Below are 280,768 nucleotides of genomic sequence, written 5' to 3'. Positions count from 1 at the left end.
CATATGTGAAACTACCAGGGACATTTTCTTCTTCATATATTTATTAACTGTCCAGCTATGACACTCGTCTCTGAGGGAAGGTGGTGGGATATCTGTCTTTAATTTTGCCGTGAGTTAAAAAGACTTTTTTTTTTTTTTACTTTCTATATTTTAGAATTTGAATAGCGGGAATTCTTCCCTATAGGAGTTTCCTTAGGTTTCTTCTCGTGTCGGCATACATGGATTTAGAGGGTTGAATCTTGTGCCTTGGTGAGAATGTTGCGCCATTTGGAGTACATGGCACTTTGTCCATCTTTTCGGACAGCCATTATTACTTCTTAAGTTTGTAAGTACCCACTCTGCACATTTCCTGTTAGAAGTTCCTGGGCATTTACTTTGTCTATTCCAAGATACTTCAAAGCATTTCAGAAGCTCGTATGAAGTATTTTTGTAATTATTTCTGGGATCTTTTAGAACTGCCTCTCGGTCAGCTCTGCAGACTCCCAGCTCCTTTGAACTACAAGGAGCATGGGATGGGGAGGGAGGCCGGGGAGCTGTGCCCCACTCTTCTGGCCACACCATGCTGTAGCTGTTGGTATCTGAGAAGATACACTGGGGACTTCAGCCTAGTTCCCTTCTTGTTGGTGTGTGTCTTGTCTTCAGTACAAGTGTGTCCAGAACTGTCCGGGAAGTGTGACTTATTATCATTTACTTTAAATGTCCTCCACTGGGGCAGTGAGGGCCAAGTCAAATCACAGCACTCTTGCTCCCCCTGCACAAACAGGGTCATAGATGTTCCAAAGAAGAGCTCTCCCTCTGGCTGACATAGTGCACTTGAAATGTATTCCTGTGGTCCTTTCTGCCACTTAGACTCACCAGCTTATGATGAAGCAAGAGCGGGTCTTAATTTTATTATTTTTTAACCTCTACCCTTTCCTGGCACTTTCTATATCTAGAGTTTCCAAAGTAGAGCCAGGTTGATTTTGCGTTTCCTTTGAAATCTAACCTGATAGCAGTGTTAGCCAGAGCCCGATTTGCTATTTAGACATTTCTAGTAGAATGACAAGTACTTAACCCATGTTTGGTGTTTTAAAGTGAAACAAAATCAGACCAGTGTGACTTGATTTAGAGGACCAAAGAAATTGTTAGATATGCCTTCATCTTTTTTGGGGTGGACATTTGTACTCCTTCTGAACGACCAGGTTGGGTCATTCTCTAGAATGACAAATGCCTGGCTGCGTTCTCATCAGTGTGTGTGTGTGTAGGGTTGTCTATCTCAGTCTGGTCTGTAACACTTCAAAGCTACCCTTTCACATCCACGAGGACGCTGAGCCCATCTGGGGAGTTTTTAAGAATTTGATGTATTTAAATATACTGTTTAATTACACTGTTTGGATTCCCTGTATGTGTCTGTGTGTTATTGAAGTTGGTTTTATTTAAATGATTAAAGTATTTTAATTTTGACTTTGTGGATGTTTCTTTTCTTAATCACAGTGCATCATATCGATTTGTTTGATTACTTTGGTTCTGTATCCATCACAAAAGGCTTTGCTCATCCAGTAAAGAGTACGGATCTCAATGATAATTCGAGGTAGCCCGGAGGCTTCGGTTGCTGTGAGAGGAGTGCTACAAGTGTAACAAGCCTCTTGTTTGTTCTGGGAGGTCTCAGGGTAGCTGCAGCCTCCTAGGGCAGACAGTGCCTTTGCACAGATGCTGATGGGAAAGGAAATGGCTAGGGGCAGGAAACAGAAAGAGTTTGCTCTCCTCTTTAGGAGGGTTCACCCTGGGAAAAACCGGAAGTGGGTTTTGCTGCCTTTTCCTGCTCTGTGCCAGATTCCCTGTGCCCTCTTGCATGCAGCTTTCTGCGTTGCTCTTCCTTGGACGGTGGCTCCAGCCCTCACCGGTTGCCTGTATGTCTAGGTGCCAGGCACTGCAGTGATTCACCGCTCCTTACAATATTGGATCTTGCCATTCTGAGGAATGCTCACCGGCATAACTCCCGAACCACAGTTCTAGAAGTCAAAACAGAACTGCTAGCTCAGCCCAACATGTTGGTACTGAGATTTTTCTCTGAAAAACACACAAGTCCTTTGTCACCCAAGGCTGAAAGAAGGCTTTCCAGAGGTGGCATTCACCTTTAACCCCTGAACTCTGGAGGTAGAGGCAGGTGGATCTGTGAGTCTGAGGCCATCCAGGGCTTCACAGGGAGACCCTGGATCAAAACCAAAACAATGACAAAACCAAAGTAAGGTTTTTTACTAACATGACAGTTACTCGTCTCTCACAGAAGAGGAAGACTTTTGAGAGGAGTTCAAGGGGCAGTAATTCCCATCTACCCTACCCCCACTTTACCCAAAGCCATAATGGCTTATTTTTTTAATTGTTGTGCAAAATAAAGCAGCCACAGAGAGACTAGCATGTAGACCTCACACACCTCCCTGACATCTTATGCATAGCTTACACCTCCCCTTCTTGACTGTTGTAAATCAATTCTTAGGTATTATTTTTCCCCTCCTCCTTTGCCTCCTCCCTCCTCCTCCTTTCGTCTTTCTTCTCTGGTTCTGTCTTTTTTTGAAGCAAGCTTAAGTTTTAAGACATCCACCGCAGGGTTTCTTTAGCTTCCGTTCAGGATTGTCTGGCTGCCAAGGTTTTGGTAAAGGTGGAAATAATGAATCCTATACGTAGGCCTTCTTCTGGGGCCTATTCCTGGGGATTCCAAGAATTGGCTTGGGTAGTAGGAGTGTTTGGATTTCCCCATCACATTGTGATCCCCTGAACAAGAAAATTGGGCTTTGGCCTGGGTAAGTGGGAGGGTAGTGACATTTCAGGTCTTAGGCCTCTGTCTCTCCCCTCCCCCTCCCTGCAGGACTGTGGAATGAACCCAGGGCCCTTATACTTGAGGGGATCACTCTAGCACTGATCTTCACCCCCAGCCTTGTACAGTCTCTTCTCATAGTATAGTGACTTCCTTGCAAGTCCTGGCAGGATGACCTCTGACCTGTTGACTGTGGTGGTCTGCCTGCCTCCTCCTTTCTACAACCACTGCTTTCTGTGAGTAGCACGTGTACAACTCTGACCTGAGAAATCCTTTAGTTTCCGGGACAGACTGTGCCTGGGTATGGTCAAGATTTTCAGGATTGTTGATCTTTTTTTCCTGACTTTGGGAGGCAGGATTCTTCTCCCCCTTGCTGGATCTCCACCCTTGAAAATATTCTCACCAGGTAGACAAGTAGGACATGTTTCTGATTTGTCTTTTTGCGAGGTTTTCTACTACATCTCCATGTGGTAATGCTAGTTTTTATAGCATGTTCTGTCTTGGCTATAATTTCCATATATATATATATATTTCAGACACAGAAGAAGAGGGCATCAGATCCCATTACAGATGGTTGTGAGCCACCATGTGGTTGCTGGGATTTGAACTCAGGACCTCTGGAAGAGCAGTCAGCGCTCTTAACCACTGAGCCCTCTCTCTAGCCCTATACATTTCTTTATGGATCCACCCCCCACTGTCTTGAAGGGCTCTTTACTTGTAGGATGGAGGGGCACTGAGTAGCGTAGAGAAAAGCTGAGGCTGGGAGCTTTTATGGGTAAAGTGCTTACTGTATATAGGTGCAAGGGACTCAAGTTCAAGTCCCGCTACTCACATGCAGGAAAGCACACTCCCGTGACCCCAGTGCTGGAAGCCACTCCTCCTCCTCAGAGCTTGCTGCTTAGCCAGAACTGCTGAACCCCAGGTTCTGGAAGAAAACCTGTCTCAAAAGTCTAGAAGTGTGGTTGACGAAAATGCCTGTCATTGGCCTCTGACCTTTGCACACAAACAAGCTTGTAGAACCCATGTGTTTGTACACACATACATACATGTGCACACACACACACACACACACACACACACAGAGAGAGAGAGAGAGAGAGAGAGAGAGAGAGAGAGAGAGAGAGAGAGAGAATAGTAGAAAATAGTTGGTTAAAGGAGAATGAGTAGTCAAGGTGCCAGGAGACTAGTGTGGACTTTGAAATGTATTTGATACAGGAACCTGGAAGCCAGCATGGGCTTTGATATGTAATCACAGATAGTCATATATCCCTTCTGCTAGAGGTAAGAGAAATGACTCCTTTGGTGGACGGGAACCAGCCCCACAAGTCCCTGAAGGATGCTGGCTTTTATCTAACCCACCAGAAATCCTTATATAGTCCAGGTCGAGCTCATGTCTAGCTGTATGAACTGCTGGTAAGACCCAATGGTAGGTAATGTCAGTGACAGCAGGGACAGAGGCACAGTTTCATGCTGTGACTCATGGCAAGCATTGACTGGGCATCCACTGACAAGACTGCCTTGCCTGTGGGTCAGCAAAGGGCACGGAGATGAACCAGTCCAGAGACGGTTTCGGGAAACAGTCTGCTTTCTTGCTTATACAGTGGAAGCCTATGGACTGATGGCTTAGCACATCACCTTGGATTCGATAGTGAGCTCTCAGTACCAGGGAAGGGTCTCCGTGAGGAAGAAGCATATAAAGGAGCTACCTGACTCCTCATACTAACGGAATTCAGTGTTCGGACCTCTGGGACTACTCGGGAGCACGAAGTGTCACGCGTCTGATTCAGCCGCACAGTGTGCCAAGTAGGCTGGCCGCCTGATTACACCTGCGTTTTGCCTACAAGTTGAGGAATTCCTTCAATCTTGTAGGGGCCTCAACTCAGGTAGAACAGGATCCTTGCCTTTGCTGAGGGAAAGAATTTTGGGATGAAGTATTAGGAAGTAGAACTGGAGTTATTAATATTAAAAGAAGTTTTTGATGTGGGTTTTAAGAATAAGGGTTACTAGAAAGGCTCTCAGGAAGAAAGCCAGAGACATGTGAGAGAATGGGTCTTCTCAGAGAAGCATCAGCCGCACGCACCTATTTGGGTGGCTCTCAAGTTACACCTCAAAGGGTTGCTGAGAAAGTCCCATCCCCACCCCTTGTAGAGAAATGAAATCAGAGTATGTCTCTATGGAGGTGCCTCGGATGGGGTTAATACAGCGTTCAGATGAGGTAAAAGCCCGAGAGGCCAGGATTGCCTAAGGCATTTAGGGTATGTCCTTTCACCTTAAAACAGTTTCAGGTGAGATTTTACTAAAAGACAAAGGCTTTCTGGCAGGAAAGTAGAAGGGCGTAAGCAAATGCTGTTTTTGTGCTACAATTCTTGGTTCTCAGCAGGCAATAGGCTTCCCCTGGGCTCCTGGGTGAGGGCCTCCTTCCCTTCCTCTGTCCTCCATTTCCTGTGTCTGTAGGTCCTGCCTCAGATGACACTGGCAATGTCAAGCTTTATGTTAAGGTGCTGGAACACAGACCATCAGCTCCGTTTCCAGAGTGTATTGCTCCTGCTAGGGAAGGGACAGGTGCGTCACCTCTCTACTTACCCAATACTCAGAAGGATTGTTCTCAGAGAAAATCAAATTACGGAAGCTGCCAAAGGCAATTGTGTGCGGCTTTTCATTTGAACAAAAGTGCTGTACGTTTTAGAAACATTGCTTGAGGGGTTGAGGCAATCTGTGTGTGCTTCACGTTTTAATGCCGGGGATCCAAACTGGTTCCTTGCATAGACTGCATACACACATGCTATACACACTAAGCACATGCTATACACACTAAGCTCATGCTAAGCTCTTGCTAAGCACATGCTACCAATGATATTCCCAATTCATTAGCCCTCCCTCCCTTCCTCCCTCCTTTCTCCCCTCCTTCTTTCCTGTCTTTCTCTTCTTTTCTTTAGGCAAGGTTTTCTGTAGCTCAGGTTGGCCTCAGACTTACTATGTAACTGAGGATGGACCTTAAACTTCTGATCCTTCCTGAGCGCTGGAGTTTGTAGTGTGTTCTGCCTCCCTGTGGGGAAGTATTCTGGTCCTATATTTAGCTTAGAACGAATCATCCCCCAGTTAACCTGGTGGAATTAATTAGCAGAACGCATTGAAGATACACTTTAATTTTAGCCATGTAGCCACAGACATTCTTATAAAAATTATAGATGGAGTATGAACAAAGATCAGAGCCTAAAAGTGTCTTTGTACATACATGTATGTATGTATGTTGCATGTCCATGTGAGTAAAAACATAGGTACTTTGTTCCAACTCTGTGTGTGTGTGTGTGTGTGTGTGTGTGTGATCCTGTAAATGTAGTCACTTATTGTGGCATTTAAAAATTCTTGTTTATAAGTCAGTTCTAATCCCAAGGTGTGAGCAATGATCCCACGGGGGTTGGGTTGATTTTTAGGGTCCTTCTAGCAAGAAGCAGGTTAGTTCCTGATCCACTGTCACCTTATCTCGCTTTGGCTCATGCTGAACAAGTCCTGAGTTGGGCAGGGGCTTGGCTCGTTCTCACTGTGAGTCCCTCAAAGCATTCACCATTTTGTGTATGGTCACATGTGGACTGGAGAGCCTCCTTGTTTTCCTTCTTGCTTTTCTGTCACTCTCAGAGACCGGAGCAGAGAAGGCTGGGGAGCATCTGGACAAGGTGTTCTCCAAACGGTAAGAGGTTGTGGCTGCTCCTCTTTAGAGAGACATCCGGGCTGTGTAATTTGCACTGTAGATACATAATTGCCTCGAATTTGTAGTACGATATAAAAGTTATTGCTGGAGATTTAGAAGTTCTCACAGTTCTGCCACACAGAGTTCCCTCATGAAAGCTTTCAAATGCACAGAGAAGAACGAAAAGAGAAGAGAGAGTTCTCTGGGGCTTCACGTGTACTTGTCGGGAGAAACACATGCATAGCTACCATGTGAACACCAGTAGCTGAGTTAACCAAACACAGATACAATTGATCTTGGGGAGGAAGACTGGTGTGAAGTCCACTGTCGACTGTCACAACAGCATTTGGATAACATCCAGACCGATCAGCCCAGAAAAGCAACTAGAGGATGATTTTTGGTTAAAGTAACTGTTATATAGGGAGCTGAAAGTCTCCTTGGTACTTATCTTTTTCAGAGAGGAGGTAGAGCCATGTGAGATAAAGGACCCCTTCAGGTAGACACTTTTTTTCTTTTTTATCTGTCACAATTCGATGATCAAAAGGTAGGTGGCTATAATCCTAGCACTCAGGAGGCCAGAAGATTGCTGTGAGTTGAGGCTGACTGGTACCACATAGTCTGAGAATAGCCTGGGGCTTCATTATGAGTTTGAGGCCAACTTAGGAGACATAGTGAACTCTACCTCAAAAACAAAACACAAGGCTGGAGAGATGTTTCAGCAGTCAAGAATACAGACTGCCATTCCAGAGAAATTTCAAATGGCTCTAAATCACCTGTAACTCCAGCTCCGGGACACCCAGTGCACTTGTCTGCTCTCCAAGGGCACTGGCGTTCATGTGCCGCCCCCACATCTACCATTGATTAAACAACACCAACAACACACCTCAGTTTTATTTGCTCTGTTGAAGTGAAAATGTTACTGGCCTAAATTTTGGCATCTTTATTTCTCTGTAACTCACAGTCTTTGAGAGCTCTAGATCAGAAACCATCGGGCAGGAGAAAGGGCTCAGCAGCTAAGAGCACTGACTGCTCTTCCAGAGGTCCTGAGTTCAAATCCCAGCAACCACATGGTGGCTCACAACCATCTGTAATGAGATCTGATGCCCTCTTCTGGTGTGTCTGAAGACAGCGACAGCGTACTTATATATTAAAAAACAAATAAATCTTTAAAAACCATCACCTTGGGGCTGGGGATTTAGCTCAGTGGTAGAGCGCTTGCCTAGGAAGCGCAAGGCCCTGGGTTCGGTCCCCAGCTCCGAAAAAAAGAACCAAAAAAAAAAAAAAAAAAAACCATCACCTTTTTTTTTTCTGGAAAGTTGCTGGTAGTAAATATTCTTGACTCGTGTTTTCTGCCTACTCTGTCATCACAGTGTGAAATTCACCACAGAAAATGTCTTAGTCAGTGTTCTCTTGCTGTGAAGAGACACCACAACTGAGGCAACTCTTTTAAGAGAAAGCGTTTGACTGGGGCTGGCTTACAGCTTCAGGGTTTCGTCAGTTATCATCATGGCAGGGAGCATGGCATCCTGTAGGCAGGCACTGGAGCAGTAGCTGTGATCACTACACCCTGAGCCACAGGCAGAAAGAGAGACTGGGGCTGGCATGAGCGTCTGAAACCTCAAAGCCCAACAAGGCCACGCCTCCTACTCCTTGAAATCCTTTCACAGTTCCACTCCCTGGTGACTAAACATTTAAACATGAGCCTATGGGGGCCATTCTTATTCAAACCAACACAAAAAAAAAAATCTACAAACGAATCAGTGTCTTTGTGTCTTGATGTAATTTTGTGTATGATCACTGACATTCGAATTTCATATAATTATTTCTAAATTTACTCTGTGTGTGTGTGTGTGTGTGTGTGTGTGTCTTTGTATACCATCTATTTGCAAATGTGCCAGAGAGCGTAGATTCCATAGAGCTGGAGTTACCGGTGGTTGTGAGGCCCCTGCCATGGGTGCTGGGAACTGAATTCACATTCTATGGAAGAGCAGCAAGTAATCTTAACCACTAAGCCATCTCTCCAGACCCTTGTATAGTTTTTGTGTGCCATGAGATATTGCTCTTTTCAATTATTAAAAAATGTAAAAAGCATTAACAGATGGAGGATTGGACATTGGCAGACCCGAGTTCTGGGTCCAACCCATTTGTGTGGTTCCTTCACATGCATAGCAAAGAGCTGTAGCCATCTGGGCTGCTAGGGGAGCTGCTGTGGAACTGGCAAGCATCATTTCTTCCAGCAGTCACAGCTATGGGGATTGTCTTAGAGGGCTTCGAGGCCCCCTTTTGGACACTATAGAACTAATCTTGCTTCTCTTTTCTCTCTAACTTGTCCTCAATTTTGTGTGTGTGTGTGTGTGTGTGTGTGTGTGTGTGTGTGTGTGTGTGTGTGTGTGTACAGATGTATGTACCTGTGTGCTCATATGCAGGCCAGAAGGTGATGTTGGGTGTCTTCCTCTCTTCCTCTCAACCTTATTTTTTGAGAAAGGATCTCTCACTGAGCCTTAAACTCACTGATTCATCTCTACTGACTGACCAGTGAGTGCTAGGATATACCTGTCTGTCTCCAGCACTGGGGTGGGACCAGCTTTTCATGGGCACCAGGGATCTGAACTCACATCCTGATGCTTGCACAGCAAACGTGTTCTACACTGAGCCATCTCCCTAGTCCCTCTAATGTATTTCTAACTGTCTAAGTTTGGAGACATCCCTGCAAATGAAGCCACAGTTTAGTGAGTACTTAATTCCGTTCACATAGGGAAAGATACAGTCTGCCTTAGTTTGCTTCTCTGTGACTGTCATAAAGACTGTGGACAAAAACAACTTGTGGAAGAAAAGGTTTATTTATTTATTTATTTTTTATCACAGTTCATTACTGAGGGAAGTCAGGGCAGAAGCTAAAGGCAGGAACCCGGAGGCAGGAACTAAAGCAGAGATCATAAATGAATACTGCTTACTGGCTTGCTCTCCATGGCTGGCTTTTCTATATCATCCAGGACCATCTGCCCACAGGTGACACTGTCCATAATGGGCTGGGTCCTCCCACATTGATCGTCGGGGAAAATACCCCACAGTGACATCCATATTTGATGGAAGCAATTACTCAATTGAGATTACCTTCTTCCCAGGTAGGCCAGGTTTGTGTCAAGTGGACAAGACTAATCATCACACGGTTGAAGGTTACACAGGTGGTATCGTGCGCTTTCTGGTGCAAGAGGTTGGATTGGGCACCTTGGTCCCAGAAACTTCTGATGGTATGGACTTAGAAAAGGCTTCTTGAGTGCCAGCCCCCTTTCCATTCACAGGTGGAAAGACCAGGTAAATACCGGGAGTGAGGTCCCACCTACCCAGAGAAGTAACACCGCAGTCTCCTTCCCGTCCCACTGCACTTTTCTGCAATGACTCTGTGCTTTCTCGCTTAAGCTTAGCTGTGCTGTATGTAGGCACACAAAGGCGAGGAGGACAGTCCAGTCTTTAGACTCAGGCTGGGTGTGAGCAATGGAGACTCATGTTTGGGACCCATTAGATAAAGAGCTTCCCTGTATGTGGGTCCCACAGTGGAGGTGGGGTACTAGAGACAGAGGGTTGGAGAGATTCTCCAAGGGCCAGATCCCAGAAGACCTCAAAGGCCCTTCAGGAGAACAGATCCAGAACCAGTGTAGAGCTGGGAAAGGCTAGTAGGAGGTGTGCAAGCTGGGAGATTTGGGCTGTTCTGGGAGTCGGAGGATGGACATCTCAGGGGCATTAACTCAGGGCATAAAGCTTGGCAGTGTGCCTGGGGCTGAGAAGAGGAGACAGCACAGCAGAGAGGTTTGAAAGGTAGAGTTAATGAATGTGTTCACCCCCTGGTGAGGGCTCATCATGCTTGGGGAGGTTGGGTACCTGGGGATTATGGAAGCACTAACCACAAAGAGAGAGGCAGTAGCAGAAGTGGGCGGAGTAGCCCCTGTTCTCAGTGTTGAAACCAAATACTGAACAAGAAGCAACTGAAGAGGGGCTGGGGATTTAGCTCAGTGGTAGAGCGCTTACCTAGGAAGCGCAAGGCCCTGGGTTCGGTCCCCAGCTCCGAAAAAAAGAACAAAAAAAAAAAAAAAAAAAAAAAAGAAGCAACTGAAGAGAGAAGAGGCTTAGCCTAGCCCACTGAGCCTGGAAGGCTCATGAGGACCTGTGGTGGCAAAAGCGTGAAGTAATTTGCTTGTATCTCAGCATATTGCAACTTGGAGGGCTCAGGCTGGAGTCTGAACAAGCTATAGCCACTCGCTCTACGATACCCATTTCTTCTAGCCAGGCTTCACTCCCTTGGTAGTAACTGGAGCATGAGGGTGGGGTTCCTCAGCTCATCATGTCTTGGAGAAACAGGAAGTAGAACCGGGATAGGAGGGGAGTCTGGGCTATAAACCTCAAGGCCCACCTACTCCAGAAAGTTCTTCAACTTTCCCAAACAGTACCTATAGTGGAGGACCAAGTATTCAAAGGAACGAAACTGTCAGGGGCATTCCATATTCAAACTATTACAGTGGATGTCAAGGAGATGTTGGACAAGTTGGACAAGGGTGCACAGTAGGCCATCAGCTTCAAACCTGCTCCTGGGGCTTCTGTGGGACACAGAAGAAAGAGGGCTGGGCTAGGTGCAGACCGTGATGGTTTGTATATGCACAGCCCAGGGAGTGGCACTACTAGAAGGTGTGGCCCTGTTGGAGTAGGTGTGTCACTGTGGGTGTGGGCTCTTAGACCCTTCTCCTACCTCCCTGAAAGCCAGTCTTCTCCTAGCAGCCTTCAGATGAAGATGTAGAACTCTCAGCTCCTCCTGCACCATGCCTGCCTAAATGCTGCCATGCTCCTGCCTTGATGATAATGGACAGAACCTCTGAACCTGTAAGCTGTCCTTATAAGAGTTGCCTTGGTCATGGTGTCTGTTCACAGCAGTAAGACACTAAGACACAGACCAACTCAAGATGTGTCCAGAGCTGAAGTCAGCCAGGAGAGGATGAAGAGCAACGAAATGGAGAAAGGATATTGTCCCAAAGATCATACTCAATCAGGGCTCAGGAGACAGAGGCAGATGGACTTGTCCAAAATCACAGTGGGCTCCCAGGGGGAAGAGGATGTGAGAGACTCAGGGGCAAGTGTGTGTACCTGTGTATCTATGAAGATGTTTATTTTAAAATGTATAATATTAAGGACTTGAAATAACAAAATCAGGCAGCACTGGAAATCTCATGGCATGGCGTACACTGTAACTCTATCAAACTGTCAAAATGTTTAAAAAAAAGTAAATGAAAACCATTCAGAAATACTCAGAAAGAAAGTACTTACTGAATTGTTACTTCTGTCAGACTCTACATTGGTTGGCAAAATACCCAAGTAAGAGAAAATATTACTTTAATGTTCATTTATAACTAATTAAGTTAAGTTTTCTTATTTGCTGTCTTTCTTTCCTCAAAATCTGTGCAATAATCTTGAATCACGGTGTTAACTTTCTGTTTCTTCGAGAACATCAATTGAGAAAACTCCACTTAAAGGAGGAGAGATTTTACTTTGTCTTGCTATTTTAGTTCCTGGCTCCATTGTTTTGGGCCTGAGACAAGGCAGGGCTGGCGGTTTTGGTGATGTGTGGCAGCAGGAGGCTGCTAGTCCAGGGCATCCAGCAGGAAAGCAGGTAGGAGGAAGGGAGAGAGGTAGAAGGGAAGCAGAGAGAAGAGAGATGGGCTGGGAGAAGGTTGGGTTAGGACTTGAGAGCATGGCTCCGTGGACCTGCTCCCTCTAAGTAGACCCCACCTCTGTGTTTGCATCATCTCTGAACCTATCAGTGGATCCATCCATGAAGAGATCACAGCACTCAGGATCCGTAACTCCCAATGCCCCATCTCTAAACTGTATCAGGAGCCAATTTTTAGCATGTGAACCTGCAGTGAGCAAATCCATCTGACCAGGTAAGAGGCCAGAAGTGAGCCGATTGGATTTGTAAGGTGGAAATGATTAGCCAGTTAGTCAGAGCTATTCAATGTTTTCAAGACACTGAACCATCTTTATATCCCCAGGATAAACATCACCCAGTTGAACAGGTTTACAGTTGAGTGAAAAAAAAATATCAGAAAGGAACCAGAAAACCTAAGAGTGCCTGCCATCGAGGCTTTTGTGTCTATATTCTTCAGGGATACAGATCTGTAGTTTTCTATCTTGAGGAATTTTTGTCTGGCCCTGACATCAGAACAGTACTGACCTCTTAAGTCTTCATTTCTCTTGAAATTTTTGGAAGAATGCTCCACAGATTGGCATTGACTTTGTGCAACTTTATTAGTGAGCTTTTCTTGAGATCTTGATCAATGATTTAGTCTTTATACCGAACCATCGTGAATGGTATACACTTTCCTGCTTTCTCATGCTTCAGGCATAGTGTGTCTCCGGGAATGGATTTATTCATTTCTGCTGGGTTATCCAGCTTGTTGGTGTATAATTAATTGATCACCATAGTTCTGTATGATCTTTTAAAAACTTCTGTGACACCAGCTATATATTATTTCCATTCATTTCTAACTTTGAGTATTTTTCTTTTACTTACTTAGTCTAGGTAATAATTTTCAATGTATTCATCTTTTCAGAATTTTAACAGTTTATTACATCATTTATTTGTTTATTTGTTTATTTTATGCAAGTATACGGTGACTGTCTTCAGACACACCAGAAGAGGGCATCAGATCCCATCACAGATGGTTGTGAGCCACCATGTGGTTGCTGGGATTTGAACTCAGAACCTCTGGAAGAGCAGTCAGTGCTCTTAACCGCTGAGCCATCTCTCCAGCCCTACATCATTTTTAAAACTGTCTTTCTCTTCCCTGTTTCATTTATTCCTTCTCTGATCTTTATTTCATTCTTTCTGCTAACTTCGGGCTTAGTTTGTGTAGCATGTCATACAGGTGAGGCACGTACAGGATAGAATGAGGCCTGTCATTGGACAAGAAGGAAGGATGGACGGGAGAAAAGTTTGAGGGAAGAGGAGGAGACTGGCAGAGTAGCTGTGGAGAGAACATGGAGGCTGATGTTGAGATTCCACTCTGTGTATTTACAGGTTGTTATGAATGTCCTTAAGGGATGGATGTGTACAGGGCGTTGTATGTGTAGGTGGGCAATTATATCTTATCAATTGGGTCAGAGGTTATTGTGTTGTGTGTTCTTTCTTGTGGACAATTGGGTTGGGAGAGTGTGTGGCAGAGACACTGGGCCGACGCGGAGTTGGGATGTGCGCTTCTGGTAAGATATCTAGCAGGTATCTTGGGGCACTGCAGTGCCGGATCTAGTGTGGGATTAAAATACTCCATCATTTGTATAATTTTACAACAACACCATAGTTAGGTTTCTGGTGCTGTGATAAAACACCATAACCAAAGGCAACTTGGAGAGGAAAGGCTTATTTCGTCTTTTACTTCCGGGTTATCTGTCACTGAGGGAAGTCCGGGGAGGGCTTCAAGCAGGGCGGCCATGAAGGAATGTAACTTACCGGCTTACTCTTCATGGCTTGCTCAGCCGGTTTTCTCATAGAACCCAGGACCACCTTCACAGGGGTGGCATGGCTCACAGTGAGCCTGGCCCTCCCACATCGATCAGCTAAGAAAACGCACCACAGGCTTTCCCATTGGCCAATACGGGAGGGGCGTTTTCTCAATTGACGTTTCCTCTTCCTAGATGTCTCTAGACTGCGTCCAGTTGATGTGAAACTAGCCAGCACGGCTCTTTGTTTTTAATTCCTTGAGACATAAAGCTAATTGTTTATTTTATATTTCTTCTTAAAAGTTATTACATTTATTTATTATGTGCATGTAGGGGTATGTGGGCGCATTTGTGGCATGTGCGTGGAGGTCAGAGGATGATTTCTGAACACAGTTGTCTCCCTTCTGCTACATGGGTCCTCACAGCATCAGGCTTCTTCGTGGCAATTGTCTTGAACATAGACATTTTTCTGACCACATCTTTCTTCTCTTTTATGCAGGTACTTACTGTGGTAAACTTCTGCTTCACCACTGCCTTTGCTACATTTATGTGCCCTGGAATCTAAAGTGAGCTTCTTGCGGACGGTTTATAATTGAAGCTTGTTTCCATTCATTCAGCTATAACATGGCTTTTTGTGGTAGAGTTTAATCCATTTACCTTGAAGGTAATTATTGATGAGGAAGGATTTGCTATTTCTATTTTGTTAACTGTCTCGTATTTGTCTGATGACCCTTTTGTCTGGCCTCTCCCTTTGGGTGTTTTGTATTCTGCAGGCATTAACATTGATAAGCCTTGTGTTTAATTTTACGTGTCAATTTCAGCGGGTCTTAGGATGCGCACGATAAACTTTGTTTTGGGGTGTGTTGATGAGGATATTTGAGTTGGTGGACTTAATAAGTATTTTCTTCCTCACTGTGCTTGGGCATCATTCAATCCATTGAGAGTCAGGATATAACAAAAGGAGGAAGAAGCGGGAATTAGTGAACCTCCTTTGCCTGAGCTAGGATGTACCACTCCATATCAACTCTGGCTCTCAAGTTTTCACAGTAAGTTATATCACTGTGTGTTTGACGCGTGTACAGAGCAGGTAATAAACCTTCTCATCCTCCATAATTACACATCCCACTCCAACTTCTCTGTTATGATTTAAATTAGAAATGTCTGCCACTGACTAATCTTCTGAGTTCTTAGTCACCTGCCTGTGGTGATGGTTTAAAGGCTGTGGAGTGGGACCTTTGGAATGGGGCTTGGCTGGTTAATGAGGTTACTAGGAGTGGTAATGGTGCACATGTGATGATTATCTTCATTGTTGATTTGACAAAATTAAGCATTTCCACGGAAACGTACCTCTGAAAGTTTCTATGACAGTATTTCTAGAAAGGTTTAGTTGGACAGAGAAGTCTCATCCTGGGTGTGGATGTGGGCAGCAGCATCCCAAAGGCCGGGGTCTCGACAGAATAAAAACGGGGACGTTGAGCCAAGCACCAGAATTCATCTCTTTTGCTTCCCAACTGTGAATGCCGTGTGACTATCACCCCCACACTCCTGCTGCCATGCTGTCCCTGCCATGAGGAACTGTGTTCCCTCTTAACTGTGAGCCAAGATAAGTCTTTCTTCCCTTAAGTTGCTTCTTGGCAGGCATTTAAACAGAACACTGAAGTGGAAATTTCTGGTTTCTTTAACAACTCAGTTGTGTCACTTGATGTTTTTCTGGAAGCTGTCTTGTGAGAGGACATGTGATGTTTTGCTGAAAACAGACACTTGAGAAGGATGCGTGATGTTTAGAAAGAATATAAATGGAACCCCATTGTACTGGCTGGTTTTGTGTGTCAACTTGACACAAGCTGGAGTTATCACAGAGAAAGGAGCCTCAGTTGAGGAAACGCATCCATAAGATCCAGCTGTAGGGCATTTTCTCAACTAGTGATTTAGAGGGAAGGGCCCAGCCCATTGTGGGTGGCACCATCCCTGGGCTGGTAATCCTGGTTTCTATAAGAGAGCAAGCTGAGGAAGCCGGGGGAAGCAAGCCAGTAAGGAACATCCCTCCATGGCCTCTGCACCAGTTTCTGCTTCCTGACCTGCTTGAGTTCCAGTCCTGACTTCCTTTGGAGATGAACAGCAATGTGGAGGTGTAAGCTGAATAAACCCTTTCCTCCCCAACTTGCTTCTTGGTCATGATGTTTTGTGCAGAAATAGAAACACCGACTAAGACGCCCACAAACACTGAGAGGACGCTCTTTCATTGCTCCTCTACAAAACGCTTTGCTGGCCTTTGTTAGTCTTCACATCGTAGAGAGAAATGCACCAAAGAACTTCTCATGGTATTCCGGCTGACTCTGGCCACTCCCAATGACTTGTACGGATTTGGTGGAGCCTTGCTGTTTCTGCTGAATCATGTGACACCTACTAATTCATGTTTGTCGTTTGCTACTGAACTGGACTGCTGGTATCCTAACAACAAAGAGTGGAATCGCCCTAAGGAACTACTTCTGAACACGTCCACAACACCCTTTTGCTATTAACCTTCTTCTTCCCCCCTACTTCCGGTAGGTGGGTAAGAAGGGAGGTTGAAGCATTTAAGAACACTAAATAAAATTGGTTTGGATAAAAATCCAAGCCTACAAACTAGAACAGAAAATTCGTACCAGGAGTTGTTCGTCGCTACTGTAAACTAAGCACATGGCTCTTAGGTCTTCAGAACTAGTTTGTGGAAAGAAAGTCTAAGAATTTGGAACTTCAGGCTAGAAAAGTCTTACCACACTGAAGCAGAGATTAACAGCTATCACCACAGGGGTTTGGAAGGCCAGAGGCTGAGAGATATGTGGAGAGTAGAGGCCCAACTCATGAGATTATGGAGGGGAACAAGAATTCTATCAGGAACTGGGCTGGAGGCCATTTGTGCTACATTCTGGCTAAGGGTCTGGCTGCACTCTGCCAGCATTCTAAGAACCCGAGTGAGACTGAATTCAAAAGTAATGGATTAGTATATTTGGCAGAGGGAATTTCATGGCAGGAGAACATTCAAGCTGTGTCCCGATCCCTGTTCAATGCTGTTATCCAGGCCCACAGTGAGAGACAGCAACAAGTGGAGCTGAAAGACGAGGAAAATGTGCCGCTTGGCAGGGAGAGGATGGAGTTTCAAGTTGCAAACTCAACTGAAATTGTTAGAGGGATTTGCCCCATTAAAAGGAAACCTAGAGCTTTGAGAAAAACACCCCAGAGGCAAAACCCTACCCATTCCCACCTACAACTTGTAAACATGAAAATGTATTTGAAAGGAGAGAACCTGAACTGAGAATGTAGCTGAAAATTGTCCCCTGCTTAAAAGCAACTGCGTTGACACTCAGAGGCCACTTGCACCTTGGTCCAAGGATGCCAGGTTGCATTTTTTGAGCTGGCAACAGAACTGGGTGGCATCGTCCACATGGTCCTGGTTTTGAAAGCATGAAAGTTACACAACTGAGGTCATGGGGTCTCATGCCATGGTTCTCAAGAGCCAGTGAGAACAGGCGATGTGTGGCACGGTGGACTCTCTGGTGGTGGTAGCCATAGTATGAAGCTGTGAAGGTGAAGCCTAAGGTTCAGTGGAAACCCCAGGACCATGGGATGCCCACGGAGAAACGTCGCAGGCACAGGGTGAAGCCAGCCCAAGTTTCAGGCAGGAGAGATGGGTGCTTATGGTTGCCTAAGCTGTTGAAGTCAAGGCCAAAGCTCCAGACACTGGATATGGAGTGGCAGAATTTAGTGTTTTTCCTAATGGATTTTTATACCTCCATTTCTCCATTTTGGAGTGAAAATGTTTATTCTGTGCTATTACATATAGGCATTATGTAATTTACCTTTGTTCTTATTTTTTAAGATTAAAAAACAGATATAGGTATTGTGTCTGAATGTATGTCTGCATACCACATACCTGGAGTGCTCATGGAGACCAGAAGAGATTGTCAGGTCCCCTGGAACTGAAATTATAGGTGGTGATGAGCTGCTATGTGGATGCTGGGAATGGAACCCAGGTCCTTTGGAGGAGCAGCCAGTGCTCTTAACTGCCAAGTCATAGTTTGCATTTTTGAGCTGGCAACAGAATGCCATAATTTATTTATTTATTTATTTTTGATTTTTTTTATTAGATATATTTCTTTACTTAAATTTCAAACGTTCCCCTTCCTGGTTTCCTGTCCATAAGCCCCCATACGCTCACCTCCCAATTTATTTGTTTATTATTTATTTATTTATTTACTTATTTATTTATTTTTTAAGATTTATTTATTTAAGATTTATTTATTTATTATGTACAGTGTTCTGCCCGAATATATGCCTGAACGCCAGAAGAGGACGCCAAGGTCCCATTACAGATGGTTGGGAGCCACCATGTGGTTGCTGGGAATTGAACTCAGGACCTCTGGAAGAGCAGTCAGTGCTCTTTTTTTTTTTTTTTTTTTTTTTTGGTTCTTTTTTTCGGAGCTGGGGACCGAACCCAGGGCCTTGCGCTTCCTAGGTAAGCGCTCTACCACTGAGCTAAATCCCCAGCCCCGCAGTCAGTGCTCTTAACCACTGAGCCATCTCTCCAGCTCCCGATTTATTTTTTTAAAATTGTTCACACTTAATATACTTCGTTAAGCCTCAAGAGACCTAGGACTTTTGGATAGTGTTGGGCTGTTAAAGATGACAAGGACTTTTACAGATGGGCTAAATGGATTTTGCATTATGAGATGTAAATGAGACTTTAAGGACCAGGAGTGGGATGGAATGTTAGGATTTCAAGTGATGTGTTGGGTAGAGTTGTGATGGTTACTCCTCATGATCAGCGAGCGTGAAGGGATTTACGTTGCCAAAGAAGCAGACCTTCGTGTCTATGGAGGTTCTTTCCAGAAAGGTTTAATATGGCAGAGAAGTCCCAGCTTGAATGTGGGCAGCACCATCCTATAGGCTGTGTCCCAGACTAACTAAGAAGCAGAAAATGAGTGGAGCACCAGCATCCATTGCTCCCTGTTTTCTGACTGTGGGTATTTGTCTGAGTTAGGGTTTTACTGCTGTGAACAGGCACCATGACCAACGCAACTCTTATAAGGACAACATTTAATGAGAAAATCAACTAGTGATATATCTATGGTTTGTCTCTCTAGAGAACTTAAAAAAAAAAGCTTCAATTCTGTTCTCTTTGTATAACCTCTACAAGCATTTTCTTGATAGGCACATAAAATGTAACAGTATGCTATCAGCTGGTGACAATGTAGCTACAACCACCTGCAAAGTGATATATTTTATTGACTTAGCAATTTACATCAATTCATACTACGCACCTTTTAACATACTTTGGATATAACTATTTTCATATTTTAGTGTTTATTGTACACAAACAGTAATGTTCCTTACTCCCATTACTGTGACACCATATTTTGTACATGTCTAGATGTTTTTCTATAATAATGGATTTAGTACTTTCCCATGCAAACGTGTTACTACCTTTCATTTCAACTTGAACAACTCCTTTTAGACTCTAGACTAGAAGGCTAGTCCGGTTGATGAAGCCCTTTAGTTTTGTTTATCTAGGAAACTCGTGTGTGTGTGTGTGTGTGTGTGTGTGTGTGTGTGTGTGTGTGTTTGTGTGTGTGTGTGTTTGTGTGTGTGTGTGATATGTATGTGTTCCCGTGGGTCTATGCACATGTACATATTGTAATGTGTACATATGGAGGTCATAGGTAGTGATCATGTATTTTCCTTGATTTTTTTATTTTTTGAGACAAGGTTTCTCACTGAATGTAGAATATCCAGCTTGGCTGGGCTCACTGGCCAGTGAGCTTGTAGGAACCACTTGTCTCCCCACTGCTGGGGTTAGAGGTGGGTACCATTGTGTCCTTCTTTTACATGGGTGTTGGGAATCTGAACTCTGGTCCTCATGTTGGCATGGCAAGCACTTAACCCACTGAGTCAACTCCCAGCTCCCGCTTATTTTTCAAGGATATTTTTGCTGAGCATAGCATTCTTATGTTGACAGAGGCTTTGTTTGTATGTTTGTTTGTTTGTTTGTTTGTTTGTTTTTTGGTCTGGTGTTTCACAGACACGTCATGAGAAGGAAAGTACCTTGGGAGAAACCTTAGATCATGAGACAAATCTGAACAAGGCGAGATTAAAGTTAAACCAAGTACTGTTTATGGCCACCAAGGGATGAAACTGGTGAACAGTACAGGAAATTAGAACAATTTAACACACTCTCAAACAGCTGGAGGAACTAAGGGGGACAAGGCATTTGTAGTTTCTTCCTTTCAAAATTCTGTCTTTGACAGTTTGATTACAACGTATTTTCACAAAGCAAAGTAGATTTCTTAGTATTCATTTATTTGGGGATCCTAATGTCTTCTTAGATATGGACATTTCCTTCTCTAAGGTGTCGGGAGTTTTCTAAGAGTAAACTTTCAGAACATTTCCTCTTAATATTGTTTTTATAACGTGTCCATCGGTCGATATACTAGGATCTCCTAAGATGCTCCCTCGACTCTTTCTCCCTGTTCTCCTGACTCAAACATTCTTAGATGTATGTTTGCATTTGTAAGTTCTTGTTCTTGATCTTCTTTTCCTCTTCCTCCTCCTCCTCCTCCTCCTCCCCCCTCCTCCTCCTCTTCCTCCTCCTCCTCCTCCCCCTCCTCCTCCTCTTCCTCTTCTTCTTCTTCTTCTTCTTCTTCTTCTTCTTCTTCTTCTTCTTCTTCTTCTTCTTCTTCTTCTTCTTCTTCTTCTTCTTCCTCCTCCTCTTCCTCATCTTCCTCCTCCTCTTCCTCCTCCTCCTGCTTGATCTGATCTGTTGAACCTCCTTAGTGAAAAATCTCAATTCAAATATTATATCTTGCTTCAGTTCCATTTTTAAGTTTGATATCTGTGGTGGTTTGAATATGATTGGTAAGTGGCACTATTTGGAGGTGTGGCCTTGTTGGAAGAAGTGTGTCACTGTGTAGGTAGGCTTTGAGGTTCTATGTTCAAGCTCTGTCAAGTAGAGAGAGTCTCCTTCTGGTTGCCTTCAGATCCAGATGTAGAACTCTCAGCTTCTTCTAGAGCACCATGTTTGCCTGGATGCTACCATGCTTCTTACCATGATGATACTGGGCTAAACCTCTGAGCCTGTAAGCCAGCCCCAATTAAATGTTATCTTTTATAAAAGTTGCCTTGGCCGTGGTGTCTCTTCACAGCAATGAAAGCCTATCTTTTGATATTATCTGTTTCTTTGTTGAAGTTTTCCCTTTTTGCTGTGTGTGATGGTGTATGCCTTTAATCTCAGCACTCAGGAGGCAGAGGTAGGCGGATGCCTGTGAATTTGAGGCTAGTCTAGTCTCAGTTCCAGGGCAGCCAGGGCTAGATAGAGACCTTGTTTTAAAAAACAAGACGGGGTTGGGAATTTAGCTCAGTGGTAGAGCGCTTGCCTAGCAAGCGCAAGGTCCTGGTCCTCAGCTCCGATAAAAAGAAAAAAAAAGAAAAAACAAGACAACAACAACAAAAAATAACCAACCCACCCACCAACCAACCAACCAACCAACCAACCAACCAAAACAACAAAGAGGAGAGAGAGTATATGCTGCTCATTCCTTAGAGGAAGCAAGCACCTCTCCCAGCTTCCACTGTGCATTGAAAATAACATGGCCAGACTGTCTGCCGTACATCAGCCTGACCAGAGACTCTAACGTCCTCTGCAACTCCTTCCCCTCCTACAGCAGAGCAGGCAGCTATGGCTTTGTCTGTTTGCTGTGCGAGTGAGCTTGGGAGAGCAGGCTACTCTAGCCACAGGCCAAACCACCATTTCTGCTTTCTCCACGTGGCTAGGGTATACCAGGCCTCCCAGAGTTCACCATGGGCAAGACAGATGCCTGGGCAAATGGAGGCATTGGTTTCATGGTTTGAATATTTTCCTTCTCAGGGAGAAGCTGATAACCGGGATATTTTATTTTTATTTTTTCATTTTATTTTGTCCACTCTGGACTGAGCATGGAGAAAAAAAATCCTAGCATCTTTCAATCCAAACTGCTGTCTTTCTTTTCCCCTAGGCTCTAAATCGTTGAGTCTTAATTGCTTTAAACTTATCAGAACTGAAGCTTGGTGAGGCAGAAGCTAGACCTCTGGTCTCCTCAGAAAAACAGGAGCTCTAGACAGACAAAGAGGCAGACTGTTTTCTTGTTCTTGGAGACGTGGGGAGGTAGGGAACCTTCTTAATGGTATGGCTCTGTGCCAGGGGCAGAGCATCTCCGCACCAGCTTCAGGGAATCTGATTTTGTACTCACCTGGGGTTCAGCACCATCTCAATTAGCTTCCGGATTCTTCGCTAAGGACGTTTATCTGGGGTCTGCTGCTGAACTGGTGTGTCTGAGAGGTAAAAAGAAGACCATGGCTTCTTATTCTGCTATCCTGCAGTTCTCACTCTGGCTTAAATGTGTCTAGGTCAATGATATGCATCCTATCCCATAAATCTTAAAAAAAATAAAAAAGGAAGCCTTTGCCTTTCACTTACAGCATGCCTCCATTGGCCTCGAACATTCTGTATAATCCAAGCTCCCTTTCTCTGGGACCCTCCATTCTCTGTGAGTTTCTCTGTTATGTCCTGTAATTTGTGACTCTTCAGAAAAGAAAAAGAATATTTCTTCTTAGGCTGGGGAATTAGACAGGCTGCCAGGGGACACCCTATGATGATGGCATTCTGCCACATCTTCAGAAGAGGAGTGGAGGGTGACAACCAAGGGTAACCATGAGAGGATGCTGGTGAAGCATCTTTGAAGGACTATATCAACCTGAGAGCAAGATTCAGAGGAAAGATTCAGAGAGAGCAAGAGTCTAATGCAAGCATCCTCTTCATGCGTTGGGTTACTCAGTAAATAACAATTTGCCCAGAGGTTCATTCACCTGCCCCTTGAGAAATGGGTTGCACCTCTGTCAACCCTCCTAGCCTTTTCTGTCAGCTTTAGTGCCGATGCCCGCATGGAAGCTCTGTCCTCCTCTGTGCAAGCATGTGTCTTATTGGGTTCTAGGCTCAGCCCTTTTCTTGAGTTGTTTCAGCACTAGGAAGGGCCATCCTCACACCTTGTTTTTCCTTCTTGGTCAAGCAGGATTTAGTGGCCACAGAGAGCGAACATCTAGGATGTGGCATATAGTTATCAAAGTGGGTCCTGCCCTAGACAGAGGGGCCTCTGGAAAACATGTCATCCATAAAGGGAACCCGTGCCTAACCACTGTTGTTCTGTCTATACATTTTTTGAGGACATGGATGAAGTTAGAATCATTTGGCCCATTTAAAAAAGAAGCCCTTGTTTGTGTGAAAGGTTAGGCTGTGTCTATTTTCCTATGGTATATGCATTAGTTACTTTCTGTTGTAATAAAGCACCACTACCAACACAACTTATAAAAGAACGTGTTTATTTAGGCTTCCAGTTACAGAGGGTTAGAGTCCATGATAGTGAGCAAAGGCACTGTGGTAGAAACAGCTGAGAGTTCACATCTCAAACTACAAGTAGGAGGCAGAGAGCACACTGGGAATGGTGAGACCCTTGAAACTTCAAGGCCTGTCCCCAGGGACCCACCTGCTCCAACAAGTCCACACCTTTTAATCCTTCCTAAAGAGTTTCACCAACAAGGGGCCAAGTATTAAACATATAATCTTATGGGGTCAATCTCCATGCAAGACACCATAGTACATAAGTGTTCAAGTAAAACTATAATGCCAAGGCCAACAAAGTACAACCACAAATTCTGTAGATTAATGAGCAAAGCACCTTTATCTAGTTCTGTCATCAAGGATTAAAATGTTCTACCCTCGCACAGAGCCTCCATATCTCATCAAGGCTAATTGTTAAATTAATCAGCATTGTGACTGAGCTGTTTCCCAGTTCTTCTAGGGCAAAGCACACACACAGATCACAAGTTACTGGTGATTCAGCAGCTCCTGTCCTTTCTCAGCCACGGATTATCAGGCAAGAAACACTGAGCTCACTTTGTTAAGGAGTGGCTGTCGTAGAGGTGGTGGTGATCATAACCAGATGGCAGGCCTTCTACGTCACACATGGGTGAAGAGGCCAAGGTGAAGCCCATGTATGTGCTACCCTCAGGGCGTATAGCAGTGCATCCCGGGGGAACATTCACTCTCTCATTTATTTAGCAAATATCTAAGGAACAGGGCTTAGGCGCCAGACCTGCTCTGCGACACTGGGGATATAGCAGAGAAGAAATCAAACTCCCTACTTTCGTGCTGTAGTTGGAGAAGAGATAATATGAACCAAGAGACAAGGCTGGTAGTAGTGAGAACCGGGAAGGATGAGGTAGGGGGAATGATGGGGAGATTTGCTATTTACTTACGTTGTCCAGGAAGCTATTTCTAACTTTATGGAGACTGACCATCAAGGAGATAACAAGAACCGAGAGGGTACATACACGAAAGCTTCCAAGAGAATAGTGAGTGTCTAGGATGTGAGGCTGGAGGGTGTTGGGTGGATGACAACAGCCAAGAGGAGGTATCATGTTTGGGGTGTAGGAAAGATGAATCTCTGCAGGTGGGATGGGGTTCCCAGGGGCCTTGTGGCCATTTAACATGGGAATTTCCACTCAGCAGGATGGGAGGCAGTAAATAACTCTGAGTGGAGAATCTGGACCAAGTGGGTTCAATGGGGACACCTCTGAACTCTGGTCTCCTCAGTGGAAAATTAGAGTCATGGTAATGCCAACGTTCTGTGGATGCCTGGGAGACAGCAGAAATAGTTTACCTAAAGCCTCTACACAATGTTTACCAAGGGCTTAAAATGTTACTGTTGCTGCTCTTCAGGCTAATTCACCTTTGTTATTGTTGCCATTGCCTTTGTTGTTTGGCCTCACCAAGCTTTGAGCTTTCAGGCAGAGCCCAGAGAGCTAGAAGATGATTGTGACAAGGTCTGAGAGGTGAGAGAAGTGTCCCTTAATGAAAGGTGGCAACAACCCAGCAAGCAGGAGGGGAGGGGGTGGGGCATGCTCCTAGACACCTGGAAAATTGTGTCTGCCTCAGCGGTATCAGCCGGGTGGATCAGAGCTCATCTCTCTTCTTCCGCAGAGCTGGGTACAGTGGCCTGGCTCACCCAGTGACTCATCTAATAGCCCTGCAAGTTTGCCCAGCTTGCAGCCTCACAAATTACATTTGCGGCCTCCTTATCAGGCAAGCTCGGAAATTAAACCTAAACGGCTACGGTGTTGCTAAGTAATACGGCAGCGTACACAGACACCCGAGGCTGAGACCATCACAGTCCCATTAAAGCATCATTTCCCACTGTGGCTAATACGGTTCGAAATCTTCTAAGGAAACCTGCTGTTCTTTTTTAAGGTCAGGAAATGGGATAATTTGGTTATAAGCAAGAGACGGAGTTTTTTTTTTCCCTAGATGTGTGTGTGTGTGCAAGTGCACGTGTGTGGGTTTGTATGTGGCACGTATCCAACAGCTCCGTCTTCAAGGTCAATAAAAATGGAAGGAGATCAGAGACACTTGCCATCCCTATCCTGGGTTCTGGCCTGGGAGGTCCAGTGTCCAGTCTACCTCTGGGTCCCTCACCTAGCACCCTAGAGGTGTTTACTGACTGTCTGCTGTCTCTTCTAAGCCTGAGATTCTTCTGAAGAAAATTCAAAGCTGGGAAGGGAGACCATTTTAGGTACTTTCTCTCTCCCTCAGGGGCCCCAGACACTTGAACTGATGAGCTGGGGTTGAGGGTGGCTTTCTTTCCCTACTTCTTCCTAGTCAGGCCCTCTGGTAGCCATTTAGGCTTGACACCTTATGGGCCCAGAACCTAGGGGTACAGCTCCAAAAAGTGGGACAGTAGCTGACTAGCCGCTGCACCCATGAAGGCTGGGGTTTAGAGTGTGTGTTATTCTCCCAGGATGGCTCCTCTGTGACCCCTGAAGTTACACTTCACAGGTAGCCAGGGGCTCAGACATTTGGAGTCCATGGGTCTTTCTAGCTCAATTCTCTGGGTTCCAGGGAGTGGGGTAGCCCGGAAAGTAAAATCCAGCCTCCTTAAATTTTATTGTGTGTGTATTGTGAGTGTATTTATGAGTGCATGTGATGGTTGTGTGTGTGTGTGTGTGTGTGTGTGTGTGTAGGTGAGAGGTCCAGGTCAAGTGTCTTCTTCCTTTATACTTTGTACTTTCCTTTTTGAGATAGGCTCTCTCCCTGAAGCTGGAGCCAGCTTGTCTGGCCAGCGAGCCCTAGGGATCCTCCTGGCTCTGCCTCTCTAGTACCAGGGAGAGACACAGACACACTCCACTGCCAGCGGCCTTTTCTGTGAGGGCTGGGGATCTGGTTCTGGGTCTGTGTGCTTCTGAGTCAAGTACTTTCCCTGGCTGAGCCATCTCCTCAGCCTTTATTTTGCTTTTTGAGAGAATTTCATGTAGCCGAGGCTGGCCTGCAGTTCTGGGTAGCCAAGGATAACCTTGTGTTAGGATTATGGGTACAAACCACCAATATGTTTTATTCATATTGAACCTAGGGCTTGAATACCAGCAAGGATTTCACCAACCACACTAAATCTGTCTTTAATCACATCTTGTCTAGAATACTGAGGACTATTTTCAAGTATTTTCAAGACTCACTCAGGCAGGTTGAATGCCATGCTGTGGGCCATATAGGGACATGCCATGTGTGTGTGTGTGTGTGTGTGTGTGTGTGTGTGTGTGGTGTATGTTTATATATGTATATGTATATATATGTGTGTGTGTGGTGTGTATGTTTATATAGTTGTATATATGTGTGTGTGTGTGTGTGTGTGCACGCACACACACACATACATACATGGGTGTATTTTGTATATATTTGTATATACAAATACAGTGGGTGTATTTTGTCCTGCCCAGACCAGGTCATATCTGAGCTCCATCAGCTGGTAGCTCTTAATACTCTGGCCCAAAACTCCTAATTTTTACTATACAGAAAGTGGAAGAGAATTTTAGAGTTGTCTGTAACACTTGTGTGAAGAGAGACGTAGCAGTACCCAGAGAGCACAAGGCCTCTTGGAGGCAGGCTGTTTCCAAATCAAGCCTTCTCTTGGCAAAGGCAAGCTGTGTAATTTGCACATCTAATGCAGGCCTGGGCTCACCTCCTTTGGGAATATTGTGCCCTGCTGGAACTGATGGGACACAGGCTGGCCACTGTCCTGAGGGATTCCCTCTTTTCCTGAGGTCTGATATCACATGCAGAGTAACACACCCGACGAGACAAGACCAGCAGAGGTCAGATTTCAGTGTCTTTTGTCTTAACAATGCATTCTCTTTAGATTCTGACAGTCTTTAAGTCATCAATGTATTTTGCAAATCTTGGCTGGCTGTGAACTATGATTTGGCTACCACTTGGGTTTTTAGTGGCCCCTTAGTCAGGCTGTTTCCGACTAGAGTCTTCAGGGAAGAGTTGCAGGATCCCACTTGTGTCCAGTACTCTTACCACGCAAGGAATTTTGTCCATGTTAAAAACATCACTTGGGGCTGGAGAGATGGCTCAGTGGTTAAGAGCGCCCGACCGCTCTTCCAGAGGTCATGAGTTCAATTCCCAGCAACCACATGGTGGCTCACAACCATCTGTAAAGAGATCTGATGCCCTCTTCTGGTGTATCTGAAGACAGCTACAGTGTACTTATATATAATAAATAAATAAATCTTTAAAAAAAAAGGGGGGGGGGCTGGAGAGATGGCTCAGCGGTTAAGAGCACCCGACTGCTCTTCCAGAGGTCATGAGTTCAATTCCCAGCAACCACATGGTGGCTCACAACCATCTGTAAAGAGATCTGATGCCCTCTTCTGGTGTATCTGAAGACAGCTACAGTGTACTTATATATAATAAATAAATAAATCTTGAAAAAACATCACTCATTTTCTTTCTCTGGGCTGCCATCACTTGCTTGGTTGAATATGTCCCTTCCTCGGATTGATGTTACTGTTCATGGTCTCACTGTTGAAAAGACTTTCAAAGGGTGAGTCAGCCTCACCCCCAATGACTCAAAATCTGGGTGTCTTGCTATGCACTTAGATCTTCAGGCCTCTGCGCTTGCCCGATTCTAAGATGGTCAGTTCTAGCTTCATTGTCTTGGTTGCTGGGAACAGTCATGTGCTGCTCTTCCAAGGGCGAGGGATAACATGGCTACACTGGCCGGGTCTCCTGGAAGGTAAAGTTCCTGACACTATGATTGTTTGAGGGCCACAGAAGGCACAGCTCCCAGGTTAGAGCAGTAATATGTTGTAGCCATGGGACAGTCCATCCAATTCAGACTTGTTTTCCTCTCTGCAACTTGAGTACTAGATATGTCTAAAACTCCCATCCGCCTTCATTTTCCATAAAACAAAGACCAGTGAGAGACATGGGTAGGCAGGTTTAACTGGGAAGGGCAGTAGATAATAAGGGTGTAAAATTCTGATCAGAAATTATTGCACGTTCAAGGTGGGAAGGGTTGAAAGTAAAGACTCCACATATAAAATAAAAAAATAAAATAAAATAAAAATAAAGGTGGATGAGGTGGCACACACATGTAGTGTCAACAGGTAGGAGGCAAAAGCAGGAAGATCAGGAGTTCAAAGTCAGTCTTAGCTACATAGTCAGTTTGAGGCCTAGACACATGAGACCCTGTCAGTCACACATACATAGACACAGACAGACAGACAGACAGACAGACAGACAGACAGACAGACACACATACACAGGCAGATATACACACATGTCACACAGATGAATGTCCAGATACACAGAGCAGACACACAGACATGCACACACATAGACACATAGACAGACATAGATACATAGACAGACATAGACAGAGACACACATACAGACACAACGAACAGGCACACACAGACAGACAGACACATACCATGTACAGACACATACACACAACAGACACATACATAAATACCACATATAGGCACATATACATACGCCAGATACAGAGTCAGATACACATAGACACACATATACCAGTTAGACACACACACACACACACACACACACACACACACACACAGCAGACACATACCTATAGACACCTATACATACACCAGATACACAGACATAGACAAACAGACACACATAGACACACACACATACCACATACAAACACACTCTCACACACACCATATACAGACACACACCCATACATGTATACACACATGCATGCATATATATATTTGTCAGTGCGAACGGTGAGATGGGCATTTCATTGTTAATATCCTGGATTATGTGAGGCTGATCATCCTCCTTGTGGGGAATTGGCTGGCAGGGCTATTTCGAGCTCCCTGGTTTCCAGACGGTGGAGCTTAAATGCTGTTAGTTAGCACTTACAAAGATGAAATTGGGGTGGGCTGCCAGGCAGCAGAGGGCTGTTTACTACTGGGTTTCAGAGCCTAAGACTCATCTTCCTAAGTGTCTGTTTTCAATCATGCATGAGTGGGGCTTGTAGTCGGAGGCTGTCTTGCTGGGCCAGGCCTGTAGCTGGCAGGAAAAGCAGGATTCAACAGGCTTGGTGGTTGGGCTGCCGTCATGGGCTTGGCCAGCTCAGGGGTGGATTTTCTGTACCTCTAGCCTTTGCTTCTCTCTCCCCATCACATACACAGACAAACAGATGGCCACAGCTCCCACTGGGTTTTAGTGGGGCTGCTCTCTTCGGTGATGCTGCTTAGGTCTGAGGTTGGGGGACAATTGACTTAGTAAACACTACTCCGTGACTATTGTTTCTCAGGCGTGGAGACCCTGTAGAGGATAGGGGAGAGGGCAGAACAGGGGAGCCCGATTTTGATGTGAGCATCGTGGGCTAGAATGTGCTCTGGATTAGACATGCAGATACTCGCCGTTTCGGGAGAGGCAGCCATCGGTGCTGGGCTTTGAGGGCAAGTGGGTGATCTGTGCTTCTTCGATGACGTGTGGGGCAGTGCACCCTGCCACCAGACAGAAAGCCTGGTAGAGTCGAGCAGGTTCAGGAAACCCAACAAGTCTCATAACTGAGAATGGCGTTTAAATCTACTCCTGACCAGGTTCCTGTCCTGGAGCATGTGACCACGGCACCCCATTGACAGGACTGTGACAATCATTTACGAAGGGACAACACCTGACACCTTCTACATGCAGATGAGGCATCCTTAACAACTCACACCAAGCCAATAGAGAACATCTTCCTCTAGATCCCAACCGCCCTCAAATGTTTATGAGGCCCTGTCTGCAAGGAATGAAGTACACACATTCGTTTAACTCTCCAGGGAAGAGTTCTTTCCTTGCTGGACCTCAACCTTGACCAACCAGTCAGGTGTGGGAGCCTGAAAGCCACCACTTTCTGCTTAGTGGTCTTGGCCTTGGCCGAGCTGCCCGATGTGTCTTGCCACCTGCCACTGACTCAGGACCTCAAGGGGCCGGTCCAGAGCCCTGCAGATTCCCGCTGACATCACTGTCTGCACTTAGACCCGGAAACGATGCATATGAAAGTGTCATTAGTGTCGTTTGTTCAGTTGAAAGACCTGGGACTGACCTGGTTACAGGTATGCTTAGCTGGTGTGGTGGTTTGAGTATGCTTGGCCCAGGGAGTGGCACTATTAGGAGGCGTGACCTTGTTGTAATAGGTGTGGCCTTGTTGGAGGAAGTGAGTCGCTGTGGGGGGGGGGTGGACTTTGAGACCCTCCTCTAGCTGCCTGTGAGCCAGTCTTCTGCCTGCCTTTGAAACAGGGTACAGAAGTCTCAGTTCCTCCTGCTCCCACCATGCCTGCCTGGATGCTGCCGTGCTCCCACCGGGATGATAATGGATTAAACCTCTGAACCTGTAAAGCCAGCCCCAATTAAGTGTTGTCCTTTATAAGAGTTGCCTTGGTCATAGTATCTGTTCACAGAAGCAAAACCCTACCTACCTAAGACAAGAGAGGGGAGAGAGAGGGTGGCCCACGAAGCTGGCTGTGGAAGGGTTTGGAGGAATTTGGTTGGATTTACGGTGTGCTGACACATTATTAATTACATTCAAGTGGCTGGTGTGCTTTTCATAGTGCTCTTTCCTAAGCCGGTTTATTTTCATAAGGTATTTTCCCACAGGTTTGTTGAACTTAAGTTTCTCAGGATTGGAACAACCGCTCAGCATCGTGGGAAAGTGTATTTCATCAGAGGTATGTGGAGACAGTGAAGCAGCGCAGGCTGGAGTGGGAAGGTTCTGGAGCTGGGTGTGGAACCCTAGTCCCGGTGGGGGCACTGTGGGGCCATAGATGGTCTGGCTGTGGCCGAGAGAGGGTCTCGGACCTTGGTAGGCACCTTCGTAGGACTGATCTACCAGCCCACCTCAGTGCTATCAAGGCTTCATTTTCCGTTCCAGGAGCTGTGTGTAAAGCTGTTGTCTTCACGACGTGGGCTGTGGCGGGTCCTCTGAGCTCTACAGACCGTATGGATAATAACACCATCCTTATCAAGAACGGTGTGAAGATTCATTGCTCCATTAATAAAGCACACTCAATGCACATTAGTCATTACGGAGACAGTGATGCTGACAGCGCTCATGAATTTCAGAGTTCCTAGACAGAGGGGGCCTCAGTGGTTAGTTTCCCTGTTGACCGGTGTGCCTGTACCTCTCTTGCCCGCCTTGCCAGAAATCCGCTATGAGCGTAAGGGAAGATGGCATTACTGTACCCAGAAGATCCTTTGGAAAGATAATGCAGCCTGTGGCTTTATGAAATAGGCCGGGTGGGAAAGTGGACCTGGAGAATTCCTCAAACCTCCCTCTCTCAACCAACTGCCTCTCCTGTGGGACTCCAGGAGTGGAAAGGCCCAGCATGGATTTCTACTTCCGTGCTGCTGCCCCAAAGCTGTGTGGCCGGGGACAGTTCCTTAACCTCTCTGGGCCTCAGCTTCCTTAAGTAAGTGGGATAAAACCAAATAGAGTGGCAACGGTATCTGTGATTCATTTAGCAAGAGCAATAATAGCTGGGTGATGGTGGCACATACCCATTGTTCCAGCACTCAGAAGGCAGAGGCAGGAGGATAGCCTGGAGTTCCAGGATAGCCTGGGCTACGGAGAGAATCCCTGTCTCCAAAAACAAACAAACAAACAAACAACCCCCCCAAAACCAAAAACCAAACCAAACAAAAACCAAACAAGCAAAAGAGAACGATCAATAAAAGCCCACCGCTGTATTTTTTTTTATAAGTGCTCTTATTGCTAGAACCCCCTTTACAATCTACAACACATGGGGGTTGAGCGGTGATCTCTGTCAAAAGACAACACTCCCAGAAATCCCGCACCCTGGTTACACTCTGACTTTGGTGGTTTTCCCCTCTGGGCTCAGCAAGAAAGACAGACGTTTCATCCACCGTCTGTCCCTTGATGTGTGTCTACAGTCGGAGGAGTGGGTACTGACTGCTTTGCACAGTCAAAACTTCGGAAGCCTTTTCAAGTATCCTGACGGGAGCCTTCCTTGCTGCTGGCTTGTCCCCTCTCCCTAGCCGTTCGTTCTCAGTTTCTCTCGAATGTATTCCTGTTTGTCATGGCCTCAGCTGCCTTCAGTGGCTTCTCCCCTCCTGTGTCCTTCCGCTTCGGCCTTACGCCCCTTGCAGATTAACTGTTCTTGCCTACCTAGTTCCTGAATTCTTGTCCCCATTGCTGTGGCATCCAGACGTCCCTTGAGGAGAGGGTGATTCAGGAATGCACCCAGCTACCTAATCAGAGAGCTGGGCAGAGTGGCTGGGGCAGAGCAGTTATTTCTCTCACCGGACAGAAAGCCTGAAGGTGGGCGCCTGCTCCCCTGGACCCCGAGTCTCCTGCCCCCTGCTCACGGTTCCAAGCAGCGCGAGTGGAAGAAGGGAGCACAACTCACATTTGTCCTTTTCCTTTTTCCTTTTCTTTCTGATACAGGAAACCCAAGTCCCCCCACCCCCACCCCCCTAGGACTTCCCAGCACTTCCTAGTCATTTCCAGTCATGCCCATAACCACCACACACCTCGTCAGCCTAATCCACATTCCCTTACTCTCCAAATCGGAGACAGAAGAGGGGAAAGCGATGCCTGACTTCGCTAACCCCATGGCCTGCAGGGCTTAGCTGTGCGGTACTGACAACCCCCTGCGCTGCCCCCACCCCCACCCTCGCTCAACTCCACGGGGAGCTGCGCAGTTCGTGCTGTGTTGGGTCAGCCTGGCTCCAGGGATTGGTCCAGGGAAGGGCTCCCAGGCAAAGCATAAAAACAGGAGATGGCGAGATAAGTTCAGACCCTAGGCAAGGCGGGTCAGAGAGAGGAGCCTTTCCTCTGGCCTTGAACATTGCCTCAGCCAGAGCTGCTGGGGGCGTCAAGCGTCCCTAGAAAAAGCTGTTCTGTTCCCTCTGCCTGACTACCCCTGTTAAGACTAGTTTTTCTCCTTTGTCCCCCAGCCCTGCCAATTTGTTAAAATATAGTTGGTGTAAATCTCACATATTTAAGATACCTAGTTGGGGAATTTTAATTTACGTAAAGACTGTGGAACTATTAAGTCTGAGATAGGGAACACAACCTTCACCCCAAACAATTCTTCTTTCTTTTCCTCCAATTCCCGAACTAATCTAGCTTACTGTCACCGATTGAGTACACACGTTCTGAAATCACGTGGGAATGGAGTCGCAGGCTGCGTTGTTTTTTTGCCCAACGTCTCTTGCTTCCGTCAACCATTCCAAGATTCACCTGCGCTCTTTTGTGAATCTGTAGCTTGCTCTCTTTCTACCTCTGAGTAAGTATTCCACTGAGCGGGCACTGCTTGCCAGTTTGATCGTGGATTTACCTGGCTGATGCTTTCATTCTGTTTGGGGGGTTATAAAAGAAGCCGTTATGATATGGACACATTTTCCTATGAATGTGAGCGTTCATTTCTCCCGGACAACGGAGTCACCTGGGAACGGGGTGCAGGTGTTGAGGCATGTGTGTACTTAAGGGTTTTAGAGAACGCCAATGGTTATTAATGTACAAATACCACTTTTCATCCCCACCAGTTCCAGTTCCATAGCCTCCCTGGCCTTTTCTGTTCTTCTCCGAGTATTAAAATCAGTGCATTTCAGCTTAAACGTTCTTCTTTTCTTTTTGATGCAGGATCTCATGCAGCTCAGGCTGGCCCTGGGCTTATGATTATTGCTGAGGGTGACCTTGAAGTCTTTTGTTTTTAAAAATTGAAAATAAAACTTTATACAATATATTCTTTTTTCTTTTTGGTTCTTTTTTTCGGAGCTGGGGACCGAACCCAGGGCCTTGCGCTTCCTAGGGAAACGCTCTACCACTGAGCTAAATCCCCAACCCCTCTTTTTTTAACCAAATAAAATATAATGAGGTAAAAACAAAACCCATTGCATTGAAGTTGGATAAGGCAGACCAGCAGAAGGAAAACAGCCCCAAGAGGAGGCACGAGAATCAGAGACCTACTTGTTCACATGTTTAGGAATCCCATTAAAAAAAAGCAAAAACCAAAAAAAAAAACAAAAAACAAAAAAAAAAACCAACAAAAAAAAAAAACCCAAAAAACCAAAAAACCAAGGCAAAACCAGCCAAACAACAATGAACCAAGCCGAGAGCTATAATGCACGTGCAGAGGACCTGGTGTAGGCCCCGTGCTGGCAGCTTCTGCCTCTATAAACTCACAGGAGATTCTCTCAGTTGATTTAGGGGCCCTTGTTCTCCTCATGTTCTCCCTTGCCTCTGGCTTCTACACTACTTATGCCTCCTTTCCCCTGGGGTTCCCTGACCTCTGAAGGGAGCGATTTGATGGCAACGCCTCCATTAGAACTGTGCATTCTGAGGTCTCTCGCTCTTCGCGTAATGTCTGGCTGTGGGGCTCTGTATGTGTTTCCGTCTGCTGTAGGGGGAAGCCTCTCTGAGGGTGGCTGGATAGGAGCCATTTTGGTTTTTGTTGTTGTTTGGAGACAGGGTTTCTCTGTGTAGCCCTGGCTGTCCTGGAACTCACTCCGTAGAGCAGGTTGGCCTCGAACTCAGAGATCTGCCTGCCTCTGCCTCCCGAGTGCTGGAATTAAAGGTGTGCGACACCATGCCAGGCTATAACTTTATTTTTTTAAAGACCAGTTGTATTTGGTTTTACCTGAGGTGTCTGGGCTGCTTAGTCTCAGGTGTTGGTCACCCAAGCATTGTCAAATATGGGTTCCATCTTGTGGGGTGAGCCTTAAGCAAAATCTTGGCTAGTCAGTCCCACAAGCTCTGGGCCGCCATTGCCCTAGCAAATTTTGCAGGCAGGACAGATTGTAGATCAAAGGCCTTGGGTGTTATGGCTGGTTTAGTGTCTACATTTCTCTTTTGGTAGCCTACGGAGTGTCTTCCTGTACTAAAGACAGTGGGACCTGCGGATGAAGGTTCTGTGTAGGCATCAGCTCGACCTCTCCATGTCCAGTGAGATGTCTGGGTCTTCAGCAACGCAGAGCCTTGCTTCCCATTCATGGAGAGCAACATATTGTCTTGGCAACAGCCTGGGTGGTTTGAAGATCTCCAGGGAACTCCTATGTCCAATAACTTAGTTGGTTATAACCCAGTCCCAGTACTGGAAGCTTTGTTTGGTCACAGGGGACGGCCAGTTGGGACTTCATCTCCTTCATTGTTTGGAGATTTTGTTAGGATTACTTTCACATGTTTCAAGAAGTCTTGTTTGTATGAGGTTTTCATACCACCCCTCAATTCTGCCTCTCCCTTCCAATCCCCTCCTTCCATTGCTTCTCCTCTCCTCTTCACCTGGTCCCTCCCACCCACCTCACCCCTGCTGTGCCCAATCCACACATAAAATCTATTCTATTCCCCCTCCCAGGGAGATTCATGTGTCCCTCGCCTTTTCCTCTATACCCAACCTCTTGGGGTCTACAGATTCATATAATATATTCTAATCATGGTTCCCCTCCTTAATCTCTTCCCAGGTCCTCCTCACTCTCCACCCATCCAACTCCATACCTTCTCTCCTCTCTCTCTATGTAGAAAAAAAAAGGCAAATAAAAACATAATGATGGGGGTTGGGGATTTAGCTCAGTGGTAGAGCGCTTACCTAGGAAGCACAAGGCCCTGGGTTCGGTCCCCAGCTCCAAAAAAAAGAACCAAAAAAAAAAAAACAAAAAAAAACAAAAAAAAAAAACATAATGATGATGGTGATGATGATGATGGTGGTGGTGGTGGTGATGGTGATAATGGTGGTGATGATGGTGGTGGTGATGGTGATGGTGATGATGATAATGGTGGTGATGATGATGATGATGATGGTGATGATGATAATGGTGGTGATGATGATGGTGATGGTGATGGTGGTGGTGATGGTGATGGTGATGATGACGATGAACAAAGAAGCAGCACCAGAAACATATACACATCAAATAATGGAGAGGCAACACAACGAAGCATCTCTTGCCACCTTCGCTGTCAGGAATGGCTCACATCTAGTTGAGTCGTTGGCCAAAGAGGCCCCATGGAAACCCCCAAACAGTTCAGGCTGTTGCCAAGGCTACTGGTTTCTCCCCACAAACAGATGGCAAGGCCCTATTGCTGAAGACAACACCTACTTAACTCACTGAACATGGAGAAGTGGAGCCTTCACTTGAACTGACTCATGGTCATGGTACTGGAAGGTACTACGCTCGATACCAAGGAACAAGGTAACCATCAACCCAATTACGAACTCCCCAGTCTTCAACAGTAACCTGCCTGAATGATACATTTGTGTGAGAACATTGTGGGAGTAACCGAACGACCACGATATGATTAGAATTAAGTCCCACTCCGTGAGATAGAACTCATGCCTGACACTACTTTGGTGGCCAAGAACCGGAACGACAAGGACCAAGAAGAAAGCTAAACCCAACTGTTCTGTTAAGGGAACACAGCACTAAAATGACTCCTAATGGTAGTCTGCTATTTCCACAGACCTCTGTCTCGGTTATCATTGAAGGAACTTCCTCCTGCAGTGGACGGGACAGCTGAACAATGTACAGAGAGGACTTTGGGACATTCAGTCCTAAATGGGGACGCCTTCATCAAACCCCTCCCCTCAGGGCTCAGGGAGCTACGTGGGAGAAGAAAGACTGTTAGAGTCAGAGTGGATAGAACACGCTAAGAGAACAGTGTCTTCCAGACCACGAACTCCTGGCCTTCTGGCTCCTGGGATTACAGGAATACACGCCACACTCAGCTTCAAGAAAAGTGTGTGTGTGTGTGTGTGTGTGTGTGTGTGTGTGTGTGTGTGCGTGCGCGCGCATGCGTGCGCATACGTATGTGAACACGTGTGCACCTGGCACTGCACACCTGAAACTGCAGCACTGCGGAGGCTGAGGCAGGAGGATTACTAATTTCAGACCAGCCTGAGCTACACAGTGAGATCCAATCTTGAGAAAACCAGACATGAAAACCAAATAAATAAATAAAAAGCCAGAAACAACTTTAAAATGTAAACATGGTAATTCACAGCCTACCCCAGCAGACAAATGAGATAAGAGGGAACATACTTTGCTTTGAAGGGTTGGGAGTTTTGTGGGCCACGAAGCTCTGGTCGCTTTGGTCAGACAAAGGACCGGGAACAAAGGTGAAACCAGGCCAGAGATGACAGCTCTCCACTGAGGTCCTGTTAGACCAGGCTAGTTTTAGTACTAGGGATGTTTATGAGTTCCCAAAGCTCTGTAGCAACCACAATATCTTCCAGACGTTTAGGGAAGCCTCCGCCCAAACCATCCTAACTGGAGGGGTGCAGCAGCCCCAGGTGTGTGGGGGAGTCCTTGCTGGATGGAATACATTCTTTAGGAAATGAATACCACCCTTCCTTCACCGTGGCCCGCCTGTCAAACTTATTCAATCTTAGAGACAAATATCAGAAATTGCCTGACTCCAGATACCAGGGACAAAGGACTAAATTGGGAACACGATGTGAAGAAAAAGAGAAAGATTTTAATAAAGATTGAACTGGCCAAGCCTGCCACTCTTTTTATTATGATCCCAACAGTGATGTAGGGCAAGAATGAACAGACTCCTCTGATGGAAATCACATTTATGACACTGCCCAGCCCAGCCAGACCTCAGCACTGACACGGACAGAGATTGCTTCCCTGGAGGCTGCTCCAGGGGAACTTGTTGTCCCAGTGTCTGTTGTGTCCACCCAGGATCCTGCAGCTGAACTTCAGAGCTTGATAGGAGCTCTGGGCTCTTCTTGGATCCTCATTCTGCCTCACCTGGAAAGGCCCTTGAGTTAAGCTTCTCTGCAGGCGTCTCTCTCTCTCTCTCTCTCTCTCTCTCTCTCTCTCTCTCTCTCTCTCTCTCTCCTCCTTCTTCTTCTTCCTCTTCTTCTTCTTCTTCTTCTCCTCCTCCTCCTCCTCCTCTTCCTCCTCTTCCTCCTCCTCCTCCTCCTCCTCTTCCTCCTCCTCCTCCTCCTCCTCCTCCTCCTCCTTCTTCTGCTCCTCTTTATTTCAAAACCTCGTAGGCCTGTACGACAGTCAACAGAATTGTGTGGTGGACCTCTGTGTGCTGTCCAGCTCTAATAGTTTAAGATACAGATAGACTCTTTTCATCTCTACTGCCTCTCAGGTCTTCGTCAGGGTTTCTATTGCTAGGATGAAACCATGACCAAAAAGCAAGTTGGGAAGGAAAGGGTTTATTTAGCTTTCACTTCCACATCACTGTTCATTATTGAAGAAAGTCAAGACAGGAACTCAAGCAGGGCAGGAACCTGGAGACAGGAGCTGATGCAGAGGCCATGGAGGGATGTTGCTTATTGGCTTGCTCCCCGTGACTTGCTCACCCTGCTTTCTTATAGGACCCAGGACCACCAGCTCAGGGATGGCACCACCTACAATGGGCTGGACCCTCCCACATCAACTACTAATTAAGAAAATGCCCTGTAGGCTTGTGTACAGCGCAGTCTCATGAAGACATTTTCTTAACCGGGGTTCCTCCCTCTCAGGTGATTCTAGGTTTGTGTTGAGGTGATATGAGACTATCTAGAGCAGCTCACACTGCGTCTGTAGTATTTTGAGCTGAATCTCAAATATATGATTGCTCCATTCCCAGACATGTTGGTAGGGACAACTGAGACCTAAGTGGGTTGTGTTGTTCGTTTGCTTTTGCAGCATTGGAGGTTGAAACCCCTGCTTCGGCCTCCCAAGTGCTGGGATTACAGGTGTAGACGACCACATTCCCAGTCATTTCCTTTTAAGTTGATTGTCTCAGGCCTCTTGTAGTTTCCACGGCAGTGTTATAAAAATAAGGACACTTGCCCCATGGAGCTCTCGAAGGTCTTTACCTGAATTAAGGCCAAGGGATGTCACACCCACCAGTGGGCTAGACGCACAGTGGGCACGTGAGCACTGACCACCAGCTTTCCTGCCTCCCTGAGCTCACGGACACATGTGTAAGGCTCTACCCTGACTCCAGGATCCCAATTTCCCAGCTCCAGATGCTGACTGGGAGTTAGCTAGGGTACTCTGACACCCAGAATTCAAGGCTGCTGGGGGATGAGACACATGGGCTCTGTTGGCTACTCGTTCCACATTCTGTGAAGGCCCCAAGGCTGCCTCCTGTCTTCCGTGGGGAGTAAAGTCCCAGTCATGAGTTCAAGGGCTTGGCAAGGCTATGAGTCAAGATGTCCTTGGTTTCAGAGTCAGGAGGTTCCAGGTTTCATTCTTTGTCCTGGGGAGGGTTAATTGGTACAATGATGAAAGGGAAGTTTAATAACATCAGGGAAAATCACAAACCATAAATGCTTTAGCTCGCCAGCTGTACCACGTGGAAGGTGGCGGGACAGGAAGACTCACTCAGTGCCGTGTCTGTGATGGCAGACATCCCACAACATCAGTAGTGGACACAGCTCACATGGTTAGTCTGTGCAGGGGATGCTCTGAAAGAACGAGGCAGTTGCGGCCACTCGTGGCTGCAGACTGACCTTCCATGATGTAAATGAGTAGAGAAGAGAGGTTGTCAACAGTGTGTGGTATCTACCCTTCAGGTTTAAAAAAAAAAAAAAAGTAAAACCAAACTGCTGTATGCATAAAATATGTATAGAAATTTTGACAAAAAATTAACACCGGGTCGCCGCTGAGGTGACCAGGGTGCAGGGGCAGCGAGGGTGGGAAGACGTGCTTGCAGTATACATAGACTGTTGGAAAATTTGAATGTGTGACATATGTATGGATTTCAAAAAAATCCAAGGCCATCACCCACATTTATAAATGGTGTGATGGGAATCATGCCATCTCTGAGCTGCAGCTGTAAAATCAAGAAAGACGGAAGTCAATGCAAGGAGGAGAACAGGGATCAGGGAGTGACTGGTGCAGGTTGTGGACATGGTAAGGGATCTGGTGAGTGGGTATCCAGGACGGTTCAGTGCTCTTATTTAAGTTATTATTGGGATACCAGGACAGGAGTGCGAACCAAACAGCGCCGTGGTCTGAGAGACTGTGATGTCTCAAAGGCAAGGACATCTTTCTCATTTTGGTTTCCTGAGCAGCAAGTGGAACGGAGCCCAACAACGTTAGTCAGCTTCTAGCAGAGCCCTTTGCAGCCCCCTCTTGGAGGAACTGGGGAGGGGCCAGGCCAAACTGTCCACCAGGCACTGGGTGCATGGCTTCCCTTCTTTTTGGAACTTCTTACAGTGTCCAACTGGGACATTTGCCACTAAATATTTTGCTTAATTGGTCCCTACTAGGTCTGGAGGTCCTTATCGTCAAAAGAAGAAATGCAGAACTGAAGGGCTGGGCGGTGGCTCAGTGACAGAGAGCTTGCTCAGCAAGAGGAGGCTTGGAGGTCCTTCCTCAGTCCTGTCGGGGTGAGAGTGGGAGCTGCTATAAGCAAAACTAGTACAGCAGCCGTGGGCATTGATGGGGAGTAGGCCTGTGTGGCCACCAGGGCGAGGGCTGTATCATCTTTCCTTTAGCAGGTAAATGCTAGCACATGACATGCGTGCATGAGTGTGTGTATGTGGTCATGTGTGTGTGGTCATGTATGTGTATGTTTGTGTGTGTGTGTGTGTGTGTGTGTAGTCATGTGTGTGTGGTCATATATATGTATGTTTGTGTGTGTGTGTGTAGTCATGTGTATGTGTATGTGGTTGTGTATGTGTATGTTGTGTGTGTGTATGTGTGTGTAGTCATGTGTGTGTGGTCGTATATGTTTGTGTGTGGTCATGTGTATGTGTGTGTTGTTATGTATGTATGGTCATGTGTGTGTATGTATGTGTGTGTGTGGTCATATGTATGTGTGTGTATATATATATATATGTATGTGTATGGTATGGTCATGTGTGTGTGTGTGTGTGGTCATATGTATCTGTGTATATATATGTGTGTGTGTATGGTATGGTCATGTGTGTGTGTGTGTGGTCATATGTATCTGTGTATATATATGTGTGTGTGTGTATGGTATGGTCATGTGTGTGTGTGTGTGTGTGTGTGTGGTTGTATGTGTGTGTTTATTGTTGTTGTTGTTGTTGATTATTACACTTGTATCTGTGCAAGCTTGTGCAGAAGCCTGGGCTGTGAGGTGAAGTCAGTTTGCCCGTTCCTGACAGTGAAGCGTGATTTTCAGGAACACATCAGGCCGCCCAGCTTTCTCTGTCCTGGTGGTCAGGCTGAAGAAGCCCAGCCTTACATCTGCAGAATGCCTTACCCCTCATCTCCCCATCTCACTCTGGACTGATATCGCAGCTCATCCTGCTTCTCCCTCTCCTAGCCTACCTTCCTGCTGCTGTTGAAGTACTTCTCCATGGCAGGAGAAGGAAGGACTCCCTGGCACAATCCAGGCTTACCCGTCTCAAACGCTCTCTGTAGGATCATGTCCCAGCCCTCCCGCCATTCATAGCCTGACACAGGGTGGTGGTGGGGGCTACAGAACTTTCCTCTCAGCCACTCCAATGCGACACTATCAAGGGAGTTATCTCATCGCTTCTGGGTTTCAGATCCAGCCTACAAGCAGGAAGCACAACAGCCTTGAATTCTGAGAAAAGACTCGGTCTGTCTACAGGACGCCTGGCCTTCGTGAGTGCTTCGGAGACGGGCAGGGTGCTGGAAAGGTCCCGGGTTGTGTCTTCTGCCACCCGCTATCGATGTGTGACTGATACAAGTCACTCGCATTCAGAAATACATCCAGTACCTTGCCGTTCTAGGCACTCAGCATACCCGAGCTCAGAACACCCACCCCGTTGTGCTCTTGCCTCACATATGAAGACACGAGAAAGGCGGAGCTATCCATTTAAAGATACGCAGCAGCAGGCAGCGGAGCTGGCACCTGAACAAGGGAATTGGACACAAGGGACTCAAAGCCACGTCCTGCAGACGCACAGCTCTTCTCTGAGGTATACAGCGAGGAGAAGTCCTCATTATACTGGAGGAAGCAGCCAGATTCCAGCACAGACAGAAAATCCGTCTGGTTTTCAGGGTTTATCTGACTGAAGTGGCCAAGGCAGGCCCAGGATTAATGTTCAACAGAAATGTGGAAAGCAAACCACTTTGATAGTGTCTGTGAGTCAGGGTGGAGTTGGGTCACATCTAGGCAGGGTGGAGTCTCTCCTGCCGAGAAGCTAAGGCCAAATGCATTATCTCCTTCCTCCTCAGTGCTAGTGAGTCACAGGGGCAGGATGGGAGAAGCTCAGCCTACCTGGGCTGAAGCAGGAGGGGCTTGTGTGTGTGTGTGTGTGTGTGTGTGTGTGTGTGTGTGTTGTGATGTGTGTATATTTGAGGTGGTTATTGTATATTGTATGAGTCTATGGAATGAGGGTATAATATTGTGTATATGTTGGTGTAGTGGGATATGGTGTGATATGTGGGGTGTGTGTGTGTGTGTGTGTGTGTGTGTGTGTGGTAATATGTTGTATATATGTGGTATAGTGGTATGTGGTGTGATACTGTATGTGCTGTGGTGTGGTATGTATAGTGTAGTAGGAGTATGTGTGTGTGTGTATGTGCGTGCACACGCATGTGCGCGTGTGGGGCGTGGTGTCTCTGCTGAGGCGGTGTCACTCCCCACAGCTGGTGGGAGCTGGGAGAGGCAGTAGTCAGCATTCTGCACTCTCTGCTGTCTCTTTCACTGTAGCTGTGCGGGCAGTCCTCAAAGGCTCAGGTTGGCTGGCTTCCTGCAGGCTCTGCAGTGAACCAGCCTTTGAACAGAAGACTTGAGTCGGAGCAGCTCAAAGGGCCCTGAAGGCAGAAGTAGCTTCTCGGTGCACACCTGCAGGCAGTGCGTGACCCTGGGCTGTGTCTGAGCAGAGTGAGCTACAGGTTGTGGGCTAGCTGGAGAGGTGCCGTGAAGGGAATCGATCGATGCCCAGGGACTGGTGGGCTCTTACAGAGGCGAGGGTGAGTGTGAACAGGGACCTGACTCTGAGACCCTGGCGATAGGACAGCATGGCACAGATGAGTCAGGTTCTTACCTCATCCAATGTCACAGCACACTCCTCCAGACCCGAGGACCTTCAGAGACACAGCAGACCAGCTTATCTAATAGGACAATGTCCACTACAGTAGGACTGGGCCTCAGCCAGACAAGGACCCTGGGCCTTCAAACCCTTTGAACCATTCATGTGTTCTCTGCTGAGAGGAAGGTATCATGCTGTCCCAAAACTCAAAGTCCCTCTCTGGGCAAAGCAGGGCTGTACTTCCCACGCCCCTCAGTGCTCGTTATGTCCTCACGATGTTTGGTGGTTGAAGTGTGAGCAGAAATGCACCTCATTTTCATGAAAAAAAAAAAAAGCCTTCTCTCCCCACCTGCTACACAAATGACAATGGTCTCATTGATGACAGCCATGACCGATTGGGTCCCAGCTGCCATGTCAAGTACTCGCTGCCCAAGGAGAGAGACAAACCTTTGTGCTTTTAAGGCACTGATTGATGCTTTAGGAGTGTCTGCTGATGACAGGAACCTAATTTAAATCAGATGCGTGGAAGGAACCAGGCTAGGGAATTCCAGTCAATGCATCAGCCAAGTACCTTGTGCTGGGCATTGCAGGAGACAAATTCACCAAGCTAATTAAAATTATGGACTTTATAAAACAGAGTCCTTGGGCTGGAGAGATGGCTCAGAGGTTAAGAGCACTGGCTGCTCTTCCAGACATCCTGAGTTCAAATCCCAGCAACCACATGGTGGCTCATAACCATCTGTAATGAAATCTGGTGCCTTCTTCGGGTGAGTAGGCATTTATTCAGACAGAAAACTATACATAAGTAAATCAATGTTTTTAAAAGAAAGAGAGAAGGGGTTGGGGATTTAGCTCAGTGGTAGAGTGCTTGCCTAGCAAGCACAAGGTCCTGGGTTCGGTCCCCAGCTCCGAAAAAAAAGAAAAAAAGAAAAAAAAAAAAGAAAGAGAGAAACTAACCAACCAACCAACTAACCAACCAACTAACTAACCAACTAACCAACCAATTAACCAACCAACCAACTAACTAACCAGCCAACCAACCAACTAACCAACCAACCAACCAACCAACCAACCAACCAACCAACCAACCAACCAAGTCCTTGTGGTGGGTACTGTAAGCTCCATTGCAAGTCAGCAGAAAGATAAACTTGAGGAGTGGCCATGCTTAAAGTCCAGTTTATTCTGCTTGGCCCAGGGGATGCTGTCTTGGAGTAGTGTGAGGCACAAACTTGCTCTTTTTTTTTTTTGGTTCTTTTTTTTCGGAGCTGGGGACCGAACCCAGGGCCTTGCGCTTCCTAGGCAAGCGCTCTACCACTGAGCTAAATCCCCAACCCCCTACAAACTTGCTCTTTATTCTCAAACAAAACCGTAGGTGGTTCCTCTGCTCCTGCGTCTATCGAGGCTGCAGAGACACATTTCGCAGACCACTTCAGTAGAGAGAAGTCTCTTCCGCTGAAGCAGCAATTCGCAACCTTTCTTTAACACAGCTCCTCATGTTGTGGTGATTTCCCCCTCCACCCCCCACAAAATCATTTCATTGCTACTTCATAACTGTAATTTTGCTGCTGTTAGGAACCACAGCATACACATCTGATACACGGGATGTGATATACAGGCTGAGAACCACTGCTCTAAAGGGTGCCTGGTTCTCACTCTCGCTGCTTATTAGAGTTGCCTGGAAGCCCAACCCCTATGTTCCAGAACAATTAAGCCAGAATCCTTGGGGACAGAGCCTGAGTATCAGCGAGGGTCACATTTGAACGAATCAGCTAAGTGGAACCCACAGCTAGGTGGCTTCCCTCCATCACCTTGGGCTGTGTTTGACCAAATGTCCCCGAGGTAGGCACCTTGCAGAGTTTCTGGTGTCTCAGGCTGCAATGGCAGTTGGAGAGGCTTCGGGAGGAGGGGAGGCTGGGAGATTCATCACAGTGTCTCTGTAACCAGTGTTCTATGACACTCCTGGGGCCTCAGACGACCAGCCATAGTCTCTTCCTGCAGAACTTGGGACAGACACACCCGGATCTGAGCTCTGAGGCATCTAGGATTTTTAATAAGTTGCTTAGTGGCTGTTAGGGTTGTTACAAAGTCAGCCAATGGCCACCTATCGTTCTCTTGGGTTATTCGTGCTTTTCTAGTTCCTTGGAATTGAGCGATAGAGTACTCATTTGAAATCTGCTATCTCTGGTGTAGGCATCGTTGTTAAAAGCTCCCTTCTTTTTTGTATTATAATTAAGAAAACAGCATATAATATCATTATGGTATTGGACACATACCATAATGATATCTTTGAACGAAGCGTGCTCTTGCGGCTCTCCCTCCCAATTCCGCCACACTCCATGCTCTACTGGTCTCCTCCTTGAGCACACCCCCCCACTCTTTTCCTCTTTGTGCCTCACGTGTCCCGAACTCCCTCTTCAGCTAATATCACCACGTATGATATAGCCTACAGAGTGTTCCGCATTCCATCGAGAAGACTATGTGTTCTGTAGATTTGGACGGAGCCGTCTGTAGAAGTCTTGAGCGGTCCATTTGGTCTAGGATACGGTGCAAGTTTGCTATTCCTTCTCTGTCTGTGTGGCGCGGACAATGCTAACGTGTGATGTCAGGTCCCTGGATATCACTTATTCCTTCTTTTGGGTGCGTTAGCTTTCCTTATGCATGCAGGTCTAAAATGTAGGCACACATACATTTATAGTGGTATTTCCTCCCGCTAAATCAACTCACTTATTGTTCATTACTGGCCGTCCTTGCATCTTCTTACGCTTTCGACTTAATGTCTGATTTGTCTGATACAACGAGCTACTTCCGCCATTTTCAGATTCCATTTGCACGGACTGCCTCTTCTCCTTGAACATCCTCCAGGGCAACGTGTGCCATCCCTAGAGGTGAAGTGAGTTTCTCACAGGCAGCATGTGTCTCATTCAATATTCTTCTTCTTCTTTTTCTTTTTTTTAATTATTTTTATTGAGGGGCCTGTGTCAGCGTGCGGGCTGTGTATGAGTGTTCAGTACGTGCAGAGAAGAGGGTGCCTGATCCCCCAGAGCTCTGGAATGTGGGTATGAGTGTGTGTGTGTGTGGGTGCAGATGTCTACAGAGGCCAGAGACGTTGGATCCCTTAGAGTTGGAAGTAGCTGTGAGCCCCCGATAGAAGCGTTGGAAACTGGAAACTGAGCTTGAATCTGAATCATCTCTATTCCTCCCCGGACATGTTTGTTTGTTTATTAAATTTTTTTGAGGCATCCATATTTAGACCAGGCTGCCTTTGAGCTCATCTCTGCGTCCCGAGTCCCCGGATTAAAGGTTCCTCTCTGGGCGACTGGAATGTTTGCTGGTGTCAGATTTTCTCTGCACAACGAAGGGCTCCGTTTCCTCCAGATTTCAGCTCTGGACTTGTCCGTGGCTTTGCTTTCCAGGAATTTTTAAGGCAGGATGCTTATCTTTCTTCAGAGCCTGTGGTCACTTCTGCCATTTGATTTCCAGATGGGACCTTAAGTATGGGTCTGTCACGAGTCTCTGGTGTGGTCCGCACGTTGCCAGCACTTCACTAGAAGAGGACCGAGTTTGTTACAAATCCACACTTGGTGTTTTTCAATGACTGCCTAAGAAGGGTCTGAGTGGGTCTGGATGGCACAGTTTGGGCCTGTAGTCAGAGGCTATGGAATTCTGCCTCGCTTTTGCGCTCCTGACGGAGACTATGCACATGGTAGTGTTGTACACTGGGTTCCAGGGCAGAGGCCTACACTTTCTTTTCTGTTGTACCTGTGCTAACACTGAGGAGCAGTGATGGAGACAGACCCGGGACTACCTGGTTAACAACACAGATTTGGTCAGATCTTGGCTCTGCTTTTCATGTGCAAGGCCTGGATTTTTCTCTTCTCTCCTTCCCGGGTGGGAGGAGTCTCCAGGACTTTGAGGAGGAATAATTAGGGCACCTCTCTCCTTCCTGCCTCTTCAGTGTGTCCTTCGTTTTTACGCTAAATCCAGATTTGGAACCCTTTCGTCTGATTTCCTTCGCTCCTCTGAGAGAGCTTGTGCCGGAATACATGTTCTGGTATTTCCGTGAGCCATCGACAACTGGAGACTGTTACCGAGTCACCAGCCCTTAACTGTGGTGCCTGCTCTTAGCATTTGGGTGTCACTCTTTTCCAGGGGACAAGGAATGGAAGCTTCTGTCTGTGGTGAATGAGGAGGCTTTTCCAGGGACCCCAGAGACCAGAGCTCTGTCTCTGGTCTCACCTGAACTGTAAGGCTCACTGCATCATGTCCTGGGGCAGCTGGGCCCCATTTTCTTTACCCTCTGACAGACCGCTTCCTAGGCTCATAGAGTTCAAGCTGAGGTTGAAGGCGCCTGGGGAGTGGAGGTTTTCCGAGCAACTCAGGTTTTGTCCTGTGGTGAAGTGTAGCCACCTCACTGTGACTCTGAACTTCCCCTGTGAGTCCGAGAGAACCTTGGTGCTGATGTCCTCTGGTTGGCATCCCCACCTTGGAATGTCACATGTCTAGGGGAGACGTCAAAGCCCAGATCTAGAGCTGGTTGACCATGGACACCTTAGAGGCAGACCTGGACAGATTGGACTGAACTGTAGGTGAATGAGCGCTCGGATTCTGGACCTAACAGAACTATCCAGGCTTGTTAGGGGCTGGCATCATCCCAGCCTCAGAGAACAGGGGTGAGAGAAGGCTGTTGGCTCTCTGCTCTTCAGGCAGATTGGCTTGATGCATTGAGTGATGAACAGAGGGGGTCTATCTGTAATACGTGTCATTATTCTCTCATCTACACGTGTAGATGCTTCATCTTGTGAGTCAAGGACTCCCAGGTCAGTGTTAGAAGCTTGGGAGGTCCAGGGAAGGGATGTTAATTCCTGTGTACTGCTTACATTTACCTGTGGATGTTTGCTTGAAGTCCCACCAAGTCTGGTGAGAGGCCAAGTATCAATTTTGTTTTGGCTTAACAAACCAAACACCAAAAAAATTAAATAAAAGTGCAATACAATATTTAAAGAACGTGCTCCCCGAGTCAAATATAAACAGAAAACAGTGTCTTTTTATGGATAAAGTTCAAGTTTTATAAAGTTTCCAAAAATGCTTCCTGGCTGTTTTTTAAAGTTGAAGTAGGAGCCACTTAAGAGCTTAAAATATTCCACAGTTGAAGACATAGAGGAGTCAGTGTCTGTGGACAGAAGCCATTTGGGCGAGGCTGGCCCAAGAGAAGGACTGGCCAGGCTGGAGCCTGGAGGACACACGCTGCCCAATCACTTGTTCCAGTAGAGCTTTCAGCCACAGTGATGTCATGCCTGTCTCCCAGTTTTCTTAGTCTATATTTCCTGCTTCACAGACACACAGGCGCGTGCGCGAGTACACACACACACACACACACACTCTCTCTCTCTCAATTCACAAAGGCCGGAAGCCAAGGATGAGAATGTGGAGGGTGGCTTAGGAACACTGCTCTAATAACAGACTGTTTCCAAAGACTTCTGTTTAAGGTGTGGTATGCCCATACACCTACTTCTGTTCCCACCTGTGGCCCATACGCCCACTTCCTGTTCCCACCTGTGGCCCACACACCTACCTCCTATTCCCACCTATTGCCCATACACCTACTTCCTGTTCCCACCTGTGGCCCATACACCCACTTCCTGTTCCCACCTGTGGCCCACACACCCACCTCCTATTCCCACCTATTGCTCATATACCCACTTCCTGTTCCCACCTGTGGCCCATACACCCACTTCCTGTTCCCACCTGTGGCCCATACACCCACTTCCTGTTCCCATCCGCTTTGTTTGCAGCTTTGAGACATGACTAATAGTCCAACTGGTCATCATTCTTGGGTCAATTTCTAGGTATTTCTGGGCCCTAAGAGTGACTTCTGTTCTGGGGGTGTCGTTAGCCTGGCTTAGTGGCATATTGGCACCAGAACCCTACCACCTATCTCCTCCTGCTGGTTGTCCTCAGAGCCTAGCAAAGCAGAACACAGTAGCTTTACAGGAATTGGCTAGATTAATTTTGCCTGCTTGATTTCATAAAATGTGGCGGGGAACCAGTGTAAGTTTAATTTTTATTGTACCTGACAAGAGTTGGATTCTGTTAAATCGGAAAAGCCAACCAGTAACCACAAGCGGAGTTCGAAGAATGGATTAGGGGGTTCCAGAGCTACTGCTCAGGGCTGAGAGGCTAAAACCGGCAAGGAAGGGGTGGGCTTGTGTCAAGATACGTATGCAGAAATAATAGAGCAGAGATGCTTGCACATGTCTGTTGTCTTGTCTTAGTTTCCCTTCCCATTGCTGTGATAAAAATGCTCCAATAAGGTAACTTAAGGGAGAAAGGGCTTATCGGCTTATCTCAATTTACGGTTTGAAGATTGCAGTCCGTCATAATGGGAGAGTTAGAGAGGCAGCGGCTCCAAGCAGCTGAACACAATCAGAACAGAGTAAAGGATACATGTGTGTTGCTGCTCAGCTCCTCTATCTACTTCTATTGTCTAAGATCCCGGCTAAGGGATGGTTCCGCCCACAGTGGGCAAACCCAATGCGGTAGAGGGAACCTCTCACAGCCGTGCGCAGAGGCGGCCACCAGGTAATTCAGGATTCTGTCTGTCAACAGTAGCAGTGACATCTGTGAAATACTCCCTGCAGGTCTGTAGTGGGAGGCAAATTGTCTGTGGGAAACAATGTTCTTCCATGGGCGATAGACATGGTGATTGACCAACGGGATGAGCCAGGAGGCTTTCCTAGGGTGTGGATGTCCCCCAGTATTGTTCAATGGCTATGAGTTGATAACTTGCCTGGGGCCTTTTAGATTCTTAAATCTACCTGTGGCCCCTTCTATGTCATTATAATATAAACGTGGCAGTTAGCTTTTTTGACTTCTCTGTATATAATAGGCATAGCTGGTCCGGAATCACTATGTAGACCAGGTTGACCTTGAAGTCCAGAGATCCATCTGCCTCTGTCTCCAGAGTACTGGGATTAAAGGTGTGTTCCATCATTCTTAGCAGTTGTTTTTAAGTGTGTGTGTGTGTGTGTGTGTGTGTGTGTGTCTCGCTCTGTAGACCAGGCTGGCTTCAAAATTAGATATCCGCCTGCCTCTGCCTCCCAAGTGCTAGGATTAAAGGCATGCACCATCAATGCCTGGCCTAATTCCTTTTTCAATACGTGGAATTACATCTCTTTGGTGCAGGGGCTGTGGGATGCCCTGGGAGCTTTCCACTATGTAGTCCTTTCTCCAGGACTGAACATTCCCTTACAGAGCCAGAGGGCACTTGCTTCACCGCCAGGGCCAGTGACCACAGCTTCATTCCAGGCACAGTGCTACCCACGCACTCCCCTGTTCCCTCCTCTTTAATCTTGCATTTCTTCTCATTCTGTACACTTTAAAAGCAAGGTCCAATATTCTCTTGTGTGTCTGTCTGATTGCTCATTTGGGTTATAAAGATTTATCTTTACAAGGAATTTTGTTTTGTATCTTAGGGTATGAGGCATTTTTGTATGTTTTCAAGCACCAATTAGTTTTTTTTTTTTTTAATGTGTCTTAAACTGCTGAGCCTGAAGAAAAGGGGGTGACTGTGTGGTCATTTGTAGTGGTTTGAATGAAAATGGTCCCATAGACTCATAGGGAGTGGCATTACCAGAGGTGTGGCCCTGTTGTGGAGGAAGTGGGTTTTGAGGTCTCAGATGCTTAAGCCAGGTCCAATCTCTCTCTTCCTACCGCCTGTGGAACCGGATGAGAATCTACCTCTCCAGCACCTTGTGTGCTGCCACGTTGCCTGCCTCGATGATAGTGGACTAAACCTCTGAACCCACGAGCCAGCCCCAATTAAATGTTTTCCTGTGTAAGAGTTGCCGTGTTTGTGGTATCTCTTCAGAGCAACAGAACACCAAGATTTCATCGGTCTTAGACCACCTCTGGGGTTGCAAGGTTACAGGTGGGAATAGCCTCTGTCTCATGTTTTGTTTTCTTCTCTTTGGCTTGGCGGTCCAAAGACATAAAGGTCGAGTCATCGTAGGCCAAAACAAAAAAACACAAACACAAGGCCTAGAGAGGTTAAGAGCCTTGCCTTCATCACACGGCTGGAGGACGCTGAAGCCGGACCTCCATCTAAAGTCTGCCCCTGTAGTCGTACTCTTAAGTCACACAGTACTGAGAGCTTAGCATAAATTATGTCATCGTACTGGAGTCACAGGGGTTAGGATGGGGTCCAAACCATGTGAAGGTGAAGTTCCAAGACTCCAAGGCGGCTGTTTCGTTAAGCTATGGTAAAAGTGCAAGATGTGTCAGAGGCAGCCATGTGTGGGAGAAAGCTTTGGACCACAGAGTAGTTCGAGTTTACCTTGGACAGAGCATTCATTGGATTTCCCCAGCACTGATCAAACCACGTTCATCGTGCTAATGGGGGGCATCACGTGGTGTGGTTATCCGAGCAAAGTTAACCAATGTGTTTACGTTGGTTCTCCATTGAGGGCTGATTTCTAAGACTTGAGTCTTTTTTTTTTTTAAATAATCATGTTTACAAAAAAGAAGAGAGTAAAAAGACACACGCATACACGCCAGTGTTACAAAACCTTGTATTAATCATTTCCCTTCACTCTCAATATAACCATATGAAATATAGCCATGATTCTTAATTCTGTGGGAGGAAATGAGTAATAAATACACTGTAGCAAGTTTAGACCACGAGGGCGTTGTCACTGGTAACAACATTTGAAAACTGTACACTTGCGAAGAACAGCATGTTCAAACATTAGTGTGTCTGCATCAGTAGAGCTTTTACATGTAACAAACATGCTCTTTCCATGTATGACAAATTTAAAAAATATGCATTGCTTGGCAACATGAACTAGGCAAAAATATTTCTTTGTTCACTGACTTTATACAGGGAAACAGGACAAAAGTCATGCATGTACAATACAGATGCCTGCACAGGGCATGCAACAAAAGGACGCCTTTTGAAAGTCCGCTTGCGTTAGGCATAAATATGTGAGGGTTATATATTAATAAGGGAGGAAGTCTTCTGTTCGCCATGACTAACATTCCTGCTTTCTTCTTGCTCCTCCCAGAGGGATACACATTCACCTTTAAGTCAAGATAAAGGAATTTAAAAAAAAAGTCACTTTGCAAACATCTCTGATGAGTTGCAAAAAAAAAAAAAGAAAAAGCAAACAGAAAAACAAAGCCGGGCTGGGGATTTAGCTCAGTGGTAGAGCGCTTACCTAGGAAGCACAAGGCCCTGGGTTCGGTCCCCAGCTCCGAAAAAAAGAACCAAAAAAAAAAAAAAAAAAAAAAAAAACAAAGCCAATATTAGCATCAAGGCTCTGTGTACAACTTCTACAGGTTCTGTTTACCATAGGCACACCTGAGCACCCTGGGCAGGGTGGTTTAGCCCCCACTCTGGGCTAAAGAGGAAGGTCACCGGACAGAATCCACTTTCCTCCCCTCCTTAGCTCAGCCCTCATCCCAGGTCCGGGGTGCACAGATCTACAAACCTTGCACCAGCATTCGCTAGCTACAAGAGGCACAGAAGAACGCAAGGCCCAGAGAAGACTCCCACTCTGTAAAAGGCAGGCAGCGACACCTCAAAAGAAACTCTGGTTTTTCCCTCAGCGTCGCCTCAGAAGAATGGGAGGTTGGGGCCCAGCTGTAGCTCCCATCCGTCCTGGGTACCAGAAAGAGACCTTCAGCTCAACCTGGGCTGAGAGCTTGGTGCACACAGCAGCCCTTGGCAGGCAGGACTCGCCAGCAGCTACTTGGCTTGCTGGGTTTGTGTATAAAAAGGTGAAACTCAAAAGCACGTGGGGAGGGGGTGGGGTGGGGGACACACACAACAAACCGTCAGCAGCATCGTTTGTGTCGTGTACGGTTTGTGTCTCTTCCTACTGTTTTCTGGTTAAGAAAACACTATGAACAGAAAAGCACCAATAAAACATCACCCATGATAGTGTAGACCGGCACTGTGCCTCAGACAGTGCAGACATGCTGCTTAAATCAGAGCGGTGGGGGCGGGGGCGGGGTGGTTGACGGTTAAATAAAAAAAAAAAAAAAAGGCACTGCAGCTCATTCCTGTGTCTGACCTCACAGCCTCAGGCATGCAACTGTTTGACTCTGTTTATAAATAAAATTTCTCCGCCTTAGGATTTTTTTTTTAATTGAGCTGTATACCTGCAGTCAACACAGGATTCAAATCAAGGTGGGGGGGGGGGGAGAGGCTCTTAAAAAAAATCATCAGAACACAACCTTAAAAAAACAAAAAAACAAAACACTAACATAGCAAACCAAAACTAAGTAGATAAAAATCTATACCGTCAATGAAAAATAAGCTTTTCTTTTTTTTCCCTTTTTTTTTTTAAAAAAAGAATTATGTTGTTACTAATAACAGACTTTATCATGGTTACCAGCCATAGCGCGTTAATAAGTAACATATCCAAAATAATATCTCTAATAATCAGATAACCATTGCTTCTATACTCCATGAGGGAATAAATAGAAATTCAGATTTGCAAATATACTCTATGGTCTTCTTCCTCTTAAAAGACGCGTGCTCCTGTGATTGTGTTTCTGAACAGCCCACGTCCTTACGGGTACGTGCGCTGCGTGTAGCAGACTCGAACACCTTCTCCTTCCTACAGGACGTGGAGTCCTGAGGCTCTTCTCCGTGAACCTTCCCAGCGTCCTCCAAACACTTCCTCAGACCCTCTCGGCCTTACCTTTGGCCTTCGGCATCCTAACCTATTCTGCCTTACATGCTCCATCCCAGGTCCTTCCCCAACACTGCTTGTTTGGAAAAGAGACATGAGGGATGAATGTTAATGGCACTTGGTTAAAAAAAAAATTCTCTCTCTCTCTCTATATATATATATATATACACATATAAAAGCTAAACATGCTACCTCTTTCTGCACGTGAATTTGCATCTTCAAGACCTGGTCACCCACGGAGCATCCTGAACCTTTTTTTTTTTTTTTTTTTTTTTTTTTTTGGTTCTTTTTTTTCGGAGCTGGGGACCGAACCCAGGGCCTTGCGCTTCCTAGGTACATCCTGAACCTTTTGTTTCTGTGTTGTGAAGTTCTACACCAGACAGCGTATCTAAGTCCTCTGTGTTCACTAAAAGCGCTATCTTCTTAAGGTGCCCTCGGCCCTGCCCTAAATCTCTGTCAGGGCATCCATGGCTGGGCTAGGTTGTACGTTTGTAATCGTGACAGGCAACGTTGTGTGGATTTTTTTATTAAGGCCTTTAGAGTCTGTGTGCACTTCATTAACTTGAAAAAAAAAAAAAAAAACCAGAGGTAAAGTCATTTGCATGGTCTGGTTTTAAACTTCACTTTTCTTCTTCTTTTTTTTTTAAAAGAGGAATCAGTCTCACACATAAACAGGCCTTATGTTATGCCCCAGATCATGCCTCTGGCTGCTCGCTCATACCGTCACATTTATGCGACCGATTCCCCAGTGCAGCACACAATTTCCTTTTGATTCCCTCTAACATCCTCCGATGCATTAAATTCTGAGCTATTCTTTGCTGCCCTTAAGAGACAGACCTATGACAGCACGGTGTCACAGTAAATTTCCGGCTGTGTGATGTGCGTGTGTTTTCTCTTTCCTGTGCGTGGCTGGATAAGCCATCCCGCCACACAGAGAATCTCTGACTCACAGGCCTGGGGAGAGCCACCACTTCTCTTGTAAGTGTGACCTTTCCTGCTTCTGCTTTCATCTGCCTGCCCCCTCGATGGAGCTGGACCATGAGGACTTAATGCCTCTCTGCATGTTCTCTGTGACACTATTTGCTGGGCCATTCTTCTTCAGCAGAGAGAAAGAGTGAGAAGAGATACAGCTCCCGGGTCTAGGTTCCTGCAAAGTCTTCGTCACAAATGTTCTAGTGCCGGGCTTCGTGCAAAAGAAAACCATCTACCGTGTCTCTCCTCCTCTAGAGGGACATGTACCTATGGGTGTGTCTGTGGGGTGAGACCAGGGCTGGTAGGATGGGGTGGGGAGGGTGGGGAGCAAGACAGGCCTTGGGTGGGTTGCAAATCCAGCCCAGAAAGAGGTTGCAGAGTTTATCATCTCTGAGGGAAACCTATGAGTAAATCCATAACTGGTCACACGGCGCCACCATCCTCGTGTCTGTGCCTAGCACTCCGTTCATCCCAGCCACATCCTTATCCTTCCAACCCGTCCACGCGCTCCTCCCATCTTATGGTGGAAGACGGCAGCCTTGAGGCCCAATCGTCTTCTCGAGAAGCAGAGCTTGGCAGCCATTTTAAAAAAAGACAACCCTGCTACTATTATAAAAATATAGATGAGACAAAAATGAATCTGTAACAGGAATCAGTCTTTTACAAAAAAAAAAAAAAACCAAAAAAAAAAACCCATAGTGTGAAGGGAAGTTCTACCCACACTCGACACTTTTATGTACCCTTTAAAATTCTTATGTAAACAATACACAAATCAAAGTTTATCTGAAAGTTTGCTGGAGGGAACTTCTTCCTCTTGCCCTTGTTGCCTTGTCGCCCTCTCTCGTGGTTGTTTTTTCCTCAGGGAACACCAGTCAGGGGAGACACAAACAGGCCAGCCGCCATCTTGCTCTGCTTGCTTGTGTGCTCTGTCTTCTGCGGCCTGACTGCGAAGCTGGGCACTGAGAAGGCTCCCCAGGGCAGGGCTTCTCCCTCCCTCCCGTGTGTCTCTTGCATAACTCTCCTAGCAATACTCTTCCCCACTCCATTTCAATCCAGGAAGCCACTAGCATCCCTCCACCCCCTCCCAGCCCCACGTTCCCCGAGAGTCCCCTCCCCACCCTGCATACCGTCCCATCCCATGACAGAAACAAATGACAACATAACCAACCCCAGGTCTACTGATATGTTTACAAGGATGACCTACGCTCTCACAAAATCAAAATGGGCGAGGGACCAGGGGGAAAAGGCTGCAAAGTGTCTTGGAAGAGTCTCTGCAGCCCTGAAGATGGCTGACACTGGGCCCGCAGCAGTCCATTTCACGGCCAGCGCGGTCACTGTCATCTTCAGTTTCTAGATTGTGGAGGTCCGGTCAACCCCGTCTGTGGAGGAAACCAGAGGACTACTGAGCAAAACCAGTCTGGGTTGGCTCTCTGCCAGCACTGCCAGCACCTTGCATATACTGGTCTCTGAGATGAAGGCTTTATTTGCACACTCACTTGTTCTCATGCTTGACCACCTGTCCACTCACTCATTTGCCCACCCATCCACCCATCCACTCATCCACCCACCCACCCATTCACCTATCTACCCACCCACTCACCCATTCATGTACCTACCCATCTGCCTTCCCATTTACCTACCCACCCACCCATTCACTCACTCACCCACCCATCCACTCACCCATCTACCCACCCACACACTCATCCACCCACCCACACACCCACCCATTCATGCACCTACCCATCTGCCTACCCATTCACCTACCCACCCACCCACTCATCCACCCATCCACCCACCCACCCATTCATGCACCTACCCATCTGCCTACCCATTCAACTATCTACCCACCCATTACCTACCTACCCACTCATCCACCTGCCTACCCACTCATTTACCCACCTATCCACTCACCCACCTACCCACCCACTCACCTACACACCTACCCACCCATTTACCCACCTATCCACTCACCCACCCACCCACCCACCCACCCACCCACTCACTGCCATTTATCATCTAACATCCAGAGAGTTTTTTTAAAAAAATGGGAACCATATTGAGCCCAGGAGCCAAGATGCAACTGTCCTTACCTCCTAAGTAATCACATTTTAGAATTTACATTACAGACACGTAAGTCAACAATGATGCCTGGAGTGATGATGACCCCAACCACTGTGTTCCAAGAAGGAATGAACTCAGAGGGAGGAGGAATGTATAACTTGGCATCGGAAGTCAAGGATGGGTTCATAAAGACACAAAATGGCTTGTTGATTGTGCTGGTAGGAGTGCAAAGGAGGACTCAGGAGAGGATGATGGGAGGATGGTAAGGGACAAGAGAGGTGGGTGACAGATTCTCAAATGGAGAGGCTGATGGTAGATCCTAGGGTGTAGGGTGAGAGGCAAGGGTAGGCCTGGAAAGAGAGAAAGGCTCTACTATAAATGTGAATGGAAATGTGGCCTTCACACCTGTTTCTTTGGAATTATTTCTTACTGCAAGTCCTTGATGAAAGGCCAAAGACCTGTTCCTGCCCAGACTGGGCAGCCAGAGGGACAGATACAGCTGATTCAATCTCTCTGCTCTAAGAACAGGGGTAAAGGCAGGAAAAGCAAAGGCAGATGATGTGTGTATCCGGAGTTGGAAGCTTCAGGTGGCAGAAGGGTAATTTAATTACCCATGCCTCTCTGAAACGTTAGAGAATCGGTCAGGCTGCAAAGGGTGTGTCTGTGGGAGGACATGTGCTCCAGAGACAGGAAGCTATGTGTGAGACAGAGCTGCTGACGGCCCCTGGCGCTCCTCTGCTGCCCGTTTTCACAAGGGTTCTAACACAGCCCCCAGCAGCTCAACCATCAAAGGACCTTAGATGGGTACTGGGGGACCTAAACACAGCAGAACCATGCTACATCACTTTTGATTGGCTCCCCTGGCAAGCGTCAGATGGTTTGATGAAAGATGGTGTGGCAGAGGGCAGTGAAGAGGTACCCATGCTGGTGCATGCTGGAGATGATGGCGCGTCATGCCGTAGGCAGAGAGAGGCACAGATTGGTCATCACAGGTAGAGATGGTATCCAGTAACTGCTGGATGAGGGTAATGTTGAGCTAGCTATGGAGGACATCTTTGGCTTTGCCAAGCTCTAGAGGCCAGCCAGTGTGGCCAGCACGGTTCCCACGGTGGCCTACCAGGTCTAGCAGAGGGAGCATCTCTAGTTACTATGTAAGACTCAAGGGGAAGATAGGAGTGCCTGATCATTCCAGGGGACGTTGGGGACCTAGGTGACATGGAAAGGGAGTGAGCCCACTTACAGGGATTTCCTGGCCACTATGCTGTAGTGTCACGCTGACATTTTTAACTGAAATTTTCATTGAGATAATTTATAGGTTCACATGCATTTGTAAAATAATGATCTAAGGAGATCACAGGGGTACCCTGTCAGGTCCTATACTGGTGACAATTTTGGTCTAACAGGACATTACAGTGAAGAAACTGACGTTGATATAATCCATTGATCTCTCTCTCTCTCTCTCTCTCTCTCTCTCTCTCTCTCTCTCTCTCTGCGTGCGTGTGTGTGTGTGTGTGTGTGTGTGTGTGTGTGTGTGTGTGTGTACATGTAAGAATGGGCAACCATATGTGTGCAAGTGCAAGTTATGGCAATTAAGGGAGAGGTTTTTTTTTTTCAGAAAGGAAACAGTGGCCCCTGCCAGTTTGGGGGGCTGGAGGTATGAACTTGTAATCAATAACCGACTTTCTATGGTGTCAGCCTGAGCTGTTCTTGGGGCTCAATGGTCTAGGAGAGAAGGAGTGTGTGTAGAGGTCCCTTTGTTGTGGGGATGTCTGAAACGTCTCTAGAAGTAGGGCACACCCCTGCTTAGCTCTCTGGCCCACTCGTTAATGCTAAATCTTCCTAGTTGTGAAAGTGGGGAGCCAGGAGTGTGAAAATCTCAGCTAGCTCAAGCCTAAGGCTTGACTTTCGACCATGTGATGTGTCTTCTGAGGAAAGCCAGGCTTACTGATTTTCAGCCGTGAAAACTGAACCCTGAGAACCTGGGGGTGGGGTGGGTGCCACGCACAGGCAAGCACCACAGGTTTTATAGTTACCACTGCAATAAATGCCATCCTAGGGCCTTGAGAAAATAATTTGCATAGAGACTCTGCATCTGCGACAGTGGGGGTGGTAAGTAAGGCTTAGGAAAGGGGTGAGGAGACAGAGAGGAGGGGGAGTGTGAGCTTCAGAACCCCGAGGAAGGGCTGCATACTTTTCACTTAGCGCAGGCCTCGGGCTCTAACAGTGGAGCCTCATTCTGAGGCTCTTGGGTCCCTTCTATAAGAGGCTTGGAGGACCGTCTTTTCTGAACACCACAGGTCGCATACCATAGGTAAAACCCAGAGAGGCTGATGAAAGATTCACAACTCCCTACCTGGGTGTCCTTTCGTGTTTTTATTGCAGGGGCCTCAGGGGGAAAAAAAAAGAGAGGAAAGGATGGCTAAGAGAAAAGGGGGCTTCAGCAAGCAAGGGCAGCGGTTACCAAGGAAACAGAGAACAGCAGAGACATCAGAAGCGTCTCCAAGTTGGCACCGTGGACCATGGTGGACAGTCATCTGGGACACAGATGACGTGGTGCCTTCCCCCTGCATCCCTGAGTGACAGCACGGGAGAATCTCCCCACCTTCATTTTATAACTCCTATCTGTGTGCACTGGAAGTGAGTGTGCCTGTGTGCTGGAGGTCAGAGGTCAGCATCAGCTGTCTTCCTTAGTGTCTCTCCATCTTATTTTTGAGACTATCTACTGAACCCAGAGGTCACTTATGTGGCTAGACTGGCTACCCTGATAACTCCAGGGAGCTACCTGTGTCCACCTTCCTAGCACCTACATGCACATGCTATACGACACGTGGCTTTTTACATGGATTCTGGCAACTGGAACTTAGGCCTTCATGTTTGTGTAGCAAGCACCTTGCCTACTGGGCTGTTTCTCCAGCCCCAGAGAAACTGCTACTGTGCGTTTCCTCTTGCCATTGGTCTTCCTGTAAAATTGACTTAATTTGTCTGCGTGATGTCCCCAGCGAGGTTATCTTCCCTGGGACCTGGAAAGGGCTGGCCCATAGAGACCCCACCATAGCTGAAGACCACAGTGCTCCTTCAATGAAGGCTGGGCCACCTTCAACTTGATTTGCATCCTCTGCCCCTGGAAATGGCTTAGGAGGCGGCTATCCATGAGAGGGGATTATTTTGGGGGAGGCGGGGGGGGGGGAGGGAAACCAACACAACAATACAAAGGCTTAGGAGGTTAACAGGATGAGAACATTAGTGGAAACTCATCAGTTCCAAGAGGTATTCTGTGAGAACAGAAGAACCTTCTTTAAAAAACAACAAAACAAAACAAAAGTGTTCAATGAAAGCTTCCCCTGAATAAAGATTATTTGGCATTTTCGATAATGACGATAATGGTGGTCATTTGATAAGAGCTTCCAAATGCCAGTTATCTCAGGTCCATCCGGCCCTGCAGGGGAAGGTCAGTTTTCCTCACTGACTCTCAGAGGCAGTGGGAGGCAGCAGGCTCCCCAGGCAGTACGCTGGGCTGTAGATTTCCTACCAGTGTGTTTAAGGCACTTCTACCACTGAATGGCTACACCACAGTTTGTTGGTCCTTATATTGGGGGGCGGGTCTCCCATTATTTACCAAGGGGCTGCTGACACAGCAGGAAGAGAAGCTGGAGGACAGCTCCTAGAGATGCTGTGAGACAGCTAGGATCAGAGTGACCAGAGAGATGGAACAGTGGTTTGCAAATACGGCTTCCTGGGCCTTCTCCGTTTGGTCTGAAGCCTTGTAGAGTCATGATAGACCCACAGCCCTTGAACTCCCTCCCAACAGTTAAGTCAGCTGGGAGAGCTCCAATCCTTCTCTCTGTTCTATGTAGATCATTTATTTCCTGTTTGCTTTCAGGAAACAACTGTATTTTGCACAATCCATAACATACGGAGATTAAACATCTAAAAGTCAAAGGTGGAGCGTCTTGGGGACAAAGCTTTCAGGAGCAGTAGGTGACATCAACTTCTCTATTCACTGCTGCCAGGGAATGCTGGGCCCTAGGTGTGGCAACGGTTCAGACAACTTCTGGGGCCATGAGGTACACCCAGGCAGAAGAGGGATGCTGGAAAGGCTCACGACAGCCACGCGATAGCCTCTCTGTAAGCCAGAGGCTCCATGAGGAAGAGGACAGAAATGGGTGGCTGGGAGGGTGGACACCTCAACTCTTCTGTCCCTGCCAATTCTCCATAAATGTTCAGGACTGGGAAGAGTCTCTTGAGCTTGGGCCCAGGAGGGCATTGAAACCTCCAGGACAGGCATAACGGGGACTGCAGGTCAGACTGATGAGATTAGGGGGTCATCTGACTAAGGGGAGCATGTTCCTGGCTCCAATGTGGGCATGTGAGTGTATGCGGCCTGTGCCTGTCATGTGGCAAAGGGCAACTTGGATAGCTTGGAGCTCTAGCGTCACACAAGCCACTTGCGACAGGGAGCTAGAAAAACAAGCAGGGATCTTTGTTTCAAAACTTCTATTTTTAGAGCACGTTGGGATATGCTTGGCCCAGACTGGTGCATCCAGTGCTGAGAGGGAACATATCCAATGCCTTGGGGGATGCTCCCATTGGAAGCCATGCCTTGTGTGTGTGAGCTTTCAGCTCTGCATTTGGCTGGGACCACGGCTATGGGGTTCCAGTGTGCACTGAGGGATGGAGCTTCCAGGGCTTGGGGGATGGTGTTGGCTCTCTCTGGCCTCCAGTTTCCTGACTCATCTTCCAGAAAAGGAATGGAGCATAGAGATTGCAGAGAGGGAGTTCATGGCACCCCATGGCTGTTCTTTTCCTGTCTTGTCAGACCACCTTACTTCCTTCCCATTTCCCCAAGCTGCCCTGGGTATGTGAGGAGGACATACTGACCTCCCAGGGCATGCTCCGTCATACTGAGGCACAAGGACTCCAGCCTATTGTTGATGTCAGGTTCAGTCACGGGAAGCTGAAATTCTGCAGGAAGAAAAGGGTACGATAATTACGGGGACTCCCAAGAAAAAAGTATCCATGCTGTCATCCGGTTCCAGGAGAGGTGTCTAGTGTGCCTTCCCTAGGAGAACTGAAGGGGCCCATCAGGGCCAGGGTGATGAGTTAGATGGGGAGCCCCTGGTAGACATACGCAGCTGGAAGCAAACTCATGACGTAAATAGCCAACCCAAGTCACAGGCCCTCACCCTTCCTCGGACCCTGTGATGGCTTTCCCACAAAAATAAGTGCCAGCCCCAGCAATGGTCTGCAAGACCTCCTTACAGGCCTCTCCTTGTAACGTTCCCTCTTCCTCTGCTCCATCATGAATCTCTCCTACCCAGAGCCTTTGAGCCTTTGCACTGCTGTTCTCTCTGCCTCAGTGTCAGCCCCACAAGTGTTCCCTGGCTTAGTCTTTCCCTGACTCCATAATTTAGGATTTATTCTTCCTCCTCCTCCTCCTCCTCTTCCTCTTCCTCCTCTTCTTCCTTTCTTCCTCCTTTTTTCTTCCTCCTCTTCTCCTCCTCCTCTTCTTCCTCCCTCTCTTCCTCCTCTTCCTCCTCCTCCTTTCTCCTCCTCCTTTCTTCCTTTCTTCCTCCTTTTTTCTTCCTCCTCTTCTCCTTCTCTCCCTCTTCCTCTTCCTCCTTCCTTCTCCCCCTCTTCCTCTTCTTCCTTCCTCCTCCTCCTCCTCTTGTTTTTTATGTGCATTGTTTTTGTTTGTGTGTTCATTTTGTTTTCCTGCATGTATCTCTGTGTGAGGGTGTCAGATCCCCTGGAAATGGGGTCACAGACAGTTGTGAGCTGCCACGTGGGGGCCAGGTCCTCTGGAAGAGCAGCCAGTGCTCTTAAATCACTGAGCTCTCCTCAACCCCAAAGATTTATGCTTGTTTTTGTTTTGTTTTGTTTATGTGCATTCGGTGGTCACAGAGTCCAGGAGAGGGCATCAGATCCCTGGGGCTGGAGTTAGGTCATGTTAGAAGCCTAAAAAAGACCCGGCAGACTGAGCCTAGGTCCTCTGAGGGAGCAGTAAATGCTCTTAACCAGGAACCCATTACTGCAGCCTCTACTGTCTTCTTGAAAGCACCTTCCCCTAACATTCATTTCCTCTTTTCTTTCTTTGTATCGTGGACACGGAATGTTTCACGCGTCTATCCCTCCTAGATTAGGGGCATGGCTTAGCAATAGTCACTGATTTGAACCCAGCCTCTGAAATTCTGCTTTGTGGTTAGGAGCGGGTACCAAACACCCAACCCAGCACATTCCCCTCTTGAGTGAGGAACTACGTTGATGCTTCTGCAATGCCAGCTCCTTTGTTGCCCAACAAACATGGTCCCCAGTGGTGCTCAAGAATACTGGTAGCTGATCAACACTAGGAAGGAGAAGCCCCATGTCTTCCTGCCTGCCATGACTGTTCACCACTTTCAAGTCTCCAAGCACATTGATTGGAGGAGCTGAGAGCCTCCCTCTATGGCAAGAAGGGGTCAGCTCCATATAGTCACAGACAATGCACGACCCTCGAGTCTCTGGGTGTCCTCTATCTTCAAGTACTACTGTTCCTTCTCCCCTATGGAAGCCAGCTCTGGGGGCCTCCTCTTTCTGGCTGGGTCTCAGTGTTAACTCCATTTTGTCCCTACTCCAGTGGAAGTTTGGGATGCGTCTAAGCACCTAGAAGCATCTAGCAGACGGCGACAGTGGTCTGACCGTCTAGATCTGCCTCTCTTAAAACATCTAGAGCTCTCTTCAGCCACCGGCCACCCAAAATGATGACATCCAATAGACCGAGGCAGAAAAGAAGCCCTGTAGCACGTACTGGCAGGGGTGTGTCCCAGTGTCTGGGACGCCTCAGTGCCACCCTACTTCCCTATGTGACTGGCGGTGGGGAAAGGATGGTGTGGGGAAGGGTAGTCTGCTTGTAGTCTGCTTGCTTGTTCACTCCTTTCAACAGGTGCACATGGTTGAGGGGACAAGCGCTAGTGATTGGTGAGGAAATGAGTCGGAATCAATGGCTAAACAAGAACGTGTATTCCATCCGACCAGTGATACAGCAACATCTCCTGGCTCGGGTGGACGGGATGGCTCAGGGGCCGCAGGGGCATGTTGCACTCTGAGTTGATCCCCGAGAGCGATCATCTAACCTCCACACACTCATGCCGGGCCATGCGAGCCCACACACAAGCACATGCAATCATTTAAAAAACATTATTTTTTTTTAAAGCTCCTCTCTTGCAAATCGCGCTTCCCTCCGTCAGCCGATTCAGAGGCAGGTGCCATTTTTATCAAGTTCTCAGAGAAGGGCTTGCAGAACTGGCCGATAGGAATGCACCAAGACAGTGACCTTTCTGTGGCAAGTGGCAGAATCCTCGAGGTTTGGAAGACAATGGGGCCCAATCCTGAGTGGATGGAGTCCTCTGAGGCTTCTAGGGGAGGTGGGAGGCAGAGAGGGTGGGAGGAGTTTCTCCTGAGCCCACCTAGGAGCTGTAAAGGGAAGGGCTGGAGCGATTAGACCATCCCAGGGGAAAGAGTATTTTTGTATCTTCATCCATTCATGTGAAAATCATATGCGCACAAAAATTAGCAGCCTTTGGGGGTGTGAAACTGATAAAATAGAAACAGAATTTTATATATAGCTAGTTAGCAAATACGGAAAGGGAAAAAAAAAACAAACTCCGGCAATTATAGCCACCCATATGCTCACTGGAAGAGTGCGTTTACGCGCTAGTGCTCCCCTTTAAACAAACACTGTGGAGAGATTTGGATAAATAAAGACGCTCGACATTTGGAGAGAAGTCTCAGCTGCAGGAGTTCTTGCCAACACGCAGCAAAATGCCATTTTCCAAGCCCCGGGATTGTGTGTTTCCAGGAAGAAGGCTGAAAAACACAGGGCTCTCAGTTCCAGAGTCTCCAAGCCGCCGTCATCATCGTGGCTGCTCTTTTAGGTGGGAAGTTGGTTTGCCTGAATCTTTGTCTCCACTCTTCGCTCTGACATGCTCGCTCCCCCGCCACTCACAGAGCAGCACTGAAGAATTCCAAGTCTTGGTGAAGCCCATATGTTCTCACTGCAGAGAACCTTAACAGTGTGACTTTTTAATTGTGTGCTTGATGAAAACAGACCGATGGCGTCTTGCCGAACACACCAGATAGAGAGGCTGATTGAATAGATGTGGGGGGGGGGCTTCTGGCTCAAGCTGCCACCCCTCAGTCGTGTGCTGCTTGGTGGGTAGAGCCCTCCTTACATTTAGCTCCAAAGGACAATCAGTTGTGCCGCAGGCTGCAGGCTGGTAGGCTCATGTTAGCACGTAGGTCTCAGAGGCATCAGAGGGTTGCGAGCGCTCAGTAAGGCAAAAGGAGGGACTGGCTTGAACCTTCTCACTGTTGTCTCCAGGAAGTCTGTTTCTTCCCCTCTGGGACCACCGCTTGGAGCTGCTGGGAAAAGCCAGAATCTGGAAGCTTTCCATGCGGACACATTGCCACCAATACTTTGAATTTGGGTGCATTTCAGATGTTCAGATTGGGGGTGAAGTTTATGCAAAATTCTGGAATCTGAAAAACCCTGACTTGTGAAACATATCTGGTCCTAAACACCCTGGGTAATTGTTGGGGTTTGCCCTGAAGTTAACTGTATTTTGATGCTAATTCCACTGCCCCAAGGACAGCTGCCTAGTCAGTACTCAGGAATCAGGGGACTTCACCAGAACCTTGCCATTGAATTTGTAAAGTACAGGTGAGGGGCAGGTACAGGATAGAAGGAGGCCTATCATTGGAGGAGAAGGAAGGATGGGCAGGAGAGAAGTTTGAAGGAAGAGGAGGAGACTAGAGGGGAGAGAGGAAGAGACAGGAGACGGGAGAGGGGCTGAGAAGCCGTGGCAGGACAAGATGGCAGGTGATGTTAAGATTCTGCTCTGTGTATTTACAGGTTGTTATCAATGTTCCTAAGGGATGGACAGTACCAGGCTTTGTATGTTTAAGTGGGCAATTATATCTTACCAATTGGGTCAAAGATTATTGTGTTGTGTGTTCTTTTATGTGAGGGTTTGAGTGTAGGAAAGTGTGCGGCTGGGATGTGTTTCCGCCAAGATATTCTAGCAGATATCTTGGGGCACCGAGGTGTAGACCTAGCGGGGTAAAAGACCAACAGTACCTTTTTATTTTTATATTTTTACAACAACAGGTAATGAATATTGAACCTGTACTAGGAATTCTTTCTTCTCGCATCATCTAGGGTCTGGTGAGGATTCTGAAGGTTGTGGCTTAAGGGTTAAGGTGGACTTAAAACTGGAGAAAAAGAGATTATTTTAAAATTGTATGTGTGTGTGTATGGCACGTGTACACAGATGCCCATGGAGGCCAGACAGGGGCATAGATGGCTTGGTGCTGGCCATACAGGAGGTTTCGAGCCACCTGATGTTGTTGTTGATGATGGTGGTGGTGATGGTGGTGGTGATGGTGGTGATGATGGTGGTGATGATGGTGGTGGTGGTGGTGGTGGTGGTGGTAGTGGTTGGTGGGGTGGTGGGATCCTACCTGAGTGTTTTAGGAGAGCAGTAGGAATACTTAACCAGTAAGCCATCTATCTCTCTAGCCCCAACTTGTGACTTGAATTGTGCCTTTTCAGAAGTCCCGCACATACCGAACACTGTAATCTCAGAAGGTTCTGGAAAGGAGCCACTGGATATCTCTTCTAGGGGACTTCTGTCAGAGTCCTTTAAGAACCTAGCTGGCTTGTTCCAGGCAGAAACGGCCGCTGGGCTGAGTGTCACATGCGGGTTTTACATCACGGTCTGTGAGGTACGATTCCACCGTGACTTAAGAATACGCAACAGGCGGGGGCACTCAAAGAAACCTGCGAGACCCACCTCGAGGCTGACCACCTAGCCTGCTTGCTACGCAGCTACACGGGCCTTTCACTTGTGTGTTTACAAGCGTGTCCCTCACTGCTGGAGGGACAGGGGACTCCCAACAAGGGGAGGTGGCAATAAGGAAAAGACCAGCTCAGGTGGGACACAGAGAACCAGCGGGGGTGGGAAGGCGATCACAGGAAATGTTTGTGGTCAGTGGAAGAGTGTAACAAGCTGCACCTCACATCGGTGCTGCTGGTAGTGGTGGGGGATATGGGTGGGACGCTTGTGCTGCGGCTATCCTCTGGGACCCACACACAACTACGGAACGTTAGCTCATATGGTTTAGCAGAGGGCCATTTTGCCCAGGCGGACTCTCAGTAGGAAGGGGGTTTTGCCCAACTGCATTCTTGGCTGGGGTAAAGCTGACCCACTGACCAATTCCCCTACTTCTAATGCCCCTAGACCCCAGCCAAGTTGTTTCCTTAGGTTTATTAGAAAGGTGGAGGACAATATCTACCACAACTTTGAACGGTCCTTAATCTGGCCTCTCTCTGCCCAGCAGACCCTTCTATTCCCCTAGGGGACTCAGGACACTAGTGACATCCTTCCTGTCCCCAGTCTTTGTAAAGGCATCATACCGAGGAGGAAATGGGAGGGCTGCGTTTCCAGATACGCACAGCATTCCGAGGACGGAGGACTCCAGTACCTAGGGAGGTTTGCTGTATCAGGCAGGTGTCACGTGGTGAAACGGCGCTGTTCAAAGGTACGATCTTGCTGTCTTGCACACAGGTACTCCGGTTCAGGAGAGCTTTCTTTGCATGTGGTTTTGTGCAAGTGAAGGGTGTCATTTCCAGAGTGCAGGTTTGTGAGTTCTACCCTGTCTGGCTCCTTCTTGTTGGTCCTTTGGGCAAGTAAGGAGCCTTCAAAATGGCCTCTAAACATCAGGACGTCCTAAGATCTTCTCTGACTGGAGCCCAAGGGCAACTGGGCCTGGCTCAACAGAAACAGAACTGTTTCCAAAAGGATCACTCTCCAAGCAATTCCCGAGTCCGATTTCCAGATGGGAAAGAACCCCACCTCCGGGCAATGTGGGTCATGGGTCTGATCTGCCTCACCCTTCGTAGCTGTGTCACAGAGGAGCCACCTAGAAGGTACTGAGTGTGAGTGGGCACAGCCTGGAGGGCTCTGGTTAGCTCAGCAATGAGGAAACCGGAAGTAGGCACTGCGGCTATGCTTTTGCCATTATGAAGGGTTTAAGGCCTTAAGGAGAGGTTTGCAACATCCAAGAAAAAAATCTTTATGGGGGGTGGGGGGAAAAAAGGGAAAAGCAAAGCCCAGCATATTCTAGAGTTCTAATACTCAAAGATTTGCAGGGACATTGGAATCAAAAGCCTTGTAAACAATCGCTTCTGGGACACAGGGCTCCAGACTGTGAGGTGTGGCTGAGGTTACCCAAACACAGGGTGCATCTCTGGTTTGTTTCTTGGCATGAGGAGCATCCGGATCGATGTAGCCATGGCTTCGGTGGTTTTGTGCAAGTCTGGAGTCTACAGTCAGTGCCTGCCCAGAGAAAGGCTTCAAGGATCTGTCTGCTGTATGCAATTCAGGCAGTGTGTATTAGGAAGCGTGGGGACTGAGACCATGTCTCCCCACGGGGTCTTGAATCCACCATGTCAAGTTACTCTTGAATCAAGGGACAATGGGTGTTTCCCAAATGCAATTCCGCAGGGACTCCAACAGTCAAGTTCTTCCTCCTTTCATTGTCTTTATCCTCTCTTTGCATATTCTTCCCCTCCCCCTTCCTCTTTCCTTCCACATGGAGGATCGCTGCCAGGGATAGCTATCACTGGTTTAATCAGTCTAGAAATCTAGATATCTGACAAGCATCAGAAATGTCCCATCAGATTGCAACTGGTGGGTGCTGGGACTTCTGGGACTTCAGGCTCTGGCTCCCTGCTGGGCAGCCTCTGCTCAAGCTGGCAAGGAAAAGTAGCTCTAAAGAATGTGTGGTGACAGTTGAGGCTCAGCACTTTCCTGCTAGCCTCCCTCCTGAGGTCAGGAGAGAGAGAGAGAGAGAGAGAGAGAGAGAGAGAGAGAGAGAGAGAGAGAGGAGTGTGAGCTAGCCAGGCCTTACCTGGTTGCTGGAACATCAGCATGTTTTGTGGGGAAGTATGCACGGGCAGCGAGCGGGTCTTCTGGACGGAGCTGTGGGTGCGGCTGGGTACGCTGTTGCTGCCCCCAGGGTTGGCAAACCAGAGGTTCTAGGGAGGGACATACAAGAGGGGGCGTTAGTCCAGACCCTGAGGGGAAGCGGGGAAGCAGAGTTCCAGTGGAGAGGGGTATCCCAGCAGAGTTTTGGAAAGGGCCATGCTACCCACCGTGGACTTAGAGATGGTTTAGACCGGCCCATCTGATGCTCATCCCCAGGCCTTGCTTTAAGCTTGAGCTTCTCCTGGCCACCTTTTCCTTCTCCCCATCTCCAGAAGCCTTTTTACTGCATTTGTTGCTTAAAGGGAGTGTGTGTGTGTGTGTGTGTGTGTGTGTGTGTGTGTGTGTGTGTGTTCTTAGAAATGCTTATAGCAAACAGTACAATGAGTTTAAGGCTCTTTTTGAGACTCCCCAAATTTACTCTCTACTGAGGAGAAAAGAGGACTCAGTACTGGCAACAGGCCTGTGTCATTGCAGCTCATGTGTCCTGCGGCGACCTCGCCTAGAACTGATAGCGGGGGTGGGGGGGTGGGGGTGGGGGTTGGGGGTTTCTTAGACACGTCCTTCCCATTGGGAGAGGATGCCACCAGCCACCTCCTGGTGAAGCCTTTCTGTTTTAAAGCCAGCCTTTCATCAGGCCTGCTTGTGTGTCCCCAGTCCCAATGGGGTTTAGGGAACGAACACTTAGGGAAAGACAAGGTTGGGCTCAGGGGACAGAGAGAACACTGTCAATCTTACAGCAAGGGACAGCCTCCCCAACAGTCCTGTGAACTCACCATTGCATCTGGGACTGTGAGGAAAAGGTCAAAGAAAGCTTATTAAATGCCCAACCAGACTGGGAAGGTGATGGTATGTTGGGGCAGGGCACAGATCAAGCAGAAGTAGACTTTTCATGCCTGTCTACAAAGGCCCATGTAGAACTAGTTTTCCCAAGCAACAGCCATGGGGTTTCAGTTTCCAGGGAAACAACACCAACAGTGGTTACCTAGGAAGCATAGACTCGGCTATCCCCCTGGTTTAGATCCCTTGGGGTCATCTCTTTCGATCTGGAGACTGTCCAGGTTAGGGACATCTTAAAGCCTCGACCCCTGAGCTCTGTCAACCTCCCTGATCCCCAGAGCAGAACAAACCTGTCTTCCTTGTTTCATGATGGTGGGGTTGGCAGCAGTGTGGCGCTGGTTGGAGCTGACAAATCCACTGGTGCCCAAGAGACCAAGGCGGGCAGAAGGGACGTTCCGAGATGCGATCTGGTACTGTCGTGGGTTCCGTCTACCCATGCCACTGCCCACAGAGCTGGCCGTCGGGAGGGAGTTGGACTGTCCAAAGCCACGACTGTGAAAGCAAAGAGAAGGGATCCAGAGGCATGCTCTAGCCCTACACAGCCCAGGCTGCCTGCCAGTGGGGGCCTCTTTGGGACTGACAGTTAAGTGGCTTGGGGGTGCCAATAATAGGCTATGATTGAAACTGTACCTCATATCTAAAACAACAGCACATGCTAGATGTTGGAGCCTGCACACTACTCTTAGTCCACACGACAACCCTAGGAAGTAAGCTTCCTAATCTTCACAGAGAGAAAAACCCAGAACGCTTGAGAATTTTGACATCGCCACACAGCCAGCAGGGGGCAGCACTCAAATATGAACCCAAAAGGGGAGACCATTCTCCTGCGTTCTCCTATTCTTGTCTCAGCCAACCTGTGGGTCTGTGCATGAGGGCATGGCGCCTTTCAAGAAGCCACAAAGCAAAAATAGTCGAATCAGTATCAGAATGGGATCTGATTCCGTTTGTAATCTTCTCCTTCTTCCCCTATAGCATGGTTCATTTCTTATCAGGTTGTCGGTGAGCAGTCTTGGATGGAGGGCCCGATTGAAATATGAGCTCTGTAAGAAAGGACTGCGTGTGTCTTCCTCAGCCCCTAAGGCCCAGCCCCGAGGCAAGGAGACAGCGTTTTGCACAGTATATGCTGTTTGAAAGTGGGCCATTGTGATATTTCTCCAAATGAGAGGCCACTGGTGTGTGTGGCTGACTCACACACACCCAGGATAGTCCGGTCTCATCGTTCCCCAGACCTTTCCTGCAGGGCGGGCCTCACCAGGGCTGGCAAGACTTCGCTTTTCAGGTCCACACAGGAGACTGCTCCCAGTGGGGTCAGATGAGCTCAGCGGAGAAGCCTCCACCAGCCCCGGGCTTCTGGGAGGCTTCAGGAACCGGCGCATTCTTTCCAAGGGAGTCAGGGAGCTTTAGTTATTCGGGAGCGTGGAGAGGACATGCGTTGCAGGCAACGGCCACTAGATGGAGCAGGGTCGCTTGGTTGCCAAGCTGGGGAGTTTTCTCTAAGCTTGTGAGGAGCCCCTGTCGATGAGCTGACTTAGCTTAGCCGGTGGAGGTCCAGGGGGCCCTTCACAGCAGTCACTTCCTGAGCCAGAGCCGGTTGTGTGTGGGTGTGGGGGAGGTGGTGCTTGAGGTGGCAGTGTAAAAACTCCCAGAGTTTCTAAATTTCTTAGGGAGAGAAGGTTCAGGAAAGGAATCCAGGGAGTCTATCTTCTTCCAGGCTTTTGTGGCCAAGAAAGGTGTTCTAGATTCCATTCTGAAGAGGAGGTTCTTCTTCTCTTGGCTTCTTGGTCTCTTTGTTTAATCTCATCTCCCCTTTCCTCACTGAAGACTGAAAATCAGGGTGAGGCGAGCTAAGAGTGCTTCCATGCAACCAGAGACGCCAGGGAGGTAACTTGAAAAAGTAGCAGCAGGTAGGGATTCCGGCTCTCAGCTGTTAAGAACTGGTCCTCGGGCTTCGGAAGTCAGAATTTGGGCCTCCTGGCAGATAGACGATCAGTATCTGCTAAGACTCCCCAACCCCTTATTTAGTGTGAATAGATTTTTCTCACTTCCCTCTTTGGCTGGATTTTTAGAAGGCAAAACAGTAGTGGATGAATGTCGTGCTAAAATGATTTGTTCTTCCACGAAAGCAACAATGTAGCTTGTAAAAAAATTTTCTGAGACAGGGTCTCACTAGGTAACGAAAGCTAGCCTCAAACTATCCTGTCTCAGCCACCCAAGTGTCTGGGACTACCCAGAAAATCAGACCTGGATCAAGACTGTATTTCCTAGCTACATAAAGGGCAGAGGGGCTCTGTTAGGGGCAGCCATTGAAGAATGGAGAAGCTTGAGATTCCTAACTCAGCTGTTTGGGAGAAGGGAGGAAAGCCCAGAATATTCCAGGGTCTGGGGTGGTGGTGGTTACAGCACAGTGGAGGCAGAATTTAAGAGGCCATCTTTTTCCTGGTGGTGGAGTCCTGCTGTGGGGTCCTGAAAAGGTTACTTTTACAAAGCCAGGTTTGGCAAGAGAGTTGCTGCTGCTGCTGGGAGCTGGAGTGAACTCTGAGGTCAGTTAGGAGCGCTCAGCTTAAGGAAGGAGATTGCTCTGCTTCCCAAGGAAAACCAAAGAGCAAATGAAGCTCCCATCCTCAGACCCGCTCCCCTCCCCCTCCCCCGAGCCCCGGATGCCTCACCTTCTCCCCTTTATGAGTCTAACTGATTTCCTTTCCTTGAAACGCATGGAAAGTCTTTGATAAAAATAACATTAGTAAGAAGCAATTAATTTGGGATTTGAGAGATAATTTAAAGCAGGGGCTTGCCTGCGGTTACTCTTGTATGGGAGAAACTGTTTTTCAAAAACAAATTAACAGTGTAAAAATATCCCCGAGGTGGTGCAGGGAACAGAATGTGTTTCATGGGTTTGGCACCACCTTTTTGCACATCCATAACTGGTCGATGAATTCATTCTTATCTAGTCAATAAAAAGACTCAGATGTGGCAGACCTCAGGCTAGCCCCGACCTAGCTAGCATGGGCTGATAAGTCTGTAAAGGCTCAAGCCCTGATCAGGCTTCTCCCACAAGGCAGACAGAGGCAGGGGATGAGCTGCTGGTGAGAGGAGCTTAAAAGCCATATCTTCAATTTCTACTTCAGAATGACTTCCTCTAGGGTCTGTCTGGTAGGGCAACTGGATCTGGAGACCACCTCGCCTGGGAGTGGGAGTATTTATCACCCACAGAAATGGGAGAGCTTGGTGGCAGTGGCAGCCCAAGGCAGTTGAGGAGCGGGTCTTGTTTTGCATCCAGGCAGCTGATGCAAAACTGACCTGCAGCCCATCGGAGTAGGCCTATCCTCTCTATACATCAGGCTGCGACCAGAGCGGTCGCCTGGCTCTGCGGTGGTGAGGAGCGCTGATTTGGTGCCCAACACTGGCTAGCTTGCTCCACGTCCTGGGCGCCTCTGCCTATCCATTTATCTGTAAACTAAGGTTAATAATAGCAATTCTGCTTCATAGGGCTGTTGTGAAGCTGGAATGAACGAATATATTTTTAGTGCTCAGAAACCACTGGGCTAACTAAATGTTTGCATAATAAATAACAGTGCCTCGTAGTAGAATGTGATAGCATCTTAATTTTTAAGTAAATCTGTCACATTTCACAAACTCCAGCTGGCCTTATTTCCTTCAAGCGGTAAGGCATACTTATGCAAATGAGCCCCCACCCCCACCCCCAATTTAACAGCACAGCTTCCGGACAGGCACTAAGAAATGAATTTCGGAACCTGTTAGGTGCAGGGGAGAAATGAATATTTAATCTGTTTACGTTTGGGGATGTAACAAAATGGCGGTTCTCTGTAGGATATGGGCATGATCACATTCTCCAATCCTCTCGTGCTTGAGCCAGCCCCCCGCCCCCCCCCCCCGTCCGACATTTCTACGACAACAACGTAACCTTCACTTCAGACTTCCCATGCCCCAGCCACGTTAAGGTGACACGTTCTCAAGTGTGACCAGGCTGGTTTTTGACGGCATCCAAGGAGCTGAGCTACGATGAAAAAAAAATCAAGAATGGTCCTGCCCCGCTATTAGACTGCAGCTCAGACCAAAATAGACAAGCACTGGGCTGTTCACCCTGCCACCAACTATAATTAGCTTGTCTGCAGCTAGAAGGGAGAAAGGCATTACACTACCACTTAAGGTACTGATAGAAGAGCCCGCTCAGGTCCTCTCAGAGCCCCTGAGTTTTGCTGGCATCCATTACATCATGAGCTCATGCTTCTCCCATCTAGACCAGTATCACCATTCTGACCATGAACATCGAGGTACAGCTGTTCTGATTCAGCTCTTCCTGTGGCAATGCTCTTCCTACCAGCCTTTCTCCCAACACAGCCTGTTTAAGGCAGTGTGATCTGGAACTCTCCACAGGGTGTCCTCATGAAGGAGGAGTGATGCCCTGCTATACTCCCGCCTAGAACTGAGGCAGGCAGCAAGGTACAGGGAGCCACCGTGTATTACAAAGAACAAAATCCCAACGTACTTTCGTTGCTGTCGATATCCTGATATGTCTAGAAGGGTTTTCCGAGGGAAAGACCGAAAGAGCTTCTGCACCTGCTGTTTCCATGACAACAATCTTTTTTTCTGTGTCTCTGTAAATGCCTGCGAAAACAAACAGGACTTTTAAATGGGTGACGCAGCCTGGCGTTAGAAGGGAAAAACATAGAATGAATAAAGGAAAACGCCAATGTCTCTACAGTAGCCTTTTCCCCCCACCTGCTTCCAACCTGGTCCAGACAGCAGTCAGCTTAAATTGGATCCATCTGTGCTGAAGATTCGAGAAATCTGGCACCGGGAGCACCTGGTTCAGGCAATAAGCTTTTGACAACCTTGGTTTCTTGGCTGTATTTCCATAAGGCTCACACCTGTCTTCCCCTTGGCTGACTCCTTCCTGCACCCTATTTGTTAACTGAGGATGAGCAGCACAATCGATTGTTAAGATATTCTAGCTTTGCAGACCCCCCACATTTTCATAATCAATGGAGACTCTAAGCCAGTCCAAAAATCAATCTGCCTGATGGTGTGTGGTCCACTCTGGAGTGGGCTGCAGGGCCACGGAGAACGGCAACATTCTGCAGCTTAGGGCTTTTCCCCTGAGAGATCTTTAGTTAAACAGCCTTGTGCCTTATGAACTGAACCATCACCCCCACTCCCCGCCCATGTATACCAGCCCTGACCTTAACCTTGCCTGTAGTTGAGGGAAGAAGGTAGGCCTGATGCTTTCTCAAGCCTTCTGGTAATATTGGAGTGTAGGTAGACATTTTTCCTAGTGTCTATAACACATATCTATCTCATCTTTAGCCTATAGCACTCCCCTATGCAGTCTATAACATACACCTATGCAGTCTATAGCTCATACCTATGCAGTCTAGAGCATTCACCTATGTAGCCTATAGCACACACCTATACAATCTAGAGCACACACCTATACAATCTAGAGCACACACCTATACAATCTAGAGCACACACCTATGCAGCCTATACCACACACCTATGCAGTCTATAGCACACACCTATGCAGTCTATAGCACTCACCCATACAATCTAGAACATACACCTATGCAGTCTATAACTCATACCTATGTAATCTATAGCACACACCTATACAATCTATAGCACGCACCTATGCAGTCTGTAGCTCATACCTATGCAGTCTATAGCACTCACCTATACAATCTAGAGCACAGAGCACACATCTATATTATGCTCACTATGATGTATAGTCTTTGCGCTCACCATAGCCTAGGGTCCCAAGTGCCTAATGCATGGACTTTCAAATTCAAATACATCAAAAATCATCCAAGGAAAACATTGGATGTAGGTGACAGGGGTCCCCCTCCAATACTCGGAAGCATGACTGAATAATCTAGGTTTCCAGGAGGCAGTTTATAGAAAGTATCCTGTTAAAATTGTGCAGGTCAAGCACTGTGGATTCATGGTGTCCCAGCAGGTAGGGGTTACAAGCCGTATATGAGTCCCCAAACAAGTTCCTGAGCTGAGGTTTGGAACATAGAGTGTGGGAAAACCGTCTAGTTAGATTGGTTAGCAGTAGCACTGACAGAAAACATTCCCAAGTGATTTTGACAAAAAGGCATGGAATCCTCTAAGTAGTAACAAAGTATTACTTAGAGTAACAGACTAAGTGCTTGCTTGCTATAAAGAAAACAGGTTTCTTGACGATTAAAAAAAAGAGAGAGACAGCTTAATTTTCTCCTGGGGATGCTTAATCTTTTAAGGATGTAACTCCTGAAGAACTTTGTGGATAAAAGCAAAAGGATACCACTTAGCCATGCAAACACTCTCCTCAGAACTGAGGATCTTCAAGAAGAGCTGCTTAACTAAAGGACATGGTTGGGTCCCTGTGGCTGTGTTCTGATGACTGGAAAGCCAGCATGGGGCCCCTCTCCATGGTCCTTCTCCTTTGTAGGCGATGATCATTGAATGCTCATTGATGCTTATGACTGGGCACAAGGCTGACACTGACGTTGCATTTATAAAGACAGGACATGGACTCTCTGATTTGGATTAGCTGGTCCAGCTAAATGCTGAGGACACAAGACACAGTTGTGCTGGCTGAGAGGCCTTGGGGATGGTGACTCAGCCCGGTGGGCACAGAAAGGCTGGAATCCATGAATCCACTCACACAACCTCAACTGAAGAGTTGGTGTACTTTTTTGGAAATTGAGGGTCAACTCAAAAGGGGCCTGTGAGGGTGAAATGCGTTGGGAGTAGATACTGAAGATTCACTTAAACAGGTCTGCACATGCTGCTCTCCAATGTCCTAATTAGGTGGCTTCGGCTACACCTATAGGGTAGATGCACCCTATGGGGTGGTCTCTGTGAGTTCTTCAGCGACAACCTTTGGCTCCAATAGTAGCACGAATCAAATGGCTTCAGGGTCTTCGAACCACAAGATCTAGCTGCAGTGAGCTTGAAGAACAACTATCCAGGTCACAAAGGAGTGAGAGGTTAGATGTCCTCCCAAGGACACCATTACAAAGATGGCATCGCCTATGGTGGCACTCGGCATAGGTACAGTGTGGACACCCTCATCCTCAGGACATCACCATGGCCTGTGATGGGTGCTCAGTGAGTTCTTCCCAGCTGGGAGGCATTTAGCAAGCGAGCTGAAGTTCTGTCACACTTGGCTCCAGGGGCCTCTGAAATGGAGTTCTGTCTCTAGCATTCCATTGTAGGGGACCTTCCAATGGCTGCCGTCTCATTTCAACCTCCTCTCCTGTCAGCCCAATGCTCAGAGCAGGGAAGGAAGATTTGAGGCCTCCTGATTTCCCAGATGCTACCATTCACCCAGCTCAAGGCTTCTGCCCCACCAGGCCCAGGACACCACCAGGCCCAGGACACCACCAGGCCCAGAACAATCCGCTTGTCTGGAGAGACATGGCCTCCCTTGGTCCTGTAGTTTACACATTGAGTGCAAAGTCTGCAAAGAGAAGAGAGCCCATTGCCCCCAAACCATATGAGGAGAGTGAAGGGGAGAAGCCTGGTCTGATGATTCAGGAACCAAAGTGAATTGGCATCACAGGCAAAACTCAGAACCTCCATTTCTTCACCCTTCTACCTTAGGGAGGAGTCTGAAGGAGGCCTTTCTCCTTCAGAAGGGAGGTGTCCCCGTTTAGTGAACAGCTCCCGATTCAAGCCTGCTGGGGAACAGGAGGTCTCGCTGTGAGAAGGGCCCCTGTCTGAGGCTTGGGTCTAGGCCTTGTCGTTCCCGCCCTGTGTACTAGCCTCGAAAGACAAGTGTGTGGTACCAACATGGACTCCTTGGCTGTGGAGAATTAGCTAGGCAGCAATCAAAGCCCCAAGCAACACTTTTCCTTCCACAGCAGGGTGCGGACCCCTCTATCTGATACGAGTTCAGGCGGAAAGACCTGCCCTGAGGCCCGTCTAGCCTGCGTAGGGAGCGTTCTTCAGTAAACGGAAGATGGGATGGCACGGCATTCTCTCTCCGCTCAGTACTTGGGGCTGCCAGAGACAAAGGTCAGGGGAGGGCACATGGGGTGGGGGAGGGGTCAGGGTGATGCTTCAAGGCCAGGTTAGACCAACCAGGAGGCTTGTGCACAGTTCCATGGAGGCAGCTGGACTCGTTATTTGGTCTATGGGTTCAAAAGACTTGAGCTGAAGTGAAAACCGTCTTTTCCTCTCAAGTCTGAAAGCCTCAGGGCTAAGAGTGGGCACGGGGATGGAGACAAGTCCCCTGTGTGCTTTTACAGAGCACAGCTCTTTTCCTGACCCACTTACCCCAGCCCACTCACAAGGGCCCTCCCCCAGGGCAGAGCCTCGAGTCCACCTCAACACCTGTATCCTCAGCAATTGTGCCTTGTTTTTTCCTTAAAGATTTTTGTTTTTATTTGTGTGTGTGCGTGTATGTGTGTGTGTGTACGTGTGCGCACGCCTGTGTGTGTGTATGTGTGTGTGAGTATGTCTGTGTGCGTGTGTGCATGTGTGTGTATGTGTGTGTGCGTGTGTGTGTGCCTGTGTGTGTGTATGTGTGTGTGCATGCATGTGTGTGCATGCGTGTGTGTGCATGCGTGTGTGTGCGAGTGTGTGTGCTTATGTGTATGTGTGAGTATGTGTGTGTGCATGCGTGTGTGTGTGTGTGTATGCCTGTGTGAATCCTGCATGTTAGCATGCACCCATTTGTGTGGGTGCCCATGGAGGCCTGGAGAAGGTGTATAAGTCAGGTCCCCTGGAATTAAGATCACAGGTAGTTGCAAGTCACCTAATGTGAGTAATGGCAACCAAGCTCAGACCCTCTGCAGGAGGAGCAACTGTTCTTAAGCCCCAAGATGCTTCCCCAGCTTCAGAAGTCAAACCTGGACCACACAGCCACAGCTGGACTTCTGGCCTCAGCTTCGAGACAGTCCTTTCTAGTCCCGCTGGAGAGGAAGTGCCCTGAGTTCCAGCTCTAGCTTAGACGCCCACCATTCCATCTTCAGGCTCCGAGGCACCATGGGAGGGAACCTCTGTAGAAAATGTCCCCACGAGCTCATGAACTCCTAGTTGCAGCTGTGGCGCGTTCCGAAAGGTTGTAGACTGTTTAGAAGGCATGGCCTCAGTGGTAGAAGGGAGGGCAGGCTTTATGGGTTATAGACCCATCCTGGTTCTCACCCAGCATCCCCCTGGGGCTTGCTGGTGTAGTGCTGAGATAGAAATGGAAAACCTCAGGTTCCTTGCCTCCACTAGAAGAAGCTGCTCTTGCCTCACAGACCTTTCCCATGTGGAAACAAAGACATTTCTTCTTGAAGGTCACCTTTGTTTAGGGATTTGATCCCGGGAAGAGAAGAGAAGCTTATACACATATTTTCCATTTATCCTCCCCAGTGCCCTCATAATGTAAGCCTCTCAGCCCAGGGGCAGGGCCTAGCAGCTCCCTAAAAGTATACAGAATTCTTGCCTTTTCTTCTATTTTCCCAAGACAAAACCAAGTGTAACGTCAGGACTGCAACCAGCAAAGGGTCAGTTGGGACTCCCAGGGCATGGTCTTGTCCTTTACTGAAATAAACAGGTAGGGAAAGCCTTCAGTCATTGTGAGGCGAGGCCTAACAATGTTCTTGGGAGTTGAGAAATATTTGTTTCTGCTCAGCTGAACGTCTAGGACTTTGGAGTAAACTATTTCAGGGGGCGGCATGACTGAGCTCATGACCTAGACGGTTGATTGCTGCGCTCACAGTGGCAGAGAGCTCTGGCTGGGCTGATGGGCTACATGAGTCCGTGCTGTGCAGAGAAGACACCATCAAGATGAGAGTCTCGAGAAGCAGAGAATGATTGTCGGGGTGGCGCCCCAGGAGAATGTGAAGAGGATAAGCTAGGTGGAGAGCGTCAGACTGCAAGAAGGAAGGCTCTAGGAATGACAAGAGATGCCTGGGCCACTGGGAGACTGAATGGAAAGGCAGAGCCAGGCCTCCATGCTGGCCACCTACTGTCTCCAGGGTCCACTCAGCTCTTAGGGTTCTGACTGCCAACAAGTAAACGTGAGAGGGTCTAGCCATTTGACCCTGACATCAAAAGCCCACAGAAGACTTCACTCCATATTTATCTGGCCCCATGTTTTCCCAAATTTAGATCTTATAGTATGACTCATCAGGACAGGACACCCACAGAGCCACTGATTACTTGGGCCTGAGTCCCCGGCTCCGCTCCCTGTGTATTGCCAAGGAATACCCACCAACCTAGTCATGCCCAGGAGTGTTACAGCTTTTACATGAAGATTGCACTCAGAGAGTCTGCAGTCTACCTGCCTCAGCCTCCTTCCAAAGGTCAGATGGCAAAGATAAGTTCTATAACAGCTTCAAATCCAAACAGTCCAGCAGCCAGCAGCATCCATGATTCTTTCTTTGGTACATACTCTCTCCCTCTCTCTCCCAGTTTCTCTACACTACAAGACACAATGTCTGATCACGCAGTGTTATGAAGACTTCACCTAAAGCTGGGTAGCAGTTCCAAGTGTTAGCCCAGATCGGGTCACCTGGATTCTTCTGGGGCCCAAAGTTCTTCCCAGGCACCCTATGACATCAGCGTTCTGTTGTCTGGTGAATTCTGATGTCAAGGGGACACCTATTTGGAGTCTTAGTCAGAGAGGTGGCCACAGCCCAGTTCTGTCGAAGCCGTTACTAAAGGCCACATACCCGTCAGAAACAAGTTGCCAGAGACCAAAGCGATCGCCTCACAGAAACTCTGAGCAGCGTTTCTTAGCAGTGAGAGAGGAACAGGTTTAAATCAGCTGCTACTCACCTCGTGAACGAGACACTTGTCTAAGAGCTGTAGATAGGAGCTTATATTTTCCTCGTCGGGTCTGGAGACCAAGAGCTGTGTGCACACTGTGAAGTAAGAAGATATGAATCAGAACACCGCATACTCCTCCAGCCTCTGGGCTCTGTCTCTTTCAGGACCATGGCCTGTGACGTTTCGTAAGGCTCACAGAAAGCACTGGGGAGGATCATCATTCCACTGAAGTCAAATGCTCAACTGCCACAGGAGCCCTCACCTCCAGAAACTCCTTGGGTTTGTTCCTGTCACAGCATTCTATATTAAGCCCTCAGACACAGGCCTGCAGACAGACGCTCTGTGAGAGGAGAAACAGGGCTCTTGGGCTCTGTGTCTGCAGGTGGCACCGAGCGAGCTAGGGAGTGTCAAAAGCCTCCTGAGCCCTCGGTGGGGGAGCAACCCCGTTTTATGAATGAAGCACACACCCCTCAAGCAGGTGGGAAGGCAGTGCTGTTTGTGTGTGTTGAGGAACGAGACTGGAGCTACATTTTGGCTGGGATGCATGTAGGCGTGCATGGAGCACAAGAAATCTGCCACTCAGTCATCTGCAGGCTTATTTTCTCAATGTGATACACATTTATCCACACACGCCTTCACCTACACACTCAAGCATGTGCCAGAAAAGAAGGGGCACTGTTCCTCTGTGGGTAGAGGACACGTATGTACCAGGTTTCCCCCAACACTTTTTTTTTTAATTTTTGACGCACTTTCTCTGTGTAGTCCTGGCTGTTCTGAAACTCATTCTGTAAACTAGGGGCAGCCTTGAACTCAAGAGATCTGCTTGCTTCTGCCTCCCCACTGCTGGGATTAAAGGCACGCACTGTCACTGCCCTGCAACATACTACAGTTTTTATGGCCATGTTCATGGCCCGCTCTGCCCTTACCATGAAGGCGACTTGCAAAAGGAGTCAGAGAGTTGGGTATCTGTCATTCAAAGCACAGCCATCTCACATGCTGGGGATCATATTTGAGTCTTTTTCTCATCCCATGTCAGGATGCTGACATAAATGCCCATCAATTCAGTGCTATGCCCACCCACAGCTCCCAGAATAACAGCGTTTGTAAACCACCATGGAAATGGCTTCAGTGCCTACCCATGGGGACCGTGGTAAGTAAGTTGTACATATAAATGTTAAATAACACACACACACACTCTCTCTCTCTCTCTCTCTCTCTCTCTCTCTCTCACACACACACACACACACACTCTCACACACACTCTCTCACACACACACACACACTCTCTCACACACACTCACATACACACATACACACACACATATACACACATACACACTCAACACACACACACTCACATATACACACTCTCACACACATACACACTCACACATACACACTCAACACACACACTCACACACACATTCACATACACTCACACTCACATATACACACTCTCACACACATACACACTCACACACACTCTCACACACACTCACACACACTCTCACAACACACTCTCACAACACACTCTCACACACATATACACACACACTCACACACATTCACACACACTCATACATACACACTCTCACACACACTCACACACTCTCACACACTCACACACACTCACACACACACTCTCACACACATACACATACATACACATTGAACACTCATACACACACTCTACACACACACACTCACACAAACACATTCACACACACACTCTCTCACACACACATTCACACACACTCGCACACATTCACACACACACTCACACACATTCACACACACACTCACACACATTCTCACACACACTCTCACACACACACACAGATACACATACATACACATTGAACACTCATACACACACTCTCACACACACACACTCACACAAACACATTCACACACACACTCTCACACACACTCACACACTCTCACACACATACACATACATACACATTGAACACTCATACACACACTCTCACACACACACTCACACAAACACATTCACACACACACACTCACACACACTCAAACACTCTCACACACATACACATACATACACATTGAACACTCATACACTCTACACACACACACTCACACAAACACATTCACACACACACTCTATCTCACACACACACATTCACACACACTCGCACACATTCACACACACACTCACACACATTCACACACACACTCACACACACTCTCACACACACACTCTCACACACACTCACACACAGATACACATACATACACATTGAACACTCATACACACACTCACACACACACACAAACACATTCACACACACACACTCTCACACACACATTCACACACACACACACTCTCTCTCACATTCTCTCTCTCTCTCTCTCTCTCTCTCTCTCTCTCTCTCACACACACACACACACACACACACACACACACACCTGATCGGTATTCGACCTTAAAGAATGGTGCTTTTTGTGTTGACATGGATATGCAAATACGCAATGTTTATGGAAATAAATATGAAAGGATCTTAAAACCTGTGTAAGAACAGAGAGTCATGCATACGTGCATGAGGATGAAGGCTTTGAAAGGGCAACCCCACATGCAATAGTAGCCATCCCAAGAGAGGAGATGTCGGGTTCGGTGAGAGCACGAAGGAGGTCACTGGTTTTCACTTTCCACTGTTTTATATGGTGTATCGTGTCCCCGGGGGTTGTGGCTTCTCACACAGTAGTTACAGTTTAAACTGAGGTGGTGCTAAGGATTGCTATCTCCCTAGACTGAGCTCCCCCTTGATCCCCTACATACAGGGATGGGTATGGAGCGCCTGTTCTGAACACCAGCTCCCCCTCGCCGCTGCCAGGGAAGCTGCAAGTCGCTCTGTGCCAAAGTTCAGCAGATTTAGATCTCTGTGGAAGACTTGTACCAGAGCGGAGCCCCTCACTATTTACAAGGCACAGGTCCACTTCTGTGGGCGAGAATTTAGCTCTTTCAAGGACAAAACATGGCTCCCTCTTTCTTAAAGGAAAAGGACTCATATTTACTACTTTTTCTTTTAATAATCAGAATGTCTTGTGAAGGATGTTGGGGGCACAATTTATTCAGAGGTGGTGCATTTTCCAAACGTGGCCATAAAGGTCTAACTGTAGGGAAGGCTGAGGGTAGTGCAGGCAGGAAGGTGGTGTGGCACACAGGGTCCACTTAGCTCTGTTCCACCTGTGCTCACAATTCAGCCTTAGGCTATGTGTGTGAGCACCACCTCTCACCTCGTGTACCAGGGCACCGAGTCCTGAGTACCCTGTGACTATTAAATGTGGCCCACTAGCCTTAGGCTAATGAATGGGGCTAGGCCAAGCAGGCAGATGGCTGCAATGAAGTATGAACTGGGTTAAGACAAGGGGAAGAAGGGGCTGCAAGGAGCAGGAGAAGGGCTCCTCATGCAGCCCCGAGGACCTGCTGACTCTCTCACCTGTGGGGAGACTTGGCTGCCATTCGGAGGGTTAGGAAGTAGAGCAAAGGTGAAAAGACTGGAGGGGGGGAGGAGAGCTTCAGCCCAAGCTGTCACATGTACATACGCAGGGTGTGCCGTGCGTTGCTTGAGTAAGCTGGGCCTAGAGACCATTGTCCTGCACCCACGCAGGATGTAACTCTAAGGCTCTCTCAGGCTAGTAGGGCCCTGGCTTCACAGGGAACATATGTGCACTCACTGGCAAGGATGGATGCTCATGTGTCTGGGGATTCAGTCAGTCTGTGTGCAGTATAGAATAGGGGTGGCGATTCTTTGGGGTTGAGGTCTATCAACACGGTAAAGGGGAGGCATCTCATGGAACTCAGCTGTGGTCTTTGGGGTACCAAGAAGGTCTCCAGGTAACCATGGGTGGGAGGTGGAGAAGCTGAGGTTTGAGATCCCAACTCTGCCAGGAACTGCATACATTTTGGTGGACGGCTTATCTCATCCTGGATTCCTGTTCTGTAAAGCCGGGTATTCGGGGCTCACCTAAGTCACCTAGGTAAACCATGGATGTAACAGCCTCTGGTGCACAAGAATTATTAAGCAACCACAAGCCAACAGCCTAAGACCACCAGAGCATCCTGTGAGGCGGACCAAAGGTGAAAGGAGGGTGTAAACCTAGGGGCCTGAATAGAAGAGCTTTGTACTGTGAGTTGTCCAAGGCAGGCCCAGTCTCTGTTGAATTAGTAAGTGGCCAGGAAGCACAGGGACTAGGGGCCCAGCAGGTAGCGCTCTCTGGGCTTTAGACCCAAGCCTGGGGCTTCCCCAGTTCCAAGTCACTGTGCTTTGGGGGAGGGGCCACTGGTCGAGCAACGGTTTTGTACTTTGAAGCATCTTTTTTCCGAAAGTGCCTGTCCCACTTTGTTGTCTCCGAAGGTTCAAGGCCCAATAGAGCCAGTACTGGAAAGGCCCAGCATGCCTAGAGTGGTCCACAGACTTGGAGCTGAGACCTCCAATGCGCAAACCTTTTGTTTTTGTAGGGGTGCTAACGCCACCTACTGGTTACAGAAGCGCATTCAACGTTCCCCCACCTCATTGCAGCCCTCAGGACTCTCGGCTCTCTCTGGCTAGGGCTCCCTGAGAGAACAGTACCTTTCCCCATGACTCGGGTGAACTGTCCCGGGAGATCCCCCTCCGGCAGAGGGGCGACAGCCAGCTCCCCGTCGCAGCTGCTTAGCTGGGGTGGTTGCAGCCCACCGCTGGCACCGGCTGAGGCACTGGCTGTGGCGCTGGTGACTGTAGCAGCACTGTCTTTGCAGTCAGGACTCGGGCTCTCCATCAGCAAGGGCTCCCGGCGTCGCACCTCAGGGGTGGTACTGGGAGAGCTGTAGGCCTTGATGGGCGTCAGGATCATCTGATGCAGCTCCTGGAGGGGGATGCGCAGGCTGCCTCCTTCGATGATGTCCTGGGTTAGAGAGAGGGGACTTCTGTGAGATTAGGGCAACTGCCTCCCTCCAGGCCCTTCTCTCTGCCTTCTGCTCCCAGAGCTGCTCCAAGACAGGACAGGAAAGGACAGGGTAACTGGACTTTATTATAAATAAAAGCTCAGGGAACCGATTAATAGGGGATAGATGGTTTTACATGTTTAATGTATAACAGAACTGATGGATAGATAATTGTGTGTACATACATGTCTAAGGCTGGGCAGATGCCTCAGCTGTTAATGTGTCTGTGGTGTAGGAACGAGTATCTGAATTCAGATCCCAGTCCCCAAGTAAAACTGGACCCAGCAATGCCCACCTTAACCCCAGTGCCGGTGAGAGACGGGTTCCCTAATCAGCTGGCCTAGCAGAGCCTGCTAGCTGCAGGCTCATGAGAGAACCCCATTTTTAAAAAAAGGGGGGGCAGTGATAGAAGAAGACAACTGACATTGACTGTCAACCTCTGGTCTACACACACTCTCACTCTCTCTCCCCCTCTACCTCTCTCTCCCTGTCCCTTTTTCCCTCTCCCCTCCCTTCTCTTTTCTCTTCTCTCTCTCTCTCTCTCTCTCTCTCTCTCTCTCTCTCTCTCTCTCCCCATCTCTCTCTCCCCACCACCACTTCTCTTTCCCTACCCCCTCTCTCCTTCTCTCTCTTCCTTTTCCCTCCCACTCCCTTCCTCTTTCCCTCCCCCTTCCCCTGCCCCTCTCACACACAGATCGACCTGCACACTTGAGCACATACACACATACACACTCACAAATATAGTGCCTATATTTTGATATTCTGGGCATTACTTATTAGAAAAAGGAATGAAAGCATTTCTGGCAGGGATGACGGTGTTGGACAAGCCCAGGTGGCTGGGGTCCTAGCTGGGCGGTCTGATGAGCCCCTCAAGGCCTACAGCTCTCCCAGTACCACCACCATGCCTTGCCAATGTCCATGCATCTCTGATTCATTCTCTCTGGGATCTAGAAGGAACACTGCCTATCAGGGTCTCGATTACAAACAAAGCACTTCATACCCCAAGAGCCCAGATTAGCAAGAACATAATTTTAAAAGCTTGACATACAACATTCCAAAGCATTTCTAAGATCCTCTTGTATCGAGAAAATGGCTTGATGGCGTCAATGATTGCAGTTGTAAGGAGCTCGAGCACTTCCAACCACAACCTTTTCCGAGAGCGGACAAAGGGAAGCTGCTGGGGACAGGCTTGGGGTGCGTCTCAGTTCTGAAAGGCAGTGGACATTGGCAAGCTAAACTCTTTCAACTGCCTGGAGGCTGCTCTTTGGGTGGGCTGTGCATGTGGAAATGAGGCATGAATTGTGATTTGATCTGGTTGCCACAAGTCTTATTTATAAAGGGAGTGAAATTCTAATTAGCCCTAGAAATATCCCAACCCATCTCAGAGCCACCATTAGAGTCTCAGTTGAAGAGAAAGTTAACTCCCTCTGCTTCTCTGACTCTTAGGTTTTGGATACAAGTTCTCCCTCCATGCATTGGGTTGGCCTGGAAGTCAAAATCTTCTCGCCTCAGCCTGAGTCTCCATCTTGTACCCTGACGCCTAGAGCAAGGCATCCATTTGCCTCTGAGGAGAGGGCTTCAGGAGAAAGTCTGACCCCTTGATTGGGAACACAGTGGTATGGGGAGCTGGGTGACCTGCTGAGCTGTCCTCAATGTGTGTTCTTCATTGCTCCCAACTTCCTTGGAGTCCGGGGTCACTGTGGAACTGGCATCTCTGACTTTGGGCCTTGACTTGATCTGAGAAAGGGGCAGGGCAAGCTAGCTAAATTAGTCATATTCGAAGACTACCTACTGCCTCTCCTGACTCAGCCACCCGAGAAGTGCTTCTACTCTAAGTGTTTCCCTCCTGTCCAGCACATCTCTGAAGAAAGGGAGGGAACAGAGAGAAAAGAAATGTGGTTCTGTATAGCGGGAGGGGGAGACAGGTGGGACCAGCCAGGGGCCACATGCGGCCTTGCCATGCCATCTCGGTGGCCAGTGTCACCCAGGTGAGACTGTCAATTGCTCCAGAGCCCTTTTTGGTTTATGCCACACAACAGGACTTCGTGGTTTGTGAGGGAGATTTTGGTTATACTAAGAGCTAAACTGTTTGCCAGGAAACAGATAAGCGCAAAGGTTAGCTCCTATGTTAGTTAACCTACGAGGGTGGCGGAGCGACCATGCCAAGAAAAGATACCTCAGATGTCTCAGCCAGTAAAATGCTTGTTTTGTCAGTTGGAATCCCCAGAAGTTACAGCAAAAATAAAAATAAATAAAAATAAAAAGTCAGGTGTAGCAGTAGTCCCAGTGCTGAGGGACAGAGAGAAGTAGATGCTTGTAGCTCACTGGCTAGGTAGCCTGGCCTGTTTGGTGAGTTCCAGGCTAGTTAGTGGCACAGCCTGTCTCAGTACCCTGTGACCATCAAGTTCACATTCCAGATCTCACATGAGTGCCATGTTGACAGGCAGGCCAGGAGACTGTCTGAATGGAACTCAGTCTAGTGTTCTCCTTAACCCTGTGGGAATGAATTTTCCACACTGACAAGTCTCTCTTGCTCCTTCCTGCCCCAAATATAACCCTACATTATAAATACAAAAGCAAAGGGATGCTGTCAATGACCCTGACTCAGAGCCACCAAGCAAGGACTTGTGGGAAAGCAAATGACAGGAAGTGGGGCCCATGGGTGGCACCTCAGAGACCTCTCGGGGACAAGCAGGAAAGAAATTATAGTAATGTCAACCCAGCACTGGCCTTCAAGGAGGCCAGTTGGCAAAGTGCTCGTTTCATAAGTTGTAATCCCCAGAGGGAGGAAGACTGGTATCTTTCCTGGGCTTAGGATAATACCAAGGTGTAAACCATCAGAAAGAGAGCTTGGGGCATCACAGTGCTCCCCGATTCTATGCGACATGTCAGGGCATCCTTTCCCTCCAGGTGGTGGTCATTTGAAGCGTTCCTGTCTCTACCTACATCTGCCCTCTCTTGCTTCCTTCTCCCACCGGTCTACAGCTGAGCTCCACAGCAGCTGGACATGGTTCTAGGCTGGGAATAGAAAAACATGTCCTTATCCCTGCCCTGAGAGGCTAAGGGCTCCTCAGACCCATATGGCAAGATACTATGAGGGATTTGGGGGACAGAGAGGTGGGCCTGCTGGCTTACAAATTCATGATCTCTCTCCTCTCTCTTCTGTTGTCTATCTCTCCTCTGTCTCTGTCTGTCCATCTGTCTATCCACCTGTCTGTCTGTCTGTCTCTTCTCCCTGCCTCCTGTGTGTGTGTGTGTGTGTGTGTGTGTGTGTGGCACTTATAGTAAAGGCCAGCAAACAGTGCAAGGGACATTGGGGTGGAAGGAGGGGTACCAAGGGATAAAGGGAGGTGATTTTGAAGATGAACCATGAAGTGACTTGCTGGTGAGGGGGTGGTCCTCTGAGTTCCATTTTCTCATAAGAAATCAGGGTCCTGCCTGCCTTGTGAGGAGGTTATTGTAGGGCCAGATGCAATGGTGTGCACAAAGCCTGTCTTGGCTGTATCCACCTAATGTGTCTTGCTAGCATACAGCATTATTACCTAGAAATACTTACTACTCAATGCTATCAAGTTGGATTACTATTTCTCTGCAGGAGTTGCTAAAAACAGGGTCACCGACGTAACCTCAAAAGGCCAAGATCTAGATTATGTGAGAAAAGGCATAGACATCTCGAGAGGCAGTTTTCTGTCTTTGAATAGCAATAAATAGAACGTGTGGTGTGTGTGTGTGTGTGTGTGCGCGTGCGTGTGCGTGTGCGTGGATGCACACGTGCATAAATATGTCTCCCTAGATACTTGATAACATCAAGGCTGCATGCTAAGAAAATGGATATGTTTCACAATCTGGGAATGTTTTGAAAAGGGTCAATGTATAAAAGCACATGGAGATATTTTCTTACTAGATATTAATATTAAAAAATCTCTTCCATTCTGAATTTCCTTTTTTCCCCTTGCCTTTCCAACAGCTCACGAAGCCTACGGTTCCGTGTTTATGCCTCATCATACAGTCATGAGGTGATGCCAGGCTTTCTGCTTCTGATCTCTACTGTTCTCCTGAGACCTTCTCTCACTATGGCCGACGTGCCCAGCTGCTCGCCAGTGCAGGGGCAATGCTGGGTCTTCGAAGTACACGGGTCATTCAGGGAACTTAATGGGATTGCTCTGCTCCCTCTCCTGTCCCTTGAGGCAGGGCTCACAGCCAAGCCTCTCTCAACTCCTTTCCTCTTCAGGTCCCCAATAAGTACTATGACTTATATGTCCCCAAATGCCAGATCGTATGACCCGAACCTTCTAACAACTGCTGGACTCCCTCTACCTGAGCTCTGAGTTTCCTTTTTCTTTGTCTCTGTTTTGGTTTAAAGTCCCAGCATGACAGCCGTGGTCTCTTTGACTGTCCCCAGTCTACCCTCTACCCAGGCGACTAGGGACGTTCTCTCTCTCATTGGTGATGACATCATCACCCTGGGCTATGCGCTCAGCAGCTACCTTATCTTTCTGTCCCAGTGCACAGTCCAAGAGACCCAGGGCCAGGAACCACGTACCACTCAGTTATCCTGCAAGGATGGGCAAAGTGTATCCAAACATCTGTTCAGCAAGCATTCAGTAACTGAACGGAAAGGGCTTGGAGCACGTAGTCAGCAGCTTCTAGGAATTATGAACTAGCGACGGGCGGGGTCCCAGCCATCTCCTTAGAAATGCGGATTCTATGTGAGGTAAGAATGCCAGAGGAAGGCAGGGGAATGGTGATGACCATTCTAAACAGTGCTGTCAGCTGGGGTTGGGAGAATGACATTAGCTGAGTCTCTGGGCCACCAGTCGTAGTAGGTGACAGCTCCCTCCCTAAAACCCCTGGGAAGATTTCAGGAGATCGAAGGAAAGAGCTGGGGCTCAGTCCTCGAGGATGTGTAGTGTCAAAGGAGAGCCCCAAGCTCAGCGTATGAGGACCCGTGGTGAGCTTAATGCAGCTGTCCAACGGCATGACTTTCCTCTCTCTGGGACGTCAAAGACAATGAGCTTGTTCTTGTCTTGCTCAGTTGCAGCCACTGTGCACGCACTTGGCATCTTTTTATCTTTTCCATTTCAGGAAACCATGGTGGAAGCATTGTTGTACAGTCAATGTAACTATAGATTTAACTCTAGAACACAGAACATCCCTGACTTAGCTGATGCCGAGTCAAAAGAACATGACCCTCTTACCACACACACAAGCACATGCACACACACACACACACACACACACACACACTACACACATGCACGCACACACACCCCCCACACACACACATGGGAGATACATGGATGTGAGCTCAAGGATGAGGGCAAGAGGGAGCTGTGTTTTCTCATCCACAGAGACTATTAATGAATTCCTAAAGGAAGCTCCAGAAACAAGAGGGAGCAGGCTTACAACATCATCTTCATTCAGAACGCTTTCTGTAGTTTCCAATGGACACGGAGTAAATTGGCCTTCTGAATGTTCTCCAAAAGAGAACAGTTTCTTAGATTAAAAATAGCCGTAATCACTCCGCTAGGCAAGCTGCACGGCAGAGGAGTTAGCATAAAATTAAGAACAGCACCCAAACCTCGGGTTTAAGTGGAGAGCTTACGCGTAATGTGTAATTCCCTTTGTTTAGGGGCGCTCTTTAATCAGAGCCCGAAAAGACTTAAAAAGAGATCTTCCTGATGCTATATGTATATTTTCTGAGTATAAATGACATGTCTTATGGTACTTATTAAATGCAACTTAACATATACATATAAAATTAAGCACACGTATATCTTCATGAACAATTTAACATCCCCACTCCGTTAAAATGCCTGCTTTAGGAACTTGTGGGAGCCATGCCTTATTCAGTACTCTGCCCCTTCCCGAAGGTTCCCTGGGTTTACTAAGAGGCTCAAACTCAGTCTACAGCTTGTGCTGATGGCTAGTGAGACACCAGGCACCTAGAAACTGCTCTGGATACCAGAGGACACAGTCAGATTCACAAGCACGGAACTGTTGTTAGCAGGCAGGCGTCTTTTTGTTTCCATGAGGAAAATCGGTGCAGAAAGGAACTTGGGGGGTTGGGGATTTAGCTCAGTGGTAGAGCACTTGCCTAGCATGCGCAAGGCCCTGGGTTCGGTCCCCAGCTCCAAAAAAAAAAAAAAAAAAAAAAAAAGAAAAAAAGAAAAAAAAAAAAAAGAAAGGAACTTGGGATCCATAATTCACTCATCACTGCTGGGTGGGGTCAGGATTCACAGGTGAGGGCTGTTTTTGGTGTTACGCACTTTTGTGGCAGTTCCTAACTGAGTCATGGAGACGGATCCTGAGGTTCCACTGAACTCTGAGGCCAACTCTGCCTGTGCCAATACTTTTCGATCCCCTCCCCCACGCCCGTGAAGCCTATAGTATGACTGTTGATGTTTGCTCCTCCTGGATGGCTTTCTCCAAACCAGACGCCGGGGGTAGACAGAAGGCACAGGCACACTGGTGTTTCATGTGCTGTTCTGCGTCTGCTGTCACTGTGTATAGGATACCTCACCAGACTCTGTAGTTGCCTACAAGGCCAAGGCGACAGACAGCGCAGAGGGAGCACTGGCTTCAGCTCACCCAAGGCGGGGCACAGTAGGTCAGCAGCAGCTTGGACCCAGAGGAATGAATTCATTACGTCATCAGGATGGGTAACCAGGAACCTTCATGTTGGTCATTGTTCTCTGACAGACAGAGAAGTCACACAAGCACCCTACGATCTAGTAAGTGACACTCTAAATTGTGCTCCTTTTAGTCTGTGTTCTCACAAAGAGGGTGGAAATGTCCCCCGGGGCCAACTGACCACTTACCCTTTCTAAAGACTTCAGGAGGTTCTGTCTTTCTTTGAGCTTCTGAATGCTGATGACGATTTTGTGTCTTGCCCCTTTGGTAACATTCTGTAATCAGATGCAACAATGGATTAGAGTGTATCACGTCCAGAAATCAGCTTAGAGACTCAGAGGCTATGCTGTGCTTAGTCTTTTGCTCCTCCACCCTCACCCGCAGGCTGGTGAGCATTTTTCTCTTGTTGCTACCACTGTCCGAAACCCCTTCCTAGTCAATATACTGACTCCGTCTGGCTACCAGTTTGCCTGTGACCTTTAGGACACAGGGCTACATAACAGCTGATAATCCCACCCAATGTGAGATGTCTTGGCCTTCACCACGATAAATGACCTTTTTGGTTTTGTTCAGGACACTCCTGTCCTCAGGCGGTATTACTTCAGTCCCTCCTGGTTTCCCTGGAGGCTGCAGTATTGTTCTTTGCTTTCTCAGGGCAAAGGACTTGAAGCCCAGTACTGCACCACCACACAGGGACGTTCTGTCCCTTTACAACCTTCCTTTTCCTTCCCATTATGAAAAGTAGAATTTACCTCACTCCAGGTAAACATGCAGAGTTGTGGACTTTTTATTTTTTAAACTGGCAGCCAGTGGGAGGACTTCCTTAGTGTCCTTGATTATAGTCACTGAACGCTTCCCAGTCAAGGGTCCCCTTTCCTGAGCAGAGCTCCAGCCATCTCTGTTCCCTGGCAACCATGCCAGAGTTCTTCCGTCACCAGTGAAGGGGAGAGGGTGGCAGGGAAAGAGACGTCCCTGCAAACACCGGGGATGTATTTCTGTTTCGCTGTACTTTGGGGACCCAGTGAATTCAAAGTTTTTGAAAAGTTCATGTCAGGCTCTAACGCTACCCTCCTTAGCAGGACTCTCTCTCTCTTTAAAAATCTGAACAACTCATGACTTGGATTTTTCTCTCAACTTTGACCTAAGCACAGTTTGCTCTTTGAAATAGTTCCTGCCAACCCCTGGGATCTGAAGCCGAGGTCGAGATCCAGAAAGTGGTGGGAGAAATGTTAGGGAGTTGAAATTAGTGCTTTTCAGTCTCTGAGAGTGTGCAGTGACTCTGGGCTTTGTCTTGCTCTCAGTCCTGGTATTTGGCCAGGCCTGCAAAAGGGGATCCGAGGGTACTGAATAAAGCAACAGGAAAAGCCGAGATCGGTGGGGAGCCATGTGGCAGCCAGGCCCTGCCCCGCGTGCTCCAATCTCTCCTTCCTGTGGGACAAATATTAACTCATTTAGACCGCCAGTGTCTTCAAATCATCGCTCACAGGAAGCTGGGGTCAATTTGAAAAAAAAATGCAAATAGCACTTTAAACAAGAGAAGCAAGAACACACATTAGATCTGTTGGCAAGAGCCTGGCATGGCAGAAATAGTTTTGGGGGTGCTGTTGACTGGTGTTTGCACTCAGACGTGGGAGAGACCTAAGGAGGAAGGAGGGATTCTGTTCTTTTATGACTTCGGAAGGGAAATAAATTCTAAGACCTGCGTATCTCACCTGCCACCGCTGTCCCACGCCATTTGAGGTGGTCAGAAGAAAGCATTTTAAACAATTTACTCTGATCGCAATTAAGACCAGTATGAATGATTTTGGAAAAACGTCATGGAATGGCTAGTGTTCCCACTGGTGGGTCCAGTTAGAAGTTAGTGGATATGTGACCAGACTGGATAAACAGACGAGGAGTCTGTCCCTATCCAAACAAGTCTTGGCTTGGTAGCAGAAAGGGATGAGCCGGGGGCAGACTCTTTGGAACACTGATGTCTGGGCAGTACCACAGGGTCTTCCTTAGCACCCACGTGTTTGAAGGTGCACTTGGCTCTGCCTTTTCCTAACTTCCTCTCCCTTTCATTACCCCATGACTCCCACTCAACCGTCAAGGCAAGAAGCTGGTTTACTCACCAAGGGACACCAGCCAGCACCAGGCGGCTCCTAGATCCAGGCAAGCTACTGGGTGGAGGAGGTCTGTCTGAGGCTGAACCTCGAGGCCTTGTCTCAGGGAAGGGGCCCTTCAGGCACATACCTGAGCCTCCAGTTGACACTCCGTGAGGGCCATCATTTCCTCGTAAGTCATCTGTGAGAAGAGCGCAGCGTACTTGTGCAGGCGAAGGCTTTTTAACCAAGCTGGAACATCTGTGGTGCAAGCCGTGCAAAAAAATGGAAGCAGAAATGAAAGGGACAAGAGGGGACGAGAAGGGACGATGAAAGACGGAAGGGCAGAGGAGTGGGAGGGCGATGGCCGGAGGGGAAAAGAAGGAAAAAAATAGTTATTACTTAATTCAGGCAGCAAACAATGGCTCAGAAAGCTTAGGGCTAACCCTGACAACTGGGACCTAAATTCTACCTCAGATCAGACATTGCTAACTTGGGGTTTAAGTATTTCAGAAGAAACAGGAATCCCCTAGAATGCCACTCTGTGTGTGTGTGTGTGTGTGTGTGTGTGTGTGTGTGTGTGTGTGTGTGTGTACAGTTTTCTAGGTAGCTTTCCACAGCACCTTTAAAGTTATCAAAAGAGTTCATCACAATAAAGTAAAACACAAAGGCTGTTGCTTCAGCTCGGCCAATTCACTGTTGTCTTGGTAGGAACCGACTTAGAAAAATGCTCAAAGTACGTATAATAGTCTATACCCTCAAGACACTTTTGTTTCTGAGGCTCAGTGGAAAGTCTACGTCAGCCACTTCTACAAGCCAGAACCATATGCAATAGTTATAGATTCCCCACCTGGTGTTTCTTTCACCTTCCCCAGCTCCTTTGGGATAAAGGGCATCCTGGACTGCCACTATTGTCACTGTTGTGGGATAGCTGCTAGTCATGTCTCCATAAGAGATGTCACAACACAGAGGATCCAAACCCTGCCTAGACCACAGGATAAAGGAAATTTCAAGGCACAACTGAAGCAAATCCCAAGATTGGTGTTCTAAAGTCAAGAAAATTACTGGATTGAAAAGCTACTGAGTCATTATTTTGCTATTTGCAAGCCAAAATAAATCATTTATCCAAAGTCTCCAGTCAGAATCTCTGAGCCGATGAGATCTGGAATCATCTTTCCCTAACCCTATTCACCATACAGATGGCAGCATCATGCCAGTAAGTCTAGATCACAGATAAAGAATGTGCTCAAGGGGGGATTAGAACCCAGGTCCTTCTGCATCTCAGCTTTCTGCCACATTGCAACAAAGACTGCAGAGATCACCAGCCATAGAGCTAAATAAATTGAGACCGTGAGTAGTTTCAGAGTCCAAGGCACTGGGTAAATGTCATTCATGCTTTCTGTGGGGCATCGTCTTATTGCTAAGCGTATTGGTCACAAGATTTTGTACTGTTGATTACAAAGTGTTTTACTCTGCCAGCCACACACATTCAAAGATAGGTGGGTACTTCTGGTTTTCCAATGTTCAGAGTAGACAGCTAGGGCTGATGGAAGACAGTTTGCCTCCCAGGAAAACCAAACCCAGGCTTAGGGAGTGTGGACAGGGTTGGTCTCCTTAAAGAAAGTCAGGCATAGCAGGTGACCTCTGGCCTGCTGAGCGATCTTGTGTGGACTAAAAATGGAGGATTTCTGAGAATTAGAATTGAACATTCAATTAAGAACAGACTCCATCGTTTCAGGCTAGAAATTACTTGACTCTGTCCTTGGAAGGCCTTCAATCTACTGTGACAAAAAGAGAGTCCCTCTAGCTCCATCATTAGCTAAGCTCAGACAAGGCTTCTCCAGGTGCACAGTGCTAACTCCTACCATAATCTGCAGGACAAACCACCTCTGGATCACCATTTCTGGACATGCTAGCCCAGAGTCTAGTACTTTTCCTGGTATAATGTCCTGGTGCTCTTTTACCAGACTTCATTCTCTGTCATTGTTTTGTGGAAACAATGGTAACACTTGTGCAGACAATGTTAACCGTGGGTTGACATGGGTAACCACGTTAACTACAGCTCTGGAGTTCTGACCACTTGGTCACCAGGCTTTGTGTAAAATCCCAAACCATTGCTCAGAAAACACAACGGTCATGATCCAGAGAAGGCTGGGTAATCCAGTGCTAAGCTTGGATACAATTCATCACAAGAGGGATGGAGCAGTTCCATGAACCCTTCCTCCTCCTCTTTCTCTTCTCTTCTCTCTCTCTCTCTCTCTCTCTCTCTCTCTCTCTCTCTCTCTCTCTCTCCCCTTTCTTTCTTTAATTCAACCAAGCACCCTAAAGCTTAGTCATGCAAAATCCACTGATAGTACGATGAAAATAGACTTTAAGTTGCGACCTGGGTGTTTTAAAAGTCAAAGTGACAATAGGATTTAAGTCAGGAAGCAGGAGGGGCAACTCTCAGTTTACTAAGTGCTAGTTCCTTTCTAGAAAGCAACTTGGACAACTAGGGTCTCTTGGGATAGGCAGGACTGGGCAAGCCTCACTCACTTCTTCAAAATGCAGGTCAATGGGTCAGTGGGTCAGTGGGTGAAGTTTTCCTAGAAAAGCTTCCTACAACCGTGTCAACAGGATGAACTAGGCCTTCCTGAAGACTTATTTCTAGACACATCCCTGGGAAACATAGGCTCCTTTGACCTGTACATCCTTAAGGGGTTCAGCCTACTTGCATAGTGTCTAGCTCAGTGCCATGCATCTAAGGAGCTGTTTCCCCTTCCTGCAGGGAGGATGAGTAAACAATGAGGAAGAAATCTCAGTCCTTAGGAATGCAACCTCCCAGCTATATGGTAAGACCCCGTCTCCATAACAACAACGAATCCCCAAAGAACAACAGAGAAGAACATAGCCTACCAACCATTCTCTCTCTGGTTGGTGGGGGAAAGCCTTTCTCTTGCCAGAAATGAAAACGGAACTCCATTAAGTGGGAAACAAGCAAGAGAAATAAGAGTCTTGACTTTCGTTCCCACATGCAAGAATTCCAATGACTGGGATGCTGGATTCTCTAAGAAGTTAGCCAGGGTCGAACTCTGAGGAAAGTGTAGATGCCAGTCTGTTGGAGGCAATGTTGAGAACCATTTGAACTTCTTAGCTTGGATCTTCTCATTTCTGTGTGAAAAGCTGTGGCTATGGTTGGAAGGGTCAATACATGGGAGACACAGAGGGTGTCTGGTGGAGAAGCTGAAATGTAAATTCAGCCTATATATCTTCAGAGTACAGTTTAGTTTAATCTAGGTGACTTCCATTGGACATAGAAATGCAGGTCCAATAATCCAAGCTAGAGAGAGATCCTCTCATGGGATGTAAGAGAGAGAGAGAGAGAGAGAGAGAGAGAGAGAGAGAGAGAGAGAGAGACTCTTGCTATAAGTTAAGGGAGAATTCCCTGCCAACCGAGGGAATTTTATTACTTATTCAACATTTACTAGGTGCCATGAGTAGAGGTCAGACTCTGTGAAGACATGTCCTTATCATCAAGGAATTTGAGATCCAGAAGGCGTGACTGAATCTCGTGCAAAAATTATAACAGCTCCAGTATAAGGGCTGAGAATACCCAAATCTTGGGGTAGCACAGAACAATGAATACTTGGGTTTGCCAAGATAGTAAGAGGAAGCCCCTTACATCCCATGCTTGGGAGAGCAACAACTTGGAGCCCAACGGGCAAACCACATTGTAGAAGCCATTTCATATGGTAGGAGCATCAGAAGCAAAAGCCAGAGCCATGGGGACATTTAGGGTAGAGAGAACACTTGGTGGATGCTGGAGACAGAGAGAGGCAAAGTGGGGACCCACAGGCAGGGAGTCCGGTACCTGAGATATGAAATGTCGAAATGAGGAAAGTAGATCTTTGTCCTGTGCCACCAAAACCTGAGCATTGGATACCCAGGTGATGTATCAGAAGGATGACGGTGGTCACGGGAGGGGAGCTGGAGGCTGCGAGTTCAGGAACCGTGAGGAGGGCTTGAGAAAGGCGGGAGGGGAATGAAAGAGTACAAACTGATGGATGGTGCTGGGATGTCAGGAAGAACAGTTCCTATGGAAACACAGGGACTGAAGATGGCTCCTCTGGTTCAAGTTTGGTGAGAGGGAAACCAAGTGCAGAGCCAGCAGACCAGGACCTCAGGAGAGCAGATGGCCTTGACAATGCGCATGCTTACGAGCTCAATCATGGAAGTAGACATGGCTACACAGACAAGGGACACCGAGTGAGAACAGAATAGAGCCATGATGAAGCTTTGGGGTGCCAGGCTTTGAGGAGAGAGGTTTAGGAAGAGTCATTCATATACATAGTAGGATGCCTCGTGCTATGGGCTTCCCTTCCTTCCAGAAGCTCCTTCCAGTTCCTGTTGTGGGTAACACTGGTTTATCTTCCGGCCATTTTGGGGAACAGATCCACCTTGCATATGTGCTATGCACACCCACAGGTCTTTAGCCGTGGGACCAAAGTCTCGCACTATTGCCCATTTTTCTCCTTTTAGAGTTTGGACACCTTGACGACAGGGAGGTTGTGTGTTATGTCTTTAGCTCACACTGAAGCTGAGTTCCAGTGAGGACGTGGGCTGCTCTTCTCTTATGCCTCTTATGCCGGGTCAACAAGCCACACTGCACCCAACTCCAAATGAGAGCAAGCTGATGAGAGAAGCACCGGAGGGGGAGAGACTAAGGCGGGGCTTTGTCTAGAAGGGAAGAACATGGATGAGCAGGTTTTTTTTTTTTCTTTTTTTCGGAGCTGGGGACCGAACCCAGGGCCTTGCGCTTCCTAGGTAAGCGCTCTACCGCTGAGCTAAATCCCCAGCCCCTCAGTGCTGTTTTTAAACAGCCTGCTTTGAACTGCTGAGGGAAGTTCTTAAAGGCCCTAACTGAAGGTGACACCCACTCATCAAGGAGTGGAGGTTAGAAACCCTGAGACCTTCAGGACCTAGGAAGAGTCCTGGGATTTGCTGTTTAAAGACATCAGAGGTCTTAGCTTATCAGAAGCTATTAGCACAGATCCATGGCCATGAGGATCCACTTGTGCAGTGCAGGTCACATGCCGACATCATGGAGTTAAAATACATGTACACACACACATACTCACATACACATACTCATGCACACACACACACTCATGCACACACACACACTCATGTACACACACATACACACTCACAACACTCATGCACACACACACTCATGCACACACATACACACTCACACATACACACTCATACTCATGCACACACACATACACACTCACACACAGTTATGCACACACTCATGCACACTCACACACACATACACACTCACACACACTCATGCACACACACATGCCATTGAATTTACTCTAGTTAAATGCATTCAATACAACACCTGGAAAGGCAACTTTCTGAATCTAAATTATTTTTCATGATGGCTGATCCAAAAAGTGTCCCAGCTACTTAGGGTGCCACACATGCCCACTCCATCACTCAGACTTTTATGGCCCTCAGAGGTGCTGCATTCAAAAATCTCTTCTACAAGGTTTTCTCACAGTTTCCTCCCTCCTCCCCCACTTCTCTCCCCTCAGAGCTCACCTCTACATAATTTCTCTCATTTCCAATCCGAGAGAGGCCAAGGCTCAATGGCTTACATGTCAAAAAATGACTCCAAATTCTATGCCAGTTGTTTGCTAGGAGACAATATATTTTATTTGCTATGTGGAGAAAAAGTTTACTCAAGTTCCAGCTGAGAGACTTTCTTGAAAAGACAAACAATTTCCACAGTCAATGGCCTTCTCTGTTCTTAACGACTGTGTGTCTGTCAAGGTTACTGCAGCCAGGGGTTCCCCTTTTTGTCTCTATTACATCTATACACACGTAATACATCAGGTTTTGCTATCTCCGTATTTCTGTGCTAATGGGAAGTGTCGAGTCACAGATAGACCCAGTCGATGTTGTTCTGCAATAAACTACAGCTTCCACCAAAAGTATATAGTTCCAACCTCTGCTTCCTCATCTGGGCAACCATTCTTGCTACAGCCAAATTCTCAGGGTTTCCCACTCCTGGAATTCAGCAGAACTTCAAGACACCCTTTCATGTACGAATAACACTGAAACTGCTCCACTGGGCAGGGGAGGAGTATGGAGCTCCTGTGGGATCCACTGAGTACTTTCATTGAAGGTTCCCACATTTACCATGCCTCAAATTGTCCCTCATTAATTCCCATAGGACATCTCTAGGTGTCCCAGGCAGAAACCTGGGGACCATCCTAAATGTCACCTGCTCACTACTGTTCACATTTAGTGGTCACCAAGTCTTTACAGTTCAGTTTCTCACGGAGGACTTGTGTCACACTCCTTGCTCCCCATTCTTATTGGCACTTATCTTAGTCCAGCTTCATTCTCCTCGTCCAATCCTGAACAGCCCTCCTCCTCTCCATTGGCTTTCAAATCCAGAATCTCCTCTCCTTTACTTTCATGAACATCGAATACATTGCTGAGAAGGTTCCATTTCTAATATGCAGATCTCAGCAGGTGGTCCTATTTTAGAAGTCCCTTCAACAATTTCAGAATGGGAGGCACAATCCTTTTAAAGGTCAAGGAGCTTCCTCTGCAGACCTGTTTCCCACGTTCCTTTTACACTCTAGTCATAGGTTGTGACCCTGCCTCACACAAGTTCACAATGCCGTTCCCTCAGCACAGAATTCCTTCTGTCCATCTGTTCTGGCTGACCTGTAATCATGTTTTGAGGCTCAGATCCAGGTCTCACCACACTACAGACTTCCCTCCCATTTGAATCGGGGATGGTCTTGGTGCGTGTCTCAAGTCAGGACAAACGTTTAAGAGATCCTATTTCCACAACAGAGTCCTCACATCAGGTCTGATGTTATGTGAGTCCCCTAGACCTAGAGGACCCCTCACCTCTGTCTCCCCAGGGCTCTGTAGGTGCACAGAAGCCTGATGGCTTACATAAGGACAAAAGTGAGCCAGGGATTCTCCCCTCATCACCTCAGAGGGCTCACCATGCTACTCTGACTAACAGATCTGTTCCTCCACCAACAGGCTGCCTTCTTTCTTGGAAAGAAATGACTTAGTCATATGAGACTTTCTTCTCTCTCCCATGTGAGATAAGAGCTGAGAGAGTACATTCAATTCATCAGCTACCTGGGGAGAAGGGATATTATAACTGAGTACCAACTTAGAATCAAGAGTCTATCCCCTGAGATAAGTCTCAGGGAAGCTTTTCAAAAGAACATGGAGACCTGGATTTAAACCATAGCCAGCACAGTTAGTCCAAACGTTTCTAAGGAGCTGCCTCCTAAAGGGATTGGTAACAGGGAAATTCCATATTCCGGCTCAGGTTGCTCTTTGAGGCTTCTAGTGGATACTCAATCCAGTGCTTTCCCTTTAGCCTAAAGCCCTACCTATTCCATACAGCCAGCCCAAACCATTAGGACAAGTGTTTACTAGAAGAAGCAAAGCCCAGAGATTCAGGAGGAAGCAATTAATCCTCTAAGGGTTTATTCTGCATGCTTGACCTAAGAGGTATGTTCCCAAGGGAGGATGGTGGCCAAGCTGGCTGGTCTGTCCAGATGAGAGGTAGGGCATAAACAAGCCCACTATCTCAGCCATGAACACCAGGTAGCCAGAAAAATGAATGCAATTATGGTGACTTTGCTTTTTTTTCCTCCCAAGACATGAGGTGACGGCGATCCCCAGGGGATTTGGGACTCTTTCAAATTCTATTCCAGCTTTCCTTGTTCTTGCAGACCAGGTGTTTGCCAATTAGAAAAACAGCCATTTGGTGTTGGCCCAAGTGTCTCTGTTCCTGCCAAGGGACCCAAGGCACAGGAATGCAGGCATGGGGGCGTCCACAGGAAGGCTCTTCTCAGATGATTCGCATCAGTCAGCTCCATAGTCCACTGCTCAGAAAGTGGGAATTGATTTGGAAATCTACATGATCATCTGCTCTTAGGCCTAGAGATCAAATGACAAATCCCTGGGATTGGTATATTAAGGGTTGCTTCTTAGATAGAACTCTAAGAGGCTATGCTGAGTAATCTTTGCTGTAGAGGAGTTCTTAGAGACCACTTTACAATAGGGCTGGCTAAGGAACATTTGTGCTCAACAAATACTGGCCCTATGCCATTTCAGAAGGCTGGTGTTTTGGGGCTTGGACATTTCTATCATCTGACACTGTCAGTTGAATTGAAAACGTATCCACTATAAATAGAATTCTCTATTATCAATCCTGTTCCTTCCCTTGAGATTTCCCATTACTTGCTAGTGTCCGTATACATGGATGTCTCCATCCACTTCTTTAAGAAAAGGTAAGGTCAACAGGTCAAAGAAGGCAGAAACACGTGCAAAAGGTCCTTCATTCCAACCAGCCACCAAAAAGCTTCTTTTTCATTGATACCTATGTGCTAGCAATGAAAATCTGGGATGTGACGCTTTGTCTGTGGGTTTCTGTGATTGACAAAATTTCAAGAACTCTAGAGAAAGGGGTCAAATGAACTTCTCCATAGATAACCCACGAGTTCAAGAAAGTGTTTTAACTTTTATACAAACAGAACTAAGCAAACAAAACCCAAACCAGTGGGATTCTCATTTTCAATTTCCCCCTTTGCTCATGTTTCTTTAAAAAAATGATACATTATCTCTATTCACTTCTTACCTTAGAAGCCTGAAAGCAAACATTTATCCACTTGGGAGAATGTGTAAGTATGTATCAGCCCTCCAAACAAGTGAAGGGGTAACAGGAAAGTAAAGTAAAAGGAAGGAAGGAAGCCTGTGTTCAGACACTAGGCAGTGAAGTTGGCATTCCTCCAAGCAAATGGCCTATTCTTCAGGGTCCACCTTGCTGGTCAACATGCAAACAATGCTTCTCTCGAGTTACCAAGGGAACAACATACACTGTCCTGGAATCAGGCTGCACAGACACTGAACCTCACACGGATGTAGCATCCCTTGGGAACGGGCTTTGCCCATCCTCCAACATCTTCAGTCCCCAGAGCCCCATGGAAGAGGGTTATACACACTATATGCCAAAATGACCCACTGCATTAGCCATTTTTAAAGACTCATGTTTATCCCCAGAGGAACACTTCAAGACACATCCTACTTCCAAGGGTCTCTCAGCACACGCCCATTGTGGGGAGGGGCTGGGATAGGGAGAAAACCATACACTGCTCAGAGGAAGGCTGGAGGCCAGCCTCACTCCCTAAGTTGCCCGGTTCCACTTTTCAACCTAGCTTCCTTTTAGATCTGGCACCGGAGAAGATGTGGGCATATACTCTGTGCCAGGGTCCCATCTTGGGAAGGGATGAGGTCAAGAGACTCTTTTACAAGGGGATTAGAATCGGCAAACCTCAGGACTGTGTGTCAACAGCAGCATGGAGGCCCCTCTCGGAGCCTGTCCTCAGCACTGTCCCAGAAGCCTGCCTGGTTATTGTCTCAATAGCTAACATTGTTATCAGCATGTCTCTGATGAGCATGCTCCCCTAAGGACTTCTATCCCTCTAACAACTGGCATCTACAAGCACAGAATGCATGCATCCTCTGTGAGCTCATCATTGGTAATTCAGAAATCTCTGTCTCCCGAGGAGGGTCTGTAGGAGAGGGTCCATTGATAGGCTATGGAGGAATATTTATTTAGGTTGAATAGACCTTTATCATCAATGTGCAAATCTACTACCCTGGTTAAAACATTGATGGTTCTCATGTCCCTGAAGCAGATGCAGAGAAAAGGGCTTAAAGATTTTTTTTTTTTTTGGACTTCAAACAAAAATGGAATATCACTACAATTCCGCATTAGGAAAAAATAAAGTAATAAAAGATCAATGGTTTTTCTTTCTGAATTAGTTATGGGTCCCTGGCCACAGCAAGGCAGAGGTGGAGTAGCCTGGCATCTTTTCAGATGACCCTATCCAGGATAGCAGGAGCCCTCATTGTCCATGAGTCAGCACACAGAAAGCACAAAGGAAGATGTTGACCTTTCTCGCTCTGGGTTCTGGGTTGGGGCAAGTGATCACTGAGCACTGATCTAGGATCAGAAATAGAAAGGTCAGGACTGTGTATTGACGGCAGCTCGAGGGCACTTTTGGAGCCTGCCCTTGGCATTGTCCCCAAAGCCTGCCTGGGTATTGTCTCACCAGCTAACATTGTTATCAACTGGAAGGAGACTTTCCAAGGCCTTTCCTCCAGTGCCAGCTCTGGAGTTCTGGAAGGCATGGCTTGAATGCAGGAGGAGCCTAAGGTGAGGGGCTGGACTCCCTCTCTCCTGTTGACCACCTCTCTTTCCCTCTTGGACTCCAAACCAAGGGAGGGCCTCTCAGATCCTCATGTGGTCACTCACCTTTCATACCACTACCTTCTTCTTGGAATGTGTTACGAGCAGTGGTCTGATCTTCTAAGTGTTCACTCCCACCACTTCCTGAAGAGGCTACACTGCTTTGTGGAGACAGGGGGGCATGATCGGATGGGAGGCACTGAGGTCCTCTAGCTCGTAAGTCCTCATGAGACATCCATCCATGTCCTAGAGGCTGGTTTGGCACATTCATGGGTGGGGTAAGGGACACAGATCGTTTCAAAGGGCTGTGGTGTGCCTGGCCTGAGAGAACTGGAAAAAAAAATAGAATGAAATAGGTTATTCTCCCCACTTTAGCCTGGGACGCAGAATAACCCACAATACCTTTGAACCCTCAGAGATACCATGACTAACTCCACTGCACTGATGATCACAGTGGGCTGATTGGGCCTGAGACTATCCTAGCCTCTGCATGGTTAAAAAGGAGGCTGTCTGGTCCAAGCCTATGGTGCTCACACATCTGGTCTTGTGAGTTTGGATCTGGCTTTATTTCAAACCTACAAAATCAGACTTTGGAGCAGTGGACCTACACAGTGGGCAAGGCTGACAGCTTCTGACCAAGGGGAAAAGAGCATGTGTTGGACAATTTTATGGTTTAAACACCACACATGAGGTTACCCATATTGGTACAGAGGGCTTGGAGGGACAGGTAGGCTGGTTGGCATTGGGAAATCTTTGGAGGGCTGATCTAGAAGCTGAACTACATAGTCTAAACAGGAGTCAAGAAACTGTCATCTCTGAATGGTGGTAGGGGCTCTAGGAGGGAAGCAAGCCAGCACTAACATGACCTCAGGGTATGGGGCACTGGCAGGCACACTGAAAGGGCTAATTCTTTTCCTTGCCCTCAGGGTTCATGTCAACTTTTATCTGGCAAACACCCTCAGGTGACAAGGCTTTCATTCAGCAGCCACTAGAGTGCTCCCAGTAAGTATGGTCAGTCCTTCCACACAGTGGGCAACATCTTCATGGTTCCTTTTTTATTTCCCAGAAAACTAGGAAAAAGCAACAGAATGCACATCACTGGCCAAATTAAATTGAAGGCATTCAAAGGAGGGATTCAAGCAACATCAATGCTGAGGGAGCCGATGTTACCCTTGGTTGGCTTTGATGGGTGTGTAGAGTGACTTTACAAAATAAGTCTATTCATAACTTTTCCCTCAGTCTATTTTGACTGCTGCTGTACTAATGTGGAACTGGGCCACACACATTTTTAAACATTTTCCAGGGAAGCCATTAAATTCCATCTCTAGCTCTAACCCCTCCAGTGAGGCATTTGCTGTCCCTACTTTCAGCCGTGTATTTCATTACCGGCAAGAACTTTCTGTGTTTTGCAGTAGGTAGACCAGATGGCTCAAATAGTGGAAGGCATTGCTTTTAGACTGTATTTCTGGAGGGATAGTACCTATGTAAGGACCAGAGCAGGTGATTAACATGACCCCACTTACAAAATAAAGGCCAGAGTCGAAGGGCAGACTGTTGCCAAAAAGCATATCCGAGACAGTAATGGTACGGTCTGATGGTTAGCTGGCAACCCTCTAAGAACAACAAGGTTCAATACTTGGGCGGTAGGAGAGGTCAAGGTTCCCACTTGACCTTGTGTGTGCAATCAGAAGGACTAAATAATAAAAAAAATTTCTTTATTAACAAATCAAGTGTGTTGTTGGTGGGTAGGGATGCTTTTGAGTTTAACATTTGTTTTCTACTTAGGAAATTTCTAATTTGAGTAGATCCTGTTAAAGACACAGAATTTTTATCTACCTTAAAGATATGTGAACATAACTTAAAAAAAAAATCCCATTAGGTTTGCCTTTCCACTAGATTAAAGAACAGAAAAGGCTCCTGGAAAATGCGCTTCTTCCCAATTGGAGAAGCATTGGCAAGAGAAAAACAAAACAAAAATAAGAAAATAGGAAACAGCAACAAAACGAAGAGAGAAAAGCTAGACATCCAGAAAATTCATTTCATGCCTGTCTAAGCATTTATGTAAAATTGGGCAGACGTGTCTGAAGCCTTGGAGCACCCGGACATTCTGACTCAGCTCTGTGGGTTTTTTTTTTTTTTTTTTTTAACCTCTGGTGGGGACTTCAAATGGCGCTGGCCAGACAGGACTACATTTCCAGATGCAGCTCTCTCTGCCCAGCTGCGATTCAAGTGAATTTGAAGCCACAGAATGGGACTTGCCAAAAAGGGACTGACCAGAGCAGGTGGGACCTGTGGTACTTAGGACGTTTAGAGGCAATCACAAAATTGATAAGCAATATCTATGCCTCATGGTTCATGGTAGCTGTTAGTATGGTATTTACTTAGGGTGCGTGTGCATATGTGCATGTGTGCATGCATGTATGTACCACAGCATGTATGTGGAGGTAGGAGGACATGTAGGAGTTGGTTCTCTCCTTCTACTTGTGAGTCCAGAGATTGAACTTAGGTTGTCAGGCTTGTCAGCAAGAGCCTTTACCCTCTGAGCCATCTCATGGGCCCCTCGTTTTGACTTGGATGCTCAGATTAATATAATTGTGTATGTAGTAGCTGGATCACACTATTGAATGGAGCCAATTTATTTTCTTGAGCCTAAAAGTTCCTCAGATTCCATGCTGCTTCTCAATCCTGGTGGAACGGCACACTTGGGAGGCTGCCAGTGTCCCAGAATGCCCCTGGTGATTGGGATTAGAGGTAGATGTTTTCCTCACTGAACTGGCTTATAGGAATTTGAATAGATACTTACAAAACTGTTTTTGTTTTCCTGAGCTTGAATGAAGTCAGAGGGGAGAAGGCATGAACTTGGCCTTTGCTTCTAATAAATCACTTGTAGTTAAGATGCCAGGGCCTTTTGTCCTGGTGACTTTCCATCAAAGGCCACCTCTTCTCTATCTGAGAGGGGACCCTCTGACCCTTTGGGCTGCCCACACTCAGGTCTCTCTGAAGTCATCTTGCAGGGACAGCTAAGCATAGAACCTTACAGAAAGCTTTGCTGACCATCACACTTAAACCAAAGGAAGACTATGTTGGGTAAATGCCCTCTTCTTCCCAGAAGAACAGACACATAACCAGTGCGGGCCTCTCTTCTTAATCTTTTCTTTCTAGATTTATTTATTTTTATTTTAAGTGTACGAGTTTTGTCTGTCTGCATGTCTGTGCACCATGTGTATGTCTGATGCTCTTGGAGGCCCGAGGACAGTGCCAGATCCCTAGGAACTAGAGTTACAGGGTGTTGTGAGCTGTCTGATATCAGTGCTGGGAACCAAACCTGGGTTCTCTGCAAGAGCTTCAAGTGCTCTAACCACTGAGGCATCATATCTCCAGGTCTATCCTCTTGTAGGGAGGAGACAGAAGATGAGAGATGACTTACGGTGAAGACAAACCTATAGGTCTAGGCAGTCTTTGGTGTTAACTCTCATTCTGGAGTACTCGGGTCTAAAGTGTCAGAGGGGGTAACTACAGTTCTAAACAGGTGTGAGACGAGTACATAGCCACAGGATTAGTTAGGTGGCTGGCATGGCGCCAGGTTTGCATTTGTTTCTAGAACTCACCTGAAACAGTGACCCACGGGGAAAGACGATAAGGGCATTCATAGGTGGTGGTAATAATAATAATAATAATAATAATAATAATAATAATAATAATAATAATAATAATAATAGTTTGCTTATGAGTTAAGGTGGAAGATCAGTAAAAGCAGACTATGAGAAGTCTTCCAGCCTGGCTGGAGGCTGCTGCCCCAGAAGGACTCTGGCAAAAGGCTCTAGAATGCACTTGCTTTTGACTGCTGTGTGGTGACCAGCGGCTAATGACTGCTTCAGAGGGCTGTCCCAGAGTCACGTTTTAAATGCTGCAGAATAAAGTGTGCCTTTACAAAACCTCCACAGGGATCAGGAATTGGCAAATTCTACTCGAGCCCCAAATTTATACTGCATCTGTGACGCTGACAGCAATGTAGGAGGGGCCTCGTGATGTCGGATGGCTTCGTCACGTGAGAACTCTCATTACAATCTGTCCAGGGGAGCACAGTCAATGACTCTTTTGCCCCTGAATCACTGAAATGAAACCCCCGGGATTGTATATAGTATGGATCCGATTCCACCAATAGCTTTAGGAATCTCTATAAGAAATCTCAAGTCTGTGCTCGTCAGTATGAGAAGCCTTACATACACTTGCCATTGGGATGTCAGAACTTGGGGAGCGTTTATAAATTCAAATGACCTGAAAGTAAACAGAAGATATTGAGCACGTCTATTTGAAATTTTTAAAAAAAGCAGCTAAAACCAGTCTGCTCTGACAGCCAAGCTGTATAGCAGCACTGAGGGGATCCTGACCCCATGATAAACTCCATCATACCCCTTGGGGCCAGCCAGCTTCTCTAGCCTCATCTTACCTCACGATTTTTTTTTTCATCTCCTAGCATCTTTGGTCTGACCCCCTTTCAACACCTTGGGAAGGAAACATGTGATAGTTGTCCATGGAGTCTGGCCTCAGCCTTTAGATTTATTTCTCATTTCCTTTAACCAACTTTGACTTTGCCTTCATTTTTAATTACTGAGATGAAATGCAGGCAAAAAAATTTTCAGCCTATTTAGGACTCATTGGAGAATATTAAGTAGAACTCCCGTTTCTGCCTCCTGGCAGAAGTAAGAGGGTTTGTGGGGGAAAGGCAGGCGGAGGATACTGCCCCTGCTGTCTCTCTGGTTCACGGTCAGGCAGGCTCTTATATGAGGGATGCAAGCCAGAGTCTGACAGTGCCACGCGGAGGAAACGAAACTCTGTCCTGATGCTAACAGAGGCCTTTTGTTGTGGGTCGAATACTTCTCAGCTCTTTTTAGTTTTGGGATTTAAAAGACATTTTTATGAGGACAGAATTCTAATTCTTGAGAGGTAGAAGTCTCTAGAAAGACATCACTCAATAATTTCAAAATTGAGAGGCATGAGCCCCTGAAAAATCTCCATGCACACCAGGACCATGTCAGTGAACGAAATACTGTGCTTTGAATTTTATAAGCACGTGGACAATTTTGGAATTAATTTGAGGTGGCTACTGATAAACGAAAAAGATCTATGCTAGGTATGCAGTTATTCTTGGTTCTGTTTTCATTTGCCTTAGCGGATCTGAGGTGGCATTTTTGTTTTAACGGGGACCTCACCCTTTTTGTTTATTTATTAACTCACCTAGCTCCTTTGTGTATTAACCCCGTGCACCAGCAATTGGCAGGCACGACTGCTTATGTCTTTCTTTCTTTTTTTTTTTTTTTTTTTTTTTTTTTGGTTCTTTTTTTCGGAGCTGGGGACCGAACCCATGCTTATGTCTTTCTTGAGAGACACTTCCCTGTGTAATCCAGGAAGTTTTAGGAACTGTCAGAGTACCTTCTAGGCTTGTTGTTCCAAGTTCAAACCAGCCAGGACTTCCCTTTGCCACCATCGGGAGTCTACGTCAGGCTTAGCATTTAGCGTTTTGACTTTTGAGGATGTTGGGTGTTAATGTTCCAATAAAGGCAATAAGGATGCCCACCTAAGTAACATGGTCCTCCCCTATCTGACCAGGTGATCTGAGTTCTCATCTCAAGCTTAGCTTCCATGAGTACAGAGATCCAGGGGCAGCTCTCAGCATTTTAGTGACCTACATTTTAAACTCCAGAAACTGCCTGTTTCTCGCAGAAATCTGTTAACTTTGAACTTCATCCCTTTATGTTATTTATGTGTATGGGTGTTTTATCTGCATGTAGGTCCCTGTACTATGTGTGTGCAGTGCCCAGAGAGGCTGGGAGAAGGCATTGGGTCCTGTGAGACAGGAGTCACAGAGAGTTGCGGGCTGCCACATGGGTGTAGGAAATGCAGCCTGGGTCCTGTGGAAAGACAGCTGATGCTTTTAATTGCTAGGCCATCGCTCCCAGCCCCCTTTGCTAAAACCTAGAATTTCTAGATGTTTGTATATTAGAGTGCAATCCAATAACATAATTAAGCTATAAAAAAGTCACTTTTATAAGAGATAGTTATTGTGGGATATGGTCATATATGTGTATATATATATGTACTTAAATATATATATATATATATATGAAAAAGTCATTGAAATGCTTTACTATGTGTGATTAAAATATGAGAAAAACTTAAAATATAAGTCATTCTAATTCAGGGATTGAAAAGGTAGAATAGGAGCCCAAATGTCTGCATATTGTTAAAAGATAATAACTTATTTCACAAATGAAAAGGACTCAGGTGACACGTTGTATGCCCTTAGGCATGACAAAGCATGGCAGAAGAGCACCCCCTTTTTGTTGTCCACAGTGCACTTTGACAAATATCCCTAGAGCTGCTCTCTCACCCCAGTTGGAGCATCAGGAGAACATTTGATGAAACCACTTCAGGGCTCACAAAACGCCTTATTCTGAAGTCTTACTGAAGGAGGTTGGTCAGTATGCATCAAGTTTAAAGCAGAAAAAGCTCAGCCCATGCTGCGTTTCAGAAAGGCTATTGTTTGAAAGGAATTGGGGTGGGTGCAGTGCTTCTGTCCCCTCTCTCAAAGGTCTAAATCTGCTTATAGTGCATAGTGAGGGTTCTATCCTGTGATTTGTCTTTAGAATTTCAGTGTATCTAAGCATTACTACCAGAAGTTTCCAGCTTAAAGAATGAAGTTCTACTAACACTGTTTTGGATGTAGAATTCTAAGCACTTATTTCTTTCTTTTCTCCCTTCCTTCCTTCTTTCTTTTCCTTCTCTCTCTCTCTCTCTCTCTCTCTCTCTCTCTCTCTCTCTCTTTCTTTCCTTTTTCGGAGACAGGCTCTCACTGTGTAGCCCAGGCTGCCCTCATACCCTCAGAGATTCACCTGTCTCATCCTCCCAAGAGCTGGGATTATTAGGCTAAGAACCTTAAATAAGACTTGAGGGTGAAATGGCTAGGTGACTTTGGGCCCTGGATTATTCCTCTTTGGATTTGTGGTCAGAGGCCCTGTAGTGGGAAGCTTTGGGAAAGAAAAAGAGTCACAGTATTTCAAGAATACATTTTGAAAAATACAAAGGCAGAGAATTTGATCAATGACATCATGCAAAAAGCCCCAGTAGGATTCACATTTATGGTCATGAACAGATTTGGGTAAGTAGGGGGGGAAGAGAAGAGAGGATCATTAGTTACTAGGTAGAAATTCACATGCACTGTCACCATTGCTTCAGAAACCAGGATCACAAGCGCATCCAGTCAGTCAAAAGCCTCAACTCCACATGCTTGCTCTCTGCTTCTTGCTCAAACATTTAGAAAACCAGTGCTTGGATTACGTGGACACCGGAAGAGGGTCTCCCAACCCCACTTCCTTTTCAGGGAAAAGAGAGAGCATGCCACAAAGCAGAGGTGCGGGCAGTAGAGGGGGTGCTCCCAGCAAGCCAGGGGTAGAAGCTGCATGCTTTCTGTGAAGAGAAAGTGCCTGTGGAGACCAGACCAGACCAAACCAGACCAGACCAGACCAGACCAGACCAGACCAGACCAGACCAGACCAGACCAGACCAGATCAAACCAGACCAGATCAGACCAAACCAGATCAGACCAGACCAGACCAGACCAAACCAGACCAAACCAAACCAAACTCTAGAAGAGAACACTGCAGAGAACACTACAACAATGTTGGCAAGTGGCTATGGCTTAACCCTTTTGCTCATGACATTTTTCCTCATACGATACTGAAATGAAACCATCTCCATGCAGGGTCAGCTTCTCAAAGAAGCCTTCCTGATACCATGATTCCCTGTCACGGTGTCAGCTCCTGTCACCTGCAGACGACTCAGCCCTTGAGCAGAACAGACACATCTGCTTTTGCCTTCGTGCTACCACTTAAATATTTGGGTTTTAAAGAACTAAATTAGAATCTTCCTGCAGACTTTTGTTACAGCATTCATCTTTAGAATATTTCATTGTCAGTTTCTATAATGGCCGGACTGGGTATCATCTGGTAGGCAAGCTATTTCGGATAACCGATATCACAACTTCATTACAGGGATTAAATCAGACCAAAACCTAACATAGACATTTTTCAAAAATCAGTAGATTCCCATTTACAATTTTTGTTTCAAATCATGTGGCCGTGAAAGGATTCATCCAGGAGCCTCTCGTGCGGTTCCATCAAAACCAAAGACAGTGGGAGTCACGTGACACGACTTAAGCAGGTGTCCTAGCACACTCAAGGGACCGTGGAATTGGTCCAGCCTTTCCCAAATGTGCACACCGGATTCATTTTTACTTTTCTGGTCGCCCCTCTACATTTCTCACTCAACAATTGCCATCCTCAAGTTTGCCCAAGAATTCCTGTTCACACAAAGCAATGTCCAGAAATGAGTTCGGACAGAAGGACAGGCTTCTACTTGTTTTGTTTATGACACCAGGAAAAGAAAACAGTGACCGTCAGCAGATTTAACCAGACATTTCTCTTATATTTCCCCTCATCTGCATAGAGAAAAAAATAATCACCGTGTTTATAGGGAACACTCAGAGAGGTCCTTCAAGGCAACCTTCTCCTCTAAACCCTTTTTCTGAAGAAGGCTCTCAAATTGCACCCCCTGTTCCACCCCCTCGCACACTGATCCAGGGAGGAGTGCTTTACCATTTTATATCCTAAAACATCTCATCTTCTTGGGTGGGACCCAGCAAGACAATCCATGTTTGTTATTGCAAGTAGCCAGGACTTGATTGAGCATCTGTCCCAAGGCCACGCTTGGTCAGAATTACCGAACACATCACAGGGTCTCTCTTAATATCGTGCCAACACCAGCACCAGATGTTAAGAGAAGCCGGCTAACTGCTTGAAAGGAGCTAAAGAGCTCTTGTCTTGATCTGACTGCAAAGTCTTCACTACCGCAAGAGCCGCACAGCTCATAAGTAATAGGGACAGGTGGCTCTTTTTTGAACAGCATTCAGGTGGAGTCGGCCATTGTTAGAGCATGTCTACATCGTATTACAGGGCATCCAAAAGCACCAGAAGTTCCACCACTTCTCTGAGTCTGAAACACTCAAGCCCGCCTTGCTCAAACTACCATCTTCCTTCTTTCCAGTGTTAGAAGAAGGGTTATACATAATTAGAAATGTATTATGTAGCTCTAATTCTTAATGTAGCTTCTCAGTAGGAGAATGAGACCCAGAGACCCAGCAAGGCACTAGCAGGGCAATTTACTGATTAGGGAATTGGTTCTTGTTTCCATCTAAATGTCAAATTCAACAGTAACACATACACGGCCATTCAAAAGAACCACAATTGGAGCTTATACTGATAATTAGATGAATTTTTTTTTGTTGTTGTTAATTAAGAAGAATTGGATGCTTTAGCCTCTCCTGGCTTCTTGATTGCATATGATTGCAGAATCACCACGTGATTCTGGACGAGTTATCAAGCTTGCATCCCAGCGCCCATTCCCCTCACCTTTGTCCTTCTCCTGAATGCTGAACCATCACAATCTGCCCCTGTGGGTTGGGACACGACAGGAGTGGTACTGAGTTTATGCCGTTGACTGGCTGTGGTCTGTGATTACACACAACGATTGGGGTTTTTGACTTGGGGCTGCCCTCATCTTTTAAACTGTACTCCTCTTCCCTACCCTAGAGAAACAGTCTTCTTCTCATACTTGCTCTCAACACGTCTCCTTGAGAAATAGCAATCCTTACTACCATAAGAGACTCCCAGAGCCAGGGCATAACTCAGTGCCCAGGGCAGGGGCAGGAGTTGAATGAAGATCCTTACTTCTTACTGGATAGTATGCTAGAGAAGGCTGGCGAGAGCCTTCAGATCCTGGCAACAGATAGAACAGGTCTGGATGGTCACTGGAGCGCAGTTGAGCCCAGATGCCTGCTCTGACTTAGGAATTGAGGGGCTCCTTTTGCTCCCTGTCTATTGCTCCCACTGCCTCTACCTGCCCGACAAGTTGTGTCTATTTAACAGTTTCTTATCAGTGATCGCCACCCCCTATGGGGGTCCTGTAACGGAATGTGGGGATTTGCAAAGAGGTTTAGTGGCACTAAAAGTTTTCTCAACATACAACTACCAAAAGTTCATTCAAAATCGAGCCTGTAACACATCTGAGGGGTTTCTGGCAACACTCAACCATATTATGTCAGATGACTTCACTGTGGCCTCCGTTCTGAGCACATAACGTGAGCAATTAGCGTCACACGCACGCGACACCACACGATGCCACCAAACACTGCCCAGAACACCTGGCTCAGATTCACAGCTACTGTAGGTTTTGGATGGCAGTGTTTTCCCTGTATGTGCAGGGTTTCTGCTCTCACAGAGTGTAATTCAGAGCCCTAGAGAGCCCTAATTTTACTGTGAAGCCCAGACGGGCCTTGAATTTGCGATCCTCCTGCCTTAATCTCCCAAGTAACCGGAGTTACAAGCCAGCGTCACAAAAGAATACTTGACTCTTAATATAAAACAAACATACTCATACATCCTATCACTTTGCAAGTTTGGTTTTATCTTTAATAGGTGATAAAATTCTGTGTATACTAAAGAATGGCTTTAAAATAAATTTCTTCATGGTTAATATCAGTGCATGTTTGATTTGCACAACTATTTTATATACGAAGGCCATGTAATAATTTCTCAGATGGGAAGTGTTAGGAAATGGAACATATTTAAGTAGCCATGATCTATTAAACATTTTGTTTTCTTTCTCTGTGTATTGCCTACTTGCAAAGTTCCCTGTTTGCTAAAACGCTGCTCATTACCACCAAAGCGATACTAACAGGCATCTCACAGCCACTCACAGACAGGAATGGCTAAAGCTGAGTCATCCCAACTCCCAGCTGGGCAAGGAGACACTTGCTTAGCTCTTCCACATGGAGCAGGTGTCCATGTGTTTTTGTTGGGATGGTCACTGCTTAAAAAGAGGTGGCGCTGAATGCTACCTTGTCGTTCTTGAGTGCAAAGAGCCCGTGATGACGTGCTGGTTGGCTTTCTCTCAATTTGATACAACCTGGAGTCATTTGGGAAGAGGGATTGCCAATATCAACTGGCTAACGGTAAGACTGTGGGGGTGCTTTCTTGATCGATGATTGATGTGGAAGGGGGCATCGTCCAGGTCCCAGACTACTGTGCTGGGCATCCCTGGGCAAGTGGTTCTGTGTTGTGTATGAAACACTGAGCAGACCCCGAAGAGCAGGGTCTCTGCTTCTGTCCTTACCCTCACTGATGGACCGTGAGGTGGAATTATAGGCTGGATGAACCTTTGCCTTTCCAAGTTGCCGTTGGCTATGGCATTTTATCACAGCCATAGAGGCTCTGACGACAATCATCCTTAGACAAATGTTTTGAATCCTAGACAATCGTGCTTTCTCTTGTGGCCATTTTTGCTCTTCTTAAGCAGGAGGAGGCAGGGCGAGGACAGCCCAGGGCTTCTCTGAACACGAGTCGCAGGCTGAAACCTCACGACACACTTTCCCCTAGCCCAGAGACGCAGCTGTTGAACGCACAAGTGATTCTCAATCAGAACCCAAGTGTTCTGCACCCAGGGATTAGCAGGGCTGGCACCTCCTGGGACCGTGAGAGATCAACCAAGCCGACACATCCTGCTGCAGAAAATCTGGTTCTTAGGTCTCTCCTGGGCTTACTGAATCAGAATCTGTATTTTTGCAAGGCAGCAGGAGATGTGAGCTCCCATTCTGGCTTAAGACACATTGATTATACACTGCTAGTGAGATTTTGGAAATTTTGGTTTCTTAAAAAAAAAAAAAAAGCACAGAAGTATTGTAAGAATATGTGGGGCCAGGGAGAGCCATTATGTGGGGACTGAGGGGGCAGTCTGGAGCAAGAGTGGGGTTGAGGCATGTCAAAGCCAGATCAACAGGAGTAGGGTCACCCCTTCCCCCCTCCCCACCCACATATCCTGACCCATGAAGCCTGGACTCACCCTGACTGTTGCCCCTCAGAGGAGGTCATGTAGTCTGGTAGCCAAGGTGGGCTTCCTCTCCTTTATAAGGTTATGTCCAACAGTGTCTGCAATTCCTCTCTCTATGTGAGGCATCCTGGTCCTGGACAGTGACGTACACTCTCTCTGAAGATTCCTACCCACTCCCCAAAGGTTTTAATAGCCCCTGTTCTCCAATTAAATGAGCTGTCTCATCGAAATCTGTCTCTTAAGAGTCTGTCCCCCTGTCCTCCGTGTGCTCACTGGACACCTGATGTGTCTGTCCCCCAGGCATTCCTGCCCTGCCCTTTCCGGGATCCATGGTTGTAATCTCCAGCTATCACACTGATAGGAGCAGGGAGGGAAGTGGAGCCAGGAATGACGAGGTTATGTTTTCGTTTTACTCCCAAGTGTGGGAAACGGGGCTGCTCCAGATCCTCTGCAGCAGCTGACTGTGATTTGACTCGTGCCAGCTACAGATCGTTTCTGCGACTATGTGATGTTTGGAATTCTGGGGATTTTTCAGAGGGTCTATAAGTGCTAGGTCCCGGAGTAGTATGGTGGTTTGTCGGTGGGTTTGTTGGTTAATGTTGGTTGTGGTTTGTTAAGCAGTCATGCACTAAGAATAAACAAGAAGAAATTAGATATCCTGACTGTGAAGATCAAACTTGTCCCTAGGAAATCGACATCTTTAATCAGCAGGGAGTAGTCTAACGATAACATTGCCCCTTTTCAACCCCTGACTTTGTTCAGGGATCTCTTTTCCTTTCCCCTCATTTTTCCTCTTTCATTTAGTGTTAGTGGGTGAAAGGGTGAAAGAGAAAGGGTCGGGGAAGGGTGGAAGAAAGAAGAACCCATAAAGTAGTCAAAGACCAGCTACACACACCCCACTCTGGCTTGCTGGGTACTTGTTCTGCTGACGTTGGCGTCAGGGGTCACCCAAAGCCAACACATCCTGCTGCAGTGAAAAGAACTTGGGAATTCAGTTGGAATTCACAGGATCCTTTCCTGCCTCAAGCCCCATCAGTAGCTCCCAGAAGCAAGGCCATGAGTTTGTGGGGGAAACATATTTACTATGCACTTAGGCATTTAGAAATTTTCGAAGCACTACAGAAAAACTGTTATCTGAGTTGTTAGAGTAAGATTAAAGCCGGAGAAACCAAGGCTGGTTATGGGAGAATAAACTCTGCCTGCTAACCTGATGGTTCTGACACCCAACGAAGCACGTTCAGCATAGGACATGGGCATGGACATGAGATCGTAAGAGGGGCAGTGCCCACTCTTGGTCTGTGTACTGGTGAATGCTTATCAGCTCTGCTCTGTCCTCTTTGATTGTGCCTCAACTTGGCCTCTACTTCTCTCCAACACTCTTTAGGGGGGCTTTTATACTCAGGACTGGATAGTCTCATGCAGCCTCAATAAAAGCCCCACCACTGTGTTATACCCCCAATGAAATTTCCATGTATTTTAAAGTGTTCAGATTTCACATTTATTTGGGAGGGGCATGTTACAGACTATGACCTACTTCCTTTTCCTTGTCTGTCCTAACATTTATAAGCAAGGCTGACCGACGAAATAAAGTTCTATTGGAAATTCTAAATCCTTCCACTAGATTCAGAAATCAGCTTGAGAACTTATTACAAGTCTGGGTGACATTTGGTCCCCCATAAACAAAACAAAGAGTTAGCGAAGGTGAATTCAACAGGCATTTATTGACATTGTCCACCATGCACCAGGCTCTAACAGCTGAGGGTCCAATGCTGAGGAAGCCATGATGCCCAGGAGAGGATCTCTCAGCCCCTCCCAGAATGGATCTTCCAGGATGTTATTAGCTTACCAAAACACTCTAGCTCATTTCGACATACTCTTTTCCTCTGCCCATTTTTTTAAATTTCTCTATATCAATGAAAATTGGCCTTGTAACACACGAAGAATGCTGATTGAGGAAGAGAAGAAAGCAGCCGCCAGCTCTCGGCAGGGTGGATGCTGGAGGACAGGAGGCACTAAGCTGATCCTTAGCTCCTGCTCCTGCCTGGTCCCAGTGCTCTCGTGTCTTCTGCACGTGTAGACTCTCAGGACATCATGGGTAAAGACTCTCTGCTCTGCTTACCTGTCCTAGGCTGGGGAGACTGTACTGCCATTTTCCCAAGTGCACAGCCTTTCACCCCTGAAGGATATTTTTCTCAGTCCTTTATTTTCTGAAGAATAGGCCACGTGACAGGGAAATAGCACAGTGTCAGCCGTTACTCGCTATGTTTACACACTGCTCCGTTTGCTCTCCGGGCAATGATATCTCATGAGGTGGACGATATCATCTCTCTCCCTATGCCCCCACTTCACAGACAGGAAGTTGAGGGCAGAGATTAAGGAGCAACGATGAGACAGCGAAGAGGCGACAAGAGTCAGGGTTTAAAGACACCTTTGTTCTAGTTTTTCTTTCTGTTATCTCCATTCTTTAGATCTACGTTCTTATTCTTTACATTGGAACCTTGACGCTCTCTAAATACTTGATTGTGGAGAAAGAAAATATATTATGTGATTTTCAGGCCAGTGCTCTTAAACCCAACCCAATAACAAAAATAACTTCAGGGTTAGACTGTCCATCCATCCATCCATCCATCCATCCATCCATCCATCCATCCATCCATCTATCCATCTATCCATCCATCCAACTATCCTTCTATCTGTCCATCCATCCATCTATCCATCCATCCATTCATCTATCCATCCAACTATCCTTCTATCTGCCCATCCATCCATTCATCTATCCATCCATCCAACTATCCTTCTATCTGCCCATCCATCCATCCATTCATCCACCCATCCATCCATCCATCCATCCATCTATCTATATACCCCTCTATCCATCCATGTATTCATTCATCTATACACTCAACAAATAGTATTGTTTTCTTTTTTAAGACTTAATTTTAAAATTAGAGATGGGGGGCAGACAGAGGGAGGGAGGGAGGTTGTTTTTCTGGGAAGCCAGAAGAAGGCATCAGATTATTCCCTGGATCTCGCTTTACAAGCAGTTGAGAGCCACCCCGTCTGCAATGGCGACAAGGAATCTCTAACCACTGAACCACCTCTTCAGCTCCACAAACTGCGTTTCTATGCACTAGTGACTAGGACTGCAGATGTCAAAAGACAAATCCGTAAGACACGAGGGCTACACAGATGCAGACAGCACTTTTTATCCTTTATTAAGCCACCCCTTTTCATCATTTGGGAGCACACAGTAGCCAGGAGCCTTAAGGCAGCACTGATATTCTAAACAACACTGCATGGCGGTTGCTGAAGAAGGTTAAAAAAAAAAAAATCAGGCGATTTCCATTTCCATCAGTTTGCCCCAGTACCTCAAGGACTAATGAGAATCTCTGAGGAGGTTCTGAATCATCATGGCCCTCCCTTCTATGGACAATGGATTAAGGAAGTGTGTGAGAGTCTAGAAACATGTCTCCTTCGCCTCTGTGGCAATGTTCTTTCCCTTGGCTCAAGTGGCTGTGCTATGCGACTGTTTAAAATCCACGTAGCCCAGACTCTGTAACTTGAGTTAGCCGTCGCCTACCCAACCACACAGAGAGCACCCCATTGCACTTGAGTTCTCCCCAAATGGCTCCCAGACGTCACGATGGGTCCACTCTGTGTGAGTTTTGAGGCTGAGCTAAGAGAGCATGTACACACAAGAAGCCAAACCAGGACCTTTTCATTTTAAGTTGGGTCCTGGAGGACCCATCAGAATTAAGAAAAACAGCCTTAAAAATGTTAAGACAACCAGAATGTTTTCCTGAAGGGAAATCGGTGCCTCAGGAACGGTTGGGTTCCCTCAAGTGAACATTCTGACTCACCAGGTAGCAGATGGGCGCAGAACAGGGATTTACATCCCTCAGTCAAGACTCCAAGAAACCCAGGAGAGGGCAATGCCAAGGTTGTACTGAACGGTGAGTGTTAATGTTGTTTGTGTGCCCAGTTGAGTCATCCTGATGGGATTTTAATGGTGGTGCTACATTCTTTTTTTAGACACTTCGGCCAAAAACATTATCTTTAGAAGACTAGAAAGTGTCGCTAACAGTGTGATTTGCTTCCCCTGTTTTGTTCGTTCATTCCTGAATTGTCACAACAGGGCAGACTCATAGGCTGAGGACGTAGGCCAGGTGTAGAGGACTTGTAACGTCCTGTGTGTGAGCCTTTAACACTGAACAAATACGCATGATTAAGTACGGAGCATCTATCCCACCCCTTCTAGCACTTGGTCAGCTAAGGAATCAAAGGCCTCAGGTATCATGAGCGTCCAAGATCGCTCAGAAGCCTGGACACTGAAGTCAAGCCTAGAATATCTGTGTTTGGTGTCTTCATAGTTGGTCATATCAATGTCATTAAAAAACAAAAGAGCCGACAAAAGGCTTGATTGACAGGGGATAATTTCTGCCTTCGTGGGGTTATAGCCTGCAGGACCCACAAGCTGAGGAGTCCATGTTTACACCACACATGAAGCACAGCGGAAACTGGGATGGCAGGGAGTGTTAACTGTCTGTTGCTGAGATTTCCAGAACCAGTTTTGCCTGGTCTCCACCTGGGATTTATCAGGCGAAGGCACTTCGTGTCTGTGGTTTCCTCGTTAGCTGCCTGCCACTGTTTGGTACCTCACAGGTCGTGGGACCCTCCACTTTTGGACATGAACCACGGCTCTGAACTCAGTACTGTCTATACATTTGCAACTATACATATGCAGTTACCTTCAGCCAAAGTCCTCACCCACGGAAGTCTTCTCCTCCTTGGTAGTCAGTATTCTACTCAGTCTGAATACCGTTTATTTGATTCTGATATTTGATATAAACTTATACTTGTCTGGCAGTGTATGCTCCAGGTTGTGTACGTAGACGAGGGCTGGCTATCATTCATCTTCGATATTTTTATGGATAGCAAACTATTCCTCACAGAACCGGTGTTTCAGAGGTAAGCTCTGGAGAGGTGGAGCTGAGAAAACAACCTTCAGGCCAAAGCTGTCTCCCATGCTGGACTTGAGTAGCAACTTAGCCTGAAGTAACGGCAGTTTGAGAGGATGCTTCCTGGATGTGTTCGGCTTCTCCATCCTAAGCGCCTTGGGGTCAGCCAGAATGACAGAGCCTCGCTTAAGGATCGAAGAACATTTCCTATTTCTTGCCCAGGTTTTGAGGGTCCTTTTCAGGAGTGAAAATCCAAGATATAAACATGAAATCCCTTATTATTCTATTCTTTAAGGGAGAAAAATTAACTGTGTGTATTGTCCACTTTAAACATTTGTCCAGGAAACCTCAAAGGCTCGGAAGATGCTTCTGTGCAGCCTGGGAGCCATGAGGAAGAACTTGGGCACCAAGAGGATGACAGAATTCAGAGCTTCCGGTTGAGCACGTGGGGAGCACTGCTTGAGTGGGCAACCATCTAACAGTCTGCCACTGGCCACCATGTCTCAGCTGCGCAGAGCGAACTGTGAGGGCAGAGGCACGACAGAAGCCCCAAGAAGCCAAAAATATGCAGCTGTCTCTAGGGGCAGCGAGGTCATCAACGGAAAACAGGACAGGGCTAGGGCTACACAAATCTCCACGTTCCCGTTTGCAGATACGCCTGAATGGAACGAAAACCGCCAAGGCTAGCATCATTTGCCTGCGAGGTGGCTACTTTCTCTGAGTGTGGGCAAGCACTCGCTCCCAGAGAACAGCTGAGCTAAGCACCCATGCTTACCTTAATGTTGGGATGTGCATGCAGCTCAGATCCACCTCTAGGCAATGGTGGGTGGGAATGACACAGTTGGTACTATTCTCAAAGGAGGGGTGCTCTTGAGAAGCAAGACTCAGGGTTAGCCAACAATGCTTTGATAGTCTTGAGTTTGGAGCTGGGCTCCCATGAGTAAACAGCTGTGGGTTTTTTTTTTTTTAACTTCTCCCATCCCCCTCCCCCCGCTTTACTGTTCTTGAGTAAGCTCTGACTTTCAGGTTAATATTTGTATGTAACATTTAGTCCATGTGCCAAAGACGATGCCGCCAGGCCTAGCAGAGTTAATGACAGTGTCACCAAGTGCAAAAACGACATCTTGACTAAAGACACGCACGTGTGAGCAGCTTCCGCACAGCGTAGCTCCCCAAGGCCTAACGACTCCAATGAAATCCCTCCAACTCCTGAAGCACGCTGTGATCTCAATGTTCTCTCAGGACAGCCAGTGGAGGCAGACCCAGGCGGCACTGGTGGGCTTGTGTCAACACATTCTCTCCTTCCAGCTCCTGACCATACTTGGGATGATTGTTCTTCTACGCATTTGCAAGAACAGCTGAGAGGCCAGACCAAACCATCATCATATAATGGGACTTGCTTACGACAGAAAAAAAAAAAGTTCCCCTCAATCATCCCAACGTACGGAGATCAGCATCTCCAGGAAAACACTCCATAAATTCTCTTAAATATATTCCAGCTTATGAATGGTGAGAGAGAATCTCGGGAGATGGGAAACCGGAATCTTCAGATTCGAAGCGTTCCTGCTGGTAAAGATTAATGAACTAAAACCAGACGATCTATACTACAAATCACAAGTTTAGTCAATGGGGAATGATTTGACTAAAACAGATGGTGTCAGGCAGCTTCGTAGGGGTATGGCACGATGTGAGATGCCGTCTCTGTGTTTTCTGTCAGATGCCTCACTTGGATGCTGACAGCAGACACGGAAATCTACTCTGATTCTTTGTCACTTCCCTTCTTTCCTCATAAGGAAGCTGATGTTCCAGCTGTGGCAGTGTTTGGAAGCCTTGATACCCACGGAGGCTAATCACAGACCATCTGGGGAACCTAGAATTGAGGGATAGCTCTTGATTTTGGCGCAGACTGTTGCTTTGTTTCGGTTTTGTTTTGAATCTACGGTTGAAAATAGCACGTCTCTGCCTCCACTGTGGCAACGTGGACAGGACTGGTAATGGTGTCAAAGTCACCAAATTCCCTAAAACAAAGGTGGCTCTCAACCTTCCTAATGCTTCAACCCTTTAATAAAGGTCCTCATGTTGTGGGGACCCCCAACCACAACATTATTTTCGTTGCTACTTCAAATCTGTAATTTTGCTATTATTATGAGTCATAATGTAAAATCTGATATGCAGGATATCTGGTATGTGACCCCTATGAAAGGGTCATTCAACTCCCAGAAGGGTCAAGACTCACGGGTTGAGAATCGTTGCCTTAAAACAGAGAGCCCTCGGGGCTGGGGCTTTAGCTCAGTGGTAGAGCGCTTACCTAGGAAGCGCAAGGCCCTGGGTTCCGTCCCCAGCTCCGAAAAAAAAGAACCAAAAAAAAAAAAACAAAAAACAAAAAACAAACAAACAAACAAAAAAAAAAAAAAAAACAGAGAGCCCTCAAAGGGTTCCCTAGGCTTCCAAAAGAATCCATCATGTGGGATGAAATCCTATAAAAATAGTTTCAAATGTCTGTCTGTCCATCTGTCTGTTTAAATGAAAGAAAGCCGAATGTGGTGGCACAAGTTAGTAGTAAGTTTATCGCTCTAGTACTTGGGAGGTTGAGCTGGAAGATCATAGGAGTTCTAGGCCAGCCTGGGCTACATCGAGACTTTGTTTCACCCCTTACCAGCGTATGTCTCTTGGAGCATGGCCCAGATTCTCTCCCCCAACCCCTCCCCCCACTAAGACCTGGACCAGCATTTCTTGCCTATGTCCTTTTCTTTCTAAACGGCAGAAACTGTAATGCACAGAGGTCCTTCTACTAAGAGACTCCAGTAGTTTTCTTCATTATCCCTGGGCTGCTCCCGCAGCGAGCCTGCTCCAGGCCAACCATCGCTGTTTTCTGTTAGAATGCATTTCTTCCCTCTATTCGCTTCCCAAGAATCTTCATGCCTCTACTAAGTAGACAGCAAGAGTGCTAGAGCGGAGAGTGTTCGCCTCCCCTAATCACAGCCCCCACTTCCTGCTTCCAGCAACCAGGTAGCATTTCCTTGTTTTCAAATCCTTTTTTAAAAATGTGAAGGAGGCCAAAGTCCCATGAGAGCTTTCACCCAAATGTGCAGAGAGGTGGATTCTGGCAGGGGACCCTCACAGCTCTGACTGCCACTCTCCTTCCCACCCTCAGGATCGCAGCATTGAGTACTCCCCAGTACTCTCTGGGATGGAGACTTTCCCGCCTTGAAAACATAGAATGAAGAGCCAAGAATGACCCTTAGGCTTTCCAAAGGCTTGGGAATCCCTGGGAGTCTATGCTCCTCAGAGCTGCACAGGGGGCAGATTACTAACCCACTGCCCTTTTCACTATGATGCATTCTTTTTCCTGGAAACACTCTGCATGCTCAGGACTGGTCACACTCGTGTGTCATGGATCTGTATGTTGGTGAGTGACATTGTGCTACGTAAGGGCTATTTCGATATTTAAATAATACTCTTACACTTACTACAAATTATTCCTGTTTAGTAGTGGGCTCAGAATCAGAACATTAATAGCTACCTTTACTTACTATTTATTCTTCCTTTAAAAAAAATCAGATAAATTTCAAGTTATGTATTAAGATTTAATATGTCACTGGGACAACCAGTATTTACAGGATACCAGGTATTATTATTATTATTATTATTATTATTATTATTATTATTTTATTAATTTACGTGCATGTAGTGCATGTGCCCAAGGCGGTGAGAGAGGACTTGGCTCCCTGATGCTGGAGTGCCAGGCAGGTATGAGCTGCCTGACGTGAGGTCTAGGGACTGAGCTGAGGTTCTCTACAAGAACACTGTGTGCTCTTAACCACTCAGCCATTTTTCCAGACAAATACTGGATCTTTCAAGGTTTTATAAGAGTCTTCTAATTCTTATTGAGAATTTCATACTTGTGTATGTATTTTGGTCAAGCCTACTCCTCATTCCTGCTTCTCCAACTCCTTCCCCTAGCCCCTGCCTAGCCTTAAACAAACAGAAAACCCGAGGCACCAATAGACATAAAGGTGTTAATGTGGCGGTGGGAGGGAGCCCAGCTCTAGACAAAGGACTCCAGCGACTGAGAAATGCTGAGAGCAGGGGAAATGGTCTTCCCCAGGGAAGAGCAAGCGGTTGGGGGTCAGCCCTTGAAAACACATACAAACAGGCAGCATTATACAGACGAAGTGGGTTGTATTTGTGTATTTAGGAGAGAGAGAGAGAGAGAGAGAGAGAGAGAGAGAGAGAGAGTGTGTGTGTGTGTGTGTGTGTGCGCGCGCGCACACGAGTGTGTAAGAAAAAGAGGCCATGCATTTGAAAGAGCGAGGAGGGGCACATGGAGGGTTTGGGGGGAGGAAAGCGAAGGAGAAAATGATGTAACTGCATTATAATCTCAAAAATAAAAGAAAGAGGAAGGGAATGTAAACGATACCGAGACAGATGAAAAGGTGGAATCATTATAACCGTTCATCCAATTAGGAGACCAAAGCTACCGGGGAAGAATCTGCAGTTACTGTAGTTGTATCATTATAATGACTCCATATTTCAGATGCACTCAAAAGAAACTCCTTATGTGCACAAGTGCACAAATGCACACACACACGAGAGAGAGAGAGAGAGAGAGAGAGAGAGAGAGAGAGAGAGAGAGAGACTAATTACAAGCTCTAATCGAGAGGATAGACCAAATTTTGGGGTGTGGGGTTGTGTGTATTGCTCATTAAACAACTGAGTAACAGGACCCCCCACAGCTATATATGTTTTGACTTGAAGAAGAGGGGTGGAAGATCGACTCCCCCACAGGCTCATGTCCTGAACATGCTTGGTTTCTAGCTTGTAGTGCTGTTGTGAGGGCTGTGGTGGCCTAGGCCATGGGGTCCATCTGCAGGGAGGAAGCCGTCAGGGGTGAGAGGGTGAAGGTCAGAGCCAGGCTTTGCTACTGTCCTGTTCTCTTCTTGGTCCTCATGGTATGAGCAAGACACCATCACATGATCCCATCATTCCTCCCCTCTGCCCTACCAGGATGGACTCCACCTTCTGAAACCATGAGACCCCCAATTCCCTTCTCCCTTATGTTTCTTCTGTCAGGGCTTTTATCACACAGAGCAGAAAAGTAATAAAATTCAATAGAAGACTATGGGGCTCTGGGCCCTAGAGTTGACTTAGTGAAAGGATGGAATTCAATTATCAGCATCTACGTGATGAGTCACAACCATCTGTAACACCAGTTCCTGAGGATCTCACACCCTCTTCTGGCCTCTGTGGGCACCAATCATGCAGGCAAAACACCCATACATACAAGGTAAGATGACTTTTGAAAATTCAGTGATGATGAAAGGGTGTATAGATACTCAAGTTTTAAGTTAAAGTGCTTACGGTCTCATTCCTTATTATTCGATGATTTAAATGGCTATTAGCACGAGAACATCAATTTCCTATCCTGAGCAGGTCAACTGAGAGGTCTTCTGATAAAATTGATCCCCATTTTTATAGATGAATAAAGGTGATTTAATAGTCAAGTAACTTATCCATGGCTGTACCCCTATCTATTGATCAAACGCCTTGTGGGTGCTGGGGAGGTGGTTCCGTCCCTGAGAGCACTGGCTGCTTTTCCAGAGAATGGAGGTTCAAACCCCAGCATATACATGACAGCCAACATCTCTCTGTAACTCCAGTTCTGAGGGATCCTACGCCCTCTCCTGGCCCATATGTGGTGCACAAACACACACGCAGGAGGAACACCTACATAAGTAAATTAAAGAAACCTAAAAAAAACAATAAAATAACACAAATCCCTCTGGTGTTTATATTAAATTTGACTATCCAAGATGGCACACACAGCCTTATAGTTCCCTTTATGTGACACCGTGTGAGGCTTGTCTCACAACATCTTCAGGGACTAGTGGTGCCCTCTAGTGTAGCATGGGACCCTTAGGGCCACACAGGGGGCCTTTAGGTCACTTGAGATCGATTAGGGAGGTTTTCACGAAGACCTCAGTAGTTCCCATGGAGGCTTGTCACAGAAACCCGAGCCTGGCCCAGTTCCTCCCCTTCCTGTCTCCCATGTGATCACTTGCACACACAGTCTTGAGACTGCCCTCGCCATGATGTGGGCCAGCCAAGTGGATCTTCCCAGAACCGAGCCCATGCAGGTGCCAAGCCCTTGAGCTTCCCGAACTGGGCGTTGAGTGAACGTCTTTGGTAAACGGAGCCCGTCTCACATATTTTCATTGGTAACGAAGAGCTCATCGGTATCAGTGTCTTACTAAGTGAATCAGGTGACTGACTGCAGAGAGCAGTCTGTTCCGACTCCCGTAGGTATGCAAAGGTGGGATAGCTCAGTGGGTAGAAGCCTTTGCATTTAGGCCTCATGTTCTGAGTTTGATCCCTGAATCCCACAAACCATCTGGAAAGAATTGTCTCCAGAGGTTTATTTCCTGACCTGTACCCATACATGTCACAAATAAAATGTTTAGGGCTGGAGAGATGGCTCAGCGGTTAAGAGCACTGACCGCTCTTCCAGAGGTCCTGAGTTCAAATCCCAGCAACCACATGGTGGCTCACAACCATCTGTAATGAGATCTGATGCCCTCTTCTGGTGTGTCTGAAGACAGCTACAGTGTACTCACATACATTAAATAAATAAATTAAAAAAAATGTTTAGTTCTATGTGGTTCTTGCCGTTCTGTTCCCTAGCTAGAGGGATGGAATTTAAGAAAATGGTCCGGTCTGAACACTTGGGACCCATCAACCTGTGAGAGTCCTATTATCTTGCTTATTCTTTAAGCAAAAAATGAGGATTATTATTTATCTTCTTGGAGTCTCACTGTGTGTCCTTGGCCGGGCTTAAGCTCAAGCTTCTTCTGCTTCTCATTTCCATGCTTCCTTATTTCATGGCCTTCTCTTTATTGACTAAAATGTTACATTGCCTGATGCTTCATTGTACCTAACAGAATAGCAGGGTCCAGCCAGGAGTGGCAGAGGCAGGAGCTCTGAGTTCAAGGCTAGCCTCGTCTACAAAACAAGTTCAAGGCCAACCAGAACTATCTCAAAAAAACAAAACAAACAAAAAACAAACAAACAAAACAAACAAAAAACAAAAAACAAAATGCAGAACACAACAGAGCACAGCAAAAGCCTGGGCCTGTAGGCACCATCTTGTACCCTCTGAATGGGGAGACTGAGGCAGACGAGTCCCTGGGGATTGCTGGTGAACCAGCCTAACTTCCTGATGAGCCCCAGGCCAGGGATACGCACTTTCCAACCCCAAAGTGGATGGCACCTGAGAAAAGATAACTAAGGTGTCCTCTGTCCTCCAAAGCCTTGTGTGCACCCACCAAATGTGTGCATTCGCCCCTCCCTCTCTGTTTCTATCTGTCTGTCTCTCGGATTCACATTCATCTGGCACCTAAAACCATTACATTTGGAAGTTTAATCTCGTTGACATCAAAGCTAGCAGAGTTATGGAGAAGTTACATTCACGATACATCTTTCTCCAGCATAGCCTGATGTCCCCCACCCTGACCCCTGAGACCTAACCAAAACAAACAAACAAACAAACAAAAAGCAAATGCAAATTTAAATGGTTTCCATCTGTGGGTGTGGCAGCTGGTGGTGGAATGGGATAAGTTGGAACCTTATAAGATGATATGACTCAAAATGAATCTAAAGATGCCCTCTGAGTCCGCCTATCTCTTCAGGGCCTAACACAAGGCACTGACTGCAGCCAGAACCCATCCTATTTTTAAAGTGTCGGTAGGAGATGGGAACATGCCTATCTTCCTTCGTGGCTCATCTAGCGTTTAATAATCCTTGCTGTCATTAAAGTCTAAAATAATCCTCCCAGATGAGAACGAATGGCTCACCCTCATGACCTAAGGTGTGTGGCAGCCACAGAGGTCTTGGTCTCATCGAGGGCAGCAAGATCTCTGATGCTGGAGCCATTAGCAGCCTTCTTGCTTACTAAGGTGTTTTTCTGATTGTTACTCCCAGAAAACAAACGCTAAGCATCCTGCAGGAAAACGGGGCTGGGTAAAACTTTTGGACTCTAGCAAAGGAGAGATTTGTCAATGGCGATACTGGTCCTCTGAGAGACCTCCCCAGCCATCTTTATAATGCACCGTGTGTGTTGGGAAGGCCAATGCTGTACTAAAAAAAAAGTTCCCCCAAAGGGGAAGGAGGCTACAGCTAAAAATACATCATGGCAGCTGTTGCAAATGCCTCTCACAGGAAGCACACCAACTATTTCCTTAGCTACCTCTTTGAAGAGCAAATAAGGGGTTAAGGAAATTGTGGAATTTTTCAGTAATGCTAAGCTGGTTAGATTTAGGGGAACATTTTTCCATGGGCAAAAAAAACCCCATCCGTTGGTAAAAGACAAAAAAATATTAATAATATAAGAATGTATAAGGATAAGGGTCCTCCAAATTTTCTAGTGGCCCAGAAGACTAAGGGTGAAGACAGCCCAGGGACCAAAGGTGAGCCGGGTCTTGGCCTCAGTTTCAGGCTCGCCTGGGCTGTTTCTGCAGTGTGATCTCTCCACCTTCCTTCTGACGTGCTCTCATAGGCTCAGTGGAATAAGCCCCAAATGTCTTGTAGATCTGGAGGAAAGTATAGATGGCAGGATTTGGGAAAGGAATGGCTTTGTGAGGTAAGAGTTAATCAATCCTGAGAGCCTGCCCTGCTGCCTGCTGGTCAGACTCTAACAGAGGGATTTTTCCTCTTATGCTTTTGGGGCTTCCAATGAGCCTTGCTCCCAGCCAGTATCTCATCTACAACCAGTGTTTTATTTGAAGTGATGATTCCACACAACTTGGCAGCCACAGATGGAAGGGCTTCCTCCATCATCCTGGAAGGCAAACAAACAAACAAACAAACAAACAAACAAACAAACAAACCAACCAAGAACCACCACTCCCCTCACCCACGAGCAAGAGAACACAGGTGCCGTCTCTCCCAAGTCAGGTTCCTTATCTTTTTCTTTTGTTTCCTTGAAACAAAGTTTCACTAGGTAGTCCAGGCTGGCCTCCAGCTCACAACGTAGCTGAGGCAAGCCTCAAACTCATTTTCTTGCTTCTCCATCCAAAGTGCTGGCACTGCGGTGGGTAACCTGATTGATTGGTTCACGTCTTTAAAATATCAAGTTTGAAATAATTACGGACTTATAAGACATTGCAAAAAATGTAACAGCCAGTTCTTATGGACCTATTACTCAACTTCCCCTAAGTGACATACCATACCCACGCCATATTATCAAAACCTTTAAACTGACATTAACACAAGCCAACTAAGGAACCCAGCCAGATAGCAGCACGCCTTGGTCCGATCTTGGCAATTCTTATGTACATATTTTTCAGTATGAATTTGTGTAGCCGATGGTTTCGGATTACACCCATCAATTCACACCACTAACCCCATCTCTAGTCAAGATCACACTGCGCTTTTAAGAAGTCTTTGGTACTGAAACCAACTTGTTAACGTAAGTCACACACACACACACACACACACACACACACACACACACACACACACACACAAGAGTGAAAATGAAGGTCCCTGAGAGGACCTGTATGATCATTGCTAAATATTTAGTGAATCCCGACAGACACACTCTTGTTCAGTTTGGGAATTCATTACTGTTGTGAACATCTGCCTGGTGAGCCCAGGAATTTATTAAGTCCCCACCATTCAGCAAACAACTCAGCCGAGATGGGCACACGCCGTGTCTTATTGAGTTATAGTGGCTGCCTAGCCGGGGCATACAGAGGAGGAGGAGGACTCAGAGGCCACATCTGGGCTTACTGAGAGGGGGACATTCTCTAACTGAGATGCTCTGCCCCAGGAGAGTGGCGGCCTGATACAAAACAGAAACTTTCCATCTTTAAAATTCCTGAGACATTTTGAGCTGCACAGTGTTCTGGAGGCTGGGAAAGCAAGATAAAGAAACATAGAGGGTGTGGTGGCTCACTCCTTTAATCCCAAGCCCTTAGCAGGCAATGGCAGGTGGATCTCTGTGAGTTCAAGGCCAGCCTGGTCTACAAAGTGAGTCCAGGACAGCCAGGACTACAACAGAGAAACCCTGTCTGGAAAAACAAAATGAAACCAACCAAACAAAAACCAGTCCTTGTTCCTAGGAGATCCTGAGAGTTTGTAATTGGGAGGGGGAGGTGAGCATGCTGACTGAAGACTGTGAGCCAAGATGCTAAGAGCTCATGGTAAGGTACAGTAGGGCCCAACGAGGGAGCAGTCCCTCAACTTTGGGGATTCGACAAAGACCAGCAGTTTTGGTGGGGTCTTATACCTGTGGACTGACAAGGCTCAAGTGTGGCTGGTCCAGGATGTAGGACAAACCAGTGCCTATTGGTGTTGGTTATTCAGTCAAGCGCAGAAGATGAGGGTTAGACAGAGAGAGAGAGAGAGAGAGAGAGAGAGAGAGAGAGAGAGAGAGAGAGAGAGAGAGAGAGAGACAGAGACAGAGACAGAGACAGAGACAGACAGACAGAGAAAGACTCTGGAACCTCCCCACTTGGGTTGAAACCCTAGCTAACTTAGTCTGTGCCATTCATTAAGTTATTTAACCCCTTTTTACCTTTTCCCTACTCTGTCTAATGAGCAGAACCAACATGTCCACATTATAGACTTGGGAGGATCACAAATGAATTAACATTTGTGAAGAGTTTTAAGTAGTAAATGCAATGTTGTTATAAATTTGTGTGTGTGTGTGTGTGTGTGTGTGTGTGTGTGTGTTGGGTGCCAATGAATTATTCCAATGTATCCTATCAACCAGGAAAACATGAATTAGGATTAATAAAACAAATCATAACAATTTAAACCAGACTATGAATCTGTGGATGTGGGGAGGTGACCAAATGGGGCCAGTAGTTCATTTTAATGTGTAGACTTCCTGTGTTCCTGGCTCATGCTGGGCTAGCAAGACCAGCAAGCTTCCAAAACTAAATGTAAAGAACGTCAAAAGGAGCGGTGGTGCCACATACCTTCTATCCCAGCACTAGGGAGGCAGACACAGGCAAATCTCTGTGAGTCCTGGGTCAGCTTGGTTCCAGGCCAGATAGAGTTACACAGTGAGACCCTGTCTCAAAACAAAAAAGCATCAAACACCACAAAGCCCCAGCGAAGCTAGTCCTAGATATGCCTGGTGACCCACGCCTGTAATCCCAGGGATCAGGCAGGAACATCGCAAGTTCAAATGCAGCCTGGGCGACTTAGGAGACTCCATCTCAAAACCGAGGTAAAGAAAGAGGCAGGCATGAAGTTGAGTGCTGACACAAGGCCTGAGGTTCAGTCACCGGCCCTTCCTTCCCACACACAGGAATCAAGTACCACTGTAATGTGAACAGAACAATTCCACGCCGTTTGTAGTTTTGTTGCTGGTTTGTTTGCTTGTTTAAGCCAGGTCTAAGTTGACCAGCCAAAAGTAGAAACCGATCAGACAGTCTGGGGCAAGCAAGGCTAACATCGACCTGCACCTAAGCCAGGAAATGCTCATCCTTGTCCTGAGAAGCTTACCTTTCCTACAGCAGACCACAGATAGGAAGCAGACGGGGATACTAAGCCAGGCTCTCAGCTCCTTAGACTCTGTCTCCCTCGGTGGATGAAACAAAGTTGACTAAACCTTGTGCCAGATTGTGACAACGAATACTTTGTACGTTTTTGGTCCCAGGCAACTCCCCGCCCCCAGTAAAATGACCTGCACGTTCTGTTTTGTTTCCAGAGACAGGGTTTCCTGGACCTGGATTTCACTCTGCAGAGCAGGCTGGCCTCGAACTCATAGCCCTGCCTGCCTCTGCCTTGCAAGGACTGGGATTAGAGGCATGCATTGCCACCCCCTGGCCGGCTCAGATTCGTACTTAGTCATCAAGCTGAACGGCCTGACAGCAAGCTATGACACATCACTTTCTTAGGGAGGGAAAATCCCCAGGTCAAATCCCTGAGATCTCATTTGACTCAGCATCTGCCCCTGGATAGGAGGAACCAGGTGGAATGGGACTTAGCTTGGGGCCACTATTTCTGACCTTATCCTGTTCTTTTCCTTCAAAAACCTGAGTGGCTCGTCCAGCCATTTTTTTTTTTGGTTCTTTTTTTCGGAGCTGGGGACCGAACCCAGGGCCTTGCGCTTCCTAGGCAAGCGCTCTACCACTGAGCTAAATCCCCAACCCCTCGTCCAGCCATTTTTATACCCTCAGTAGACAACATTTTCCTCCATCTCCATGTTACAACCTCTTCTAAAAGCCATCGCCCACCCTAAGCCAAGCTTGGCTCTCGCTCCACATCCTATCTCTTGACAATCACTGGCTTAACCCTCAATGCTCATCATGTGCTAAGAGCTCTCGACTTATCCCTGTCATCCTTCCTTGATGACGAACTCTTGGTCCTAGCAATACACTAGACTCAGTTCATTATTCCTTTCTTTCTGAAGGGTCTTCTTCATTTGCCTGGTAAGGCATTCTAATTCTCTAACTGGGGAGCTTCCCAATGGATCCAATTGGGGTTTGTTTGTTTTTTTTTAACGAAGATTTATTTTTTATTATACAGTATTCTCCTACATGTCTGCCTATGTGCCAGAAGAGGGCATCAGATCTCATTACAGATGGTTGTGAGCCACCATGTGGTTGCTGGGAATTGAACTCAGGACCTCTGGAAGAGCAGCCAGTGTTCTTACCCTCTGAGTTATCTCTCCAGCCCCTCCTTTGCCTCTGTCCCTCTGGCCTCCAGGTTTAAGAGCCCAGGCTGTGACTCCCTGGATGTCTCCACCTTGCAATATCACTTAATCTTATTGCTTGAAAGGCTACCCAGTCACAAAGCCTCAGGTCCGTCCTCTTTCCCAAGCTGTGTGGTTTACACAGCTACATGTCCTGCCTCCTCCCTAACATCTCTTATTCTCCACCACCCTGGTCAGACTCACAAGCTCTGACACTGAGCTCAGCCTCTTACCCTAAAGCCCCTCTGCTCGACCGAGTCTGACTTACTCATCTCAACTGGAAGTGACCCCATCCTTCCAGGAGTGGCTCAGGCAAACCTCACTGGAGCTACCTTGGAGTCCTCTCTCTCATCCCCTTCACTAGTTGCAACGTGAATGAGAAATAACGAGGACTTTACTTCTGGAGTAGACGGATTGGTTGGTACACCAGTTGGTTTCACCCCTCTACTGTGACTATTACTGGTTCCAACCATCATGGTCTCTTGCCTGGGTGATGATGATGTCAGCCTCCAAAATGATCTCTCTGAATCCATATTTGCCCTGGTACAATCTATCTACAGATATAGCAGCCAATGAGTCCCTTTAGCCTGTGAGGCAGGTCAGGCCACTCATCTGCCAAAAATTCCCAGTGGTTTCCTGGTTTGCCTAGAGTCGAAGTCAAAGTCTTTGTCCCAGCAGGCCGTGCCCTCTGCTCAGTAATCCTAGCCTGTCTGCCTCGTGCTCCCTCAGGCAACAGCCTTCTTGCCTTGCAATGAATACATTGGTCATGAGGTCTAGGGATCTCTGTCCTAGCTTTTTGGTCTTTCCCTTGGATGTCTCACTACTTCCTGACCAGCATCAATTCCCAATAAGGCCTACCCTAACCAACTAACTTCATACCCAAATTGCTTTACCATCTGAGCCCACTTCTATGTAGTTGACTCTCCCGCCATATGACTTGCCAAGTTCTAATGAACCATATGCTTTACTTTCATACTCTAATTGATTGTGTGTGTGTGTGTGTGTGTGTGTGTGTGTGTGTATCTCCCCAGGCAAAAGTGAGTTGGGCTTCTCCAATGGTGTCCAAGATTCCTCAGGCAGCCTAGGTCCTACAGAAGCTTCAATAAAATTTTTCTACATGAATGACCAAATGAATCAATTAATAATGCTTATCCACACCAATACTGAATCCTAATCTAATGAGTTCTCCTAGGAACAAAGGTTTTCCTTTAAAACAATTTTCGTGTGTGTGTATGCTGAGAACGCTTCCCATCATCCCTTTCTCTTTCCCCCCTTCACTCACCCCCCACCCTGGACAGATTTCCTTCTACTTTGAAGTTTCATATATAACTGTATATGTATGAATGACTGAGGAAGGTTTCCTTGTGTACTGTCCACATTTTCCTCGGCCATTCTCCTGTTTCGGGGACACCTAAGTTCGTTCTATAACTTAGCTTCTGTAAATGGTGCCGTGACATTCCACAGTGGTTCAGCTGTGTTATGTGGAATAACGATTGTCCGGTTTGTTTAGTTAAGAACTTTTAAGTTATGTGCCCATGTGTGGGCATGTGCATACGAATGTGAGTGTTGAGAGAGGCCAGAAGAAGACACTGGATTCCCCTCATCCGGGAGGAGTTCCTGGCAGTTGTGAGCTGCCCCGTGGGGGTTCTCTGCAAGAGCAGCAAGTTCATGACTGCTGAGGCATCTCCCCAGCCCCTGTCATCAGCTTCCTGAGAAGCCTCCATGGTGGCTGCATTAGTTCACATGGTTTAGCCTACGTTGTGATCAGCTGTGGGTGACCACCCAGACCTTCCTTGGTGCCTTGTTCCTACTGTCATCCCAACGACGCTCGTGTGATTTAACAGCACAGGCTCTGAGATTCATTGACCACACCCACTGTTTGCTGTCTGCCTGTAAATGACCAATCCCTGCTCCTCTCTGCTCATACTCTGTCCAGCAGCTCTAGGCTTGCCGATCCCCCTTCAGTCTTTGTTCACTGCTGCCCCTCACTCTGTCCGTCCCTTCGTGAGCTGTCCTTTTCCTCTTCTGTCAACCTGTCTTCACACCCGCTGCTTCATCCTTTTGCTCAGAGTGGACATTCCTCCCTGAGCCCTCCTCCAGTTTTCCGCCCCGCTTCTCATTCCCTCTGCTCAAGCTTGACCCCGTCCACGCCCCCAGATCACGAGAATCTTTCCATTCCAGACATTCATAACCCTTACAGTGTACAGCCTACTGCAGTCTGAATGTGCTCCCCAAAGCTCATGAATGAGAAACCCGGTCCCAAGGCAACGGGGTTGAGCCGTGAGCCCCTGAGGAACTGAAAAGGTCACAGGGCTTTGCCATTATGAATGAATTAATGTTTGGTTACAAAAGCGGGCTCACTCCTCCTTTGCACACTCACAATTATCCTTCTTGCCATGAGACGCCATCTGCCATGTTACCATGCAGTAGAAGACACTCCCCAGAGGTGGCTCCTCTTTCTGAGCCTTCCCATCCCCTAGAACCACACGCCAAACCAACCTCTCTGGTGTGTACATTACCCAGCCCACGGTATTCTGTTATAGCTACACAAAACAGGCTGAGACAGCCGTCCATCCAAATAACGGAAACTACAAGCATTGCAACAGGAACTACCAATTGTGTTAGACTTTGCTTTTCCATAATTCAGAAACGTGCCATTCTTTGGAAAATAAGTCATACAGAAAGACATCTTTGATTTTTAATTATGACACTGTCATGGGTTCTCGCTTCCTGCAAGCAAGGAGCAAGGCCTTCTGCTAATGTTTCCCATAGATTCCAACAGCCTCAGCACAAAAAAGACAGAAAGTATCTGTACAGTGGCTAGAGGACTAGGAACCTGTACAGGGAAGAAACCACAAAGGCTGAGAGATTTCTTGAAGGTCTAATGACCTACAGGATATAAGAAAAAAGTCATGGACTCAGATTAAGTTGAAAACTAAAGTAAGAGAGCTGGAGAGATGGGTCATTGGTTAAGAGCACTTGTTGCTCTTCCAGAGAACCCAGGTTCATAGGCTCATAAGCATCTGTAACCCCAGTTCCAGGGTATCTGAAACCCTCTTCCGGCCTCCATGGATCCCAGGCATGCACATGGCACACAGATATACACGCAAGCCAAACACCCATACACACATAAAAATACACAAATCTTTAAAGTCTTTTACGTAAGGTTTTAAACAAAATTCTAAGGGCGTGGCTTTGCAATGAGTTACTCTGCACTGCCTGTCGTTAACGTGGCAGCAATCGCTGCTTAAGGTCTTAAAATATGCTATGTTGTGAGAGCTGCTGTTTCCCACTTTGAAAGAAGAAATGCAGCTCTTTAGCACAGTGGAAGAAACTGTGCCCACTTTCTACTTCGGGGGAGTAGCCAAGGTCATGGTGCAATTCCAGTCCCCTGGACTACACTTGGTCACCAACTTGCAGTGGCTGGGCTTAGCGATGTCTTAACTTTGAAGCTGTCTAAAAGCACATGTGCACAGCCTTCCATTTTCCGCCTTTAAATACTCAGTAAGCGATCGCCTTGTGTCAGATGATGTCCCCAGTGCACACTAATGTAAGTGTTCTGAACATATCTAAGGCAGGACAGGTCAAGTCACGATGCTCAGAAGGTTAGGTCTGTCAAGTGAAGTCTTGGCTTATGACATTTTTTTTCTTTTTTTCGGAGCTGGGGACAGAACCCAGGGCCTTGCGCTTCCTAGGCAAGCGCTCTACCACTGAGCTAAATCCCCAACCCCAGCTTATGACATTTTTAATGGGTTTATTGGGACAAAGGTCACTTGAGTCAATGAGCGCCTGTAGACTTAGACTTAGGGAAAGGTGTTTCTCTGTGAGGCATTCAGAACTGAAAGCAAGGCTACAGACTGTGGACATCACCATCAACCTAGCTCCTTTCTAGGTTCACCAGATTCCCAGGTATCCATCCAGCACATACTTCTGGTGCACTCTCTGTCACTCTGGCCAAGACATGGTCTTCCCACGGACTGAGAGAGGGGGCATCAGAATCTTCTCACTTTACAATTGGGAGCTTTGTTCAGAGGACTTAATGGCCTGAGCAAGTTGTAGATAGCAAATTTGAGGTCTAGTTTTAGACCTTGGAGGGCACTGAAACTCTAGTCTATGAGCTTTCTACTTTGTCAGGCTCCCTCTCAGGACTCAGTGTGTAATATATAGACTCATGACTAAACTAATGAGCTTGTGGTTTGGAAAAACACAACCGACCCACCATGGGCACAGTAAAATTCAAAGTTGATATGGTCTAAGTGCCTGGAGGGAATACTCTGTGGGATAGATCTGAGATCTTTCATATTTTCTCCTGATGTTCTTTTCTTTTTTTAAAGATTTATTATTTATCATATCTAAGTACACTGAAGCTGTCCTCAGACACACCAGAAGAGGGCATCGGATCTCATTACAGATGGTTGTGAGCCACCATGTGGTTGCTGGGATTTGAACTCAGGACCTCTGGAAGAGCAGTCAGTGCTCTTAACTGCTGAGCCCTCTCTCCAGCCCTCTGCTGATGTTCTAAAATTCTTGTCTTCTTCTAGATATGTGCTATGTCATCATCTGGCTAAGCCTCCAAGTCCTTTGCAGCTCAAGTACACAAGGCTTCCCACATCAAGACAGTCATGGCAGCCATCTATAATGCCTTCCCTGTTAGTCTGCGCAGTCACTGAGCGAGGGAGTGGGATTACCAACTCCAATCCGCTGAGCATGTTCAACGTGTCAAGGTTGTAAGACCTGACCCTGAGTAGGTCAATCTGCAAAAGGGAATGTGCGAGGGTCTGAGACTGAGTTCAGGGTGAATGGCACAGACTATACAAGCAGATAAAGACGATGACGGGTTGCTTGAGGCCGTCAAGGCCTTTTGTGACCATAACTGGACCCTGTCACTCACCCAGAAAACCCAGGCTAACAGACCTTCCCATCAGCTGTAGTCTCAGCCATTCTTTGGTACACAGAGGCTGGTCGAAGTTGTTCTTGCTGGATCACCGGTCTGTAAAGGACACTAAGAGATTCCTAAGTCCCTCCCATCTCACAACTGTTCAAGTTACTTATAGATAAAAGTTAAAAAAAAAAAAAACAAAGAATGACTTAGATTGTGCTCCAAGAAGAGTATGGTCTTCTATGTTGAAATATTCTAGCAATGTGCTGTCGGACTAACGCAGCTATGATTTGTTCTTAGCTATTTGAAAAAGCTATTTTAAAAAGGTCTAGCAGCCAAAAGATTTGAGGAGAGGCCAAGGCATCCCTGCTCATTTTAAAGCTTCTCTTATCCCCCCTCCAATCTGTTTATGGTGCTGGGGTGCAGGTCTCACACATGCTAGGCCTCTCTACACCCTCAGCTCCTCTTCTGGTTTACCTGCGTGTTGGCAGGTACATTGGGTTCAATTGCAAAACTTTTCCCCTAAGAAAGCTTAGAGTTAGTTATCTTGGAAGTGCCACAACAGTCTCAGATATGTGCAAGCCAGCACTAGGGAAAGCTGTTCGATGGGAGTCACCCACCCCCAGCGCTGCTACATACAGGCACGAGTGAAGGTTGGCCACCTTGCTTGGCCTAAGTCAGATACCGTAGAAAGGACTCCAAGCCCTCATGCCCAGTATAGAGTGGTCAAAAGAGTGAGGAGGTTGTCATTTGCTCTCTCTTTCCACAGGGTATCTCCTGACCCTCTTTTCACAACATGTTAGACTGAGTGAGAAGAGACCCACAGCACTCACATTAGCTCACAGCACAAAGCAGGATTCTCAGTCAGCAAACCTGCTCCTCCTGCTGGGGGCCACCCAACCAACTGGGTTCAACCAGAAAATGCAAGAGGATAGTCCACGTGATTTTTTTTATATACATACAAAAAGAAAGAAGGAGGATGAGGAGAGAGTGAGGAGGAGGAGGAGGAGGAAGAGGAGGAAGAAGAGGGGGATGAGGATGAAGAGGAGGAGAAGGAAGAAGAGGAGGAGGAGGAGAAGCAGGAAGAGGGGGAGCAGGAGGAGGAGGAAGAGGAGGAGAAGCAGGAGGATGAGGAGGGAGTGAGGAGGAGGAGGAAGAAGAGGAGGAGGAGAAGCAGGAGGAGGAGCAGGAGGAGGAGGGAGTGAGGAGGAGAAGGAGGAGGAGGATGAGGAGGAAGGAGGAGGAGCAGGAGAGGAGGAAGAGGATGAGGAGGAAGAAGAAGAGGAGGATAGAACATGGAAGAGGGAGGAGGAAGGAGGAGGAGGAGTGGGAGGAGGGAGGAGGAGGAAGGAGGAGGAGGAGTGGGAGGAAGGAGGAGGAGGAGTGGGAGGAGGGAGGAGGAGGAGTGAGAGGAGGAGTGGGAAGAGGAGGGAGGAGGAGGAGTGAGAGGAGGAGTGGGAAGAGGAGGAGGACAGAGCATGAAGCCGTGAGGCTGAGCTGTCTGGTCTACCATGGGTTAACATCAGGTTCTGAGAAGCACACAGTAACTCAGTGTCTGCAAATCCCTGAGCCCCAGGGTGAAAGGCATTTTTATTTGTGGAAACAGAATGGTTCCTTCTTTCACCATTGACTCTCTCTCTTTCCTCTCATTTTTTTATTTTTGATCTGTCTAAACCTCAAATCTGGACCATCCATCATTTTAACCTGCCCAGAATTTTCATCTTTCCAGAGCCAAAGAGCGGCAAATACCGGGTCCAAAGAGCCCTCTCCCATAGCCGAGTGCCACCAGCCCTCCTTCTCCCAGGGTTACAAGGGTGCTCAGAGCAGACCATGTCAGCAGGACGTGCCACACACAGCAAATCACCAAACCAGAAATGCGTTAACGGGGTTCCAGGGGACTTACTCGTACTTGTGCTGGTTCCAATCGTGTTGATCGTGGCGGGGACAGACGAGGAAGAATACAGGGGCACGTGGCCGTTCTCACAGCCCAGGCTCTTGTCCTGCCAGTTGGAGGCGCTGATGCAAATCCCAGAATCCCGAGAGTTCTGCCAGCCATTGAGCTTGTCCTCAGAGTTCTGTCTTTGGTGATAGTAGTGGGTCTGTCCGTAATCCACAGAGTCCGAGCGGCCTCGGTTCTGACTACCGAAGCTGGTGGATGTGCGGTCCTCCAAGTGGTTCAGCCACATGGCTAGTGCACTGCGGTCTTCCAGGGAAGTGGCAGGGTGGATCAAAGCATAGGACAGCAGCTGCCTGCTCTCCTCAATGTGCTGGTTATGGTCGATAGAGTGTGCCAGGATCTTGGGCAGCAGTTTCATATACTCTACTTTCGCGTCGAGGTTTCCTGGCTTCAGCAAAGGCAGGTGAGTTAGCAGAAGGGAAATCACTTTATCCTTGGATTCCTGTTGCCATTGGTTAATGATTCCTGAAAGGGAAAGTACACATGACACATGAGCAAATACACCCACGGTCACACAAAACACCGCACTCTACGTTTCTGTGGCTCGGGGCCCCTGCTTCGGAACCCTGGCTGAATGTTTTCAGCTGCATACAATTCGGGTTCACTGGCTTAAAGGCTCGTAGGGGCCGGGGACTTCAATGAGGTACAGGTCAAGACTTCCTAGAGAGGGCAGCCGGGAGAATGCGTGATCCTTTGCACTGAATAAAATCTGACTATCACAGTGAGCACTGATTACAGGTGTTCTTGGTGTACGTGGAAGGTGGAGACAGAAGGCTCAGAAGTTCAAGGCCATCCACCACTACTTAGGAAGTCTGAGGCGGCATGAACTACATAAAACCTCCTCTCAGATCCTTAGAGCTGGAGACACGGCTCAGTGGTTGAGACCACTGGCTGCTTTCCCAGGGAGCCTGTACTTAATTCCCAGCACTCAGCTCACAGCTGCCAATAACTCCAGTCCCAGGGGACCTGACACTGTCCTCTCACTCTCTCAGGTACCATAAACACACATGGTGCCCAGACATACATGCAGGCACACACATATCCATAGAATAGACTCAATCTCCATTTTATAATAAAATATGGGATATTTTATTATGCATATGTATTATACATATAATATATTAATATATATAATAAAACATAAAATAAAAAATCTAAATCTTAAAACTAACAAATGCTTAACTGTCAAAGAGATGACTACTTGGGTCCAACCAACGAGAATCGACAGCCCCGTCTTCCTTCTTAGACAAGACTAGGCACAACCCTAGATAGACAGGGGCCGAGCGTGATAAAATTTGCATCAACTGAGGGTCCGCATGAAGGAATTCTTGGAGCGAAGCTGCCTCTCCACTCCAGACATCGACTGCAAGTGCTGGAGAAGGGATGTGTGTGAAGCTGGTTCAACTTCGTACACAGAAGAACATGTCAGGAAAAGGGACCCAACACCACGGTCCCCGAATCTTAGTGTTGAGAGCTGCAGCCTCCTTATAAGGAAATATCGGAGCAAAGGAGCCGTACAGCTCCAGGGACGCCCTGGAAGCCACACAATGGTAGGTTATTCATCTTTCTGCAAAGGTCTCTGTGTGCGGTTGTATTAACACTTCGTTTTTAATTTAAAAATTTTATTGGTTTTGATGTATGAGTGAATGTGGCACATGTGCATGTGTGTGTGCAAGGACAGCAGAGCACGCTGGATGCTATTCTAAGGAACGTCGCCTACATCTGTTTAGATGACGTCTCCCCAGAACTCAACCAGACTAGGCTGGCTGGCCAGTGAGCCCCAGGGATGCTCCTGCCTCTGCCTTGCAGGGCTGGAATTACAAGCATGAACCCCTATGCCTGGCATTTTACATGGGTTCTCATACTTAGGCATTTTAAGCATGTGCTTTGGTGTCACTAAGGACACTTACAATAGCATGTAATTGCCTGTAGAAAAGTAGTTCTCCACCAGTGGATCGAGACCCCTACGGGGGTTTTAACGACCCTTTCACAAGGGTTGCCCACAGCCACTGGAAAACACAGATGTCTACACTATTTTTCTTTCTTTTTTTTAAAGATTTATTTATTATGTATGCATACACTGTAGCTGTCTTCAGACACACCAGAAGAGGACATCAGATCCCATTGCAGATGGTTGTGAGCCACCATGTGGTTGCTGGGATTTGAACTCAGGACTTCTGGAAGAACAATCAGTGCTCTTAACCGCTGAGCCATTTCTCCAGCCCCTACACTATTTTTCACAAGAGTAGCAACATTACAGTTACGAATAGCAGTGGAAACAATTTTATGGTTGGTGTCTCATCATGGCATGAGATACTGTATTAAAGGGGCGTAGTCTTAGGAGGGCTGAGGACCATGGCTATAGTCCTTCATTAACTTCCAAATCAAAAGTCTGTCTTCATCAAAACAAACCAACCCCCCTCACCCCTTTCCTAGCCTCTGGCATGCCCCCATTCCATTTTCTGTCCCCAAGAACCTGGTTTTGCTCTAGGTACCTCAGACAAGGGGGCCTCGGTGTTTGTCTTTTCATTATTTGAGACAAGGTCTCAGACTCTGAAGCCCTGGTTAGCCTCGAACTCACGGTTGACTCCATCTTGGCCTCCCAGATGCTGGGACAGCAGACAGGAAGCACCCTGCCCAGTATTACCACTGAATGCCTCATGCCTCTCTAGTTTCCTCCAGGTTCATGCATGCGAAGATTCGCTCCTTAACACGTCCCTCCCTGTCCCACTCGAATGACAAGTGATGCATGGTGCCTGTTGAGTTTTGGAGACAGACAGAGTGGGGCAACCCCAATGGCTTTCACATGGTGTCTTCAGGTCAGAGGGGTTAATTGTAAGCTACGAACTCATAGGCATGCACTAAGGCCTTTTCAGAGAACTTGCAAAGAAAAATCTCAGCATTGTGCCTTCATCTAGAGTTCCCTGAAGGTCCCACGCTGAAGGCGTGGTCCCCAGTTTGGAGATATTCACAGTGGTGTCTAGTAGGAGATTTCCTGATCACTTCGGTGTATACCTCATCTTTCTCCCTTTTTGCTTCTTGGCTCTCACGAGTTACAGTTTTCTTTTCTTTTTTCTTTTTTTTGGAGCTGGGGACCGAACCCAGGGCCTTGTGCTTGCTAGGCAAGTGCTCTACCGCTGAGCTAAATCCCCAACCCCGAGTTACAGTTTTCTTAACCAACCATTACGGACTGGAGTCTTCCAAACTGTGAGTGAAAATAAAACTTCCCTCATTTTAAGCAGATTTTTCTCTTGGATACTGTGTTACAGTGACAAAGTTAACCAATTAGCATTGGGGACATGGTGTCTTTGGAGCCAGGCGTGGGAATTAATCCCAGACCTGCCATTTAATTTCTGGTGGAATTGCTTAACCTGTTCGAGCCTTTACTGTCACATCAGTCATGGGTAGTAGGTACCAGTAGCTTCTGCCTTCCTTGGATTAAATGGGATGAGGTAAGAAAGGACCAGTTGAGTATTTGATGGTAGAAACCACCCTCTCCCTTTGCTCTACATCAGTCAGACCCACAGAAAGATGAGGTAAGCAGCTTATTACAAACAGGGAGGACACTAAGGAAGTCATTAAAAACATCACCAAGCTGGAAAAAAGATCAGGAGCGAGGGAGGCGAGTGCTATGGTGAGTCTCACTCATCTTCCCAGGCCCCCTTTAAAAAAGAGGCCCACGGGGCTGGGGATTTAGCTCAGTGGTAGAGCGCTTACCTAGGAAGTGCAAGGCCCTGGGTTCGGTCCCCAGCTCCGAAAAAAAGAACCAAAAAAAAAAAAAAAAAAAGAGGCCCTGCCTGATGGAACAGGTGAAGTTCTTCTATCTGGTGGCAATCAGCTAAATTGTCAGAGAGCTAGGACTGCCCTTCTAACAGTAAGAAGCAAGACTGGACTCTCTTCATGTGGGCTTTTCTGTGTGAAGCAAAAGCCGCTAACCTTAAGACTGAGGAAGACTTCAGGGAAGAAATGGGAAGCCAGAAGCATAAAAGGCACGGAAGAGTTGTGGTGGAAGCGTCTAAAATCCTTGTTCCCAGGGCAGTGACAGGCGTTTGGGGCGGGGGGGGTGGGCGAGGCATGAGGGATAGAGGGTGGAGATGGGGGTGGGGCACTGGGATGGGGGTGAGGTATCTGAATACTCTTACATCTACACCCCCACTAATATTAGATATCATACCAGCAGCACAGATTCTTAGTAAAAATACCACGAGCCATGTACAGTACCTGAAACTTTGCAGTAATCAAATTACAAAAAAAAAAAAAAAAAAAGCAACGAGCTATTTGATTTAAGCCAACACTAAAATATCATTTCAACATGCAATTATTACAGATCACTAGGGAGATAGACACGTGTCCTCTTTGGACTTGAGTTAAATTTTTGAAATCCAGGGCTTACGTTACCACCGACACATCCGCATTTGAATGAGCTATGCTGTCACGCTCGTGGCTGGTGAGCATGTCAGCATAGGCTAAAGGCATTCTAAAGAAGGTGGACATGAAGCAGGTGACCCCGGGAGGTCCTTCTCAGCTCTCTGATGATTTGGCTAGTTGCCACTAGGTATGATATATATTTGATTGCCACCAGATACAAGAACTTCAGGTGTCTCACTAGACCGAACCTCTCTTTTTAACAGGGTCTGGGAGATGTATAAAAACCCTCCATAATATCTCCATCCTACCCATATTTTGTCAGCACCGGTTTCTGTTTTTTCCTGCACTCTGAGGTATTTTTCATTTGTCTGGGGACAGAGTCTCACTACACGGCTCCTTCCGGCCTCCAACTCATAGCAACCCTTTTGCATCAGGCTCTGTGCTGAGACGGCAGGCCCGGGGCATGCGCCTGGCATCCTTTACATGATGGCTATATTTAGGAGGAAAAGAAACCTAGTCAGTCTGTCCAAGGGTCTCAAGAGTCCCAGGAAGGAAACAAAAAGACCCAGAGGAAGAACAGAGGTGTCATAAGCCAGCAGTGAGCTGGGGCAGGCCGCGCACACACACATATCCTTACAATTAAATTCGGGAAGCACTTTTAATAAAAGTGCACGAGGCTAAAGAACTTCCTAGACTCCTGCTAGGCCACTTCCCTGTTTAGATATTCTGCCCTCACAAAAGGTCGATCTTATAAAAAAAAATGTCAGGACGAAAATAAAACGTAAATAGGACTCAGAGTGCTAGTGACACAGGTTATCTTCAGCAACGACTTTCTGCCAAGGATTAACCCAGGACTCTGAGGAAGAAGTATGACAGAGAGGGAGGGTGAGAGGTCTCTGTCCCTGGTCCCTTCTAGGGCTGAAATAGCACTATCTGTGGGAATAAACATCGGCTGGTTTGAGGCTGTGGTGTAGCTAGAAAGACATGAAAAAGCAACGTGGTTTTTGCTTACCCCTCCTGGGAGCTCAGCTATAAGGCTGCTTTCTGAAGCTAACCACACCTACTGGCTCAAACTTGTATTGCTTTAGCTGTCATGCTGACAGCTAACAGTATTGAGTGGTTTCTGTGGGCCGGGCTCTCCTTGTAAGCCCTGTGCATTTAATTACTCATTGAATGCTCTCAAGGAGTTTAGCAAGAGGGGGCGGGGTGGCGGATCTCATAACTAGCCTTCTTTTGCAGACGAGAGAGACAGAGACGTAGGTGGAACAACTAAGTTGCCATCGGTCCCTTGACTAGTGAACAGGCAGAATGGAGGCAGACAAATTAGCTCTGGCTACAGATGGTTATCACGCTAGAAAAGACCATAAGCTAGATATTTTAGTATTTGTGGTGGTATGTAGTCGTTACATGGACTGTGTATAGATGGGTAGCCATAGTAACGAAGCTGTGGAAGTGTAGCAAAAGGAGCCTCGCAGACAATGGAGATGATACTTTTTGTGGTCTTCGGGTGCTCTTAGTTTCTTTTGATACTTGTCTTTGGAAGGGAACTTCAGGCTGTTCTCTGAGGTCTATGGGGGCGGGGATGTTTAGTGAGTTTCCTGAAGCAGTGTGGTAGAGATGGCAGTGTGCATTTTAGGGTTCAGGGTCTTGAGGGTTCTGGGTATAAAAAATGAAGCTGCTGCCTTGCTCTCTGCTCTTGAAGGCTCACTCTGAGGAAAGTCAGCAGTCCTACTGAGAGGTCACTCTTCACCCAGGAAGCCACCCAATGAGGTTATTCTGGTGAGGAACCAAGGATGTCACTCTAGTGCTTCAATGAAACACCATGAGCAAAAGCAACTTGAGGAGGAAGTCAGGGCGGGAATGCCCACAAGGCAGGAACCTGAGATACAGATCCTGTGGAGGGCTGCTACTTGTTTGCTTGCTTGCTTGCTTTTTTGTTTTAGACAGAGTTTCTCTATGTAGTCCCGGCTGTCCCTGGAACTTGCTCTGTAGACCTGGATGTTGTCAAATTCAGAAATCTACCTGTCTCTGCTTCCTGAATGCTGGGATTAAAGGCTGGCCCTCCCCCATCAGTCATTAAGAAACTGCCCAACAGGCTTGCCTGCAGCTGGATCCTCTAAGGACATTTTCTCCTGTGTTTGTTTGGTTGGTTTTGGCTTGGCTTGGTTTATTCAAGTCAAGGTTTCTCTGTGTTGCCCAGGCTGTCCTGGAACTCCCTCTGTAGACCACACAGACCTCAAACTCAGAGATCCGCCTGTCTCTGCCTCCCCAGTGTTGGTACTGAAAGGTGTGTGCCATCGCCACCACCAAGCAGAGGCCTTTTCTCAGCTGAAGCTCCCTCTCTGGTGACTCTAGTTTGTTTAAGAGTGACATAAGATTCACCAGCCAGGGGTCCTCTGTCAATCTCCACCTCAAAGATGCTGGTTATGTAAGGCTAGCCCCCTTGTAAAGGAAATCTCAGCCCTGTTCAGAGTCTTCACATGACTAGAGAGTTCCAGTCAGCAAGCATTCTGAGGAACCCTGAGCCATGGCCACACATTTCAAGATCCACAGAAAGTGTGTGATTACATATGTATCGTTCTAATCAGCCAAGCCCTGAGTAATTTGTTTCACGGCCAAAGATAACTAATGTTTATCCAAGTGCCTCTAAGGAAAAAAGGAAGCTTTAGCCATTTGGCTTCGAATGTTCAGTCCATCTGACATTGCTGTTCCTATTCTGAAACAGACCCAGGACACTAACCTGCTGCTACTAAACACCTCTGTCACCTCCCTTACCCCAACCTCCTGCTCACCAACAAAGATAGGCCATGAGTTAGCTCCCTAGGTGCCTTCAGGATAAGAATGTACTGATCATGGAGCCTGGAGCTATGCCCACATTAAGGGGTGAGATTTTTCGGGGCGACTTAGAAAATGGTTTCTGATTATAATTTGGCCTCCCGCGGTGGTCTGCTCACAGGAAGTTGTGTGCTGATCATCTGGATTTTCAGTACATCCTGCCAACCACAGCTCCCCAAATCAAATTACCAAGCCAATGCTGCAGGGTCTACCTCCCTGCTTTCCAGACGGCGCGAGTTAGCCTCTCGGCAAGAGCATCTGTGACAATACCGCAGGAGTGAACGTCTCTACCATCAAACAGAAGAGATCCTACACGAGGAGATTAGGAGATGTCAGCTAGCTAAATCCCACTAGATGCCACCAGCCTTCTTTGGGGTGTCTAGGTCCCTTAATCTCTTCCTGACTCACCCACAGCATCAGCCTGTATGGAATGAGAACTAAACACGGGAAACTAAAGTCCAAAATCTATGAGTTTTGATGATGCAACCCATCTCAACATCCTCTGAGCGCCTTCTCTAAGTGAGGAGCCCAGACGTGCTGGGGATTCGATGGAGGAGAACATTAACGATTTACCAATTTTAATCCAATGACATAAGAAGAGTAAAAGAAAAATCGAAAGTTCTTGTTAAAGACCACGAGGATTAGAAAACCGTCCCACAATTCTCGGGGTGACGAGTTCAGTATCATCGCCACACAGTCGTATGTCAGTGTTTAAAGGCTGCAATTGTTAGTAAATTACCCTTAAATCGATATCTTATTATACCCCTGTTTTCAGTTTAACGACGTTCACCATAAAGAGGCTTTCTCACAAGTGCATTTAGACAATTCGTTCATGCAAGAAATGGCCAGGAATGACGTGCACACTCGCGTGAAGCACTGGCTGAATACATGTGCTTGCTACAAGGCTGTAACACCAGTGGGAGCTGATGGTTAATAGTCCTGGTTAGAATTTACATTACAAACTCGGTCCAGGGCGCAGCAGAGACAGAAGGCTTCTAAATTTAGTACAACTCAAAAAACAGAAACGAAACAAACCAACAAGCAAACAAAACAAACGATAGCATCATATAGCAAGCATTTGATGGGAAATGAGCTGACACAGGGAATCCCCTGATGTGGCAAATGCAGCATGCGAGCGAGCAGTGAGCCTCCCACGTAGGTACCTACTCTTGCCTCTTGTCTCTCAAGGTATCTTCTTCAGCTGGGAGAAAAATCTGGGTAACTTGGAGGGGGGGTCTACAAATTGTGTTGACATATCACTTATCATGCGAGATCCAAATGTCTGGAGTTACTAAAGTCCTTTGTAACCAGTGCTTTGTTTGAGGGAGTCAGGGAGTCTCTCCCTTGTCAAATGGTGCCCACTAGTCCTCTCTTCTGGCATTCACACCCTATGTACTCTCCTACACCAATCACACATCTGTGCGACTAACAGAATGTGGCAGAGAGGCCTTGATAAGCTTTCAGTTCCTATCTTGCTTTCTCTATTCCCTTGCTGTGGGGGAAGCCAGTGATACCAATTATGAAGAGACTTGGGCATCTCCAGAGAAGGAGATGAAGGCTCAGGCCCTCTGCTCAGTCAGAACAGGCTTATCAGACACGTCGCTGAGCCGCCTTGAAAGTACTGCTCCAGCTCCAGTTAATATTGTGACAGTGATGTGGTCAGACACTTTGGACCTGATCTACCCAAGTGGGCTGTTCTGTTAAGCCATTAAGTTTGGAGGTATTTTTTTAAAAAAAATATAGTTTCTAAAATTTTTATTATTTTGTTTTACGTGTATGAGTGTTTTGCTTATATGTGTGCCTGTGTGCCACCAGTGTCTGGTACCCTTGGAGGTCAGACGAAGGTATCTGATTTCCTGGAACAGGAGTTATGGATGATGTGAGACAGCATGTGGTGCTGGGAATTGAACCCCAGTCCTTTGGAAGAGCAGCAAAGCTCTAGACTGCTGAGGCATCCCTCCAACCACCGCCCCCACCCCATAGCAACAGTTAACTAAGACAAGGGCTTTTGTATATTTAGTAAACGACAAATGAAAAATCCTGCCCAGGCTCAGGGAACATCTTGCAAGAGGAGGTGGGAAGAATGTAAGAGGGGCTTGCTGTGGACAGGACACAGCTCTTGGCAACTGTCCAAGACACAAGACTTGCACAAGATCAAGCCAACCAAAATTCCAGCATGGATGAGAGAAGGGAGTCATGAGCCTCCAGCCCTAAATGAGGAGTTATTGGTAGTCAACTGCTGATTGCTTTGAATGTCACCAGGTGCCCATGGATGGCCAGCACCAAATGGTTTCCTGCCCTCAGAGAAGGCTGTCAGGCTTCATGGTTCTACTATACAGATGTTCAAAGCTATGAGGAATCTCCATCCCCAGTAAAGACCTGCTACCCCTGAAAAGTAGTCTGGTGGTCTCTTCAACCAGGACCTTCCATCTACAGCCACTTTCCCTAGGCTCTGGCAGAGCTGGGTACTCTAGGAAGGTTCCTTGGCTCCTGAAGGACCCAGGAGTGCTGGGATTTCATCCTGAAGTCTCTTGGCCAAGAGTTCTGGTCAGGGTTGTGGTTCTCTTTCAGTGTCTGAGCCCTGCTGGCTCTGCTTAACTTTTGTAGGTGAGGCACTCATTCCCAGAAAGTGTTTAAAACAAGCTGACTTCCCCAACCACCTGCCTGGGCTCTGACCTCTGAGCCATGAATGCGCAGGGAAATTACCACATCTATGTTTATAGCCCGGATCTCTCTGTTGATCTCTAGACATGGATTCAACTTTACTCTTATCTCCACTTCCAGGGTCTCAAAGCTCCATGTCCAAAGAGAGTATACTCCACCCTTTTTCTCCCTCCAGACGTTGTCATGTGCTTAATCTGTTAGCGCATTCAGAATATACCCAGAGTCTGAACATGCTTAGACATCCCACTCCATCATCAGTGAAGGTCTAGGAATCATAACCATCGTTTTGCAAGAATGAGCTTGATTGCTCTCCCGATTAAAGACTGGAGTGCTACCCATCTGCAATGATCTAGGGATGGGGAGAGGATGCCCCGAAGGCTCACATGTTGGACGATTGGGTCCCATGTGGTAATACAGAGATGACATAACTTCTAAGAGGTAGGGCTTTGTCAGAAGCTAATCAGATGATAGGTGACCGTCCTCAGAAGGAACTGAGTGGACACTTGTTAGGTGCCATGACCGTGAGTTGCAAAAAAGAGCAAGCTTCATCCCCTGACTGTCTCTGGCTTTTTGTCTTATCAACACTTCCCTTCTGCATAGATTCTTCCCACTGCGATACCATGAGGTTCTCACCAGAGGCTCGACCAACTGGGCTGGACTAGGTCGGGGCTTAGCCTTTTAGCCTCCAAATCTATGAGCTAAAAAAGCCTCCTTTCCTTGTAGGGAACCCATGTCTCTGATATTCTGCTAGGGTGGTAGGAAATGGACCAACACATAGTCTCATCGTGAGTAAAAGCCAGCGTCCTCCTGGGTCTATAATTCAGTCCCACTCTGCTACTGTCCCTTTTGCTTTGTTCCAGTCTAGGTCCCTTTAACATGTCAGAAGCACACCTCTCTTGGAACCTTGGTGTTTTCTCTTCCTAGAACACTCCCCGCCCCCCCCCCCCGAGTCACATGTCACACCTATCAGCTCACTGTTGTGCAAATGTCACTCTTCCAGTGAAACCTCGATCATACTCAGCTGCTCACCCCGCCACCTCACCCTGCCTTCGCCCATCCCTGCTTTATTCTCACAGTGCTTCTCCCTGCATCGCCTGCTGGGTGTCTAACAGAAGACAAAACAGTTCAATTTCCAGGTCTTTACTGAACTCCCTTCCTAACATTCTGTTTAGGGTGGAAAATTCTGGTGCAGAACAAAAGCATTCTGGGTGCTCTCCCTGATTGTCCTGACACCAATTAAAGAAATCTTCACACACACACACACACACACACACACACACACACACACTGAGAGGGGGGGCTGAGATAGCAGAATTAAATGTATTTAATACAACTCTTTTGCAAACATCTGTTGAAGAGCGAAAGAAAAGCAATCCCAGTGGCATTGTGTCAAGATGGTTTATGTCAAAATGGTGACAGTTTTAATAAAATGTCCTAGGGCCAGGGCCCCAAAAACTTATGGAAATTGGAGATCGAAACACCATTCCCTTGCTCTTGACAACCACATGACGCAACCTTACAAGTGCCGTTCACATCACCGCTAGTATTGGAAGCCTTTCTGGAGAGCACATAGTGTGTGAAGGCTTGAGTTTCTGCACTTGTCAATCTTCACCCCCACCCCCACCCCCACCGAAGCCCCAACCCCTCTACAGCAGGAAGTAAAGCTCTGAGTCTTAATAAAACAATGACTCAGCAATCCTCGTGCTGAGTTGATAAAAGAAAATAAAAGCTCGTGCTTGGTAAAACTGCACGAGCATTGGTCATTGTCCCACGGGAAGAAGAAATGAGGATCCCGACAGAATCCCATAGTATCTGTGCTCTACGATGTCCACTGCACTGTAAAGTAGACTTAGACAATGCCAAGGTCTAAGTGCTTGGTACGGCCTGGAGAGGAGAGCCGGGGCCAGTATCTTGAAGAACTTAGCAGTTCACAAAAGAGCTTTGATAGTTCCTGCTTGATCACATGGGCCAACGTGGACAGCAGCTAATTCACCCAATAGGAGTTAACCCTAGGAAGTGTGAGGAGAGTTACAGCCAACGCTTCCACCCTAGCACCAGAATGATGTTCTCTAAAGTGAGCCCAGACTGCTCCTCCACGGGGTCCCACACTTCCTAAACTAAACAGAGTTTCTTCACGGATAGGCAAACGATTTCATCTGAAGAGCTGGGGATCTAGCGCATTGGTATGAATGTGTGAGTTTCTGCTATGGGGTGTAGATATGTAAATACCGTCATCAAGAAAGAGCACGGTGACTTTCCCAAAGCGTGCTATATCGAAGGTGCTGATGGTGAAGTTTGTATGTTTTGCATTTCGGCATAAACATCTGAAGCACTGCACATGTAAGTCATCCTATGGAGAAGAAACGAACGGTTCTTCCTGATGTAAGATATTTGAATCTCTCTTGCAAATTAACCCTGCATTGCCTTAGGACAGAAAGCCTGGATTAACCACAAGAACAGAGCTAGGTGACCCCGGAAGGCACGCATTTGGGTTGTACCAGCACAGCCCTGTAGAGGGAGTTAGAGGTAGGCCTCCCTTCCTGCTCCACTCCCAAGCTATTACCCTGGGAATTTGTGCAGAGGCTACTAGTAAAAGCTGGCTCGAAAACTGCTGCTGTATGTGCTGCAGCGTCACAGGTTAGTAGGTTTGATGACGTGGTCAGACCCAGGTTTCAGTCTTGGGACCAGAGAGCAGCAAGGACACCAGGGAAGGTGACGGTAAAGAATGAAATGGCCACGGCCATGTCCTCTCTTTGGAGCCCAGGACTAAGCAAGGCTACAGGTCAATGGCTAGAGCAGAGCTAGTTGGGCTGACCAGGTGGGGGCCTCTTGCTTTGGTTAACTTGGTGAGAGACTGCAGGAGACAAAAACTGAGGCCATACCTAGGTAGAATGCGACGCGTGCTTCCTGAAGTCAAGGATGCTGTCTGGAATTCTATAAGAAGGGACAAGACCCAAGCAGGAGGGGAAGTCATGGGGAACAAGGAAGGACAGAGGGTGAAGAAAAGGCCCAGGGCAGCAGGGTCCAGACATGAGTGATCTTTCTTCATCCACTTTAAACAGCCCAGGTCCAGCAGCCTCACATGCTACGCTCTGAGCCCCATCTCACTACTGAGAGGCGAAACCTGGGTGGGAGGGCCTCCTTCCAGGAGATAAATCTCCTGATGGTTATGGCAGGAGGTAGGAGGAAGGAAGGGTGAGCTTCTAAGTCCAGGGGTTTTAAAACTCGCCGACTGGCCCCATCTTTACCTCCAGGTCTTGGGGACACGGCCCTGTGAGGAGAGAGACAATGTGAAGCTCTAACCTCACTGGTCGTGAGCTGAGGCTGCAGCAGCAATACTGTGTTGCTTCGTTTTAACGGCTTACACAGCCACCGTTAGACAAGGATGTGCCTGTTAAACTCTCTGCTACTTATCTTTAGTCTCCGTCAAGGTGCGCAGCCTGGCACTGGGACCTACCCTTTTCCATACAATTGGTAGACCTTGGAGAAAGTGCTGAAACCATAGAAATGTCTTGAGTGAGACTAATTTAGGAGGAATCAGACTACAGGAGTAGAGAGAGACTCTGAGAAGGCCTCCATCTTTGGAAGCAAACGCACTGCTGTCAAAAGCAGCTACTCTCCGATGTGGAAGATCCTCAGCTCTCGGGGGAGATCCCCAGCCAGCAACCAACACACTCCTTGGCAAGAATCAGAACCCACTGGGATCTGGGTCTATAGTTGCTCTTCTAGTGGGGATGGCGATCAGCGGTTTAAATCCTTTAGGAGAGCTCTATTTTTGACTTAGATACTCTCCCCTGGAGATGTACCTCCTATACATTCCAAATTCTCCCCTCTTCTCTTCTGTCCCTTCCGTCACCCGTGCCATCATCTGAAGATTCTGCCTCCCACCCCTAAGCTCATTTTTTCACTTCAGCCCATATGCCTTTGAGCCCCATCGCTGACCTGGCCACATCATTCTCTTTAGTCATAGCCCTGCCCCATGAGCAGTCCGCTACTCCCTTCCCTAAATTGGGGCTGACCACACAGTCTTGCGCGGGTCGGAAGCTACACGTTAATTTTTCTGTGATAGCTGATTGACAACAGTCTGTCCTTTCTCCTCAGATACCCCAGACAGTAAAGCTCAGCATCAAAAGTAGAAACCAAGGCACAGTTGCCATAATGAGTGGGGCCCAGGAGAAGACAGACCAGCCTTTGCCTACAAACGTGCTCCCAGCAGCTTCCGCACCAGTTTCCCCTAAGCCAGACACTCCATAGATCTCCGTACCATGGATCATAGATCAGTCCTGCCTCTCCTCACACAGGAGAGGTTGAGTCCCCTGGGGACTAGTGTAAGTACCCAAGCTGCACTCTAGGGACAGCATCTGGAGACATTCCTTTCCAAGAGCTACGGAAGATGGCTGGAGATTCTAGGTGATGCAGTGGGAGGTGGGATGGGACCGAAGAAGATGGAACTCAAGGCCTAGCACAGGACCATCTGAGCTCAAATCTCCACTGGGCTCTAAGAACTTGGGAGGACTGGTCCAAACGGTCTAAGAGCTGCTTAGGGACAGGAGCCTGTGTGTGTGTCTGGGAACTTGTTAGAAATGCAGGTTCCACCCCCACATCCCACCCCTGGTACTGAACGCGCAGACCCTGTTTGACTAGCTTTCCAGACGACTGAGATCGAGGCTTCTTTATGTTTGAAGATGACTGACAGGAGGAACCAGGAGAAGCATAGCCTCCATGTTTTAATAGTATAATCCCCAGGGAACGTTAGTGTGAAGCCAGGGGAGAAAGGGGGAGCCTTCTTGCCAGGAGAAAGGCTCGGAGGAATTGCTTCAAGAGTGGCGTGGACCTTTTTTTCTATTCTTTTCTTTCCTTCTTTCCTTCTTTCCTTCTTTCCTTCTTTCCTTCCTTCCTTCCTTCCTTCCTTCTTTCCTTCCTTCTAAGAAGTCGCCAAGTTTAAAACAATAAACAAGTCATGGAAATGCCACCATATTTCTAAGGCAGGGCAGACCTCCCCGGTTTTCTAGTCTACTCAGTGAAGAGGGATACAAAGCCCCTCTAAGGATGGGCGGGGACGGGATGGCTCTACTTCTTCGGATTTTAGTGTGTTGCACAGTAAGGTGTGAACCAGCCTGGGGTGGCCACAGGCACAATGGAGCAAACCTGTCAGCACTGTCTCCACCCAAGCCCCAGACTCCGACCCTCGTGGCCTCTACATAGTCTACAGAGTGCAGCCCCACTCCCAGGAGGAGGGCTCGGATGCGTCTGGCAGAAGCCAGGGCAGCAAGAGCATTACCTCTAAACAGCTGCTCCGGAGAGTCGTCTGGTGAAGACGTGTGAACTCACTGGTCTGCCGGTGAACCACGAGACATGCGGCGAGGGGAGCACGGTTCTCTTGGTTAGAGGACCATAATACTGAGCTGCATTTGAAGGGGAGGGCACAGACGCTGTCCAGGTGGTGCGGAGCTGAAAACATTACACTTGAACCAGATGTTAGGTGAAAGCCGTGTGCGTGGATGGAATGATCACTTAAGGGACTGCTCCATCTCCTCCCTCTCCACTTCGTCCTCCTCCTTTTTCTCCCCTCCTCTGGTGTCTGCTGGGGGAAGCTCACCATTATTGAGTGGCCACCTGAGTATTGTGATGTCAGAGGCGTCAGCCATAGAGAGCAATGCTAAGAGGGGGCGAGCCCTCTGGGCTTTTGCTCCGGCACATGTGTGACTGTGGTATGGGCTCTCAGAACATGTCCCCGTGCTCTCTGTTTACCTGACCACACTCCACTTCTCGAACCTCCTGAAATTATCCTCCCTATTCCCAAACCCACGCAGGAAACCAAGGTGTCCGTGCAAGTTGCCTGAGGTCACACACCAATACCCTGGTACCACTGCGGATGGTGCCAGAGTCCCTGATCACTTGTCCAGGCCAGACTGGAGGGCCAGGCTGTTATTATAGAAAGTTTCCACACACCTTCTATTCCTAACGGTGATCACAAGTACTGCTGGCCCATGTGCTTCGGTGGCACCAGCAGACTGTCACACTCTTAGTAAGGCACTCCATTTAGGACCGTGACCCACAACGTGTTTGCACTGGATGTCAGTTCTCTGGGTCTAGAGTGTCTTCAGCTGTTTACATCTTCTCCCCAATGCAGCTAACTAAGCCCAGATGAGAACATCTGGAAATGCAACTTAGAGTCAAGAAAAACCAGCAGTTTAGTTCACACAACCCTGGTCCTTCCCAGGATGCCGACAACATCAAAAATTGGCAGGAGGAAGTAGGTAGGAAGAGGGTTCTACCCATAACTCCATAGTAGGGACGGGATTTACCTCTTTTTTTTTCTTTTTTTCTTTTTTAAATTCAATCTGACATTTGCAGCATTAGTGCTGAGGAAAGAAATGAAATTGGAAGGTGGTGTGGGTGTGCCTCTCTGTCCATCTGTCTATCCGTGTGTGTGTGTGTGTGTGTGTGTGTGTGTGAGAGAGAGAGAGAGAGAGAGAGAGAGAGAGAGAGAGAGAGAGAGAGAGAATATCAAGGCACCTTGATCCTCATGCACAAAATACCTAGGGACTTCAGAGAAAAAGGAAGCAAGCCACCTGAGGTGGGGAACAGACAGAAGCTTTAGCACATGGCCTGCTCAACTCATCAAAGAACAGATTCCACATCCTAAATAAAGCCCCACCCAGAAAGCAAACACACACACACACACACACACACACACACACACACACACACACACACACACACACACACACAGAGGGAGTTCTTCTGCCCTGGGTATGAAACAACTGATTCTCCAGGAGCCAGAGAGAACAGCAACAACCGAGGTGATTGGGTTTCTGAATCTGCCATAAATTGCTTTTAGCCACGTAGTAAATAAAATAAAATTTCATTGTAAATGAGCCTCGGCTGTCCCCCGTGTGACTGCTTTTGCTGCCTCCTCATGTGACTGGCCTCCCAATTTAGCGCGTACCCAACTCCCAATGACCTGTAATAACACTATTCCCAAATTAGAGCTCTCAATTTGACTTGGCTTTGGTTCCTTCCTCAAAGCAAAATAAAGCATCCGTTTTCTTATTTTCACATTCATAATACTCCCCCTTGGAGTTGCCAACTCAAACCCTGCTCCAGGCAGACTGAGCCCTCCCTACTTTTCCCCCCCTTCTTCTTCTTCTGGTTAGCCAAGAGCCCGATGGAAAAACACCAAGAGACAAAAACAAAAACAAAATCAGACGAAAATTCCAAGTAAGTGACATTCAGCTGGAAAAGCTATGATTCACATGCAAATAAAAACCTCCCCGAATTCAGCTGCATCATATGATACAAGCCTCTGTCTTCAACATAAAAAGGACAGTATGAAATCAGTCACAATTAGACTTACTCCGGAATACTGGAATTCTCTGGCAGGACCGTCTCAACCAATGATAAGAACTCACCCCGCCCCCAACAGTAGCAGGATGAAACCAATTGGGAGAGAGCCCAGGGCATTCCCACCTAGGCTGAGAAGCCACCCCGAAATCCCCAAGGGGGTCCTGCATCCACTTGTCCCCATTCACCCTGAGATGTCTCATGGTCTGGGAGGAAATCGGGTCAGGGATGGGCCTCCCTGGAAAGTGTTCTCTTCCCAGCAGACACACAGACATGAAAGACTGTGCTAAGGGCACCGGACTCAACATCCTTCCCAGCATGCTATGGTCCAAGGAAACTGCCTGCCACGCCCTGAACAGAGCTCCTCAGCTCGGTGCAGAATCTCCATCTGAGCTTACCAGTGTACCAGCCTGTGAGTCCAGGTTCGGCCTGGAAACAGTGATGGATCCTGTTTCTCATTCTCACATCCCAGCTCTTTCCCATTCCTCTGGGGATGAAGGTTCCTCTGACATAGCTACAATTCTTTCCACACTTGGCTTTTAGGGACTACAAACTCTGTCTTAAATCACGGGATTATAGAGTTGGAAGGGGCCCCCCTTTACTGGATATGCATTTCTCTATCAAAGAATTCTTGCCTAAGAGTCACCTGGACAGATGATCTCCTCCACGGTCAGAGAACTGGGTCTCCAAAGCCAGACTTGGCCTCTGGAACATTTACCCAGTTAACTGGGATCCGTTTTCCTAAAGCGGTGAAGAATACATCGATGACGCTCACAGGCCGTTGTTTGCAGTAGTCATACAACATGCAAGGAAGGACTCAAAGGTCTCTCAGCTGATAAACAGAATGGGGGACGTACACAGAATAGTATTCACCCTTCATAGGGAAGGAGGTGACATCCATGAGCTTCTAGGACGTTATGCCCAGTGGATTAATCTAGATTAAAAGGGGGTGAATAATGTACAGTTCCACTTACACGAATCAGTTTCTCAGAGTTAGAAAGCAAAATAGAAGTCGCTAGTGGCAGGGACAAGAGGAAGAGGGCTCACCGTTTAATTGGTACAGGGCTCTTGTTTAAGACGGCAAAGAAACTTTAGAACGGAAGTGCGCCGATGGCCCCTCAACATCGTGAATGTGATTAATACCAGAACAGTACTTAGAATGGTTAAAACGGGTGAATTTAACGTTAGGAGTTTATGACAGTAAAAATATAGAAAGATAAATCTGCTTTTCTTTCCACAAAACAGCTATTCCCCCATATCTGTCTTATTAGCCTAAAGCTCACGGCATTTGAAAATTAATCTTGGAGATGTGATTTCTAGGCACTCCCATCTCTCGGCCTCCCTCCTCCGAGTACTGAAAACCAGGTGTCCAGAGCTGAGCCTTGCACTGGGTTCAGCTGCCCTCTCTGTAGGGTCTTGTCCTGAGGTACCCCTTTAGCCCCAACACTTAGAATTGCACAGAGTGGGTCCCCTGACTCCCTGCTTCTGCTACTAGGACAAAGGTCTAGGAATTAAAAACAAGAAACTACCTCACCGCCCACTGTCCCAGACCTGGCTCTGTTCCCCAGATGGCTGTGGCCAGTTGCAGCTGAGAAACTGGCCCAGAGAAGGCAATGGGAGAGGCTCAGCTCAGCACACACGGGCCTTTCAAGAGATTTCCGATGGTTTCTGGGTGTTGGGCAAACGGAAATGGGCAGGGGTCTCGATGGCTGCTTCTCTGTACTCTACCATAAGCCGGGGCAGGATCAGGGTGTTCAGAAAAGTCTAAGTGCATGTTGCCCCCAGAGATGAGCAGATTGCACCCCACTGTGTGTAAAGACCCTCTGCCATCTGAAAAAGGTTGTAAAGTTTGAGGCAGGAGAATTTGTTTCTGCATTTTGAGATCAGTTGACATGAACACCCTGTGTGTTGGTCTCATTCCATGGGAGTCAGCCATTTTCTTGAAAGTGAACTGCCCACCCTTTGGAAGTGGACCAGTGATTTGGGGGTGCCATGTGAAGTGTTGCTAACTTAGTAAATATTCACAACACAGCACGCAGCTTTTCTAAGGGGTGTCACTTAGTTGTCAAATGAATGACCCTTCATGGGGTAACCTTTAAAAATTAATTCCTAGCAGGTGAGTTATATACCTGGGAAAAGCTCTGTGTGTGTGTGTGTGTGTGTGTGTGTGTGTGTGTGTGTGTGTGTGTGTGTGTGTACATACATGTATAGGGTGTGTGTGTTTACATGCATGAATGTATAGGATGTGTGTGCTTATACATGTATGATAGGGTATGTATGTGCATGTATGCATGTATAAGGTGTGTGTGTGTGTGTGTGTGTGTGTGTGTGTGTGTGTGTGTGTAACCATGTATGTGTGCCTCCTAGCTGGACAAAGAAGTATCAATAGGGCTGACTAATTTCTCTACCTTCATTTCTTCACTTCTGATTTTCTGTTAATATCGGAGCCAATAATAGGTTGGCTTTGGAAAACTTTTTCCAATGGCAGTATTTTGTCTGGAGTTTAAAATGGCGGAGTTAAAAACTACCCTTTCTGGAAATCTTTCGGTTTTGGAACTTGCCAGAGAGGTTCTTAAGAACCTGCCATCTCCAGAAGTCTGTGCCCGCAACATGAGCCTCGGTCCCACCTTTCCCCTGTGTTGACCACACTTGGGTAAGCAGGAGATTTTCTCTCTTGTGTGCAACAGCTTAGTCTTCGGTCACCCGGGACGAGACCTTCACTCTGAAGAATAAAAACTGAACTCCTTCATGATCACTTTTCCCTTTAAAAAAGGTCCCTGTTCTCCCACCTCCGTGAAATAGGCCGGCCATAGGAGTCTACATTTTCTTACGAGCGCTATAGAGACAGAGGGAGGTTTGGAACACTGTACGGGGGACGAAGTTAAGTCTCTGGGTGGTGGGCTCTTAGGTGGGAATAAACTAAGTCAAGAAGTACTCTGGTTGAAGAATCGCAAAAGACAGACAAAAGGTCATCCAGGATCCCAGTCCCTTCACTACCGCAGCCCTTGTAACCTGTTAGAAGTTGCCCTTTCGGTAAAGAACCTAGAGTCACAAATGGCGGCTCTGAGATCTCCCTGTCATCCACTGATCTCCTGAGACAGAAGGAGGGATTGCACCAGTCTCCCTGAACCCGAGCCTGGGCCTCAAACTCATTTATACCTGGGTTTTCAGCTTCCTCACAAGGATTACCCTGGGGAAAATCCCGTTTGCCTTCCATTCCAGTCCCTTTGGAGGTGTCCTGGAGAGATGATTTGGGGAGGGAAATGACTGGCCTTCCTAGTCTTCTGCAGATAGAACAGAACCCATCTCTGGAGGGTCAGAATACCAGTTGCCACTTTTGTTCCTCCGGGACGTGGCTGCCCTGGGGAGCATCACGTGGCATCTGAGAACAGAATAAGTCAGCATGCAGGCTACAGAGAAAACTCGGTTGATAGTCTGCACCCCAGAAATATTTCTTTTGAAGATTTATTTTTTATTTTATGCGTATGGGTAGAGTTCTGCCTGCATGTGTGCATGGGCACTGTGTCTGTTCAGAGCCCATGGAGGCCAGGGGATGGCATTAGAGGTTCAGAGACTGGAGTTAAGGAGTGCTATAAATCATCACACGGGCATTGGGATTCGAACCCGGGTCTTCCGAAAGAGCAACCAGGGCTGTGAACCAATGAGCCATCGTTCTGGCTCTAAGTACCAGTGAGTCCAGCCCTATTACATACAAGGCAGCATTGGTCAAGTATAAGCCACAAAACCCCTGGCTGTCCTGTGTTGCTGGTAAAGAGGAACTTTTGTCTCAGTTTATCTCCCTTTAGTTTAGCGTGTGTTTATTTTTTTCACTGCATCATTTTTCTTTAAATTATTGTTTGAAAGAATGAAGCCATTGAGTATATACCAAGAGCAGAACGTCACGGAGACCTGATTCCATAGAACCAGGGTCTGCATAAGCAGATGCTTAAAATACAGCCATTGAGCAGCAGGCACGATCAATAAGGTTTCTGAGATCGGGGACATACCTGAGAGTCACAAAAAAGAGACTCCAGGAGCTGTGTGCAAGCCGAGCTGGGTTCAGAAGGCAGGACCCAGGTAAGTTCCGTGTTTGTTACCTGGTTACAATTGGCCCAAGGGAAGACTCTGCAGCTTTCCTGTATGCAGGCATGGCCGGGGAAGACACAAGGGCCACGTAGGAGAGGAAGATAGAGCAGAACAGGAGGAGCAGGAAGGTGCTAGCGAACTGAGCAAGGCCCGGCTATTTCTGTCGCCTCTCCCAAGCCCTGGGTATTGGATTAGGATTTTTTCCCTCTGTGATCCGTTTCCCCAGACCCTTTCCCACATCCCTAAGCACTAAAGCTGATACGGCCATTTGTCACCACGATCCTTCTTTCATGAGAGATTTGTGAAACCACAGACCCCTTCCATCTCTGCGTGTGTTTGAGCTATTCACCCCAACCGTCCCCATCGGACCGGCCCCATGACCAGAGATTGCATGTTATGACAACGTAACGATTTTGTGGTCTCTCTTCAATAGCTACACACTTCCTATTGAAGAGGAATACTGTATCCATCGTAAATCCTGCCCCACTTGAGAGCAGTGTTTGTGTTCCAGCTCACCCCTACAGCTTGGCTTCTGGGAGATTTCCAGCGCTTGCTCCCCCTTTCTCTCTCTCTTCCCCTCCCCTCTCCTCCCCTCCGCCTTTCTCTCTCTCCCTCTCCCCTCTCCTCCCCTCCCCCTTTCTCTCTCCTCAGAGAAGCTCTGCTAAACTGGCTTCTACGTTTTTTTTTTTTAATTTGGCACTCCGTTCACATTGCATGAAGTCAAACTTTTCTAAAATTACAGGCATCCCCTCCCTACAACCAAATGACAATGGGTACACGCAGCCGACGTTTACCTGCTCAATCCCCTATTTGTGTCTGGCGGGCTGATGGCATTTACTAAGTGTGTAGTCGTGTTTTCAAAAGGTTGCAAAATCTTTTTCCCAAGTACAATTACTTCTCATTTCCAAAATAAGTGTGCCTGGCAGCTGGCAGTGAAACTAAGGTTCACTCATGTTCCTAGCAGCCCCGATGTCCCCTGCCTTTCCCTCGTGGAGGCTGAAAGCCGTCACCAGCTGAAGAGGGGTCTCCTAGCTTCTTTTATGATTTCTTGGTTTTCCCCTTGGTAGGAAATCCAAACCTTGACAGACATTAGAAATTTAATCACAGGTGAAAAAGCATATCCCAGCATGCCTCCAGAGCAATACAGAATCAAATTCCGAGAGCAAACAAGCCATTGCTTTACTCCCCACTCTCTGGCTCTGCTGGCGGGCTGTGAGGGAACTGGGTGTGTCAGATGAGGAGAAGGACTCTAGAACATACCAATATGATTATCTAATAATAACAGTGCTCTTCCTGGCAAAGCCCTTTGAAGAGACTAAAGCCTTAAGGTTCCCTCTCCATCTCGGCAAGTTCCTGAGGTGAAATAATAAAGCTAAAATACAAATGACTCCATGATCTGTCCGCGACCCTAGTGGCTTGAAGCTCTCTTGGAACTGAAACACTGGAAGCCAGCAGAAATGCTGAGTGGAGATTTCAGGGTCTCGTCTCAACTGTCACTTTTCGCTCTTTGGAGAAAAGGTGTTTGGTTAAATGTAAATTAGGTAAGCTGGCTTCTCCCTTAAAATAACTACATCAAAGAGTAATCACACAGAAGAAAGAAGAAAAAAACAAAACCAACAACCATAACTCAAATGCATTACAAGCTTAAATATCACCTTAGCAAATCAGTCCAGAAATACAAACAACTGGAGTGCCAGAGGCAGGCCTCAGCCTCACACGGTGTCAGCAGTGAGCCATTTTGCAATGAAATCTACGTTTAGAAAGCAAATGTTTGGGGTTGGGGATTTAGCTCAGTGGGGGCTGGGGATTTAGCTCAGTGGTAGAGTGCTTGCCTAGGAAGCGCAAGGCCCTGGGTTCGGTCCCCAGCTCCGGAAAAAAAGAACCAAAAAAAAAAAAAAAAATAGAAAGCAAACGTTTGTTGGTAAGGCATCATTCACCATGCACTCACATCTTACTGCCTTTTATATTTTGAAAAGTTGTGTCTTCCCCCCCCCCGCCCCCAGATAGAAAATCTTGTTGTTTTTATTAAGAGCGACATAACACCTTCCTTTCATAGTTCCGTGTCTACAACTTTACAAAGATTAAGAAAAGACAGACTGGGGGTTGGGGATTTAGCTCAGTGGTAGAGCTCTTGCCTAGCAAGCGCAAGGCCCTGGGTTCGGTCCCCAGCTCCGAAAAAAAGAAAAGAAAAAAAAAAAAAGAAAAGAAAAGACAGACTGACTTGAGGCAGGCCTGGGAGATTTCCTAGCAGACATATAGAATAGGAAGGGATTGGGGGAGGGGTACACCGGGATGAGCGAACATCATGTGTGAACCCAAGACTCGGGGTGCGGCTCTGGGAAACTGTAAGCCTATCGTTCCTTCTTGTTTGGGGACACACACACACACACACACACACACACACACACACACACACACACACGCACGCACGCACAATTTGTCCCTTAATCATTTTGCTTCCATATCCTCCAGTTCACTCCAGGTCTTGTCTGAGGCCTTCTTGGCAAACCTGAAGACTATCAAGCAGAAGGAAATACTGCCCTTCAGATGTTCTGAGGCTCTGACTGGATGTGGCTCAGGGGATGGGAGGGGACTGGGCAGGAGCCAATGAGGAGATGGCAGGTGTTTGGTTCTGCTTGGTCTCTTAACTCCACACAGGACCTCAGGGACCACAAGGTTCTAGGTCTGTAACACGAGCACAGTCGCCCTCCCTCCCTCCCTCCTTCATGCATGTAAATGTTCATTCCCGTGTGTATGAGTGTGGAGCCCAGAAGTCGATGTGGAATTTTTTTTCCAGTCACTCTCCACATTGTTTTTCGAGACAAGGTTTCTCATTGAGACTGGAGTCCACAGATCTGGCTGACCAGGGAGCTCTAGGCATCCTCCTGTCTCCACCCCCTCAGTGCTAGGATGACAGCACAAGTCACTGTGTGCAGACACATGCCACCACATCCAGTTTTATACACAGGTGGTGAGGATCTGAATACCGGTCTAAGGACCGTGGTGAATGAGACATCTCCCTCAACTCTGGGAATGTAATGGCTTACTCCTCAGTTTCCTTGGGAGAGAAAAGAAAAAGAAAAAAAAAAGAGAGAGAGCGATTCTTCTACTACAAGTTACTTTCAAGGAATGTTCTGGAAAAGAACGGTTCGTGTACCTAACTACCCAGCTCTGGTGTAATGGCTGGCATTTGCTCTGAACATCCTCATCTGGGACTCTCAGTTTTCTGTGGGCTAAACGTCTACTCCTGCCCAGACTCCACCGTGTCCACTGACGTGCAACTTGGCCTGACATCCCACGGCTTCTGGAAGTGGGAGAGCATGCTTAAGCATTCTTGGTGGTAGATGGGTATTTTTAGCACTTTTAGAAAAGATTAGACTGTTTCTCATACAATTCATTCCTCGTAATATTAGCACTCGCGTCTTAAGAGCACGAGGCAGGGAGCTATTGTTAGAGGAGACAGGAGTGGAATAAAGTGTCTGAGTTAGAAGGCAAATGGGCATTCTCTGCTGCTGAAAATGCCTTCTACACACCGACTTCCAATGAGCTACCCCAAAATATCCTTGCTCCAAGGCGCTATAGATTCATGGCGACCCCTCCAAACCCAACTTTAAATATTTGACTTTTTGTCTCAAACACTAATGGGGAAGTCTTATCCGTGAGTTCTGTAGGCGTCCTGCTGGCCCGTCACATCCAAGTTCAAATGCAACTTTACAGAAGACGTGTGTCAGAATGGTCTGCCCTGGTTACCCTCTGTTGCTTTCTGTGGTTTACCTCTTGGCTATTTACATTACATAGCACAAAAGGGGGTGGCCTTTGACAGAAGTTTCTGGTCAGTGTTAGGCAAAGAGAAAAAAGTGATATAAAGAGTTGTCATTGTCCAGGATTTCACATTTTCCACAGTGTCCCCACAGACTTCCCGTAACACGGGCTGACGGCACCCAAGCAAATGGCTAAGGTAGGAAGGGCACTCTATTGACCCCTGTCCTCCCCTGAGGCAGGTCTTAGAACTTCACTCCAAAGGAACTGATGTGGAGCAAAGAGACCTGGCCATCCTTGAAGACACAGACGTGCCGGGAAGGAGCTAGACAGATGTGAAGTCCCCATCCCGCGTATCGTTGCCAAACCACGACCATTCTCCCAGGTTTTGCTTTACACACTGTTCTGTTCTCTCTTCAACCTGAAGCATCAAAACACAGCAGTTCCTCTTCTTCTGTGTGGCTTTGTTCTGTGTCATCTAAAATGTGGGCACACCAACTTCTATCCTATCCTTGTTTTAAAAAGACTTTATTTGCATGACTGTTTTGCCTGCATGCATACATGTGTGTCATGTGCACACCTAGTGTCCTGGCAGGCCAGATGGCAATGGATTCCCGGGATAGGGGCTACAGATGCTTGTGAGACACCATGTAGGTATTAGGAACTGAACCAGGTCTGTCATAAGAGTGGTAAGTACTCTTAACCCCTGAGCCATCTCTCTGGCCCAAATACTACCTTTTGTAATTGGAGCTTCAACTGGGAGCCCAATGATGGGAAAGAAAGAAAGAAAGAGAGAGAGAGAGAGAGAGAGAGAGAGAGAGAGAGAGAGAGAGGAAGGAAGGAAGGTGATAGATTGACTGATAGGATGTGAATTGCAGAACATTAAAGACTGTTTAAAAAAAGCATTCAAATACTAGAGTAATCCCCAACAGATTAATTCAATAGACACAAATACCCTTTCAACAAAACATTCCAACCTACGAGAGAATTTCCTTCTTCTACCAAGGACAAATATTTTACTGTGCTTTATAAGCCCAATTAAAACAATATTGTGGTGTTCAAGCCATGTGTGGGTTACGGCAAGGAACAATCCACCCCACAAACATCTTCCTTCCGTCACACAGACATGGAATCTGGGGTGAGAATTATGCAGGACCCTTAGAGGCTTCTGCCTTGTTTCATTAATATGCACACGTCCGCCTGGTACAAACCGTGGCCCAGCACCACAATTTCCATTACAAAGCCTCCGAAATGCCAGGAATGAGTCATGGCATTGTGTAGTCTGGGCAGTGCACTGATTTTCTCCATTAACCAGGCATCCATCCTGACAACTTCCAGGAGAAAAGCTGAATGATTCAGGGTCAGAAAAAAACCACATCGACTTACTCTGTGGAGGAGCTGGGTAACAGGGATTGGGCAGTGTCCTATGTGCATAGAGGACCTGGGGTAACATGGACTGGGCTTTTTGTTAATGGTTTGCAGTCTTTAAATAGAAACACTCTCAAAATCCACTTCATCACATATAGCAAAAGAAAAATTCAACCCAATTACCATTAACTTCATTTACATGTGGTGCTGGGGAAGCAATGGGGTCTTGTGTGTGCTGGGTAAGCTACAGTCTCAGTCCCCCTTTTAAAAACAAACTAACTAAAAACAACAACAAAAATATTTTTATTTTGAAACAAGACCTTACAAAGTTGCCCAGGCTAGCCTTGACCTTACTCTGTAGAGAAGGTGGGACCTGACTTGGGGTCCTCCTGTCTCAGCCTCCCTAACAGGGTTACAGGATTCTCGTGTTCTTACATTATTAATTAGTCAGAATGAAAGCATAGCCAAGCTACAAATTTAAAGCCACAGGTGTAAGGCAGGACTCTGGCTTGTGGTGATCTCTCTGACGCCCTGTCAGGCTCCTTCTTGCATTCTAGTTCCGGTAAATTGGATGCATATCTCCTTAGCTCAATTCTGTCTTGAGAATTCGCTCAACTCTGCATAAGATATGAAGGTTTAGAGCATTATAATCCAGGACCATAGATTAAAGAATTTAGTATACCTCATACGCCTAGAAATTTCCTGATATTTTGAAATATTGGGATGCCTTTAATCCCAGCACTTATGAGGCAAAGACAAGCAGATCTCATCAGTTCAAGGCCATTCTGGTCAGCATAGAAAGCTCTAGGGTAGCCAGAGCTACAAAATGAGATCCTGTCTCAGAAGAAATGAAACAAAGTGTTAGCTTGTCTTCAGAACCGGTGAATGTATCTACTGAAGGGAAGAAAGATAAAAAAGACAGGCCTACTTTTAAGCATAGTGGGGGAGAAGGTTTATTATAAACATGTGGATATATTATATTCATATTATAATATATATTACAGAGGCAGACATATCTGGGAAAGTCTGGAATGGACAGGACCCTGAGCCATGTGGGGAAATGGGAAGGGAAAGGGAGCAGGGAAATGGGGGAGCTGCAGCCAGGAGGTCAAGGGTACAAAAGAGCCCAAAATGTCTGGATTATATAGAGAAGAGCCTCCTGGGTGAGGGCAGCCCAGGCCCTGGGCTGAAGAGTTCCAGGTAGGAGGTGAAGGTGCACCAGCCATACTCTGTCATAGGTGGGGACTGGAGGATGCTGGGAGAACCCGAAGGCCAAACAATGGCCTCAGCCGTTCGTCCTGGGTTTGAAACTTAACAACTGCGGTTTGAAACTGTTAAGATGATTTCGAAACTAAGCCCCGTCATGAAAAATGGAGACAAACAAGTTTGCTCAGATGTTTAAAGCCATCAGGAGTAGGTAATTACAGAGACAACTGACAGGAGCCTGTGCAGCTCTCTTCCAACAGGACCTACTGTGGCAAGCAACAGCATCTTCTCCTAGGGCACACTCAGTGGTCTGTCTTTCCCAGTGTTGAGTCATGGGCTTGGCTTGGCCTGCCTGCCTGCCTTCCTTCCTTCCTTCCACCCTTCCTTCCTTCCTTCCTTCCTTCTTTTATTCCTTCTTCCCTCCTTCTTCCCTCCCTCCACTTCCTTTCCCTCCCTCCCTCCCTCCCTTCTTTCATTTTGAAGGGATGGAGAAGCCTCCAATGCTTAGGCTTGACTCGGCCTACACAGATGAATAGATCACACGACCTAATTTAAGGGACCTTCTGCCAAATCTTCCCTAGCTTTTTTTCATATGGAGATGAAGGTAAAAACCTGACTTTTCTGAACCTTGCAAGCAAGGACTCTACCCTGAGGTTTCTGAACAGTCACTCATAGGTTCACTGCACTCCGATGTCCCCCAAGACCCAGAGCATCAAAACAGGTCCACTAAGACCGCCTTGGCATCAAAGCGTGTCTCCGGCCTTGGTTTCATGAGCACAGGGAGTGCAGGCTGTGTTGGTGTCCTGACTGAGCCTCTCTCTCTAGTGAAACTTGAGAAAACTTAATTTGACATGACACCTCTACTAAGTTGCTACCAGAAGCAATCATTTTGATTAAATCACAGCACTCCTAGAATTCACAAACTGAAGACCCGAAGCTCTCTGCTGCTGAAACATGGGTCCCTGCATGCTCACGTTACTGTGTGATCAAAACGGGAGCACGGCTAAGGAACAGATTTCAAAGGCTGCCCTCCAGCAAAAAGGTTCGCAAACTTTTTGTGGCTTCGGGGGGTCATAATAAACACTACTGGCCATGGTCTTGGGGTGTCTGTCTGTCTGTCTGCCTTCCAAAGTCACTCAGAGCACAGCTGCACAGATGTTACTGGATCCATGGCTGATGAGTCGGGGGAGTTCCTCCTCATTGTCTTGTCGTCCTAAGATATCCGCAGGAGATAAGACTTGGCACTGTGTTGGCAGAAGTCATGTCCCTGTGTAAGAACTCCGGCTCTCTGCAGCATGCGAGGGGCTTTAGAGAGAAGAACTGTGGCTTTCTCCTTTGATGCACAAACTTCTGGGCACACAGTGAGCTCAGGTCTTAAGAAAGCTGCATTTGCAGTGTGACTTTTAAAGAAAAACCATGCAGGTGAGGAGAGACAGCTCAGTGGTTAAGAGCACTGGTTTCTCTTCCAGAGGACTTGGGTTCGAGGTTCAGCATCCACACGGCAGCTCACCATCACCCACAGTTCCAGTTCTAGGGGATCCGATGCCCTCCTCCAGCTTCTGTGGGCACCAGGCATTCATGTGGCCCACAGACATACATGAAGGAAAAACAACCATATGCGTAAAGTAAAAATAAATGCATCTAGTATGTGAAAGACAGGCAGACGAACAACAGAGATGGAGAGGAAGGAAGGAAAGAAAGAAAGAAAGAAAGAAAGAAAGAAAGAAAGAAAGAAAGAAAGGAGGAAAGAAAGGAAGAAAGAAGGAAAGAAAGAAAGGAGGAAAGAAAGAAGGAAGAAAGAAGGAAGAAAGAGGAAGAAAGAAAGGTGGAAAGAAAGGAGGAAAGAAAGAAAGAAAAAAGGGAAGAAAGAAAGAAAGAAGGAAAGAAAGGAAGGAAGGAAGGAAGGAAGGAAGGAAGGAGGGAAGGAAGGAAGGAAGGAAGGAAGGAAGGAAGGAAGAAACCTATGCAGAAAATCCACAGCAGGAAAACAATATGAAGGAATGGCAAAGGCTCTGTCCTTTCTTTTCTTCCTAAAAATGGGATAAACTTCCTTAGTAGCTTGCTTGCTGCCACTGAATGTCTTTACTGTCCAAAGGAGACAGGCTTCCTGCTCAGCTTCCTGCCTGCCATGGCAGAGGCCTGGCCTTCCTTTGCATAAACTCCTGAGAGGTATAGAACAGGAACTCCACCGTTTCACCTTCGTGGTTCCAGCTGGACCTAAGTAGGATGTTAAAATGGATCTAGGTCGCGGCAGGGAGAAGTGAACGTATTCTTAGCACTCCTCTCACTTAACTGAATGTCCCCAAGCCTGGCCTCTTATGACTCAGGCAGGCATCAGGTGCTTCAGAAGCAGGAGAGAGTAGCCTTTGGTGCTTGGGTCCCCGAAGGAATGTGATCCAGACTCATGAACTGGGGGTTAATGTCTGTTCATATTTACATAGACTGAAGACCGACATTTGCGCTTCCTTCAGGTCAGCCGGCGTGATGTCAAGAGGAGAGTTAAGCTGACTCTCTGTAGACTCAGCTGACCAAGGGTGCTTTGAAGTGGCGGTGCTGATAGGAAACGGTTTCACTCTCAAGGGCTGCAAGGAGCCTTTTGCCTCACATCATGGGGCCTTGGTAAACCCCCCCACCCCCTGTGACGCCTGGGCATCCTGGCAAAGGTGAAGACTGTATTTCCAGTGTTCTTTTTAGCAGCTGAGAGGTTAATGAAGTGAGTCCAGGTTTCAAGTACTGAACGCAGCAGGCGGCCTACTTTGCCTCCGAAGCTGCCTCCAAACCCATGGTCAAGTACAAGGCAGCCATTATTTCTTCGGTGACCCCGAGAATGTTTCTCGTGCCTGTATCGTTTTGTAACTCTGGAAGAAGCACCAAATAAGGATGGCTTTTGGTTCAAGGTAGGAGCCATGAGTATTTATATGACCTCACTGTTTCTTACATAATATAACAAACAGACCTCTTCGGTCTGAAAGAGAAAGAGCCTTTAGACAAACATGTGCTGATCCCATTGAAGTCAGGGTGACTTGGCTCTCACACAGCTGAGGGCAAGCTTCCCCCCCACCCCCCTTGAGCAAGGATGCAACGGGTAAGTCAGGGCTTCCCAGCCTAGAAAACAGAGCTCTGAAAATGAGCCACCGGAGGAGTATGAAGAAAATGTTTTTAAAGCCCTAACCAGCAAATACTTTTCATTCTGGGAGACGTAGCCGCTCTCCCTTCCGGGATGGCAGCATGGAGCCTTTGAGAAGCATACCAGACAGACTCCTCTCCAGAGACCATCTGAGAATTCTTTCTGTAAACCTCGGATGCAGGTGTGGACCAGGAGCTCGCCCTCCAGTAATGCAGTCACTTTGCTCCCCTTTGTCTCCTGGGAAGATGCAGATCTGACTTCAGAGCAACAGAGGACTTGAAACTCTTACTAAGTCTGCTTATGGCTGCCATGCTGCATAGATGTTTTACGGTAATTGGCCTTGATTTGGTTTGTACATAGATTTATTTATGTGCTTTCTCACTCCCAAAAGAATTTTAAATGCATACACAAGGTCTGAGGAACTGCTCCCATTACCCTGTTTCATTAAATATCATTGCCCCATTAATATTAAATCACACACACACACACACACACACACACACACACACACACACACACACAAAGCCAATGTGACCCTTGGGTAATTTTTAAAAATTGTAGGTAGCTGGAGTTGAAAAAACGATCAAATCGATTGCTCAAACTATCTAATTCTAAATTTTCAAGTACATCTCAAGGTTGATAGGGAATCTTCTTGGGGACACGGTGAGCCTGGTCAGCCCTTTGTGGTGTCCTCCCGGACCTTATCTGCCGATGTTCAGGAGAGACCGGGAGGCGTAGGTTTCCAGGTGCATAGACAATAATAGCGTCTCGTTCACCTTCGCCTTTGTCTACCCCAGTGCATCCTCTGCCTACTCTTATAGAGAATAAAGGTAACTGCATTTAAGGGGTATTTATACACTCTAAGACTCAGAAGAGAAAACACGAAGCCAGCGAAGCTAACAGTCTTCTGACGAAAGGCAAACGCCATCACTGAGAAGCTGCGGCAGATGGTGACAGGGGTGATGCTCTTTACTCTCTCCTCCCTCTCTCTGTCCCTCTTCCCACCACACCCCTGGATCCCTAATATACAGTCTAATTTGCCCTACAGTCTAATTTCCAACTTGGACTCTGCGGGACCCTTCCCTGAGGGGTCCATTCAAGTCTAAGCCCTGATGGTCCAAGCTTCAATCTCATGACACTAAGATGGAGAGACTTCCCCCGAGAGCGGCCTGGATTCTAGCTTCAATCCCAGTGACTGCCTGGTTCCAGGGGACTAAGCTCATGTCACGTGTTCAGTAAAGTCTAGGACTCCAGTGTTGACACTCGAGACTCCACAATCTTGTCCCGGCTTCCTAAGCTACTTCTTGTTCCAGCTGCTTTCCCCAACTGTATACTTCAGTGTAGACGCTGCCTTGGCTCGTTCTGCCCTTCAGTCTGGAAGGATACTGCCCATCTCTACTTCAAGAGCAACCCCGTACTTGGCATTTTGACAAATTCAATGAACACGGAAAGACTTACAAAGTCTGCTCCAAGAACTTCTCATGTCCCGCTTAATTCGTACAACTCAGGTATTGTTATTAGCCCCATGGTGCTTTGATCCGCTTGCTGGCTCATTGTGTTGTATGTTTGTGTCTCTGCCCTCGAGTACACTTCCGTGTCAAAACACATGGAGAACTCAGAGGACTCGTGGGCCTTGAAGATCAAACTCAGGCCATCAGGTTTTGTAGGAAGTGCCTGTCCATGCTGAGCGACCATGCTAGCCCTCAGACCAGCTTGAAAGACGAGGAAGGGGAAGCATGGGGACCCCCTCTCATTTCCTCATTGATTTCTTCTTCTCCATGAGTCCCATGCCTTTGGTTGTATCTCTTATGCCCTCGGTATTTTGATTTTTGTGGGTTTTTCATCTTTCCTGATAGGCATGACGTTCCTAAGAAATGGAACCCACACACGGAATCCACACACCAGATTCTACTTTGGTTCTCATGGTTCACTCTACCCCCGATCACTCTGGGTGTATGCCCATCTATATTCAGGGGCGAAGAAAAGGAAACAGGGAAGGGAGAGAGTCATTCAGCTCTGGGACTTCACCTGGCGGGAGGGGCCACCCCATCTTTTGTTCCCACCCTTATACGCTTGCTATTTTTCATTCACAATAGCAGGTAGCCTTGACACACAGAGCCGTGTCTTAGGAGACAGGCAGGACTGTGGTCAGTCACCCTTTTGTTCTTTCCACACACAGGGGGTAGTGGCGATGACAGAATGTCAGGGCTGAAAGCCATGGCCGTGACAATTGCAATTATTGTTCGGCACAGACTAGCCACTTCGGTCCTGTATTGAAATCCTGCGCACGTGACCTCATCACTCTTACTTTACAGATGAGAACTGGGATGCAGTCGTTTGGCCAAGGTTAAGAGCTGTTAGAACACAGCAGGGAGGCTGAAACCGAGTCCAGCCACGCCAAGATCAGTTTGGCTGCATTCACTTTATGGCAGTATCTCTTTTGGCTCCTGTTGTGCCAAAAAAAAAAAAAAAAAAGACTAGTTAGCTGAAACCATTCATTCTGCACTTCCTGGATGTCCTTTGTGGCTTGGCCTTTTAAGTGAAAAGATGCGCGTGCACACACACACACACACACACACACACACACACACACACACACACACGCACACCAAGACAGTCACGAGATCATGGAGCAGGCAGGGATGGGAGGCCCTCAGAGAGACTTACTTGGAGTCAAGCAAGCAGAGAGAAGCACAACGTTTTGTTTAAAAGAAACAGGCTTATTGCGCTTCATTAACCTGTAAAGATTCGTTGGGTCACAACATTCAAGGCACCCACAACATGGCCACAAAGCCAAGTCTGTGGTCTGGGCGTAAACTGCATACGTTCTTTACACAGGGAAAGTGGTTTCCTTCCACCTAGGGAAGGGGACAGGCAGGGAATCCCTCAAGCGGCAGCACACTTCCTCCCTCACGATCCAGTCTGACTCATCACGCCTGGAGTGCAGTCTGCTCACTCTGGGAGTCTCAGTGTTGGGGACGCAGTCGCAAAGTCATCTTCCAGACTGCTAAGTGTCCGTCTTCCAGACGGGTCCTCAGCCTTGTTTCCATGACTCTCATCAACACCTACAGAGGCTGGGACCCAGCATCATCGACAAAGGATTAAATGAAGCCCAGAAGCCCCATTGGATATTCTTGGTCAGCTGGTTTCAGCCCAGCCTGACACTGGTACCCCGTTCTGGTCAGTGTCCATCAGCTTGCCCCATCCTTCCTTGAGAGTCTGAGAGTCTGGGATGGACCCCAGGGGACAGCAACAAGATGACTTCTCTGAGAGGCTCTGATTTTGGGAACTGACTGTTTCAGAGTCCTTTTGCTGAGGCTCTTGGAATGAACAGAACGTGCAGGGGGGATGTAGGTGAAGGGTTCGGGGAGCGTCCTGTTAGTTCTGATCTAACAGAAACCCGGGTAGTTACGACAATGGGTGCAGCCTCGCCAGCTCCCACTTCCCCACTCCATTTCTCTTCAAACTGACAGAAGGCAAACCATGACCTAATCAAAATGTACGCTCAAAGCCCGGGGAGGTAGCTCAATTGGTAAAGCGTGTGGCACACTAGCACGGAGACCTGGGTTCCAACCCCAAAACCCACGTCAAAAGGCCCAGCTCGGCATAGCATATCTGTAATCTCGGGGCTGAGGAGGTAGAAACGTTTGGGGGAATCACTGGCCAGGCAGCCTTGCTGAATATGCTACCTCCTACGGATATTAGAAGGTGGGAACGAAGAGGGGTGCTTCAGAGAAAAAAACAAAGTGCCCTAGAAATGTCAGCCAGCTCTACAGCTTCCTTTGTATCTTCTTTCACTTTCTTTCAAACATCATTTATGCAAAGTTACGGGCTACAGTTTGGTGATAGGAAACGTGGGGAAAGCTAGAAGAGGAAGATAATTACTGGTCTGGAATCCGGGGGAAACTTAGACCCTGGTCCCATGCCTTCACTAAACACAGTGACCAGGCTGGGCAGTAGAAGTGTCCAGGTACCTAGGGTATCTGTGGGAGGAATGAAGAAAGGTTCCCCTCCATCATCTCCCTGTCTCCTAGGACTGATGCTTCAGAAATGGCTCCTTTATACTCTTCTCTCCTGCTGTCCCCTGCTGTGGCAAGGGTGTCACCAACCTCTTTGGGGATTTTTGACATTGGGCCATCTCAGAAGGCAGGGTAGCTTCCCCCCCTGAAGACCGAGTGATGTGGGTGACAGAGGAGGCTTTGGAAGGAGGAAGCATTGTGTCCACAGGCATGTGGGTGTTTGGGTATTGGCAAATGGGACATTCTAGTAGTCCCATTTGAGAGAAGGATTAGGAGAATAGGAGGGCAAACTGCAAGGGGCATGTGGTAAAATGATGGGCGGTCCTTGAATTCAAAGCCATATCAGAGTGGCACTGTGGGAGATGAATCTGGTGGCGGTTGCCAGCAGGGAGAGAGGACATCATCAGGGATGAGAGGCAGAGGGGATGAGAGGCAGAGGCCAGGTTGGCCTTGTCCAGACTCCCAGAGCCTTCCTGATCTCATGTAGCTGTCTCCATTTCGAATGAGGCCCACTGAAGCTTCACAGAGACAGTGCCCAACACATGCTAAGGCGCCTGCCAAGTGACCCAGGAGACAAGGTGACAGTCATGAGACAACGATGACAGAACAGTCACTGTTTACCTGAGAGTCAGTCACTGGTGAGATGGACAGCGGGTGACAGCAAGAGAGAGGGAGGGGTGCTGCCGAGCCTCAGGAGTCTTCCCACACAGGTAACTGAGCGAGTCTCTCCCTGCTCCTCAGTCAGATGACCATCCCGGTCACCGTGTTTCAGGCGTGGACAGGGGAGAGCCTAAAGCCAACTCCACTTTGTGCCTGGAACTTTGACCTACAAACATCAGAGTCCCCAGAGAAAGAGACGCCTGGTTTCTAAACTCCAGCCCAAGGCCAGAGAGTGATCTACCTACTGTTGGTTCCAGAGCCTGAGTCTGTTACAGCGGTCTGCACACACCACCATTCCCATTTCCAAGATAAGGAAACTGGGTCAAGGTCTTTGGGTGAGCGTGCGACAGATGAACTCATGGTCAAGGACTTCTTGGCTTTGAAAACCTGACCCTCACTCCCAAGTGTTCTCTGGGCTGGTTTGCCTCAGTTGGTTTTAACAGACTGGTCTAAAATTTCACCTCAAAATATAGAGCATGAAAGTAGAAATAAAGCTTCAATATCTGTCCAAATCTCATTTGTTCTATTTTTTATCATCATCATCATCACCACCACCACCATCATCATCATTACCACCACCATCATCATCACCACCACCACCACCACCATCATCATCATTAATGAGTGTGTGCGTCCATGCGAGCTTGTGTGTGTGTGTGTGTGTGTGTGTGTGTGCAAATGGCACCTATTCAAGAGGGTATAATGGCCAGAGGTAGCTGCTGGGTTTTATACTGGGTCTGGAGCTTGCTAATAGTTAGACTGACTAGCTAGCAAGCCCTGACCATTAGCCTGCCTCCACCTCCCAGCACTAGGACTGTCAGCACACACCTCCACATCTGTCTTCCCACCCCACCCTCCACCCCCTCCTCCCACCCTCCCCACCCCCACTCTTGGGTCCTGGAGATCTGAGCCCAGGTCATCGAGCTTACACAGCAAGTTCTCTCCCCACTTGGTCATCAGCTCCGGCTCTAAGTCCTATTATCCATTGATAATGACTACTGAAATTGGGCCTTGCATGAAAGGTGAAAAGTTGGCTTAAGTATTGATTTATTTCTCAGTCAACTTATAAAATGCCATTCTGCACAAGTTTAAAAAAAAAAAAGAGCACTGGGGAAAAAAAGTCACATTTGTCAGGTGGTAGTGACACACGCTTTTTATTCCAGCACTCGGGAGGCAGGGGCACTCTGAGTTCAAGGCCACCCTGGTCTGCGGAGCAAGTTCTAGGATAGCCAAGGCTATGCACAGAGAAATCCTGTCTTGCAGGTAGACTGAGGGGTGCAGGGAACTTAAGTTAGAGCACATTCGTGTGGCTTTTCTTAACAACCTCGCTGTGAGATAGTATTCTGTCCGAAAGTTCTCAAATACTCTGTTAACATGTTCCGATATCAGCAGGCATCCGTACGCTGAACCCCTTGTAGCTGCTTATTGAAAAAGTTGAAAAAAAAAGCAGGGAAGGAAGGAAGGAAGATGCCACACTTGTTCAATTTTTCTTAAAACTAATGGTCTACCTCTTGAATACCTTCTCCCAGGTCTTAGAACTTATCCTACTCCACCAAGGTCGGGTATCCACATGCTTGTAGAGCAGTGGCAAGTAAAGGGTTAACACCGGGGTGTCACTCGTCTTCTCGGTGAAGTGCCTCTGACAATGCGTACTATTTGTACGCCAGTGGCATCTGCCTCGGAATGGAAGCTAATTCAACGATAATAAACACAATAGTCATGCAATCGGTTAGCAGAGGGACATCCAGAAAGGAGCAGAAACCATCAGGCTGACTCCCGAGGCTGCCCTAAGTGGTAGCTGAGGAGATTTGGCTGCTGAGCAGGAAGCTCGGGTGGGAAACCCTACCACAGGGAGCTGCTGCACATGGCATTTCCCATAGCTCTCTCCTTGGCCTGCCCCCCCCCCGCCGCGCCAGCAATCAGATTGGGGTGCCCTACAGTCATTTGCTATTTTATGCCGTTTTCGGTAATGAGCAAGGGGTCAGTCTTGCTCAGACATCATCGGCTGAGTCTCCACCAGAGGACCTAAAACCAAAGTTTAACTGAATAAAAGTGGAAGCAATTTCTCCCTGAATCTGGGGGTTCAAACTCTGACGCTGTTTCCTTATTAGCAGAATAGAGGACAGTGCTGTCACTCAGAGCAAGGGAAATAAGACTTCGGGTTAAGCCAGACTCTTCCATCAGCCTGAAACCCCACCCAGCTAGTTCTTTAAGCCTGTTGTGAGTTCGGTCGGCACCCCTTCATGGTTGTGGCCCCAGAAGATCCTCAGAAATCAAGGGGGATGGTGATCAGTCAAGAATCAGTAGGGACCAAGGAACCGAATGCAGCCAATACCACCTGCAAACCTCCATAGCTACCCATCTTTTCTGCCCTCTGCTCCAAACTGAGACGGAACCCTCGGGATGGAAGACACAACCATTAATCCTGAAAGCCGGGTCAGATGAAGTGCTACTGAGTTACAGGGTTGTACAGAAATCCAGAGAGGAATCTTTTCTAGTTGGTCCGGTAGCCATCCATCGGTCACTCCCCCATTACTTAGAAAAAAAAAATCATCTTTTATGCTCTAGAAAAAAAGCACCTCAGAAAGTCCAGATTAAAGCCACAAGGAGTGCTAGACGGCTGCGTCTTCCTGAGTGGAGGGAGCAAGCTTTCCCACGAAGCTCGTGTTCCTCCGGCCTCTTTATCTTTGGGATCCGCATTCTCTGAGTAAACAGGGATCGAACAATCATACCCACTCTACGATTGCAAGCGTGCCACGCCCGCAGAAGCCACCGTACATTCCGATGGCTTTTACTGCGGGAGACAGCAACCACCTCACTGTGAGATCGTATCCTGCCTGCAGGTTCTCAAATTCTTCTGTCCACGGGTTCCCGCGTCTGCAGGCGTCCGTACATCTCCCCCTACCGCTGTTTGCGCTCAGATGCAAAGCTTAGACACAGGACAGGAAAAGACCATGAACTCTCCAAAGCAGACAGGAAGCCCATCTGAAACACGCCGGACTTTACCATATTTCCTGCAAGGTTTCTTTCGCTACGGCCTAACCTCACTCCATGAGGCACACATGTAGGAAGAAAGTAAAAGCTTGGCTGGGGGTGTGGCTCAGTAGTAGAACGACTGCCAGGCAAGGGCAAGGCCCTCGGTTCGATCCCCAGCGCTGCCAAATAAATAAATAAATAAATAAATAAATAAATAAATAAATAAATAAATAAGAACGTGTTCATTCTGGAAGCCCTTTTTCAACATCTCTCTACTCTAGAACAGGGCCTGCAAAATGCGGTCCGCTGCACCATATGCTTCTCCTTTGTTTATTTCAGGGTCGGCTCGGAAGAGTATTTCAGTTCTTTGTCCTCGCTTGAGGAAAGAGGAGGGGAGAGGAAGCAGAAGAGAGGAAGGGCTGGGAGAGAGGAAGCGTGCCTGTGTGAGAGCCTGTGAAAACAGCTCTGCTCAGCTTCCCTGGATTTGCTCAGGCCCCACTGAACAGGACCAGGAGGCTGGGAGTGGGCTCTCTCCTCTGCCTGGCTCAGTCCTCTGCCACACACACAGTGCGAGTGTCCTGATGTGCTGGTCAGCAGTCATGTGGCTCTTGGACAGCACAGCTGGCTGTTGCCAATATTACAAAATACTCACGGGGGGGGGGGGAGATTTAGCTCAGTGGTAGAGCGCTTGCCTAGGAAGCGCAAGGCCCTGGGTTCGGTCCCCAGCTCCGAAAAAAAAAAAAAAAAGAACCAAAAAAAAAAAAAAAAAAAAAGAAAGAAAACAAAATACTCACTGGAGGAAATACAGGGAGAAAGAGTGGAGCGGAGACTGAAGGAAGGGCCATCCAGAGACTGCCCCACCTGAGGATCCCCATCTGTAGGCACCAAACCCATTCACTATTGCTGAAGCCAAGAAGTGCTTGCTGACAGGAGCCTGATATAGCTGTCTCCTGAGAGGCTCTGCTAGAGCATGACAAATACAGAGGTGGATGCTCGCAGCCAACCATTGAACTGAGCACGGGAACCCCAGTGGAGGAGTTAGAGAAAGGACTGAAGGAGCTGAAGGGGTTTGTAACCCCATAGGAAGAACAACAATATCAACCAACCAGACACACCCAGAGCTCCCAGGGACTAAACCACCAACAAAAGAGTACACATGGAAGGACCCATGGCTCCATTCACATATGTAGCAGAGGATGGCTTGTCAGGCATCAGTGGGAGGAAAAGCCCTTGGTCCTGGGAAGGCTTGATGCCCCAGTGTAGGGGAATGTCAGGGTAGTGATGTGGGAGTGGGTGGGTGGGAGTGGGAGCACCCTCATAGAAGTAGTGGGAGGAGAAGGAGGAGGGGGAGGGGAAATATAAATATATAAATTATCCAATAAAAATAAATAAATAAATTTTTAAAAACTTAAAAAGAGCAATCCTTTAATATAATCAAGATGGGTTCAATGTCACTTAATTTAAAACAATGTCTGAAGTCTATGACCATAGAAAGTTTATTCTCATACCTGAAACATGCACATACTTACAAATATAGGAGCATTTACTCATTAACAGCTTGGTTTAGTGACAAAACCTTGTCTTAGGAGAAGGTTCTGCTGCCTGGAACTCTTAGTCACCTCTCCTAAATAAACCCAAGAGCCATGCATAATCCGCCTAGATTTTAATGGTTTTCTCCTCAGTCTATAAGCTTGTTCATATTTAATTTGGCCCCATGTTTTAAAGCAAACTCACTGTTAATTAACAAGTCTTTCTGAGGTAACGATGGCTTTCGTAGAAATGAGTCTTCGCTCCACACTAACACTTCGTTTGATCAAATGCTCTTCAGTTACACGTGTTACACAGAGCAAGAATAACTGTCCTAAACAGGTTTAGGAGCACACAACTGTCCACAGTCTTCCAGTGCGGCTGGCGGGCTTGTACAGGGGCCCCTAGGGAGCACTGAGCTCAGTGGGCCGTAGATAGAGATTGGTAGACATGTCCCTTAGAGAGAAGGGAGAGCACAGGTGGATTGGTAAACGGATGGCGTGAATTTATTTCGCACCACATCTAAGACTCAAAGAAATAGCTAGTGATCTATTCTAACACTGGGGACAAAGACAGATAGACAGACACACAGAGGGAGGGGGAGAGAGAGACAGAGAAAGAGAGAGAGACAGAGAGACAGAAAGAAGGAGATAGAAAGACAGAGAGACAGAGAGACAGAGAGGGAGACACATACACACACAGAGAGAGAGACAGACAGAGAGAGAGACAGACAGAGAGACAGAGAGAAGGAGATAGAAAGACAGAGAGACAGAGAGAGACAGAGAGGGAGACACAGAGAGAGAGAGAAAGAGAGAAAGAGAGACAGAGAGAGGGAGATAGAGACAGAGAGACAGAGAGAGACAGAGAGGGAGACACACAGAGAGAGAGAGAAAGAGAGAGAGAGAAAGAGAGACAGAGAGAAGGAGATAGAGAGACAGAGAGATAGAGAGAGACAGAGAGGGAGACACACACACATACAGAGAGAGAGAGAGAGAGAGAGAGAGAGAGAGAGAGAGAGAGCTTACCAGAACCATAGAAGGCTTATAGACTGGTCTCTAACCTGATGGCTTACTATAAGCTTGCTGAGTGATTCTGTCTGTCAATTTTTATGTTATAGACTACCGACCTTCAAAGGCAGCAACCCTGCTTCTAACAGAGCAGAGGCCGAAAGGCAGAATACAGACTTCTCTCTTTGGTTTTGTGTTTCTAGTGCTTCCCACAGAGTAGAGGTTCATGTTGTATTTTGAGATTCTCTGACTAAAAACTTTAATCTCTGAAACTCTGGCTGAGTTGAAAAACGAGCTTTCCTTGCTTTAGTTCAGTGGGTGTGACCTCAGACCATAGGATTACCTACCACTGCTACGACATGAGCTCAGAGAAAAATGTTTGGATAAAACAGACTGAGGACAGATCTAGTGTCAGCCTTGAGTACACACTGGCCAATTCTATCTCAAGTCCCTTGTAGCTCTGAGGGTTGCACATTTAAAGAGCCTTCGTTGAGCTCTTGAGTTTTACTGATTTATACGTTATTACTCACATCCTGTCTCCTTCCATGAAGGATTTGAGGCAGCATAGCTCTTCGGTTAAACTCGCCCTTAATCAGTTCAGTCATCCCTCTCTCATCCTGCTAGGTCCAGCGTCAATTGAGAAGTCTCCCCAGTGTGATCAATTAAGTTGGACTCCTGTGGTCCAGACCTTCCGCTGACAAGAAAGGCTGCACAGAGGCAGAGTCTGTGACCTTTGGTTAGCTTCCTCGAGTAAGGAAGCACCGGAAACCCTGGTGGAACTTAGCAGGGCATCCCCTTTGGTGTGCAAGGCCTCTCTGGAGGCGGTGTAGAGTATGAAGATCGCCCACCGGTCACAGAGTCATTAGCAGAGCCGCACCTGTGCAGAGGGACCAAGGCCAAGGCTTGGTCTCTTCTTATGTATATGCACTCCTGTCAAGTCCAACTCGGGGTGCAGAAAACCCACAGTAATCATCTCAGTGTACTGCTGACCCTTCTGGGTTTCATAGGTACCTAATTTAACTTTGCCACAACTCATTACCTGCCAGGTGATGGCTTCAAAGAACCTCGGGTGGCACCTGCCACATGTGGCTGCCAATAAAAGGCCGGAAGTGTCCTAGTGCCTGGGAGTCACTTCCTTCTACCTTCTCTGGCTCCCCAAACCCCTGGTCTTGGCTCTTTCTTATGTGAATAGTCACTGCCAATCTCAATTTGTATTTGATGTCGTCTCTCTTCTCCCCCCATAAAGCATTTCGTGCAATCATGTAATATGCTCACATAACTCGAGCATGCCTGGGAATCTTCTCTTTGAGAGAAAATGTGTTTGGTACCTTCTTCACGGCTGCTGAGGTAAAGGGCTGACCCCTCCGAACGGCGATGCTTTGGGCTAGCTGGAGATGTTTTGCTATTAGCAGGGACATATTTGAGACGCACCATCCACAAATCCCTTTGACACCAAGAACCAGCATCTGGGAACAACTGGCTGAATCTTTGTACAAAGAAAGAATTCATAAATCATACAGGTTCAATAAAGACTGAGGTCAGTGCCCAGACAAGACCCAAGTGTCGCTATTGACCGGGGTGGGAGCGACCTTCAAAGGTGAGAAAAATCAAGGATAGACTCCCAGAGGGTCTACGTCATACTCTGTTTCTCTCTGCTAATTAGCAGTCCATTCTAGCTAGCTAGCTAACCGATTACAGACTTTTAAACACAGCAGATGCACCCAGGCACAGATTTTAATTCCACAGAAATAAAAAGTCATCAGAGGGGAAAAAAAACACCCTGAAGATCTGAAACGTAAGTAGGAAAAGGAAATGTTTTTCTATAGTTTTCTTTTTTTTTTTTTTGGTTCTTTTTTTTCGGAGCTGGGGACCGAACCCAGGGCCTTGCGCTTCCTAGGTAAGCGCTCTACCACTGAGCTAAATCCCCAGCCCCTTTCTATAGTTTTCTAATATGACAGTGTAAGTAAATTTGTATCTTTCTTCTCAATAAAAGTATCTATTCAGACCAAAAGGTTTTAATTGGCTATTCAAGAGGCACCCTAGAACTGAAGATTGAGCTCATGTTAGAGCGTCTACTTAGCATGCTCAAAGCCCCGGGTTACACTGCAAGCACTGAAACAAACAAACAAACAAAATAATGAATGAGCTTCCAAAAATTTAGAGCCGTCATTATTACAACCTTCGTGGACAGACCAGGATGCCAAGGTTCTGTGGTAGGGGTGGGGGCTGCTTTCCTGGGGCCTAAATCTTGGATGTTTGGGTTGAAGTTCACAGTGCTCTTCACTCTCTTCTTCCTGGGGCAGAAGAGTGACTGAGTTTACAGAGAGAGAGAGAGAGAGAGAGAGAGAGAGAGAGAGAAAGCCCTCGTGGGGCTCACAAGAGATCTGAACAGCACGAGATCGCTTGGCTTGCATGACCTCTCCGTGTGTGCACACAGAAATTCGGGTTTCAACAGGGAAGTGATTTTGTAACTGAAAGGACTGGAGACATCTGCCTGCATAGCCAGTCTGGGTTAAGTCCTTCAAGGATGCAGGGGGAGAATCATAGAGGAGTCCTGCTTACAAAACGGCTGTACAAATGCTGTTCCCTGGGACGGCTATTAGACATAATGAGACTCTAAACAAGAAAACTGTAACTCTCCACACTTTCCATAAAAGCACGTAAAGTGGGTGAGCCAGCAGGCAGGAAAAATGGGTTGTAATGACTGGATTTTCCACAGGCAGATCAAGATAGTCTCTCTCTGACACTAGTTCTGCACCGTCATCATGGAGAAGCCGTTAGTAACAGTTCCCTGGACTTTGGTCCCCAGCCCTTCCCTTCCTGAAACAAATGGCACAGCTTCTCATAGGAGTCTGGTTTCCCCAATTAAAACATAAGAAAAGAAAGTAGATCCCCCATCCCATGATCACCCAAGGATGAAAGGTAAGAGGGGTTGATCTGTGAGTTTCCATACTAGCAAGGTCTTAGAAATTAGAACTGCCAAGTTCCAATGAGAGAACGGGCATTAGAACAAGGGCCCTTCTGGAATTCTTCTCTGAGAGCCATGTTCTTCCGAAAGGAATTGGAACACACCTGAGCTGAGACAGTGCCAAAGGGCTTTGAGGGAAACCAGGCAGAGCGAGCGATACAGCCTGAGTACTTTGCACGCCAAATTTCCAGAGTCGAGTGCTTCTCACACTGACCTCTGGGGCTCTTGACTTTGTTGAGGGAACCAAGTGCAATGTCCCCAAGCGATGTTTGCGGGAGGAGATGGGCTAAGTCGCTGGGTGTCGACTCACGGTCCAGGCAAAGGAAGGCTTCTGAAGACACAGTCCAAATGCAAAGTACACAACTCCCTCACACGACTCCCTCAGATTTGACAAGATGGCCCTAACAAGAATGCACAGAGGCTTCCGGTTGGGAAGATACTAGCATCTAGGACCTGAGGCACTGAGTCATGAGGCTCCAAGCAGCAATTTTGGCTGCAACTCATTCTGAACACAATCCAAGCCGGCAGACCCACCAGCCTTCAAACCGCTGAGGAAGGCCAAGCATACCTGAGCTACTCCATGATATGGAACAAACGCTACCACATACCTGGGTAATAAAAAGGCTGGGAAAACCTGTCAGACACCAAGAATTGGCCATGCAGAACTACAACCATGAAAGTCTTCTTTGTGCATCACAATCAAGTACAAGGGGGTGGTCCTGGATACCAGGTACCACTAATCCTGCCTGGTTTCTTGCTCCTGATGTCAAATTCTCACGAGTGCCTCATAGGCTAGCATCCCCAACTTAGAGGTATGCAAACTGAGCTTCAAAGAAGGCAAGTTACTTGGCCAAAGTAATCCTGTTTTTTGCACCAGTCTCTGCAGAGGTGCCCAGTCAGCCGTCATCCAGGTAACACTTAAGCTTTAATAGTCATCTTATCTTTAATAGTCATCTTGACATAATCTAGAATCGCCTGAGAAAATAATCTCGTTAAAGGGTTATCTACATTGGCCTAGCCTGCTGGTATTTCCATTGGTGATTGTCTTAATTCAATTGATGTGGGAAGACACAGTCCAATATGGGTGGCACCATTCCCTAGGCAATGGGGCCAAACTGTTTTAGAGAAGTGAGCACATAAGCATTTATTTCCCTCTGCTCTTGACTATGTCCATGAGCAGCTGCTCAAAGTCCTTGCATTGACTTCCCTCTGTGATGGACCTGGAACTCACATAGATCTGCTTGCCTCTGCTTTTAGAGTGCTGGGATTAAAGGTGTGCCTTATCTAACTCCCAGCTCTCAGGATGTGATTCCTGAGATGGTCACTTGCTTGGGTACAGCTGACCCATGTCACTAGAGCAGTTGCCCCTTAGGAAGGAGCCCGAAAGTCATTTTGTGTGGGCTGCATCACTGCAGAAAAATACGAGGGTACCTAAGTCTTAGCAGGAAGCGAGCTCAACCCCAGCATTGGGCTGTGACATTACTCACCAGCTACAGAGCTACACAGATCAGTAGTTCCGGCCACCTTCCTGCTCCCCATCAGAAACCATGCATCTATCTGCCTCCTCTACTGGCAATGAACCAACAAGATAGGCACACAGCCAATCACATTGCTCCCCCAGCTACCTAGAAAAGTGGAAGGTATTCAGTGGAGGAAGCCTGTGAAAGGGATGGGCAGGCAGCAGAGTTGTGAGCAAAAAAAAATCCTTTAAAGCATGAATGATAGCAAGACAGAAGGAAAGCTTTGATGGGCTAGCAACTGTAACTTCTCATTATACCACGGATAGGTGGTGGGTAGATTTGGTTGCTGCAGTGGCAACGTGCCTGGACTGTCTTAACAGTCAACATTAAACGCAGTTTGTCACTGTCAGATTAGGGAGGAAGCTGAAAGGTGATCGAAGTGCAGGCACCAGAAGCATCCAAAGATGGGACACACGGGTCATTTGACTCCAGAAGGCATCCTGAATACCAGTCAAGTTGCCATTGACTTCCACCATAAAATCATTGCTAAGTTGTTCCAGGGGAAAGGCTGGGTACTTGTTGCTTTGTCCTCCAGGAGTGACAGAATATAGGAAGGCACAGAAGCCCATTTCCATCTCTCTCTTACTCTCACCGATCTTAGAGGTCAGCTGTGTATGCATCTCGTCATCTTTGTGCCCAGGAGAGGTCTATGCACCCTATGTCAGGAGTGACAGGACTTCTGTTTCCACCGCATAAGCCAAAGACCAAACTCAAGGAGCAAAAGCCAGAAAATGGTGACCTCTAAAAGGGAAACCTGAGCAGGAGCACACGCCTCGGACTGCCTCTGTCCGAGCGAGGCGTGACCTGGAGAGAGACACCTTTGAAAGTTTCACGTCAACGTGTCCCTCTCCCGTAGGCAACCAGGAAAATGCAACCAAGTAAAAAGCAAGTAAAAGGAAGGATGCTGTCATCTACTGAAAAGACGGAGGGTAACGTATAGAAGCCAAAGGTTAGTGGAGAGCTGAATTTAACGACAAGGAAAGTTAAAAAGATAAGACTTGCTCTCCTCTTCTCTCTCTGTTACACATGTCCTTTCTCTCTTTCTTCTCTCTCCCATCCCTCCCGATGGTGACTCCCCTGACTTTAATCCTTGGGGCTAGTGAATTCACCCAAGAGCAGCTTCCCAATAAACAAGCCTTTAAGTGTGTGTGTGTGTGTGTGTGTGTGTGTGTGTGTGTGTGTGTGTGCAGACAGACAGATGATAGATAGATAGATAGGGATAGATAGACAGACAGATGATAGGTAGATAGATAGATAGATAGATAGATAGATAGACAGATGATAGATAGATAGATATAGATAGATAGACAGATGATAGATAGATAGATAGATATAGATAGACAGATGATAGATAGATAGATAGATAGATAGATAGATAGATAGATAGATAGATAGAACTCTAAGCTAGGCTTGATGGCACACACCTCTCCTCCCAGCCCTGATGAGGTGGAAGCAGGATTAGGAGTGTAAGGCCAGTCTTGCATACACAGTAAGTTCTAGGACAGCCTAAGATACAAGAGACCCTGCTTCTAAAAACAAACAAACCAAGCCAAAAACAAACAAAATCAAAGACTGCGGCCCACTCTGCCTGTCTGAATCTTAGTCCTTCTCCACTTCCACCACAAACTAACTGGACCCTATTGTAGCCATAGTCAGTATTGCCCATTCAATGCCAATCACTCTTTGAAAGTACTTCACTTGTGTTGACATCAAGACAAACCTATCTAGGCATGACCATGGACTGGGAGTGGCAAGCATAGGACCCTGGCTTTGATTGTCCCCAGGCACTCGGCCCTGTGACTTCCCAGGAGACTTAAGGACATCCCCAGCCAGCAGCTGGGGCATCCACTACACACAGCACCTCCTCCATCCATCCTCCGCACGCTCGCTGGAAGTCACTGTGGCAGGGGCTTCTGGAATCTTCCTCATACTGATACTCAAGTGTTTTTTCTCTTATGTTTTCTCAAAACTTGTGATATGACCATGCTTTTAATATCTTAATATCTTTAATATCTTGATATTTCAAGATAAAAGCTAACATTGCAATGAGCCTATTCAATTGAAAATAGGATTAAATATTGTTTTTAGACTTATTTTTTTGCTTACGAATGTTTTGCTTACATGTATGTATGTATGTATACCACATGCATGCCTGGTCTGAGGCCAGAACAGGGCCTCTGGAACTGTAGTTACAAATGGTTGTGTGCCACCATGGGAGTGCTGGGAATCAAACCAGGGTTCCCTACAAGAGCAACGAGTGCTAAACTGCTGAGCCATCTCTTCAGGGCCCCGAACATGTTTGTTTGTTTGTTTGTTTGTTTGTTTGTTTGTTTGTTTCCAGTTTTTTCTTTTTTTCTTTTTTTTTTTTTTTAGCAAACTTTAGTGGTGGCTGCCTTCAGTCTCAGTACTTGAAGGCAGAGGTCAGCCTCTGTTAGCTGGGGACTAACCTGGTCTACACAGACAGATATAGACAGTAAGATCCAGTCTTGAAAACATAAGACAAAAAAAAAAAAAATGAAAACGGCAAAAGAAAAAAAACAAAAAACCCTTTCCCCTAAAACGTGGCTTTGGTTTTGTTAGATGGTAAATTCCCACAGTATGCAAACACCAGCCCAGGGATGCATTCTTGGGTTTCATCTTGCTTCAACCAGGAAAGATTCAGCAAATTAAAAGGCAGCCCCCAAAGGGCTCAAACGTGTCCTTATGAAGATGGATCTGACCTCAAGTTACTCCCCTGCTCCCCAAGGGCTGCTACCAGTAGGAATTCCCTCTCCTTCCGAGCCGTGCTGTCATGCTGGGCAGAGTTCAGAACACAGCTTTGAATGTGGTTTCCTGATTAAAAGGGAGACTCCGGCAGGCAGGAAGGAACTCGGGCTAGAATAGTCTATGTCCTCATCACCCACCACTTCTTGTGAATGAAAACATCAACAGAGAGGAACCAGGGCGAAACAGGGTTCCTGGGAAAATCCGCGGCAAGGGCTTGCAACAGAGAGCAGCATCGCCTGTGTCTTCTGTACGCGTAAAATGGCATGCAATCCCGTCATTTCGCAACAGTTTCCTTCTTCGTCTTTGGCTGAGGCTTTGGCTGGCTTGGAACTCACTACAGTAGACCAGGTTGGCCTTCAACTCTTAGAAATCTACCTCCCTCTGCCTCCTCGGGGCTGGGGTTCAACAAGTTCGCACCAGGCTTCCAAACCCCACACAGCTAATGACTGAGAGAGGGGAACCCTACAAGAAACCAGACATGGCGTCTGCAGCAATTCCTAGTTAGGAAGAGTGGACCCCAAGAGGTGTCGAGCTCTGGGGTGGGGAGCTCAGTTCAGCCGCTAATGCATCCTAGGATCTTAGGCAGAATCAGTTTCAAGTTCGCCAAACAAGAAGCCACAGAGGCTGAACCCTGAATTGTTCAGACTCAATTCAGCGTCTGAGGAGAAAGCATGAGCTACATTCCTAACTCAAGAAGGACAGGAGGAAACAATATGAAAGCTGGGAGGTGATGGTGCACACCTTTAAGCCTGGTCTATGGATCGAGTTCCAGGAGAGCTAGAGTTAAACAGAAAACAGTCTTGAGAAACCAATTTGGGGGGAGTGGGGAGAGAGAGAGAGAGAGAGAGAGACAGAGAGACAGAGAGACAGAGAGACAGAGAGAGAGAGAAAGACAGTCTTAAGAGGTGGCTTGACTGGTAAACATACTTTGCCTCAAGTCCCCGGGGTGGGGGGGTGGGGGGGTGGGGGGGAAAGAAGAGAACCTGGTCCTGTTAGTCATCCTTTGACTTCCACTGTGAACCATGGCAATGCTGCCCTGCCCCCAAGATAAAATACATACCTTAAAAAAAAAAAAAAAAGGTCTCAAAGAAAAGTTAGAACATGCAAGTTTGCCAAGAGCCTGACTGGATGAGGGTGAATAGGAGTTGATAGAACAGAGTCCCGGGGACATTTCTAGAGGGCCACAGAGAGAGGGAAAAGAGGGAGAAGGGAGGCAGGGAAGGGTGTGGTTCAGGCCTAATATACATGGGCTCTTCCAGGCCTCAAAAGGATTTAAGAGTCAGCATGAGCCACAAGATGGTTCATGGCAGGAGAAGGGAGAGGAGAAATTCCCAAAGAGGAGCAGCATACAAGGGAAGAGCAAAGGAGTACTGGGTTTTCTACATCGAGTTTTTAAATAGAAATAGAATACAACCCTCCCACTGTGTTCAAGAAAACGGACAGAAATGAGGTCCCATGACTAACCCTGTCCCCATGAAGTATAAGGGCTCAGCAACAAAAAACCCACTCTCTCAAACCAGTATCATACCATATTTTGTGAATTCAGATGTAGTTCTTCTGTGCACAGATACAGAAGGAGGAGAGACTGCACAAAGGGTTCATAACCTTTCAAAAACCACCACCACCACCACGAACGACAACAACAAGAAAAGATTCTGGGCTAAGCTTTCTAGAAATAGAACATTTTGATTACCAAATAAAATCTAGGTCAATAAGATAATGGATGTGATTTAAATGAAAATCACAGTATTTGTGGTGAGGCAAAAGTGGCATCCGTGTTACAGCAGAAAAGGAATATAATTAAGTGTATTTTTAAACAGCAGCTCTCCCCACCCCAGGTCATCAAATCCCGGCCTGAACACCAGGATTCCTCCACCTCATTGGAGAGGAATGTGCTATCGAGCCACAAGCTAGTCAGAAGAATGCGGAGTTTCCATACGACTCCAGAAAATCCCAAAGGACTCTGGTGAGCTCCATCCTTCCATCCGTAGGTCGCTGTGACTCATTTAGAAGGGAAAGAGCAGGGACGCTCGCGTCTGACAGCCTCGGTCATCCCTTTACCTGTTTCTATTCTCTGGCTGAAAAACCACAAAAGCAAGCATAGCTGTCAGCAGTCTCCGGAATCTACCAAAATGAGAGCATTCAGAGGGATTCCAGATGGTCTGAGGAGGTGGGGGATACTCTGAGAGAGGTTTAAGCACAGGTTAGGAGTGAGGGTGAAGGGTGAGGGGGACCCCGCTTCTGGTTCTCTTCCACAGCTGTGATATGATGCTGTGGGAAGAGGATCGGGTGCATTTCCGGGTTCTTTTCGACAGGGGCGAAGAGGGGAAGGCTGAGTCACACAAGGGCCAACGTTGCAGGCGGTGAGGGCAGCCACGGTGAGGGCAGCCGCTAAAAGCAGCGGCCAGAGACTGTCAAGTCACGTCCTTGGATGTTTGGGTGACAGCTATGGTCACAGAGTTGCTTGGTGTGAAACCGTGGTGATTCTTCCAAACGTAAGATGTGCCTTCGAGGAGCAGAAAAGACCAAGCCAGATATGAATTACTCTGTGATGAATGTCTTAGATAAGTTGACATGAGAGTGTGTGGATAACTCCTTAATAAGGAAACTGCTATGGATTCCAGAAGCCTCTGAATAAGATATCAGTGTGACTCCATATAAATAATAATTATTCAGAGTAGCTGATTTTCTAAATCTTTTGTGTGTGGTACACACTTGCTAGTATGTTCATTAAAACCACTGACTCTTCAATGCGTTCAAATTCTAACATCTTGTCCGTTAAATCCCGAAGCATTCATTTATCCTTAGAAAGCAGAAGTGTACCTCCCATGAAGCAAATCTGTTAAATGCCAATCGAGCCTGTCAAATGAGAGAGAAGTTGAGGACTTACTTCACAAGATGAGTAATGAAGCATTCATTGATCTCGGGCACAATCGCTGTGTCCGTACAGCATCATTAAGTGGGAGCCTGTCAACTCCTTTTCACCTTGTGCTTTACAAGAAACAGTATGATAGATCCCCTAATCAGGAATGCTCCTCTACAAGTGGCCAAAGGAACTTCGAACCCCAGTTATCCCCAGGCAAGCAAGACACCTAACTGCAGAAGCCCTGGAGGAAACCTACACCAGGAGAAAAGGCCACGGTGTTTAGGACAATCAACAGGATTCCTTAAACCTTAACCTAAAATAGTGACAGAATCTGTGGCAAGGGTCATAGCCAGGGCGACCTCTGTGACACCCAACGATCAAGGAGTTAACGTTCGGAAGAAAAGCCCCTGGTCACATGCACACAGGCAGGGTTTTAAACCCTGACCTCCCTGTAGTCTGGAGCTCTTGATGGGTTAAAAGACTGAAAGACAGGATGAAAAGGGCAAGTGAGAGACTTGAAAAAAATACTCAGTACAAGTGTGTGACTCAGGGCGCCTGGCTCTGTGGAGTGTGTGTGTGTGTGTGTGTGTGTGTGTGTGTGTGTGTGTGTGTGAGAGAGAGAGAGAGAGAGAGAGAGAGAGAGAGAGAGAGAGAGAGAGACGAGGGCTGGGGAGTGGGGTGGGGCATAGGGGGTGGAACTTTTCCTTGGACAGAGAAAGCCAGAGGATCACATAAGCACTTCTTAGGGGGATAAAAGCTGGTGCTAAGGAAGAAACTGCGTCTTGAGGTGCCATTGACATATTCTGGCCTCTCAGACAAAAGCAGCAGCTGGGAGCTGGTAAGGGTAAGGGGTATTTGGGGAGAAGCAGCAACTGCGTGAGCAGAAGCGTCAGAAGGGAAAGCCTCTTCCCTGCTACCAACCCGTGAGGCGAAACTTGAGTGTGATCTGACCCTGACTATTCATCTGCCTGATCTGACACTTAGTAGTGATGCCTGGAGATCTCCAACAGTGGGGACATTGTGACCCATATAGAAGAGAGGAGAAGTCACAGGCCAGTGGCATCGGAATTCTTTCAGCAATGGGACTCGTGGGAGGAAATCTAATTGTGTCCGTTTAGGCAACCATTATAGACAGTTCAGGAACAGGCTGGGGGTACACTTAACACCTTCAATGGGCGAATGAATGTTTTGGCTGAGATGTTAGAACAGAAACGTGATGAGGAACTAGTGATTTTTATAACTGATATAGAGGTTCGTGTATTTTCTCTTTAAAGCAACACTTCTGTATTCGGTTCCTACTGCTGTGTTAAAAACCCACGAACAAGGCAACTTATAGAAAAAAGAGTTTATTTGGGTTTATGGCTCCCATGAAGTGACTCCATCATGATGGCCCAGCATCAGGGCAGGGGCGGGATGCTCAAAGCTCACTCCCTCAACCACAAGCAAGAAGCATAAATACCAAGCCAACAGGAGACGAGGCTTTGAGCTCTCAAAGCCTACCCTCAATGGCACACTTCCTCCAGTAACGCTACAGCTCCTGAGCCTCCTCAAACAGTAAGACCAATGGGGGCCAAGTGTTCCTGTGCCCAAGACCATGGGAGGCATTTCTCACGCAACCCACTACCCCATCTGTTTGAAGGGCAGAGTTTGTATGCATGTGAGTGAGTGTAGTTATGTCTGCGTGCTACGTAAGGGGGCGTGCACAACTGTGTGCACATGTGTGTGGAGGGCAGAGGATAATTTGTGATCATTTGCAACCACTGTCCATCTTTTTCTGAGGCAGGATCTTTCAGCCTAGAGCTTGCCAAGTAGGTTTGGCTGGCAATTAGGTAAACTCTAGAGATCTGTCTGTCTCTATCTCCCCAGGGCTGCGATTATAAGTACACGCCACCAGGCATAAACTTTTCTTAAGACTTACTTTTTATTATTTTTATTTATGCCCGTGCCCCATGTGTGTGTGCTGTATGAGCGTGGGTGGGTGTGTGTGTGTGTGTGTGTGTGTGTGTGTGTGTGTATGCGCGCGCGCGCGTGTGTGCTCTGGGGATTGAACTCAGGGCCTCAGGTTTGCAGAGTAACTATCCCCATGTCTCCCTCCCCAACCAGATCAGTGCTTCTAACTTGTGACTCTGATGGATTTAGGTCTCATTGTTCATAGTCCTTTTGATTTTTGTCAGGTGACGGTCAGTGAACAGAGAACAGAAAGAGAGAAGGCAGAATTATCTCTGGGATAATCATTCAAGTAAGGCTTCTCCAGAGCTCCTTATAGACCCTATTGGCACACTGGAAGTCGGTAACGATGACAAAAAAAAATAATCTTGCTTTTTAAAGCAAACATTTGAAAGCTTAAATGGACTAGAAATGAATGCCAAATAGGGTCAACCCTGGCTATTTTTAATATGTAAAAAATAGGAAGTGACATGTAAATGGGAATCGTACATTTATAAAAACGCAGGCAAGGTGATTGATTATGTGCGATGAACACAGGCAAATGAGGAAAAGTAGAAAAAAGTTCCCCTTTCTGAAATAAACTAATATTTTTCAGCAAGCATTTCTCCTAAATTCTGACATTTATACTGTCTCTAGAAAAACGTTTCAAGCCAACACTTCCAAGTCTGTTATCCAACCTTGAGGCATGAAATTTGACTAGATGGCCCACAAACACCTTTATGTCCCAGGGGCAGGCAACAACCGACTTACCCCGTGACAAAGTCATCCTGTCGGGGGCAGAAGTCACCCAACTTCTGCAGCTCTGTCTGCAGGTCGCTCAGCCTAGACTTCTTCACCGACACTCCCCCTCCACCCAGAATCACTCTGAGGACCCTGAGCGTGTTCTTGCCTTTATACTCCTCACCACACCAGTCTCTGCTGTCAGGTTTAATGACATCATGTCCAGGAGAGCTCGTTCTCCCCAAAGATGGATTGATTCCCTTCCTCCAAGGTCACAAGAGCTTGTGACTTCTACCCTCTAGGACCTCTGTCCCACCCTGAGTTCTCACATCGCTCGGCTTGTTTTTCTTTTCTGGCCCCTCCCTTCTCCACAATGCCTTAAACCGTGTCTTACCACACCAGGAGAGAACTCTAGGACCACACCTTCAGCCCTACCCCATCCTCCGTTCCGAATACCTAGTAGGAAACCAACTTAATGTGCTTAAAACTTGATCTTGGTTGAAAACTTGGATACTCACTCAGTATACATTATATATATATATATATATCATATCATATTATATATATATATATATATATATATATATATATATATATATATATGTATCAACCAATTCAAAAAGAAAAGAATGTCCCCCCATCGGTCCCCCCATTGGGTACTGTTTCTCTGGCAACAGGAACAAGAACTCACCGTTCCTCAACTCCTTCACCGAAGCCTCCTCTGGACTGTATTCAGAGTGGCCATTCACAAAGTTCAACTGGCTTTTCCATTCCTTCCCCCCATCTCTGGGTACTCAACTTTCCTGTGGCCTTCTATGGTGTGTGCTGTTCAGTACGGGTGTCCACTATCCACGTGTGGCTGTTTCAATGTCAGCTACTTAAAATTAAAAACCTCCGTGCCTCGGCTGTATTAACCATGGCTACCTACACGCGGTTAATGGGCCGCTATGCTCTCCTGTCCTATCAGCACAGCAAAGTCTCCTGAAAGTGCTACCACTTACTACCCTCCCCCAGCAGAACCCAATAATGAGTAAACCACACACCCTGCAAGCCCTTCCAACCAACCTGTTCTCTTTGGGTCTCAGCTTTTCATTTTAAGGAGCGCCTGAGATTTCCACCCCCCGATTTTCAAGCAACACTTAGACTGTATGCCCTATGCTACAGAAACTTGATGTTTATTCCCATAGCCTTATTTATTGTGTAAATATTTACAAACTAACAGCCAGTTTATATGTCTTCAACGCTGGCTTGGCTGTTAGGCCTTTTCTGTGCCAAACATAGAAGCCTCTTTAAAGAACACATTTTAATAAAGACACTAACACAGTGGGAAGCATTCAGGCTTCAGAGTTCTCCAGGCCTAAATCTATGTTGCCAATTGTTAGCCTTGGGGTTACGTAATCTTTTAGAATTCTCAGTAGAAGCTTCTATTTTAAAAAACAGTAAGTTTTTCTTATAGTGATAATTAAATGAGTGTATACCTGTAAATCATTTAGCCATAGATTTTACGTGGCTTCTGTCAGCGAAGCTGTAGGTGGTACATCAATTACACTGAAGAGCAACAAACAAAAATAAACTTAAATATCACAGGAGGAGGTCGAATGCAATCTCTTGCCAGACAGGGTTAAATGAATGTCTTCAGGTGCACTGTAATCTGTATGCCCTCGATATCGAGGCCTGGAAAATACGTTTTAGAGTACCACGAATGCAAACATTTCCATTCCGTCTACTGTATGAAGCATGTAGATTTTTTTCCAGACCTTTGGAAAATTCGTCTCAGGAATGGTGAACCCATGCTTGGCAAGCTGAACAAGTTTCCATGCCTTAAATGCTAGAAGGGCGATTTGATTTTAAAAGTGAAATGCCCACGGAATGAGGCTGAATAGGGAGGGTCCAGCTCGCCGCGCAGGTCTTCTAGAAAAATCCCAAGGAACTGCAACAATAAGGGGCCGTCGGGCAGGGGGATTGTAATCTGAAGTGTGTGAACATTTGTCTTCACCGAATGAGTCTAAACTCATCTCATAGAGAAAATAAAATAGGCACATGCCCCCCACATGCTTGGAGAGTTCCTCTTTCCTTGCTTTCAATAGCTAAGATTCAGAGTCGGATATATTTGTTTAGGACAACTTTTGCTATGGTTTCTGCAAGCCCTGAGCCAAAGTTCTCCATGTGTACAACCTAGACCACCAATAGCAGCAGCAGCTGTGACCTGCTGCACCAAAACATCATCTCCTGCCCCTGGCTCTCACATATGCACAGCACCCCAAAAGGGTTCCTGGTGCCCCAGTGTGGGAGTACAGTTCTGCCCTCTCTTTGAGGTTCATGTGCTCCGTATTTGAGGCAGTTCCAGTAGTGACGTCATTAGGCCTCGGGTGGTGTTGAAAACGCCTTCAGCTGCTTCTTACCTATATTGACACACAACGGGTTCAGTCTGTGTAACGAAGACTTGACTCTGTGTTGTGCTTAACATTTGTAATGTTAAGCAGATCCTAGGTAACGGGACTTTTATAATCAGTCTCTGGCACCCAAAGGTAGGCTGCACGGAGAAAGCTAATCTTGCTATTACTTATTTTGTCTATCATTGAGAATGAAGCCAGGGGAAACTTGGCTCAAAATGATATGGTTTAATGTACTTGGCCTTTATGATAAGAATTACTTATTTATGATAAGAGATGGGCTAATATAAAGGACCGAGTAACCTGGTTAATTTAAGAAAGCTCCATCAACCTCTTTCAGAAGCCCTTTTGAATTTATTATTATTTAATGAAACCCCACTGGGTATATGACAAAGAAAAAAGAGAGCTACAGGGACCCTTCTGCAGGTGTTTTGCAAAACATAACATTTCTATGTTTTTTTTTTTATTTTTTGTTTTGTTTTGTGCGCCTGGGTTCTTTGCCTCTATATATCTGTGCATCATGTGGATGCCTGGTACCCTCAAAGGCCAGAAGAGGGCATCATATCCCACGGTACTGGAGTTACAGACAGTTGTGAGCCACCATGTGGGTGCTGGGAATCAAACCTGGATCCTCTGAAAAAGCAGTCGGTGCTTTAACCATTGAGCTACCTCTCCAGCTCCAAGATGTGATATTTCTAACAGTCAAAACTCAAGAATAACCTCATTCACTGGACTACCAAGTTCAAATGGTCACACATAAGGACTTGTGAGCAAGAAGGCCTCTGATGTCATTTTTTTTTTTGTATTTTGCTGAAAGATCCAAAACAAAATGAAAGCTCTTTTTAATACTCCATTGCATCTCTCAGGTTGACAGTTAGTTATATTTTCGTAATTCAAACGTATTCCCCAGCAGAGTGTCATATTTATTTTTAGTGGAAGAAATAAAATTCGATATGCATAAATTTTATGTCTTGTGCTTTCTTAAAAACACGGTTTAGAGATTTTTTTTCCAAAGAGGATTGTTATGCTCTTTTTAACTAAGATAACATAAGGAGTCACTCATAAATCTATGAAAAATATATACTGAAAGAGTTGAAGGCCAGGCAGTTTCTGCGAGGGGAAAATGTAACTCTCAGGTCTGGGCAGCCAGGGTGGCACAGCACAAGTTTGCCCTTTGTCTCTTAAAACCTCAGGTCTGACAGTTTATATAACGTCATAGACATTCTGTACAATTTTAAAAGCTGTACCAGAAATCACTTTTAAAATAATAAGACTGCACTTGAGGGTCATTAACCTTGGTATCCATTACACAGAATGTCACACAAGAAGCTCAGGTGGGCCTAAAGAGAAAAGGCAGTCAGTAAAGTGCACAAGGACCCAAGTCCGATCCCCAGAAATCCAAGCATGATGGTGTGCTGGTAATCCTGGCTTTGGGGAGGAGGAGACAGGAAGATCTCTGGCGATCACTGGTCAATCAGTCAGGCAAACAAGACTTCGTTTCAGAAACCAATGTGGACAGCACCCGAGGAATGGCTCTCGAGATTCATTTCCCGCCTCCCTGTACATGTCTTCTGGCACACATGCATGTACGCATACATACACAGACTCACACACAGATAAACCCTTAGGTAACAGCTCAAGTGAGCATCGCATCCAGTGTGGTACACACAGAGCATAAGGCGATGACCTTACTCTCATGTGGAATGATTCATTGACATTACAGCAGACTCCATGGGCATCCTCAACCGTTTGCTGTCTCTGCTCCTGCCCTGTTAAAAGTCACATCGTCTTGCCTGCCATCCTGCGTTCCTGCAGCAACACTCCATTCACACTCAATTCACCATCCGGATTGCACTCATGAGCACAGTACAGTTTTGTAAACTTTGGAGTCCACTGCAACCAAAGTTGGATGTCATCACGACTGGCCTGTGGTTGGCAGATGGATAGACGGATGAGGTCACAGACGTGAGCGTTGTCTGCCCAGTCTGGCACCTCCAGTGATCGGTTGTGGGTCTTGCTGAGTCCTCCCCTCATGACATGACAGTGAGAGACGATGCCTGGCTGTTAAAGCACTGACGATCAAATAGAATAATCAATACGGAGAAGTAGCCAAGGACCTGGTACCTAGTAGGTGCCCAGTAAACCTTACCCATTATCAACCAGCATCTAAGTTAAGACGTGGCACAATTACAGCTATGGCATCCTTTTCAATATCTGATGACACTCCCTTTTCGAGAAGAGTTGTGTTCACAAGTCTGAGGCAAAGCACTCATCTTGGTCTCTCTCTCTCTCTCCTTAACAGAATGACAAAGTTCCCTAACACAAAAGTTGTACTTAGCTTACGCCTGGAAATCAAACACACATCCCAGGAGTCGGCGCTCCAGTTTCCAGATCATACAAGTGACCTTGCATTGTTTCCCCACCGCAGATGCCACAGGGAGCATTTGTCCTGATACTGCTTCCTGACCCTACCGCACTCCCAGTTCAGTGTCAAGCAGCCTCCCAGGCCTCCATGAAGACCCTCTTTTCTCCTACTCTTCGGTACAGAGGCTGAAAGTTCTCTAGGCTGAAAGCGAAAAGAGACAGAAAGAAATAAACAAAAACCCTGTGATTAATTCTCTTTCAAATCTAAAGGAAGTAGTTTTCCACTCTTGTCTCAGCAGACAAGAAGTAATCAAATCTCTCTGACCTGCTTAACAAAACATTCTTTGATGTCACACACAGACTCGGCAGGAACCGAAGGTTTAAACATACCGGGAATACCTGACCGCACATACTTCTCCAGTGTCTTTTAACACCACAAAACTCCCAAGAGCATGCTAATCCCTGCGGCCAGCCTAACTGGAAATTAAAGTGGTTAAGCACATGGTCAAAACATTTCCAGAATATTTTGAACAGGTCACGAGGACTGATAACAATGTACGGAGCGCTCACCTGCATCTATTTGAGCCCAGAAAACTCTCTTGCGTAAGTCTGGTATTTCCATAGCGGACAATCACGTGCCAGCATCCTGCTTAGTGGCACTGTGACAGTTAAAAGCACAGCCAGTCGAGGGTGTGAGGTTTACACTGTCAGGGGTGCTGACATAGAATGTTCACTGTTTGTATTGACTTCCGCCAAGCACACGATTACTCCATGAATTCTGCAACTAGGCTAAGTATTTCTGGAGCCTGCCTTTTCGTGTGTTCCCGTGGTTCTTTTTCATTCAGGGATGTTGAGAAGGCAGAATGAGGTGAGCTGAAGAGAGCAAAGGGTACCTGGGGGATCACGGGGTAAGGGGCTTATCTGGGGATCTGAGATCCAGGTCAGGCCCCTAAGATGCTTCAGAGCCGTGTGGATCAGAAAGGGCTCTCCTCGGAGAGGCATTGCCAGGGTGACTGGAGGATGAGGGCAGCAACACCTGCTCCCTTTAATCCCAGAGGACACGCTCTCAGTAGACAGGGTGCCCTTGTATTGTACTTCCTCCTACAGGATGACTTCCAGTCTCAGTAAAGCTTCTTCTACATTACCGTGACCTTTGGCTCTGCCCTTAGTGAGAGGTCAGGAAGGAACTCAAGGCCTAGGGAAACTAGACATACACTCTTAGAGAGAGACTCAGAATTAGTATCTACCACTTGGGGGACTTAGAACTTGTTGACTTTTTGGTAAAAATATCAGAAGACTCAAGTCTGCTGGGGACACACATGCATGTGCACACACACATGCACAAGCGTACACACACACACACACACACACACACACACACACACAACCCCACATAGAAAAACAAAACAAAACTATACTGGACTTGGAGTCAGAAGCCTCGGGTTTGAGAACTGGGCTAGCCTCTCACTGGTTGAGTGTGTTAAACCCAACAGGTAGTCTTTCTGATCTGGAAGGTTTTCAAATGTAAGTAGAGGAGAGAGAGAGCCATGCCTCACAGGGCTGTTGCAAGGATCCAACGTGAGAACCTCTAGAAAACAGCTTTTAAAAACTCGTGTGAGTGGAGTAAAACGTACCAGAGAAGAAAGCGCGAAAAGGCTATTCTGGAGAAGGGGACCCGAGCTTGGTGACGCTGGCCTGTAGCCTCAGCTACTATGGAGGCTGAAGCAGGATTTCAAGTTCAAGGCTAGCCTGAGCTAGAGTGAGTTCAAGTCTAGCCTGAGGAACTTAGAGAGACCCTAAGTGGGGAGAGGGGGACTTGGGGGGCAGCTTAGTGGTAATGTTTGCCTAACAACACCAAGCCTGGGTTTAATCCCAAGAACTGGAGGAGAGACACAAGAAGAAGAAATCATTATCTCGTTAGCTGTGTTTCTACGGCGACATGGGTTGCGATCTGCAGCAGCTATGAAACGGTGGCCTAAAAACCACAGGAGGATCTTGCTTGTAGACCTGGTATGTTCCTGGACACATCGGTGATGAAAGGGACCCTGGCAATGGGGCCTTTATCGGGTGGCTATGGCACATCGATTTGGAATATTTACCACACATTGCCTCTTGTGCTCATGTGAAAGGTAAAGGTAACTGGGAGACAGACAGCAGGCCCGCAGAAGGCCCGAAGACAGCCCTAGGTGTTAGCCCTGACCGTATCCACCCTGTCTGAGACAGGGCCTCTCTTTTATTCACCACTGTGTCTCCCAGGCTACCTGGACCTGGGGGCTCCAGGGGTTCTCCTGTTTCCACCTTCCTCCTCGACACGTGGACACCAGGATTACAGATACAAGCTGCTACACTCACCTTTACATGGGTTCCGAGGGTTCCGAGTCAGATTCTCACGCCTGAATAGCTAGTGCTTTACCAACAGAGCCCTCCACCACACCCTACCCACATTGTCTTGTCCGTCCTAAAGATAGCTGTGAAGTAAACAATACTTCAGAGCCCACAGGCAGGAAAGCAAGCAACGGCTGGTGTTTCCAGCCCTCACTGAGGGGGATCTCCTCAGCGTGCATTTTCCTTTGAAGAAATCATTGTCTCAGATGGTAAAAGTGTCTGTAAGAAAAAAAAGGAGGGGGTGGAGTCTTCATTAACCAAGACTGAAAGAGTGCAGAGACATGGGTGAGAGCAAGGGTGGAAGGAATCACCAGAGGTGGAGAAGAAACCTTTGAGAATCCTATTGTGAGAAGGGATTTCTTTGTAGTGGAGACAAAAAGAAGAAGTCACCTGTGTGGAAGGGGTCAGTAGGCAGTTGAAAACGTAATTGTTGAGAAATTGGTGCAGACACACCATGGCGTTTTTTCCCCCACAGCCTGCCCCAATACACCAAGCACGCTAATCAACAATGTTCTCACTCTTAGAGGCAGGACCTGTTTCTGTGACCATTGAGGGCTGGAGGGAGGGCACGTTGGTGAAGCCCCTGCCATCCCTGAAGCTCTCTCTTTGCCAGCTCTGAGCACTCAGTGCCATTCCTGGGAGCTGGTGACAGGAAGACACAGCTAGGACTCGCTGTCCCCACCAGACTGCTAATGAAAAACCAAAAGTCTGCAGACGAGATGGCCAGGTTCTCCCCCAGTTAAGCCAAAGCCCTCTCCATGCAGGAAAGGGGCTCTTTCCACGGGGAACGGGCATCTCTGGAGGGAGGGTCCCACACAGGACTGTCTGAGAAAACCACCAACATCGACAAGGACCCCTTACGTTCCGAACACAGGTAAGATACTTCACAGGTTAACCACTGATCTCTGTGGTTGCAAAAACAAAGTCGAAAAACCAGAGTGCAGATGGAAATCCCTAGAACAAATACCAAATTGTCAAGTGCTGGGGGCTGGGCTGTAGGCTTCCAGAGAAGGAGAAAAGGCAGTGGTGGTATGTTTGGTACGTTCCCCTGGAAGAGCAATGACAGGAGCGACCCTTCCCTGGCTTGCCTCCAGTGTCATGTTTTCAGACAGCGTTCTGAAATCACATCGCAAACAAAGTCCTAAAGTTATATCTATTTTCAATCAAACCCAAATATTTTACTTCAGTTCTTCGATTCACTTAGACTTTCTGGCCAAACACAGTCTGTTGAAAAGAAACAGAATTCTAAGGAGCTAGTATTTTAAGGGAAAGTCAATACCAGAATGTCAGATCTCTCAACGTCCTTCCTTGTTGAGAAGCCAGATGCAGAATCAAGAATCAGTAGAAAGGCTGAGTGTATGTGTGTTTCGACTACTCTACACACACACACACACACACACACACACACACACACACACACACACACCAGCTGCTGCCTGGGACATCTCATTGAGATAGGCAAGTAACAGAGTGAGTGTTCTGTTTAGTCTGAAATCCCTAAGCAAAAGATGTTCACTCAATCAAAGCTGACTGACAGCCACAAAAAGGGTGGTGCTGGCCCTGCCCAAGAGACCGCTTGGCTACTTGCTGCTTTATGTGGTCTAATTGATGGTGGCCATGAAGAGTGTCCCTACACATGTAGCTGACCACCCCTGTAGTTCTTATCTGGCCCTTTCACCCCTGACCTGAAGTCTTCATAGGGTAGAGGATGCAGATGAGGAATGCATGCTGATGTTAACCTACATCATATTTCCCCCATGGTCAAGCCTGTGGTAAAAGCATTATAACGTCAGTGACTACAACAGGCACTCCTGACAACTTCACATAGATTTACAGCAAAGGCCATTTTTCAACGACAGAGATGAAGAAACAGGAGGCAAGAGGTATTAATGTGCTGGGGTCCGTTAGCACTCAGGGTCATGGGCCATAAATCTGATCAGCTATGTCCTTGGCGCTTAGTGAGCCTGGAGTGTTCAGGCCTGGAGTAAGATAAGAAAGAGGGCTTCTGGGGCTGGGGATTTAGCTCAGTGGTAGAGCGCTTGCCTAGGAAGCGCAAGGCCCTGGGAAAAAAAAAAGAACCAAAAAAAAAAAAAAAAAAAAAAAAAAAAAAGAAAGAGGGCTTCTGTGCCCTAAGGTGAAGAAACCTGAACGAGGTCAGATTTTCTTTAAAAAGGAGTAAGTTCCCCAAAGCCAAAATAATGTGATCGGTACGGGGAGGGATTTTTCTTCGACAACATTTAAAAATTGAGCTGCCAAGTGTCTGCTCTCGTGGAACGACCATGGATCCAGACAGCAAAATGAACTTTTCAATTGCGAGCCTGGCTAGAAATTACTGTAACTAGTTGCCACGATGATATAAATTAGTTTGGGGATTCTGTTGTAACCGGCAGTGTGCTCTATCCTGAGACAGGAGAGAACACTCTAATAAACAACTGACAACCGCCTACTCCGGTTTGCTTGTTGCTCAAAGAATAATAATGTTTCTGCTTATAGGTGAGTCCACTTTTAAACAATGTCTCCTTTTCTTTTATGCTTATTTGAAAAGAGAGATACATTTAAAGCAAAAAGTCTTCAACGGCCCTCGCTGCGTTCCACTGCTCTCCGCATGCCAGTCTTCTAGAATTGTACTGCCTTTGTTCAAGGCACAGCGATGAATGCACCCAGGGATTTGTGGGATTGACAGAACCAACTCTGCTTGACAAATGGAGAAAATTCCATGCTGTCCACGAATGGGAAGCATTAGGTTAGTATGTTCCTCGGACCAGCTGCTGTGTGCGCCGTGGCTCTCTGGTACAGTCCCACAAATCACGAGGGTTCACAGTTGCCCAAAGCCTGCGGCATTCACCAAGTGGCTGGCTGAAGCAAAGACAAGACTTTGTTGTGCTCTGGGGAGAGCAGAGTGAGGCCTCCATATGTTGTCATAATCTCTTTGCTACAAAAATAGCTTTGGGGATTGAGAACGCTTCCAGGAAGGAAGGAAGAACAGAGGCTGACCATTTGGCAAGTGGTTAATACGATTGAGGCTTTGGGCAATGACCGGTCCATCCTGGTGCCTCAGACCATCCTTAAATAACAGTGCAATCCGGTACCACAGAGGTCGAGGCGGGGGGGGGGGGGGAAGGGGCTGTGTGTTGCTTATTGGTGGATAAGGGATTCTTAATAAAAAGTGCAAGCATTCAAGAGGTCCTGAGTGGCACATGAAACAAAAGAGAAAGAAATCTTATCTGCTTGGGATCCCCAAGGGCCATTTAGGACTGGTTTAATGTAACTAGTGTCACAGAAGGGTCAAAGGCACGTCGCTGTGTCGCTCAAAATGCTATTTCCAGCCTGTTCCTTTCTCTGTGCCTGGAGAAGCCGGACAGCTGGTACGAGAGAGAGGCTTCCTTCTCTAAGGGAGGTGGTGGACGGTGTGCTCTCCAGGACCTTGAGGCCTCTCTCTCCATTTCTCTGCATTGCCACTCCAGTACTGATGTCACCATTGGTGTCTCTCTGGGTGACAGGAGTAGCCTGACTGTCCCCCATCTCACAGGATACAGCTCCCTCTCAATGTTCTTTCTTGGCTTCAGGTTTTCTTCATATCTTGGCTTTGTGTCAGCTACACTCCTGCTAATTCCTACATCTCTTCCTGCTTCTTAGTCCACTACCCGGCCCCCTCTTCCTTGACCCCACTCTGTCTTCCCTCAATCCTTCATGAGCTCATGTGTCTTTTGTCATATAGGCGGTCATAGACCAATAATTCCCAGATTTATTTATCTGCTATGTTCACTCTCCCTCAAACTCCAGACTTACATATCCAATCACTTGTTCAACATTAGGGCTTGGTGACGTACCTACCATCCATGACATGCCCCAGACTGCTTTTCTGGATGTCACCCCAGGCCCTCTGCCTCAGTTGATGAAATCTTCACCCTTTCAGTTGTCCAGGCCAAAGATCTGGGGGTGTGGTGGGGTAATTCTTCACTACTTTTCTCACACCTGTATCCAGTGTGAGGAAAGTTTGATGACTGCCTTCCAGGGAGATCCGACCCATTTCCACAGAACGTGTCAGTCCAGAGTGACCCAGTATTATCTGTCTTACTCCTCCAACTTCCTAACTGGTCTGCCCATTTCTCAGAAGAGTTGGTTCTCGTTCCAAAAGCCAAATTCCACTTTTAATGTCTAAGTCACGGAGGCAGGGAGATGGCTCCATCATCGGGGTGCTGGCTATACAGCACATGGACCACCAGCATCCCCATAAAAAGTCAGGCGTGGCAGCCGCATGCACACATAATCCCTGTGCTGAGACGGAGACAGGATCCCCAAGGCTTACTGGCCAGTCAGTCTCGTCAACCAGTGAGCTATAGGTTCATTGAAAGACCCTGTCTTTAAAAATAAGGCTCAGACATGATTGAGGATGTGAAAACAGCTGTTCTTGGTACACAGAGCAACCTTCTCCCAAATGCAAACGAATCTCTCTCTGTAAGTCCCTTTCTCCTGTGAGGCTCATACCACACGGTTTCTAACTTTCCAGACGCAGTCTTCTGCCTGCCCGTTTGCTTCCCCTCAGCATCCTGCAGCTCTCACAAACCCTCAAGTGCGCTGAAGCACCCCTGACTTATTTCACCTCTTTCGGATTATTTAATTCCTAAGATTTCTGTATGCCTTCCTCACTCTACGTTTAATTATAAAGGCATTTATGAGCTACTAAGAAACGAGATTTATTTCTCTCTATAAATGTTCTTGAGTTACAAGTTCCAGGGTCCAAACAATGTCGTGGAGTTGCCCAGGGAGCACAGAAGAGCTTCAGGTGTCAAACCTTGGTTCTTGGTTCCTGCAAATCCGAAGCCTACAGGAAAAACTTCACTCGAAAGTTCTGCTGACACCACTATTTATGGTAATGTGTCCGTATCTTTTTAAATCCTTTCGAAGTTTTAGTCTTCATTATACAAATAGCAAAAGTGCTTTCCACTATAAGTATGGATGTATATTGTAGTGCGATGTCTCTCTTGACATTTGCCCAGTCCCATTCTGCTTCTCATGGGTCTTGTTTCTGCTCATTCAATCATTTCATTCAACAGTACTGAATGGCTACTACATGCAAATACTGCTGTGTAAACTAAGGGCAGAGTAGTAAAGCAGATAAGAATGGCTCACCCCATGTCTCCATCCTTCCCCAGCTCAATGCATGACATCCATCCATCCTACCATCCATCCATCCATCCATACATGCATGTATATATAGAGAGACATATATACACATATATATGAATATGTATGTATATATGTACATCACCTTTAACTCATACCACCACAGGGGAATGACTCTTCATTTTACATGAACATTAAAGAACTGATAAGAAGGACCACTGTTCAAGGTCACACCTCTAGTAATAGCAGAGCCAAGAGAACAGCAAAGTCCTTGGGTTCTCTCTCTTCTGTCTCACTGCCCTTCCCTCAGGCCTTTATACCCAAGGCATCAGTCAAGTCAGCAGGCTCCACCCCTCCATCTCCAGTTCCTCTGGAACTGGTCAGTAAGTACCTCTTAACTCATCTTCCTGTCCCCTCTTCTTGCCTCCAACTTTTTATTCTCTAAGATGAGAAATAATTAAAAACAAAACAAAACAAAAAACCTTAAATTCTCTAATGGGACTAAATGTGGTGCCCCACGCCCTTAATCCTATGACTTGGAGGCAGAGGCAGGTCTTTCTCAGCTAATGTGTTCAAGACCAGCCCAGACCCAAAGAGAGACCCTGTCTCAAAACAAAATAAAAGCAACAATACAAATAGACTTTTACTAATTTCTGTTGTACTTAAAACACAATCCTATGTAGAGTCTATACAAACCTTGCTTTCCCATCTTAACCACAGCTCTGTACCTGCCTCCTCACTGCCCACCTTTGGCTGCACCTGCCTCCTCACTGCCCATCTGTGGCTGCACCTGCCTCCTCATCACCTACCTGTGGCTGCACCTCCCTCCTCACTGCCCACCTGTGGCTGCACCTCCCTCCTCATCACCCACCTGTGGCTACACCTGCTTCCTCACTGTCCACCTGTGGCTGCACCTGCCTCCTCACTGCCCACCTGTGGCTGCACCTGCCTCCTCACTGCCCACCTGTGGCTGCACCTGCCTCCTCACTGCCCACCTGTGGCTGCACCTGCCTCCTCACTGCCCACCTGTGGCTGCACCTGCCTCCTCACTGCCCACCTGTGGCTGCACCTGCCTCCTCACTGCCCACATGTGGATTCACCTGCCTCCTCACTGTCCACCTGTGGCTGCACCTGCCTCCTCACTGCCCACATGTGGATTCACCTGCCTCCTCACTGCCCACCTTTGGCTGTATCTCCCTCCTCACTGCCCACCTGTGGCTGCACCTGCCTCCTCATCACCTACCTGTGGCTGCACCTCCCTCCTCATCACCCACCTGTGGCTACACCTGCTTCCTCACTGTCCACCTGTGGCTGTATCTCCCTCCTCACTGCCCACCTGTGGCTGCACCTCCCTCCTCACTGCCCACCTGTGGCTGCACCTGCCTCCTCACTGCCCACATGTGGATTCACCTGCCTCCTCACTGCCCACCTTTGGCTGCACCTGCCTCCTCACTGCCCATCTGTGGCTGCACCTGCCTCCTCATCACCTACCTGTGGCTGCACCTCCCTCCTCACTGCCCACCTGTGGCTGCACCTGCCTCCTCACTGCCCACCTGTGGCTGTACCTGCCTCCTCACTGCCCACATGTGGATTCACCTGCCTCCTCACTGCCCACCTGTGGCTGCACCTGCCTCCTCATCACCCACCTGCGGCTGCACCTGCCTCCTCATCACCCACATGTGGATTCACCTGCCTCCTCATCACCCACCTACAGCTCCTCTGGCCTGTTCATTTCCTTTTTGCTTTTCCTTCTTTCTTTGTTTCCTTCCTTCCTCTCCCAACATGACCTCTCTACATAGCCCAGGCTGGCCTCAAACTTTCAGTGACTTTCCTGCCTCAGCTTCTCAATGCTGGGTTTTAAGTATGTTGTCCAATACTGGCTCTGGCCTACTTTCTAATCTTTGAGTACACAAGAGTCAAACCCAGCTTTTTGTGTTCCCAGAGCTTATGTAGTTAGTTTTCTTTCATCGTTTAGGACTTAATGTCAATGTTACATCCACAGAGTGTACTTCTGTGACCACCCAAGCTGAAGTATTCCCTCCCACATATCCAGAATTATACACTATGGTAGTGTGGTAATTTGAATAGGCATACTCCCCCCACCCTCTCATAGACTCATGTATTTGAATGCTTGGCCCATAGGGAGTAGCACTATTAGGAGGTGTGGCTTGTTGGAGGAAGTGTGTCACTTTTGGGGGGCAGGCTTTGAGGTCTTCTATACTCAAGCTACACCCAGAGTGTCTCCAGTCTCCTTCTGCTGCCTGAAGACCAAGATGTAGAACTCTCAGCTCCTTTTCCAGCACCATGTCTCCCTATGTGGTGCCAAGTTTCTCACCATGACAGTAATGGACTAGACCTCTGAAACTGTAAGCCAGCCTCAATTAAATGCTTTCTTTTATAAGAGTGCTGTGGTCACGGTGTCTCTTCACAGCAATAAAGACCCTAAGATTGGTACAACTCTTTGAACAGACAAATGGCAAGACCTAACAAAACCTGAATGCACATCTATTCTCATTTAAGCCAGAATTTCTACCTCAAAAATTTAATTCTAAATATAAACATGTACATGTGTGAAATTATATATCAGCCTTATTTACTGCTGAGTTACAAAATTCTAGCCATGCCCTAAATGCCCACTCACAGAGCCTCCTTAAATAGGATTGAAAACTCATTAGACACTTTCTACACATCTCACTACAACTTCTGAGAGCTAAATTCCATCACATACCTTATTTTATATGAAAAAAAGCTAGGGCATAGAGAGCATAGAGGTATTTGCCCAACATACATAACTGCCAAGCGGTAAGCTGGGAGATCAGGTCCCACACTCTTGATCTCTATGTAAAACCACCTTCCAATATGCATTTCTTCACGGAACCCTTTGACCTCAGGGCTATTCCTCATGGGCTATTCTCCAAGACAGGCAGTTAAGTCACAAAAGGAGAGGAGCGTCAAGTTTAACCACTTGGAGCTTTGCTTTTTGCTTTCCTTTTTTTTTTTTTTTTTAAAGAGAACCCAAATATGTATGTTGTGTAGGACTAAGTAAAGCCTAAGAAGAAACAGTGAGAATGTAAGAAAAGAAAGAGAAGACGGCTACCCCAGAAAGAGACACTCTGGGTGAAGGTCGAGGTCTGGGGAAGACCCATTGATTGCTGCCCGGTTTCCACTGCCTGTCCACGAACATACGCATACTGCCTGCTCAAACAAGGAAGAGTAAACAGATGGCTAAGTTGAGAGTTTTCCAAAAGCAAAAAGAATATGTGCAAGCCACTACCATATTGCCTGTGGTTCTTCTTTCTGTGTCTAACAGAAAATAGCTTGTTTATTAGTAACCACTTGTGTCTCCACTAGAATCATTACTTAACATTATTTGGGTTTTCTCTGCAGTGCTGAGAAGCAGGGCACACTCAGGAGACCGTAGTACAGTTTAAGCTGAAAGGGGCAGGGTTATCACAGTTCGGTGGCCCAGTGCCAACACTTGCCGGGGTACTGAAGCCCCAGAGAAAGAGTAGCAAGTGCTGAGAGCTGAGATAAGCCAAGAGTTAACGGCACCAGGACCTTTTGGATTAAAAGTGCACAAAAGTGATCGATGTGAGATCTAATACGTCTCTTATGGTATGAAAAGTTAAAATCTCAGGCCCAGAACTCTAAGGGACAGCTCTACTCAAAAATCCAGAAGCTGTTGAAACGATATCGATAAACGAGAAGGGTATGTGACGAAAAGAACTTAACTCGAGCCTTTAGACACGGACAAGTTTAGAAATGTCGTCTGGATGCGTGCACAAATGCAGTCGTATCCAGGCGGTCTGCAGTTTTGAAAATGATCACCGATTGGCTCAGTAATGGGAAGAGCTCTCCATGTTTGAAGGCAGATACACAATCTGGCAATCCCACCTATCAGTATATAACAGACCTGGGACAGTGGCACACCCAGGCTCAGAGCAGTATTATTCCCAAGTGTCCACCGGTGGGTAGCAGGCAAAGGAAAGGTAATGTCGTAGATACCTACACTGCCATATCCCTCAGCCCTGAAAGCATTCTTATACATGAAAAACATGAATGAACGCCATGTAGAATGAAATAAGACACCCGGGAAGCAGTATTGTGTGACTTTACCTATAGGGTACCGAGAGCCGTCAGGTTTGTGAAGGCAGAAAGCGAACGATGCTTGCCAGGCTGCGTAGGGATTCTGTGTGTGAGCATGAGCCCATAGGAACCAGAGAGTGTCTTCAAGTGTCGGCCCTGCCCTTCCTTTTTGTTTGAGGCAGGGTCTCTTGCCCTTCTCTGCTTCAGATGCTAGGCTAGCTGGCCCAAGAGCTTCTCAAGATTGTGCTGCCTCCACCTCCCATCTCGATGAAGCTGTGCTGGGGTTGCAGACGTGCGACCTGCCTTGGCTCCACAAGCTCTGGGAGCTCAACTGTGGTCCTTTCACTTGCCCAGTAGGCGCATTCTCTACCCCGTCCCTGGGGTTAATTTTTAGTGTGTAAACAGAGCTTCAGTTCTGCAAGATGCAAAGAGTTCCGCACGGGGACGGTGGTGGTGGCTGAACGGCCGTGTGAGTGTTCTCGAGTTGCTGAACTGCATACGCAAATAAAATCAAGCTGGTAAATTTTATGTGCCTTTTATCGCAACTTAAAGCTTTTCAATCTAGAAACTTGGCTCCAAGACATGCCAACGAACTTCGGGGAAAAAAAAAAAACCAATGCTGCAGAAGATGCTCAGAATCCCATCAGATAAAAAGACAACGTGGATGCTTAGACACAGGAAGGAGCTCGAGTGTGCCTAGCAAGCCATGCTACAGGGGAGCCGAGAAAGAAAGCTGATGACTCGCACATGCTCAGTGGGACTCGGTCTTGACAGAACCTGGGTCAACAGGGACATGATTGTTTCTCAAGCCTTCTGTAAACAACTACCACAATGTGGGGTGCTGCTGACACACTCCTTTAATCCCTGCATTCAGATCTCTAAGTTCAAGGCCAGTCTCGTCTACAGATGGAGTTCCAGGATAGCCAGGGCTACACAGAGAAACCCTGTCTCAAAAAACAATCAATCAATCAGGCAATCAAGCAAAACAAACAAAAGAAACTACCCACATGGAGGTGAAAAGAGAGACCCAACCCTCAGTTGTCCTCTGACCTCCGTATGAGAATCATAGCATGTGTGCCCACATACATCATGCCTACACACACAATATAAGATTAACTTTACAATCACCTTTATTGCCTCCCAATCCTGGGAGGCCTGATTACAGCAACCCTGAGAGAGAATAACAAACATGTTCCTGTTGACCCAGGTCTTCCATCAAGGCGGAGTCCCATTGAGCATGTGCGAGAAGAAATGAAGGCTTTACCAGGACCTAGTCTCTCTGAGACTCAGGACAGAATCCTTCCTTGCATTTTTGCTACTGATGGCCACCAGAGCTTGGGGAATTTCAGCCTACAGCTGAATTAGTCCAGTCTCAGTCTCTGTGGTCACTTTGATTATAGGGCATTAGCAATGTGCACACGCATCTCCACAATGTATGTGTGCACGTGCGAGTGTGTGTACATGTGCATGTATGCATGTATGCGTGTGTCAGCATGTGTATGCACGTGGGTGTGCAGATGTATCTGCTTGCTTGTGTATGTATGTGTGTGTGCATGCATATGTGTGTGTGCCTGTGCATGCACTGTGTGTGTGCATGTGTGCATGTGTATGCACATGTATGTGTGTGTGTGCCTGGTATGCATGTGTGTGTGCATGTGTACATGTGTGTGCCTGTGTATGCATGTGTGTATGTGCGTGCATGTGTGTATGTGTATGCATATGTGTGTATACACAAGGGCATGCGTGCACACATGCATGGATATATGTGCATCATACGCATATATGGAAGCGAGAAGTTAAAGTCAGGTGACTTCCTCAATCACTGTCCGTCTTACTTTTCTGAAACTCGGTTTCCCATGGAAGCTGGAGCTCTCTGGTTGGGCTAGACTAGCTGCTCAAAAATCCGTAAGGAGCTTTTGCCTCTGCCTCCCCAGGGCAGGTCTCCCAGTCACACCGTGACACACCAGCTTTTATGTGCGTTCTGGAGATTTAACTCCAGGCCTTGTGCTTGCACTTGGTACTCCTCTTACAATAAATCTATTGCTGGATTCGGTAGCACATGCCTTTAATCCCTGCACTTGGGAGGCAGAGATAGCCAGATCCCTGAGTTCAAGTCCAGCCTGGTCTACAGAGGGAGTTCAAGGAAAGCCAGGGCTACACCAAGAAACCCTGTCTCAAAAAAAGCAAAGCAAAACAAAACAAAACAAATGACAATGTGATGGGGAGATGGCTCAGTTGGTCAAGTGTTCGTTTTGTGAGTGTGAGGACCCAAGCTCGGATCCTTGACACAGTTATAATAGCTGCTATGAAGGGGCACGTTTATAACCCCAGTGCTGGGGGAGGGGAGGGGAGCTAGAGACAGGCAAGCCCTGGTGCTTGCTGGCCAGCCATTCAAGTCAACTCAAGCCAAATCAGGGAGCTCAAGGCTCAGAGAGAGGCCCTGCCTCATTACCTAAGATGTAAAGCAATGGAGAAACACACGCCCATGTCAGCCTCTGGCCTCAGTTTGTATGCACACGAACCTACATATACACACGCATGCGCATATTAACATACACACACACACTATAAGGAAACTCCTGGAGTTACAAAGATAGTAAAGTGCTTGCCGCCATGCAGGCATGAAGATAGGGGGTCCAATTCCCAGAATCCACACTGAAAAGAGCTGGGCATGATGGGATGTGCTTGGAACCCCAGCATAGGAAAGGTGGAGACGGGAGGACCTCTGTGGCTTGCTGGCTAAATTGGCTAGCCATGGGTCAGTGGGAGACTCCATCTTAAAAAAATAAGGTGGATAGTAACTCAAGAATAACACAAATACATACACACATACACACACACATACATACATACATACATACACACATACATACATATATACACACATGCACACACATACACACATACATACATATATACACACATGCACACACATACACACATACATACATACACACATACACACATACATATATACATATACATACATACACACATACACATACATACATAAACACACATACATACACACATATATACACACACATACATACACACGCACATACATACATACACAGTCATACATAGATATATATACACACATGCATACATACACATACATACACACATACATACACACATACACACATACATACATATACACACATGCATACATACACACACACACACACATAAGTCAGAGCTAGGGATATAGTTCAGTGGTAGGGTGATTCCTAAGAATAGGTGAGGTCCTGTGTTCAGTCTTCACCCAAGAAAATAAAACTAAAAAGTCCAGTTCCGCTTCCTTGTATGATCCAGTCAAGGATCAGCCCTAAAGAGCACCAGCCTAGCGGTTACGGGCAGTGGCGTGTCAATCAAGAGCCTGCACTTAGGAGGCAGTGCGACAGCTCCCAGCTCAGCCACTTGCCAGCTACACGATGGCCTCAAGGAAGCTCGTTAAGCTCTTTGTGCCTCAGTTTCCACCTCCATACAGACAACTCTATGGAACTCAAAGGGTTGTTGGAAAGAAATGAGCTACAAAGTAGGTAGAAGCCTGTCTAAGACACGGCAAGCACTCAGCATGTACAACTGCTGTCACAACTACCGAAGTGTCACTGAAGGCATCAGGGAAGGGAGCTTCGGTGACTGGGCACCTTTATCTCTGTACCATTCACCCACTGACTCCTCTGTTTGCCAAGCACTCCATGTCCTCAGTGATTTCACAGACACAGGGTTAAATATTCTTCCGCACAGGTATCCAGCTCCCTTCCCCATCCAGACACAGTATGCAAGGCCGCCTAAGCCATCCAGTCAAAAGGCCTGGCCCTGCACGCACTGCCGGAGGGAGGTGTGCGCAGGCCTGAGCCATCGGCCTCCCACTTTCTGCGATCAGGGTCCTATATTTGGATTTTGACTTGCTTGGTTGGCCTGACTTGCTGCTAAATCTGTATCCAGTTAATCTTACACGGTTGTGGGGGAGGAGTCATGTTGCTATGGCAACCCCAACAACTTTGGGCAGAGAGAGAGAGAGAGAGAGAGAGAGGGAGGGAGGGAGGGAGGGAGGGAGGGAGAGAGAGAGAGAGAGAGAGAGAGAGAGAGAGAGAGAGAGAGAGAGAGAGAATAGAATTTCAGGACTGGAGACCACCAAAGGACTCCAAGATGCCTATTTCTGCTTCTCTCTCTCTCTCTCTCTCTCTCTCTCTCTCTCTCTCTCTCTCTCTTTCTCTCTCTCTCTCTCTCTCACACACACACACACACACACACACACACAGAGAGAGAGAGAGAGAGAGAGAGAGAGAGAGAGAGAGAGAGAGAGAAAGAGACTCTTGGTTTGCTAAAATAAACAGACTCCTTTTTTTAACAAATTTCCAACCATTGACAAAAAAGAAAAGCCTGCTTATACAAGTACTCTATTCACATGCCATCTCCTAAGAGGACAGAAACTAAAATTCACACTTCATTCAGCTAGTCAGGAAATCGGCTGGCTCCCATTTACCCCCTCTGGGCATGAAATGAGCAATTGTCCAGTCTGGATTTTATACAGATTACTTCTTTTTTGACCTGCAGTTTACAAATAAGCAAGCAGCCAGGCACAAGTTGAAGTTGGGCCTTTCTCTTTGACTGGTTTAAGGAACAGGAGGGAAGAATGGCAATGGAAACTGCCTGGGAACCCCCAGCAGTCCCCTCCGGCAGCACCCCCACACCACCCAGCAATACCCAGAAACCCCCAGAACACCCCCCTCCCCGCAACCCAGGCAACTCTGGCAACCCTGACAACCCAGGCCCCGGAAATCCCCAACAACCCCATATTCCAGAGGAGGCTCCACCCATCTGTGCAGGAACTAACACTAGCTCCTTAAGCTCGCTGAGACTCTGCCACTGTGGACATTCTGGGGGAGCTCTAAGGGATATATATCCACAAGGTAAACGTCAGTTGAGCGATGCAAATCACAGATTACGGCTGTGTCCACACACTTGGAAGGTGTACAATCTGACCAGTGGGGTGGAGAGAAGCAGGCGGATCTTCGTAAGTTCCAGGCCAGCCTGGTCTACAAAGTGAGATCCAGGACAGCCAGGGCTATGCAGAGAAACCCTGTCTGAGAAAACTAAAAAGAAAGAAAAAAAAAAGCAGACCCCACCCCCAACCCCCAGACATTGCTTGGCCTGATTCTCTACTTTCTGACCCTTTCTCTTTTCCTATGACATTCCCTCAAAGCTTGAGGTAGGGAAAATATAAAAGAGTAAACTTAATGCCAGGGTGTGGGGACCAGGAGGTAAAAGGTGTTGCTTGGCTAAAATGGTAAGAAGTTTTCTGTTTTCTTTTCTGATTTGTAAAGAGTAAAAGAAGGAATTCTACAAAGATGTTGTTGTGGTCGGCGCCGAGGTGCCCCCCACCGCTTCCCCAGTGAGTGGTGTTGCTTGGGTTAGGCCACTGAAAGTAGGTCAGTGGGGCGGCCTTTCAAAGTTCAAGCCCAGTCCCGGTTCCTGCACTGCTTTGCTTCCCTTCCATCATGAGGTAAACAGCCTCCAACACATACCTCCACTGACAGAACTCCACTGTGCCCGGCCCAGAATGGTTGGCTGAGCCCCTCTGAAGCTGTGAGGGTAAATACAGTTGTTCTCGCCGAAATTTAATGTTTTGTCCAGGTGTGGCCACCAAAATAATACAGAAGTAGGGGCTGGAGAGATGGCTCAGTGGTTCCCAGCACCCATATCAGATGGCTCACAATGGTGTGAAACTCAGGCGCACACACACACACACACACACACACACACACACACACACACACACACACTTAAAAATACTGAAGATACACCTTAGAAAAACAATGCAAAAGTAACTGATATGAAATTATACGGACAAAAGGGAGAAATAAGATGCAATCAGAGAGAATCCCATGGAGCAGAAGATTCAAGGCCTTTACTTGGCCCTGCTACTTTATCAGCCCAGTGTTTCCATCAAGCCCCATTGCCCTGAACTGAGCTAGGAAGAGGATAGATGTAACCGCTGTCCTGAATGGCGTCTGTAAACTATGAAGTACTGTTCTGTGTACAGTGCTCTTTCTCCTTGGCTCGCAGCTTGACTGTACAGAATGGATGTCTCCTGCTATGTGTAAACACCTTGGCCTTCCCTGGACTTCCTCTATCTGCCACCGAGACCACGTGTACCTGAGAACCAAAACATATTAAACAATTATGCACGTAGATGTCTGACCAGTTTTCTGAAAGCAGGTTTCACAGAGAAGCCTGGATAACCAATGCAATCAGCCGTCAGCAAACCATCTGACGGCCTTCCAAAGGCACAGCACCCTACAGGACACGTAACTGCTTCCTTAATCACACTATCACTGAGAATTCACAAGCAGCGTCTCACCCCACCCACCGGCTGCCTCTCCACCCCTGCTCATAGTGTTGGAACTGAATTAGAACCACTTACTATCTCAGCTGGCAGTTTAGAGATCACCAGCATACAGACCGTCCTGAGAGGAACGCAGTGCTCTATAAAGGGGAGGTTCTGACGGCAAGAGCCAAGTGCCAACATCTATTGTGGTAATGACCCCATAACCGATGGAGGAACTCCTGGAACTGGGGTCTAAGGTCAAGACAGTTCACACACACACACACACACACACACACACACATACACACACGCACACACGCACACACACACACACACACACACACACACACACACAAATATACAACCAGCGGTATGATGGTTGTCCATGAAGGATGGCCCAATGCTCCCCCACAGATGGTTAGATGCTAATGTTGGCTTTGTTCAGTGTGGCTTTTAAATGGCTAGAGGATTTTTAAACTAGAAGTCAAGAGATATCACACTGTAGTGGGTCACCTTAGACGCTAGGCTTAGAGCATAAATATGGGAAAACCTTCAAAAAGCCAGAGCGAGCAGTAGTCATGGGCTAAACATCTTAGGAACAGAGATGAGGCCGCGCATTGGAGTTTGAAGAGATTAGGTACTTTCTGTGTGTTTTACACTTGGCATTCGCATGCATTTGACTATGGGCCTCTCTCCCTAAGAATACTTGCAAGTAGGGAATAGTTTTTCTTTCTTTCTTTTTCTTCCTTTCTTTTGTTTATATATATGAAAGGGTTTACCATTTTATTCTGTAAATATCACCTGATGAGAAGAGTCACCATTTGTCAAAAAACAGGATCTGCAGAGGCTAGAGAGATGGCTCAGCAGTTCAGAGCACTGGCTGCTCTTCCAGAGGTCCTGAGTTCAATTCCCAGCACCCACATGGTGTTCCCAACTGTCTGTAACCCCTTTCCCAGAGGATCCAACACACTCACTCAGAGATGCATGCAGTCAAACCACCAATGTACAAAAAAGAAAAATAAATACAGTATCCTTAAAAAACCAAGGTCTGTTTGGACTCACGGAGTAAACTGGCCTTCTCTGAAAGGAAACATTCTTGCCATGCTCACTGCTGAACTGTCCCGCAGCTAATTTCAGAAGGGTGACATTTACATTCTGTTCCCTACAACCTCAGATCTAGTAAAGAGGAGTCTGGTAACTGGAGTGTTGCGAGAGGACTAGGGAAGGAAGGTAATTGCTCAGTAAGCCCATCTACCACCAACATGACAGCGGGAAAGCCCAGGACTCCACTCTGTGAGATTATACTTCCAAAATTAGCAATGGAGTATCATTGGCCCTTTGGGGCAGGGGTGCCTAACCCCGTGAAATCTTTGAGGCCAGGGGCTGGAGGTAAGGGAATTAATAAAAAAGAAACAGGCCCCATAACTCTGAAAGCTACAAGGCAAGAAGCCATCATTTGGTGCTAGTGGTGTGTGCAGAGGATGCTGGGAGACTCGGCCTGTGCGGTTTCTTCTGACAGAGCAGGCAGACGGCTGCTGTCAGCTCCAGATGTCTGCCTCAGACTCTATTGGTTGACAAGATCCTTACGCTTGTAAAGCACTCGAAAGGCATTCCGAAATCTTATATTGCCTTTAAACATTTTTTTCCTGCATGTCTTTGTCATTTCCTCCCTGTTTTAGTCATTTAGGGTCACTCTGCCACACGCACACGCGGACACACATGAACACGCACACGCACACACCCGTCTGTTTTCTTAGGTTTCCCTGTACATTGGGAAGTAGCTGTAAGAACTGTTCATTGAACTTAGTGATTAAGAAGCTTTGTAATTATGTAATAATATAAGTAAAACTGCAGTTCTCTTGCCTGTTTTGTTCGTTCTCTGAGTCTGTTTACAGTCCCAGGTGACTGAGAAGGAAGGCTGCAGTGACCTTTTGGGTCTCCACTGGACATAAAGATAGGTAGGTAGATGATAGACAGATGACAGATAGATAGAGATGATAGATCATACATACATGCATACACACATACATACATACATACATACATACATACATGTATTCATGTCCTACATTTGCTTGCCCAAAACCACAGAGGCTGATATCTGACTACTATTGTGTATCACTCTCCGCCTTATTTTCCAGGCTGGGGTTGGTCACTGAAGCTGGGGCTCATCCTTTCTCCTGGACTGGCTGGCCAGGGAGGCCCAGGATCTGCCTGTCTGTGCCTCCCAGTGCTGGTATTACAGAAGTGCAAAGCCATGCCTGACTCCTTTTACATGAGTGCTTTTGATCTGAACTCAGGTTCTCACGCTTCTACAAGTACTTCATACACTGAGTCATCTGCCTAGACCCTTGTGCTGGCTAGCTTTATGTCAACAGGATGGACACAAGCTAGAGTCCCTAGAGATAAGGGAGCCTCAGTTGAGAAAATACATCCATAAGACTGGGCTGTAAGGAATCCTGCAGTGTATTTTCTTAATTAGTGATTAATGAGGGACGGCCAGACCCATTATGGTTGTGGCCACCCCTGGGCTGCTGGTCCTGAGTTCTATAAGAAGCAGGCTGAGCTTTCCTTCCTCCGCAGCGATCCTACTGCCAGAACTTTACCATGTCCATTCTCAAGGTCCATGCCAGAGAGATCTTTGACTCCCATGGGAATCCCACTGTTGAGGTGGATCTCTTCACCGCAAAAGGTCTCTTCCGTGCTGTGGTGCCCAGTGGTGCGTCCACTGGCATCTACGAGGCCCTAGAACTCCGAGACTATAAGACCCTCTTCATGGGGAAGGGTGTCTCAAAGGCTGTTGAGCATATCAATACCACTATTGCACCTGCTCTGGTTAGCAAGAGACTGAATGTTGTGGAGCAGAAGATTGACCAGCTGATGATCGAGATGGACAGCATGGAGGATAAATCTAAATTCAGTGCAAACGTCATCCTGGGAGTGTCCCTGGCTGTCTGCAAGGCTGGTGCCATGGAGAAGGGGGTGCCCCTTTACCATCACATTGCTGACTTGGCCGGCAACCCTGAAGTCATCCTGCGGGTTCCAGCTTTCAATGTGATCAATGGCGGTTCTCACGCTGGCAACAAGCTGGCCATGCAAGAGTTCATGATCCTGCCTGTGGGGGCATCCTCTTTCCGGGAAGCCATGTGCATTGAAGCAGAGGTTTACCACAACCTGAAGCACATCATGAAGGAGGAGGAAGAGGAGGAGGAGGAGAAGGAAGAAGAGGAAAAAGAAGAAGGAGGAGGAGGAGAAGAAGGAGGAGGAAGGGGAGGAGGGGGAGAGGAGGAGGGGAGAGGAGGAGGAAGAAGAGGGGAGAGGAGGAGGAGGAAAAAGAAGAGGAAGGGGAAGGAGAAGGAGAAGGAGGAGGAGGAGGAGGAGGAGGAGGAGGAGAAGAAGAAGGAGGAGGAGGAGGAGGAGGAGGAGGAGGAGGAGGAGGAGGAGGAGGAGGAGGAGGAGGAGGAGGAGGCTGAACAAGCAATGAATGAGGAGCTAATCAGTAAGCAGCCCCCCTCCATGGTCTCTGCATCAGCTCCTGCCTCCAGGTTCCTGCTCTGTTTGGGTTCCTGTCCTGGCGTCTTCTCATCAATGGTGATGAGGAAGTGTCAGCCTACGAAAGCCTTTCCTCCCCAGGTTGCTTTGGTCATGGTGCTCCATTACAGCTAGTAACCCTAAGTTGTAGGCCTTTATTTAAACCTCACTGAGCACGGTATTTGGGCTCAGATTTGTTGTAGCTGAAATTTCATGTTCCCTTGGTGTGTATGCATGTGAGCATGTGCGCATGTGCATGAGTATGGGCATGTGTGTGTGCACACACGCACGCATGCATGCGTGTAAAGGTGGGGATGCTCCCCTATGTGTGTGCACGGGGAGACATGAGGCCAACATCTCTCCACTTTATTTGTTTGAGACAAAGTCTCTGACTGAACTTGGCGCTAGTTGTTTAGGCCAGACTAGGTGTCCAGCACGCCCCGTGATACATCTGCCTCTCTCCCTACCCGCTCCAGGGTTTTAACTCCGTTGTTATGCCTGGGTTTTACATGGGTGCTGGGAATCTAGACTTAGGTCCTCACGGCTGCACAGTAAACACTTTACTCAGTGAGCCGTTGCCCCACCAGGCCTGATGAGCAAACCTCTTGGTGACATGTGTCAGGTGCAGCTGAGGAGCTAAAGTGACAAAACGGCTTCTTAAAACTAATCGTGAAAGCTAACAGTGGCTGGGAGCATGGTGGTTCATGAGGCTCTCTGAGGATCTACAGGCAGCTGCTGAGGGAGGAAGAAATGTTTTCTTCAGTGGTGTAGCCACCGAATTGCCCGTGCGGCCGTGAACGTCCGCTTACCTATAACTCTACTTGAACTCATTCGTTCATAGAAAAAAAAGGCCAAAAGAGAGGAGGGGAAGAAAGACAGGGTCCTAGAAGGGGGAGATGGGGGCTGGTTGGGAAGAGGAACGAGGCAAGAGAGGATAATGGGAGGTATACATGATCAAAATGCATACATGCAAAAGTCATAGTGAAAAGTATCATTGTGCAACATTACTACATTAAATAATTAAAATCCTTTTTAAGAGCTAAATCATTAAAATCCAGTGTCTCTTCAAAATGACTCTATGCCTGCCATACCAGGATTTGTTCACTTTCTCAACTTCGAAGACAAAAGTGATGTTGCAGGGAACTGGCCAGATCTACGCCATCTCCCTGTTTCCTCGGAAAACAGAAGGAAGGGGTCCCTTGTCCCTTACAGCTTTTTCCACACACGTTCTAAGAAGTCGAGCTTGGGGGGTTGGGGATTTAGCTCAGTGGTAGAGCGCTTGCCTAGGTTCGGTCCCCAGCTCCGGAAAAAAAAGAACCAAAAAAAAAAAAAAGAAGAAGAAGAAGTCGAGCTTGGACCCCTGTCACCGAGGGAAGAAAACGGCCGGAGCTTTCAGTCCAGTCGCTCGTAAAGAGCATTTGTGTGTTCTGATAACAGAATCCGCTGGTTATCTGTGTCGCTGGATTCATAGACGGATTGTGTTTGTTAAGTGTGCCCAGTACAAGTGTGGGAGTCACAACCCTTTCATGTGCATCTGAGCAAGAAACAGAATCCTTTCCCTCTGTCCTCAAAGTGCTGCAGAGAGCATTACCATATTTAAACATCATCACGCTAATTAAATATTTAATTTCGAAGCCCTTAAAACTCCCCTGGTTTATAAATATATTTTTGCTATTCATCAGGGTCTTGAATAAATTGTTTGACACATTATGGGACAAGGGCAGATTTTGCCCTCAAAGGCATATTGGTTGGGAGCAAACTGCCATCCTGGCTTTCTCATCCTTTATGAACTCACATTCAAATACTTTCAAAATTAAAAGTCGCTGTTCCTCCATTTCTGCCTCTTAAAATGAAAACTTTTCTTTAAAAAAAAAATGCTAGGGCCTACAGGATGGCTCAATGTGTAAAGAGGCTAGTTGGGCAAGTCTAGGCGTCTGAATTCTGTACCAACTCCAATTGTAAAGTTACCCTCCGGCATCTACATTCGCACTATTAAACACACTCATGCACGTGCACACACGCATGCGCACACGCGCGCACACACACACACACACACACACACACACACACACACACACCATCATCATCATCATGAATTGTTTCATTGTGTATTAGTACTTCAGAGAATTGGAGTAAAAATAATTATAAGGTTGTTGACAAGCATTAAATTGAATTGCCAAAACAAAATACCTCACAAGGGTCTGTAATCTAAGATCTTGGGACGTAGAAGCAGGAGGACCAGGGTTCAAAGAAATCCCTGGCTATGTAGTAGCATCAAGGCCTGCCTGAGCTACGTGACATGATGTCCAAACAAGACAAAAATTGATAAAATGAAAACTTAAGCAAAGGAACCCGGAATAGTTAAATTTTCACAATCATAAGTGAGGAAATGAGCCAAGCAGTGGTGGGCTCAACTTTAATCCCAGCACTCAGACAGCAAAGGCCGGTGGAGATCTATGAGTTCAAGACCAGCCTGGTCTATAAACTGAGTTCCAGGATAGCCAAAGCTATACACAGAGAAACCCTGTCTCCGGGGTGGGATGGGGGATGGGATGGTGATTGGGGGTGGGGATGAAGAAATGAGCTAATAGTTGAGAGTGTATTGGCCGTAGCTGCAAAAAGATGTGTTTCGGCGACTGGGTCTTTGCCTTGCCAGCCTGAGGGCTTAACCAGGAGCGAGGCTTTCCACATCACAGGCTCTGCCTGGCCCAGTAGCTCTATAAGCTCCAGAACACACAGAACTTCAGACAAAGATGCAAAGTCCTGCGTGGCAGGACAGACTTCCCCATTGCAAGACAGGTGCGTGTCGGTGGTTCCCTGAGTGTGGTCATGTACACATGCCTGTTCATCAAAGCCTTAAGTTCTAACCATCAAAAAAGAAGGGCTGGGGGTGTAACTCAGTCAGTAGAATAGTGGGTGAGCATACAATAAGCCCTTGGTTCAAACCCTGGAGGCGCATAAAGCTTGTATGGTGACACACATCTGCAATCCTAGCATTCGGGAGGTAGGGCAGGGGGATCAGGAGTTCAAGGTTACCCCAGACAAAGCCTGAGGCTAGCCTGAGCTCCAGGTGACACCATGTCCCAAAGAAACAAAACAAAAGTAAGAAAGGGGCCTTGAGATGTAAGACAGTTACAGGAATACCCCTCCCCTACAGAATTTAAGGACCTGTAGTAACACTGGAGGGCCAGGGCCGGTACAACTGTGTAAGAGCAGAGGGAGCAAAGTAATTTATCCTCTTCTCGATGGGGAGTTTTTCCTCTGATTCTCCAGCTGAAGTGAGTAGCTGCCTGCTCACCACGATCCTTTCTGTAAGCAGTGTCTCATGGGATACACCATGAACTGTAAAAACAAGTATATTTCACGTAGGACTCGAATACGAGGAGATTTTGTTTTTGTACAGGAAATTCCTAATAAGAGAAAAAAAAAAGTCGCCACTAATCTGCCTGTAGTGAAGGCAGGGGAGGCCCCCTATATGTAATAAAAGACGGCAACAAAACTGTTTAAGATTTGTTTTTTGTTTGTTTGTTTGGTTTTGGTTTTGAGACAGGGTCTCCTTACATAGCGCAGGCTGACCTCAAACTTGCAGAGATCTCCCTGGTTCTTCCTCCCAGCAAAGGAGTAAAGGTGTGAGCCACCACACCAAGCCACAGTATGTTTTTAATGTTAGCGTGTCAGGTAATATTTGAACACTTCAAATACTAGCAATGCCACCTATCTCAAGGAAGTAACAATAAAAATGGCATAGACTAAAATAGAACACAGACGGTTCCCGATTACAGAAGGCTTCGTGTTCTAAAAGTTCATCTATAAATAGGGTGTGAGGAACCTGAAAGACGTTTTTTAAAGAAGTAAGGCTGTAAGAAAAACCAAGGACATGGGACAGCCCATAATATGCACCTGGCCCACAGTGATCAGGAAACATACTGTACTCCAGCTTCCAAGAAATATTTCAGAGCTCCAACTTAAGGAGTAAAGCACATCTTCCAGTGAAAGTGCTTTGAATTGGGGCCAGAGACCATAACACACCTGCTAAGAACCAGAATAAAACAACGAGATGTTGCAAATCTCATCCCATGATCTAAGATACCTGTGGCATCTCTACCCCAGAGTCCACTATTTTGAATTGAATGAAAGTACATGAAAGTTACATTGTAACTCATGCGCACACACACTCACACACACACACACACACACACACACACACAGACACAGACACACACACACACACACACACACACACACACACACACACACACACACACACACACCTCCCAGGTGAAGAATTCTTCAATGACTAATGACCTTGAAGGACCAGTAAGGCTGGGTGATGAATCAGAGTTTGAGGAGAGAAAGAGAAAAGGAGGGAAACAATGGGGGAGGAATGGGAGGAGTCAAGACCCTGGACATCTGGTCTACCTCCCTCTGCACTAGATTCACATCTGAAACACCCTTTTCTCTACAAACCACCATACCTGTCATATCTCCAGACAGAAATAAATACATTCAGCAATGACTGGGCTGAAGCAAGATTATCAGGCCCCATGACAGGCCTCACCTCTGACTTTGGGGTGTCATCAAACACAGCCAGCCAGTTTCCATGTCACTGGATCTCTCAACTGGGGAAGCCATGCAGCATCTCCTCTGCTGGGCTGATGTCAGGATGCTTGTATTTTAAGGAATGACTCACAGAATCGATGCAGTGATGTTTATAAGGCTTGGTGCTCCTTAGTCATAAAGGACAATGCTGCTTGCCTTTATTAAGTATTATCGGCAACCTGAACCATTTTATGAAAAAAGAGTAAATAGTAACTGAATGTTTCCCACATGTTTATAGAATACTTACAATGGACATTTAAGTTAGGGAAATTCAGTTAGTACATATGTGTATAGTGCATGTCATGCACCAGGAATTTGTTACTGTCAGGCTAAGCATGTGAAATGTTCCCTCTAGGTTCCTGTGTTCGGACAGTTAACCTGGCGACACTGCTGATGGGACCTTTAGGCTGGAGGAAATGGGATCCTGGGTCCTTTCACCTTCTGGTCTAAGCCTTCTGCTTCCTGGTGTTTACTATGTAACAAGAAGTCCCAGTGGCAGGATTCTTCAGCCACAAACACAACCACGTTGCCCATGATGTAATGGATTAACCACAAACTGTGAGCAAAGAGAACCTTCCCTTCGGTTGTTTCTGTCAGATATTTGGAGAGAAATAACCAACATAGAGAGGTCAGGAATGCTAGGTCATGGCAACCTGCTACCCCCTGCTTTGCTTTCATTTGAACCTGGTCCCCATTCCCTCCAAATGCCACCTTGGTCTTTGTGCAGGCCTTCTCAGGCCACATGGGGTCCTGTTCCTATGAGAACTGAAGTGTGTCTTTGCTCGTCTCAGCTCTGACTTCCCATGAGGATGTGGCTCCTTCCGCTGCTGGCTGCCTCGGGTAACCGCTGCTTGGTGGTGTGTGCCACCTTTAGCCCCCACATCCAAGTCTGGTACCTAGGTATGAGGTTGGGAAGGAATCACCCCTGAGTGGGTAATTCAAGAAAACCAGTGTTCTTCAGTCTTCTCGTGTGACTCCCCCTTCTGCTTCTTATTACATGACAGAAAATGGAAATAAGTCATCTTCCTGCTATTAGTACCCTTAGGAAAGAGGCTGCTATAGTAATTAAACTAATGAAGATGACCCTGGACTGAAGAAACAGCAATTAGAGTTGACAGAACAGGCATTAGGGGAAATGAACACATTCACATTCAAGGAAAGATGAGGTTTTTACATAAGAGATAAAATTAATAACAGTCCAAATTGTATCAAGCCGGAAAGGGCTCCTGTGAACTCAAAAGGGATGGGGCGACACATGCCAACAGTCTGTCACCTTCTAGCAAAAGCAAACTCGGTAGCAGCCTGATGTGGGGGGAAAAAACTGATGTTTGCGGGCAGGCTGAAGGAAAGCAAAATTGATAAGAACCTGGCCGACTTTCTCAAATGGAAGTTTTCCACGTATGTTCTTATTTAATTCTTTCTCCCTGAACATAATAAAGAACCAGCTTCTTAAAGCTCTGGTTTCAGTCCCATAAAGCATCGCCCCTGTAGTCACCACTGCTTCTCACCCAGCTCATCCCAGCAAAGGCGTGTGCGGTTCTGGGCTTGCAAGGGTGAAGGCGGGTCACCGGTGTATGTCCACCATTGGAGGAGACTTACCTGTGTGTGTGCGTGTGGGTGGAGGCCAGAGGTTGACATCAAGCAACCTTCTCTATTAATCTACTGAGGTATGATCTCTCCCCGAACCCAGAGCTCACCAATTAGAGTTGTCTCGCTAAGGAGAGCTCGCCCCGGGCTCTGTCTGCCTTGCTAATGCTGGCGCTGCAGGCAGGCTGCCCAGTTTTTACGTAGGTGCTGGAGTTCCGAACTCTGGTGCTTCTGCTTGTGTGGGAAAGTCTTTATCAAAAGAGCCATCTCGCCAGCACCAAGTTCATCCCTAAGTCTCACAAGAGGGAGAAAGATAGCAGGAGGAGGAGTCACCCCTAAGGCTGTCCCAAGGCCGTGGGTTAGGTTCAGATGAGTCAAATGGTTTCCTGAGACTGGGGCTGCCCACTTTCAAAGGCCACTGGTGTGCAGAGTGAGGCTTACTCACCCAACTAAGGGCTGCAGGAGACTTCAAAGGCCCCTGTGGGGGACAGCTGGAGTGTATGGACAGCATTGTTCTGATGGGGCTTGTGAGTAAAAAAGCGAAGAGAGTAACATGCATCTTCATTAATCCAGCTTTGGGTGTTCTAGATGCTGCTTCCTTTAAGGTTTCTGTGTCCAACTACAGTCCAAGGCTTTCTTCATAAAGCACGTTTCTCCTCCACCATTGTTTTGCACTATATAGCCCTGAGCAATCACGAGTAGCATGATTTCTGATGCAGAAATTAAATATGCTGTAAACTCTAATTATCACCATGCTGGGCTTACAGCTTTGCTCCTAGGTAAGGCATTAGAGAAGCTATAACACCACTGGACCTCTTAGCAGGTTTTTGTTTTACGATAGTTCCACAGATTTGGGGTGGGGAAGAGGAGGAAGAGAGAGAGAGAGAGGAACCAAACTTTCTTTTTCCATTTGACCACAAGTGCTTTTTATAGATTTTTCTTTTTCTACACTCAGCCCCGAAGAATGCATCAGATCTGAACCATTTCAAAGCCATGGCAGATGCAAGTTGTGTAACCACTGGCTATCTGGAGTTTTGCTGGCAATGGGACTGTCTGGGGATGCACAAAGTCAAAAATGGACTTTCATAGCGTAAGGCTTTATTAACAGGGACTTAGCTCAATTTGGCTTAAAATAAAAAAGAGAAGGCTGCAGAAATTAGTTTTATCACAAGGAACATCAAGCTCTGAGAGCCATCTAGCTATACAAGCACAGAACCAAAGTTCAAAGAAATATGCCTCAAAATAAGTGCTTCTCCGAGCTGGAGTGGACCGAGAAGAGTGAGCTGATGTCAGCCACAGTGGTGCCAGGCCCGGCTGGCTGGGACATCCTCTGGTAGAGCTAAGGCCTTTCTGGGGCTATCCTGGGCACTGTGTGAACTCAGGCCAGATGGCTTCCCACAGGCGGCCGTTCCCTCTCTGAAAGCTCAGGCTGGGCACACATTTCAGCAGTGATGGCTCTCATCACCTCAAGTGGACCTGGTGACTTGGCCGCACTTCAGTTTCCTCCCCATTTGGAGCAACGGGGCTTAAGTTTGTTTGGAAAAGAAAATGCTACAAACACCCTTGTTTATTTTGGAAACGTTTAAGAAATATTCAAAGCAAGGAAAGGGATCTAGTTCTGGAGGAGGGGTGTCATATTGTAGCTAGATGCTCTCCAGGCTGGAAAAAGATAAAAAGACAGAGAAACCCACCAGCCAGCTGGGGATTAAAAACCCCAAACCCAAAATCCAGCGCACACCTCACCTACCCACCTGAGATATTCCCACTTTATATCTGCAGCACCAGATCAGAGGATCAGAGTCTAGCCTGGTTGGGGTTGGGGGCACACTTCTATATTCTACGCATTCACCAGGCTCAGACATAGGTGAAAAGAACAAGGCCAGCCTGGCTACACAGTAAGTGTCAGCCTGTGCTATATCATGAGTTCAAGGCCAGCCTAGGCTGCATAGCAAGGATGTGTCTTTTAAAAAGGGGGTGTGAGGGCAGGGGAGTTACCGCAGGCTCTCATCTCTTGGAGAACAAATGGATGCCTCAGAGCACAAATAAAAACTACACGAGGACAGGGTGACTCTACTTCGAAGACTAATGGCTTCCATCCTGCAAACAAGTCCAGCCTCTCCAAGACATTCTATATTCTGCCAAACTTTGCTGTGTGTCCGCCTAACTGCAGATCAGTTTCTCAACACTTAGGAAGGCTCTGCTCCGAATAAGCATGGGACAGAGAGGGAAGTGCAGCATGACACAGAAGAGCCCTTGTTAACTCGCAGGTCCACCACGCAGCTGGTTTTTTGTTTGTTTGTTTGTTTGTTTGTCTGTTTGTCTGTCTGTTTACATTAATGTCCTGGACAGTACATCTCCCTCTCCAGATGTCATAAATGACCCCTCCTTGAAAGCACCAGAGTGCAGACAGGACCTGACCAATGGCCCACAGGGACACGGTCTCCCTCTGCAGTCAGACTGAAGTTGTGTTCATTTCCTTCTGGCATCCAACACAAGCGAATGACCCCCGTTTGAGAGGCTTCAAACCCCTTCTGTTGTCACCTTATAGCTTTGGATGTCAGACATCGGAGATGAGCCCCACCAGACTAAAATCAAAGCGTCAGCCATGCTTGGCCTCTTCCGGATGCTCTAAGGGAGAATTCATTTCCTTACCTTCCCCAGACTCTAGAAGCTATTCCTGTTCCTTGACTTGTGGCTATCTTCTTCCTCTTTGAAGTCAGCAATGGCGGCCGAGCCTTTCTTACATGGGATCTTCCTGACACTGATTCTTCTTTCACCTTCCTTGTCCACTTGTAAGGTCACCGTGACTATATAAAGTCCACTTGAATGATCCCGGATGGTTGCCCTGGTTTAAAGTCGCCTGAGAATGATTATCTTCTGAGCCCTGTAAGGTGCCTTCCACCAAGTGGTTTTAACACCATCCTGAAGCTGTAGATTCAGGCGCTTGCAGTAAGGCTCCCCCTCTGCTTTTCTCAGTGTCTCGCCCACCTCTAGTCTACAACTCTTGCTATGTTCTCACCTAAGAAAGCTGCAGCCTGGGGTTGGGGATTTAGCTCAGTGGTAGAGCGCTTGCCTAGCAAACGCAAGGCCCTGGGTTCGATCCCCAGCTCCGAAAAAAAAAAAAAAAAAAAGGAAAGAAAGCTGCAGCCTTCATCTCGTACTAAAAGCACAAAGGTGTTGTGCCCTGGGCTTAGCTGCCTGCCTCTAGCTGGCCTAACTGCAAAGTCCATTGCAGGAGAAATGTAGCAGGACACCCGTGCATCGGAAGTAATAGCAACACCTACTAGGTGCTGATCCAGCACATCTGGTTCTGAACAGAGGTAGCAGCTCTTAGCATCTTTCCATACTCCCTGGGTAACTTCAAAGCCGCTTGTTTTCTGTTATCGGCTCCCCTTTCCTGGGAGGTGCCTGTTTGAGAGCAGACTCTTGAGCATAACTAAATCTGGAGGTGTGCAGCAAAAGTGAACGGTCACTGCGACAGGTGAGGGCGTGGATTAAGTCACAACTAAGTTCTGTCCTGGACGCCTGCGGTCCGAGTGCTTCCCACCACGTTTCTCAGATCCACACTGCAGCCGGGGCTCGCCTGCCAGACATCGTGCTATCTCCCCGCAAGCTGCAGGCGAGCAATTTGGCTCCACAGAGTTCGTTCTGTTGATCGAGGTCACACGCAGTCAGCAGTAAGGCCCTGGACTTTCAAGCCTTCATTCAGTAGGTCTTAGTCACTGTTCTAGTGTTGTAGAGACCATGACCAAAGTAACTCTTACAAAACAACCATGGGCTTGCTGACAGTTTTAGAAGGTTCGTCCATGATCATCATACAGGGATGCCAAACACCAGGGTGCTGGACCAGTGGCTGAGAGCTTTGCATTCTACTCCACACACAAGGCAAGCAGAAGGCAGACAGAGACAGAGGACATGCTCCCCCCAAAAGGCTACACCTGCCAATCTTTCCAATCTCGTCAGCATGCGACTAAGCTCTCAGACAGATGAGCATGTGAGAGTCATTCTCAATCAAACCCCTACACTACGCGATGTTATCTGCACTCTGTATGCCCTGCTCTGACCTCAGCTCTGTGCCCTCTCGCCTTCCCTGGCACCACTGTGTAACCCACTGACCTTGAATTCACCACCCCACCGCTCCTTTGTGCCATGCTCTGTTGAGGCCACATTATCCTGGTACTAATCCTCTCACTGTGATAAGAAACTCCCCTGGGCCTTGTGGGCTCCCCTCTAGCCAGCTATTCCCTGCTCCCTAAACCCTAACTGTCTCTCCTAATCCATCAGGAGGATGACACAGACTTTGGAGCAAGCTTGAGTCTCCTCTTTTCCTGGGGAATCCTGAACTCCGTGCTAGAAATACTTGATGGTGCCGTCAAGTCAGAATGCCTTTAAAAGCATTTCCCACGGAAGAGAAAGAACCAACCCACAGGTTCTCCCTAGCCGCACACTAAAGGGATGGGGAGGTGAGCCCTTTTAAGGACACTATAGCATGCCAACTTCAAATCTTTCCAAGTCATTAAGTCTCCGGATTTTTGAAAGTGAAGATTTCCTAGAAGAGCCCAAAGAAAGGTGCTCAATGAATGCCGCCGTGCCATGAGCCTGGTGCTGATTCTACAACGGGGAAACTGATGCGCCTGTGCCCTTTATCTTTGCAAGGTTACTGCACCTGCCACGGGGCCATGTCCAGCAGCCTCGCCCCCACAGGCTGACAATGCAGGGCAAACTCCTTTCCCTTCCCAACTCTGCCTGCCTCCCACAGAGGCGCATGCTGGGAGCACACACATGCCACAGGTGCAGCGGCTCCCAGCAACACACACAAACAGCTTGTAAACATCAAGGCTGCCCAAACCTGTGCCACCCATGTGCCCTGCAAACTGGAACAACTACAGAGGCTGGGGCCGGGGCACAGGAGCGCTATTACAAGAGTGAACATGGGGGCTGGGGATTTAGCTCAGTGGTAGAGCGCTTGCCTAGGAAGCACAAGGCCCTGGGTTCGGTCCCCAGCTCCGAAAAAAAAGACCAAAAAAAAAAAAAAAAAAACAAGAGTGAACATGGACAAGCTGATGGAGGGCATCCTACACACACACACACACACACACACACACACACACACACACACACACCTCTATCACTACGGTGCCAGAACTAAGCACACATGTCTATACTATTCCTTCGAGGAGAAAGAACATGTTTCGTGTTTCCTAAAAGGCAGGGCTGTTCCTTAAATTGCTTAAAACAAACAAGAACAAAACCAAAAAGAACCTTTTACATCTCCCTAGGCCTTAGAAACATGGACAGGTAAAAATGGGTGTTAACAAGCACCTGTCAAAATACAGATTCACTGTTATCTTATTTTAAATCGTGCTCTCGACCGTCTCTACCAGCGCAACCAGAACAATGAGGGCACTTGCTTCTAAACACCCAACAGGGATGTTAGAAGCATAGGAGCTCCTTAAAACATCTATAGAGCAGGAACAAAGCCATGGGCTGAGAGGGTTCACTTCCTCTACAAGTTTGACAGCACAAGTTCAATCCTTGGAACTTAAAGAAGCCAGCCAGATTACATGGGCACATGTGTGATCCCAAGCCTCCCATAGTGAGGTGCGAAGGGGGATGGGAGAACCACCTGGAAGCTTGCCCACAGCACAGCAGAAATAAAAGACCCCACCTCAACACAAGGCGTGAGAAGAGAACTGACTCCCAGAAGTTGCCCTCTACATGTGTTTCAACTTACACATGCCCATCTCTCTCTCTCTCTCTCTCTCTCTCTCTCTCTCTCTCTCTCTCTCTCTCACATACATATACACATACACAAAGAGAGAGAGACACAGAGAGAGAGAGACAGAAAGAGAGAGACAGAAACACACAGAGAGAGTCTGTATTGGAAAGTGGTCATTTTGTGTCTTTGAAAGTTACATATACACCAATACTGCCACTTTAATAAAATACAGGATGACTCTAAAGTATCTAGGACATTAATCATAATAGTCAAAACCAAACAATTGAACAATGTAGAAATGATTTTAGCTAGAAGAGTTCCAGGCCTCTGGTATGAAGCCATGCCCCCATTAGGTAAGCTTTCAGTGGTATCCTTTACACATTCCTGTCAGCCTTCAGGACCACCATACGCCGCCCTGGCTCCTTTTCTATTTCTCTTTCTTTCTCTCTTTCCCTCCCTCCCTTCCTCTCTCTCTTCCTTCCTTCTCTCTCTCTCAGGGTTGGGAGTTTAGCTCAGTGGTAGAGCGCTTGCCTAGCAAGCGCAAGGCCCTGGGTTCGGGCCCCAGCTCTGAAAAAAAGAAAAAAGAAAAAAAATATCCCACACTACCATACCCAGCTTTCCTGACTTGTTTTAGACAACTCAATTTAACAGCTGCTGAACACTCAGTTTGGATGCTTTGGAATGTTGCGCGGTAAAAACCCACACTAGACATAGAAGAGTAAAACTTGAGAGCCTGGTAGACACTCCCAGAAATGCCACCATTGCCTCCAGAGTTAATGGCAATGGCTCCAAGATGGTTGCCCTGGTGACAGCTTTCCACTCATCCCTATAGCAGAGGCTTCGTGCAAGGTTCTCCACCTTGTGCTCAAGGAACCATAGTTGTGAGGAAAGTGAGAATTTTAAGCTCTTAAATAGCACCCGTTTGGTGGATAGAATATCTAGTTGTATTGAATATTAACTTTATAAGGGGTAAAACCAGACTGCTCTAAAGTTCAAATGAGAATAACAAGAAATCTGAGAATTTGGGCATAAAAGTGCCTCGGCCACTGTCACTTGATGTCCACAACTAAAGCATGGTGGTGCACACTCCAGTGAGTTACCCTGGTCCAGAATGAGAGTCTACAAAGACACGTCAAAGTCACTGGTACTGTTGATTTCTTGGACTTGTTGTAGACACGAGGAATTCATCTTGCTAACACTCATAGCACAAAGTCGTTGCATATTTTTGTATGTGTTACAAAGATCACAAGTCCAGCAGAAACTGTACTTAAAATGTGTGGATTCGGCAGAGCATAAACTTAAGTCAGAGAGTTCTTTTTCTCTTCATTTTAGATTTGTAAATGATTGTGAGTTTCTAAATTAGACTAATCTAATGCCTTCTAGTGGCGATCCACAAATAAAAGTCTGTCTTACACACGGCCCGTGAACTTCTTTAGAGCTGAGGGTTCTCATTTTAAACACACATTTCGTATTTCATAACAGCAATTCTAAACCCCGCTTCCTGACCTCTCTCCTTCCTGACTGAGCTGCTTTTCAATCTCCTCAATTTCTTGTGAATAGGCGCAGACTTAATTTATGCTTCGATAGTAAATCTGGAGAGAAAATCATCATGTGTTTAAATGGCCTGATTTAAAGGCATTGTGGAAATCTAGTGTTCTTGACGGAACAGCACCTCAAAATCCCCCGAAAAGACAGATCACTAATTGTACCATCAACAACCAGAGTTGGCTAGCAAGGGTCAGTGGCAGGGAGGAAGGTCAGAGCAAACAACAGAAGTAGAAGGGATCTTCTATTTTTCTCTCAACTTTCCAAAATGCTGACTACGTAAAACACAGAAGAACCGGCCCAGGAACCAAAGGTCCACATACACCAGTCCCGAATGGCCCCACTGCTCACTTAGAGGGCTATACTGAAAACAGGACTCACTTGCTCCATCATTCTGTGGCTATGGGCCAATTGCCTGCTCAGACAATTTTTCTTTCCAATCAGTTTCATGGGCCAATGGGCATAGTGGAAGCCAAAGTTGTACACACACAGACCCTGGACACTAAGCTATAGAATGACAACACTGGACAGCTTCTGCCAGCTCTGAGCACGAGGGAGCTGTTACTAAATCACCAGCAAGCTCACTCAGGTCAGAGTTTAAAAGTCTATACTCATAAAAGTGCCTGCACAATGCATATTCTACCCCACCTTCGAGTTTAATTCTATCTGGGCTAATGAAAAGTAAGATTTAAATGGAACGATATTTTTTTAAAGAGCAGTGGTGATGCATTTAGTTTGGCTTATTATTAAATAGACCAGCTTTGTCTTAGACAGGGGAGTCCAAGAGACAGATACTGTATAGTAAAGGAAAACCCGAAGATCTTAGGCATTATGTAAGATATACCTCTCGCCTCTTCTCCTTCAGCACTAACTGTGGTCAAACTTGGTTCATGGCCCTGACCAGCCTCCTTACTCAGGAAGACTGCATGGGGCGGACACGTGAGTACGGCAGCGAGAGACCCACACTAGTGGTCCTCAAACTCCAACAGGAAAACAGAGCAGCTGTATTTACAGCAAGATCCCAGATATATCTACACTGCCGGCTCTTCCAGTCTGTCCTACAAGGACCCAGACGTTCGGTCTGACAATCACAATCCATAGCCCAAGAACAAAGAAGAAGTTTGTGTCTCAAAAGTTTCCCAAGCCCAGCACTCCCAAGAGGCTGGGAAGGACTCTACTTGTGGGGGTTCTCCAGTCAGTCCCATGAGCACATTTTGGCAAACTGCAATAAGTCCTCCTCTCCTTCAACTTGTCTGTACTGGCTTCTGTTCCACTCATAAGAAGGCCCAGGAAGGCACTAAGGGAGTTGCCTCTCTGAAAGCCACAATCAGGCTGTTCTGTTTGGGTGCTGTCACTTGGTTTTGTCTTCAGATGGTCCTGAAGCAAAAAACACATCACTCTAGAGTTAAAATAAGCAGCATTGCCAACTGATGCCTGGTTGGATCCGAGCCTGCTCTGCAGGAGGCAATTCCCATCTGGTACAGTAAACCTGGTCGAAAGCCTGCAGGCGAGGAGGCCATATTGCCTTAGACGGGAAGTTTCTACTCCTGTTTGCTAAATGGATGTGTGGTTTTTGCCTTCTCTTCCCTCCCCATTTTTAATATTGTTTTCTCCCTACCATTACCACCAGCTATTTATGGAGTTTTATTCTTTCTCCTGGGGCCTAACGGTCTCATCTTACTCTGAAGTCTTAAGACGCATGCGTCAGATATAACTCCACGGCCCGGTACTTACGGCAGTTCTTAGGATAATGACCTAAGAAAGTCGAGGATGGGGTAGGGGTAGGGTCAGGATCTTCACTCTAAATTGACATTCTTGATTTCTACCTGAAAGACCCCTCTTTTTACCCTAACACGAACGTCAACTACAAACCCTGACCCCGAAGGCTCTAGAAAGCCCTTGGCCAGGTAGCCAACTTGTTCAACCTCAAGATGGTCGGTTCACTAACTGCTCTCACACTTGCACTGTACCCAAGTAGAGGGATAACCTTTGGTCTACAAGAAACTGAAAATATTTGCGCAATAAGCGTTGAAAGCTAAGCACTTTAAAGAGCTGCGAGGCTCGCCTCCATCCTGCTCTGCTCATAGGCTCCATCTCCTCTGCGTCCTAGCACGAACAAACCCAAAGGACAAAGAAGTCCAGAGAGACTGAGGGAGACTGACACCGAAGCTGGTGCCGTGTGACCATGATACTAAGACCAGCCATTTTATTTAGACTCTGGACTCTACCTACTTCCATAACGGATTTAAGATGTCTTAAAATAAACGCGTGCACAGGATAGCTGAAACGAAGAGAAGAAGGGCTAATCCACATGGAAAAAAGAAGGGATAGCCACCAGGAAGCAGACAAGAGCGCTATTGTTACAAAGACTAATTCTGGCTGGGGCTTTAGGAAACCCAAGCTAGAAAGGAAACGCAGCAGCAAGTGGAATCTTGGTTTCATCAGGAAGCTCGTGGACTGGTCAGCACAGGCCACCATTCCTCACTGCTTAGGTCAAAGAGGAACTCCTAAGGCAGTGCCCCCCCCATGAAACCAGGAAGGACGATTTCGGCAGAATTGAGGAATCAATGTGTTCCTTCAAACTGCTGGTGGGAGTCACGTCCAAACTCTGAAATGCATTCAAGAAGGTCTTGTCTCTCCAAAGTTCCCCAACCGCAGTTAGCATGCCGCATGTGGGCCTTCTAGTGCTTAGTAGTTAGGACGGGACTCTCGCTCACGGAGAAGCTAGAGCAGCGGAGTCCTCACCTGCCCTGGAGACTTTCTTCCTCAAGGGAGAAACACTGAACAATGACTGCTGGCCAGTGTCAGGCACAGCCTGGCTCAGCTGCCTGCCAACGCGCTCGGGAAGACGTTTGAAACGGGAAAGAGACTTTCGCCCTGGGCTGGCACAGGCAAGGCACGTACTACTTCTTATTACTTTTATTAACATGCCTGTTATTCCAAACGGTTATGTGTAAGATACCAAGGCGACGTTTCAGACACCAGAGGAAAACCATTTTAGCCTAGAAAATTGAGGGGAAAGGTTATCTGGTGGCTGGCTCAGTCTCTGAGATTCTGTAGTTCAGTTTTAGTAGAACAAATTCAGAGTGAAATGGTGTTCCGTGGACCTCGTACAGTATGATCCCAGCAGTGGATCAGTGGGTGTATTAGATGAACTTAACAAACATCTTTCAGGCAACAAATAAAAGAAGGAAACGGAATGAAATTATCAGCGTTTTCAGTAACAATGGAGTCTTAGAAAATAACCTTCCAGTGAGCCTAGTTGTAGGTGTGGGTCCAGTAATGTTTCCCTCCCTGCCTCCCTCCTTCCCTCCCTCCTTCCCCCTCCCTCCTTTCTTTCTTCCTTTCTTTTTTTCTTTCTTTCTTTCTTTCTTTCTTTCTTTCTTTCTTTCTTTTGAGATAGAGTCTCGGGTTTGGGGATTTGGCTCAGTGGTAGAGCGCTTGCTTAGCAAGCGCAAGGCCTTGGGTTCGGTCCCCAGCTCCAGAAAAAAAAAAAAAGAGATAGAGTCTCATGTAGTCCAGGCTGGCCTTGAACTCCCTATGTAGCTGAGAATGACCTTGAACTCCTAATCCCCACCCCCACCCCCCACTTCCCAGCTCACTAGTTTTCAAGTACAGAAATAACGGGCCAGTGCCACTTACCCGTTTTATGTAGTTCTGAGGGAAAAACTCAGGACCCTTTTCACGTTAGGCAAGCACTCCCCAAACTGAGCTCTATCCCAAGTCCAAAGCTGAAATATTTCCTAAGAAACTGTGTCACCAGGTTACCCTGGGATTAAGCCAAGACATACTCAGGAGGAGGGGCCATGTTTGCTCTGCAGAAATCTGGTGTCTTGCTCCCCCCCTTAGCCAGAAAACAGGTGTTTTGCTATAATTAAAAAAAGAAAACCGAAAACCAGGACCCAGCCTTGCTTCCTGGGTTCTAATTATAATCAGGGAAATACAATCAGCTTGAAAGGTGCGGCTCTTCCCCCGGGTCTGGCCGTTAGAAATGATGAGGTCTGAGGTCTGGAGTAGAATTTAAACCCAGAGTGATGGGGATATATGGGAACACATGGCTCTTTTCCCCAGGATCCATCCAAGACTACAAAAGACTATAAAGTCTCCCCAGATCTTTATCTCAGAGGGGAGGGATGCAGGGATTGAAGATACTGACTGCATAAGTAACCACCGTGCAGAATGAAGAGTGATCAGGACAGAGAATTCGGCGGGGAGGAGCTCTAGGCTGCATGGGAGGAGCACCAGGCTCATAGGAGAGGAGCACTAGGCTCATAGGAAAGGAGCACTAAGCTCACACTGCAGCCTCTAATAGGTTTTTACCTTTTCCTCTTTGATATTATCTTATTTAATTGTTAACAATAGCTTGCATGTCAGTTATAATACTTCCTCCACTAAGTAGACAGAGGACTAACAGGCAAAGTGGCCTTTCCCCAGCACTTGGTCAAACAGAGCCAGTCCTCCCAGCTTCAAGTCCTCACAGAAGACATGAGAAACAGTTTCTCAGGGAGCGCTTTTCAACATTCCTTATGCTGTGACCCTTTAATGCAGTTCCTCATGTGTGGCGACCCCCAACCATAAGATTATTGTTGCTACTTCCTAGCTGTAATTTTGCTACTTTTATGAATTATAATGTAAACCTCTGTGGGTGATTTTTTTTTTTGATGGTCTTAAACAACCATTGATACAATGTAGAATCCCAAAGAGGTTCTGCCTGGCAGGTTGGTAACTGCTGTCTTAATGGGATCTGAGCAGGGCAGTGCTCACTGAGCTCAGAATCTCTGAGAATGCCCCATATAGGCAGTAGTGACTTTGGACTGGCAGTCCGTCGACTCTTGAGAGCAGAGACTGCAGGTGAGTGCCAGAATGTTTCTGCAGCACTGGGGTTCGAACTCAGGGCTTCAGTGCATGCTAGGCAAGCATCTGCTAAGTTACACACTCAGTACAGTATAGTTGACGTTATTTTAGAGTGCAAAGGAAAAAAAATCATGGGAAAAATAGCAGACCTCAGCTATTACATGCATAGGGGAAAATAAAAGTCAGTTCCAGGACTGAGATCACCTATGAAAGGGGGCGTCCCACGCCAAGCTACAGTGTTTGTGATCACCACACAGAGGTGGGGCAGTATATGTGTTCCAAGTAGCCTTTCTTCAAATTGTGGCTGTCCCTGCATATATGCATGGCAATTTGTCAAAGGAACTAAATGTCTTAAAAATAAGGATACTATTCCAGATATCTATTAAAAATTTAAGCGTATGCCCTGCCCCTCCCCCATTTTTTTATAGTTTGAATTTGTGCTAAGAGAAATAAAGGCAATTCCACACAGATGTGAGCAACAGGAAGTCCCCAGTGGTGGTGCTGGAGCTCATAAATTACAGACCGGCTCCCTTCTCCCACCTTATCTTTATGGTCGCTTGTTTTGCCATTTTGCTTTGTTTTTACTACGAGCCTGTTTCCTTCAAAACTGGGAAAATAAATATTTTTTAAGGGCAGTGAAAAAGAGGAAGGATAACTTCTGACACAGCAACTCTGCTTTTTCCTAAAGAGTCAGATGAGTGTTTCAAAATATGTGTATAAAGGGCTGACAAGATGACTGGTCGGGTAAAGGCACTTGCCACACAGGCCTGATGGCCGGGGTTCAATGTCCTGTTCCTGCATAAAGGTGGAAGGAGAATAGAAGGCTAGAATAGTCTTCCGGCCACCACCTGCAAATGCAGACACACACACACACACACACACACACACACACACACACACACTGACGATGATAATAAAATAGAAAATGTTTAATTGTATATAGAAAAGGTATGTTGTCATATTTTATAATGACGAAAGAGAAGGAGCAATTCTCTACTGTAATCTCTCTATTGGTGATATTTATGACGACAAGATTGGTCATCTCATACTTAGAAAAATGTTTATGCTTGGTTTTTTTTTTGTTGTTGTTGTTGTTGTTCATATATAGCAAATTGAAAAGTAGGATTAGAAACACTGTTGCGTCCTTGTGTGTAATGTGTATAACATGTAAAGGATAACGACTGAGGAACCTATAGAAAGATAGGACCAGCCTTGGTGGACAATACAATGTAGCCACTTCAGGTCTGGACTCTAGACTGTGTTCACATTTCTCCTTCCTTCTCGGATCTGCTCTATTGAGGCCAGAGACCACAACCTTGAATGTCTACAGCTGGAAGCAAGGTGGATTTGAGACTCTGAAAAGGAGTGGTGGGATTAGGGTAGAGTGGGGAGTGCCCGGCTCTTTAGGGATTCAGCTCCTACTGAGAACAATAAACTGTCCTTTGTGGGAATATCCATGACAACAAATTGTCCCACATGGGAATGCCCATGACAAATCTACGTTTCAAGGTGGTTCAAAGTGAAAGACCCCAAAGCCAACTTAAATAGGTAGTTTGGGTACTAGATTTGATTTTGTTTGTTCGTTTGTTTTCCTTTTGGAGAGACTGCTGTCTGAACCACTTCAGATGCCCTTTTCGTGAATTCTGAAGAGTACCAATCAGCCTGGAGGGAACATAGTACTGTTCTGGATGGTGGGAGGGTGTTCTTCGGAGCCCAACGACCTCCTCTCCTATCTGTACCTCCTCTTTCTTTCCTCTAGTTCTCCCTCTATCCTTCTCATCTTGCTGTGTCCGCTGGTAGGCAGCCATCTTGGACTATAGCTTTCAGGCCCTATGCTCTGGGTCCCTTTAGGTTATACTGGGGGTCCCAATAAGAAAAGGAAGGAAAGAAAAGGAGAAAGGAGGGAGTATTTCCTACCCTGGCAGTCGTGCAGGCACCTGTCTAGAGCCTTCCCTAAGAAAGATGCTCCTTCTGATAATCTAGTCTTCCCCAGACTTCACTAGAGCCCCTTTCCTATGGCTATGCATGGGATCTTCTGCCTCCTTGTTGGGCTCTCTGAACCCAGCCTACCACGGTGGTAGCTATGCCTAGCATCTACTTGTGTACCCATCTTGAAACATCACATCTTCTCTGTAAGGTACCTCCCTGATATGGGAAAGTCTGTCCAAACCACACTTCATGGTCTAGTTACCAGAAGAAGTAGGCCCAACCAAGATCCTTCCCTTCCAGACCCATGAGACTAATTGCCCAATACTACAAAGCCCAGAGTGCAGCTACCTTGATTGATTTTTCTCTCCTGTTGAAAAGATACTATTTCTCAAAATACCCCATGGTTTCTAAATTCTCAATCACACTTCTGAGTCATTAAGGCCCTAAAACCATTAACCTCTCTCTGGAGTGATTATCATAAAAAAACTGGAGACAGTGTCCTCCTGCTAAAAATATAATAATGTGGGTGCCATGTTACTTACTTTCTTAAAACACCCACGTACAGATTGATAATTTCATAGAGTTTTGAATGAGCTACGCCATTCAGGAAACGCTAAACTATACTCTTTCTTCAAGTTAAACATCAGTAGATACTTTTAGCTTTCTACATAGTCCAAGTATTCCATTCCCAGTATCATACATTGAAAATCTGTGGTCAGATTTTCTGACTGGAGTCAGGCAGTGACGGGGCCCACCTTTAATCCCAGCACTCAGGAGGCAGAGGCAGGCAGATCTTCAAGGCCAGCCTGGTCTACAGAGTAAGTCCTAGGGCATCCGAAGTACGCTGAGAAACCTTGTCTCAAAATAACAATAACAATAGCAACAACATTATCTTGTCTTCTCAACACAGGGTAGCTAGGTTTCTTGAGATTAGTGACCTCTTGTCTTTCTAGTTCTGCCTTCAAGTTGGGAGTCAGGGATGGTGCTGTGTTAAATAAATTTTGTGTTAAATATTTGTGTTAAGTAAATAATTAAACGAGTCAAATGTCCACCATACATGCCCCTGATACTTAAGTTCCCTAGCCAAAGAGTGAGCTTAGAATTACTGTTTCGTTGTTATGCCCAGACACTTAACATCTTAAACTTCACATGCACACCATTGGTTTTTTGAGACAGGGTTTCTCTGGGTAGTCCTGGCTGTCCCAGAACTCCCTCTGTAGACCAGGCTGGCCTTGAACTCAGAGATCTGACTGCCTCTGCATCCTGAGTTCCTGGACTAAAGGCACGCATGTCACCAGCCAGCTCTTAAACTCATCCTTGAGTGAGTCGTCTTGTCATGGTGCCTGAATACATTCCCAAAGGACAAGTACAGACACACGTGGAACTGATTCACCAGCACAACTGCATCTTTGAGTAAAAATAAAAACCTGGGCTTTGAACCCTTGTACTTTGCCTCAGTTGCAGCTTTCCACACCTGACAAGTCCTCACCGGGTGTTAGTTCTAACCAGGAGGTCTACCTATGTTCTCATACTTCAACACTCAATGGTTATCCAATTAACATCATAGAGTTAAAAAGTAGCATTTCTTTTCTTGCCTTAGGCAGACAATGTGCTATGATGGGGATACTGACAAACAAGGCGAATCTCCCTGAACTGTGGGGAGACTCATTTTCTGTGTTCCATGTCTCTCTTATACATTCCTGGAAATCTACTTTTAAAAATAGCATTATTGTGGGCTTCTTTTATGCATAACAGAAGAAATGTGGACATCTTACAATAGGTGAGCACACCAGTCATCCTCCCTTGGGTAGGCAATCTTCAGGTATTGCTGGAGAAATCCCATCAGAATTGGAACAATGGTCATCCTTCCCGAACTCCCACAAAGCACTAGTGAACTCACCAGGCTCTGCCTCCACCACATGGTTCATCCTCCCAAGACTCACACCAGGCCGGACCAGATCAAAGGACGCCATCTGCCCAGTCTGAGACAGCATCTCTTCCAAAGAGAAGCTGCACACAGGGCTTCTCCATTCGGAGGCTGGGTCTTCGAAACACTAAGCACCCCTGTTAAATTACAAGTGTGAAGCAGCCCCAGGAGAACAACTATGCACACTGCTTTCAAATGCCTTTAGCTTAGATGGCCCTCTTCCAGCCTTTAAAGGGAAACCGTTTTTCAGTTACAATTAAATATTTGTAATTTCCGCAGGGTAGAGCTTACTGTCAATGAGGATCACCCCTCCCCGGTTCTCTTCTCACTCCTCCTCACGCTCCCACTAGCTACAGAGAAGGTGGTCAAAGCCACCTTCTTACCTCGCCAGTCTTCAGAGTTAATCTTCTCTTTTGAAAAATGCATGGAAAACTATAGTTTGTCATTACGGCCCATCTGAACCCTATAACTCATTCTGACTTACACAAGAAACTCTTGCTCAATAGAGAAAAGAGGAATGATGATGAAAATAGTCCTAGGCATAAAATACAGTAAAAAGAAAAAAACCTTCGAGATATGAAACTAATGATAATCAAGAAATACTTAATTCTAGAGAAATTAATTAGGTTTCTAAGAAACAAGTATAATGACAGTAACTGTGACCAAAAGGAATAAAGCATAAGCGTTTATAATTAGAGAAAACTAGAAATCACCCAAATTTTCAATAACCAAGACGTGAGAACGTCAGGCACCTTCGAAAGAATAGAATGACGACACACCCCTACCACGGTTGACTTTGGGGGTGACAACAGCATCGTACCTTTTGCAGTTTTTGTAGATATATGTTTCCAACACCAGTGATCTAGAAAGATGCTCTTGATAGAGTGTTGACTGAAATGTGTCAGGGGGAAAAAAGTAAAATACAAACTCTACAACGTGTGTAATATTTCTTTTTTCTCAAATGTGAACACAGAGCAGACAGCGAGAAGTATGGGCCATTGTATGATAGGCAAGACTGGCTCGGGCAGTCGGGTCGGAGAGGCAGTTTTCTTCTTCTACTTCGATATTTTTTTTTTTTTTTGGTTCTTTTTTTCGGAGCTGGGGACCGAACCCAGGGCCTTGCGCTTCCTAGGTAAGCGCTCTACCACTGAGCTAAATCCCCAGCCCCCTTCGATATTCTTAAAAACTATCTTAGCAGTGAAAATGTTCACTGTAGCAACTAGCACAATAAAAGGTCAGAAATATACGTACTGTGGGCAAGACAGGAGCACCCAGTCCATGGATACGAGGGATAAAGGAGACTGATTGTGTAAGCAGCTCTCAGGTGAGCTATCTGAGGAGAACATTTCACTGCAGGGTGATATCGAATGCTACCAGACAGTAGATGGGAGCAGAGGGAGGAGTTCCTACAGATGCTGGGTGGCTCGGAAGAAATAGAAAATACTAGCGCTGCAATAGATCTGGGGAGAGGGTGGCACCAGGCTGCCAGGGAGATTGGCTTTGATGGCTGGGCGGGATTCAGAGGGGAAGACAGAAGAACCTGGAGGAGGAAAGGCAGGTTGAGTTCAAGGCACACATGGAGGGGGAAGAAAACAGAACACAGAGTTGGTAGAGCACAGTTCATAAAGAAGAGTGGCCTGTGATACACGACTGAATGCAGGCGTGTGGAAGGTTTCAGTCGCCCATCTGTCCACGCCCCCTTGACTAGACAGAGACGAAAGCCAGGGAGCAAATCTAAATCAGCATATAATTTTAACTAAGCATTGTGAGCTCACTGTAGGGGGTAAAGGAAAGGAAAATCACTCATAAGACTATACAATGCATTACGAAAGTAAGTATTCAGGCAGAAACTTCTAAGAGACCCGGTGCAGTGGCCAGATCGGCTACATCGCTGGGATTACCGCGCATGCGGACTGGCGCATCGGTTTCAGCATCCCAAGTAGGGATGTCCGTGTGAGCCATGTCTGGAAAGAGCTACCTGCCCTGTTGTGACGGCACGCTGCCCACTGGGCTCACGAGTTGTCCTCATCTGGGTTTTTATGTCACTCATGGGAAGGTCATGAAAATAATGTCACGCCGCTCTTGGAAGGACCTGGCCCCACTGACCAGGTAGGTGCGTGACCCGCTGGAGGGGGAGGAGAAGAGAAGATGCGGTGACATGGAGAGACAGAAAAGGGAGGAAGGCTGGTCAGCGTCCCCTTGCCTTTTATAGCGCGGCACCACTGAGACAGATGGATTTCAGGATTTCCTTTCCCTTCAGACTGCCTCATTCTTCATGGACTTAGCGCCACAGTGTCAGGATGCACACCACCATCATCCTCAGTGCATTGGTTCATTCCACCCACTACCTTAAGGCTGGGGGAAGAAAAGCTGGCAGTTCCAGCACCCGCTTTATAGCTACTCAAAGGTAAGTTCTTACTCAGTAAGAACAGTGTGAAGTAAAGAATTCAGGATTCTTTTTTTTTTTTTTTTCCCGGAGCTGGGGACCGAACCCAGGGCCTTGCGCTTCCTAGGCAAGCGCTCTACCACTGAGCTAAATCCCCAACCCCAGAATTCAGGATTCTTAACTCATTCAAATTGGTATAAAACAGACCAAACTCTAAAGGGGGGCAGGGGGTAGAGAGGTGGTCAGCATGGCTTTCTTGAGGAGATATACAGGCAGAAAATGGAGGGGCCCCAAGAAGCGAGCCACACAAGCATCAGACGGTCAAATCTCGGCGAGCCCCTGCCTCAGATGAAAAATAAAGTCGATACCATGACTCACAGACAGGGCAGAACAAACCATAGCCAGGGGATCTGCTTTCCAATTATGGAAGCAGCTATGTCTTGTACCCAAAAATGTAGGTTCTGGGTTGGAAGGAGGTCACTTCTAGCAAGAATTTGTTCTTTCTTAGAAAAACTAGAGCTCTAAACATGCACAAAACAAAGGAATAAGTAAGCGTGGGAATAACCAAACATAAATGACCTGGGAAAGGAGTGAGCACCAGCTGTCGTCTTCTTCCCTTAGAGCATCACTGACTGGCAAGTGCCAGCCATCTTGTTCTGCCTGTCGAGTACCGCTGACTGATTTTGACATCACTTGGCTAATTAAATAATCCCGCATAGTAGTGATGTCTTAATACTTACATCGATAACTTACGGTAGATGCTGTACTGGCTGGTTTCGTGTGTCAACTTGACACAATCTGAAATTATCACAGAGAAAAGAGCCTCCCCTGAGGAAAAGCCTCCATAGGACCCAGCTGTAAGGCATTTTCTCAATTAGTGATCAAGGGTGGGAGGGCCATTGTGGGTGGTGCCATCCCTGGGCTGGAGGTCTTGGGTTCTATAAGAAAGCAAGCTGAGCAAGCCAGGGGAAGCAAGGCAGTAAGTAACGTCCCTCCATGGCCTCTGCATCATCTCCTGCCTCCAGATTCCTACCCTGTGTGAGTTCCTGTCCCAGCTTTCTTTGGTGATGAACAGCAAAGTGGAAGTGTACATTGAATAAACCCTTTCCTCCCCAACTTGCTTCTTGGTCATGATGTTTTGTGCAGGAATAGGAGCCCTGATGAAGAAAGATGCAGAAAATATTTTTAAGTACACCACTCACATACATCATACATACATAGTCATTTATCCATTTTAACTCTTGTCTTATCACTAATGTGCCTTCAATTGGTATTAAATAGACCAAACTGTAAAATCGAAACCAAGATAAAACACTTGCTTAGGTTCCTTGATATAGTCCTCAAATATACATGCAAATACAAAATTTTTTTTCATAACTCTTAACACACTGGTATTGTAAAATTTAACAATTTTTAAACTCTTATGTGAGGATTAATTTAGAATTTAACCACTACCTCTTCCTATGATCAGAAAACCCGCCACAGGACTTGGGGAAACTTTAGTTTGGTTTGGTTGCTCTGGTTTGTTTTCTTTGGATTGGTTTGATTTTCTGACACAAAGTCTTTCTATGTACTCTAGGCTGGTCTCAAACTCATGGTGATCCCCCTGTCTCAGCATCCCATTTGCTTGGATTACAGGTGCACGTCACCACATCCAGCTAGAAAACAACTTTTAAGTGAAGCTTCGCTTGCTCCTAAAAAATACATTGTTTTGCTTACCTAAGAAGCGCAAGGCCCTGGGTTCGGTCCCCAGCTCCGAAAAAAAGAACCAAAAAAAAAAAAAAAAATACATTGTTTTCTCCCGACGGACAGCACACAAATTTTAAATTTTCAGACACCAGATAGATAAAATCTTGATGAAAGAAAAGATATATATGACAGAGAACTAATAAATTAGCAAGAAACAAACGAAGGCTAGAACAGAAAAAAAATTGGAGCATGAACACAAACTAACTGAACCACAAAACATGGGAAATGCCTAAAGGAACCCAGTAAGGACACGAGTTTCAGGGAGACCTTACATCCAGAGCCACTGTAGAAAAGTATAGAGTGAGCCTCCTAAGTGTTACAGGACACCCAGGCTCAACCTTGCAGAAAGATACTTTGGCTAGCAAACCCATATCCAAAACTGTTAGGATGCATGATCCAGAAATTACACCTATAGATATACATTCGGAAGTGATAACTGCTTTAAAGGATTTTCATTACACCATTATTAAAAATGTAAACAGTTGAATAACCTGGATGGCCAAGTCTCTGGGTTTTGATTTAGCGAGCATCACTCGGTCATACACAGAATGCTACACAGTCACTTACAATGTTGTTGTAAAAGAATTTACAACAGTCATCAAAACACCAGAGCTGTCGTGAGTGTAAAGGGTAGTTCTAACACAGTCTTCACTACACAATACACATGTATTCTGTGCAATACATTCTCATGGTCAGAATATTGTGGACTCGGAGGAAAGAAAAAAGATGTCTAACAAACTAAAGAATATGCTATTTCTGTGCTGTTATCTCTTTTGTCAAATTTCTGCAGTAGAAATACTTCCTTTAAGAATGTGGTTGTTAAAAATGAAACAAAATGAAACCCCTTTCTACCCAGTTTTCTAGGATCTGATTTGTGGCGCTGTTGGGTCAGGAGACAGTGTAGTTAATGTATCTTCTCGGAAAGGAACATATAAACACACAGTAACAATCATGAAAAAGGCCAGGAATTTGAAGGAGAGTGAGGAGGGATGTGTGTGTGTGTGTGTGTGTGTGTGTGTGTGTGTGTGTGTGTGTGTGTGTTGACCAGCGGTTCTCCATCTTCCTAAGGCCGAGACCCTTTTTAATTCAGTTCCTCCTGTTTTAGTGACCCTTAACCATGAAATTATTTTCATTGCCACTTTATAACTGTAATTTGGCTACTGTTACACATCGGAATGTAAATATCTGTGTGTTTCAGATCACCTTAGGTGACTCCTGTGAAGGGGTCACAACCCACGGGTTGAGAACCACAGGTTTAGAGAGAGGAAAGAGAAGGGAGAAATGCAGTTATAATCTCGATTTTTTTTTCAAAAAAAAATCTGGAAAAAAAAGAATTCTCTCATATGCCAAAACCCACTTGATCCATTTAACACTTAAAGTTCTTCATGCTATATTCTTATTTAATGTAAACCTAGAGCAGAACATCTTTTTTTAAATAAAAAACCGTGGTAATTGCATTGCCATGCAATCGGGTAGAGGGCAGTAACATAAAGACCTTTTGTTTCAAAGTATTAAATTATGCCCAAGTTAAATAATAGTCCTAACTGGTTATCTAGTTCAGTCTATCAAGTCCCACTTTGAGTGCCTACCATGGATAAATCACTTTAAAGATATTTAACTCATCAGTGCTGAGGACATGAGATCAAAGGAAATTTCAATTCAAAGGGTTAATCGGAACAGTTGCCCTAAACCTACAGCTTAGAAGAGAGTCGGCCCCTCTGTCTTGTCCTGAAGACCCTGGTATTTTTCCCCTCAGCCACTACGAATGGTCAGAAAAGCTTTCTTTTCCACCACTACATGATATGACGTCACATGATGGATCCAGAACTCAACGCTGGAACACAACTTGCCAAAAGTGACATCAGTCTAGCACAGAATCACAGTCCAATGGCAAAGGCGGGCGGCATTTCATCTGAATCAGCTTTCAGCGGAAGCTAGCCAAATGGAGCCACCTGTTACGTATCTTGAACCAGCCCTCTTTTAGCAGCTCAACAACAAAATGCTATAAATATTCATTCCTAATGAAATTGCTCAAAGGTCACTTTTGGGGGGATGGTATCGGTGGGACTGCTGATTACAGGCTGGCTGTTTTTAGAGACTGTACGCTTGCGTTTGAAATGGCACTGCTGTTGAAACTATCATACTCTACATATATTGCCATATTGGTGGTGGAAATTAATCAAAAGCATCGCTAGCTATAAGATCCTCGGAGCCTTTACATTTGGTGCAAGGTGTAATATAACTGTGAAAGCCGAAGGCATTTAAATTCTACAAAAGGCTCGCCTGAACGGGGGCGCACGCCTTTTCCAAGAGGTTCCTTGAATAGTGAGTGTTACAAATACCCTCTTTAACCTCCTTGTAAAAACAGCTTCGCTTTTCAACAGCTGTCAAAATAGATTCCAGTATCCATTTTACTCCAGAGTGTTGGGAGAAGATCTTAAAATTGCCAAGGAGTGTCAGGATGTGGGTGACATCCTTTAAAACACTCCTCCAGCTACAGAGAAGTGGAGGAAGCACGGATCCATGACCCGTCAAAGGAAAGACAAAGAGATCATGCCCAGTTATACAGTCTTGCCCTGGGTTCAGACCTGATCAGGGTCTGTCCTTTATGTACCTCTGGGCCACCTACACCTAGGCACTTGAGGCACTGCTACTAAGAGAGGGAGTTGCCAGATTGAGTGAGGGAATTACAGGCATTCCAGTTAACTTCATTTCACACATGCACCATGAGTAACGTCTTTTGTTTGGGTAGAACTGTGCCCTGATATTCACGGGGTATCTGCAGTTCAAGGTTAACCAGGGTCCTGCCGTTTCTCTGGCATCCACACAGAAGAGTAAACCATACAAGGTCTGCTCTGCCAGACCCAGTGCCCAGAAGTTCTGAGAGGCTAGCTAAATGCTTAAAATAACGACGGCTTAATTTTCTCCTTTAAAAAAAAAAGTCTTTCAAACTGTACCAAAAGTTAAATCTGTGGTATAATTCATTCTACCTTTCAGGAAAAATTATCAATCCTTAATCTTTGTCACTTTATGCTGGAGATAAGGTAAGTCTGGGGACACCACAATCCTTCACAAATATCAGTCTGTGACCGCTATGATGTCGTTTCCTAATATGACCAAGGGGCTACGACACGAGGATGCCGATAGCTGACACCGGGACATGTCCTAATACACAGTTCACATTCAAATGCAACACACTGTTCCAATTTTGTTCCCTGTGGTCTTGCTTTTCCCATGCAAGGTCCAACCTAGAATCCTTGGTTACTCTTATTTGGCACATCTTGGTGGCTTCCTTCACCCTGGCACCTTAGCCAAGATACCAAGTGCACAGCCATGACGTACGGAGGCGGCATGGGAAGGCCAGGAGACAGACAACAAAGTGCCTCTTTCTTTGTCTTAGGTGAACTATTCTGCTCTATTCAAGGACCGCTAATGAATACCACACCCCATTCCAGCTCAGAGTTCAGCGAAATTGCAAAATGTTAAACACTGGGGAGTCTCTTCCTCCTTCAGTAGGAAAGTAAGAGAGAGGCTTTAAAAAAAGTAGCCGCCATCCTCAACCAACTCTCCCTGGTGAAAGTACTAAGCTAAGTATACACACACACACACACACACACACACACACACACACACACACACACACACGATACTGGCTGTCACCTCGGCAGCCAGCAGCTTAGCATCTGAACCACATGAGAGTCGGGTCTGACCTTCCTGTGCTGGGTTTCAGAGTTTTGACTGAGCTCAGATTATCTGCAAATGCCACAAAAATCTGGAAAATGTGCTAACCTCGCTCATTCTGCCCCCAAAAGGAATGTGAAGAGAGAAAGGCCCTGGTTAAACAACAACAAAGAATTCGGACAAGGAACCTCCCGCTCCTCCAAAGGAAGGCACAGGTGGAAATAATACTGAGGAGAGTAATGAGAAAAGGCACAATTACTTTCTCCTTTAGCAAGGTGTGCAAGAAAAAGACTTAAAGGTCTTCTTGGAAGGGTTTCAGGTTAAAACGTCAGCCTTTGCAAAGTGTTATCTTTTCACAAGCAATTCTTTTAAACAATAATTAAAAATTCAAGAATGCAGACTACTAATGTACAGCCTTCACCTTTTAAAAGGCTCCATGTATGCTCATATTGGGGTATTTATAGGTAGAAACACTTATCACAGTATATGGTTTTGTGTAACTTTCCTTCAAAACATTCCCCTTTAAATATTTTAAAAATTATTTCGTGTGTATGAATTCTTTGCCTAAATACATGTGCCACAGGGATGCTGGTTGGCTCTCCTGCAACCGAAGTCAGAGAGGGTTGTGAGCCACCATGTTTAAAATCCAGGTCCTCTATAAGAGCAACAAGTGCTCTTAACTACCGAGCTGTCTCTCCAGCCCCATCTCCTTTGAAAAGAATTCTTTAGCAATGATCTCTGTGTGTTTTGTACATAAGGAGAGTGTGCAATTACGTAATGAACGACAAGCACAAAATTTGACACGAAATTAACTTGGGTGGGTTACAGAAAGGCTAGATTTCTGGGGTCCTTTCCCATAGTTTATAATCCCAGCTGACCCGGACGGACCCAGGTCCTAGGTGATTGTTGATCATCAAAAGAATCATGCATCGATTTCCCTTCTTGCTAAATGAGGGGAGGAGGAACCAAATATAATTATCTGCCTTGGTCCTTTTAAACATCTGCATGGTTGTCAACCTTCTGTTTAAAAAAAAATCTTTGATGTAGTTTACAAAGGCCTGGATGTGTGTGTGTGTGTGTGTGTGTGTGTGTGTGTGTGTGTGTGCGCGCGCGCGCGCGAGCGTGCACACACACATGCATGTGTATAATCCTGCTAGTAGGCCTGTGTCTTCCACAGTAACAGCTTCCTCTCACAGATGAGTCTACTGAAGGCCCAGAAGTGTAACTAGAATTTAGAAGGTAGCACGCTTATGAAACATGTTCTAAGCCAAGGTCCCAAGCCTGTATTTTCACCTGGTCTTTATTACAAACTTCTTGACAACAACCCCATCTTGTCTGCTATGGCATCTGTAAGCCTCTCTCTTTCCCTCTAAACGGCTACGATCTAAATGGCTACTAGTCTCTTCAGGAATGGAGCTAGGAGTTACACTTCTTTGCATCCTTTTTTCCCTTCTTAAAACAACAACAACAGAATGTCCTGAGGGTGGTTATGGTGGAACATGCCTTTAATCCCAGTACTTAGGAGACAAAGACAGATGGATCTGTAAGGGCTCAAGGCCAGCCTGGTCTACAAAGCGAGTTCCAGGCCAGCCAAAGATGTATAGTGAGACCCTGTCTCAAAACGAACGAGCAGGGTACTGAGACCCTCTGCGTGCCAGATATGTTATGAGAGGATAGGGGTAAACTGGGGCCCAATGAGGGCAAGCTGTAGTGGACAGAATCAGTCTTCTCCTGGAGTTCTACACAGAGTTACATGCAAGATGCTGGCCAGCCCCCTGAGATATGAGGCACGCTGAGGAGGAGCCTGAGGTCGACTACCTCCACATCCCCCACACAGATGGACCCCTAGTCAGGATGTGCCTATGCAGTAGATGAATGAAATCCCCTCCCACAAGCAGCAGGCAGTCATGAATGACACCCAGTTCCTGCTGGGATCTAGGCTAACTTCAGAATGGCTGAGTCAGACTCTGCATAAACCCGGAGGACATTACTGGAACTGTGGATAAAACATGCTAAACTCCAGCCAAGCCTTCCTACACACCACTCTGCAAATTCAAAATACGACTGCTAGTTGCCATCCAATAAAAATAAAACCTGCGGGAACTGGGGAGATGGCACAGCGGGTGAAGAGCTTGCTGTGAAAACCCGAAGACCTGAGTCCAGATTTGCAGCACCCGCATCAAAGTCCTGGCTCGGTGGTGGGAGTCTGCAATCTTCATGCTGGGGAGGGTAGGGGGGTGGGCAGAGACAAGTGAATCCTCGGAGCTCATTGGCTAGTCAGTCTATCCCAGTCTATCCCAGTCTGTGAGCTCTAGGTTCAGTAAGAGACCTTGTCTCCAAAATTCGGGGGTGGGGATGGAGAGGCGAAGGAAGACACCGGACATCAAACTCTCTGTATACATAACACCACAAAGCATGCATGTACACACACACACACACACACACACACACACACACACACACACACACACACACCTTCCATTTATTATGAACAGAGATACAAAGAAGGCCCCAGTTGTCCAGTGTGATAAGAGTTGATCATGAGAAGAGCATGGTCAGACGTCAAAATCTAGATCACAAGTGGTTAGAAGGCAATTGGGACTCACAGTAGCCCTTTGCCAACAAACAGGTGTGCATAGCTGACCTGGGTCTGTCTTCCCAAATCTTCGACAAAAGGCCGTGGCAGGAAAGGTCTTGCCCAGCTGTTTCTGTAACACGTCTTGTAAATTAATATTCAGAAATGCCTCACTCTTTGCAGGCAAGAGGAGAGCCCATTTTGACAAACAACCCTAGAGCTAGGTCCTTCCATTGCAGGCCCTAAAGAGTTCTTAATCTAAGCCAGCCATTCCTACTCTGTCAAAGTCAAGGGCTCCTGCGCTATTGAGTAACACATTCCTGAGTCTTTCCTCAGACTTGGGAAGCCTGTTTCCCTCCCAAAGTCCTGCCACCCATGCAGAGGGAGCAGAAGCATCCTTCCTCCTTAAGGGAAGACATAGTTCAAAAGGATACATTTACATTAAAAGAGAAGAAGAAGAAGAAGCAAGAAGAGGAGGAAGAAAAGGAGAAAGACTATTGAAAAAGAGACCAAGGCACATGGGCTAAAAATGGAACACACGGGGTTGGGGATTTAGCTCAGTGGTAGGGTGCTTGCCTAGCTTAGCAAGCGCAAGGCCCTGAGTTCAGTCCCCAGCTCGGAAAAAAAAAAGAAAAAAAAAATAAGAACACACACAGAGACCCTGAAGTGGGCAAGTCCAACCCTAGTTTAAATATCTAACACATTACAGCAAACATTTAAAGGCTGACATTGCAAATTCTGAAGGGGTTTTCTTATTTATTTATGCTGGGAATTGATATATGATAAGCTACATCTCCAGACCCGGTTGCTATTTTTTTTCTTTTAAATCCCAATCCTTTTATTTCTCCTAAGTAACAGAGAGACCTGCAGCCTTCACAGGACAGCACATTTTACACGGGAATCGGAAGCATCCTGGTCCCCTCAGCCACAGAGCCAACCACTTGAACCCTAAGCCTCCATGTTTACACGATGGGAATGTTAGACAGCAGCTAAGCACTTCCTGTGTCTAAGCGTCCTGTCTGCAAGCTGAGTGTATTATCTACTGTAATAGATTGCTTTAATTTCCCACCACTGGTTCCGCTGCTGATGCCATTCATCCATTCCATAATTGGAGAGGTTTGTATCTACCCGCTGCTCAGCACACACAAAGTGCTAAGAGAAATGGGAAAGAGGATGGGAAGGGGGAGGGGAGACACAAGTTGGGGTTGAGCATTCCTTATCCAGAAGCCTAACCCTGACAAGCTGCAAAAACTCAAAAGAAAGCTTTGAGCGTCGACATCAACGAAGCAACAATGTTCCATTCCTCTCATTACCTCCTTCCTTAAATGTGGCAGCCCTGTTCCTCAAGCTGCCCTAGCTGACCTCACTGCCTACTTCAAAAAGAGGACAAAATTGCTCTATTGGTGTAATTCACCAACAACAAGCCACACATTGGTGACCCAAACCACCCAGGAGATCAGGAACATACCGGAAGTCTTTTAACGAGGCTCATGAGCTTTTTGCTCCTGCCCCTCCCCCACCGCCCTCCTCTTCCTCCACAATAACTCTGTCCCTCTAGTCTTCACTCCTGATGACTCATAAAAGTTATAGAATCTTCAACTCAGAAGGGACTTTGGGGGTCACCCAGAAGGGCACAGCTTCTTTTCTTAATGAAAAAGCCTGTATTCCTGCAGCAGAGAGATGTAGGGGTCCTCTGAACTTTTTTCTTTTTTTCTTTTTTTCTTTTTTTTTTCCGGAGCTGGGGACCGAACCCAGGGCCTCGCGAGTGCTAGGCAAGCGCTCTACTGCTGAGCTAAATCCCCAACCTCTCTGAACTTTTTTCTAAGTGGAGCAATGGCGGCCCCCATCTCATAAGTGACTGAGATACTGTGGGTGAGTAACTTAGGAAGATGCTTGGCACGGAGCAGGTGCTTATTAAGTAAGAGCCCATCTTGGTTAGAAGTATGATTTGCTGCCCAGGCCAAGTCTCTTCTTCCTCTGTTGAAACCCAGTCACCTCTTCCGTGTACCCACAGTGTCTGGGCATCTGGAATCAGGACAGTTGTCCATTATTTTGAGCTGGCTGCTCTATAGATAGAGAATTCAACTCCCCTACTCCAAACCAGTTCCCCCCCAGGGGCCAACCGCAAACAAGTTCCCTGTTCACCTTCTTCTCCGTGTCCTTGGTTTCCGAGTGGGTTTTCTCACCACCCTCTCTCCCCTGGCCACATCCTGACTCACGCATCCAGAACTGCACTTCAGTCTCCGGGGAGAGTCCGGCCAATGGGGCATAACCTTTCTGAATATAACAGTTGTATCAAGGAGTTTAGCGGGAGGTGGTCACACGGTGACACCGCTCACCCATGGGTTCCAAGTCTACTGAAGTCCAAGTCCTTCCCGGCTGCTATTGATGAGCGATGCCTCCCCTAAGGTTTCGGGAATGCCAGTGCGGAACTATGTCTGGGTTCACTGAACCGTCTGGGCTCACGATTCTCTGCCCACCCATCTGTGCCTCAAAGTTTGCCACCCTCCTAACGAGGAGGCACAGTGCTTCGGCAGTGCCCCTTAGAAAATTTCAAACTCTGGGGTCCCACTCTGCTTCTCTCCCATCCTGGCATGAGACACTTGAAGACACGGTTGAACGCACTCACATAGGCAAACCTGGAGGCTCAGAGACTTAACATCTGGGAAAACTGGACCAGCATACCAGCCAAACTCCCTGTCCCTTGGTCGCTTCTAAAGCCCATGCCACCTGGCTCCTGGGAGCTGATCTGGGGAGAAGAGGGCCTCACTGCCCTAGGCAAGGAGCAGATCCATCAGAGGGCATCCAGGTTCCCTGTCATTTCTCTCTTCCTGGCTCCTTTTTCTGTTTTCTAGGATTAGTGCCCAAAATAAAACATCTGCATGACCAGCCATTGCCGTGGGCTGTGTTTTCCTGGGGGCCCTGGGCTAAGTCAGACTCCACTGGCAGAACAGTGATACTAAACATGTGTACCCTGAGGCACCGAAGCAGAGACCTCCCTTCGATGACAGCTACCAGAGCCAAGCCTGTCAATCACTGAAGCCATTCTAAGGCCACACACTAGACGCATCACCCAGCCCCAGACTTTGTATTTGACTCATCAAGACATAGGGGCTTTGTCAAAGCTCTGTGAAAACTTAAATAAGAGACGCCCACCAGAATTCCTGGGACTGCCCCAACACAGCAGCCTCTCAGAGAAAGCTCTCTCCCTCCCTCTCTCCCACCAATTTACAATCAGCAAAAGGACATTAACCCTGGATGGAACAGCCTTCCCATTCTTAGAAGGCTCAGGCTGTTCCCATTCCTCCACCCAATGCTTGCAAATCACAGTGTGTGTGTGTGTGTGTGTGTGTGTGTGTGTGTGTAAGTATGTGTGAGTGTGTGTATGTATGTGTGTATGAATGTGTGTGTCTGAGTGAGTGTGTGTGTAAGTATGTGTGAGTGTGTGTGAGTGCATGTGTGTGTCTGCGTGAGTGTGTGTGCGAGTGTGTATGAGTGTGTGTGTGTGAGTGAGTGAGTGTGTGTGTGTTGGTCGCATGCGTTGCACACCCAAGAGGCCAGAGGCCAGAGGTCAACACTATGTGTAATATCTTCCTCTATCACTCTCTACCTTTTGAGGGTGTAGGTAAGAGGGGGTCAGATCCTCTTACTAAACCTGGAGCTTGCTCTTTCAGCTAGCCCGGAGAGCTGGGGATCCCCCTGTATCCATCTATGTCACCTCCCAGTCTGGGATGCCAGGCATGTGCTTTGGGTGGAACCCACGTCCTCATGCTTGTTCAAAAATCACTGTATGGCCCAAGCCCTCTCTCCAACTGCACAAATCATGGTTTACATGCCCTTCTGGGATACTGTACAAGAAAACCCACACCTTAACAATTCCCACAGTGCACAGAACCTCCTTCTCCCTCTTCATCCTCCTCCCCCTGTTCTTTTGGAGACAGGAAATGACCCGGTAGCCCAGGCTAGCCTTAAATCTCATATTCTTCCTGCTTCGGCCTCCTGAGTGCTGGGATCACAGGTATGTGCCTTCAAGTCCAACTTCTCCTTCCTCCTTTTCAAACTGAAACAAAATTACTGAACTTAGCGATTTTGTAACTGTTTCCATTCCTCTGACTCCTCAAACATGGGAAAGAACCTCCCGACGCTGTGGTCATGCTCTTGACCGCTGCACTGACACACCAGTGCCCATGCACAGACAGGGACGTATACCGTGCTCGGCCATGCTGCTTGTGGCTTTACGCTGCACACATGTAACTGATTCTACTGACAGATCAGGATATGCCGTTTCAGAAATTCCAGTGTCTGTGCTGTGTGAGAGAAAGCGGAGGAAGTGGGACGAGGTTCCCCCTATCCGGCCTCTGGAATTCACATTCTTAGTCTTTCCAGCCCGCCCCTGCAGTCCCCCAGCATGAGGAAAAATTACAATGTGAAAAACAGTATCTTTTCAGGAGCCTTGTTTCCTATGCCCCTGATGAAATGGGGTGGGGTGGGGGAGTTCTACATCTTGTTTTCTTACACGTAAATATCCTTGAAACCACGACTGCTTGGATTGACCCAGAAACCATTCCCGATACATCTCATTGGGATCGTGAAGAAAAAAAAAAAAATGAGGCTCCTGGAAAAGGATCGTCGGAATGCTCGGAAATTCCAGCAGGGTCCATCCTAAAGGCTCGGGGCAGTGCCATGACAGGGCCCCAGCTCTGCCTGCCTCAAAGGCAGGCTCACTTCAGTCTGTGTCCAAGAATCAGGCGGTGAATGGTGGCTGGAAACCCGTATATAAAGAGTTTGGTGGCGTAATGGGTGTTCACAGTGCAGAGACGAAAGCAGTCCTGGCGTGGTGCCCGTGCGTCTAAATAGCGCTTAAAAAGGATTTTGGGCGAGCAGTTCCATTGTATGAGAGTCATTAACATCACCGGTAGGTGTACTATACTCTTGGAGCAAAACAACCCAAAGGGATTTTTTTCAAGGCCTAGGGAGCTAGCTGGGTGTGGATTCCTAATTACAGTTGACCGCGATGCATCCTGTTCGTTCTCTTCTGCCCTTAACTTCCAAAGATGGCTGCCACCAAAGAAAAGAACTTCCTTCATTCGACTGGTGAAGCTACCCTAAAAGACCCAGTGAATCACCTTTCTCCCACATAAGCAAGTTCAAACTGTCAAAAGAAAGATGGCCCCCCCATCTAACTAACACAGAGCCGTGGGGTCTGTGTACAAAGCAAACTTGAATGAAGACTCTAGCAGGCCGAATGACACTGGGCGGAAGTGGAGAGGGTGAAATGAGAACTGGGTCTAGGAGAGTCCAATCCTAGTCCCAGACCAGCTGCTCATGACTGCCAACCAATGTGCCACCTAGCAGTCTGGGAGAACCACCATTAGCCTCCATTCAGACGTTCATTAGCACAAGGGCAGCCCTTTTCCATAAACTCCAGGGTAAGTTTACGCTCGCAAACTAAAATATTGTGAGGCACGCCCACAGCTTGAACGGCACCACGTCCCATCGCCTCAGCATCACATCACCTCTCTGATCCTGCGTTCCCTCTGCTCAAAGTCAGATCCACAGACATCCAGCACCCACATGGCCGGGGGAGCTCAGGACAAACAAGGGTCTGGCTCCACCATGACACCCTTAATCAGAGGGTCTGTGTCAAGACCCCAGAATAAATTTGTCTGTACATGAAACTTGGGGAGAGACAAGGGTAAACTACTTTATCTTTTCCAATCAATGTTTCAGAAGCTGGTGCTTTACGTGAGGTCCTGAACAATGTTCCCTGTAAGAGCGCTGCACTGGGAGGAACCAAGAGGTCTATTAACATGTCAGACTTTCATGGACCATTGGAGAGGCGAAGATGTACTAGAGGATCAGATGTTTCGTTTTGTTCTCCTACATGTAAATATCTTTGGAACGATGACTGCCTGGATTGACCCAGAACCCATTCCCAATCTGTCTCATACCCACTCCCTCTCTGTTACGGTCACCCATTAATGGCTGTGATGCCTGCCCCCTATGTGGCACATACAGGGAGTCTCCCTTCCTATGTGCGAGTTCCCTAGTGAAATTGGCATCACACATAATAAGAGAGGCCGGTGTCTCGTGAACATTAAGGCACGTCCTCCAAATGCTAGACTCAAGCCACCGCCATCCACATTCATCTTCTTACGCTATGCCAAGCACCCAGCTCTTGCCCCTTCAGTCAAGTCTGGTCTGGTTCTGCCGCTCGAATCATAGCACAGAGCAGCTGTATATGGTGTAACTGTTGCATTTGTGTTTGTTTTCCATCAGCAAGTTGAGTAGGAGCTCCTTGAGATAAATTACTACCACGGCTCCACTTCTTGGCAAAGCACCCAGCTCTTCAGTAGGTGGAGAATTTGCATGTCCCGATGAACCCTGGCCCCACAGTTTATTACAGTGCGTTCGTGTCTCGGTACCATCCAAATGGTAATATCTAGTGTACAGGAGAAGCCAAAGAATCATTTAGGCTTTACCCGGTAGACTGGAATGGTAAAACTGTATTGTATGTTACTTGGAGAGTGAACAAAACCCATGGACTGGCTTCTGAGATCTAAGAAGTCCAAGAGCAAGTCAGTTTCTGGGCACTCTGCATTGGCTCTGAGACTGCAGGCTTCAGGACAGAGCCTGAATCTTGACCGGCATACTAAGAGAGAGCACTCGCTCTAGTTCTCAAAGTTCTGCTTTCATTGGGAGAATTCTGCCCCGGGGCAGCTTCCAGAAGAGATAGATGCCTGATTCGGCATCTTAATCTGTAAGTGGAGAGTGAGTTCAGCCAGGTCTCAGGAGAAATCATTATGAGGGATGAAAGGGCAGGACCAGGCTAAAAACTCAGGAAGTGATTGTATAAAACACAAACAAACAAACAAACAAAAAACAAACAAACAAACAAAACATGAGGTTCTGAGCTCCCCATTTTGCTGGGCAAATGAAGTGACATGGGCACTTGGCAGATAAGTGACCACCTTCTGCCTCCTCTTCTTGGTCCTACCCTTTCTCCTCGGTCCTACCCTTTCTCCTCGGAATGACACCTCTGCAGGACTCTGGGAACTTTCAGTGGCTTCTCAGCCCTCCCAGCCTTCAGTTCGTCTTCTCTTGATTTTATGGAGATACAAACAAGCCAACTTGACTGCTGGGAAGTCTGTCCTGTATCTGCTTTGATGGGGTGGACTCTAACATATTCTAGTAGCTGACACCAGTGATCCCCCACAGTAAACAACCAAATTCAAGTCATTCACAGCACAGGGTGTTGAGTCTTAGCACTGGCTACAAATGTAGCAGTTGTAACTTGCTGGTCTATTCCAGGCCAACTCAAAGATAGTGTGTGTCAACGTCCTACCTGAACTGTGTATTTATAGAAGCTCTGTCTGTATAGTCGCTCAACCTAATGAATTCTTCTCACATACCAACTAAAGAAAAAAACTTGACCATTTACTTGGAAAAATTAAGTTGGGGGTTGCAATTTTTTGAATAACCAAGCTAAAAAGGTCGTTCATGACAGTGAAATCTTTTCCAGTTGGCTCCAACATCTCCTTGATAATTTTTAAATGCAAAGGTCTTCATTGAGGAAAACAGTACGGTGCCAGTTTTCCCCTATAATGAAAGACAAGTTCAAACCTGAAGGATAAAACAGAGCTTTGTTGGGTCATTAACCAGGGACTTCTAGACAATGAACAATGAGGTTTATCACCATCATCACGAGAAAAACTGAAGCTCGGAAATTGACTTAGTCGTCCTGTCTGACAGATCTCAAATCCGCACTCCAAGAATGCTCTATAATGTCTACCTGCCTGTGGATATGGATGAACAAGCTCAGAGACAATATCTTTCTATTCTTTCTCTCTCAGTCCTTCTTTCTTCCCTTCACACTGGTGCCGACAGCACCCACACTGCCCCAAGCAATGGCACCAATGGAAACTGCCAGCACCAAGTTGCCTCTCTTCCACACTTCCGTCTCTAGGGGGAAGAGCATGTATTCCAGGTCATCTTCTCCCCACAAGTCTAACAACACAGAAAGACAAGCACAACCCTGACCACACACATGCCCACATCCCACACTATCATACCCACGTCTTGCACATATCATACTACCTATGCCATGCACATATAGCCACATAGCACCACACTGACATCCACATACCATACATACATCCTACATACGCCTTGCACTATCCATACTTTAGCATACCCACAGACCCACTACTCACACCCATAGTGTGTGTATATACATATATATCCACATTCCTACATGCCATTCATACAACCACACATCACAGAACTCACATATGTACAACATACATCCACCATACACCCTATACTACCCATACCATACATACAGACTTAAATGCCACACCATTTACACCCTGCACCATACATAACACACACACACACAGAACACACATCATATATGAGCCATACACATAGCACAGACCAGTCATATTTATCACATATATACCATACTACCAATATGCCACATACTAAATACACCAGCTACACCATGATACCATACCCCAAAATGTCACTTGTCCATATACTACATTACATATACATAACACACACACACTACCCTGACCATTCTACATACAAATCCACACATCACACTACTCACACATGCCTACACACCATGCATGTTGCACATACCACACATCCACACAAGACACACAGACACATCAAACACATCATGCAGTCTATGGTACTTGTACCATACACATCCTTCCTAACACCCATTCCCTTCCCTCTTTCTTCCCAGCATCCCCCTGCCCCTGAATCCACGACGGCTTTTAGTCACCTCTGCAGAATGAATTCTAAGTCCCCCCTTGGCTGGCCACGCCAAGCACACATACCATTTCTGTTTTTAACTTGCACATCTTTGAACTCAGCCACTCTACATGCACTGCCTCACCAGAACAGTCGCACGCGTGCTATCCTCTCTGCTGTGGAAGTGTTGTTTTGCCTTCTCATTATAATTGTCTTTATGCCGACCATATTTGCCATTCAAGATCCAGCTCCATCCAGGTCCAGCTCAGTGAATTCCTCTCCACCTTGCCGGAACCACTTGCTGCTGTATTCACGCCGCCCCCAGCATGCCTCTCCATATGTTTTCTGACTATACCTATGCTCCAGCACGTTTGGTGAACTAGTTATTCACTCAGCACTGAAAATATCTATCATGGGCCAGGCACTGGAATGCAGAGGGTTATCTCTGTATCCCCACTGCATAACATTGGGCCAGAAAAATGGCAGGCAGTTGTAAAGTGTTTGTTGAATGAATAAATGAACAGAAAAACTGTAACGAATATATTATCAAGAAAACCTCCTCTGCTGTTCTCCTTTTACTCCATTTGTGATAGAAGAAGTCAAGAGGGGAGAGAAAACAGCATAGCCACACTGTGGAAACCCACAGAACCAGCATCTTCACCGACCAATGTGAGCAGGTACACCAATGCCCTCCTACTGCCAGCCAGTCTCATCTCAAGCACCGCCACTTCCTATGACCCCAACATCTCTCTTGTTTGATTAGAGGCATGCAACAATTTTTCTTTTAGACATTAACTTATACAAGCACCCATAATATGTGCATAGTGTATCCCCTCAGAATATGTGCAATTTGTGAATAAAAGTCTTTATGAGGGCTGGATAGATGGCTCAGCGGTTAAGAGCACCGGTTGCTCTTCCAGAGGTCCTGAGTTCAATTCCCAGCAACCACACATGGTGGCTCACAACCATCTATCGGGAGATCCGATGCCCCTTCAGGCAGGCAGATGTATATGCAGCAAAACATTCACTCATACATTAAATAATTTTTTAAAAAGTGTCTTTATGGGTTAGCTTGTAGATCTTGACTTACCATCTGCTTTTCACCAACAAACATAATGCAAATGACAAAAAGTCAGGAGCAGTGTGACGTGACTTTTTTTCCCCAAAACTTCGAGTGAATTTGTGGAATTCCACTTTTGTCATTACGTTAATATTGAAGTACCTGGATAGTCCCAGAAGCCGACCCTACCAAGGAAGAGGAGCAACTAGTTCACATTGGGCCCAAGAGTCCCAAAAACAAGCTGTTACTTAAAGAGAGGACGTGACCGCCCATCCTTGACTAAGTCTGCTGTGAAAAGGTCAAAACAGTCACACAAATACACGGGAACTACGCTAGTCAGCTTTCTGTAACTGCAACACACAATGCCAGCAGTGATCAATTTACAAAGAGAAAGGGTTTGTTCTGCCTCATAGAGTGGGAGGTTTCGGTCCACAGTTAGTTGGTCTTGTTGCCTTGGGCCCATGGTGATACATCACGGCAAAGCGAAGGGCAGAGCGCCAAGGAGAAGAAGGGGCAGGCCCCACTGTCCTCTCTTTGAAGGCTCCCACCAGACTCTGGAATTCAAGCCTTTAGACCTTCAGGGGCATTCCACAGCAGAGCTACCGTAGAAACCAAGTCAGCTACTTCCTTTGGATCTCTGGTGGCCTTGAACCTAAGGTAAAGACTGAACCTGTGAATCACTAGATTCTTAATAAGGCTAAGGGGATGAGAAGCTAGAACAGAAGATACCCACAGATCTTCAAGGAACCACGTTCAACGTGCAGCCTATTCAAAGTCAGTGCATGGGAAATTTTTCTCATGAGAATAAAAAATAAAAGAGCCTCAGATACAAATTTGAGTCTCATCGACAGAGTTTTAAAACCTCCAAGCACTAAAAGAACTGTGTGTGTGTGTGTGTGTGTGTGTGTGTGTGTGTGTGTGTGTGTGTGTGTGTTTTAATTGTTGATTACAAAAGAAACAACACAGGACAACTAGGATCTGGGAAATCTGAGCCACTCAATGAATGAGTCACTCGGCCCAGCCTAGCTAACCGAATCATTGAAGCACACCAGAACAGATTGGAGGTTAATTACCTCGGCTGTAAACATTCCTCACGTACGCTGAACATTTTCTTGTCTTCTTAAGGAATATTTTTTTAAAAGGTACCTTGTGATATTTAGCTGCTTACACTGTAGACAGCAACCACTGCTTTATATGATTGTGCGGGGAAAACGAGAGAGTTGGTAAAGGGTGATTGCCTTAGTAATCCCAAGGCTTCAGGGCTACATCTAGAGATATCATTGTTCTGTCTTTCCTTTCTGTCTGTCTTTGGAGTCACTTCTCACTGACGGCTAGAGAAGTTTTGCAACCGCTTCTAAATATGTGATGACATGGATTAGTGTGTAAAAATTTTAAAGGTTGTATGCACTTGGGGATGTAATTCAGTTCGACAGAGTGCTCACCTCACACACACAAGGCCCTGAGTTTCATCCCCAGCACCACATAAGCCAGTGTGATAGCAGGAACCTCTACTCCTAGTCCTTAGGAAGATTAGAAGTTAAAGGTGCCTAACACAGCAAGTTTGAGGCTCGGCTAGGCTAAAAGAGGTCCTACGTTAGGGAAAGAAAGAAAAAAGAGTTGTACCTAGAAAAATGGTGTGTTTCGAGAAAGCCAACGTTTTCTACCTATTTTATACCATCTTCTCTGGCTGCTAACCACATTCTTTTACCTCTGCTTCCTGGTCCCTGGCTAAGTGCAGAGAAGAGAAGTGCAACAGGTTTGCTTTGACACCTCTGGATACTTTCTATCCTCCACCGTCTGATTGGAAACCATCACTCGCCTCCCTCTACACACTGCCTCACAGCAAATCAAGGGCAAAGGGTCTCTAGGTAGGTGAAATATTTAGGTGGAAAGATGAACCCATAAGCTGGAAAATGTTTCCTATCATACGCAACGGTTTCGTATTTTATATTTCTATATCATTTAGCAGCACAAATTGGTAGATGTTTTGCACAATGTTTTTAAGTTTTTATTTTTTGTTTTTTTGTTTTTTTTTTTTTTTTTTGGTTCTTTTTTTCTGGAGCTGGGGACCAAACCCAGGGCCTTGTGCTTCCTAGGCAAGCGCTCTACCACTGAGCTAAATCCCCAACCCCATTAAGTTTAAAAGAGAAAAATTATGAAATGTGCCTCAAAAGCAGACATAATTTTAATTCTCTTTGTTTGTTAAGTTATAAGGTGCCTGAATGAAGGCCCTTATTTCTATATCGTACATTTAATTGCTTTGCCTACTGACTTGACAGCTACTTTCTTGGGGAGAAAAATCCTCTCCACTACTCAAAGGGAAGAAATGTCAGACCAACATCTGAGTAACATAAAGACAAATTATTGTTAGTTTAACCGGTCCCTGAGCTTCCCGAAGCCAAGCATCGGACATAAGTGACTGTACTAGGATCCTCTGCACTCTGCAAAAGGAAAAGTTTACATAATCCTGTTTGTCAAATCCAAGGAAGCAAGTTTAAGCAGGTGGAAAGCTGTGCTCTGACATTAAGGACAGAGGCAAGGCGAGCAGATCATCCGTCCCCCCACCAGTCATGTTTCTGCACCCAGAGGAAGGAGGCTGGCTCAGCTATTTATAAATGTGGCACTCAAGCTTCAGCAAGGGGGCCCAGCTACTGTGCCCTTCTGAGTAACTGGGCTGGGCTGCCAGGCTGGGGCTCAGTGGAGTCCCCTCGGAATGACCCTCCATACTTGGCAGTTCAGGATCCTTTGGACGCAGTTAGGAAAAGGCCTGCAGGATTTTCTAGTTCCACTTCCACCCTAGGAGTCTATATAAGGAAACATCTCATTCTAGTGTGTTCGGCATCGTAAGCGCTGTATCAGGCTGGAAGAATGAGGAAGCCACAGGCCCTTCTCTGCTGTCCTGAAGGCTCAGTCATTGCAGCCTTCAGTCCCCACTGGCCTGGACTGGACCTTGTCAACAAATGGCAATCCAGACTCGCAGCTAACATAGAACAGCTGGAAGAGGACCCTGCTTTCTTTACTCTGCATAAACACTGGGGGCTCTGTTCACCCTCCTGCACCAGCAGGAACCAAAGAATTTCCCTGCCTCCCCCGCAACAAATCGCCAGGTTCTCCCACGTCACCCCTCCGCCCCCCATCTCCGGCCTCCCTTTACCACCCAGAAAGGCAGAAGTCAAACCACTGGGTGTTCCGACTGTATTTACTTTCTGTAATGGTTGCTTTGACTGTGAATTGCCAAAGGGTTACTAATAAACAATGCTGTTCCCTTCCTTAAAGTTTCCTAACAAAAGCCACACGCCGCGGAGCCCAATCCACGCCTGGTCTTCCCACAAGATCTCTTATCAATGCGGATAACGTCATGACCAGTAAGTGTAGCCACATCACAGGCATGCTGCAAATGTCATTTTGACAGCCTATAGCGTCACCTACGTATTATTCAGAAGACAAACCTCTAAAGCAGTGCTATCCGTGGGGGGGTTGAAGGAGAATGAATAATAGAATCGCATTTTTCAGGTATTCTTACAGCCTGTCTGAGCTTGGCGACTGAAGAGGCAGTCCTGTGCTTCCTGGTGTATTGCTGAACACAACGAGCCACGTTACCCGAAAGAAGCGGGAGGGGGGGGGTGGTGGTGGCAGAAAATCCAGACTCTACGTGACCTGACTTACTTATTTCCAAGGAAAGCGCAGGAGAGAAAAATCAATCATTCATGCTACGGTAGCTACCACACGGAATGGACCAAGGAGTTCACAATGGTCAAAACCCCCAAAGCGGACAGGGGAAGTGAAGAGGGACCGGGTTCGAGGCAGATGCTCGAGAGCCCGGAGGCCAGTGAGGACCAGGTCCCCGCGGAGTGGAGGCGGGGTGGGGGGGCGGAGCTCGGGCGGGAGGCGGGGAGACTGGATTCCCGGGGAGCCGCGGGGATCCACGGCCGCGCACTTACCCGGGCTGTTGGCCTCTCCTTCCAGGACGTGCAGCTCGGCGCAGTCGGCCAGCGAGTGCTCCAGGCAGAGCTGAAGGAAGCGGGCCTGGGTCTGGCTTACGCGCTTGAGCAGCGACAGCAGCGCAACAGTCTGCTCGCACTCGTTCCAGCCCTTAAACCAGCCCGCCAGCACCCCGACCTGGTCGCGAAACATCATGGTTAGGGGGCCGCCCTCCGTCTACGAAGCCCCTTGGCGCTCCTGCCCGCCCCAAAGTTTGGCGGAGCCGCAGCCCCGCGGCCTCCCGAGACGCGTTCGGGTTCCAAGGTCTCCGGTGCCCGGGCGCTGCAGGTACTGACTCTGCTCCTGCCTCGCTCTCCTCTCCCTATCGGTTCAGTTACGTTCCGGTGGTTCTGGTTGATTCTCCAGAGACGATGACAGACAGTAGCATGGAGATATATTTTTTTTTTAAAAATTAGCGATTAAAAATGTAAATCCCTCACAAGGCACAAAACTGAATGAAGAACGCTCTTTCCCCTTTTCTCGTAGCTTCAGGATGGTGATTTCCGGCGTCCTGGGGTCTCCTCCCCGCTGGGCGGCAGCTCGGACCCTTCACACCCGCATTCCCAAGCGGCGATCACTACTGAAAGGACAGAAAGAGCTGCAGTGAGACCTCGGCACGAGAGACCTAGACGAGAGCGTCTAGGGGGATCCGGGCGTGAGCGGGAGCTCGGTAGGGGGTGTGTGGGAGCCGAGGCTGGGGGGGGGGTGTCCCGCGAAGGGAAGTCCCCTAAATTCCAGCCGGCCCCTCCACACTCGGATGCGCGAGCTGAGCTATTGCCACAGCTTCCTTCCCAGGTGCGGGAGGAGACCCCGCGGCTTCCTGTTGCTGCGGCTGTGACCCGCAAGTGCTCCCTGCACGCCCCACCCGGAGTGGCCTCTGGGGCTGTGTCTGCGAACGCCAGCACCAGCAACAGATCCTCCCCGCGCTGAAAACTTGCAATGCGGCTGCGAAGGGGCGCGGGGGTGGGGTGGGGGCTAATGCAAAGCAGAGGCGGTGACAGAGGCAACCAGGGTTCCAGCCGCCGCCGCCTCCTCCTCCTCCTCCTCCTCCTCCTCCTCCTCCTCCTCCTCCTCCTCCTCCTCCTCCTCCTCCTCCTCCCCCTCCTCCTCCTCCTCCTCCTCCCCCTCCTCCTCCTCCTCCTCCCCATCCCTCCTCCTATTCCTTCCCTCCCTCCCTCCTCCCTCCTCCCTCCTCCTCCTCCTCCTCCCGGAGAAGCAGCCGTACGGCTGCAGCTCCATCTACAGCAACAGCCAGCATCTCAGCCGCCAGGCTCCCCTCTGGATTTAGGCCGTGAGCAGCCGCAGCGACAGCTCGAGACAAAAATAAACTCTCCCTACCCAAAGCTCGGCGCGGCTCAGTCGGAGCCCTCACTCCCCAGAGCTGCGCCAGCCCACCCGGGAGGTTTCCCTGGGCCTGCTTAGCCCACGGCGATCAGATGTGCGTGTGCGCGCGTGTGATTTAGGCATCCTGCCCCGGTCCCCGCCGCCGCCTGCGGGCCCGAGTGTCCTCGCCCTCCGGTCCCAGGCCCAAGGCGATGCGGTTGGGGGCGCACGCCTTACGCGGAGACCGCGGGAGCCGGTAGCACGGCTTTCCCAGGTGGCAGGGCGGTCCCCGAGGGAAAAGCAGGTCCCTCCCTTCGGCACACGCCCCCCAAGGACCTCAGAGAAGAAAAGTTAGGTTTAGGGGTTCCATGGTCCCATACAGCTCCCGTGGCGCGGCGAGGAGAGACTAACCGCTCGGCTCTCTTGGAGCCGCTCGCGTCCAGCATCTGCCACCCAGAACTTCTGGGTAGAAAAGCGAAGCCTCCCGGAAAGGGTCGGAGGGACCGCTGGGTGCCTCTCCCGGGGAAGCAAAAGGGACACTCACCTCCACGCAGTTCATCCCTGCGGTTTGGGGCCCTGCGCACGGGTCCGGGGCCGTAGCAGCAATCAACGGGGTTGAGGGCGCTCCGAGCGCGGGGTGCCGGCCATGCCGTCGGGGCTGGCGGCGCGCGGAGAGGGCAGCGCTGCGGGTTCGGGGCGCTATCGCTGCCGCCGCTGCTGCCTCCAGTGTCGGCTCGCGAAGGACTGAGCCGCCCGGAGCTCCCCACATGCTACTGATTAACATACACCATTACATCATGGGCTTGGCAGGGAGCGCCCGAGCGGGGGGAGAGGAACCCGGGCGGCGGCGGCGGCACGCGGGGGAGTCGGGGGGAGGATCCCCGGGCCCGGCGGGCGGCGGGCTGGGGGGAGGGACGGATTCCTAAGCCCGGACCATAGAGGAGGAGGGAGCCAAGTGGGAGGAGCGGAAGAGCACAGATTGGAAGATCTGCGTAGCGAAACACAGAAGTTTGGGGAAGGGGAGGGGTCCGGGCGAATTCCTCCCGGCTGCCACCCGCGTGTTCTACAGCGGCCAGGGCACTGGAGCCGCCGGAGTTGGGACAGGAGTGAATCCCAACCGAGCTGGACCGGAGCGGGAACGGTGCTGCCACCCGCCGCTCGCCCTTGGGAATGTGGCTCGCCAGGTCCAGTGACCCTTTGGTCTGGGACCCGTGGGTGGCTGACTGGTGTAGACCGTAAACACCCGGAGTCACTGTCTCTGGGGGCTTGGATGGGTTCCTGGGGGATGGGACCCGGGAAGTGGCAGAGGGCGGCGAAGGGCACAGCGCAGGGCTGGACGTGCCTGGTCGTAGGACTCCACGAGGCCCTTGTCCAGGAAAAGCAAGCAGCGCCTGGTGGACCACCCTCGGCCCAAGTCGGGCGCCGGATGCCCTTTGCTTTTGCAGTCACGGGCACCCGCCTCCGGCCTCGCTTTCCCGGGAAGAGGAGGCGGACTTCGGGAGCCTGATCTCAAGCTATGCTTGGCGCGCGGCTGTGGCTGGTGGCCGGGAGCTGTGGCCCCAGGCGCCCTGGGCGACGGGGAGGCGTGGCGAGACCACCTGTCAGCACCGCGGAGTTCGGGGGACGCAGCTTTCACCTGTGCCTGGAAAGGGCGGGGCCGGAGGCTGGGCAGGGATTTGCGGCTGGCAGCTCTAGGTCTCCTACTACAAAATGCATGCATGGGTCAATTTCCCAAAAGAAGGGGGTTGGCTAAAAATACCCCAAAGCCTAAACCTCTCTGCACCCTCTAATGTAAGCATTCACAAAGGAACTCGGCCAAAATCCGTCCTGTTTTCAGGGAGAAAGGCCGAGCCTTCGAACTTGAATTTGTTAAGGAGTGCTGGAAAAACAAACGCGGGCCTGCCTGCCATGCTCTAGCTAGCACAGTTTTTAAGGTAAAGTATCCAAGGCCTTATTCCGCCATCTTTCAGCTCCCACACTTGCATCTGGATTTCCAATCCTTTCGTACCCCAGTGCTCAGATTTCATTTCTGCCCCGTGTAGGTCCTGCCAGTGTAACAACACCTCCCATCTCTTAGGGTATTGAAAGGGCTTGTAGGGTGGCACAATGTTTTGCCAATGTTTCCATCACAACTGAGTGTGTGAATTTTTAAAAGTTCACTATTAACCACCCAGAGGAGGTATCTGCAAAATTTGATGACTAGCTTGCTCTATTTAGGAAACACTAATCCCGGAGTCAGAGTTTGATTTCTGATTTATTTTATTATCATAGAAGCAGGACAGTTTTGTAGAGTCCCCCACCCTCCACCCTAGCATGTCAGCTACTCCTTGGTAGTACTTCTGCCAGAAAATAGGGAAGCCAATGAGAGATGGGACCACGCGGTGCTAACTCAGCCAAGGGTTTTAGATGTCCCCCAATGGATTGTTGCTGTTATTGTTAAAGAAAACCAATGATACACCGATAACGTAACTATTGTCGTCTGCTACAAAAATAGGGCTAGTAAACCAGGGGGTCCAGACGGTTAAGTCCAGAGAGTTAAGTTGCAAACACAGCGATGAAAGAAAATAGTGCCACCTACGGGAGAAGCGTGGTTCTGAAGGCAGTCTTTAACCTAGGAACCAGTGTCATACTTAGATCATCATTGAAGTCTTGCTGTTCAGCATGATTTTGCATTTTTTTGCTTCTCCTGATGTTTGCTTAGCAAATAATATCCCTGGACAACAACTCAAATGTTCGGGTGTGTTTGAAAGATTATCGATTCCAAAAAGGTCAGTTGCCTTTCTAAGTATTTTTTTTAATTACAGGTATCCCGGAGAACCCTATGTTTATGTTATTTCAATGAAACTTCTAGAAGTAAGATAAATTACCACACAGCCCAGTAAATAAAGCGCCTTTTGCAAGTTTGACTGCACAGTGCCCCGACTGGTTACCGAGGCCTGCCGGTCGACCGCCTAGCCTAGACAGTGTGCTGCAGGGTCAGAGAAAGACCCTGTCTTTAAAAATAAGGTTGAGAAAAATATAAGATGCACAACGGGGCAAGAGGGGGGATACACACATCACATAGACTTATAGAAGCATTAGAGCTGTTTATTTCGTGGGCTGGGAAACATTTGCAAAACTCTGCATAAAGATATATGGTCATCATGCTTTTCTTTCAACCATTCAATAAGTATGTATGGATACTTATTCTGTGCCAGGTCCTCAAGAAGGAACACTAAAGACAGATGGCAATCTTCATCCAATATGGAAGCTTATATGATATAGGAGTATTTACTATACGAAGAAATATATAAGTAAAATCTACATTCCTCAAAGTATGTAATTATTTAACATGCTAAGAAAATATAGGTATTCGATGTTCATTTTATATATACATGGCATATGAGAATGTACGATATTACCCTAAAGTGTGATTATTTTCCCTAAAAAGAAATGTGTGGCATTTCTGATGATTATTGTCTTGTCTCTCTCTTTTCTACAAGAAGCTTAAAAATGAGAACAAAATACTGCATGAGCTTACAACTGCTGCCCCAAGTTAGAAGATTCCTTAAGAACTATGCTGGTAATGCTCATGTAGAGCGCTGTCCCACAGCTGGAAGGCCCTGAGTTGGATTCCTAGCACCACAGAGAAGGGAGCACTGGACTGTAAATCTCAGGCCTGCACATCCCAGGAACTGATAGGGAGCCTCTCAGGCTCCTTCATTTAGTCTTGTCCTACCATCTACCCAGGCTTCCTACCTCAGCTCTTAGCTTCCTTGACAGTTCAGACAACATTTACATTTCAGATTCTTCAGGTTGGCATAGAAAGACTAGAACTCGAGCATTTTCTGTTTCTTTGAGCTTCTCTTCAATAAATCTGCTCTTTCGTTCAACGAGGGGCGCTTATTAAATATAGGACACTACACTGTCAAAGAGGGAGGATCAAAGAAGGTAGGAGACACATTGATCTTTTGACTCTCTAACTGAAAGCCTGAGATAATATACTTGTGATATACATGTATGTGTGTGGGGGGGGTGGTGTACACGTCCGCACGCACAGTATGTGCAGTATCAAGTGGGTCACATCGAGGCAAGCTTCAGAGTTGAGAAAGTCCAGAAAGACAGGCCTTCTGCCAGGAAATGAAGAAAGCACTGTGGATGTTTCCTCCTGAGCCTGAGCCAGCGTTACTGGAATTAATTGCTTTAGCCGAGATGGACAAAATTTTAACCATTGATGAATCCAGCAAGAGGTGGATATATATACATATATATATATATATATTGTTTGTATCCATATGGTATCTGGAGGACTCTGCGTTTGTGTGTTTTAAGTTTTACTTTGGCAGTAATAGGTAAAACAAGGAGAGAGGAGGCCCTCCTCCACATTGCTACTGAATTTCAGTGGCAAGCAGCCCCGTGGCATCTAAGTGAGGAGTATCCCTTTTTGGATTTCCTGGTAATACAATTTTTAGAACTCTACCCTACTAAAGTAAAAAACACTATTAGTGTAAGACAAACAGTATTAAAGTACAAGATTGACATTCGGTGTCATTTGAAATAGCAAGAACAGAATAGAATCATGGGTCAGTAAACTATCAAACGTCCACCTCAATACACCTGTCTTCAAAAGTAAGTTATATTTGAGAACAGTGTTTCCAAATACAACAGATTGATGAACTCCTAGAGGAACAGAGAGGTAAATTAACGTGTGAAAAGGTGCAGCCAAGTACTCACTTCATATATACAAAATAATAATAATAATAATAATAATAATAATAATAATAATAATACAGCCAAAATATTGAGTATAGGAATGGGTTGTATTTGCCATTTAACTCTTCCAACTTTTCAGCACTTAGAATTCTTTCTAGTAAGAGATTCAAAAGGAATAGGCCAGTGGTATACAAATGGCCTGGAAAATTTATTCCTCCGAAATCTATTCTATAATTCTATTTTTTGTGTGATTAGGAAAGTCAGCTCTAATGGGTAAGGAGGCTGAACATTTCCAAAGAAGCCGTCGTTCCATCTGTGTCAGGCAAATTCAAAAGCAGTGTGAGATTCCGTCTCACCCCGGCAGAATGGCTGTGAAGAAGGAAACAGTCGACTGACTGGAGAGTTTGTGGAGTACGCAGGTCACGTATCCACTGTTGGTAGGGTGCTTACTAATGCAATGACAATGGAAACCAGACCGGGGTCCTTCGAAGTAGCAAAAGGGTAACTGACTGGCATGCCACCCAGATCCCCTGTTCCCGAGCTTATCCTGCCACAGAGATACCCACATGCCCATGTTTTCTGCTGTTCTGTTCACAAATGCATGGGAATGGAGCCACCCTATCTTTCCCTCAGCTGGTGCCTGGGTAAGGAAAGCATGGCATATATGCACAAGGGATGCTATTCAGTCGTCAAGAAAACTGAAGCTATGGAATTTACAGAAATAATTGCTGTAACCGAAAAGGATCGTATTGAGTAAGGTGAGCTGGTCCCAGAAAGATACAACTGTCACTTGTACCATGAAAATGGAAAGGAATGAGGGATGGAGAGGAAACCCAAGAGAAACAGGGGCAGGGCAGGAAGACGGGAAGAAAAGAAACAACCAAAACATATTCTTGAAAAATGCTATAACGAGTTTAATTTTCGGTAGGCTAATGAAAAAATTTAAAGAAGAGAGAACGTCAGCTTAAGACTGGGAATCCCATCTCGGAGCCCAGACCCATTACTTACCAGCTCTGTGGCCCTAAGACATTTCCCACCCTGAACCCCAGCTTTATTGGTAATAATCCAACCTTGTTGTCATTATGACTAATAAAGTCCTCAGTATATCTATATTTCTTAAAGTGGTGCCTAAAATACTGTCATTAATCATGACTACTTGAAAGAAGATGGAGTTAAGAGGAGCTAAAGATTTGTGTCTTTCTCTATCAGAAATATGTGTGCATTAGTGTATATGTGTGCAATGGAGGATATGTGTGCAACAGTGGATATTTGTGCCATGGTGAATATGTGTGCAATGGCGGATATGTGTGCAATGGAGGATATGTGTGCAACAGTGGATATGTGTGCAATGGCGGATATGTGTGCAATGGAGGATATGTGTGCAACAGTGGATATGTGTGCAATGGCGGATATGTGCGCAATGGCGGATATGTGTGCAATGGTGGATATGTGTGCAACAGTGGATATGTGTGCCATGGTGGATATGTGTGCAATGGCGGATATGTGTGCAATGGAGGATATGTGTGCAACGGTGGATATGTGTGCAATGGCGGATATGCGTGCAATGGTGGATATGTGTGCAACAGTGGATATGTGTGCCATGGTGAATATGTGTGCAATGGTGGATATGTGGGCAATGGTGGATATGTGTGCAATGGAAGATATGTGTGTCATGGTGAATATGTGTGGAATGGTGGATATGTGTGCAATAGTGGATATGTGTGCAATGGTGGATATGTGGGCAATGGTGTATATGTGTGCAACGGTGGATATGTGTGCAATGGAAGATATGTGTGCCATGGTGAATATGTGTGGAATGGTGGATATGTGGGCAATGGTGGATATGTGTGCCATGGTGAATATGTGTGCAATGGTGAATATGTGTGCAATGGTGGATATGTGTATAATGGTGGATATGTGTACAATGGTGGATATGTGTGCAACAATGGATATGTGTGCAACAGTGGATATGTGTGCCATAGTGGTTATGTGCGTATTAGTGGATATGTGTGCAACGGTGAATATGTGTGCAACAACAGATATGTAAGGAATGGAGAGAAGAGCACAACACAGAACACAGTGGCTTTCTGTGTTTGTTTTAATGTTGAATGCAACTGTACAAAGAAAAATCAGACAACTCCAGAAACAGGGACAGGCTCCAAGATAGCTGACCTAGAAGAATAGTAAATTAAAAGAGACAAAAGGCTCATAGCAACCATAGGCAGTGTGTACATTTTTATTGCATTCAGATTTGCAAAAATAGCTAAAAGAGACATTTTGGGGACAGGTGGGAAACGGAACATAGGCTGAGAACTAGCTCAGATTGGCATTGCTCTTGCTTTCAATAATTGTCCCAATGCCCCTGTGGCTATAGAGAGCATCTCTTCTCTGTTAAGGGATGTTCGTGCTGAGGTGAGGGTGAGGGGGCATGGTGTTTGTCTCAAGAAACAAATATGAAAGTGATTGAGAAAAGACCTCTACATCTACCTCAGGTCTATATATAAAGGCACACCAACAAATGCACACACTTGCACACTGATGAGTACACACACTACTCGTGGCAAGTATTATGAAAGGGCTGAGGAGATGGCTCAGTGGACAAAGTAAGACCTGAGTTCAGATCTCAAGCCTCACGTTGAGAAGTTGGGTGCAAGTCTGCATGTTTCTAATCTCAGCCCAGAGAGGCAGAAGCAGGAGGAACTCGGGGAGTCTCCCTGGCCAGCCAGCCTTTGCCAACTGTGAGCTTTAGGGTCAAAGAGAGACTCTGGGCAGAAACATAAGGTGGAAATGCCTGGAAGGAGACCCCAATATTGATTTCTGTACATACATAGGCATACGCCACATACACAGAGAAAAAAGTGTGCTCGTTGGTGGCGGGGGACTTTTCTTTTATCTCGGTACTGTAGAAGCACAGGCCAACAGATCTCTGTGAGTCTCAGGCCAGCACGTCTAAATAGAAATCTCTAATCCAGCTAGACCTACGTAGTGAAATCATCTCAAAGAAGAAAAAAACTTTGTGTGTGTGTGTGTGTGTGTGCATGCGTGTGTGTGTGTGTGTGTGTGTGTGTGTGTGCGCATGTGTGTGTGTGTGTGTGTTGGAATAGTGCTTCCCTAGTATACACAAGGCCGTGGGTTCAATTTTCAGTGCCACATAAGCCAGATAGGGTGGTGCATGACGTTAATCCAGCACTTGGGAAGTAAAGGCAGGAAATCTTCGCTACATAGCAAACTTTTGAGTTCTTGAGTTCAAGGCTCTAACCCTCGTTGCTGCCATTCTGCACCCTACCTACATAAACCCAAACACTCCAAACATCTTCTGTAAGTGGAATGGAACAATATTTGTCTTTTATGGTGTGTTTAGCATAAGGCGCTCCAGGTTGTAACACATGGCATGCCCCTCAGTCCTTCCTCTCTGCTGTTTCCAGCCCCAGGCTCAGAGAGTTGAAGACAACAGGCAGTCAACATGCAAGGCGGCTGTATAGCCCATGAAGAAAAGCACTGAGCATCTTTCCCTGGAATAGAGTCAGATGAGAAGGCTTGACTCTATTTTTCCTTCAAAGACTTAAACACACTGTCTTTTTGACAGATTTGTAAACACTATAATTCAAACCAATTAACTGGTAATGTTAACCAAATCCGGGAAATACAAGCAAACGAGGATTCAATCTCCAACACAAATGCAGATAGATTCACACTTCTTAAAAATAAACAAATGTGTGAAGCATTAATTATAATTTTTCTGCGGAACATCTCATAATGTGCCATAAACTATTGGAGAAATGCAGTCAGGAGGTTAACTGTAAGTACTGTGAATCCTATTCGCAGGATCTATGTGGGTCAGGATCTGAGAAGTGGGAAAGCGCTTGTCTTAGGTTGGCACCAAGGAAAGAAGTAGACATTGCTCCTACTGGACGTCACCAACTCCTTCTTCTGCCCCTGAGCAAGTGGCGGGTGCACGGGCCTGGTGATGCACAGTGGTAATCCGGCCAGGGATTTGCTAGATGGCGATATAATTTTCTGTGTGACAAGACCGAGTCTCGGGAGAATGGATAAGAGAAAGAACTGCCTGACTCTTTTCCATATAGTTGAAATATGCTTGTAGTTCTAGATAGTTGACCTCCAAAGCAGGAGAACAAACTTAAAGCTATGATTTTAGAACCTAGGGATCCAAGTACACGACATATTGAATTCTGATATGACGGAAACAGTCTATACTCCCCACCCCCACCCCCCACCCCCACTCCCTCACTCCCCACTCCCCACCCCCAATCCCCACTCCCCACCCCTCACCCCTCACCCCCCAATCCCCACTCCCCACTCCCCACCCCCAATCCCCACTCCCCACCCCCAACCCCCATTCCCCACCCTCACTCCCCACCCCACCCCCCACTCCCCACGTAACGAGATTTGTTAGATTTAATGACAATCGATCCTTCTTATAGACGTCTGTTGTTATAACAGATAATATGACAAATATGACACGACGAACTTCCCAGAAGGAAAGGTTTGCCTTGGTTCACAGTTTCGGGGATCTCTGCCCGTGACTGATCGGCTCCATTCCATGGCTTTGGGATTGTGGTGAGGTAGCCCCTCACAGCAAAGCTTAAAGCAGGACAAAAACAGTTTTCTCTTGACCAGGAAGTAAAAGGAACAGGTCAGAGCCCTACTGTCTTGCCAAGAGCACCTCAACTCAGATGGCCTGAAGACTTCCTGTTGGGACCCACCATTTTTTTTTGCTTTTCTTTAAAAAAACAATCTTTTAAAAATCTCCTCTTTCCCAGTTTATGTTTGTATGATATGTTGCAAGAATGCTTGTGTGTGTGTGTGTGTGTGTGTGTGTGTGTACAGGTATGTGTTGAGGTCTGAGGCAGACATCAGGAGTTTTCCTCCGTCAATAGCCAATCTGTTCACCTCAGGTGAGCGAGCTACTCCTTCAACCCCATGTTTGCTTTCTAAGACAGGCTGCGGCACCCACCTGGCATGAACAGTGTTACTGGGGATCTGAACTCAGGTCCTTGTGCTTGCAAGCCAACTGCTCTAACCACTGAGCCATCCCCTCAACCTGCAGGTCCTACCTTTGAAAGGTTTCATAGCTCTAGTGGTGTCAGGTTGAAGAACAAGCTTCCAGCACTTGGAACTTCGGGGATGCGACACGTAAACCATGGCAGCCCCATTGTTGAGGTATTCCTCATCAGAGAGTTTGAGAGACTGCTCCAGTCCATATTAGACATTTTTTTTTGCAAGATTTTCCAAGCCTTTGTTAGGCTAATGCTCACTGGGACTCTTCTGCTAAGTACAGGATGTGGTGACTCCTGCAATTACTTGTCTAGAAGCCACCAAGCCTTGTGGTGGTGGTGGTGGTGGTGGTGGTGGTGGTGGTGGTGGTGGTGGTGGTGTTGCCAGACATGTATTTTGAGGTTACAAATTAAAGCTATAAAAAGGAGTTTGGAAATGGTGCATACAGTTTCATGTTGGAGCACAACATGTATGTATAGTTCGGGCATCATAGAAAGGCTGCTGGTGTTTAGATGCACGGGTGTGTTTAACCTGTTGTCCCCAGGTCACAGGTATCCCAGGGAATCCTGAATGCCGCTTAGCACAGGATCCTAAAATGTACTTACAACGTGTGTGTGTATGTGTGTATGTGTGTGTGTGTGTGTGTGTGTGTGTGTGTGTGTGTGTTGATCCCTATTTGTAACCTGATTATGCGGTTCTTGAGCATGACCTTTGCAGAAGCCAAGGTGGAGTGACTAAGTCAAAAGGCTGGGGACATCTAGGAGCCCATGCCTCAGACAAAAGTGAACTCAGTTCAAATTCCGATTCCCCCACCAAATAGCTATGCGTTAGGAGCTAATTGTTTACCCTATCTCGTCTCAGTTTTCTGTCTACCACAGTAAATTCTCTCAGGATTCTATGAGATCACATCTAATTACATTGACTGAAATCCAGCCAAGAGGCATGATCCTTGTCAGAGATTATGAATATGGAACCATTATCTGGAAACTGGGAACAGTCCCAGGAAGCAGCGACCAGCCATCGAGCTGAGAGAACAAAGCAGCTGCCCTTATGGGGATGTAGAAGTTCGACGAATGTCTCTACGGAATGAAATGGTCACATCTCCAACCGGAAGGAAGTTTGCTGCTGGGTTGGGTAGGTGAGGGGGATTGTGGACTTCTTAGGGGGAGATGGGAAAATCTGTCCTCCAGACCCAGTTGATGCTGCTTCTAGAAGTGAAGGTGACAGAGAGGCTGGGGGTGACTTGGTGGTGGCTGGTTTTAACTGTCAATTTGATGAAGTCTTGAACTACCTGGGAGGAGAGTCTCAGTGGGATGTGCTCTTGGTCAGGTTGGTCTGTGGGACGTAGGTACCTTGATTGGGTTGATTGAGGTGGACATTTCATAGACTGGACCCTGGACTGATGGGAAAACGAGAGAGAGCTGGTGGGTGCCGGTAGGCGGGCGTGTATCCTTTTCTCTGCACGCTGAACTGAATGTGACTAGGGGCTTCTAGTCCCTGCAGCCTTGGCTTCTCTGCTATAACAAACTTCACATTGTGAACTAAAATAAACCCTTTCTCCATGAAGTTGCTTTTGTCAGGATACTCTACCGGGACAACAGGAAACGGAACTAAGAAGGGGGAAATCCTCTCTCCCTTCCTGTCTTCTGCAATTGCTCTGTTTTTGGAAGCCTCACAGAGGTAGCTGGCACTGCATACATGCTGTTGCCTGAGTCCTAGCTTCAGAATCATGTAGCCCAGGTTAGACAGCTTGAAATGGATGCTGGGGAGATGGCACAGAGGTTAAGGCACAATTCCAACCCTGGAAGGCGGAGACAGTAATCTGACGAGGGAGAGTAGTAGTCTGGCCATATGGGCAAGCTCTGGATTGACTAAGAGACCCTGCCTCGTTGAGTGCAGTGGAAGAGTGAGCAGTGGTTCTCCCCATCAGTGTCCAGCCTCCATACACATTCACTCCTACACTCGTGTGCCCACACACGTGCAAACATGCACACACATACAAAATACCAGACCCATAAGAGAAAAAAAGAAAGGGAAAGAGTAGACTTGGTACAGAAAAATAAGTTTAACCAATGGCACAGTGCAGAGCATTTAATGCTTAGAAAACCTATCTGATTTCTATTCTTCCTCACGGGACCTGACCCAGTCCTGTACATGGTATCTATCTGCCGAATTCCTGTAAGACAAACGTAGATGAAGTGCCTGGATTGTCAACAAATTGAACAAAGCAAACGAAACAGGCTAAACATTACCTCTCGTGTGTAAAACATCTAAGACTGAACTCTTAACCTGCTTCTCTTCTCTTCCCCAAATATCTCCCTCCCTCAGGCTTCTAATGTGTAACGCAAAGTACATCATCCCCCTGATCTCCCGCCTTCCCACTGTAG

The 280,768-nt window shown here is 47.0% G+C and overlaps 1 protein-coding gene and 1 long non-coding RNA gene across 8 annotated transcripts; one reads left to right on the top strand and one right to left on the bottom strand.

Moving 5' to 3' along the window:
• Positions 1–51,833: 51,833 nt before the first annotated feature.
• Positions 51,834–267,506, bottom strand: Samd4a (sterile alpha motif domain containing 4A). Of its 7 annotated transcripts, none has more exon segments than NM_001399774.1 (12): positions 51,834–56,325; positions 61,886–61,969; positions 68,954–69,080; positions 70,158–70,359; positions 74,375–74,493; positions 80,644–80,729; positions 85,236–85,548; positions 92,410–92,496; positions 94,457–94,566; positions 104,660–104,923; positions 140,980–141,498; positions 156,182–156,437. In NM_001399774.1, coding segments are annotated over 11 exon segments (1,833 nt in total). In that variant the 5' UTR covers positions 141,392–141,498; positions 156,182–156,437; the 3' UTR covers positions 51,834–56,296.
• On the top strand, positions 267,499–274,486 carry LOC102548367 (uncharacterized). The gene is made up of 3 exons (XR_359877.5): positions 267,499–267,638; positions 267,837–274,123; positions 274,294–274,486. It is a non-coding gene; the product is annotated as an uncharacterized LOC102548367 (long non-coding RNA).
• Positions 274,487–280,768: the final 6,282 nt, after the last annotated feature.

This window comes from Rattus norvegicus, chromosome 15, assembly GCF_036323735.1.
Source record: "Rattus norvegicus strain BN/NHsdMcwi chromosome 15, GRCr8, whole genome shotgun sequence".
Taxonomy (NCBI): domain Eukaryota; kingdom Metazoa; phylum Chordata; class Mammalia; order Rodentia; family Muridae; genus Rattus; species Rattus norvegicus.
The sequence above is the reverse complement of the archived record's forward strand: the minus strand, read 5'-3'. Positions and strand labels throughout refer to the sequence as shown.

Excerpts from the sequence above, each read along its gene's own strand:
- Samd4a (XM_039093258.2), bottom strand. The coding sequence starts at position 267,506 with ATGATGTTTCGCGACCAGGTCGGGGTGCTGGCGGGCTGGTTTAAGGGC. Across the intron at positions 74,494-80,643 it reads ACAAGTGTCTCGTTCACGAG|GCATTTACAGAGACACAGAA; the intron begins GTGAGTAGCAGC and ends TTGTTTTCGCAG. Across the intron at positions 70,360-74,374 it reads GGATATCGACAGCAACGAAA|TCGTGGCTTTGGACAGTCCA; the intron begins GTACGTTGGGAT and ends TTGCTTTCACAG.